General features: G+C 40.5%; 13 protein-coding genes and 1 non-coding gene across 23 annotated transcripts; 10 read left to right on the top strand and 4 right to left on the bottom strand.

Moving 5' to 3' along the window:
* Positions 1-7,542: 7,542 nt before the first annotated feature.
* nek3 (NIMA related kinase 3) lies at positions 7,543-16,000 on the top strand. Of its 5 annotated transcripts, none has more exons than XM_056375197.1 (14): positions 7,543-7,637; positions 9,580-9,703; positions 10,183-10,276; positions 10,393-10,490; positions 10,584-10,667; positions 12,006-12,073; positions 12,184-12,270; positions 12,841-12,895; positions 13,166-13,366; positions 13,612-13,726; positions 13,860-14,012; positions 14,134-14,262; positions 14,449-14,566; positions 14,893-16,000. In XM_056375197.1, exons 2-14 carry the CDS (start codon positions 9,587-9,589, stop codon positions 14,957-14,959), a joined length of 1,386 nt encoding a protein of 461 aa, XP_056231172.1. In that variant the 5' UTR covers positions 7,543-7,637; positions 9,580-9,586; the 3' UTR covers positions 14,960-16,000. The 5 variants fall into 5 exon arrangements, with proteins under 5 accessions (XP_056231172.1, XP_056231173.1, XP_056231175.1 ...); XM_056375198.1 differs by having other exon boundaries at positions 7,565-7,627; XM_056375200.1 differs by having other exon boundaries at positions 7,567-7,589.
* On the bottom strand, positions 8,555-8,627 carry trnak-uuu (transfer RNA lysine (anticodon UUU)). The gene has a single exon. It is a non-coding gene; the product is annotated as a tRNA-Lys (tRNA).
* Positions 16,001-26,296: 10,296 nt separating the features above from the next.
* On the bottom strand, positions 26,297-30,847 carry lpar6a (lysophosphatidic acid receptor 6a). Its single transcript, XM_056374829.1, has one exon. The coding sequence runs from the start codon at positions 28,034-28,036 to the stop codon at positions 26,930-26,932; it is 1,107 nt and encodes a 368-aa protein (XP_056230804.1). The 5' UTR covers positions 28,037-30,847; the 3' UTR covers positions 26,297-26,929.
* A 3,541-nt stretch (positions 30,848-34,388) lies between these two features.
* rcbtb2 (regulator of chromosome condensation (RCC1) and BTB (POZ) domain containing protein 2) lies at positions 34,389-45,816 on the bottom strand. The gene is made up of 12 exons (XM_056374747.1): positions 45,605-45,816; positions 44,112-44,246; positions 43,121-43,271; positions 40,931-41,097; positions 40,679-40,837; positions 40,150-40,257; positions 39,899-40,041; positions 39,542-39,732; positions 38,661-38,787; positions 36,643-36,782; positions 36,253-36,383; positions 34,389-36,126 (listed from the first exon to the last, which is right to left on the bottom strand). Exons 5-12 carry the CDS (start codon positions 40,700-40,702, stop codon positions 35,986-35,988), a joined length of 1,005 nt encoding a protein of 334 aa, XP_056230722.1. The 5' UTR covers positions 40,703-40,837; positions 40,931-41,097; positions 43,121-43,271; positions 44,112-44,246; positions 45,605-45,816; the 3' UTR covers positions 34,389-35,985.
* Positions 45,817-47,470: 1,654 nt separating this feature from the next.
* On the top strand, positions 47,471-94,523 carry fndc3a (fibronectin type III domain containing 3A). 5 transcript variants are annotated; one of them, XM_056373923.1, is made up of 26 exons: positions 47,471-47,918; positions 50,773-50,916; positions 62,533-62,608; positions 73,862-73,938; positions 74,039-74,285; positions 74,539-74,838; positions 76,171-76,229; positions 77,509-77,675; positions 77,790-77,849; positions 77,946-78,084; positions 78,698-78,751; positions 78,869-78,993; positions 79,198-79,372; positions 79,902-79,988; positions 82,640-82,778; positions 83,413-83,481; positions 83,575-83,693; positions 84,767-84,872; positions 85,076-85,251; positions 85,441-85,554; positions 85,714-85,863; positions 87,588-87,934; positions 88,731-88,943; positions 89,238-89,404; positions 90,606-90,730; positions 91,917-94,523. In XM_056373923.1, exons 2-26 carry the CDS (start codon positions 50,806-50,808, stop codon positions 92,238-92,240), a joined length of 3,726 nt encoding a protein of 1,241 aa, XP_056229898.1. In that variant the 5' UTR covers positions 47,471-47,918; positions 50,773-50,805; the 3' UTR covers positions 92,241-94,523. The 5 variants fall into 5 exon arrangements, with proteins under 5 accessions (XP_056229898.1, XP_056229900.1, XP_056229897.1 ...); XM_056373925.1 differs by lacking the exons at positions 47,471-47,918; positions 50,773-50,916 and adding an exon at positions 59,164-59,963; XM_056373922.1 differs by lacking the exons at positions 47,471-47,918; positions 50,773-50,916 and adding an exon at positions 60,294-60,503.
* A 3,723-nt stretch (positions 94,524-98,246) lies between these two features.
* Positions 98,247-102,108, top strand: mlnr (motilin receptor). Its single transcript, XM_056374606.1, has 2 exons — positions 98,247-99,078; positions 101,156-102,108. The coding sequence occupies exons 1-2, from the start codon at positions 98,295-98,297 to the stop codon at positions 101,461-101,463; spliced, it is 1,092 nt and encodes a 363-aa protein (XP_056230581.1). The 5' UTR covers positions 98,247-98,294; the 3' UTR covers positions 101,464-102,108.
* Positions 102,109-107,303: 5,195 nt separating this feature from the next.
* zgc:153184 (uncharacterized protein LOC751652 homolog) lies at positions 107,304-123,613 on the top strand. 2 transcript variants are annotated; one of them, XM_056374732.1, is made up of 6 exons: positions 107,304-107,534; positions 120,162-120,245; positions 120,360-120,431; positions 120,528-120,596; positions 121,593-121,805; positions 122,504-123,613. In XM_056374732.1, exons 1-6 carry the CDS (start codon positions 107,529-107,531, stop codon positions 122,945-122,947), a joined length of 888 nt encoding a protein of 295 aa, XP_056230707.1. In that variant the 5' UTR covers positions 107,304-107,528; the 3' UTR covers positions 122,948-123,613. The 2 variants fall into 2 exon arrangements, with proteins under 2 accessions (XP_056230707.1, XP_056230706.1); XM_056374731.1 differs by having other exon boundaries at positions 107,306-107,534; positions 120,159-120,245.
* A 115-nt stretch (positions 123,614-123,728) lies between these two features.
* On the top strand, positions 123,729-130,458 carry LOC130168136 (TPA-induced transmembrane protein homolog). Its single transcript, XM_056374734.1, has 7 exons — positions 123,729-125,309; positions 125,578-125,655; positions 125,920-126,006; positions 127,254-127,386; positions 127,688-127,845; positions 128,748-128,818; positions 128,951-130,458. The coding sequence occupies exons 1-7, from the start codon at positions 125,241-125,243 to the stop codon at positions 129,135-129,137; spliced, it is 783 nt and encodes a 260-aa protein (XP_056230709.1). The 5' UTR covers positions 123,729-125,240; the 3' UTR covers positions 129,138-130,458.
* A 2,556-nt stretch (positions 130,459-133,014) lies between these two features.
* guca1c (guanylate cyclase activator 1C) lies at positions 133,015-137,015 on the top strand. Its single transcript, XM_056374546.1, has 4 exons — positions 133,015-134,400; positions 134,964-135,113; positions 135,623-135,710; positions 136,004-137,015. The coding sequence occupies exons 1-4, from the start codon at positions 134,083-134,085 to the stop codon at positions 136,138-136,140; spliced, it is 693 nt and encodes a 230-aa protein (XP_056230521.1). The 5' UTR covers positions 133,015-134,082; the 3' UTR covers positions 136,141-137,015.
* A 2,534-nt stretch (positions 137,016-139,549) lies between these two features.
* On the top strand, positions 139,550-140,219 carry thrsp (thyroid hormone responsive). The gene has a single exon (XM_056373210.1). The coding sequence runs from the start codon at positions 139,633-139,635 to the stop codon at positions 140,050-140,052; it is 420 nt and encodes a 139-aa protein (XP_056229185.1). The 5' UTR covers positions 139,550-139,632; the 3' UTR covers positions 140,053-140,219.
* A 187-nt stretch (positions 140,220-140,406) lies between these two features.
* ndufc2 (NADH:ubiquinone oxidoreductase subunit C2) lies at positions 140,407-142,257 on the bottom strand. Its single transcript, XM_056373211.1, is given in 4 exon segments — positions 140,407-140,605; positions 141,284-141,427; positions 142,105-142,200; positions 142,203-142,257. Coding segments are annotated over 4 exon segments (330 nt in total). The 5' UTR covers positions 142,243-142,257; the 3' UTR covers positions 140,407-140,555.
* Positions 142,258-143,073: 816 nt separating this feature from the next.
* On the top strand, positions 143,074-147,090 carry rab30 (RAB30, member RAS oncogene family). Its single transcript, XM_056375038.1, has 5 exons — positions 143,074-143,227; positions 144,401-144,499; positions 144,604-144,687; positions 144,772-144,955; positions 145,351-147,090. The coding sequence occupies exons 2-5, from the start codon at positions 144,407-144,409 to the stop codon at positions 145,599-145,601; spliced, it is 612 nt and encodes a 203-aa protein (XP_056231013.1). The 5' UTR covers positions 143,074-143,227; positions 144,401-144,406; the 3' UTR covers positions 145,602-147,090.
* Positions 147,091-150,446: 3,356 nt separating this feature from the next.
* On the top strand, positions 150,447-164,443 carry prcp (prolylcarboxypeptidase (angiotensinase C)). The gene is made up of 9 exons (XM_056374943.1): positions 150,447-151,283; positions 155,859-155,999; positions 156,083-156,184; positions 156,531-156,712; positions 157,173-157,330; positions 159,071-159,243; positions 162,451-162,618; positions 162,738-162,925; positions 163,374-164,443. The coding sequence occupies exons 1-9, from the start codon at positions 151,104-151,106 to the stop codon at positions 163,594-163,596; spliced, it is 1,515 nt and encodes a 504-aa protein (XP_056230918.1). The 5' UTR covers positions 150,447-151,103; the 3' UTR covers positions 163,597-164,443.
* A 3,421-nt stretch (positions 164,444-167,864) lies between these two features.
* LOC130167841 (protein FAM181B) lies at positions 167,865-169,940 on the top strand. The gene is given in 3 exon segments (XM_056374342.1): positions 167,865-167,896; positions 167,898-167,968; positions 167,971-169,940. Coding segments are annotated over 3 exon segments (1,230 nt in total). The 3' UTR covers positions 169,098-169,940.
* The last annotated feature ends 80,422 nt before the right edge of the window (positions 169,941-250,362 follow it).

Here is a 250,362-nt window from a genome sequence, read left to right on the forward strand (position 1 = left end):
CAAAATTGGGCGGAGTATCACTTTAATGGCAACAACTGCTAATTAGCCAAAACTTATCTAGTCAAAGTAACAAAATATATAGCCTATATATTTGAAAATGGCAAGGATTGCCCTTTCTTTTTCATTTATGACCATAATGTTTAAGTTTTGGGAAGATCAGCAGGTCTCAGATTTTCAGAGATGTATAATTTGATCTTGGAAGTTCAGCTAAAGTTAGGCCAACACACATCTTCACAAGAGTGCTTGGGCTGAATCCAAAGAGTGGTAGCCTATACCAAATAAATATTTTCTCTTTTTTTCCTCGTTAATTGTCTTCAACCTTGAAGGAAAAAGCCACGAGAGGAAGAAAACATGAGGGGAAAATCAACAAAAGACAATAAAACCATGAGTGGTGAATGCTGCTGAAGTTAAAGTATGGCAGCAGTTGAAAAAACACAAATTGTGCACTGAATTTTTAGATATAGTTAGAGCTGGGATTATCTAAGGGAGAAAGAACCGAATCACCTTTGGAAAGTTCAGCCTTGGCAGCCAGTTAGAGACTTCTACATCAATTAATTCTTTCTAATTAATCCCCCCCCAACCCCCAAAACACTACCCCAGCAAGATAATTACTGCCCTTAAGAGCAACTCTGCTTAAAAAGGGTTTTGTGCTACTATAACACCAATCTCCATAAAGATATTGCATAATTGATATTGCTGCAGGATAGCATTATAGGGAGTCATATCGAACCTGTTGAGCAAAATAAGAGTTTGTCACCCTGGTAACCCAAAGAAATCATCAGTAGCGGTTATTTTGCTGTGTAATTGCCTATATGTGAAAGTGCTGGCAGTGGATTAGATAATACTAGTATGAAGAAAAAAACTTCAAAGTACTGAAGTATCCGCAGCACAATAACTAAGACACAAGCATTTCACATTAACTAAAGTACAAACAGTGTGTCCTCAATGATTTAGAATAAAATCCCACCCACATATTTTGCTCTTTGTTTCCCGCTGTGTTTAAAGGAACTGCTAATTAGCCATATACGCCTCCTTTAAGAGATCTGACCGTTGCTAGGTTTATACGGACAGGGAAATAAAGGGAATGCATGATAACAAACACCAGACAATCTGCATCAGCAGAGAGGATCAGAGACTGTTACTGAAAGCTCACACACAGGAATAGACAGATTACAGCTGGAGGTTCAGTGGTTCACCTGCAGGGATACAGAGAGGCTGTGCAGGCTTTTTGAAGTTAGCAGTTTGTTTGAACTCAGAAAACGTAATCCCCATACTGGGAGGGCATATTTGCTTAAGAGAAAATGTCATAATCTTCTCAGTATTAATAGTGTCACTGTTTACCGTTTGAAGTCCATGCACACCAACACAGATGTTTCCAGGCCTGGCTGAACACACCTCTGTTCAGGTGGAGAGTGGGTGGAGCTATCTTAGGAATTACACCTGATTGCAGAACAGGAGCTTTTTCACAGAAGGAAAAGCACAGGCGATGCCAACAACATTCAAGTGTCCCAGTAAGACATGACGGTTTGTGGGCCAGAATGCACAATACCAAAACCCTGAAACCAAATGGAATTCAGCCATCGTTTATTTTATCATTTACACCTCCGCTTTTCCTGCTGTCAAAATGTCTTCTGTGAAAAAATGGCCTATGATAAAGGTGTAATTTATCCTGTCCAACATGGGCAACAAAGCTAATAATAGAATCTGAGAGGTGTCGATCAAGCATTATCTGCACATGCTCACACAGTCCTAATCAGCCCAAATCATTCAGAATAACCTCTGTGGGTTTAACATGGCTGTGCAGAAATGTGATCCTCAAACATCAGACAAACATGGAAAAACTGGAGGGTGTAGCCCAAGCTTATAATTCATCTGCATGCAATAAACCTGTGGGCTACTGTAAATGTCTGGACCACTGCATTAATAACAGATGTCAGTTTTTCAGGCTAGAGAATTCATAAACATTAAAATCCCAAATGGCCTCCTCTTTCCCTCACTCCTCCTCCTTACCACTTCATTCGATCATCTCCTTCAGGTTATTTCCTACTCAGATAAGAGCAGCACTGACAGGAAAGGAGCAGAAGTAAAAAAAATAAAAAATAAAAAAAAGCTTTGGTTTCCGCTCACAGATGTCTTCCTTGTGTGTAGTTAGCATCAATGAAAGCCTGTAGGATGTAGGCCTTTCAAGCTACTCAGGCAGCAGGATTATTTCCAAGCCTGGGTGAGACCTGGCTACAGCAACTTCATAGTTTCTAAAGACCAAAAGTACTGCCTCACAAATTTCTAGAGAACTGAAATCATACCTCTGGGCACAGTCTCAAAGAAAAAAAAAAAAGCATTGTGAGCTTCTCAAAGGTTGTGCAGATGGCACAGTTTCAATTCAATGCTGAGTGGAGTTCTTGAATGGAGTTCTGCTGCACTATTTTCAGTAAAGTAAGGAAAATTCAAACTTCACAGCCCTCTCTTTACTGGGGGAACATAAACCCCTATAGAGACTGAGCATACCAGACACCCAACAGAGTGCAAATATTTGAGGACCCCATGGAAGACCAAGTGCAATGAGAGATATATGCAGAGAAGATGCAAGAGCAGCTTCTATCCAAAAACTGTCAAAACACTGAGGTACTGTTCAGTTTAATAAACTCTGCAATCAACCCTCTGCACTACAGAAACCTCCCAGGAGAAACATACTCATTCTTTTATCCTTCACCAAAAGCTTGAGAAAACTCCCAGTCTGCTGCTGTTTTAAAGCTGTTTCACCCATTTTTCTATCATGTTTTTTTTTTTTTTTTTTTAATATTTAAGTCTTACGAAGTGCATCACCTGTCCACAAAACGTTGTCTCAGCTGAGCTCCTCTGGGAGCTCTTTGATAAAGTTAATCCCAACATCTTATCAGCCATAAACAGCTCTCTGGCCACTGGTATTTACCAAGTTTCAAGCAAACAGTAGCTCAGCTCCTACTTAAGAATCCAGCATCGATTCCTTAATCCTCAAACTTAACTGTAGGTTTAACTTTAAACCTCCGCTTCTGTTCAGTTAGTCAACTGATACTGATAATGAGAAATTCCTTATTTGAGAGACCTTGGAAACTAAGACAGCTCATCACAAAGTAAGTCACAGTGTCTGATGAACTGCAGATGAAGATCTCTTCACAACCTTTTGTCAAGAATTATGCAATATGTTTCATAACAAGATTGAATCAAATGTGCAATGTTAAAAAGGTCACAGTGATGCACTCTCTGATAAGTATCACTGACTCTAATAAACCTACTGAACGCTAAACTGCAGTCTGGTCAGTGAAAATCACTTAAACAGCTAAAGAGATAGATATTTTTCTCAAGAGTAAGCAGAGAGTCCAAAACACCCTTGCAAAAGTTCCTCATGGTAAAAAACCATCTGCTCTGTGGTCCTGCTACCTCAGGTTTTTGAGATAACTTCCTCTGGCACATTTTGTGTTCCTGTGGCATTTTCCCTCTGGTATGTCTGAGGTACTCAAGAGATTTGTGTGGTATTCTGGGATGTCTACCGCAGGATTGTACCACAGGTTCTGCTGTAATTTACCACATGTTTACACAAGTCTCTGAGTAGTGGAATAGTAGCCTACCCCTGGAAACATGAACGCAGAATGTAGATATGAATTATGGTACATAGGGTTAAATCCATACGATATTTTACCATAGGGATTTTTTTTTTTTCTAAGAGAAGAGCTACAAGAATTTTGTGTGGCCAGAAATGTGCTACAGTGGGATAATGCATATATTACAATTTTATGAAGGGATGTCAAGGCTGTGTGTCTGTCTGCTTGTTTTTGTACTCTTCTGCCTTCTAGTGGCCAAATCTGATGAATGCAGCTTTAAGGTAGGTCCCACTTGAAATTCATGAAACGCATCAACCTGTCTCTTTCAGCTAACCCAGAAAGTCATTCATTATTTCACATCATCTTGTTAACTGTTGTCACCCTCTTTACACGCTTTCACAAACTGATGTCCAGGCTTTCCTTTATGAAGAGCAGTCCAGTATCCGGCCACACGCGAGTCCAGACTTTGATGCATTCCAGGAAGGATTGAAGCTGTTGGACTGGAGCATTATTAGGTAACTGATAATCACTCTGAGGTCTTTCCCCACTTTCTGTAGGTCTGTTACTTGCTCTTAAGGTTTCTAAAACTGCTATAGAAACTCTCACTCGCTAACGTCCATGTCACCGTTGTCTCTGAATAAAAGGAGAAAAGCCAGGCTGATCCACACACAAAGCCCTATGAAGGATAAACCGATAAACAGTGCTGAAGACAATGAACCGAAAAATAGAGGCAAGGTGACAGTATCCAAGATAATTATCCAGGGATCAACATATGCGCTGATGATAAAGCTTTTATTTATGATGCTCCAAGGGAACCTTTAAGTTCAGATAAACTTTTGGATCGCCCCACAGAGTGACCTTCACTGTCCACAAAGCAGCTTCACTGGCACAACACAACAGATTGATTGTTGCTTTGATGTCCATCTTTAACAGCCTGATAATCAGGCTTCCGTTTCAGTTCATTCGTTCGTTGTATTTGAATCGTTGAACAATTTAGAGACGTGGGCAATGATTCAGAAGTTTGGAAGTAGGCTACAACTCTAATGTTTCCTCTAACAGCTTGTTTATTATATCAGTGGCATAACTCTGAACACAAACTCTTGCTCTTCACAGTTTTCTGTTTTCATCATCTCATTTCTCACAGGGTATACATTTGAAGATTTAACACTGAAATCCTAATTACACAAAAAGTGTGTCACCTGGATAATTAGACGTTATATTATAGCAGTATCCCATTTTTTTTTATCACATTAACCACTAAATATCATATCTACCTAAGTATTCATCCTCTCAGACTGTCCCCATGGAGGACCATTTGTTTTGCTCAATTTTAAATGATGTGTGGAAGATGTATCGCACTGACAACATCGAACATAAAAATTTAAGTAAAGCTTTAAAGTGACAGTTTTACGACGTGGGGAACTTTCTCTGAAAACATTTAGACATCACAGCAGGTCACTCGTGCTGGGTTTTCTCTGCCTTTTTGTGGGCACTTGACCCAGTTTTCTGGTCCAAAACTTCTCATTTGAGAGTTAGCAAGCTGCCATGTGAATAAGGCATAGACCTACTTTTGTATTCTCTTTCAAGAGCATGACTGAACTTCAGATTGTATTATATAGAATCGGTGATATCATTAAAACAGGCGTAAATTCAAACAGATATCAATAAATGAGTCTTTTTTTCTAATTTCCCGTGATGCAATCTGTATGTGTCAGCCAGATCCACATATGAGCCTGACTCCATGCAGGACTGAGAAACCTCTACACTAGAGGCTCTTGTTGTCATTCAATTTGAATTTTTATTGCCCCCCAGCTGCTTCATGTCGGTCATGTGTCATTTTTAAAGCAGCACAAATGAGAAAAGATGCATCACGGCATGTAACTGATACCACATGTTATGATTCTGCATCTAAATGCTCCCTCAGCAGCACAATCACCATCTCCGCTCTCATATAAACACAATCTTCTTCTATCACCTATTACTTTACAAATGAAGTATTTTATATTTTTGGTCAAAGCTCTCTCTCTCTCTCTCTCTTTCTCTCTCTCTCACACACACACTTGCACAGCTCGGTCCTTTGGTGTCCATATTTAATAACCAGTGATTAATGATTAGCTGGTTGGCCATGTGAAAATTCCTCCCTTATCAACTGAGCAGAGCAGTCCAGAACTAACAGCCCGACACTGTTGTACTGTAGCCATAAACTCTGTCTTTTTCAGATTCACAAGCAGGTTGAGCTGATAGGATGAAAGGCACAGAACATGTTTTCGCCCTCAGTTTACTGATCCTTAAATAGTGGAACAGGTAACATCAAGCGGTATGCAGCTTGCCAGTACAATTATTTGTCTTTGTGCAAATTTTACCTCATGAAAATCACCAGCTGCAGGTTGTAGTTGTCCCACTTTCTGATTTATCTTTAAATTAGTATTTATCCACAAGACAGGAAGAGATCCTTCCTGCCTTGTCTCATGGAATAGTTCACCAGGACTGTATGAAAACACAGTCGACATCCATTTGTCATTAGAAGCTCAGCTAAGGTTTGTACGGGGGCCCCTTCTCAAACTAAATTAACCGAGACATCCTTTTACAGCTCCAAGAAAAGGAAAAAATGTCCATCATATTTTCCCCAAACAGCTTGTGTAGCATAATGCACAAGCTGTGTACAAACTGTTGCACCATGCTCAATATTTACCTCATTATTGCCTTTATTTTCCTCCTGTGGAACTACTACTTTCTGATAGGTGCAACCAGAATGCTGCTGGGAAGCAAAAAACAGGAGGTAATGAGGCAAATATTAGACATGTGGACCCACTACACAGTCATTTGGCTATGAAGCACTTGGTTTATGCTGCACAAGATGTTTGGGGAATTCTGCTGGAAATTAAAGGAGCATACCAGTGTGTTTTCAAGTTTCAGCTTTTTCACTACAGATCACATTCACTTTACATTTATGCTGACCTGACAGATGCATTTTTTGGTTGTATTTTTCCTGCTGTTCCAGTCAGCCAGTGGTCTCTGTTCAGTGCTTTGTGGAATGACAATGTATACGCAGAGTATGGAAACATTTATCTATCCTTCGTAACTGTAATTGTAAATATTACAATATATAATGCCTGGAAGAATTTTGTAATACCATTTCAGACAGCCCTAAAGTGGACCATACCATTTCTTAAGCTTGACCTTAGCTGAATGTCTGGTCTGCTTGCCTCTACTCCAGTGTTTCTCAAACCTTTCTCAAACCATGGGCCACTTAACTAAAATAAAGTTCACAAACCACCTAACTCCTCGAACGTCCCAAAAGCCAATAGGGCCTACTACTTTAATTGTATTGTGGTGAGCTTGTGCAGTAGAATGTCACCTGGGACAGATTTTTTTTTTTACCTGTTTTCAAGAATATTGATGCCTTTATTTGTTGGGACAGTAAAGAGAGACAACGAGTGTGGGGATTGGAGATAGGAGAGTAGCATGCTGCAGTCATACAATAGTCACATAAGAATAGGCGGGAACACTGACTGGATGTCACTAAAAGCGGGAAGTCTCAGTCCTGGTGACTCCATTACTATTAAACACTTGTGTCAGAGGTTTCATTTGATTGGCTGAGTCCATGATCTTGTCCATTGTCATTGTTTGATACTTAAAGTCTGCTATTAACTGGTAACATTTACCTGAGGCAGGCTGACCATAAGCTTCATCCACATTTGCTCTCAAATGTCATGCTAATCATTTTTGAAATAAATCATAGAACATAAAACTTTAACTTTAAACTGACTAGCCACATGAGTAGACATAATAATGTTTTAAATTACACAAGAATTTATTTGATATTGGAAACAACACATATACACTACTTGCTTGTACGTTTTGAGGTCACTGGCAGACAGTTTGAGAAACACTAAATTTAAAACACAACCTAACAAATTTACTTGTGGAGTACCAAGGTACGACTGGTGGCCCGCGGACCAGTCTTTGAGAGTGGGTGCTCTCCTCCCATTTGTGGCTCACGTCCTCAGGGTATGTTCCTACACCTCACGCAAGCTAATTGAGACCCTGTAGGTGAACGTAAGTAGCGGTAACTAATTATCTGTTTAATGCACTTTACTTTCTTATTTTCAGAGTTTCGGAATCATTATTGTGCTTGCGGATGAAAGCTAACGTTAGCTCGTTTCTAACTTTAGCCTTAAGTTACAGTTTAGCTAACCAATGTTAGCTAGCTAGCCTTTCATGTTCAGTGTTGGCTTGTCATTTCATTGCCCATATAAAAGACATATATTATCTAATTATAGCAAAAACTGGTGTTCGGTTATGAGCAGTGAGACAAAGGAGAATTGATAGTTGGTAGATACATTTTGACATCGATAGAGAATTTATCGTTTCATGTTAATAGTCTTTTGTGTGGCTGTGGTGGTTTAGTTCGTGTTTTACCTGTTTTGATATTAACTTTTTAACAGGCACCCCCGTTTTCACTCAGGCAGGCATTCATTCTTTCAATAATTAAAATAACATAAGTCAATTTGATTGAGAATTTCTCCACCAGAATTGTGTTATGATTAATTATATTAGGGTAAAAATAAATGAACACATGAGTAAAACCTTCTGTAGAGGTGAATTGGGACTCAGCTCACTTTTTTTGTCCTGGCTACAGCCTTGCACTCATACATTATCATCTCTTATACAACAATATGGTTTGCAAAGAGTTTAGCTGTGATGTACAAATACACCAAATTTGTAGTAAACTGACTAAAACTTGCACTAATAACTGCCTACGAGTTTAATGTATTTGAGATTCACATGCTCTACCCACCCTGTCTGATCGGTATCCGGTTTTTGTGTCAGCGCCACCTACAGAAGGTCCTCGGTTAATGAGGTTGTCTTGTACCATAGTGTTAGGTTGGGTCAGAGAATTTACCAGTATAAAAATAAAACTAAATGGTATACTATGAGAAGAAGCATCGGTTAATTTTGTTCAAAAATTCGTTCGCCCGAACAGGGACTTGAACCCTGGACCCTCAGATTAAAAGTCTGATGCTCTACCGACTGAGCTATCCGGGCTCTGGCAGTTCTCAGTAGTGGGTGCTGTACACTAAAATATCATGTAGCGCTCTGGTCCCACAGAAGTATGAAAGGAAACATTTCATCTGTGTCAGGCTGCTCGATTTCTTTTCCATCATGGTTAACATTTTACCTCTGCCGCCACCATATAGCGACCCGGCAGGCAGACACACATTTTCCCCACTTCAGCTTGTTGTATGTGATTTGTAGCTCTGTCAGAAAAAGGCATCTCAACGCGCATCGAGGTCGGCACCCTTCCGGATCACCAACACTGACCCGGACCACTGTAGGTCAGGTTTTCAATTTCCCTGGCAGCAGATTAGGTCAGCACGCGGGGGAGAGACCCGGTGCTGGCCTGTACAGCCCGGGTCCTGTTCAGTCTACTGAGTTAACATTAAGTGGAGTTTGGGCTGTCCAAACTCAGAAGATTATTATTTAATCTTTTGAGCAGATTAGTCGAAGAGGAAGATCAGGAGGAAAAAGCAGCAACATAATGAGTAGAGCCTGCAATACATAGTAGATATAATAACATTACATAATGAATAGAAAACACATGCATCAAATAAAAGAGGAAACAGTGAAACTTATTATACAAGCACTTAAACAACGGAATAGTCCGATATGAAACCATTTGAATAACCCGGCAAATTATTATATCATTATTATGTTAGGAAAACTTGTGTCTCTCTCGCCAGGATTTAGAGATTATAATCTCCTGCCATCTAGCTGTGACACTGCGCAGTACAGGTCTGCTTTATTTTACGTCATGCAATAATAAGGAAGTAGCGGCCAAAAAAGGTAGGTATATTATTTTAGCGTTGAGTTAGTCTGTTTTTCTACACGTGCTAAATGTCTCATTGAAGACTAACATAAGAAAGTCCTCATGTTAAGTGGCGCCTCCACCGGCTCTGATGTTTTTATCATCTGTGGTGCCTCTTTGTGTTTTGTAAAGGTGCTCCATGGAGACATACTCACTCCTGAGAGTCATCGGTGAAGGATCTTTCGGCCGGGCTTTGTTAGTGCAGTGTAAAAGCAGTCAGGAGAAGTATGTGGTCAAGGAAATCCAGCTGCCAAAGGTTTGTGTAAACACAGCTGTTGATGTGATGTAAATACTGTAGTTTTATTCTCACCCTTTCATCGATATTTCTCTTCGATAAATTCTATTGTTTTTCTTTTCTCAGGCTTTTATTGTGAAGCACTAAGTAACTTTTGTTTTGAAAAAAGCTATACAAATATATCTGTATTTACCTGTGTGGTGGAACAGGCCTTGAACTGGGTCACGGCAATCCATCAAGTCTTTCTGAGCAAATAATAATCATCATAATAATAAGGTATTAAAATGCTAGATTTCCATGACTACATATATGGAGAAACCAACCAACACACTACAGAATAGATTTGAATCCAGACTTTTATGTTATTGTCTGGAGTCAGATGTGGAAATGTTATTTGCACTGTGCAGATAACATACCAGATTGCAGCCTGCACAGAAACATGGAGGATGTTTACTTGCATAATAAGAAATACATTCATGCTTGTATTTGCATTTTTATAGAATCGGTCCAAACTGGAGAATTCAAGGAGAGAAGCCATCCTGCTGTCAAGAATGAAACATCCTAATATCGTGGCCTTCAGAGAGGCGTTCGAAGGTATTCACAGAAGTGACCCTCCCTTCAAAACTTATTACAAGACATTTTTGGCCCTTGTGACATACAATTATTATGATTTGGATTGCAGAATAGGCAATGTGATTGTGTTTGTTCAGCTGATGACCTCCTGTATATTGTTATGGAGTACTGCAATGGAGGAGACCTGCTCCAGCGGATCCGCCAACAGAAAACTACGCAGTTCTGTGTGGATGATGTAGGCCTTGGCTACCTGCCATTATTGTCACATTTTTATGTTACTGTTTTTTTCCGCCCCCCTAAATATAGCTTAACTGATTTTTTTCCCCAGATCTTGAGGTGGTTTGCTCAAATGTGTGCAGGTGCAAAGCATATCCACGATAAACGGGTTTTGCACAGAGATCTGAAGTCCAAGGTACAGTTGCTTCAAGACTTTATAGTTCTTAATTACTATATACAGTACTGTGCAAAAGCTTTAGGCAGGTGTGGAAAAAATGCTGTAAACTACGAATACTTTCAAAAATATAAATAATAATTGTTAATTTTTATCAATTTACAAAATGCAAAGTGAGCGAACAAAAGAAAAATCTATATCAAATCAGTATTTGGTGTTACTACCCTTTGCCAAAACCAGCATCAATTCTTATAGATACACTTGCACAAAGTCAGGGATGTTGTAGGATTATAGTCAGGTGTATGATCAACCAATTATACCAAACAGGTGCTAATGATCATCAGTTTCACATGTAGGTTGAAACACAGTCATTAACTGAAACAGAAACAGCTGTGTAGGAGGCTTAAAACTGGGTGAGGAACAGCCAAACTCTGCTACCAAGGTGAGGTTGTGGAAGACAGTTTCATGTCACACAGGTCATACACCATGGCAAGACTGAGCACAGCAACAAGACACAAGGTGGTTATACTGCATCAGCAAGGTCTCTCACAGACAAAGATTTAAAAGCAGACTGGGATTTCATGATGTGCTGTTCAAGCTCTTTTGAAGAAGCACAAAGAAACGGGCAATGTTGAGGATCGTAGATGCAGTGGTCGGCCAAGAAAACAGTCCTGGAAGTGATGGTATGGCCCCCCCCGAGCCCTGATCTCAACATCATGGAGTCTGTCTGGGATTACATGAAGAGACAGAAGGATTTGAGGAAGCCTACATCCACAGAAGATCTGTGGTTAGTTCTCCAAGATGTTTAGAACAACCTACCAGCCCAGTTCCTTCAAAAACTGTTCAAGTGTACCTTAAGAATTGATGCTGTTTTGAAGGCAAAGGGTGGTCACACCAAATATTGATTTGATTTAAATTTCTCTTCTGTTCATTCACTGCATTTTGTTAATTGATGAAAATAAACTATTACCACTTCCATTTTTGAAAGCATTCTTAGTTTTTTCACACCTGCCTAAAACTTTTGCACAGTACTGTTATATGTTAGTAGGTTTTACTAAATGTATAAAACATTTGTTGTCATACATACACTCATGAGGAAGATCAGATTTTTTTTTTATGTTTGCTGTTTGACTCAGAAGAAGTCAATAATCTTGTTTTCAGGTTTGTTGGTTGCGTGTTGATAGAATCTCATCAGTGTGAGCGCTGTCGAGCGAAATGAACAATGATGAAATTGCTGATCGAGATATGATCACAACATTATCTCCCACTTAATGCATAATGTCATCATTTTACCGTGCTTGGCTGCTCTTATTCTGGCTTCACGTTAAATCATCACTTGTCTGTCATTTCCGTACCCAGAACATTTTCCTGACTGATAATGGGACAATCAAGCTCGGGGACTTTGGCTCAGCGTGTATTCTGAACAGGTAGAGGAAGAGAGTGGCAGCAGTTTATAGTTTTCACATTTTATTTTTTTATTTTTTTATTTGATTTGCTGCTGTTGCATTTTAACTTCCACTCTTTTATTGTGTTGCAGCTCAAAAGCTTACGCTCATACATATGTTGGGACACCATATTACGTGGCTCCAGAAATCTGGGACAACAAGCCCTACAACAATAAGAGGTATGTTATGTCTGTGAAGTGGAGCCTTGTTTAGACATGGCACAGGATAAAATGAAAACGAATGAAACCTTAATAACTACGGATCAGTGTCCATGTTGGGAAATTGGGTCTTTGCAACAGGAAGTGTTAAATGGATAAAGCAAAGAATATATTACACCCTCCCTGTGAATAGGAACAACGTATGGGAGCATGCAAACACACTATATATATATATATATATATATATATATTTATTTTAAGATGTTAATATGTACTTTACAGATGTCTATAAGATATCTACAGAATGTGCAAATAAGGATATGGACAAAATCCTGATTGCCTACAGTTTCCCTTCAGGCCTGATTTTCTGTCACCATAGTAGGTGAACTCAGTTTTTTGATTAGGATGTTAGGAGTGTCAATCAATTCACCAACAATGAGGAATTTTCAAAACAGCGTGTTTTCTCAGCTCAGCAGTGATTATGTAACCCGTGCGTGGGTTAACCAGTCTTGTGTGTCTTTGACCCTGCCAGTACATGACGAATGTCTGGTGTGAATGAATAACAGTCTCTTATGTTTCTGTGTTCTGCAGTGATGTGTGGTCTTTGGGATGCGTCCTCTATGAGCTCTGCACCCTGCGACACCCGGTACTCCCCCCCCTCCCTCTCTCTCTCTCTTTCTGTGTACCACGGGTTTGATTGTTGGCCTCTCCTCAGATACGGCCAGTGAGTCATTGTATGAAACACTTCTGCTCTGATCTTACATCACAGCGAGGTGCTGCAAAGCATTGTTGTGGATTGATGGAGGCCGAGTATCTTCAGCTGAGCTAGATTATCTTGTGTGTATTTTTTTGTGGCTCAGATATTGCGGTGCGGTTTGTTGTCCCAGAGATGCTCATGCCTCAACCTTGTGTCCAGTTCCAGGCATCCAGCTGGAAAAGCCTGATTCTTAAGGTGTGTCGGGGCGCATACCCGCCCCTCCCCAAACACCTGCCCTATGAGCTGCAGTATCTGGTCAAGCAGATGTTTAAGACAAACCCCAAAGACAGGCCGTCCCTGCAAACCATCCTGACCTCTCACCGGGTTTCCAAACTCCTGCGTTCACATTTTCCCTCTCAGGTAAAAAACACTTGAGCTTCCTGTGTGGTGACAGTCACTGAAGTGTTTTTATAGCTGCCCCATCCATCAGAATGACATACTGTCAGGACATGGTGTCAGAGTGAGAATTTAAACTCTTACACAACTTCCCCAGCTGTGGTGACCCCTATGTGGAATCTGACCTTTGACAAGCTGCTGTTAGTTCAGATGGCTGCGGAGCTCGTGTTATGTGTTTGATTTACAGCGCTGCTTTGGATCTTTTACAGGTGATGGAGATGGAGGAGCAGGGGAGGCGTACGGGTCGATGGAACAGAGGAGAGGGGAAGAAGGTGGTTGATCTTCTGGGAGAGAAGACTTTAATAAAAACGTCAACATTTGAAGGTAGAGTTCACATCAAAGTTAACATCATGAAATGAAGGATAGACTGCGTGGTTGTCAGTGAGAAAATAAGCACAGTTTTCAATGTTTTGACCATTTTCAAACAGAAAATGATCTAAATAACCGTTCACCCCAGGCACAGAGTTAACAGAGGGTCACTGTGAAAACAGAGAGCCCGGCCATCGAAAGCAGTGGGCCGCTGCGCCTTCAGACACTGTGCTGCAGGCGTTGGCCAATGCCAGCATCATCTCATCTGACAGCATGGCATCCACCAGCCAGGCCCTCACAGGTTCCACTCATGGATATATGATATGCAGTTTAAACATTTTTCATTTCCTGAAATGTATTAAAAAAAAAAGTTATTTAAAGAGGTTAGTTGAAGAAAGAAATGCAGAGTCCTGTTTTTTCAGGTGTGTCAGAGGAGCCAGAGGACAGCAGGCGGAGGAGACAATGGGAGAAAGATCCTCCCGAGAGGCTGCTGAGTCTGCTGGAGAAGGCCCAGCTAAGCAGAGCCTTCAGCACCTTCGTAATAAACAGAGGTCTGTTGAAATAATGAATCCATCTTTTTGTTATTTAAACACAAGAGCCTTTGCTGTAGAGGACAACAAATAAACTGAAATTACAGGATGTTTTTGTTTTGTTATTACCTCATTTAAGTAGTAGCAGTAAGCAGTAGGCGATATACAGTAAATAGCTTTTTGTGGTGCCTTGTTTTCCGTTTACAGGTGACGACCTGCTGATGGGACCCCTCTCCCAGGGGCAGGGTGACGACACTGACGGTCCTGAGCCAGAGGTGGTTGTAGACGAGGACCGGCTAGAGCCGCGCTCTGATGATGAGGACACGTAAGTGACCCTGACTTCTTGCTGTGTTGCCTCATATTACCATAATTTTCTGGTTTTATTTGAATGATTTGTAGTCAATCCAAATGTAGTTTTAAAGGCCAACAGCTCTGGTTTTGCATTGGTTTATCCTCTGATGTAAAAAGCAAAGGGCTGATGTGTTGGTTTAAAGTTTTTACAAAGTGTGTAGCGGTTTGGAATGAAACAAATAAAAAATAAAATACAAATAAAATACTTTGTATGTCCTAAGTGTGTGTGTGTGTGTCATCTCTTGTATGAAAACAAAGCTAAAATCTATTGTGCTGTATGTCCTCTCTCTCTCTTCACAGAGACTTTGAAGAAGAGTCTCCATGTGACTGGATAGAAGAAGCTGAAAAAATGTTTTCAGAACACTAAAGCCTCATCCTCCTCAACCTACACAATCATGAGGCTGCCATTGTTAATGTATACTGTACATTTGTTTAAAACACTAACAGTTTACATGTGCCAAAATCATTTCACTTGAACAATGTCTTATTAATGAGGACCTTTTTTTTTATATAACAGGTAATATCAAAGATGACAAACATCAGGTTAAGCTCACATAGTAACAGTTAGACACTCAGTCTTTTTTATCTTATATCATTTTATATTCTTTCAAGCTCTGGTCTGATTTTTGTGAATTTGATCACTGTTGCAAGAAAACACTAAAATTTGAATTGAATATTGTCCAACTTGCTATTGTTGCTACTTTTTTTTTTTTTTTTTTTTTTTTTTTTTTTTTATACATAAAGATGCTGAGCTGTGACTGTGATGAATCTGCCGGGAACTGTTCAGGTTAACAGTGATAATATTCCCAGTGGCTCGAGGCCGTCTGGAAGCTCCTGTTTGGCTGGTCGGGGGAGGCAGGAAATATTATAGACTCAAAGCAGCTGGGTCTTCATGGGGTCAACCCCCCCCCCCCAACCTTTTGATGTCTATTTCCTGTGCAATATCAAAAGTAGACTAAACATGTTCAGTCGTTGGTATTCTTTGTGTTTTATTCTTTTGGTGAGACACTAACAAACTATACATCTGGCCCACTTCAGCTTCTGTGTTGTTTTTAATTTGCTGTGACCACAACGGTGCAGACACACAGAGATGAGGGTGATGGTTGTTCCTACAGTGAATGCTGATTGTAAACCACTAGGTGGAGTTGAAAACACTGATGTGAACCTTGCAGAGTGGGGAGGAGTGTGAAAAGCTCCACTCTGGTTTAGATACAATTAAACCTGAACCAGAATATCTTTTTGATATTAAATGTCAGATGCAATCAGATGAGTCTGTGACTGCCTGCCCTGCTTATGTGAATTTGAGAGACCATGTTGTGGGCATCATAAAGACCTTTAGTATGAGGGACCAAGTAGAGCCTGCTATGCTCTTTGTTTTGCCAAATTAAAATCTCGATATGAAATAAGAGCAGAAAAGCACTTTAACCCCGTTTGACAACAGAGAGACCAAAACCACACCTCACCCATGGCAGTTTGGGCTCAGCAGGATACAGATACTACAAACCCTTGAGTTAACAAAACCATAATGGTGCTGATTCACCAACAGTCACACCAGGGATGGATTATCCTGCTGCCAACGTTCCTTCAGGGTAAGAAGCCTCTCATTGGCTGACAGGAGGACTCTCCACTACACGAGAGTCTTTTGTGAGATATCTGCCCATGATGTGTTTTATTGAGGAAGCTCGGGGCTGCAGCTCGCCCCTTATCTTGAAGCCACACTGAATCCCCCTCCAGGGCTCATACTCCAGCCTCCTGCCTTTTTTAAAAAAAATATTACTATATTTCCCCTTGTACCTCCATGTTCAGGAAAGATACAGATAAAGTTGTGTAGCATAGCGGAGCCACAATGATAGGATGGGAGGGTCTCCCATCAGTGTCTATGATGGACTACACAGTGTCTTAATAGTTCAGTCATTGGGATTTTGTTATTTGGGGCTGTAAATAAATGTGTGAACCAACCATCAATGTATACAGGCTTAAACATCAAGAAGTGTTACGTATTATAAGTTGGAAGTTTGTTTACATACTCTCTGATCAGATATTTCCCAATTTAAATTAAAACAATTTTTACTTTAGGTAGATTTATTTGAAACGTGTGTTGAGCAATTTTACATATTTCAGTCAATTTGAAAAAAGGGGTTGAGACATGTTCATAACCCAGCCCTAATTCCAGGTGTGGGCGGCTGGTTATTAACGACAGTTTACAGTGAGTCTGGTCTAAATGTAATGTTGACTTAAAACCTTTTGTCCGAGGATGAATAACCCCGAGCAGGGAGGCAACAGCCAACATGCACAGCTGTTGCCAGCTGACATTATAGTAATTACAGCTTTTTTCCCTCCATCTTTCTGGCTTCCACTAATAACTTGTTAATTCTTAGTGGCACTAATAAAGCATATCAGGAGATGGAGTCACCTTATGACATCTCTTATTTTATTTTACTTATTTAGCATCTGCTTGTTCAAGCGTTCTGGTCACAAACTTTATTTATGAACTGATTTTCATAAACTGCAGTTAAATGTTCATTTATATGTTTTGTCATTACAGAACAGAATCATTTTAATACAAGATTTGTCCCCCAGAAAGAGCACCTTTCTCAGAAATAACACCATAAATTAAAGCTCCAGAAATGACAATGGGGCTTTTCTGACACGGTCTTACCAATATAAATTGGAAAATCTAAACATCAGAAGGATAGGATTCATTCCAGGGTTGCTGGTTTGGATTAAATTGCACAGCTGTTCCTGTAACTGGTGGGTCAAGGGTGCAAGACCTGACTCGAAAAAAAAAAAAAAAATCCTGACTGAACAGTTTTATTCAGTTGTACTTCAGAAAATATAGAGGCAAACACGGAGATGAACATGGGCTTCCTCTTGCAGGAAGGATGTGAAGTCGTGTCTGTTGTATCTCAATGGCTATAAATGGGTCAAGAAAGAAGTTTCTCTTTGAATGAATGACTCGCTCTCTCACATTGTGTTTTAACGGCAGGTTTGCGAGGTGAAAGTGGAGAATGTAAACTTTTGAAACATTTTGAATGATCCGACTCATTGCTCTGATTAGAACATGAAGAGCAAAGCGAGAAGTGAAATGTGCAGCTTGTCACTCTCAGAAGTGTTAATTCCTCTGTGACCTCACTGCGAAAGTTATTTGTACAAGTACGAACAAAACCACAACGCCTAGGTGCTCCTGTACCCCCGCTGTGCGAGGAACAGCTCATACTAGAAAGAATCTGTGAAGCTGAGACACATCAATGCAGCATTTCCTCTCTGCTTCATTGTTCCTCTTACTTCACCCCCCTTTGGTTTTTAAAACATCCTGTATTTCAGCACACACTCAGAGTCACAGTGAGGTTGCCTCTTTAGCCTCCTGCTTGGACATCTAATCTAGAGTGCTTCATTGATTTTCTTCCTGCTCATCCTGGTGACCTGATAGCAAACAATCAAGTGACTTCCCCTCTTATCAAATGATGCACAAAAGGCCTTTCATTTTGTCTTTTTTTTTGGGGGGGGGGGGGTTGTTCGCACACCTAAAACCTCAGCTTCTGTCATCACCCTTGATGAAGTATTGACGCTTGTTAATCTCATGTTCCCCCTTTCGTGTGTGTGTGTGTCCCAGTGCCTGTTTTTGTGGCCTGCTTTCTGAGCAGCCCCCGGCTTCACTCAGGAAGAGCTCTGCAGATGCAAGATGACCCAGTGATCTCTGTCTGGCTACTGATGGTGATACTGATCTTTCACTTTTCTTATTCGGGAAAAACGGAGGGGGCTTTCTCAGCTCTATTGTGTGTGTGTGTTCGGTTACGGTCAGCTACACTAGTTTATGTGCTATATTTGAGTTTTTAGAGGACATTTATAGCCTCAGTGGTTTCTACCGCACAGTGAAGAAAACAATGAAACCTGTTACCACAACTCACCCGCTAAAGAGAAGTGTTTCACAGGGAGCAGCTCTTCCTGTTAATAACAAAGCACTTAGGCGCTGCAGTTGAGAGTCTCTTTGCAACTATAAATATGGGAGCTGTCATTGTTATGATTATTTCAAGCCCTCTGCAGTGACCCTCCATTGTCTGCTGCCAGTGTTTTGTTGCTCTGTATTAGACAATAGAGGTTGGTGTGGCCAAGCAGGGTTTGTCATGGAACAGCACAATTCATCAGCTGCTCAAAGTATAAAAAAAAAAAAGAAAAAAGAAGGAGGTCAGGAACAGTTAAATTTGGATCCTGGGTCATGTGGTACTGTGCGAGCCTTGCGCATGTTGCCGGGCTGTTTGCACTTTTAAACGCTGCCATTGTTTGTGGCTCACATGTCTGTTTACTCCTGATGGGCCGGTCCATCTTTAGGCAGGGTCCCGGGCTCTCTCTGGTGGACTGACCCCTCGCTATCCTTCCTTTAGCCAGTAATACATCAACAGGAGACCAGAGGTTCAAGGTTTTCTCTTGACACACACACACACACACACACACACACACACACACACACACACACACACACACACACACACACACACACACACACACACACACACACACACACACACACACACACACACACACACACACACACACACACACACACGATGTAGGCTTCCTCAAATCCTTCTGTCTCTTCATGTAATCCCAGACAGACTCCATGATGTTGAGATCAGGGCTCTGTGGGGGCCATACCATCACTTCCAGGACTTCTTGTTCTTCTTTATGCTGAAGATAGTTCTTAATGACATTGGCTGTATGTTTGGGGTCGTCCTGCTGCAAAATAAATTTGGGGCCAATCATATGCCTCCCTGATGGTATTGCATGATTGCATATCTGCCTGTATTTCTCAGCATTGAGGACACCATTAATCCTGACCAAATCTCCAACTCCATTTGCAGAAATGCAGCCCCAAACTTGCAAGGAACCTCCTCCTAATTTTTGCATGCATAGTTGAGTCGCTTGGCCTTGTTTCCATTTCAGAGGTATGGCTTTTTGGCTGCAACTCTTCCATGACGACCACTTCTGGCCAGACTTGGCGTACCTGGGTCCCACTGGTTTCTGCCAGTTCTGAGCTGATGGCACTGCTGGACACCTTCCGATTTCAAAGGGAAATAAGCTTGATGTGTTTTTCCATCTGCTGCGCTAAGTTTCCTTGGCCGACCACTGCGTCTACGATCCTCAACGTTGCCCGTTTCTTTGTGCTTCTTTAAAAGATCTTGAAAAGCACATCTTGAAACCCCAGTCTGCTTTGAAATCTTTGTCTGTGAGAGACCTTGCTGATGCAGTATAACCACCTTGTGTCTTGTTGCTGTGCTCAGTCTTGCCATGGTGTATGACCTGTGTGACATGAAACTGTCTTCCACAACCTCACCTTGGTAGCAGAGTTTGGCTGTTCCTCAACCAGTTTTAAGCCTCCTACACAGCTGTTTCTGTTTCAGTTAATGACTGTGTTTCAACCTACATGTGAAACTGATGATCATTAGCACCTGTTTGGTATAATTGGTTGATCATACACCTGACTATAATCCTACAACATCCCTGACTTTGTGCAAGTGTATCTATAAGAATTGATGCTGGGTTGAAGGCAAAGGGTAGTAACACCAAATATTGATTTGATATAGATTTTTCTTTTGTTCGCTCACTTTGCATTTTGTAAATTGATAACAATGAACAATTATTATTTATATGACTTATATAAGTATTCGTAGTTTACAACATTTTTTCACACCTGCCTAAAACTTTTGCACAGTACTGTATATACATGCGCTGATATAAGACAGGATCTAACACCTCATCCTGTCATATCATCACTCTTTAGATTAACAAAAAGTAACAATTCGAGTTGTGGTTTTGAAATGAGTGTGATTTGCAGCACACAGTGCACACACTTGGTGCAGAGAGAAACTCCAAAAATGGACACACGCACAACAAAGAGAGCAACAAAGAGAGCTGCTCTTTAGTTAGAAAAATCTACTGATGAAGCATTCAGTTTTATTTTTCATTAAAAAGCTGGTGTATCCTCAAAACTGAATGGTGTTTTAACTTAAGGCAACATTTTCCATTTGCCTTTAAATCAGAATCTGCGGTCGAGTTTTATATGAAAGGTTTAATTGGCTGAGAGGAAAATTAAAGCTTCATTAATTCACACAATGAGATTGACACCGGTTCATTCAAGCTCGACAAAGACACTATGATAGTCTAATCTCCAGCATGAATTAAATCATTCAGTCTTGTGATTCTGCGCAGTCTCACAGTTAGAGTTTATATCTCATTGATCTAAAACAGCACTTCCTTGCTGCACAAGGTCAAACGAGGAGAAAAAATCAATGACAAGTTAATGGTTAATGGATTTATCAGTAATGCCACTTGGACTCTCCGAGCACACACATGAGGTTCTGTGTTAGTATGACGTGTTGGAAAAAAAAAAAGGGTGTTTGAGATGCTAATGATGTTTCATGTTTTGGCCCATTTACTAAAGCAGACATATTTTGTATTATTATTGCCAGCAATTTCGCAAACAGTGCCCCCTGCTCAGCACCTCTGATGGAAGAGGAACTATCTTGGTCTTATCTGCCTGCTACATGGGGCTAATTGTGTGGTTTGTTTTAGGACGATGCAGATAACCTCGGGGGTATCAATGAGCCGTGTCCTTCCCACCCCGAAGCGACGGTTGCAATAAATGAGGGGTCTCTCCAAGACCCTGATCCAAAAGGATGTGGAGGTCACATTTTTAAGTGTGCACTCTTTTAAGCTTGAATTGCAACTTGTAATGTTCTTTCACGGGAGATAAATCACTCTTTACACACAGGAACTTCGAGAGTAAACAACAAATACAATTCAATTTTACTAAGAGCTGTGGTTTTGGGACAAGGGTTTGGGTTGAGTAGATGTTGACGTCACTGCTCTCTAAACAGAGATCTTCTGTGGTTAACGGAGACCAAATTGTGCTGAGGAGGAGAAACAGAGGAAGAGGAGAAGTATTGTGTGGTCTGTGGAAATTCTTCATGGGGAACATGCTGACCTGAAGGCTGACCTGTAAGCGTCAGCTTTTATGTGTGGTTGTGCTGTGGAGTGTGCTATGGGCATTTGTTTATGAGTCTTTGCTGTAGCATTAGTGGGGCCCCGGGTATCACTAATCCTGCCATGTGCTCCGTTGGGCTGCTGTTTAAAACTTGTGAATTTCAGGTTTCAGTGTGCCTTTTCCTGATCAGCTCTGCAGTTACTGTAGAGTTCAGTTTCAATTTCAGGTAATCATCTTACATGTCACAACAGCTGCATGCAGTGAACACGCAGAGAGTTGAGGTAAGAGATAGCTGATATGATAAGGTATTTCCTTTTAGGTAAACTTATTAATGCAATAAACTCAACTAAATGACAACATTAACTGGATAATTATTTCTACAAAAGCAGTTTTAATAATGCATTTATTTGTATACTGACTAATAAAGTAGTTACTCAACGTATGAGAAACTTGTACACCATCAGTTGCATGTACTCTCTTGAACAGATTTAAGTATCTTCACATCAATAATGAAGCTAAAAGCATTTTAGTAATGTGATGTTATACACTGCATACAAATTACATTGTTAAACGGTTTATATCATATTATCATTTGCTGCAGGGATGCTGCGACAGGACATGCTGGACATGTGGCTGCTCTGGGGTTTGACCCAGTGACCCCTCCTTTCTTTCATGAGACTGTCAGTCGCACCAGTGGGCTGTCCTCTCCGGTTAGAAGCTGTAGCTACAACAGAGGATTAATGTGTTCACATTGGCTGCTCGGACATTGTTTAAACCCCCCCCCAGGAGTCTCCAAAGGGAGAACTCCCAGCTAAGGAAATCTCAACGGGTCCCATCAAGCAGAACGCACCTAATCATAATGTTTTTTTTCTCCAACAGACTGTAACACTATGTCCAGCCAGGCCGAAACACTCAGACTGAAGCAGAAGCCAGAAGAGTGGATTGCACTGGTATAGCTCACGTGTATGTACATCGTATGAACTGGATGTAGAGACAGGGGTGTGTCCAACAAATAAATCTCAGCCCCCAAAAACATGAGGTCAACAGAGTGTGTGGATGTGTGTAAACATGTGAGTGTTTACGGGAATTCCCAGTGAGATTTGTAGAATAGATTTACCCTGAACAACTACCCCCTCTTCCCACAAACCCCATCTCTTGCTGGGACTTGCGGCTTCTCAACGTGAACACTTCCCAGGTATTTCAACATTTTCAGTAGTGTCTTCATACCCTCACACTCTCACACTCCCACACACACAAAAACAAAGTGAAAGAAGTTCATCACTCGATTTTTCCAATTCTTTAGTGATTATAATCAGAGAAAACCACACTTTTCTCAGTTTGAGCCACAATCTTTCTGCATGAATCATCTTCTGTCAGAACTGTCTAATTATTCACTGGAAGATCTTAACTGGTAAATAAAGGGCACACATGCTCCAACCAACCAATCCACCATTTTAAGGCACATACAGGCCCTGAATTCTTCCCTTGAGGTCAAGACTCATCCTGGCTGATGATGAGAGGAACAATGATGGGCACTGTTCACACACTCTATGTGGTTGAAAATGTCCCAATTTCCTTTCAAGGCTGCATTGTTGAAACATATATGAAAGCAGCATGACCTTTGCCCTTCTTGTAACAGGCTGGATACTTTCTGTTTGCATGTTTTTTGTAGATGTTTCCATACCCCAATAAAGAGAGTATTTTATCAACATGCTGTTTATGCTTTCTGTTTCATTCTGCAGATGTTATGCAACCGAGAGCTAATCTGGTCAAACACCCCCTCCAGGACTTGATAAGGCCTGTTTATAGTTTGAGGCGACAGAGAGTTAAGGAGGATTACATGTGACTGTTGGTGCAGTTATTTAGTTTACCTCCCTCCTTGCAGACACTGAGCTCATTCCACCGCTGGTTATTAGCTCAGTGCTGCCTCTGATTTTAGAATGAGTGGGGCTGTTGTGCTAGCACAGGCAAGATGTCTCTTTTTTTGTCACACCACTTCCTGACAAATGATTACTTAATGCAATGTTCTGTCTCCTGCATTGTATGCTTTTTTTTCCTTTTTTTTTTTTGTTGTCTTCTCCTTCCCTAGTCACGAAAGTTGTGTTGCAAGCGAGTGCTCTTTTGACGCTGGAGAGTGGCAAAACATTTTATAGAACAATAATAATACCTGTTGACCCATAAAACCAAGGTGGGACTGTAAATACTAGAGAAGTGGAATGCGATTCTGGTGTTACTGTGGGAAAGTGGTGCAGATATCTAAATGGGCACCGGTCACATTAGTGTAATAACAGCTATTTCGTCTTGAATTTATCCTGCGAGCCATGCAGGGAAAATGGTTGATTAGCCTTCACTGAGACCCCCCACTCCACCCCACCCCCACCCTGGGCTAGATCCATTTAGTAGGATAGGCGCTTCCCTTGTCATGTGATCTAGAACTGTGGAGTGAGTCTGAGGACGAGGACCTCAACCCCCCTCCCCACCTCGCCCAAACCAGCTCCTCTTCCCTTAAAGTTCACACATACTGCGGTCCCTGTCAATGCCCCAGCAGAAATTAATCCTGACACGAGTTCTCAACACACCAGAGGGTCTCCGTTCATTTGGGACTGACAGGACTTCAAAGCAGCCATTAAGAGGTTGAATGGAGAAAGCATGCTGTATTTAACACAGGGGAACAGGATGGTAATGCTAGAAGTTAAAGGCTACATCCTTGCTTGTTACTGTCTCCACTAACACTTGGAGGATGGTACTGACTGTGACGACCCTGGTGAAGGCAAGCCTCTCAGCCAAAACACTGGTGTTGTGTTGTGTGACCATGGAGGACTCCAGCAGTCACTTTAAATGACTTGTATATCATGTATTACTAAAGGCTGATTTGTGGAAATGAAGTAGATAAAACTACTGGGGGGGAAACAAAACAAAACTATCGTTAAACCATCTTAGAAGTATAGAAAAGTTTATTTGTGTGAAATCGTTCTATTTTCTTCGTATCACTTGCACAATGAAAACGTCACAGATCCTCGGCCCATCTCACACTGTACAAGAATGCTTTGATGCATCTGAGATTACCGGAGCGATGCAGAACAGAATGTATGCGATGACAACCAGTGCAGCATCTGTGTTTTCTCACCCTGCAGTCTGCTGGGAAGGAGAGGTCAGGCTGATTAGATAACTGTTGTGTATGCAGAGGAGCCTGCTGGGTTCACGTGAGGGGTCTGATCCCTGATACATGTGTGCTTATACAACCATAAGACATCAGTGGTGTGTACACAGCTTCAGGTTCTTGACATTCGGCACCATTTTCATTGAAAGATGGGAACAATTGAGAAACTACCAGAAGTTACATCAGTGCACTTGTAAAGACGGAAGGTGGTGGTTTATTTTCTAAAGAGATGTGGAACTCAGTTGGAACTGTATTTACTGACCTAAGTCATTTTCTCTTGGTTCATAATTTCGGTTAATAAGTAAGTGAAGAAAATCTGCATATTCTTTCTTAACTCTGATTGAAATGTTAAAGTAAACTGTGACTTCCTGTTTTGCTCTGCCTGACCTTTGGCCCAGATGACAGCAGTCATGAATACCTGGTGATCAGATAAAGGCTGTGCTGAACACACAGCCTGAATATTGACTGACTCATTGACTCAGTTGTGCATAACGATCAGTGAAGTGTGGTTATCTTCTTGAAATGACTTGTTAGGACCAGTCCTGAACAGGTTCTAGTTCACGGTGCTTAGTAAGCCTGTGGTCATGTTGCAGTTGCTCAGATGATGAAGGCGCTGCTGCAAGATGAGGTGAACTCCCTCAGTGTCAAATTGTACTTGTTTGTTTTCACAACAGCCCAAGTCTTTAACCCTGTCCTTTGCTCGCTCACATGGCCTCGGAGCCTCTGCGTTCTAGGTGGGGCATGAATAAAGCGCCGCTGACTGACTTTCAGGTTATGTCAATAAAGTTAGAGCGCCATGTGCTTTCTGTTATTCATTCTCACGCTGTGATGACTCCTCGCTGATGCCATATCACTTGAAAATTTGTCCACAGCAGGAAGAATATTTCACACATCTGTTTTTCCAGTAAACTGCAAACAGGACTTTTTTTTTTTTTTTAGATTTAATTTAAATTTTACTTTGATGTTGTTTCTTATTTTTTTATACACATATGAGTGTGAGCAATTAAAAATAATGCTGCGTGACTGTTAGAAAGCATCCTGATTTATTGTGTGGCTGTACTGACTGTTCTGTTCTGGTGCAGAGGACCGGCCTTGTCGGTTGCCATATCGATAAAAACACCATGTCCTTTGTGGGGGAGGAAAACAACATTTAACAGGATGATAAAATGGAATTCCTATCCAGGTCAAGTTAAACATAAAAGACACTTCACTGTTTCAGCTCCCGTCTGGTGCCAACTGATCCACACACTGTGCTTCAGTAAATCACCGTGACATACAGTAAGTGGTTCTTACACCACATTTACACACAAACGCATTTACTGTCTGCCTGAAAATGTTTTTTGGTCAGTTACATAAATAAAGACTTCCTCTTCTCCATCACTGGTTGCTACACAGGAAGCTGGTACGACCCAGCCTGGTTGGAGTCATAGAGACCAGACGCTCTACTTCCACTTCTTTACCTCCTCATTTGGATGTAGGACACACATTAGTTCAGCATTTGAAGCTGTTTAACCTCATTAATAAAAAAAGATAGCCCTAAATGAATGACACTCCACTCAGGGTTTCGCTTGTTTTAGACAGTACATGACTTTTATTCATCACTGTGGCATGAGTGCAGTATCTGGAATTCCATGTCAGTGCATTTAATGGCAATTAACACTATTTAATACAGTCTACAATGAAATGCCGCCAGAACAAAAAAAAAAAAAGGCACTTCTGTGACCTATTTGTAATTCACCATAAAAAACAAAAAAAAAACAAAGCCCTGTACAATTTATAGCTTGATATAACTTTATGTTAATTTAATAGATACTATTCTAAAGTTAGCACCACAACTTACCACAGAAATGTTCAGATACAGCGGCACATTTGGCATTCAATATCATAACTGTCCTGCTGTTCAGTGATCACATTCCCTTCCAGGTCACTGGCAGAGTAATTGTGCTTAACACAATTTCCACAGGAGAGGGAAATGAATAAGTAGTAATAAATAAAGTAATAAATCCACACATGCGAATGCGAGGTCATGTAGCAGTAATACTGCAGAGCAGAGGTCCAAACATTTGCCCTGAGATAAAGACTAAGATTAGATAATATTTCTTTGGCAGGTGCCTCACAAAGCACTCCAAAATAAAATCCATTCCTGTGATCTCATGGAGGTTTGTCTGACTATGGAATTTAATACAACCCCACTGTCACACTGAAGACTCATTTTGGAAGACTTTAGCTTTCAGGTTCTTCAGGCTGCACTGCAGGTTGGAGCTGGTTTCTGACTGCAGGGCCTCGGAGAACTTGACATCGTACGCGCGGCCCGCAGCCGACTTCCTCTTCATAGAGTTCTGGATGGTCTCTGAGGTGAAATAGTAAACAATGGGATCAAAGCAGCAGTTGGATACAGCGATGCAGAGGGCTACTGGGTAGATGGTTCGGACCACAGACTCCACATAGCAGCCTTTTAGAGTTTTGGTGCGGACCAGAGCATAGAACACCAAGTTTACATTGTAGGGGATGAAGCAGAAACAAAAAATAAGGAGATGTACAATTATCATGCGCAGGATCTTTGTTTTGTTCAGCTTCCCCCCACGGCTGATAGTCTGGGGGCGACGCAGCGTCTGCAACACCATTATGGAGCAACATACGTTCAGTAGCAGCGGGATGAGGAAGCCCACCGTTTCTATGAAGATCACCACCTTGGACAGGTGAGCCTTCCACTGCTTGGAGGAGAAGTTCTCGAAGCAGAAGGTAGCGTTCGTCTTGTTGTTGTCTTGTGAGGTGGTCTCCAACATGAACCCCGTGGGGAGGCTCCCTGACAGAACCAGCACCCACACAGCGGTGCACACTATCCTAGCATTGCGTTTAGTCCTGAGCGTCCTCGAGCGAAAAGGGTGCACGATGGCCAGGAAGCGGTCCACGCTGATGCAGGTGAGGAAGAGCATGCTGCCGTACATGTTGGTGTAGAACAAGGAGACGGAGACCTTGCACAGCGTGCTGCCAAAGGGCCAGCTCTGGTTGATGAAGTAGAAGACCCTCAGAGGCAGCGTGAAGACAAACAGCAGGTCAGACAACACCAGGTTCATCATGTAGGTCGTGGTCTCGTTCCTCAGCTTCAGAGTGCAGGCGAAGATGTAAATGGCCACGACGTTGGTGATCAGCCCCACCACAAACACAATGCTGAAGACGGTGCTGTACAAAGGGTACTTGAACCCATCGTTCTTGCTGCAGTTGGCAGCAGAGCTGTTGGCTGAGTTATTGTCCACCCATGTTGCGGTTAAACTGTAAGTCGAGGGGGTGTTGTTGTACATTCTGAGAGACAAAGAGTGGAGGGATGAGGGGTGTGTGTTATGTAATAGCTATATAATGAAAGGGCTTCCCCGCACAACAAATCCACCATGAATGGATAGAAAGGCAGAGAACAGGATGCTCTGAAAGACACTCAGGCCATCAGCGCAAAGATTTCTTCCCCAACACCACTGCCCAGGTTAGAGAGGGCCACTGCACATGGTCAACATGATTCCCTCCTGTGTATTGATGTTAGTTATTTTGGGGGTTACCTCATGTTGAAAAGAGTCCCTCACAGAGGACAGAGATTCAGGCTGGAGCGTCCTCCCCTCCCCCTGCCCTATCTCTCCACCAGGCTGCACCCCCACGAGTTGCAGACTGAGCTTTACTTACTCAGATAAATCAGTCACACAAGATGTGTCCACCTTTTCACTCAGGAAGTCCCCAAACACTGCGAGCTGCTGGCTACGCAAATGGGAATGATGGTATATCCACATCCAGGTCTGTTAGAAATTGTCCTCATGGCATAATCCCTCCACTTTAACAAAATTCAGTCCGGTTGTTTTTGTCCTTTTCAGCTCCACAGCAGCAAAGTTGTCCTCAGCTTTCCACTTCTCACAAGGTCCTGACCACAAACCACAAGGCTTCTCCACACGACCAGAACTGAAGCTGGTAGTTCAGCGCCTTCTCTCCATGCGTGTGTTTGTGTATGTGTGTGCGTGTGAGTGTGACTGCTTCTACTCAGGGTCTGTTTCCTGTCCCCCCTCTTTCTTTCTCTTTCGAACCAGCTGAGTCACTCAGTATCTACTTCTCTCTCTCTCCCTCTGCTTGTCTCTCTTGCTGACAGCTTCAGGGATTTTGCCCGGCACACACCATCCTCAGAGTTCCTACTTCTCCTTTGTGCTTGTATGGCAGACAGTTTTTGTACTTTGAGTGGAGAGCAGCTGAAGTAACTCCTCCCACTGCCTCCAGCCCAGCTCCTCCCACTCCTTTGTCTGCTCTTACAGTTAAAGAATCAGCCAGATCAACACTGGTTTGTGAGGGAATTCATCAAGACTTTATTATGTGCTCAACGGATCTTGATGAATGGATACACGCTTAAAATAAATGTTCTGAGATATTCTGTGAGCAAGAGTTAAAAATGTAATATTATAACTAAATAATCTTAAAGCCATTTCCCAAATCAACTTCGAAAATTTGCAAATAAAGAAAAGAAAGTTATCAGTTGCATTATGAGTTAAGACTTTTTTTTTTTTTTTTTTTTTGCCACACTGTGATGTGATGAATAAAGATCCCAGGCCTCGAAATGTATTTTCGTGAATTCTCAAACCCCGTACAACCGCTCACAGCATCAGTGGTGGAATATAACTACACACATTTACTCAGCAACTGCTCTTTTATTTTTAAATTAAAGAAATATTTTAATTCACTATATTTATATAGTCACAAGTTACTTTGCAGATCAAGCTACAAACCCTATGATGATCTAACTAATAATAGTACGATGATGTGATACTTGGTAATATTATAAAACTGAAGCGATTTATTTAAGTACATTTTAGTGCTAATGCTTGTGTGCTTTCACCCCTGTAACATTTTAAATGCGGGACTTGTAAAGCTAGAGTTGTATTGCTACTTATAAATGAATAATCAGTATATTTACAGAGATGGAAAAATCCTTTAAAATCTAAATCTGGTTGGTGTTTGATTTGTTTTTTCTTCATCAGTCGAGCTGTTACTTGAGGACACGGGGTCAAAAGTGCCTGTGAGCAGGTCAGTAAACTTCTGCATTAGCCCGGGGTGATTGCCTCCACAGGTCTGATGGGAGGTTACAAGAAAACTGAACTGTCTCCTTGTTGTTTTTGTGAGCCTGCGTGGGCAGCACAGCTCAAGAAGAACAGCGTTTTATTCTGAGAGGGACAGTGGAACAGAGAGCTTTCTCTATGCCGTGGTTTTTTCAGCTGCCCTTGTCAGTCAGTGCCCACATCTTTCTGTTCTCAGGGCCCTCTGTGAAACTATAGTATTCGAGCTCTCTCCTTTATCAGAAGCTCTCAACTTGCCAGCCGGTATAAACACTGGGGCTTTTGTAGCTCAGCAGGGAGGAATCTGAGGTTTATAAATAATCAGTCTCGGACAACTTGAAAGTGCTCTCAGCTACTTGATCGGCAGCGATGGTGAGTGAATACTGTAAATTGTTTGAGCGTATTTGGGTTGGATGACCGATGCTCTTTCAAAAAGGAAGTACACTACCTGGTTGAGTTTCCCTTCAGTAAATGAACGCTGGTGTGGCACTTTTTTTTTTTTTTTCCCCTGCTCTTTACTCTTACACTTGCAAAGAAAAGATAACTTTTTCAGCTGCTTTTTATTACTTACAATAATATTTCCCCATGTGGAACTGACTCTAGTGATACAAACATGTCTAGTTTGGTAACATGACACTAATCCAGAGACGGTTCATTTCGACTTCACAGAGCCACCAACAATAGTCAAACAAATGAAGGAAAAAATCTTGCAGAGAATCAAAGCGACAGAGGGTGTTTTATGGCCAGTGTGACTCTCTTTGTCAGCCCGCCACAAAATAAACACCATCAAGGCCTGAGTGAAATGTTCAAGAAAATAGAAAAACCTGTACTATTGTCTTCGACTCGCAAAATAGTTCCATCCAGCGCATAAAAACAAGCTCTTCACATGCAAGTATGTGGTTGCTAAACAAAAACATGTGCCTGAAACCCCTGGACTGTTAAATTTCTCACAATGCCAGGAAATAGTCTGGCAACCCCCAAGGCCAAGACTGGAATGCCTTCAAATATACGAGAAAAATGCCTGAGAAAGATAGTAGGTGACATAATGTTGTTGTGCAAAGACCATCAGCGTGTGGTGTCCACATCTGACGACAATCTCCAACTTTATAAATCATGAATTCAACGTTGGGTGACTCAACATAGATTTGAATTTACGTCATGTTTCTTTTGAATTGATGCACTTGTGAAACCTAAAGTAGAAGAGCTTGGTATGGTGTAAGACAGAGAGAGAGAGAGAGAGAGAGAGAGAGAGAGAGCACGTAGACTACACTTACCCTAGTGACACATTCAACCAGCCTGGGGCACATTTTGGTCATGAGACCAATACGGCTAATTAAATGCGACTTAATTACTTGATCCTTCAGCGTCAAACCTATTTGTGTTTTATTAGTGCAACATGAAAAACAAGCAGCTCGGATGAAAGCGGCTCAAGAAATGTCCGACTTGGCCAAAAAAAAAAAAAAAAAAAGGACGTTCTGGATTCACCGGGACTCAAAGGGCCTTGGGGCAATTCTCTCACATTCACCTTGGAAACGGAGCCCGCACCGAGGTTGTGTTGGCATCTACAGACAAACAAACAAGTCAAACCAGCACAACCCAACAGAAGTGCAGTCCATTCACAACACAATCTCCCCTGAGGCCAGGGAAGTGTTCCAGGACTGCCACAGCAACAAGAACTCTTCTGTGAGTGTAAACCAGAGGCCTGACACGAATCACACACACACACACACACACACACACACACACACACACACACACACACACACACACACACACACACACACACACACACACACACACACACACACACACACACACAACACACACACACACACACACACACACACACACAAACAGTAAGAAAATAGCTGTTAAGAGTGAAAACAAAAAATGTCACCAAAGGGAAAAGATGGTTCCATCGTTCAACATTTCTTTCACAGTGAGGAAAAGCTTGTATGAGAATAAAAACCTCTTCTGGAAAAGTTAAGTTGCACCTACGGTTTAACTGATGTCAAAATTACAACTAAAATAGAATCTTGACGTTTGGGAAAAAAAAAAAAAGAAAGAAAAAGGAGTCTGCTGTGGGTCTTTGAAGGGCAGAGTGCTCCCCCACAAGCCTTATCAACTGGAGGCTTTGTAAAGCAAACACTCCCCACCCACAAACACTTCACCCTCCCCACCCACCCACAAACACTTCACACTCCCACTGGAACAGAGTGTACCTTAATTTAAGAAAGCCCTTTTACTGCATGTCTTATCAATAGAGTGTCAGCTTCACAACTTCTTTTCTTTTTTATGAGTCTCTGTAGAGCCAACAGTGTGTGATTTCCCCACTTCACCATTCATTTACATGTTTCACACAGCAGCAAGCACTATAATCCTTAGTGACCTGATTGCTAGACCACGGGTCTAATTCTGCCTTGAGGGTATAAAGAAAGGCTGCATGCTTGAATAACTGAAGCTGGTAGTTCAGCTCCTTCTCTCCATGGTACAGATACTGAAGTTATTTATGATGCAAAGACGAGTCAGCAGGTGTTTGTCGGTTTCAGACATACAGGAAACTCATAAAAAATTGAACTAACATATTCGTGAAGCCTGAAAGGAGTGTGCCTGAAGTAGCGTGCCTGAACCGATCTAAGAGCAGTGAGTAGTGGAGCCAACCACACGGTGCCACAAGCCGATACAGCCGTACCAACCTGTCAAAGCACACTGTGGCCTTGGTCAGACCTGGTATTTACCATCCGTCTCGGGTGATTTGATCACAAGTGATCAGCTCTAAGTGCAAGACCATCATTAAGACCATCACTTAAGCCCTTGATGGGTTTCTTAACTGACTTGCATATTCTCTTCTTAAAAAAAAAAAAAAGATATACAATGTATTTGTAATGTTTGATATATAATAAATCAAAATCAATGGGGCCACGTCGCCACATTCCTTCTGCAGTTTGATTGCAAATGTGTCCTGCCCGCCTACTCTACTGGCATCCTCTACCACAGTCTAATTAGTCCTGCCACAGCTTCATAACGAAACCCTCATGAAGTACATGAAGTGCAGCTCTCTTCAACAACTCCCTGCCTGCTAAAGTAGCAACACTATTTTTAGCCCAAAAAGATGATTACTTATCTCAACTTACAGACAATAAAGATGGTGGAAGGTATAATAAGTGTGTTTAGTCATGATTTACAATGGCTTTTAGATGTTTGCATTGCAGATTTTACTTATATATAATTAACTGTATGTACCCTCCCCCTCCGACCAGCTCATTTAAATATTTCTTACACATTGATGCATGTTACTGTGAACACTTCTCAACTGTTACTCAAGCTACATTTTGAATGCAGAACTTGTAATCAAGTATCTTTTCATTATCACACGGCTGTTCTTAACTAAGAAAATGATCAGAATATTTCTTCACATCTTTTTTTTTTTTTTTATAAAGGAAAGTCATTGTGACTAAATGAATGCTTTAGTTCATGTGTGTGTTCCAATGTGGTGAGGTTCGTATAATGTGGCACAGCGCCATTTACCGTTGCAGCTGTCTGCAGTTCCTCATTTCCATGCAAGTTGTGTGTCAACAATGTTGAGCAATCTCGTGCCATTATGTACACACGTTAAGTTTGAGGCCTTCTCCAAATAACATATTACCATAACTCAATGCCTAATTATGCATACTATAGTATTAAAAGACCTTATGCTCAAAGCCATATGCACATAAAAATGTAACATCATTTGTTTTGGGAGTGGCCGTTAACTGGAACCAAGTAACTGAATTATTGTCTGTGAGCTGCTGATCTGGCTATCATCACAATATGCCCAAACACACTTTCTGCGTGGGCTCGGCATACTGAGAAGCTCATGGTGTTTTAGTTTAAGTTGAGACTGTATCAGAAATAGATTCAGCACTCTTTGACAGCACGCTTATCTTGAAAGGTGTTCCAGTTACTCTGACCACATCCTTTGACTTTCTGGCAAGACAGAAATTGAACTGAGTGATGTGATATTGTAAGGTTGCACATGAGGGAAAAAAACAGGCATACACGAAGAACATAAGGAAGATTCTTAAACTGTGTCTGTTACAACTCAGTTCAACATGAGTCAGATTATCTGTACACGAGTTCAAATCATCTCCATTTCCTGTTTAAACGACACAAGCAGTAATCATAGGTTCTATAATAAGTAGGTATCTTAAAACATGAAATTTCATTTGGTCTTGTTTCAGTTAGTAGCACATGAATCAACAGTTCAAGTGATTGTTGCCAAGTGTTTTTACAAAAAGATCAACTGAGGGACGCAGGTGTAAAAACCACAGTGTGAACTCGGGATACTCCGCAGCCGTTCAGCACGGAAATGAAAAGATATACAAGTACCACACACTTTTCTTTGATGGCTTAGATCTGCAACTGGTTAAAACAGAGTTCAGTTTCGCGCAGTTTGTGTGTTTTGGAACTTGTAGCAAACTGGTCATTTGCACAAACTTGGTACTGTGTGAGCTGGATATTTTCCTCACTATTTCCTTATACATGTATGTGAAGGCTGTTAATTATTCCATAGCAGACAGCAATAACACATCTATCAAGCTGGCCAGTTATTGATTTTAATACATTTTAGATTGTCAAATGTTACCTTAAGTGCCACTGTCAGCAGTGTGCAGCATTTTCCATACAAAATGAGAACACACAGGCATTTTTTTTTGTGATTATCAAAATCAAAAAAACAAAACAAAACAAAACAATAATTGGCTTGTTAAAGTAAAAGCATTTTGTTACATTCTATCGAGACGGATGTTAAAGAGCGTGTGGTCCTATACTGTATGAGACTTGGGCTATATTCAACACAGTCACAGTTGGCATTGACACTAAGCTAGCCCTATTTAATTACAATGGGGTGCTACCCAGGGAGAGAGTGAAAGAAACACTTGTAAAAAGAAGCAGAAGTTTGCTGCCCCGCATATAATTAAAAAAAAAACAAAAAAAAAAACACAATGAACCAAACTTTTGTAAACATACCAAATTGCAATGAAACACAACTGGAAAAAAAACAAAACAAACTCAGCTGCATCTACAGTGTAACATCGTCGACAGGAACCAGTATGCTTGTGTAAGTCAGACACTGTTTTCAGCTGCACAGAGAGGGTTAATCTGAACACAAGTAAACATGCAGTGGGATGATCGCTCAGAAAGTGTAACTGCACCTTTTTTTCTTACCATCGGTCTGTTGACGGTGGCCCGAGCAACTGTCTACAGTAAAACAGTGCAAATGTTAAGTCATATACAAACATCAAACAGCAACCATAACTTTGGATGGCAACGGTGAACAACTGCAATATAAAAAACACAAAAGTGGCAAAAATGTAACAATGACTTACACAAGAGAACAGATTATCATCAGATCAGATATAAACTAGATTTGATCAGAACAAAAACAAACGAAAAGAACTTAAGTTGCAGTTTTGTAAAAAACAGAAGAACAGCTTGTGTGGTTTTCCTCATTAAATACTACTTCTCAATCCACACAGTTTTGAGAATCAAGGCTTCGGAGAAAAGCAGCACAATGTGAAAGGACAATGCATGTATGACTTATTTGTGTCTGATCACTCCCTGTCACTACTGATCAGACATAATGTACTACAGTGTGAGATACACATTTATCATTTGTTTAACTAAGGGCAGTGTTCTTAAAAAAAACAACAAAAAAACAAAAAAAACACATTTACTGCAGTGTTTCGCTTTATGTTTAGCGTGCAGGACTGAGGAAAGCCACTGCACCACATCTGTCTGGTGACACACTTCACAAAGCACACAGCGAATCAGCCAAGCACAAAGTCAACAACACAGAGACCACAATTGTGGCGCATCTTTCTGTTCAGCTTCTGCACTGTCTGCTTGTGACTGGACTAGTGGTCTAACTGTGTATTTACCCCCTACCCCACTTCAAGCAATCAGTGTGTTTGGGCAAGGCTTAGGCGGGGGGGGGGGGCGCAGCAGCACAGAGGCATCAGCTAGAGGGTGAAACCTTAAACTATGCGCCTCTTCCAGTGTTTACATCCCCGGTGACAAGTCTTTGAAGTGCTGATCAGCCTCGTGTTTACTTTGGTCTAGGGTCGACTCTCAGCACCTCAGTGAGGTTAAACCTCATCGTGTTGGATCCGTCACTACTGGGGGCGCTCTAGTCAGTTTTTGAAGGCCCCGTAGCGGCTGGCTTTGCTAATGAAGTTCTTGAGCAGGTCGTGGTCCATGTCTGCAAAGGCCTGGGTCTGCGTGACAGCCGTTAGGTGGTTGACGCAAAACTTGAAGCAGAACTCCTCCAGGTCCTAAAAATGAAGAGGGCTGTCTGGTCAGTGCTGAGGAGTATAACTGACTAGCTACTGTGAAGGCACCCACCACCACCACTACCACCACCATGGTGACTGACTGTGTGTCAGGGGCTATGAGCTTACCCGCGCCTCATACTTGACAGCGGCTGAGAGTAGAGTGATGGCGTTCTCCTCAGAGATGCCTCTCTTAATCGTTTCCTGGCACAGTCTCTTCAGCCTCGTCTCTCGGTAGAAAGTGGCCAAATCTAGCAAACCTATACACGCGCGCGCACGCACGCACACACACGCGCACACACACACGCGCACGCACGCACGCACGCGCGCACGCGCGCACGCACACGCACACACACACACACACACACACACACACACACACACACACACACACACACACACACACACACACACACACACACACACACACAGGTCAGTACGTGTGCTTCAGACTTAAGCACTGACTCCATTCATAGTGCTCTAAGTGTATTAAGGACTGTGGCTCATCTCTGGGCTTACCAATAGCATCCTCTGGTGGCAGGTTGATAGTGTCTGTGTAGAGGTACTCCAGAAAGGCTCTGTACACCAGGTATGAGAACTGGTGGATTTCTATGGCGTCCTCATCCGTTTCGTTCAGTAGCGCCCGGAAATGCTCACACCTAGAAAGGGAAGAAAAGGAGCCGACGTTTTCCGTGATGTGCTAAAAAGGATGCCGCTTCCTGTTGTTGCCAACTTTTTTACTAATGACGCCCGCCCATTCCACACCAGTGCTATTTTGCTCATCGTGCTGTAGTGATCACAAAACAATGTGCCACTTTCCAGGAACTGAAACCAAGGTTTTGAAGTAATCGACATTATCATTGTGAGGCAAAGCAGAGCAGTCTGCAAACCGCATTACCACCCAATGAATGGTTTCAGGACCCTGCTAATTAATTTTCATACTGTGTGGAAATCAGTGCCGATGAAGAGGGAAAAATATCTGCAATAATAACATAATTTTAAAAACATTCAGTGGTGAAAAATTGGCCATCTAAAGTATTTCTTCATTTCTATCAATTTGTTACATACAGTATGTATGTTTGGTTGTTGTAGCTCACAGTGTTAAATATCATTAGTTTTCACTGTTCGATTGATTTTGATCTAAATCGTGTTTTCTTTCCCATGTGTGATTTATATGAATCCCATCGGACCACAATTCATTAATAACCCTTAACAAGTATCACATGAACCGCTAGAGTCTTTTTAATAACCTATGATTGTTATTGTTACAGTGCATCAAACTGAAAAAACACATTTTACAAATTCATGCACTTTTAAATCAAGATTCAATCTTCAGGCCATTATACACTTCCTGAGGGAAAGTGGAGGCAGTCTGCCAACAACTATAAACCACAGGGTTTTTCCATATTTGTTCCTTATAGTTTTCTGCATTATAAATACTGATTTCCCCTCACTGCTAATGTCTACTGGCTCTAAACATCACAACATCATCACAACATCTGATATACGTATCATTTGTTTTCAGGTCCTGGCTGAAAAAAACAACAACTGTGTGTCTCATCCTTTAAGTGCATCCCAAACGTATTATTTGCATGTGACCTTGCCAAAGCCGGCATTAGTTGCTGCAGCGTATTCGTGTGAACATGTGCACTAAAGGTTGATGTTGCAGACAGTCTGGCTCCTTCCTACTGACAGTGCAAAAGAGCAAGGGACCGGAACATAGTTACTTTGTGTCCAAGTGTGGTTATAAAAAGAAAAACGGGAAACAATAGGTCTGTCTTTGCTTCAACATGACATTAACAGGAAAGACGAGGAGACACTGTATAACAGATGGCGTTTAAATATAGGACACAGCACAGTAGGTATATAATGTATATACATGTTAAATTCATTATCGAAGGAAGACGGCTCAGTGCAATCATGTGGGCAGCGCAACTAACATAATTATTTGTCTTGACTTCCTGTTTCTATATCTACCAATCACACAAGTCTGCAACATCAAAGTGTGTTTCTGTTCCCCTGAAAATCCCAACACCTTCATCACTCATGACCAGGCGCAACCTCTGGATGAGAAAAATACGCTCATGTGACCAAAATGAAAGTCAAAGATGGAGAAGCAGCTCTGGTGAGGAAGAAAGGAAAAAAAACAAAAAAAAAAAACAAAAAAAAACATGGTGAAGCAAAGATGAAAAGAGAAAGTCCAACATTAGAGAGGAAAACCTGGAGACAAGGTTTTTCATTCCTAAATAAGGATCATCATGTGCACCCAAAGGTAATTCTTCATTTAGTTACTGTAAGGAAGAACCACAAGGCAAGTACAGCTCAAAGTGTGTTCACCTGACCCGACACACACCAGCTAATGAGTGGCTAGTGTCATGTGACTGGATGGGAAATATATTAAATAGTAAATAATAAAGCAAAAAACTAAAGGTTGAGAAAATAAACATACAAATTTGCCTATTTGCAAAATAATCATAACCAAGCAGCACCGGCTCACATTTTTACTTTGGGCGTGATGAGGTGTTTGTTTTCTGTACCTGATTTTCAGCAGCGCTTTATGAACATGGATACACTTCCCATCAACCAAGAACTTCAGGTCTGAAATCTCTGCGCTGTCAAACTCCTTCTTCAAAGACTGGGCCACGGTTAAGTAGTCGTCGCCATCTGATGAAAATACAGAACATACGTTTTTTTTTTTTAAAGAAGGAATAAATACCAAAATGTTTTCTGTTAAATGAGGCCTGTCTTCGAAACACGACAAGTGCTACATCGTGTGTTATGTCTATTTTACAGCCCTGTAACTTGTATATTTCACTGTAAAGATACAGCCGCTATGTACAGGGTACGCAATACATTCATTTATTGAAATCCTAGAAACGACAATGTAAAACGATGCCTTTAGACCCTCCAGATATGACTCTCAGTGGTCGACATTACAAACAGGGAATCACAGATCTAATTGGAATCACTACTTGTTCCTCAGGCATGACAGTTGAACAGGTAACAACAGAAAATGATTGCACTTATGAGAGTGCTGATGAGTTCAGTGGCTTGTTTGTTAAGAGAAGGATGTCATTAACTTTACAAAATGAAGAATAAACAATAAGACAAGATCTCAAGGTGAAATGTTTATGAGCTTGAGCTGAGCTCAAATAAGATCAATCAGCAGATGGATGATTGTTGGAAATAAACAGGAAAGAGAATTTCCTGTTTATTTCTTAGACCACTTCCAGGAATTTGTGCCTGACACACAGATATGTGCCCACAGCATTGTATGATTACCACTGACCAGTCACAGGATCAAAGGGTCAATGTGTCAAATGGTTAGCAAAAGAATAATCCTTGATTATTGGGGATGTCTGAGTTCTGGGGCTCTCCTTCAGTTTTAGAAATCTTTATATTCTTTCACCATGCTTACCTACTGAGAGGAGGTGCCATGTGACTGCAGGTGTGGCGAAGCACGCAAACACATCGTCTGTGCTGCTGAAATGGGTGAGGTGGGGGCTGGCCACAGCTTGACCTCGACACTGACCCCACATCAGAACCTGCCCACTCTGGGTCTTGGCAGCAGACGTGTGGCTGGTGTGACATGCAGCCACCTCCACCATCCTAGTGACAGAAACACATGATGTTTCTACATGATGTTTTACCATGTATGCCTTTGAGGCATTTAGCGACTAAAGAATGCATCTCACAGGATGTTGTCATGTGACCTGTTGAGATGGCAGAGAGATATCGCTGCCGATTTAGGCCGGGGTGTAAACAAAATACTAACCTCTCCTTGTCTGTGTTTATTTGAGTGGGGAGGGCTTGGTTACTCTTATTGCCTGTTCCCAACTGCCCATATGAGTTGGCTCCCCAGGCGTAAACAAAGCCCTCATCTGTAAGCGCCAATGTATGTGCATATCCACAGGCAACCTGCATAAAGAGGAAAGAGTGTGATTAAGCTGAATGTTGACTGAAATACATAATTTAAAAACAGAGCCTCATAAGAATTCTCTCTCTCTCTCTCTCTCTCTCTCTCACCTGGATGATGTTGACACCTTGGAGAGCAGCGATCCTGCACGGTGTCTGCTGATTTCCATTGTTGCCCAGACCTAGCTGTCCATTGCAGTTGTAGCCCCAACCATAGATCTATAAGACAATGCACACACTGTATCAAGGTATTGACTCACTTTCTTTTAGTACACTGAGATATCTGCATTGCATTTACCGCAAACTGTGATGACTACTGTCTTCTTGGTGGAGAAAACACAGCAACTTTACCATTATATTTTATATTATTATCGTATATTACATATATTTGCAATATGTCATGAATTATATTAGAAATTAGATATACCCCTAAAAAAAAAAAAAAAAGAAAGAGTGATGCATCTAATGTACAAACTGCTTAATTCATGAATATCTCAGATGTGACACTTTTTTTTTTTTTTTTTTTTTTAAAACCAGACTTCCCCTTAGTTCTGGGCTGCTGACTGCCAAAAAGTTAACTGACTGAGAGCACTGATTCACTTATTCATGTTCACATCTGCAGATTGATGTGACCCATTACCTCTCCATTGTCGAGAACAGCCATAGAGCAGAGCTGACCGCAGGCAATGTTAACCACCACTTTGTTCTGCAGGCAGCTGCTGACCCGACGTGGTGTTGGCTGGTTGGCAGTGGACCCTGAACCGACTTGGCCTGAGTTGTTGTAACCCCATGCATACACCTGAACACGGAGATAAGATTATCACTGTCCAAAGAAACATACAGAATAAGCAGAAAGAAAACTTCAGTAAGAACACAGCCGAGGATAAATCACCTATCCGTCAGTTGTGAGGGCGATGGTGTGGTGAGAGCCACAGGCCACCTCTGTCACTCTCTTGCTAAGGAGGTTGGTGGACACCAGGGCAGGGGTCAGTCCGTGGTTGGTGGTCCCATTGCCGAGTTGGCTGTAGCCATTGTGGCCCCAAGCAAATACCTCTCCATCTGCACAGCAGCAGGCAAACTTTTATTCATGTTGTCACAGTGGTTAATGTTTTATGAAGAGAAAAAGAAACAGCCACATAATCTACAGCACAGACTCAGCACTACTCTCATTAGCAATGACAAGGGAAGTCAACATTGTGTTTAACTGGCATTTTATGAAAATGATGACTTTAATGTATTTGCAGAATAAGCACCAGAAATACAGCAGACAAAGAGGTAGCATGCTAGCACACATCACACCAGTAAGGCAGCAACTAGCATTTATTTTGTATTATCAATTACTGTAATCTTTTTGTTATATGACATATGTCATTTTTAATTATATTATGTCAAATATGATGTTACAGAAAATGGTAGCAAAGAATGAATGACTTGTCTTTTTGATGTCAAAACTGATCATGATGGTTAAGGACTGCCCATTTCACAACCCAGTGGCAGTACCTGGAATAATGGAGTCATAACGGGTTGCATCGCCCCCATCCTTTTTAATCATGGGAATGAATCTGCTCATAACAGGCCCAGGGAAGGCAAAGACAATGGAGACCACTACCCTCCAACCTCCAATGAGACGCTTTATGGACGACCTAACCCCAACAACTTCATCCCATGTACAAGCATGATGGATCCTGAAGGCACTTGGTGACCTGGCAACATGAGCAAGAGTTAAATTCAAGAAAAGGAAGTCAAGAAGCACGGTGACCAGAAATGGGAAATTGGCCAGTAAGTTCCAGCTCCAGTTCCAGGTGATGGTTGTTGAAGCGATGGGGGAAAGCAGGCCCAAGGCAGATGAGAGACATGATCCAAGCAGAGGTCTTTCACCTGGAGGAAGAAGGGCAAAGATCAAGGGCAGCGGAACTTCACAGGTGGGGATGAGGGAGGACCCACTGTGCATATTATGCAGAGAGAGAGAGGCACACTGGTGCACAAACTGGTGGCCTGCAAGGATGTACTTAGCCAGGAGCTATACAGATGGCGTCATGACAAGGTGCTCAGAGCACTGGCTGACATCTTGGAGCATGAGAGACAGAAATTACACACATAAGACCAGCCCCATCAATCCAGTTCATCTGGGAGGGGGAGAAGCCACCCTCCTGCAAAAGGACAGAGAAGAGCCTCCTGCAGCTGCCACAGTCTTGGGAGATGAGGTGAACCTGGGAAGAAAAGTACACTTTCCCCAGGTCGTCCAGACATCCTTGAGGCCCAACGTAGTCATATGGTCTGAGGAGGCATCACGATTGAACTGACAGTCCCGTGGGAAGATGGATGCGAAGACACCTCAGAGAGGAAGGCCACCAAGTACCAGAACCTGGTCCAACACTGCAGGGACAAAGGCCAGACTATTTCCAGTTGAGGTTGGTTGCAGGACTTTTTCCAGTGCAGTCTGTGTGGAAGACGCTCACAACTCTGGGAATAGCAGGAAAGATTTGAAAAAGGCACACACCTGCCTATATATAAGGTCTCACAGCTGACAATGCACAGAGGAAAAACCAAGCCATGAAGTGGAAGGAGCTGCCTGCAGAGCTCAGAGACAGGACTGTGTCGAGGCACAGCTCTGGGGAAGGCTACAAAAACATTTCTGCTGCATCGAAGGTTCCCAAGAGTGCGTTACAACCAGGACTCTTCCTAGAGCTGGCTGCCAGGCCGAACTGAGCACTGATTGGGCCTGTAAGGTTTTCATTAAATACATTCTGTCAACTTTTTGAGGCAAACTAGTTTCCCATCAAATTAAACTGCATTACACTGAACTGTTAAATGCTAGCGTACAAGCCAAATACTTGTAATTTCTTAATAAAAACTGAGAGTAACATGCTCTAATAAATATTTTGACTTTTTTAAGTATTATGTATTAATATAGGGGATTTATTTTTTTATACAATATTTGAGCGAACAGCACAGTATCATCATAAAACCAGACTTGAGACATCTGCATCTGTCATCTTGTTTGTCTGTGATGTCATTCTTCTGCCTCCTGAGGAAATTTTGCCCTTGGGCGACAAATAAAAAGTTTTCTGAACTGGATTACCTGCAGTGGCGATAACCACATGGGGTCCTGTTCCATAGCTTAGGGACACAATCTTCTTTCCACACAAGACATCAATCCTGCGCGGCTCAATAGTGCTTTGAAGGTCTCCGAGCCCTAAACAGCCGCTGCAGTTTGTGCCCAGAGCAAAGACCTGCAAATACCAAACATCACCACTGAAATGCTCCTGATATTAATAAATGATTCATAAACGCAACAGTCTGGTGTTTACTGATATATGGTAAATACCTGGTGAGCTTACATGCTGAGAGCAGACTAAATAGCAACACTCACTGGTAGGATTATAATATAGTTTTAAAGTAATGGAAAAGCTCATTCAGTCTTCAAAAATATTTTCAGTAGCAATTCATTTGTCTGTTACTGTTTTCATTAACTGTCTGTAAAATGTAAAAAATAGAGAAAAATAACTAACTTCCCAGTGCAGAGATTTTGACGATTAATTTTGTGTCGAGTGATTAACTGATTAATGGACTAATCATTCCAGCACTATTCACAACCAAATTAAACTACATCTGCAGCCAAAGTGTAATCTTTTATGAGATCCTGTTATCAAAAGCATTTAGTAGCATCTGAAGTGAAATCCACCAAAATGCTTCTTTTTTTTTTTTTACACCACAATCCTCTGCACTGAAACATAAACTGTTTGGACTACAGGGACAAACAAATGAGCAAGGGTTGAAAAGATGAGGCACGCTCTCCACCTTTCCACGGGATAAAAATGGAGCTTGCTTGGGTATTAGGGCAGTATGGCTAAAGATAGCCTCATTCTATCTGCTTATCCCAGTGTCTGGAACTGCACCTTGTATCAACCAGAGAGTGAGAGGCCTGAAGCATTTTTCTAACCACTTCTAAAAAGAAAAAAATATCAAACCAGTATTATTAAAAAAAAGGAATTGAAATCTATTGAGTGTTGCAACAGGTCTTAATGTAAACAAAAGGATTAAAGCGCCATTGCTTAAAGCCCAAGTGTTACCTCATCATTAACTGTGACATAGAGGGCTTCGTTTGCAGCGCTGCCAAAGACACAAGCCTGCCGGATAAGCCGTAGTTCCTCAGGAGGAAGGAGTGCAAACACTGGCCACTTCCCCACGTCCAGCATAATACTGAGCTATGAAATGAAGAGAAAACACAGTTAAAACAAATGTGAATATGAGACATTTAGACATTTTCATTTTTTAAATATAATGCACAAAAGCTGGAATTGTGAGAAAAGGTATTAGTGGAAAAGTTTGAATCAAAAATCTGCAAGAGCTGTTATATTGTGTGTTTTCTGCATTTATTCTTTTAACATGTGCATGTTTCCTAAGTGTTGTACTTTGGGTTTTCTATGAAAGAATGAACTGATTCATACGGAAAAGTAAAATGCTGAGTCACAGTCACGCACGAATATGCTGAAGCCGTCATATTCAAGCCATTCCTGCTCCAGTCAATAAATCCTTGACTGCATGCAAATCACTCTGGTTTTATATAATAGTTATTAAAAAACGTCTGGCAAAATCAGACCAAGAGAAGGTCACAGTAGAAACGCAACGTCCGTAGCAACAAATGCATGAACTAAAAACTGAGTGGATAAATTATCCACTAGCTTTTCAATATCTCATAAGTGCCCAGGGACACAGACAGCTACTGGGCACTGAGCCCAGTTTGGTAGACAGATTAAAACATGTATGTGTATTGACAGGGGTAAACCCATTAACTTGCGTTTACTGACACAATGAGTGAAGTCCAGGTTATGTTGCCTCTACTTTTTTCTTTCCTCTGCCATATGTAAAGCCTAACACAATATTTCCAGAACAAAGGCTGAACCATGTGTCAAGATTGCACTCTTATTTTTAGATCATGATGTTCTCAGGGTGGTAAAACCAGACCACACAAATGGATCTTTAATAGATTAGTTTAGCTCAGTTTTTTCCAAGATCAATAGATGCTCATAAAACCTACTTATGTCTATGTGTAGAGCTGCCTCCCTCCAAACTCATGTTACAATATTTAACAGGCATACTGCCTGTTAAATATGACTAACAAACACACACCGGGTGCGTCTTTTTGTCATAACTAACCAATCCCAAGTTTCAAATATGACCTGCTTTATCCTAAGTCACATTATATCTGACAAAACCACAATCATTGTACCTCAATGAGCAATAACATGAAGTTGCACTTAGCAAGAACCCACGCCTCATGGACGCCTCCCCTCCCCAACCACACAGCTTATTTGAGCTGTTCAACACCTCAGATCGACAAATGCTAAAGAGGAACGAACAAACAAACAAACAACGCAAAAAAAAAGCTAGGCATGTTGCAGCCCGGGTTTACAAGCTAACAACATAAAGGTTAAAGTCGTATAGCCATTAGCTGTAACTGTCACTTAGCAAAGTGCTGTCCAGCAAAAATACTGTCGAGCTAATTAGCCTAAGAGTGTTGTTGCTGCTGGGAGCCGCCGATGGCTCAAACTGTTGACATTACCTTGCTGTTGTTCTAGCTAGTGTTTCGTCCGCGATGTCGTTTTCTAATAAACAGTGACACTGAAAAATTGTCAGCCAACATATTTGGCGAATCAAATTGATGATGAAATCATCCCAACAGTCTCATATGCTAAAACTTCACATCAGTTGCTCTAGTTGCACCTTGTTGTAGTTAGCTTTAATCGCTACACCACCGACTGAAAAACACCACCTCCTTACTTCCTGTAGTTCGATGGTGCGTTCACTGATAATCGGAGCGTGCAACTTCTATTGTTTACCATTTGTTATTTATTTAATTCCTATTTATTACTTATTTATATGCATCTATAGACTCTTCTCATTGGAAGCCGCAGAGAAAACAACAAAAACAAATGCTAAGAGGGGAAAAAAATGACACATGCAGAAAACAGCTGTTGTCAGACCGTCTAAAGGGCTCATCAGAAATGTTGTTTTATTTTCAATCGTTCTGTGGAAGGGAACTCCTTTTCACTTTGAATTTCACTAACTACAGTGGCAGGAGACGCGTGGTACTCCTCTATAATGTCCAGCAGGTGGAGCAGTGGAGAGGCCTAGTCTTAGTGCATGTCAGTGTCAACACGCACTTGTTTGTCCCAAGCTTTAAAGACACTGATGGGACATGCTCTTATTTCAAAATAAAATCGTATGTATTTGGTAAGTATCATTTGTGTCTTTGGAAATAAACCACGAGGACATATTCAAATACATTTCTATTTTCATGTGCACCTTTTGACGAATAAATAGTAGCTCAATATACATCACCCCCAGCCTGTTGTTTTGAGTGTTTTTCGTGTCCACATAATTGTGTATGGATTAATTCTTTTGACTTAAGGTTGTGCTTTAACAATTGTACTGCTAAACTGTCTGTAAGTCTAAGCCAGAGTCTGACAATGCAACAAATCATGAAAGGTAAAGGGAGATTTAGATTTCCTTTAATGGTCATTTCTATGCATTAAGATAGATACAAAAGAAATTACGTTTCCCTTTAAAACACCAGACAAGCAAAAACTAAGTGCAATAGTCAATAAATATAATGTATATTAATTGCAATAAATATGGTTGGTAAAAAGGTAATGCACAATAAAATATGTGTAGACCGAAAATGTAATTCACATAAAAACAATGAATTTGCTTGAAATTGAGTACTGCAGTTCTGGATTGTGACTGGTGCATTTTTTGTGATGTTCCCTGTCAAACCACACTGTCAACTTCCTGAGACTTTGTAATAATTACAAGGTAGAGCCAAAGAAATTAACGAGCATTTGTGTAATAAGGCTTTCTACCTTCGACTTTACACCTGTCAGATATGAAATACATTACAATTCCATATGAGATAGATAAAAAAAGATTATTTAATTAAAAATGCAATGTTAAAGAAAATGACAGTTTACATATTTGTACTTATAGTAATTCTACTACCCTACAGGAAACACAGTAAAAATGAATGAACAGTAATAGTTAAAGCAATATGATGCTATTAAGGTGGACCAGTAATTTCCAATTAGAAGCTGGCTACTGTTCAGCATTGTTTCCGTACATTTGTGACTCAATAGTGCAAGACTGAGTCTGACAAGATCGCACTGAGGTGAATCAAAAATGATTTTATCGCTTCGCCACCATAGTACACGTTTCTCTGAGACTGACTTGCTGGACGAACCGATCACAGACACGTCAACCTTAAGGGTTTCCTTTAAGTCATGAAAATGTACGAAGCCATATGAAGTTCATTATCAGTGTGCAGGATATCGACTACGTCACGGTACCAACCAAATTAGACAAATGTGTCAAGATTAGAAATGTTTCTCCTCTCTATCTTGGAATTTGGGATTCGTCATGATTTGCTGTAATACGCATGCGCAAAGAGCCCTGTAAGCGATGGCGAAATTCCTGCCTTTTATGCAAGGAGCAGGGTTGGATGGAAAGTTATTTCGATAAAATTGGCAATTCCGCTGACGTTATCGACACTTAGCATCGTCACTGTCGCTCGCTAGTTACTTCTATTTGTTTTAGGTGTAGTTAATACAAGCGATCGTCGTTCATACTAGGAGAAAAGCACATCTTCATCTTGCTAACTATTAGCTGGCCAGCATTAGGTAGCTAACGCTAGCATGTCACATTTTGCCTTGCCCTGTGTTTATCTGGGTAGCTAGCTAGTTATCCGTCTCAGGTGTTGCAGAAAGTAGCTGGTCATCGGAGCTCGCTGACGTTCAACATTTGGGGAAAGAGCTGCTGAGGAATCATCATCACTGTGCATCGGCGTGTCAGTCAAGACTGCTGCTGCTGTGCCGACTGACTGAGTGAGTAACGTTAGCTGCGCTATTGGTAATAACTCATCTTGTGGTGCTGACAGTCTGTCTCCTAAGGGAACTCGAAATAAACATTAAGGTTACCGTTTGTGAATGAGCTGACTGCAGTGTTATACTGCAGTTAGATAAGGGACAGCCATGACTTAACGCTAAGTATACACACCTGTAGCTAGAGTAAACAGTTGTCTTGGCTGCAAGGTAGCTAACCTAGTTAACTTAGCTATGGCAAATAAGGAACATTACCTTTGAACATTGACTTTAGTGTTAATAGTGCGTCATGTTAAACATAATTGACATACCTGATAACAATGATATTAAGAAACTAAGTTAAGCTAAGTCACCTACATGCACTAAATGGATAGCCAGCTGTTGCACAGTGTGAAGGTGACTGGCATAAGAAAACGTTTCTCCAGGTGTTCCTGCTAAATCTCCACTCCATTAATGTGTTGGTTGAAAACAGGATGTTTTGTAGTTGTTATTACAAACTGGCAACCAAAATTTCCAACTCATTGTACACTTGAGGCTTTTATCCCTCATCATTATCATATATTTTATGTTTGCTTTTGTCTGATTCTTAACATGAGGAGTAAGCAGAAGTGTTGTCTAGACAGAATAGTCTATTATTCTAACCATTCAGGGTGTTTCCCCCCTGTTTCACTAAAACTGTAACTGAGAAACAGCTGTTGTCCTTTTCAAATGCTTTCTTGGCCACAGTCAAATATGATGTAAAATCAGGGCAACAACAGATGTTAGCACAATTTCGATATAGAGGTAATGTTTATTTTACTGGAACCACAGCTGGTGTTTTTCACTGGTTTTTAATAGGAGGCTGTGGTGATTTCTGATTATTTATCAACAGCTTTTATAGCCACATATTTACCTAGAGAAGGCAAAGGAATAAAGAGGGGAAAGTACCAACACTGTGAAATAGTAACATGGTGGTTAGAGCATTCAAAACAACTTAAAATCACCCATTCACCCTCTTAAAATGACATCATATTTGGAAAAAGTCGTGTGTGAAAATCTTAATTTCCTGTGTGAGAAACGAATTCCACTTTACCAAAGTGTGTGAAAGGTGGGTAGTCAGTGCCTGTGATCAGGGATGCCCCCCTGCTTGTGCTTCCTCTCCTTTAACTGACCCCCACGTAGCTGCTGTGAGTGTATTCTTAGCAAACAATTAAAAAAATTGAACATGAGTTTGCTTGAAATTGGCTTAGAGTAATATACCAAGTGATTGGAGTGACTGACTCGGAGGCCTAATGACTACAGAAGGAGGCTGCCGTCATCTAAAGCCTGCAAGTAATACTGGGCTAATCTCATGTCAGTCCTCTACTGCAGCAATAGTTCCCTCAAATCCAGTTCATTGACCATCACACTGTAAACTGACTTTGTTGTTTAAGCTTAAGGAGGGGAGGGGCTAAAGCTAACAGATAAGCCAGATCACTGTCAGGTATAGGGGCGCATGCGCTAGATTGTAATTAGGTTCAAGGACACGTTACATTTCTCTCATGGTGTTCTGTTGGGTTTTTTTTTTTTCTTTTTTTGGCAGTATTTTTGTTAACCATGTCATCCTGTTGCAACTGTTTTCACTAGCAGTTAGTCTTGAATGTGGCCCTTTGCCTTCTTAGTCTTATTTCATTGCAGTGTCTGAAAAGAAACTCTATCTTTTCTGGATACTCTCATAGTTTTTGATTTGACATGAGCCTATGTACAGTATATTTCTCTTGGTTGCTCTGCACTTGTTGATTGCTTGAATTTAGTAGACATAATACAGCACCATGGTGAGCTTTTGGTTATTGTCTTGTGTGAGGAAGTTTCTTTTAGGTTGCATCACCACTCAGAGGACACATTGTAGGCTGCTTCAAACAAGCTTCTTCTTGAATATATCGTGGCTCATGACTTGCCATTTGATTTTATGATCTCATATGGACTATACAAGTACCATGTAAATGGAGCATGCAGTGTAGACAAGTACCAAACAGGAGTAATCCACAACAAACACTCCCACGACGGCACAAATGGGAGTTTCCAATGACTTTTGCCCACATGGCATGTTTTCCATCCAATAAAAGAAAATGTATCAACCCTCTCTTTGGGCTGTGATCAGGCTTGTTTAGTTTGGATGGAACAGCTGGTCTGACCTGGCTGCTCACTGATGCCATCAGAAAATGTCTTTCGGAGTAAGCAAGTGGGCTGCTGTGCCACAAAATGTGCCAGTGCATGACTGGGTGTGGAAAACAATGAATGGGTTTGGAAATGAATTATGATGTGCGTCAAATTCCCACTCAGTGAGATTCAGCTTGTCACTAAGTCCTCACTGGAAACAATAGTGCATTTAAAGGTTATTTGCCTCATGCCTGATGTCTTTTATGCTAGTGGAGAAAGAATTTTAAATCACTAAATGGACCTTAATATCATAAAATAAAAATGAAAATTCCACTGGTAATGGAGGATAGCAGATGTGTGTGTGCCCTGTCGCCCAAGCCTCATATTCTAAAAATATTATAATGTTTTTGTCTTCAGTATTTGTCACTCTGTAATAATGGTTTTTATATAAACGCAATTCGTTTGCAACATACTTAGAAAACAACAGATGATCCTATCAATTTATAATAATCAGTACAAATATCCACATACGTCCATCCCTTCATCTAGCCATTATTTCAGCCATCCAGCCTTCATTTTCATTACGAGAGAGGAGAGAGAGAAACCCAGAAAAGCCCCATCCTGTGGACATTCTGAGTAAATGTAGCACTCAGCACAGGTCTGATGACAAGACAATGATGCCACAAACCTTTGCGGTTTACTTTGTACATCTCCATTGATCGCTTTGTCTTTGTTGCAGGAGTACCTCTTCAGTGGTGTGAATGAGGGAGACATGGCAGACCACACCCCACCTCTGGAGTCCGGCCAGCTTCTCAGCCCTGAACTCCCAATCCTGGCTTCACCACCACCCCCAGCCATGGTCAACGGGGATGGCCCCCAGCAGGTACACTCAGACCCCTCTGGCCTCAGTATCTCTTTGGCTATTGATCACACTTGCTGCATCAAGTTATGCCCAAATGGACTTTTAGCAATGTGTCTCATAGTTACATTTGATTTGTTAGAAATGGTGCCTCTGGCTTATTTAGTCTATTGTTGGCCTTTATTGTGCAGTTGTTGAAGTGTTGTGCTTGAAATGGAGCGTGTGTTGGCTTTCTTGTGCAGAAAATGTCATAAATATTTGTACTGTTGTATGCATAACACCGGACTGCTTTGCAAAGCCAGGAATTTTGATCGCTGAAAATGCTACTACATTCAAGGATGTAATCTGTGCAATTTGAGAAATTTTAGCGGGTGCATTTAAAACATTTCAGCACTTACTCAACAAGTAACAGTAACACTAGAGGTAATGACATGGTATATGGTTTGACCAGCACCAGTAGGGAACCACTAATGTGCTGTTCAGCCTGATATGTAGTCCAGCAGAGGCTGGAGCCAGGGCTGTGTGCGTCAGGCAATAATAAATCCAAAAGACGTCTGAAACCCTGCACTTAGAGTTGTGTGACTTAATATTTACTACTACTACAGTAGTAGGATAATAAAGATTCTAGTGTCTCAAACTCAGCTGTATTTTGAGGAAAAAAATTCTTTCAGTCTATTGTGTTGCTGTAAATTCAATCTAACTTGGTCTCAAAATTGCAAAACTTTTTCCTGATACATTTACATTGACAACAACATACTATAGTATCCACGCCTTGTGAAACCTAAAGCATTTGCTGGCTTGTTTCAGATGCTAATGAAAATATGCAGATATGGGTTTTACTCAGATAAGTATTGAAACAACCCAATCTGCTGTCCTCACTGCAGTTGTTCATGGAACGAGTTTCATGGGCAACAGGTGCTTGTTAGTTATGAGCCACATTATCTCTCAGTTTTCATAGCAGTCTTTGCAGAATGGGTAGAGGATATGGGGTGATACCCCGCCCTCCACACCCCCACCCCCCCACCCCCACCACCACCACCACCACCACCCCAATCATTTCTTGTCAGTATCAGAGTGAGGTTGAGTGGCCCTGACAAGCCTGGGTGATTTCCCTGTCATTTTGATGGTCATCAGTTCGATTTGCTTAGGTTTCTGTGACTTCCTGGGGGACTGCATGGAACCCACAGTGATATCTTTCCTGTCATTTCCTCAGTCTTATGCAGTTTGCCCAGATAAGAGTTGCTAATATTAGCACTGCCCTATAACATGCCTTTTCCACCCGTCTTGTCATTTTCCACTGTGGAAAAACCCACACCTGAATCAGGCTTTGTTCACGTAGAGATCAAATTTTGCTGTTTGTATTGGGCTGTGAGGTTGTTGTTCTCATGGAATTCAGTTACCTTACCACCTCCCACAAAGGTTACCTGATTACCTGAACATGTCCCATGTCAGTGTTTACAATGTTTTATGAGAGCTAGTGGAATAAAAATGTGGATGTTCCTTCCTGGCTTACATCATTACCACCCCGCTGCTCAGACCAGTTTGAGACGCTGCATGTTCATGATCACTGAAATGTACTGAAATGTGTTCCTGTGAGGAAGAATAACAAGTATCAGATAACACAGCAGTGTCTGTGTTTTCGAACCACAGCATGACGACTTTGTTTTTGCACTAGGTGTGTTTGTGTATTCCTCTCATACATATCAATACCCACGCACATGATCTACAGTAAGGTAATGGTCTGCTATTGAGCTAATATTTGATATGATTCATTTTACATTAAATGGAATGTCTGAAGTTTGAATGGCAATAGCTACAAACCAAGATTATCAATGGCAAAACAGCAACAATTTGTAAAGAAAATTTAATTTGAAAAAAAAATTATGTCTATTGCCACATCAATAGAAAACCTTTTTTTTTTTTCTTCTTCTTCAGTGAAATGCTGCCTGAACTGGATGTTTTGCATGGCAGTTTCAGGGTCATTATCGTCCATCTGTAACCATCATTTTCAGCAATGCTATATGGATGTATGCCTTTGCAAAAAAAAAAAACATGGTTTATTATTTCTGTTATTGCCTTTGACCATGTTGAGAGTGAGTGTGCAGTTGCTAATGCTGAGATGGTTAACTTCCCTCAGTCTTGATTTGTGATTTGTCCTAACTGGGTTTTTGACATCTTTATTGATTGATCTTTGGTTCTGAATGGAAGGAGCCATATCTTTTGACTCTTAAATTTTCTCATACGTATCGTAGGGGTGAGCGATCTGATGATCTTATACTGTGGACGATCTTACATTGGCATACAATCTGCTTTTCAGATGTCATTAAAAGGTGCTATATTTGATTTGAAAAGTTCAATCACAGCTAACCAGCCTGTTGTTAACTGTTAGCTTGCGACTTGTTCCGCACTGCAGGCTCGGTGAGCTCGGTGTAGCGGCACATGTACCAGTTCTCCAGCTTAGCAGAACAACAACTAGCGTCACCAGCTGTTGTCCAGTGTGACTGCACTTTCTAATTAAAATGCGTACATGTAGCACGTCTTAAATAAAGAATAGTGCTGTCCAAACATATACTCCATATGAACTAAGCAAAAAGTGTGATTGGTTGTGACACACTTCGTAAACGGAACACAGTGTTGTGGGTGAAGAATAGCGGCGAGCAGAAGACATATGAAAGAAAAACGTCAAAGCGGCAGAAAGGTGCAACTTCCGTTCATGACCTTCACAATAAAATCAGAGTGGAAACAGGATGCAGGTTGTGGATTGCGATTCTACCCAAAAAGACTGTCGTATGATCGGCCAGATCGGCCTGATTGGCCTGATCGCCCACCCCCAAATATTGGTTCCTCTTTGTACCCCCCTCCTTCACAGTGTCTGTGATTTTGATTGTATTAACCTTTTTGTTGTATTAACCTTTACGCTGGGTTAGTCTGCTCATTGGAAACTGGTGCTACATCCGGCACTTTATGCTATTACAGAAGTTTTTAATACCTTGTAGGAAGCACAGGGAATTTAATGTGATTGATTTAATGTTGTCAGAGTCTCACTCCTGATCACCTGTGATACAAAAAAAACCCTCCCATTTTGCATTATTGGCTGCAGAGCTTTTCAGGGATTGTTGTTTGAGCGTTGCTGTGACTAAGATGCAGCTCATGTGTGTTTCGTGTCTGAGGAGGTGTGTAAATATCATGACAGCTGCAGAGTGAGGAGCAGGAACCACTGGAGGGGTCTGGGCCCTGACAGAGCGAGGCAGGACTGTGGTGACAGTGAAGAGTATTCACAGCGATGGCTGACCCCTCTGTTTCTGACCTTTAGTTGGAGAAGCTGCAAGGATACCTCATTCTTTGTTCTTGGTTTCTTTTATCCCAGTTTTGACTTGGTATTAACGCTCTGTTGGACCAATTATTCTGAGTCAGAGAGGAAGTTGTTGTCTTGGGGTCATTACCTGAGATGATTCCTTTTTCGAGACGACTTTGGGTACAGCATGATTCACTGCGTCCATCCATTTAAGCCCCTCTCCCCCCAAGTTTTTCCTGCTCCTGCCATTTGGTTTGTTGCTAAATTGGTAACAGATGAATCAGCCGGTTTCTGTCAATGTTTAAGCCTAGCTAATGGCTTATGTACTTAGCTGTTGTCTGTGCTGATGGTTATGTATATTTTGTTCATTACTCTTTTTCATTAGATCTGCCATTTAATGTTTTCATGCTCTTTGTGCTTGTGTCGTTACGTTCCAGTGCTTTGATGGTTTTTAGGTCTGTGTTTGTAACCTGACAGACTGTACGTGATGAAAACACTTTGAGAAAAAAAAAAAAAAGCTGTTAGTGGTTTTTCAGAAGGTGCTCACAGTATCAATCCTTGGTACAGACGTCATGCTGTGCAGTCTCTGTTAGAAACCCTTTCCTAGGAAACGTCCAACCTTTTGGGAAATATGTATAATTACAAGAGCTTTCAAGACAACGTAGCACTTTTTCTATTCTGACATGCTCTTATTTAAACATAATCATCCTCTCTGACATGAGCTGAGATTTAAAAACCTTAGAAACCTACTTTTTGCTCTGGTCGTGTGTAAGAACACTCCGCATTGAATAGTAACAACACTAATTGAACAGGGAGCACAGAGCCATGAGTGTCTGTGTGTGTGTGGTCTTGCTTGTGGCGACGTGCCATGCGTGGGCTAATGTTACCGTGGGATAGTGAGACCTCGCTCTCGACTCCGCCGTCTTTGGTGCCGGCCTTGTATGCTATAGCCAGACACAGGAGACAGGGCCCTGGACATGAGCCCCCTCACAAGTTGCCAGAGGGCCTGATATGTTGTGACAAAAATGCAACCCACTCTACTTGTCTCCTGGTCAGCCCCTGAACCATCTGTGAAAATGGAGGTGAGCCCACTATTTGTCAACTATTGTGAGGAGGTGGACAGTGCGTGACTCAGCACTGTTTAGGACACTTTCTTCTGAGCCAGCGAGACAAACCATACCATTATTACTGCACCAATTTACAGAACAGATACGAGTACTGAATATCTTATCCGGTGGATCGATCTGAGCCACACTCAATAGCCATTTATTTCTGACGTCTAGTATTGGCTTATTAAAGCAGTTACAGAAACGAGATTTACGCTAACTCTGGTACAATACATCAAATGTCAGTATTTTATTAGCTTAAAGGAGCTAAGTTTTGCTGTTGCTACATAGCCAACGTTAGCATTAACAGCTGTTTACGTACTAATGTAAAAGAAACGTTGTGAGTTCAGCATCAAACTTTATTCCAGCTGTCTCCAGAGGTGGAAAGCAACACCAATGTTAACTCTTCTCTCTATCACGTTTTTTCTTCTACTGCAGTTAGCACGCTAACAAGCTAGCCCCAGCCCGTCTTGTCACTTCCTGATAGCGACTCACTGTAGCCCCCAATCCGCCCTGAAGACGTAGCGCTGCTCAGAGAGCGTATTATAACCTCTTGTCTTGTAAACGCAACAATAGCTGAAGAACATGTCAAGCGGCAATCACCACCACCTTCTCCCAGCAAGAAACCACCAAAACTTACAAATAGCCACTTTAAAGTTCTACTTTATTGCATTTTTTGTAATAACAGTAGAAGTAATAACAGAGTGACCAAGCTAGAAGGACTTTGACCAGGAAGGTGAACTGGAGCCGAAGGACAACTCTCACAGAGGTACAAAGTGTCTTCACTGTGATGAGAAATCGCTCTGGAAGGACTACACTCAGTACAGCACTTCACAGGTCTGGGCTATGTGGGAGAGGAGACAGATGGAAGCTACTCTTGAGGAGAACAAAGGCACATGACAGCATGTCTGGAGTTTGCAGAAATTCATGTGAAATTTTCAAAGGGCATGAGCCAGAAGATGCTGTGGTCTGAATTAACGAAAAGGAATAGTCCAACTCTGTATCAAGATTACCACAGCCCATCACCTATCTAACACCAGCTCCTCTGTGAAGCATCAGACTGTAGGTTTTTTTTCTTTAATGTGAAATGTTAAAGTGAGCAAAGACCAGAGTCAAATCCAGGCAAAGCCTTGAGTAAAATCCATTTATTTGGGTGCTGATTTGACATTCAGCAGACAAAAATCCAAACCCTGACTTCAACTTTGTGCTTAGACAATATTTTATGGTTGCTCTGATAAGTACATATCCCAGATTTCCTCCTCTGTGAGTGAATATTGCTAAGAAGATAATTAATATTTACAAGGACGTGCTACAGAATGAACACCTTTTCAGAGAGTTTTTTTTTTTTTCCAGCCTGTTTCTGTCGTACTATCCCGTCATGCAACGTTTCCCAGGGAACCTGGAGGGTGGAGGATCATCAAATTGCCTTGAATTATCATTGCACACGTAAGCGTATGCCATCAGCTGCAGGGAGACTGTGTCACTGCCTGGCTAGTTCCGACACCAGCAGGATTTTCCTTGTGTCATTTGGCTCCTGTTTCCTGTCCACCCAGCTGCTATGTCACATCCATGCACAGTAAACAATTAAGAGGAACAAATAGTGAGAAACCTGAACTCTGAGTCACCCAACGGCAGAGAAACGTCAGAGCTAACAGCCATGAACGCACAGAGCGGGCCCATTCTCCTGGGTAATAAAACACAGTAGTGGCCACCTGTGTGACAGTGTGTGCTAATTGATCCTCAGTCTCTTTGCATAGGGCTCCTACGTAGACGTAAATCTTTACAACGCTGGGAACAAAATGTGTTGTTTAACTTTCAGACACACCGGTTCTATAAATCTGATTGTCGTTCTTCCTGTTCTCTGAATGCATGGTTTCTTCCATCAAGTGCGCTGTGAAAAAAATCATCCGTGTTGTGAATGTGACCAGGAAACCATAGCACATTTCAGTGCTTAGTCATCTGTGTGAAAAGTAACCTTTGCAGGATCCTAGCACTGTTTCAGACTCTATCCACTTCCAAATAAAGTCATCATACAGGCAGTCTGTGATGGCAGCTACACATTCTGTGTGCGTACGTGTGTGTTTGTGTGCGTGTTTGTGTGCGTGTGTGTGTTTTGGGGGTTTATCCAAAATGATGCTGCATTGTGCGGCTGAACCTTTTTCATCCTTTGCTGGGACGCTCAGCCGGAAAGGCACTGTGTTAGCCAATCTCATAGATGCAAGAGCTCATTCAAGCCCGTTCCTCCAACTGGACTTACTGGAATGTGTTTCACTGTCTCGTTGGTACACGCAACAACACACAACACAGCCCCACTGACGCAGGCCCTCTGTATTGTTTGAACATAAGGTAAATGTCTGTCTGAATGTGGCCTAAGGATAAATGTGACTGACAGTTGCCTCAGGCAGGTAGAGTTATCAGAGGAGGAAACTGATTAATCTAAAAATGTGTTATTTTTTTACTGTGTAATTTTTTTCCTCAGCAATATGTTTTTTTCTATCTTGCAAAAAGTTCTTGTTCTAAATATGTTGTAGACGATGCTACAGAAAAACAGAGAAACTGCCTCTGTTGAATGTCTGACATTGATGGAACATTATGAGGCAATTCTTTGAAAAACAAAGCAAAATAGGGAGGAGAATATTACTAGCATAAATAAATGAAAATGCCTAACGTTATCTTAGTAACCTGTCCATATTCTAAACCCAGAAACGCTAATCACATCACAATACAGCCGAATATTATGCAGCTGTAACTTTGAGAGGGGGAAAAAAATAAATCTAACAACATTTTGGCCAAGACCTGATTTCAGTTCCAGGCTGTTTATGCAAATTGTTGGAGGACATCTGCCTCCATTGTTGCAGGAAATGTGGGGAAAATGGCAGCAAGTAATTAAAAAAAAAAAAAGGTGCTTGCTCTTGCAAAAGCACTGCATCGGGTTGCTTGTCGTGGTGGAGCAGAGACAAAGGCATCAGTTTTATTTTATTTAGTTTATTTAGTTGCTGATTCTGCTGGATGCTACTTTAGCTGTCTACAGTTCAGTAAGTTGAAGCTCAGGTGTTTACTTTCCAATGCTTTGCTGTGGTTTTCAGTCACTATCCAATTAGATATCATTTCTTCATTGTTACATTGTGATTGGTTGGTTGCAAAATATATTTTAGGTGTACAGGAAAAAAAACTTGAACCAACCTGAAGGAGGCACTATCCAGATTTCACTTTGTGTTTTGCTCCATAACTCACAAATTAATTTAACTTTGTATTTCCCTAAAGTCATCTTACTTCATAAGCCTATTGTACTCATCCCCTGATCGCTTCTGCTAGCAGCTATATTTATCTAATTCCTTAAATCCAGCTTCTTTCATTCTATAGAGCCAAATGAAGCAGAGGATTTCATTACGTGGGGGGTTTTTGATGGGCCCCTCGTGCAGCGGTATCAGTGACGCAGAGTATCTGTTCACTTGGCACATGCTGATCAAGTGATCAGCACTGTCGCTTTAAGGAATGATCCGCTCAGAATGAATGAGGACAGATGTTACAGAAGCGGTGAATACTTGCGAGCCCTGTTTATTGTGTCGCTGCACAAATAGTGTCTCTGTTTTGACTGTCAGTGGGCTGCTTTGTGATCTTTGAAAACGAGAGAGAACTCGAGGCTGTAATTGTCGCCAGCGCTGGAGCTCTGCAATTGAACTCCCACAACCTCATCTCCTCTCACATCGATCCGAGTATTAAGAGAGGGTGTACGGCATGTCGCTCTGTGAATGGGAGAGCGAGCCAGGGAGAGTATGAGGGGGAGGGAGCGAAGGGAGGGAGGGAGAGGGACTGTAGCGTAGTCGTGTATGTCAGCCTCAGAAGCTGCGTGGGTCGCTCAGCTCCCTCACGCCATTGTTGTTGTTGTGAAAAAAGGCAGAACAAAGGACTCCCCACGCTATGGAACCCTTATACCCTTGCCGGCTCAGCTGTGCCATGATCACACCCTGATGGAATGCTATTGAAATTAACCATATTAAGGAGCACAGCAGGCATTAACTGAGCCGGCACACAGTCAGTGGCAGAGGCAAGGAGGAAACTGAATAGCAAACTGAGGCATCATCCAAAGTCCTTTTCTCATTTTTGGTCCTGTTTTCTTGGGTTCGCCCGCCTCCTTTTCCGGAGAGTGGCCACTGCTGATAAGGTTTCAGTCCCTTCTCTGAAGGTTTGGCGCGGACATCGCTGTGGCTTATTTGTTGAAGGGGTTGCTGTGGATACTGACGGTAGGGAGGCTGCACTGGAGCCAGAGGATAGAGTGAACGAGCCGCCTGCTGCAGAGAGTGCCGCTATGGAGCAGATGAGGCTGAACCAGGCGAAGCAAACATGAGATTCACGCCACACTTTCTGTGACGGCTACATTCAGCGCAAGAGACTCAGCCCCATCTGCTTGCATAGCTCCCGCTGCACTCCACGCCTCTTACCATTTTGCTCCTGGATTTTTTATTTTTTTTTTGTGCAGGAGTTTGATGGAAGTGGAGAAGGGTGTAAAGGATCAGATCAGCCAGATGTGTTAGTGTCGCAGGTCATGTGATTTCTCATGAGGGTTGGGTGAAGTGGTGGAGGGTCTGGTAGACCCTTGAGCATCTTTTCCTTTCTCTGTGACTGCGTGAATAGCGACGCCTGAATGAGAAAAAGCAATGCGGGCAACAGTAAGTAGCAGTCGGATTTTTTGCGAGCAAAATTTCCTTCCTATTTTTTGTTTTCATTAACATGCAGTGAATGTCACGGTGTAGATTTCAAATGTAGCTTCCAATGTAAAGATTGAATTAAAAAAGAGGTGGGCTGTTTTTCTTCACACAGAAGGGGGGTTGGACAACAAACGTATACACGCACCCGACTGTGAAGTGCCTAGACTTTGATTCAATCAGACCTCCCTTTGCCCCTGCACCCCCCTCCCCTCCCCTCCCCTCCCCTCCCCTCTCGAGTCTCCTACTCCCACCCACCCCTCACCACCACCACCACCGCCACCATCCACACTTGCTGCTGACGCTGCTCGTGTGGGTGTGTATGAACATATGAGCTTCTCTGTGTGGCAGTCAAAGGGCTCTTTCCTCTCCCTGCTGAGCACATGAATGGGAACAGTGTCAGAGATGGAGGTGCTGATGATTTCTGTGCTTGAAGAGAACCATAACCAAAGCCCTTTGCCAGGGGAGTGTAGATTCTATGACAGCGACTTCCACAAGAGTGAGGTAACTGGTGCCCACACACGGTGCCGGGCAACAAAACCTAGTTGTGTGTGTGTGTGTGTGTGTGTGTTTGTGTGTGTGTGTGTGTTGTTGTTGTTGTTGTTATTGTTGTTTCGCCGTTGATAAGGATAAGGTTAAGAGAATGATGAATTGGAGGGTGAAGTTACAGGCTGTCTTGATTTTTTTTTTATTAACATAATCAGACCTTTTAAGTGAATGGAAAAAGAAAATACGTCTTCAGTTCAGTTAATCATTATTTTTCATTTATTTATTAGTCATCAGACGACATTAAAATGGATTGAAAAGTTTGTTTCTTGGGCAAAAATGCACTTTTTTTTTTTTTCTTCTTGCGAGGCTTCTTCATCTACAATTCTGATGCTCACGTCTGTTTTAACGACAGAAGAAGAATGACTCAGTGCAGGGTAGCAGTGTGTACCTGATATTTCCATCAGTCATGGTGAAGTCTGTGAATGGTGCGAGACAAAAATAGTTTAGAATTGTTAAGTTAATGGTTAAAGCTTAAAACATTCATGTAAAGCCTGATAACTACAGAGGAGGACAGCTGTTTCTCCACATAATAACAGGAATGGGTTGAAATTCTTCAGCACATTTTAATTTGAAATACTAATGCAGTCAGTACTTTCAAACATAGATGCTAATTTTTATTTTTTATTTTTATATTTCACTCAAAGTAAGGTTTAGATAACAATCACATTCTTTGCTGCCTAGATTTTTACTTATTTCATCTGCAACATCTGTCGAACCTTCCTGAAATCTAAGGTTATTCTTGTTTTTGAAAATGACTTTTGTAAACTACAACTTTTAGGAAAAAAAAGGTAAATTTCCATTGCATGAACACAGACTTAAGAAGTTATCAAGCACACAAAAATTCCAACCATTTCATCAGAATAAATTGAAAATGTGCACCTGTTATGAATATATTGTCATGTATGACAACAAAACCATAATTTCATGGGTTTAAGTTTAAGAGTTTTTTTTTTTTGTTTTATTTTGTTAAATCCTTAACAATGATTAGCTGCAAGCAGGGGTTACATACCAAACTGATAGTTTTCTCGTTGTCATCTTGTTCCAGTTATTGGTGCATTTAAGTCATTCACAAACTCTGTAATAGGATTTGTACGACCATGAGGAACTGATAATACATATTTACTGAAAAAATGAAACTGTGTTTACTCTACTATACCTCTTCTTATCAATCAGTCTGAGATACTCGGGATTGTTTTGCTTGGAACTGGCAGTGAAAGTTGATAAGAGCTGGGGAGAATAAGAGCTTGTGTATTGATTGTGTGTGTTAGATTAAACACCCCCTCTCACACGTGTGTGTACTCCAATATCCATGGATTCAATTATCCAGGTATGGCAGCGGTTATTGGTCTTTACATTTTGCCTTCGATATGAAAAAATTAATCTGTTGAAAAATTTATTTTTTCTTTTGCAATTTAATACCTGTTTATCCCCCGGGCTAAACTGAAGACCACAGTCCACACTAGAGAAAGGCTTGCCACCACCTTCGCCCCCCTCCCAGTCTTTTGCTCTCAGTTAATTACCCTTGATGGATTTTTGTCCAGAAAACAATGGGTATGAAGTATGAAGTTAAAGGTGATCATTTCTTTTGTTTGCTGCATATATTGTAAGCAGGCAGGCACCTGCCTCTGCCAGTGTCACCTGTATTTCAGGCTTTGCTCTCAATGAGAGACAGGATTTAAATATTTCCTACTATGATTTTCATGGGACTGTATTGTCAGTGTTAACACCAAACTCCATCAGTGTAACACCAAACGCTGCTAGTGTTAAGACCATTGTGTCTTTCACAGGAATGTCACTGAATGAGCTGTGGAAGAAAATTTTATAGAAATCTTACAAGATCCTGAGTGTGTATATCACAGAGCGACTTGTACAAAAAGTTGTCCATGTACAAAAGGGGCTTCGGTTTTAATGAGCCAGTTGCTGTAGAGCAAATGTAAAATTTAACTGAGACCGTCAAATGAAATGTCCCTTTGTGTCCCCACAGGTAATCCTGGTGCAGGTAAACCCAGGTGAGGCCTTCACTATTCGACGAGAGGATGGTCAGTTTCAGTGTATCACAGGTGAGAGAGCTGCTCATGTGTAACTTTTCAGTGTGACTGTGGATTTGGGTGCATGTTGTCTAATAATCCTGTTGTAAAACAAAATCACAAAATATGAATTTTATAATGCATATAATGTATATAGATGTACTTGGACCTGTGTTCATTCATTAACCCATTCATGCAAGAAGAAAAGATTTTTAAAAGAAAAGATTTAAAATTTCTCCCTTGCGGCAATATAGTTTATATAATCACATTTATGAATCAATTTTTTAGAGTACACCCTTTCCACACATGTTTTACAAGGGAATTCAGTCAGTTATATACTACTAGCATATGTTTTTATACAGTTAAACCATATCCAAGCATATGGCTTCGATACGGACTAATTCCAAAAGCAACAAGATGAATGAAATGGTTTTATCTAGCTTCATTCAAGGGCATTTCCTAAAAGTGAAGACGGTGAAAATGAATAACAATATATTCAAAGTGGAGAGTGCCTGAGTGAGAGCAGATATGCACACATTCTCACTGTGCGAGTTTTAGGCCATTGTGATGGATAGACAAATGGCTTCTTGGCTACACCGCTGCCGAAAAAGCCCCAGTAATGTATGGCTCATTTCAAATGCTTAATCTTCTACTTGTACCCTGACATCGATGGAAAGCTATGAGACTTGTCTAAATTAATTTATACAGCAAATGGGTAATGCAGTTTAAAGGAGTGTCACAATATGAATAACATTTTCCTAATACTGATGTATATCACAATGATATGCAAATAAGGAAAAATGCAAAATCACATAAAGATATTATCAAACTGATTTTCAGTGTAATAAATTGTTGTACTGTTATGCAAAACATCAGGCAGCTCTTCACACATGTAAAAGAAAAACTGAAATAACAGTTGTTAACTATAATCCTGCTGGGAGTCATTGGTTTGGACAGATAATTTGGTCGTCTGTAAGAGCATCTGTAAGAATACAAAGAGATTGTATGTAAAGAAACATTTCCATAAACTTCAAAAGCACAAACCATAGCTGGAGAAGAGATTTTTAATAGACATTTCTGGTTTGTGTCATTTTTTTTTTCTCCCTCTAAAATTGACTTGCCTGTAAAAGACAACAAAATTCAAATGAGAGCTTAGACTGTCTGTGCCTGTATAAGCAATTATGATGAATCCGGAAGCTGTTTTAAGTTCAAGTTATTCACAGCCTCTCAAAGATTGTCATCTAACCACGAGTCTGGTAAAGGTTCTCGCAGCTGACGGGAAATTTAATGTAAATACGTCTGATCATGGTAGCAAGTGTAAGATTATAACAGGTCTAAGCAGAATGTGATGAGCAGAGCTAGATTTTTGTTTAGCCCCTTTTATTTCATTCACCCAAATTCATTCAGCTTTTTTCAGTGTGTGCAGTGAGAAAGGAGAGGGGGGTTGGCCAGGATGTACTCTGACGTGTTTTTACAGAAATGACTACAGGATGGTCTCATAGCTTCCTGGTTGTTCAATGACATAATTGCATTTTATGGTTCCAGCCCATAGAGAACAGGAAAGCTAGGGAGAATGTGTCACATGTATGCTTTAACAAAATTAGTTGTAGCTGATGCATTCAGGGGATAACAACGGACTAGAACAAGTTGACAAACCCCAGTAACAGTAACTGCGATGTTTATCAGTTTTTCTTACAACACTTCCACAAGAACAGAATGTGTCACTCTTTTCTGTACTGTCTTTCTAGTAATCAAAAAAACCCAGTCATTTTTGCCCTCCTCTGTCTTCCTGTTTAATCTGACAGCTGATAAAATGAACTACGCACCGACAGACTATCATAATGTAAAATAAACATATGGTATAATCGCAGTGTGTCGGTAGAGGAGCAAGGGCAGAACAGCAGTGTTGGAGTAGGATGTGTTACACATTCTTATTTGTCCTGATGGCTTGTCATTTCCTTTTCCTCAATTGTTTGCGATTGCGTTGGCTTTGTGACAGCAACAATGAAGTCTGGCTCCAACACGTCGCTGACATTGTGAACGGAAGACAGCTGGAGTAGTTGTAGGAGGCAGAGCTGTGGGCCCATAATTGTAAACGATTATGATAAAATGCAGTTGCCCGGGGGAAAACATTGATCTGAAAATGATTTGCTTTGTTTTGGCTTGCTCCACGGACACCCCTCCGTGTATTGACATTTCTGTGAGCTCACAGCCGCTCTTTCTCTTATTTATTTATTTATTTTTTCTCTTAAATTTTCTATTTAATTTGATAAAGAAAAATAAAAGATGTCAGCACGATAAAGCTTTGTGAGTGAATGTTTACTACCGGCCACAGCAGGCAGGCGCTCTACATCGTAGCATAAATCTAATGACCCATGTATAGACTAGTGCTCAATGTCTCACTGTTGAAAGACTCTGGTATTTTCTTGTCTGTTGCCTTTGACTACGACTCGTGACGTATATGAATAACAATGGGACAATGGGCCTGTGCAATAGGCCTCAGGCATCCAGGTTTAGATGACAAAGGAGAAAGTGTGTGTGAGAAAGCAGTGATATAAAGTGATGTTGCCCAGGCAGGATCATACAGTTTGCTCACGCAGAGACTCTTCTCCCCACTCCTGTCTGACTGAGCTCCCACACCGGCCCCCCATTATGAGCTGAGTAAACCTTCCTAATAGGGAGCGAGCATACATAGACTCTCCATCAGAGGAGAAACAAAGAGCTGAGAGGTGCCACATAGATCAGTGTGACTGCTACTAACTGGCCTGTCACAGGGTGCGCTCATCTCTCTGTGACGTGAATAGAGGGATGACTCACCGCTTGCGGTGCAAGGAGGGAGGAAGAAGTGTGTGTGTGTGTGTGTGTGTGTGTGTTTTTGCATGCGGGACTGCATGCATGTATGCGCATGCGGTTGGTTGGTTTTATTTGTTGTGTGCTCATAACAACAGACTATGCCTGTTCTCTTAAGTTTCTGTTGTGCATATTCCTGCTTTCAGCTCTAACCCCAGTACGTACTGACAGGGACAGCGTGACACTTCCAAAGCCAGGATGATCTGGTTTACATGTGTTTTTTCCATCCCACACCGATTTGTGTATTCAGTCATGTATTTTTAGCAGCTGGATGTGCGTAATCGCTACGTGTTAGCGCATGACAGTTTGTTTAATGCAAACAGACTTCTTAAAAAATGCAGTTTATAGAGGGCATTTGTCTTGGAGGAGGGGCTTTTAGAGAGGGCAGCTAATTAGAGTGGCCATTCAGCATCTTCCTGCTCACTATCCTCCTCACCATGAGGGCAGTTCCGTATGCGAGTGGACATGCCATCATAGCGACAACCAGGGCCCCCAGAGATCCCAGGGTCGGCCTTTCTCAGTGTCTGCCACTGCAGATTTGAAGGCTGTATCTCTGGCACCGAGCAATAGACCAGGTGACTGATGATGCAAGTCGGCATCAGGACCATTGGGTTGATTAGATCCACTTCTTTATCTGACTTAGTCTGTCGGTGATTCACATCACTTTGGATGATTCAGTCTGTGCTTGATGGCTGAAAGCACGGTCTAGTTCAGCTGGGCTTATTGAGCCTGATAGAGATGTGCCTGCTCCCACAAAAGCCAAGACAGCCATTCTGGCATCACAACAGGGTGCTAAAGAGAGGGTGAGTGAGTGTGTGTGTGTGTGTGTTTGCACGTCACTATGTGCCTGCATACACCTGGCTCAGTTTGTAACCATGTTGCCTTTGTCCTCTCCCTTTTCTCTCTATGAGACACTGGTTGGTCAGCCGGCCCATGTGTCTACTTGTCCCTTATCTCTGATGCCATAGCTGTGAAACACCTCGCGTCATTCCTGATGGTGCTGCAGATGTGTTCTCTGTGTTTTCTATCAGAGGGACTTGAGGCTGTCACATCCCCTGTGTCTGAAACTGAGCAGCCAGGATGTGCACTGTTGAGCATCTCATCTGACACTATGGTGAGGGAGTGTCCGTATTGTCAATACACTCGTATAATCTAAGAGAAATTCCCCTGGAATGTACTTTTAGGAAGCACTCACTGACAGAGTGAAAACAGTGCAAGTGGTGTCATCAAGTTGAACTGCTTAAGACTGTTGCTCAGAAAGAAGTAGATCATACTTTATTTTGTCCAGCTACACTGGAAGGCAATACTTGTATATACCTGATCTGTATGGCCATACTGGAAGGCAAGGTGAAATGCTAGCTCTCATAGAGAGGTGGGAGATGAATATTGTTTAAATATGGGAATAACACATCTTCAGACAGTCTCTCCAGGAAGGTGTTCATATCATTGCACTCACCACAAATGCTTGTTGTAATAAATTAAGAAAAGAGGTCTTTCTCAGCTCCAGTCTCTCCAGTGGCCAGTCTTGGTGTCATTGTCGGTTTTTGTTAAGTTCAACATGGTTGAACACATGCAGGCCCCAACCCAAGCAGTTTTACTTGACTGTTCTGCTGCCTTTAGAAGTAAGTCATCGGGACAGTGCCGTATCAGTACTGGAAATATCTACATCGCAACTCTCAATTGATGTAAATTTAAGATGCAAAATCACCCCTACCTGAAACCTTATGTACCAGAATTGTCTTTTGGATAAATTATATGATCTGTAAATGACTCATATCTGGTTCTGGTATCACTTACAGACAGTTTTCCTTTAAATTAAATCCTGTTTAGGAATATTTACTTTATTTCCTATTTATTTCTAGCTAAATGGTTGTTGGTAAAGTTAGTGAATATAAATAGAAAATATATCAGATCATCTCCCCAGAAACACATCCCTCCTTTACTCATCCTGTCACTCATGATTTTCTTTGATACCCCGTCCCTCCTCCTCCCTGTTCTCACTTCCCACCCCTCTGTTTATTTATTTTACACAATAGCTGGTGAGGGGGCAGCAAGGACTCGTAGCAATCATGGAAGAGTAGGCTTGCATTGGGGGACTAGTGGCACAGGCATTGTGATTCCAGTGGTCACTCCATTATTTTAGCTGGGAATAGAGCATATAAAATTGCATGGGCTCTTGTGATCGTATCCATTAGGATTAAAACCATGTGCACCGTAGTGGTATGGCTGCATGTTTCCTCACCCCTCAGCACCTTTTCCCAAACAAAGCCCATCACATATGGTTCGCATAATTGGGCTGCAAACATCAGACACATTAACCACATTAGCACGCTATTTTTATACTCGCAGCCCCTCCCCCACCCCACCCCTAACTCGCAGGACATGTACACAAACATGCGAGCATGGACGCACACACAGGCGCGGTTCATTCACAGCTTCTGCAGTGAGTAACTCTGAGAATGACTGAGCTTGTGACTCATTCTCCCATCGCTGCGTTGATACCAAGGGGAGAGGGAGAAAGGCTACAGAGGATGATAGAAGATGATGTGAGGGAGGGGTGTTCCAACAAACCTCTTGTTTCCTTTTCTTTTTCCAAGTTCAGTCAGGGGTGGGATGTTCAGGGAAGGGTGATTTCATGTCCACTCAGCTGTTTTTTTGTCTCTGTTGAATTATCAACATCACTGGGTTTGTGAGGTTAGCTTCTTGTAACAGGAGGAGACAGTGGTTTTAGAGTGGAATCATCATTTCCTGAACGGAGCCAAATAATTCATTATTGAAAAGGAAAAAAATCCGGCCTCTGTGGTCATGGCCCCTCTCTTGTTCTGGGTTTGTCTGGCTGAGAGCAGCAGCAGCAGCAGCAGCAGCAGCAGCAGCAGCGTGTGATGTTCTGTAATAAGCACAGCCATGAAGGTTACTGATTCCCTCCCCCCCTGTAAACATCACTCATGCCTGTGGGGTTGCGGATCCATGCGGATGCCTTGAAATATCAGGAATTCAGATAAAGTTTGCTAACGCCTAAAAAATTTTAAAAAAAGCTGTTCTAATTAAATCGTTGCATTGTTTACTGTACAGCTTCCTCCCTCTGGCTCTGGTTTGCGCGCCGATCAACAGAAACAGCCCTTTTCCCTCTTTTTTTCCCTCTTGCCTCCATTCCTCTATCTGCCTGGATGGGTGGTGTTTGGAAGCTAACAGGCATGTTTGTGGAGTGGCAGCCTGGCCCTGGTTCCGTAATCTACTAATTGCAAATCATTGCAAATTACTACCCTGTTAATTGATGGAAGATCTTTCCTGTGTGCTGGAAAATGTGCCATGCCATGCAGAAAAAACAAAAACATTTGCCACAGTGTCATCACTAAAAATCAAGGTTTAATTTTTTTTTCATTGACAGTTCAGTGTTTAGCCTCTTTCCCTTGCTTGGCTGTAATTATTAACTTATGTCAATGAATCTGCTTGCCTTCCCTTGCCCATCCTCTTTATTTGTGGAGAAAGACAATTTATTAACTGTGATTAATAATCAAGCCCGCTCCATCTTTATAGGCTCACAGTTAATCATGTTGCCATTGAGAGCTTATTGAGAGCTCCCATATGAAACCACACTGTCTCCTTCTACCTGTCTCGCTCTTGCCCTCTCTTTATTTTTTTAATTTTTTTTACACCCTTGCTTTAACCCAGCCAGCCTCTAGCTCGCTTGTATATCTCTGCTTTTTTTTTTATTCTCCGGATCTAATTGAGGGTTCATTTGTACATCCGATTAAACCTGACAGTTTGCTTGGATTGTTGCCGTTATTTCAGAGCCACGTCTGCCAAGTTTCCTCTGTTTGCGGTGAGCCTTAGAAGACCTGTGTGAAGTCCCACTTGAGTTTCTTTGTTATGATCTCCTATCCATTTTCAGAGGAAACAGGTTGGTGTTCAAAGTGGCCTTTACCACCCCTTGCGCATCTGTGAATGTACGTGTGTTGACATGCGCCTGGCCTTTGATAAGTCTCTCCCTCTGCTTTTTCACCCAACCTAAATAGTTACACCCCCCCCCCCGCCCTTGACTCAGAATGAGCTGCACCGGTTAAGATCCTGTCGGCCTGCCACAGGAAGCAGGGAGGTGAATACGGGTTATGTGATGTTGACAGGAGATGATGGTGCTCCCAAAGTGTTGCCTAGCCTCTGTTTACACAGCCAGAATGGGCGGCTTGTTTGTGGCTATTCTTGGCCCGGTGGCAGCCTGCCGTTTTGTGGAGGAGGACTGATGTTTTTCCCGTGGCTGCTTCCTCCTGAAGGCTGGCACTCCACAGCCACGTCAGCACAACCAATGCTCCAGTTGACTCAGGGGAGGGGAGGGGGATGTGGCCTTTTCTATCTGATCTCTGTCAGCACTCGTGCGTCAGTCTGATGTAAAAGAGTGGGTGTCCCCCCCTCTCCTCTCTCTCTTTCTCACTGCCTTAGATGTGTGTGGCTCCCTCATCCTACCTCCCTCACCCTGTTCTTTCTGCTGGTTCTCCTCTCCCGTACGCTCTCCCAAGTCGGTGCACACAAAGCCATTCACTCTAAATGGGCAAACAATGACATATAGACCGCTAATGTGATTCATTAGATCTCCTGTTAGTCAGCAGCAGCGGCACTAACTGGAGTTGCCTTCATCAGTCATCGCGCAGGTGCGCAGCAGCACCTGGCATAAAGCATGAAATAATTCATCAGTCTTAAAAGTGAGTGGAGTTAACACTGCACACTTTGAACTCCCACTCAAATGATATACTTATCTAAAATCAATGGGAGCTGAGCCAGGGTGGCTGCTTTCATTCACACTGAGCTTTCCCATGCTCCCTGGATTGAGATTTTTTTCCTCACATACACGATGCGTGAGGAACAAAAAGGTAGGGAAATTCACTGCCAGATCTGGAAATGACTCACTTCCTATCACTCCGCTGGCTCTTTGCCCTTTTGCTTTCAGTATATGAGGCCTACCTGCTATCTGTCTTGTCTAGTGAAGTTTATTAGCAGGTAGACTAAAGCAGTATGTTCCCAATGATTTTTTACACCAGTGGAAAGTAATACATTGTGGGACTGTCTGGCATTAGATTGGAACAATTAGTAAGTCTGAAGAAAAGTGCATCTTGTAGCCCACAGTAGACAGTAACTAGTGCTATGATGATGAAGTTTTGACAAATAACTGCTTGGCTAGTTTATTTTGAAATGTGCACGTTGTTTTGATCTGTTTGAAATGTAATCCAGTTTTAATATCTAATCCAAACCTCTCCCAACCTGATCCCTGTTAACATTTATGTTTCTGAGATGATTGATTTTATTATGTTGATGCTATTACAACTACATTACATTGTAATCACAGAACATCAGGTGAAACCATAATGGCATCAACAGTGTGGTTGGGACACCTACATGGAGCCATGAAATGAGCAGCAGCTTGAATAATAGCATTTGATGCCTACCTGGGAGACTAATACTACTGTGTTTCCCATAGCTCCTTCACAAGTCAATCCTTCCTGTAACTCCTTCACAATAAAATCTTCAATTAGGATTTTATTGTGAAGGAGTTACAGGAAGGATTGACTGGTGGAAATTTAAATATTAAACAGCAGACATAAACCTAACCAAATAAACCTGAAACCCTGTCAGTATAGAGAGCGAGAGTTTGCATTAGCACAACCACCAACACTGTGTCAGCCACTGCCAGCTGCGAGCTAACAAACAACATGAAAAATGCTAACCACGCTAACTGTTCTGATACATCTCCTAGTCTCCCGATTTTGGCCACAACAGACTTCTCATCTGAATCTGTGTCTGATGGTCAACCTAGCGCAGGCAGTGTTGGTGAGCGGGGCACAAGGTCTGATCGAGATTTCTCAATGGGGAAGTAATCGTGGATATACCTTCAGCTCCAGTTTTCCTTTTTTTTTTTTTTTTTTTTTTATGTTGGGAAAGCATGTTAAGCAAAATATTTATCATAGCAGAATATTTTCACATAGTTTAAAACATGGAGAGGAACTTTAACACAGTTGGTACAGCTTCAAAAGGATGTAGGCGAACAGATCAGAAAACAGTGTGGCGGCTGAAAGCAAGAACAGGAAAGCTGAGGAAATCTGCAAACCACAGATACTCTTAAATTACACAAGGTACAAAAATACTAAAAGCATAATGTGGCAAAACAAGATGACTTGGCTGAGAGTGGAAACTATCATCATTTAGCCCTACAGTATTGTCAGTCAAGATACTTATGCCCTGCTGTGAGGCCGCTATCGAACCACATGTTCATGGCATGGTTATAGCATGGTACATTGGGCCAGTGGGATAAGGCCATAACATAACATACAATATTTTCCGCAGCGCTTGATAACATTAAAGCATTTAAAGAATTTTTTCAGTGCAGTGCACCACGACTTTTAACTACATATCCACCTGTAGCTATATCGCCTTGTAAACATAGCTTGTCTCTGTTTTGAGCTGTTGTGTCTAGCAGTAAATTTTGGGTCCAGAGTCATTCTGTGTTGAAGTGTGCACTCAGTTGTTAGTTTATTCCACCGAGAGAAAACGAATGCAGTCTAATCCGCCAGCGCTTCAATAAATCCTCTCTTCATGAAGGTTATAAAGAAACTGTTTTAGGAGGGTGTTGATTCAACTATATGATCATTTTGAAGCTTGTAGTTTATGGCGCTGTGAATGGAACTATGTGACACTGAGAGGTGTTTCTAATATTTAGTCCACCTTCAATAAAAATGGGGTAGACAAAATATTAAATGAGGTTTTATATTTGGACACAATACAGTACAACAGTGCGACAAATATCAACCTCCAGAAAGATCATAAAGAAGGAATCAACACAAAAGTTTCAACAATAACTCACTTTTATAACCTTCAGCGGCGCCATTTAATGCAGGGCAATTGAGACTGCTTTAGTTTTAGCTCGGTGTACATAACAAACTGGCAGTTGTCCATATATCAATGCTCACTTGCTGTTTCTCTCCACTGAGAGGTGGAGCCTGGACTTCAGCACCTGAAGGGGTGGTGCTAGGGGCTAGAAGTGGGAGGGTTCAACGTATCATTACGCAGGCCAGCCTCTGTAGACGTGGGCCCATCATGGCTGGTCATTCAGATGTGCCTTCTCTCTGCTTCCGCCAGCCTTGACAAAATGAAGGAAAACTCTTCCTCGAGCAGGCTGCTGGGAGGTCAGTGTGTATGTGTTGTGGATCTCTTTCTTTTTTTTTTTTCTTTTTTTTTTTTGCTCTCCTGCATGACATCTGGCGTTGGGGCCCCAGTGTTTATGTCTTTGGTTTGTAAGAAGAGAAATGTGCGAATATGCAAACTTGGCACAGAGGTCCCTCTCTCTTTCTCTCTCCCAAGCTTTCTGCTGAGCTGTCACTTCTCAGAGCTGAGCTAAGCCGCTGCACTGGCCCCCACTACAGAGACACGCAGGAAACTTTGTTGTTTCTCAGCACTTTTGTAAAGTGGTCTTCTTGCATTTGCCAGTATTTTATAGGGAAAAAAATGCATTTCTCTGCCTTTTCTTACTCATAGATATTAAAAAGAAATTGAGTAGTCATTGAAAATGCAGCTAGTGTGGGGATTTTACCCCGCAGAGACAATATTTTACAGTGGCTTGAGTGAAAACCTGCCAAGGTTCATATGCCATAGGTGGCAAAATGGAAAGAGTTATTGCTGTTGTCTTGGGTTACAGAAGTAAAAGTCCATTTATGATAGGTTTGTGGTGACTGTCAGTCACTGTCAAGGCTTTGCATGGACAGTACAATGATACAGAAGATGAGCGGCTGCACTGAAATAAATCTCTTTGATTAAAAACTCAAAGGTCCTGATAGATGACTGTGTACATAAAAACATTGTGAGAAAAGTCAATGTTGATTTAAGTTAAAATTCTCTTGCACGTTTGGGATTCTGGGTCAATTTTGGTTCAATTTATGTTGGTTTTTAAAAAAGTTTTTTATACGGTCTCAATTTCTACAGTTCTGGTTTGTGCATCTGGCTGACATCTTCTCCATAGCAACAGCAGCTGAGACTCCTGGGTACTCTAGTGTTTAGAGTCAATTGCTGTACCAAGGAAAAGCTTTTTTCTCTGAAATATGTGTAACTGATGGTTTTAAAATAAAAACTTGTAACAGTTACTACAACTACTGCGAGTTGCATTGAGGATATCTTAAAAAAATTAAATAAAAATTTCAAATATTTAATATACTTTAAAAGTTGCTCAGTTTTATGTGTGTGTGTGTGTGTGTGTGTGTGTGTGTGTGTGTGTGCGAGAGAGATATTTGTTGATGTATGAAAACATTTGTCAGCTGCTGAGCTCAGGTTGGAGCTCGGATGAACGGGGTCGGAGTGGGGCTGAACTACTGTAACACTCTCGGTACATTCAGCACAGATGAAACAGCTGTGTGCCCCGTGGGAAAGTGTTTGATCCTGCTTCTTCTTCCCCCACAGGTCCTGCTCAGGTTCCCATGATGTCTCCAAATGGTTCAGTGCCTCCAATCTATGTGCCTCCTGGATACGTTTCACAGGTATTCATTCTGCACACTTTCCAGTCCACCGTCTCTGATTGGCATCTCGTTGAGCTCTTTGACAACTTTGCTCCCTGCGCTCTTGTTTGTTTCCCCGTAGATCATAGAGGAGAACGGAGTGCGGCGGGTTCTGGTTTTACCTCAGCAGCCAGAGTTCCACCCAGGGGGGCACTCCCCTCTCCACCACCCTCCACCTCCACCCCACGCCCACCTGCCTGCCTTCATCCCACACCCTGCCATGATGCCCCCACCACCACACCTGTACACGGGCATGCCGGGGGGCGTGGGCGACATGAGTTCTCAGTACATCTCCCAGTACCATCCAGCTCATATCTACTCAGAGCAGGGTGAGTTGGAGCTAGCCGTGTCTGGCCTGTGTTGTTATATTAAGATGTTATTTGTTGTTGTCAGCACTATATTTGCACAGTCTAGTTATACAGTCAAGGCCGGAGTTAAACTGTTGAGTCTCCGTCTCCCTACTGCCCTGTTTATTTGTATGTTCTTCTCGCAGTAACTTGCTTCTATGACTGTCTTTTTTTTTTTTTGTTCCCCTGTTTGTGTCAACATAAAATCACGAGTGTTGCCTTTTCGTTCCCTCAGTCTCTGCAGATTCTCACTCCCAACACGGACGCCCACCGTTTGTTCACCGAGACGACAGAACAAGCAAAACATACGAGCGTCTGCAGAAGAAACTGAAAGAGCGTCAGGGAGGCGGAGGAGGGGGGCAGGTGAAGGACAGCCCTCCCCTTTCGCCACAGAAGACTTGCAGTAGCCCCCCGACCGTGGACATTCACAATGGCGTCGGAGGGAAAGGGCTGGAGGCGGAGCAGGCGCAGCTCAGCCAAGCGGTGGCCGGCCCTGACAAGCAGGCAGGCAGGGGGAAGAATGGAGAGTCGGGAGGTAAGGAGGTTAAAGGGGGGCTCGGGGGGGGGGCAAATTTACAGTCAGGCTGACAGACAGTATTTTCCGGATGTGAGGAGAGCGCTGTGTTGTGTTTAGGTGCTGAGAATAGTGCCTCATTAGCTGCAGCAGCTGGTGGCAGTGAGGGATCAGCAACACGGCCAACATTACTCTTGATTACATGAACTCTGACTGCTCATTAATCATGGAGTTTAACACTGCTTCTTGGCGACACCAGTGCATAATTAAGGAATTATTGTCAATTTTGAAAGTGGAGGAAAAAATAATTTCACCTTATGACCTCATGAAGATCACAGAAATGTATGACCACTGAAATATGAGCAATCTACCATGAAAACATAATGGGCTGATTTAAAAAAAATAACACCATGAATTTTTTGTTGTTGCCTTTGATTATTCCTAAAGAAGGAGGATGAAGATGGTGTGTTCTATTAGAGGCGAGTATATAAAGGTACATAATTAGTAAACAAACTTTGAAAGGTCTATGACTGAGGCTGCACCGTCACAGTGCACTGTCACAGGTCTATTGAGGCTAATTTCTACCATCACTTTTTCCAAGATGGATCTGTAGCTGTGAATTTAGAAAGAAATTTCACATCTTTGAATCTGAACTGCTGCTACTCAAACATTAGATTATTTTATTTTGATGCTCTGGCCGGAGGCATTATGTTTTCAGTCTGTCTGTCCAATTTCTTCAGTTTGGACTCAAAGATGAACTGATCAGATTTTAGAAGTCAAAGGTCAAGGTTACTGTGACCTTACAAAACATGGTTTTGGCAGCAGCTCAAAAATTCATATGCTAATTATCACAAACTTTCACGCAAAAGTCTAAAAGGATATAGTGATGAATTGATGACGTTTTATAACTAAAAGCTCAAAGGTCAACTTCACTGTGACATCATAATGTTCTACAAAAACACTTTCCTGGCCAGTATTCAACATCATAACCATATGACCAAAAGACATTGTACTGTAGATGCACTGAAATTCTGTATTATATTAGTGTTGGTTCACCATGCAAAAGGTAGTTATACCACCAGCTAACACATCGGATAGATGGTGCAAAGTTACACTCATTACTTCACTGTCCAGGAAGGACACGGACATGATGTACAGAAATGTCACAGTAGCAAGTAGATAATGCAGTGCACACAAAACCCAGCAGAAACAATTGTTGGCAGAGAATAAGTCAGTTTTACCTACAACTGGCACATTATTTGTCACATGTCCTAATTATTTCCTCTCAATTTTTATCATCATTTCATGAAGACGGTGTTTTCTATCCATATTTACCTGCATTTTTCTCCTCAGAGCTGGACGAGGAAGCTCAGGCCCTGCAAGCGCTATTGAGTACCATCAGTAAACCAGTGGTTAGTATTCACTTCTGCCATGTTTTTCTTTTTTCCTTTATCTAATTAGTACATTTTGCATGATTTTTATGTGACTCTATTAGTGCTGTGTTCATGAAAATTTGTAATGATGCAAATGTGTTGCGTCATTAAACATTCTATTAACATCCATGATGAATTCTTGCTGACATCTCGCTAATGGAGGCAGACCTGCTGACTAGCATCCATGTGGGGATTTCTATTCCCAAACGTGCCACTAAACAACTCTGCCAGCAGTTACTGGAAGCTTTGAGCTTTGCTGTGAAAGAAGCACAGATTTTTAACTGAAGAGCTACTAATCTGTCACATCTTATATGTGTATTATATTATATGTAATATAATATATACAGAATGCAAGATAACATGGTCTCAGGCGTTTTTTCTTTGAAGTAACCCTGGTTTAATGGCACTAGGTTCACAGCAGCATTGTATATAAATGAAGAGCAGAGTTGCTGTTATACCAGCAGCTGGGTGGGAATCAGTAGAACTAGAAATAGAATTTCCTTGACCTCATATAAAATGGGATTTGTCACACACACTCTGTCGCTAAGGTCTGAACTCCTTGTAAAACTAGCAAAACAAGTCTATTGGAGACATGATGGAAACGGTGAAGCGAGGATGTCTGATACAGGAAAGGTTCAGCTTCAGTTAATAATAATAACAATAATAATAACTTGGATTGTTTTTTTTTAGCGCCTTTCAAGGTAGCCGAGGCGGCTTTACAGAGATAGAAGACAAGAAGTAAATAATTAAAACAAATAAATGAAAACAAGACAAGACAGAATAAGGTTGACAGTGGATTTTTTTTTTCTATCTTTGCTGCAACACTGCTTTGTTTAAGGACTGAGAATTGAACTGTGGGAAGTTAAGTAGTAAGGCCCGCCTTACGAGGGCAGCAGGTCCTCCTCTTTCACCAGGGCAGAAGAGAGGAGGTGCAGACTTGACCTGATTGAATTCTTCCACATATGTATCCCCCCTGCAGGGTAGCTCAGGCTATTTTTAAAGCTCCTCAAAACAGAGAGAAAAATCTGAGTGTTGCACAGCACATCCCTACCAAGTGCAGAAAAACCTTTTCTCAAAGTGGCATCAGGTTGAATGACCCTCTTTGGACTTGGGTTTAAGGTAGCGAGATTTGGAAAAAGGACTGTGTCATGAGATTTGGCAGCTCGGGTGGTTAGAGGAATGAAAGCTTTCTTTCCATGTCCTGGTTTGATTGTGTTATGTAGACTAGATATTAACCCATGAAACTTTCATGTGATAGGTGTCCGACATCCAGGCCAGAGGACTGGTAGTGAGCTGGAGTGCGCCCACCAGGCCAGAGAGTGACAGCAGCAGCGTGGAGGAGGAGTGCAGCCCCCCGGAGCCCCTCAGCTACGAGGTCTCCATCTCATTTAGCGGCAAAGATGGGAAATACAAGAGCATGTACTGGTGAGTACAAGCGGGAAGATGCCATGAGGCTCAACACCAACTGTTGTTAGAGATTTTTTACATAGACATCTATTTGAAACAACACTCAAGGATCTCCTTTTATCTTTGATGCAGCGGGGAAGAACTAAGTGCTACTTTAGAAGACCTTCGACCAGCAACGGACTATCACGTCAGGTCGGCAGAACCCTCCAACTGCTTTTGTTTTAACCACAGTTGTTAATGCACAAAGGAACGTTTTTTTATGTAACTACTTTGCTCTCCTTTCCTCAGGGTCCAGGCCATGTGTAACTGTTTACAGGGAAGCCCGTCAGAGGCTGTGAGCTTCACCACTTTAAGCTGTGAGCCGGATCCTCCCAATCCTCCCAGGAAGGCCAGCGGGACCAAGAACACACTCGTGCTCCAGTGGAAGGTAAAAAAAAATAAAAAAATTAGGATGATTGATGGAGTTATGGATTTAGGGCGGAGTTGACTGGAAAGCGGCAACAATATCTATTTGACAGAAAGCAACTTAAACCAACTGGGAGATGGAGAAAACACTGATTCAGAAACAGCCCCCCCCCCTTTCCTCAACTGCTGCTGAGATATCCTTCAGTGTGGAATTTCATCTCCAATGGTTTCATTAAAGTTGCTCAAAAAAGATAGTGGTTTCACAGATCACCTCCCAGGTGTGGGGGCATAAATGTGCAATACATGCTCAGCAAACACTGAATTACTGACACCTTTAAATGGTTTGCACATCTGGATGCGACTTATTTGTCATACGTGGTGCTAAAGATGGCTTCTTAGTCACAGTAACAGGAAGTGTTTAGTATGAGACTTGGAATAAAGGATGGCGGCGCTTGAGTCATTAAAGCACTACCTGCGCTTCTTTCACTATGTTCTGCCTCAGTTTAAATCCATTGTAAAAGTCAAAATAAATAAATAAATAACTGTGAATTGGTGCATATTTTAGTAATGTGTGCAGTTTATATATATTTATCTGATGAAATATAATAATCAAACAATGTGTGGTTTATGTGCAGGCTCCATGTGACAATGGTTCCAAAATCCAAAACTACATTCTGCAATGGGATGAGGTAATTTTTTTTTTTTTTTTTATTTATGATGAAAGGAATGTTGAACATTGCACCACACGCTCGTGTTTTATGTGCAGCTGAGATTTCTGGTGACTAAAATCCTTTTGTTCTCTGAAGGGGAAGGGCACAGGAGTTTATGAACAGTGCTACTATGGACCTCAGAAGCAGTACAGAGTGACCAAGCTTTCACCGGCTTCAAGATACTCCTTCCGCCTCTCAGCCAAAAACGACATGGGTGTAAGGTAGGCGCCTCAACATGCTCGACTTCCTGGAATGCCGCTCCTCCCTGTTGTCCATATTTATGTCACTGTTTCTTCCATTCACTGTCTCCCATCTGTGTGCACACATGTGTCTCTCACTCTGTCTCTCCTGTCTCTTTCTCCCATTCTCTCCCATCCTTCGTCTCTCTCTCTCTCTCTCTCTCTCTCTCTCTCTGTCCTCCCCAGCGAGTTCAGTGAAGTGGTGGACCTGTTCACCTCATGCAGTGTGCCATTGCCACCCTTCCCTCCAGAGCTGGAGATGGCGGGGGTGACCTGGCTGTGTCTGAAGTGGCAGAGACCCACTAGCTCTCCAAAGGAGGATGACATCTACTATATTTTGGAGATGGAAGAGGAAGGCTCAGTAGGTTTCTCTTTTTTTTTTTTTTTTTTAAGTAGAAAAGTCAACTGAGTGATACGCATGAATGACTCAGCAATATCTGCAACATATTATGCATATTGTTTCCCCTCTTCTTAGAAGCCAGTACTGCCAAGTGCATCTCTTTTTGAGATCCTCATTGAATATGTACATCATAAACAAAGCACACTTACAGTTTTCACAGTTATAATCAATGAATGATAGACATCCATTTTCCGGATTGATATGCGTCCTGGCATGGCTACTCAAAATCCGATTTTTTTCCCGATGCTTCAACAGTTTGCTCTAAAAGTTATGTGACATGTACAGCTGCTGTCACCTGGGCCTGCACCACCTCCAGCAGCTAGCTGCAGACATCGTGCCTGCCAGGAAAAACACAAAAAATTTCCTCTCTCCCCTTGTAGCTGTTTGTCTCCTGCAGACCGCTTTGTTTTCTGTGCTTCAATGGTTGTCTTGTAAGCCATTGCTCACCTGGTTGTTTTCTTTCTGCCTTTGTCATTTGTCTTTGTCCCAGGGATATGGCTTCCAGCCAAGCTACGACGGCGACGAGCTCTCCTGCACCGTCAGGAACCTCCACAGGAGTACCAAATACAAGTTTAGGGTAAGGAGAGTCTGTGTGATGTTCACAGTCGACGATGGTGATCCACAGGTTTAGGCAGGGAGGCTGCAGAGGCCCACAGTGGCCCTATGACTCATCTGTTTGCAGGATTCTGCCAGCAGGGCGGTGGGCAACTGACAGCATAAACAGGAGGGACTCCACAGCTCAACACATGTGGGGCTCCGGTGTGAAACTAGTCAGGCAAAACGTCTTTAAGCCACAGTGGCTGTTTTTTTTTTTTTTTTTGGCTGGCAGTAATGCGGCCGAGACAAGCGTCTTTCTCTTCATGTCATTATATTTCTGTCTTTGTCTCCCAGCCTCTCTCTCTCATTACCAGCCTCTTCTCTTCTAAGACCTGACTGTTGAATATTTACTAAATGACTCTGATGAACGACAGGTGATCTGTTACACACAGAGACCACTGCAAGAAAGACACGCGATGCTCCTGATAATAAGCAGATAATAAGCGGCGCTCCAGTGAGAAAAGTTGGCATAGATTAATGATAAATTAGCAACAGTAAGTTGAAAGTCTGCATTGCATTTGCATGTTATTTTTAAAGGCAGGGTCAGTGTAAAACACCTCCATTTTCACCTCTATTTCTTTTCTGACACCATCAGTTTTTTGTTTTTTTTCTCACTGCTTTCATTAGCAATGTTCAAACACACATCAGCTGGTTTTGACAGGTTTGCTTCTTAAACCAGTCGTGGGATGTGCTCCAGGCAGATCTATAAAGGTGTTGAAAGTAATAAATTTGGCTTTGTGAAGGCTGCACATAGCCCCCGCATTATGTGTCTGTTACGTGGTTTAGGATTTGACTTGTGAGAATTGGGGGGGGGTCAGTTAATGATATTAGAAGCTTGCAAATTTCAGAGCCTCTCTTAGAAATTCTGACACTGCTGGGGTTAGTGGTTCAGCTCCCACTAAGGCCTTTCATGCTAAATACATATGAAATCATAATACTTGAAGCCACTTACGATAAAAGTACCTTGAGGTTCTTTAACCTCTGCCTGCAGCTGGCTGAGTCTGAGCCAGCGTTTTCATACTAGAGCCTGTAATATCATTATTATGTATTACAATTGGAAAAAAAAAAACATGAAACATTATTGCCTTGTGGTAATATTTTGTATTTTTCTTATTGTCAGCAAATCCCATGGAAAGAGCAAAACAAACAATGAATTGATGTAATTAACAAGTATTGCCTGCGTGTAGCCTCTGTGCCAAACATCTCTGTTGTATTTAAAAAATTTCAACGAGCCACAGCGTTGCTCTGGGTGTTCCTTTGTTGTGATGAACTCCACCACTGGGTTTTTATATGATCTCACATCCACCCTTCCTACTTCTGTAAATACTCATTTGTGTGTATTAATGCGGGGAAAATAGTCCCCAAACAAATGCAGTGTTTACTCCTGAGCAGCAGTAGGAAATAGAGTGGCCAGCTGTTTTATGACATTTTTGTAGCCCCTTTAAAAATGAAATCCTATATTTGTAATCCTTTTTTAAAGATGAAACGTCTCCAGCAGGAACCAGCGATCTGAGAACAAGGTTTTGGTCTTTTTAAGGGACATTTTGATAATAATAAAGATGTAGAATAACATAAGGCACAGATGGCACGACTCGCAGCAAGTAGGTTCTGGGTTCGAAATTGTGTGGAGTGTGCGTGTTCTCCCCGTGCCTTCATGGGTTTCCTCCGGGTACTCCATGCCCACCCCCCACCCCTCTAAAGGGACGAGTGGTATAGCTAGTGAATAGTAACACCGGTGTCCTTCAAATTTAGAGCACAGCTGTTTTAATTTACTGCCCAAGTGATCTGTAGCTGTTGTATTTCACAACGTGGTCGCCGTCAGTTTGGCTAAACAGCTGTTATGCTCTGAAATGAAACTGTTTTTAGTTGAAGCTGAGAGCTGCTTCACTGCCATTCAAAGTGGCTCTCTCCTTAATACTTGTTATTTGTGTGCAGCAACAAGTGCTCCGTCCGGCACTTCACAACATGAAATCATACAGAAATGCACAGACTGCTGATAGAGAGGTAGTAAGCTTCACTCACACAGACAGAATCTTAAACACGCAGCACACCACAGCATTCTTAAACATGATGCTGACAGAAAGGTGTTGTGTTACTCAAACAAACCACCATATGCCCAAATGAAATGTTCATTAGTTACTCGCAACACTCCCCTTCCTCCCCTCCCCTCCCCTCCCCTCCCCTCATTTCCAATTATCCAGCTGCGCAGTGTGAGGGGAGGCTGGCTGCTGTGCAGGTTTGTCTTGGTACAGTATGTGGATGAGCTGTACTTAGCAGGCAGCAGCAGCAGCACGGAGATTGTCATATAACTGCAGATGTGCCGCACTGAAATGCAAATGCCACTAAATCTTATTGCCTCATTTTTGTTGATTGCAGTGCCCGTGGTGTCTAAACAGTTTTGTAGAAATGCATCTGCAGCTTTAAGGAGCTGAATCTTTTTGATAATGTGGTATTTGTCTTGAGGCCATTTTGGTCGTTACGCTCACTGTCTCTCTCAGATCCCTTCATTACCCTTCTGAGTCTAGTCAGTGCTTGTTATCAGGAAACATAATGACCTTTATACACTTGGCCTTACTGACTGACAAGGAAAAATATGACTTCTCATCGTTTGCTTTCATGCGCTTTGTCCAGGTGGCGGCATACAACTCGGAGGGGAAGAGCAACCCCAGCCAGGTGGTCGAGTTCATCACGAACCCGGACAGACCCAGCAGCCCGTGCAGGCCTGTCATCAGAGGAAGAGTCCTGCCCAACAGCTTCAAGATGGCCTGGGGTGAGCGTTTCCTACCTGTCGCCCCTTTCCCTTATTAAAAAAAACCCTCAAGTCTTTTATATGTAGTTGACACCCTGGCAAAGCAAGTTTACAATGTCACATTTTTCATCGAGCTCTGCCTGAGAGCAGCAGATGCATCAGCTGGAGACGGATGACGTTCTGAGTAGTCTGTACAATACATGACTGACAGTTCTCTCCTTCATTCAGACATCAGCATGAGTCCTTCCCACACCTCACCGGACAAACACATCACTCACTGCTGTGCTTGGTCTCTGCTTCCAGTTTTTTCAGAATGGTGGAAAAATAAGAAGATATGTCTGTAGAGCTGAAGACACTGTCAAACCTCGACTTGTTTCCGCTAAAAATGAGCCTACATCATCAGCAAATCACGCTTCATCTACATTTATATATTTCCCTACTAACTGTATGATATTAAAGAGTTTTCGGAATTAACCGAGTCATGAAATCACTCCCCGTATTTGATAGTTAGCTGATTTGCTTCAGTGCACATTTGGATTTCCAGTCATAAAGCAGTGAAAACTGAGCTTACTGGCGCTAGCAGGCTACTGAGGCGAAGAGCCCGGTTAGTGCAGTTTTACAATGATTTTCTTTTTTTCTTTGTTTTGAAATTCAGAGCCCCCAAAAGAAAACGGTGGAGCAGAAGTCACCAAGTATGTTGTGGAGCTGTCTGAGGGCTTAAGCGGTAAGTGATTGGTTATTTAAGTTCAAGTGAAAACGATGTTTTTGGAGTTTATTGAAATAATGGAAAATGTATTTGAAATGTGTTTGTACTCAGGCTTGTCATGGGAGCTGGTGTACTCGGGGCCAGCCATGGAGCATGTGTGTGAGGGCTTGAAGCCCGGCTGCTCCTACCAGACGCGAGTTTACTGCATGAGCGAGGGGGGGCAGAGCCCGGTGAGTCATTCAGCATCAGCACACGTGCACACACAGTCGCGCACATGGCCTTGTGTTTCGCCACAGGAATTTTGACAGTTTGCTCATCAGTTACGATTTTATTTAGTTAGAAAGGCATCACAAAATATATATTTTTAATGAATACACATACACAAGTGCCAAGATTACTACACTTCTTTTATCTAACTTAAAAGGGACTTCTACCTGCAAAGCTGAATCACCCCAGACATCCAGGATGTAAACAGACTCTCTCCATATTGTCTCCTCCAGTCCACTCAACAATGCAGCTATATAAATCTGATCATCATGTGCTGTTTTTCCTATTATTGATGCATTTCTCGGCTCTTACATACACAGTCATTGTTAAGCCAGGCAGCCATGAATCTCACCACATCCCGTGGTTGATCTGATAAATTTTACATGACTAATTCTAGATATGCGCTCTATTTATGGTGAGTTTTAATAGGAAATTGTCATTCACCCAGCCTCCTATGTTAGGAGATTAGACTAGGCTTCCTGGTGTGCAAGTACAAGGCAAAGCCTGCTAATCGATTAACCCTCCCCCCATGTGTCAGAGGATGTTTTTCTTAATTAGTTCAGTTCACAGACGTTCTTCATTAATTTCTTCATCAGCTGTTAGTGCATGCATTTATTCATGATGGGGCTTGTAAAGAAACATGACTCATGGTGGTGAGCCCTTGTATTTCTGTGCAGCACAATGTGACATAACACTCACATGTTTGCCTTTTGTCACAGAAGCTGAGTTTGAGAAAGACCTATTTTTCACTCGCCAGACTATCTGTCTAACTTTATCCACGGCTTTGAAAGGAACACAAAATCTTTCTCTGCTCTACGCCGGTGGAGCTTGTGAACGATGCATTCACATTTGTCCCCTCTCTGCTCTGTTGTAGCCTGAATCAGTCTGATAAGCTGGCGAAAGTGACAATCTGCATCCAGTGTGTTTGTGTCGTGTGAGAGAGAGAGAGAGAGAGAGAGAAAGAGAGGCAGGGTGTGAGATTGTCAATTTGATATTTTCTCCGGGGCTTAATTGGTGCGTTGTTTTCCCTTGCAAGCTGTCGGAGACCCTGCAGGTCCAGACTCCCGCGGTGCCCCCAGGGCCCTGCCAGCCCCCTCGGCTGGTGGGCAAGCCCAAAGCCAGGGAGGTGCAACTGCGCTGGGGTGAGTCATTCTTCTCCAACTCAAGTGTGTGGGATGTATTCAAGCTTCTGTTGATACGTTTATTTGTCTCGCAAAGTACCTCAAAGCAGTGAGCTTTGATTATGCAGTCTGCATTGTTTGTACATACACGCTGTTACTTTCTCTTGGAGAAACCTTTTTGAATTATATTGATTTTATAAACACTGGTTGTACAAATGTCCCAGGTCCCCCTCAGGTAGACGGAGGCAGCCCGGTGTCCTGCTACAGTGTCGAAGTGAGTGGGCCACAGTCTGAGGAGAGCAGGGAGGTTTACCAGGGCCCAGAGCTGGACTGCTCTGTGGGAGGCTTAATGCCTGGCAAAACCTACAGCTTCCGGCTCAAGGCAGCGAACAAGGCTGGGGTGAGAACGACTGTTTAAAGTGATGCACCAATAACAGGAGAAGGCATTGTTGTTTTGTTTTTTGTTTTTTTCAGATGCAAGCTTTCAACCCTCTCCTACTAAATTTGATTTGAGAAGTCTAGCGTTAGATTTTTTGGTAGTATTTAATTTTTTTTGGGGGGGGGGGGGTGTTTTCTGTTGTGCGGATAGTTTGGGCCTCTATCGGAGCGCTGTGACGTTACGACCGGCCCCGGGGCCCCTGAGCAGTGCAAGGCTCCTTCCACCACATGCAAATCCCCCAGCTGTGTGGTTGTGACCTGGGAGGTAAGACTGACTACACTTCCGTTCCTCCACTGATGTTATACAATACCACATGCATCCGTTTTGAGAATATGTCAAATAATTTACATACAGCGCATTATTATTAAAGACAATCACACAGTCACTTCCTGATGGCCGTTGTTGCTGGCGTTTGCCTTCTAGGCTCCTCCTTGCAATGGAGCTGCTGTGACAGAGTTTCGTCTGGAGTGGGGGGCTGCTGAGGGCAGCATGCAGGTGTGTTACAGCGGACCGGGACTCAGCCATGAAATGAAGGGGCTGCTGCCTGCAACCAGCTACTTCTGCCGGTTACAGGTGAGCATTAACAAACACTTTATTTAGTGAAGCTGAAGCTAATTTCCCTCTGTTAAAAACACAAGCTGGAAATAGAATCATATCTCACTGTACAAATCCTGCGTGAGTAACTTCTGTATTATTATTTTTATTATAGACCTGTGAAGAATCCATGGGGTGTCCCAATAAAAGGAAGAATAGTTGAATTTCACAATAAGATCATGGAAATAACCCAAATTTTCCTGTGCGGGTCTGTGGAAATTAATCTGATGAAATGAGTGGGTTCGTTGCCCTTAAAAGCTTGAGGTGAATTTTAACGGCAACGTCATATGGAAATTCCACCCTCCTTTTTCTCACTTCTTTTTAATGGAGAAAATCTTATTCAATATATTTTTTACTTCAGTTCCTTAAACGTGTCATCACTGATGCTGCCGGTTTTGTTTTAGATCAGCAATGTTGATGCAAAAGTCCACTTTTTAATCAGTCATGGGATCTTCCCATGTGTGAGAGCAAAGGGGGGAAAAGCACAACACACTTCCACGATGCATCAGAAAATAACTTTAGACCCAACTATAAAAAAACATCATTTCTCTCTCTCTCTTTGTCTGTGCCATTGTGGCTCAACGGATGACGTATGGTAACTAAGTAACTAACACTGTTGGGGTTAACTTAGGCGGGGACTGTTGGGTCTGTTGTTGAACCAGTTTAAGATTCTTTCATCCTGAGTAAGAAATACATATTCATAAATCCATATTCCACACCTCAGTCCTCGTAGTTGTGATCACAAGTGTCCAAAAACATTGCAGCTAAGGTAAATTACAGCTGTGTTTTTTGGATGATGATTAACATGAATATAAAAAATTAACTACAATAGGTAAGAGACAAGTTTTAAGTCTACAGGTCGTGAGGTTTCAGAGATCCCTTCTTTATAGTTTCAGCTGGTTGGCAGCGATTTGGAGAACAATTGTGAACTGTGAATTGATTTTTGACACGATGATGTTCTTCTCACATCAGCGCAAAGTGGTGACTCACTTTTAATTTGTCAGAGTAAAAGCTGGTTTGATTGTGCGCCTGCCTGTTTTTAATGGCTATCTAAAGCGCTACGTGAGCACTGTTTATATCTGAAATACAGTTGGTTCACTAGTTACTTCATCGTGATGAATAGACTGATACAGCAGCATGTCTCTATTGTGCTGTTGCACTGAATGCACATTTCGAGACTGTCGCCAATGAAGCCGGCGTTTGTCTAATAGGAGAGAGAGAGAGTCTGGCATTAAAACATTGGCTTTGTCCTTTGGATCTGGTTCAGGCTGAAATTTCAGGCTGTGCTGTACTCTGTACTCTTGCAGCCTCTTTTGTGGTCCAGCAGGGGAGGAAGGGAGGAACACTGGCTGCTTATGGGTCCACACACACGAACAGGCAGTTCTTGTCTGGTGCAAGTGCTCAGACCATCCCTAAATGTTACACTCTGGTTAGGCTATAAAACCGGATTCCTATTATAATAGTTGATTAAAACCAAACCCACATTGTCCTAGTTTTTTAAATATGTGATTTTATTTATTTTTTCCAGTCCATGGGACTTGGCTTGAAAATAAAACCACATCCTTATTAGAACATGTTGAAACCCTGTGTTTACATTGGGACTCCACCTTGTGGTCAAACTTGGATGTTACACACGTGTCCGTTCACATCCCAGGTGAGAGTTGACCTTGATCAGCTGACTCTTGTGTCTTGCTGTTGTGCAGGCCGTGAACGTGGCTGGCGTGGGGCCCTTCAGCGAGGCTGTCCTGTGTCAGACGCCCTGCTCCGTGCCCGCAGCCGTCAGCAACATCTACACACTGAAGGAGTCCGAGCTGCAAAGGTACGAGGCGCCAGTGGATGCAGATGAAGATGAGGAAGAGGAGGACAGCAGTTCCCGGCCGCCACCGCTCTACTCTCCGTCCACCTGTCTGGGTATTTGCTGGGACCCCCCGTGTGATCACGGCTCCGAGATCACTTCCTACCTGATTGACCTTGGAGAGCGCCAGCCCATCGCCATTGGTCCCGTCACCAAACACATCATCCAGCATCTGCAGCCTGACACCAGCTACAGGTGGGCGCATGCATTATGCATGTACTACACAACACGGCAATGAGAGCCAACATTTTTAAACTGTTGGCTCTCACAAGTCATAGAGTGGGGCACAAATCAATTTCACACTCAACACACTTGTACATTAACTTGCTCTGTGATACTTTGTACCAAAGGATGTTAAAGGGGACATCTGAAACCAAATATGATTTGTCACGCTTGTAAATCCAGGTTTTTTCTGGACAGGGCCGGCAGCTGTTTAGTCCAGAACCTGACACCTTCATCTGTGGCCGGTCGCTTGTCTGTATTTCTTTTTGATTCAGGATCATAGAACAGGTGTATTTTCTACAGGAAACTTAGATTGTGCAGAGTTAAATAAAACAAAGTCTCTTTCATGGATCCATATTTTATGAAAGTTTTATTTATCTGATATGTCATCTGCACAGGATGTATTTTACACTGGTTTATTTACCTGCTGTTTATTTTAAGCCCACGCAGAACTGTGCCAGTTATATAGTGCAGTCTGGAAGCTGTATGCCAATGACATATTTTTCATTGTTTTGGCTCTACACAGTGGACTTGTAATGAAACAAAGACCGAAGTTGAGCTAAAGTGCAGGCTAACAGAGCCAAAACATCATAAAATGTGTCACTGCCAGACTACGTACAGACTGTACATTAACAGAGGCCGAACATAAACATCTGTCAATGAGATAGAATACTGTTAATGCCACTTTGAAACCCGCTGCAGGCTTTCTGCTGGGGTCAGCTCAGTCCCCGCGGCTCTCTGATGTCGACATCTTTTACGTTTTCCTCAGGATCCGAATCCAAGCCCTGAACAGCCTGGGGGCCGGCCCCTTTAGTCACACCTTTAAGCTGAAGACGAAGCCCCTGCCCCCGCAGCCGCCCCGCCTGGAGTGCACTGCCTTCAGCCACCAGACCCTCAGGCTCAAGTGGGGCGACGGCCCAGCAAAGGCAGCCACCTCAGACGCCCTCCAGTATCAGCTGCAGATGGGGGACAAGAGCGGCAGGTCAGTGGCCCATTAAGTCAGGCGAGGGGGGAAGCGACTTGACGAGAGATAAACCGATAGGAGAGGAGAAGCTTCATAGAACTGTATCAAGGAGGGGTGGGGTAGGTGGGAAGTGATGCACCAGAGAGACTGCCATATAAGGGGACAGGAAGTGATGATATGCTTTATGACACTGTGTATTTCCTGACAGAGGAGTCACTCGTCCTGTTCGCTTTTTGACATCTTTATCCTTTTGCTCATTATATCCTCTCTCCATCTCTCTCTCTCTCTCTTTTCTTGTTCCTGTCATTGCAGATTTATATCCTTGTATAAAGGACCATGCCACACACACAAAGTCCAGAGGCTTAATGAGTCTACCTCTTATATGTTCCGCATCCAGGCCTTTAATGAGGCGGGCGAAGGGCCCTTCTCCAATGTTTACACATTCACCACCCCACGCTCCCCTCCAGCCCCTGTGAAAGGTACAGACGCAGCTCTTTCTTTCTTTCTTTCTCTCTCTCTCTCTCTCTCTCTCTCTCTCTCTCTCTCTCTCTCTCTCTCTCTCTCTCTCTCTCTCTCTCATTTACTTTCACTTTACCCAATATGGATCAGCTCTGATTATCTTTACAAACACTCTGCTGACATACAGACAGCCAATGTGCTAAGCTTTTAACCTCAGTTGACCCAGGCTCGACTTGCATTTGATTAAGACCCGGCAGGCAGAGATTCACTTGTCGGCTGTCATCATGAGTCGGGTTGCTCAGCGCTGTGGTGTGGTCTCAACCAGCCTCTGCAAAACCTCTTTTGATCCCACGTGTTGAAGTCAGTAATGAGGACGTGGGTTTTATTCTCAGTGTGGCACCTCTTTTGAAGCGGGCCGTCATGTGCCAGTTTGTCAGTGTTACTCAACACTGTTTGTCTCCCCACACGGTGAAGTGGACTCTCGACTATAAACTGTTTGAATTCAGACTTACCGTTTCAACATGAAGTCTAAAGCCTAATATCATAATGCCACAAAGGATTAAAACCCTCCCTGCTCTTGTGGTAAATTTTTTTTTTTTTTTCATATGGTACAACCACGGATTGTTTTTGCTTAAAATTCCACCTACCTGAAGAAGAAGAGCATGACTCATACATATGGCACTCTGCTGATGGGGAAAAGTCGCATGTAGTTGTCTAGAATTCATTTTGATTCTGCTGAGTCACTGTACACTGCTTCTTCTTTTTTTTTTTTTCTTTTGGAAGTTTGATATGAATTCTTTAATATCAAAAATGAAAAAAATACACATGTGGTTATTTTAAATTCTATCCCTGAGGTTTTGTAGGTTACATTGTATACTGGACTGGGTGTTTCACACATCTCAGCAACAGTAATGTGCTCCTGCCCTTCAGAGAGAAGCTTCAGTAAATAGGAGTTCCGTCTTCCTTTGTTTAAGATTATACGTTAATCTAAGAAGGCCCAGAGGTCAGTGAGTCAGTGCAGCATGTATGTACCAGTCTTATCAGAGAGTGTTGGCAGAGCTGTTTCAACATGTTAATATTTACACATGAAGTAAATCTACACTTACTCATTAGGAATTTCCCCTTTCTTGATCTGACTGTTTGATCTCTTGTTTTAAATGTGATGTGCAGCTTCACATTTTCTCTCTCTTGCTCTCGATTCACGCCGCCTTCACCCTCCAGCCCCTAAAGTGGAGCGTCTAGATGACAACTCCTGCGAAGTTACATGGGAGGCCCTACCGCCCATGAAGGGGGACCCGATCACCTACACCTTGCAGTGCATGATGGGCAACTCTGAGTTTAAACAGGTACTGACGTTGCCGCGTGGAGGTTTGTGCGCTCGCTCTGCGTGTTTCGTGTCCTTGGCTTTGTTACCTGCGGGTGACCTGCCATTCATCACAATGGCCTTTTGATGCAGATCAGGATGCAGATGGATCCGGGGGCCTTTATGTTTTCAGCGTGGTGTCTCAGCGTTCTGTATTAGTCACCGCTGGCTTTAAATTGCCCATTATGCAAAGGTCATTGATCCATGAGGTATCCCAGGCGTCTGGCCCCTGCCAGGACATTCATCCCTCTTAGTGGCCTCCAGCCACGTTAACGTGGAATAATGGCCATGGCAGGGTTATGCTAATCTCACCACATCATACATGGCAATCGAATCAGTGACGGGAAATATACGACTGCCACCATGCATGAGTTTCCATCTTTACTGTCAGTTCCAGTGGCCTAGACCCGACGTTTTAAGAAAAGGGAATTATTCTTTTTTGAATCTTGGCACCAGCCCTTTGTTGATTGGTCAGTGTGTAACGGACAATGTGATAATTTTATAGTTATGCTAATTTCACACCCAATATGAAGTAAAAACATCTAGTAACGCCCCCCCCCCCACATAGTTTTTTTTTTTACCTCTACTTTTATGATTTAAATGCAAAGTTAGATCACTCAGTGAAGAGAGAAGTGTCACTCTAGCAACCGAACAGATCAGGTTCACAAGGCCCCCCTAAAAACTCGTGGGTGTGGCAGCTGAGTAAACGGCAAAGGCAGATGGCTTCCCGCTTCATCCAAGGCGACAAACAGCAACAACTCTAACAAATAAATCAGAAAATAGTCTGTAAATTGAAAAAATAGTCAGAGCTCAAAGAGGAATCCTCAACTGTTTTTCCGTGATGCCTGACACAGAGCTGAAAGGTGACTTCATCCAGTTTGTCAGAAACAGTATTTCTGTCAGCTTTACAGTCCAGTACAAGTTCAATACAAACAAATCTAATTTCAGCAGTGTTCAGTATATCAAGAAGATTAATTTAAGCTGCTGAATTATAGATGTATTACCACAGACGTGATGATGAAAAAGAAGGAAAGATGAAAAAGACGCAAATAATTCATTTGTGTTAAGAACTATCTCACATAACAAAACAACCAGTTTTCACACTCTTCTTCCTCGTCTTATTTTCAGTTTTTAATCGCACTTCTTCTCCTCCTCCATTCTGTCCGCAGGCCTACAAAGGCTCTGCCACATCCTTCCATGTGCAGAACCTGCAGCCCAACAGCGACTACCGTTTCCGGGTGTGTGCTATCAGGCAGTGCCAGGACGCCCCGGAGCTGAGCGGTCCCTACAGCCCCACAGTGACCCTCTCCCCTCAGCGGAATGACGTGGCGGTGGGCAGCGGCGCGGCAGGCTCCGGGTCCAGGGCCAGCACGGAGTCCAACCGAGCCAGACGGAGCCTGACGGACGAGCAGTGCGCTTTCCTCCTCCTCATGGTTTTCGCCGTCATCGCCATCCTCATCGCTTTTGTTATCCAGTACTTTGTCATTAAATGAGCAGTTTGCGCCACCCAGCTGCAGGGTTATAGCTTTATTCTTTCCCCCTCCCTCTGTGGTTTTTGTATTCTTCATTTTATACTTATTGTTTTCCGTCGTCAGCTGAGTAATTGCATTACTCGCGTTGAAGTGTAAGGGGAGGACGGGCTGGTGAGCTAGAGTTATAAATTGAGGATGTAACATCTTATTTGGCACCTGTGATACCTTCCTGACTCTCATGCCTTTGTCACCCCGCCCCAACTCTGTGGTATCTGTTCAGATTTCTGTTCCATTATGATCAGCTTCCTGCGCATAAGGAACTCAGAAAGAGCAGGGATATGGTTTATTCTGGGGAGAGGGTGGGGGGAGAAAGATGCGCTTCTACTCATGTACTTGTTGATTTCAGTATTTAAATATATATATATACATATATATATGTATGTGTATGTATGTGTATATATATATATATATATATATATATACATAATATGTGTGTATAGAAATAGTCATTATTTATATTTCCATTGATGTGTCCAGTATGAAACTGTTTTTGATAGGTGTGTTCCAAAAATAGTATGTAGGTGTTTCATTAGCCTATGTGCTATTTGATCCTGGGACCTGGTGGGCCAGTGTTTGCACAGTGAGGTGTGTGTGTCCAGATGTGTATATTGTACGTAGTTTGTGCCACCGAGGTACGCGGCTGGGAGGGCTTCAGGGCCACATGAAGGGACTTTAGCCCCTGCTGGAGTTTAAGGGGTGTAGCGAGAGAAGAGGAAACGGAAATGAAAAATCTTGCTCACATTATAGAACGTTCATTTAGCACTTTCCAACCTTTTTGATGTTCAGAATGTTTAAGGATGCAAAAATGACTGGAGAAATGTTAGTATATTTTTGTACAGTGAAGACACAAGGACCTGTAAGTTTGAGAAAAAAAATGCTCAGTATAAAGTTAGAAAACAAACAAAAACCAAACTAACAGTGAATTCTAATTATTTTTACTATCATATAGTTATACTGTAGCTTGTTTTTACAATCATGCAGCTGCTTTACTCCGAAATATTGTTGTTCAGCACAAAAAATGTATGCTTAACTGTATGTTTTTGTTTTATTTTTGGTTTCCCCCCCCCAGTAATTGATTTTGCACCTTAGTGAAAGAAAACCTTGACTGATTGCGTCTTGGTCTTGTGATGCATTTTATAGAACACACTTTGAGATTGTGCAAGCCCTACTTGTGTTTTGGGTGTTTTAAAAGTTGTAGTACCACATAACGTGTCACTGAAACAGCTGATCTATCTCAGCAAAAACAAAAGAAAAAAATAATTAAAAAAAAAAATAAATAAAAAACACTGAAAAAAGTACGTACCAGTTGTTTCAGAGGCCTTAATTGGAGAGGAAAAAATCTCGGGAGAATTTTCTTAATTTCTCTTAAGTTTTGATGTTTTTCTTTTAGTGTTAGAAAACACTAAAATGTGTTTTATTTCCTTTTATTTTTGCAACATTTATTTGATGTTAGTAAACATATGTAATCGTGAGAGAAATGAAAAGTAGTTCTATGTATTACTTATGATTTATTTTGATTTTTGTTTTTGTCAGGTTATACATGTGTGAAGTATATTTTTTTATAATATTGAAGTAATATAAGTTAATACTCTCCAGAGAAAATAATAAATCCTGAGTACTCATGAATCATGGAACGCAAATGGCAGATACAAAATATCATGTACTTCCTGTGAATCTAAATTTGCCTTTACTCTGTGTGTTAAGTATTCGTAACAGATTGCTAATGCTGAGTTTTCACTGGTAATCTGGCTGTAGGGTCTAGTGTTGTTTGGTTTTGGGCAGAAAACAGCTGTTGCAACCGTAAAAATGAAATACAGGTACCTTGCAAAACGTCTTGGATAATTACATGATTTGGTCTTTGGGACATTCTGCAAATGTCTTCTCTTTGTCATTTAAAGAATTCAAATTCCTATTTTTGATAGCAATTGCAACGTGTGCCATTTTAACACCTCTTCACCCGGGGCTTACTACCTTTGGCTGGGGAGATTAACAAAATGCTACAAAAATGAGTAAAATATGCACAAAAATAGAGACCATTTTTATGTAATTTTAATGTTTGCAGTTACCTCATACACCGTACATTCCAAAATGAAAATTTGTTATATTATACATACTACCAGACATATCACTTTAAAATGTTCGTTATGGGAAAAATGTATAATCATAGGTATGTATCTAAAGTGTATCTGTATAGCCATGATATCTACAAAGGATCCATGCACAATAAAAGATTTATAATTCTTACTCGTGTGTGAAGTTTGGGTGTATGTTTGTCTTTGACAACTCATCAGTTATAACACACAGCTCTGATGACACGGTTGAGTCAAACAGTTCACCTGGTTGACATCAGTGTGTGAGGCCTATTAACCTGCAGATATCTACGGCAGTACTCGCCTCGGCTGCTGAGACTTTCTTTAGCCAATGGAACTGACCGTAAATAAAACCTAAAAGGGAAACACATGAGGCTAGAACAGTGACATTCAATTTTGGCATTGAAAACAAAACCTGAACTAAAAAAGGGGACATTGGCATTGAAAAACTTGTATTGGAAAAAGTATTGGCACTGAAAAGGGTTCGACTGAAAAATAAAATGCTGGCATTCAAACAACACAAACTTACAATATTATCATCTTATTTAAGGTTGATATTTTTCAAACTGTCACTGAAAAAAGATGGACATTGAAAAACACATGATAGAAAAGATATCAATAATTAGATAACAAGATTGTGTTTTCTTAATTTTATCTTTCAGTGGAACCTTTTTCAGTGACGATATTAATTTCAGTGCCGATTCAACTTCTTCCAATAGAAGTTTTTCAATGTCGTGTCCTTTTTCAGTTCAGTTCAATGCCACATTTGTTTTTCAATGTCAAAGTTTTCCTGTCACTGTTCTCGCCCCATAAAACCAGCCATAGTATAAGCACCCTACACTCAGAAGACTGAGAGTGGTGAAAGAGAAAACATTTATTTTTATCTTCCACCACATTATCGTCACTATCAATTACAGTATATAATATTTGACAGCATGTGCTGTACTCATTCACTTCACTGCATACACGACAGAAAAGCCTGGAAATTTTATATTTATTATTTATATTTTATTTTATATTACTTCTTTTTTCTAATCCTTATTTTTCACATTCCTCTTTAAGCCACACGCCACTGGGTTTCACCACATTATTTTTGTGTGAAATAAATAAAGATTTTACTTGATCATTTCCAAGTTCATTATCTAAAAAGGTTCAGGAGAAATTGTATTTCAGTCTTGATGCGTGTACTGTTAATAATGCTAACACAAAAAAAATTACCATTACATTTCATGTCCTGTTGTTATGTTTCATGGTGTGAAGCAGACAAAGTTGACATGTAATTAATGTCTGTACATCCAACAAAGACACAGAGCTGTGAGCAAAGATATATAATCGGACTGTATTTATTTATGATATTTTTAAAACAAAGGAACAGTCAAACACTTTTACCGACATGAATCAGATGAGCTGCACTGTGACAGACAAGTGGCCAAAATCCAAATGGCGCTTCTGTTCTTTTCTTTCCTTGGCTCCTTCCTCATTTCCTTTTTCACTCTGTGTCTCAAGACAAGAAAAACTGTGTCCAAGCCTTAAGTAGAAATATGGTCAGCTCCCAATAATAACTATTCAATCTTATCTTCATGATAGGGATACTTCTTCTGCCTGATCTTTATTTTTTGAGACTTCAGCACTGCTGGAGTATTGTGTGTGAGGATTTGTGTGTGTGTGAGGATTTGTGTGTGTGTGTGTGTGTGTGTGAGAGAGAGAGAGAGAGAGAGAGAGAGAGAGAGAGAGAGAGACACTGCTGAATGAAAGCTGTAGGAGTTGCACAAGGACACCTAAGTGTTTGGTGTAAGCAAGAGAGCCATGATTAATGAGGGTGAAAGTGGGCTTGCTTGTCTCAGTCACCAGTCTGCTGTGTGCAACATTGGGTCTTGCTGAGAGACAGACTAGAAACCGTTTAAAACACACACACACACACACACACACACACACACAAAAAAGAAAAAAAAATGGGCAAACAAGCTCTCCTGGTCCTGTTGCTTTGACAGGAGTAAACAGTGACAGAGGAGGGACGTTCCTGCTGCCCCCTCTCAGGTCCGAGTGGCGCATCCGGCCGTGGGTCAGCTCAGTGTAAACACACAAATACACCCCTGATGTCAGTGTGACTCTTGTTACAAAGGTTCATTGAGATCTAATGGATGCGGTGGCTCTGAACCAACAGAGCACACTGTGGTCATCCAGCAGGTCAACCAGGCTTTGGCACAATATAGGAAAAACCTGCAGATCAGGAAGTGAAAATACACCTCTGTGCATGTTCTTTCACTTGCAAGGCACTAGTTGGGGAATGCCATCTTTCAAAAAAATAAAAAATAAAAATAGGGACAGTCCAATTTACACACAGAGGCAACAATTTCCCACTTTTCATTTTGATCTGCAGAGCCTGCCAGACTCTTTCCCTCACTCCAAACCGTTAAATCAGACTGCAAAGCTCTGAATTTGTGGATTATTGGGATGTGAAGTCAAGATCATTGCGCGCTGACTTGTTGCAGGTCACACTAGATTAAAGCTGGTATTCTAATATTGAAAACCAGAATCTAAACCTGAACCGGGCACAAGAATTCACACTAAAATCAACTAATCCCCTTTAAACCATAGTCTGTGGATCACTGCCTGATTTTTACACTGGAGATGTCTGTTCGGTCTTTTGACCTCTTTAGACCAAACTTCGTGGCATTCCTCTCTGACCAGCATCGCTGAGGTTAAGTTTGTTGTAACAAGCGTGACAGGTAACTCTGGGGTGAGGAGGAAGGGATGAGCTGGCGGTGGAGTGTGGAATGATGACGCTGAGCGCAGAGACAGATGGGGCTGGTGGACAATTAAGCAAACACCAGAACCAGTTTTTCGGTGACTGCTTCCAGAGGGCTTGGCAGACACGCTGAGACTTCAGTGATTGACGCAGTCATTGATAAAGTTATAGCCCTCTTTATGTGTATATTTCTTATGTATTTGTGCTCTGTCAAGATTAGTATGATCCTCAATCTGCAGCATTCGTTCTCCCAGAGGAGCAGCAGTGAGGGTGGGGGAGGTGGTAGTTGTGGTGGTGGGGTTCCCTCAAATCTTATTCCTTCCATCATATGCCTTTTTCGGTCATCCATCCCGTCATCATTTGATTACGCAGATTACTTTGACAAACACACACACACACACACACACACACACACACACACACACACACACACACACACGCACACACAGAGCAGACTGCCCCTCTGTTGCTCCCCGACTCCTTAGGGTGCTGTGGAGGAGGTGGTCCTTTCTTCGTCTCTCTCCAGAGCTCGACTGGCTGTTCAGCATCAGGGACCTGCTCTGCCACTTTGTGTGTGTGCCACTTCTCCTGCTGCTGCTGCTGCTGCTGCTGCTGCTGCTGCTCTCCATCGACACAGTAACACAACAGAGACCCAGCAAAAGTTTAAGAGGGTGAAAGATCCAGCTCAATTTTAAAGGTAATATCACCAGCAAAGATTTTTTTTCCTTTGACACCAGGATGTTATTTTTGACAGTGAGTTTGCATGTTTTTAGCCCTTTTACTACAATCTGCTTTTACTTTATATCACAGCTAAAAATCATGTTGGTGTGTTTCACAGTTGTGAATATATTTTGTATTTCTGTACCGTATAAAAATAACTTGGTGGACACTTGAGCACAAAGTGCATAAAGTGCACTTTGTCTGAGTTTACATTATTGCTACAGGGAAATGCAGTGCAATAATTTAAAACAAGCAATGGCTGTGTGAAATTGGAAAAACAGAAGAATAGAAAAATAAAATCTCCAGTAAAGTCTGCATAATTTGTATTTTAGGAGATAAATACTTGCAAAAAATGAAACTCCAGCTTGGTCCTTTAACATCTCATCTTTCTCCCCTCAGCTGCCTGTTGAGTCTTGATTTCACTCTTTACTGCACCAGCACTTAGTGGAAGCTGGCATGCCCTGGACCAGACCACAGGTGGACCTTCATGCCGGGGGAGCAGAGGCCATGGACCACTACAGCGCAGACGACCACCACTACGAGGGCTCCCTGTTCCCCACCTCCACCCTCATCCCCGTCACCGTCATCTGCATCCTCATCTTCATCGTCGGGGTGACGGGTAACACCATGACCATCCTCATCATCCAGCACTTCAAGGACATGAAGACCACCACCAACCTCTACCTGTCCAGCATGGCAGTGTCCGACCTCATCATCTTCCTCTGCCTGCCCTTTGACCTCTATCGCCTGTGGAAGTATGTGCCCTGGCTGTTTGGGGAGGCCGTGTGCCGCTTTTACCACTACATCTTCGAGGGCTGCACCTCAGCCACCATCCTCCACATCACGGCCCTGAGCATAGAGCGCTACCTGGCCATCAGCTTCCCCCTCAGGAGCAAGGTGGTGGTGACCAGACGAAGGGTGCAGTACATCATTCTCGCCCTGTGGGGTTTCGCCCTGGTTTCTGCAGCTCCCACGCTCTTCCTGGTCGGGGTGGAGTATGACAATGATACACACCCGGACTACAACACGGGGCAGTGCAAGCACACCAGCTACGCCATCAGCTCCGGACAGCTGCACATCATGCTCTGGGTGTCCACCACCTACTTCTTCTGCCCGATGCTCTGCCTCATCTTCCTCTACGGCTCCATCGGGTGCAAGTTGTGGAAAAGCAAAAATGACCTGCAAGGCCCCTGCGCTCTGGCCCGGGAGAGGTCCCACAGGCAAACAGTCAAGATACTGGGTGAGTAGGTTGTTTCTTCTCAGCAGACAGATGCATGTTTGTTTCACACTGACATTGAGCAGCAATCATGATGGTCAAAAACACACCTGAACCGCTACAATTGAGTTTCATAATGTTTTTCTGTATATCACCATGACACCAAAGTTTCACATTTGTAATTTGCAACTAATATTATTTGATATGATCCAGAATTACTCCATCTGATGCTCGCTTTCTGAAACGCTTCATAAAGAAGCAGACAATTCTAATTCAGGAAGGACAGCATGTGAAACTTTGTTGGTAAAAATTCAGTGTTTGTTTTACACTGTCAGCCTGACTTTTACTGTTGCTGGAGCAAAATAATAAGGTTTTAAGTTTTTGGGGTTAGGGTTCTGAGTCAGTCGAGTGTGTTTGTTGTAGCAAATTGAACTTTTGCTCTCACATATATTTAAAGAATAGATTTGTACTCCATTTCAAACCCAAAGTAGTTTCACCTTGTTTGGCATAAAAAAAAATCCAGCTCTCTGTATGTGGTTCATTGTGGTTCTTTTATCCTGCAGGTTCCTTGAAGAAAAAAAAAGCTGGTGCCATGTTTGCTGCTGTTGATGTCAGCGGTTAATTATTCTGTTTTGTCTGAGGCTAATCATGTCCTGCCACTGCACTTACTGATTGGCTTAATTTGCAGATCTGGCACTCTGTGCAGGAAACCTTGTTTTACAACGCAAGACCATGACCAGGCTGATCTGCATTGACCAAATATGAATCATGATGCATCCATTAGGATATTAATGCTGTTCATTAGCAGAGCACACACACTGCACAGAGCTCGTGTTGTCAGACTCGCTGCCGTTTGTATGCACATCTGTTGCATCCCAGAATGGATTGTCATCAGAGGCCTCCATATATCAACCTTAATGGTAAGGTACATGCTCCTGCAGTGCATGGCGCCTTTGTAATCTGCCGGTGTCACACGTCTCAGGAGTCACTCAGTGATCACCTTTCCTATTCGCCAAGACACGATCACTTCTGGATAAAACATCTGTTCTCTCTGTAAATCTACTCTGCAGTGTATAGATAACTCTTACTGTTCATTAACAAATAACTGGCTTCATGCAGGCCAGATATACCTCTCTTTTAATTATTAAACTGACATTTATAAGCCGTACTGAAATCACTGCCCCCATTAGACAAATTGGTGGTATTATTTCTGCAGGGGCTTCTTGATCAATACCAGTGACTCAGTGATTACCTCACCCAGCACTCAGATTTCTGCCTTTCAAAAGCTAAATAAAGCCATGTTGTTTTTATGATGTGCTTTCACCACGGTGGACATTTCTACATTTCTGCTGCACATATGCTCTAATTAGCTTGCTACATGCCTGTATTGTGAAAATGTGACTGCGTGGTTGGAGCCAATTACAGGCCACCATCACTTTAGGGGAACAAGAGAGGTTGTGCACAGAGCGCTTGTGTGTGTGTGTGTGTGTGTGTGTGTGCGTGGGCTTAAGGAGAAGTTCTTTTGATGTCGCTGTAATTGCTGTCGGTCATTAATAAATGTCAAGGGTGACCATTGACCATAGATCATAGGCTACTTAAAGATCCTGGAAACTGCTCCACTTAGCAAATGAGCCCAAAATGAACATAATATTATCTGTCTGAGAATAATAGTGTTTATTTCATATGTGAGGTTTCTACAATTGTGTGTATTGATACTCTCATTGGTTTACTGTTACTAGACAGATTCTGCTGTCAAATGAATCTGATCAAACTGTTCCCACGAAGCACTAATAAAGCAAAGCTCACTAATTGTGTCCCTTTTGTTTAATTGCTACTGAAAATGAAGCGTAAAATGTCAATATATGGTTTTATAGGGGTGTTAATTAGTGAATTTAAAAGTGCTGGTAAGCAGATTTTGTTCATAGGCTAGCTGTTTCCCCCTGTTTCCAGTCGTTATCTAGCAACTGGCTGTAGCCTTATATTTACTATATAGGAAGAGCAGTATCAGTTTTGTCATGCAACTCTTATACATATCTCTTATTTCCCAATTTGTGAACTTAAGTGACACTAGTTTCCTCCTCCAATTTCTCTTCACTTTCAGTGGTGGTGGTCCTGGCCTTCATCATCTGCTGGCTCCCATACCACATCGGCAGGAACCTGTTCGCCCAGGTGGACGACTACGAAACGGCCATGCTGAGCCAGAAGTTCAACATGGCCTCCATGGTGCTCTGCTACCTCAGCGCCTCCATCAACCCGGTCGTCTACAACCTCATGTCCCGGAAGTACAGGGCTGCAGCCAAGCGCCTCTTCCTGCTGCACCAGCGGCCCAGACAAGCCCACCGTGGCCAGAGACAGCTCTGTGTGACAGACCACATCTCCACCCTGAATGAGAGCCTGACCGGGGTCTGACGTGATTTACAGGATTGTTTGACTTCACCACTGAGGGAGAGTTTTGCAGGTTTCTTTACAGTTCAGGAACTGCAGCTGAAGAGGAAACTAGTTGAAGATGTGTAGAGGAGAAATGTTTGTTCTGGTTTATCTTTGAGGGGGAATTCAGGGATGAGAGCGTCGCACTTCACTGCAAAGTCAGTTTATTACAACTCAGTGGTATTTTTCTTCACAGGGACTGGGTGGAAGTTTCTAAGCCATCTCAAGAAAATATTCATTCCAAGCAAAAAAAAAGTTGTCATTTCGATTTTCCTGTCTCAGTGTTATGCAGAAGTATTTTCCTCCATGTTGTGTGTGTGCTGCTGCATGTTTCTGTTGCTTGGTGTCAGCACTTGTTGAACACACGCATTATTTCAGTTTATAATTACCATCAATCCGCAGCACAGATTAATAAGTGATCCCTCTTCGTTAATGACGGACGACATTTTGCCACATTTGACTGTTCATTTGTAATGTTTAATTGTAGTCTCCGCTACAGATTGGATTTGTTTAATGTATGGTGAACAGTTGTTATCATACTGCTCGTTGTTCTCATAAATCAAGAAAAACAAAAACAAGTAAACCTATTAGCTCTGGGCCATTAGTCGTGCTCATTTGAAATTGGGTATTCCGGTGTGTGTGTGTGTGTGTGTGTGTTGTGTGTGTGTGTGTGTGTGTGTGTGTGTATGTGTGTGTGTGTGCGCGTGCACTATCTCTCCAGTGAATAGATGGAACACAACTTGATGAAAGCAGATTAGTATGAAAATGGGGAAGTTGTTGTTGTGTGTGTGTGTGTGTGTGTGTGTGTGTGTGTGTGGGGCCACCTGAGCCCTGAGGTTTTTGGGGGCTGCATACGTGCCAGCCATCACATGTAATCTGATAGGGTTATTATATTACCTGGGCTCTGAGTTAGATTTACACTGGCAGACAACATCCCTGCATCTCCATATTCAATGTAATGGCCGCTCTAAGTGCATTTCAAAGATGAGAAAGATATTAGGTTGTCAGCTGCGGCACAGCTTATTGCTTTTATTGCCTCCACTTGCATAACCTTGACACCACTGTACAATCCTTCTTTGATGTTGCATTTTGAATTAGAAACTGTACAATTTTGTACCTTGTGCACTCTGGTAAGAACGGTAACATCAAAGTTATGTATTTTTAACCTGAACAATGTCAAATCCCAAAATAAACCCAGAGTTCTCCAGGTTCTGTCTGCCATACATCTTGTTCTTTAAAAGGAACTGTCATGATTTTGCCCATGAATCATCGGGGCCTTGGTTTGCACAAATACAAAGAGACAAAGTCGCTCTGGGCTGACTCATCCTCATGTCAGTTTTTTTTTTTTTTCACCGAGCCATTCATCTCTGCCAGAGGAGCTGCAGCAGTGGGTAAAAAGCTCATATCCCACAGACCATCCTGCCATCACCTGGGGAAAGATCAACAAGCAGCACGACTCCTCTGTTGGTTATTTTCTTTGCTGATAATGAAGAGAGTGTCTGAGCGGCGCGTCCACAGCTGTCAACACTTCCTTCACGCATTCAAGTCAGTCAGCGTCAGAAATTTTGTTTGTTTTGCCTCTGCTTTTCAGGCCATGACTTCTATTAAAGCAGGGAAGCTCTACCACACTGCTCAACTCTGTGAGCTCTGTAATATGAAGACAGTGACTTATCTGCATTATAAAAAGAATTCGGAATATAGATGAAATGTGGTGACGTATCACCTGAGAGATTTAGAGGTTCATGAGGACTAAAGGTCCTGAGCAACAATACTTTTATTTTAAAAGAAAAGTGATATTATACAGAGTATAAGAGAGTATCTAAACCCTTTGGAATCCCCTGGTTTTCTGCAGTAATTGGTCATAAACTGTGATCTAACCTTCATCTAAGGCAAACACAATGTGCCTATGTTAATAACACACAAACAATTGTAACCTTTCACGTCTCTGTAGTGAATACACCCTTTAAACATTCATGGTGTTGCTATTTATACTGTGTAATCAGTGTTTATCTTAAACTGTTAAGTTTATAGTTAATGCACAAAACATATTTAAACTGAAGAGCGTTGGGATGGCTGTGCCTTTACCCATGTGAAAATTTGATATATGTACATATATTGAATTTATGTATGCTTATATTATAGACATACAGTATGTTAACTATATATACATCCATCCCAAAGCCTGTCAATATATGTTGATATTACAGCCGATATAAGAAATAGACATAAATATTCAAAATGAATAAGACACTGATAAGAAAAACATAAAAACACTGAATTTTGACATATGTGTTGTTTTAATAAACTTGCACATATCTAAATTTATATAATTAACATTATACCACATAAAAAAAATCATATAGATATTTTTAATAAATGTACATATAGAACTTTTACTATGAGTATTTCATATATGTTATGTAACTTATATCTTCATATATCCAGAGGATGTGTATATGCGATAATATATCCCCTTACAGGTGTAATATATCTTAACATCACTATAAAGGCACATATATGTTATATATTAGATTTCTTTATGGGTATGATTGTTTGGTATTAATATAGAAATACGGCAGCCCTCATAAAGAGATAAAAGAACTTAATACTAAACCACAAACAAGACGGGGGCCAGTAGAATATCCTGAATTGGCAGAAACTGTATAGATTTACACATGTATTCCTTTCTTACTTTTCTGCTTTGCACTTTCTTTTCATTTGTATCCATCTCCTAATGACAATTTAAGTTGATCTCTTCTGGGAAATGACACAGCTGCACACACCAACATGATTTCGGTGTAATGGTCCTTTCCTCCAGAGGGGGGAGCCAAGGTACACTGCGATCAGGAGAGACGCACCGTGTATGTATGCATGTGTGCAGACGAATAACAGCAATATCAAACGTTTCCTGGGGTTAACATCGGTCAAATGTTGCTTTTAAATTACATAAACACCACTGTTGTAGAAGAATGCTTCATGTTTTCACTTCTCCCCTGTAAGAAACCTTTATCAGCTTCCCCATTTCAGCCCATTTTCACAAATTATCAGAAACACATATTTCCTTCCTGTTTGGTACCCTATGTCTGCCGGTCCATGCATGTGGCTACAGAGAGCTGGGCCACAATGGAAGTTATTTTAGGGGAGGGGTCTGCAGGACAAACGCTCTCCTCCAGAAAGTCTGCAGAGGTTCACTGTCTTATTGCTGTAGCCAACCCAAACTAACTGTGAAGCCAATCGTCCGTAACACTGCAAATGTTCGCCGTGAAAGCCGAGTTGATGGAGAGCCCAGGGAGTTTGATAACCACCTATTTAGAAGTATGAGGTGATTCATCTTGTGTAGTCTCACCCATCATGTCTCCCTGCCACATGTGCCACCTCACTTCTACTCTGCACTCGTCTTGTCACAGTTGGGTGACAGTGAGACAGAGAACACAAATGTGTTTCTGTCTTTTTACAAACCACTGGGTGCTCACACGGCACTTTCAAATGCCTCTAATGGCAGTAATAATGATAATAAGCTTCATTTATAAGGTGCTAATCACCTCGTCTTCTGCAGCTTTTAGTAAAGAGTTTCCATTGTTTAATGAACCGTGTTGCACAAAGAAGAGTCAATACCCTGATTCTTTCTCTAAATTAGTAAGAGTTTCCCTGCAATTTGGAGGCTAATTTATATCCACTTGTTATCTGTGAAGTGTTTGTTCATGAACAGTGTTTGACATTGGGTCAACTGAGGGACAAATGTCAACTCTCTAGACAAAAGAGCCTGTTTATGTGTCAATTTCAAACCTGTCAAACTGGATCACAACTGGCTTTTGTCTGTTTGACAAGTAAAGAAAAAGGCGTAAGTGGTGGAAAATACATTTTTTAGCCCCTGGTGATGATCAGAATATGTGAACTGATATGACAATATGGTTATTCTTGCTCTACCAGTACTGTGGCCTTAAGACAATGTAAGGAGCACTGCGTGGTCAGCATACCAGCAGGAGAAACAGCCACCTCTGCAGTTGTGTGGCGTGCTGTTGGCGAAGCGAGTCCATTAGACGTCTTCTCTATATTTCCACACCACAAACCACTTGAGTGACTGGCTCTCCTTCCTCCTGGCCCCAGACAGGACAGCAGAGTCCCTCCAAGATCTTTCATCCTTACATGAAAACTCAAGATGAGAGTACTTGACTGAAAAGCAGCTAATAGTAATATTTATGTGCTTGCCAGCTGTGAGTGTGTCCTGGTTCTTGGTTCACAGGAAAACCGGAGAGGGCACGCACAATGCAGCACATTCGGACAAGAACAAACCGCCTGGTGAAAGCAAACTCTTCCTGTGCTCCTGCACATGAAGTGGTTGCAGGAGGAGGTGAAGCTTTCACTGCAGGTATTTCAGACATGCACATTCAAACAAGAACTGATGAAAATCCAGCAGCCTGTGGTCCATGCATGAAACACAACTCATTACTCAGCCTATAGATAGTTCTTCTTTGAAAAAGGGAAAACAAAATCATCCTCAGCTGTTTTCCGTTTTTGCATTTGCATTTTTGTTACATTAAATTCGCATCTATCTATTGTCAAGTCTGAACGTCTGACCTTTGAACTGTGCTTGTAAATATCGGATATGTCGATGATGACTGTATGTTTTTTGAGTTTCTCCAGTCAACTTTTAGACAGTCTGCAGGAATTGTCGGAAGATTATACACAGTGGAAATAGAGTGCTATAAACCAAACCATTAGGTACCGCAGACAGGAGTGTCTAGGAGAATATTAAAGAGAGTTTTTGTTGGTGTGGACACACTTTGGATGGAGGACTCAACCCCCACCAATTTCTTATAGAGCAACAATTACACTCAGTGTTGTAGTTTGTGATGTCCACCTCACACAGCTGAGTCAAGACAGAGACAAATGTGGCAAAATACTGGGCTTCAAAATAAAGGTATACATATCTATAAACGCTGACTGAAAGTGAAATAGGCCTATGCATCATATATATACATCTTATGTATATACATCATATATAGCTAGATATATACTGTATGTACTTTCCAGGTGAACATACATTTAGGATTTTTAAAAAGGGTAAAAAGAGAAGTTTGGCCTGAAAACTACTGCTGGGCTTCATTCTAGACTGGATCTCTAAAAATGTTTTTCATCTGCCCACATTTCATTCACTGATGTCACAGCAGGTGTTTCCCATCAGTTTGCAAAGGCAAAGTACGTGGTGACATCACAGATTTGTTTGTGGCCAGGAGTAAAAACCTGCTTGAAGGTTTTGGCTCACAGAAAGCAGACCTGCAGCATTTCTGTGTCACTGTGTGGTCTGATCGGTAAATTGACTGGTGAGTTTTGTAAATGATTTGATTTGGGTAACAATGTGTTGTTGTTTTTTTCTCCTACTGACACCATCCTCAGTTTTGCATCTCTGCCCCACTATTGATAAGAAGTTATGTTTTCTAGCTGTTCACTGTACTGTTTCTGACGACTTTTTCAATGTATCTACTATCTCAATAAAACTCAAACCCTATAATAAAAAGAAGAAAAGATTATGTAGGCTACTAACACTGTCCATCTGATGGTAAAAGACAAACAACTGAACATTCACATTAGTTTGAGAGGCCCACCATACATCGCTTGGTTGGGTTGCAAATGAAGTCTAACTTTTAATTCCAGTTTGCATCTACCAAACATATCAAACAGCAGGGGAAAAAATGATTTAGTATATATCCCGAGAGGTTTGATGATTCAGTGTCAGTTTGTAGAAAAACCTCCCCCCCCAAAAAAAAAAAAACTCCAAAAATGTATTTTGAAAGTCTAGCAGAAGCTGTATTTTATTTTGTAACTTGACAGCGCTGAGGAAGCCCGAAGCGCGTTGGAAGTTGTCCCCTCCTCCTCCCCGTCCATGCGGCTGATTTGGCTCCAGATATAAACACAGAGCTGCTCTCTGTCCTCGCTGCGCTTCTCGGTCTCCTCACAACCAGCAGGCACTTTGCTCCAGGACCCGAAACACAGAAAACACTGAAGAAGAAAAACAGGAGGGGACCATCTCTGGCACTTTCCCCAGGATGGAGGTAACTACCATATGACTCTGAGCGGAGTTTTCTGTCGCAGCCTGCACTTTTTAAGCCACTTGAGCAAATGTTTTTAACATGTCATGTGGTTTTGTGCGGCCATTGTGAGGTTGAAATTAATATATTACATCATAGGAGCTGAGTGAGTGACTTTATAGTATTTTGAATGCTGTGTTATTACTGTGGCATTTCTGGAGGGACTGAGGTCTGTGCGTGCAGCAGTTTAACATGTGATATTGCTGATATAATGATACAGCTTTGATATGAGTAGCCCTATGGAACAGTATATACACGTGTGGTTGTATTGACTAGGATAAAAAAAGTTCTTTATGATCTTATTAGACACAATATATGTGACATATTATATGATAAGCTGCATGTGATAGTTGTATAGTGTCATTTTAAACTCTTTAAAAACTGTTAAAGGATGACTGTACATCTCTTTCCTGAGGGTGTGGTTGTTCTATTACACACACACACACACACACACACACACACACAGAGACACAGACGCCACACAGGTCTTTGGCTCACTGTGCTTGAGCTTTAGGCTGATATGGTTTCATGGTAGGTTTGTGGTAACGACTTCATAACAAGTAACCACTGTGAGAGAAAGAAAATGGAGCTGACAGAACATCTGTCGTGACCCAGTGTTGTGTTTGTGTAAATACCATTAGTTGATTTCTGTCTTCGATATAAATTGGTTGTAGCTTTTAAGTCTGAGTCTTTTGATTATCAGCAATTTCCCAGCCACCCACCCCTCAGCTGACACATTCTCCTTTCTCTTCTCAAAGAGAAGCCAAACAGTCCTTTACTGTTTACTTTTCTTTATAGCTATAAAAGAAAAGTGCTTCTTCATGGTACAGGAGGCCTGTCCTAGCCCTTCCACACATGTGTTTTTCCTGCAGGGTTTGCTCACAGGTTTGCGGCCTCCTCCCTGCAAAACAAGCTGAACCTCAGACTTTTAACATCATTCTGGAGTATTTAATGTCATGTGGCGAATAGGAAGAGAAACGCCCATTTTTTCCCCACAGCACGTGAGGGAGCACATTAGTAATCGACCACAGTACTACTCTCGCATACTTACACCATCCAACTTCAGGACTCAGACATGCTTTAGGCCAGGTCAGCTTATTCCCCCCCCCCCCCCCCCCCCCTAAATCTGTAAAACATGAAAGAATGTTAAAAAGAGAGAAGGGGGCTTTTTTCTTTCTTAGGTAAACGATACAGTCTTTGTTAGATAAAACTGTTTTGAGAGAAAACCATGGATCTGCACGCAGAGGCTGAACACTGAGAGGGTGAAAGCAGGTTCAACTATTATTGTTGAGTTCAGCTTTTTCTGGAAAGAACAAACCCCAACCTCAAATCTCACAAGCTCAGTTTTCATTACAAGCTGTTCGTCTATCTGGTGGTTTAGAGGTTGATGACACTGAGCAGCTGCTGCAATTAAAATTTAGACTAAATGCTTACTTACCACTTCTTAACTACCTGATCTGTCCTAATAAAGGTGCTGTTACAGATGTTGATGCACAGATGCATTGCTCAGTGATTTCACTTCTCACCTCTGTTTTTTCAGAAACATATTTCCGTTGACAGTTTAGGTAAAATGTGACACTTCAGTTGCAGCCATCACGACTTTCCGGTCTTCAAACTTGAAGTAAAACCTGTCAGCCCACTGATTGTTCCAGTCAACCAACCAACCAGTCACTACTTTCCTGTAAGGTCATTTTAGTTTGCGTCCATTGATGACACCCGAGCAGTGTTTGTTGAATCTTGCTACATCAACACAATTTGTCAGCTGGTTGTGCAAGTGTATGTTGCTGCTGCTGTTGTTGTTGAAATTAATTTGTGTAAAATAGATCAGTTTAGTCAGTTGTGTTTTTTGTCTGCTGCGGCCTCAGGTTGAGTTTTGTAGGATGGTATTTTTGCTGCATTTTGCCCAAAGCACCTGTAAAGAAGCGTTGAACCAGCCTGTAAAGTCAGTCTCTCGCTCTCGCCGTCATTTAAACGGCTTCGGCCTTTGCACTTTGATGACATCACGTGTTAGTGATGCTGTGTGTTTCTGGTTTTAGGAATGAAGTTGTTCATGCTCACAAACACTGATTTACGTCAGCTGCTTCGGGCAAAAACCTAAGATGAGCTGAACGCATTGGAAAGTCTTTTTCTAGAAATTTTGTGTTTCCTGTGTTGGAATGACAAGAAGACAAACTGGAACATTTTGTGTCTATGTGTGTGTGTGTCGGTGTGTGTGCATGCACCTGAGGACTGAGGACACTGTTCTGTGTGTGTTTGGTTGTGGGGGTGGGGGGGGGGGGGGGGGGGGGGGGGGGGGGGGGGGGGCGGAGGGTGGTGGTTTTCCTTTGATGGAAAAACAACACCACAGCGAGAGGAGTGAGTATTTGGGATTGGCTTGCCAACCATATGGTGAGCACATTTATTATGTAATCCATAGTAAAGTTAAGAGACCAGTCTGTACCAGACAGACATCTGCTAATGAGTGAGGTCCCCCCCCCCCTTTTGGCTTTACAACAGTATGTTATTTAAATTGTGTCATACTATTGTTATTGTTGTTATTATTATGATTTTTACTAACCAATATTTCTACCGCCACTACATAAAACTACTGCTCTGCTTGTACTACAGTCACTAACACTAGAACCAGTATAATAAGTATCGTAGCATCCTTTGAAACTTTCAGTGATCATGACACAGAGTAAAAGCATCCTCTGGTATTATGTCCAGAGCTTGTCGGAGCTGGACATTATCAGTGACAGATGCAGTCTGCGGTGTCTCCTGAGGCTGTATATTAAGCTCGGAGCTTTCACTCCACAGTGAATGGTTCACCCTGTGCTGAACATAAAACAGACACCGAACTGACCATGAAGCTCAGAGGAATGTAAAGCATCGGCATCAAGGAAACTTTAGTCCGTTCTTTAAGTCACAGCGTTTATTATGGTTGGATCTGTATGAAATGTATAAATGCGTCTTGATTTTACAGCTTATACAACTCTGTGGCTAAGGGGTTTCTGAGCCATGATATGAGCACACAGCGATGACAGCACAAACCAACCAGCGTTTCATGTGACTCTAAAAACTTCGATTCCACTTTACTTCCTGTTGTGGTTACATTTTTGTAACATCCTGCAAACCACACCAGCTTTCTCCTGATATTGTCTTGTAGCATGTTTTCTACCTCCTGTCCACACATGTTAAATCTTTTGAAACCAGCATGGTACCCTTCCAGAAATGGTGTAATTGCAAAATCATATAGAAAACAGAAGTAAACAACGGGAAGTGTGTCGTTGCTTTCTGCAGAATCTTCATATTTTCACTGTAGTCTCTGCATTTTGTCTTCACTGTTTCACATTTAGTTTCCCTAGTGACAACAGTAACAATATGAACTCACACTAACGTGAGTTAGGCTGCATTCATCGTAAAAGTGACTGAAACTCCTTGAGGAGTATTTATAAAAGCTTTGATGAGGACGCAAATGCTCTCTAAAGAGCAGTGAGCTGATATTTATTCTGCAGTCTTCCTCTGAAGAGGGAGTGAACACATATCAACCACTGGCAGCGATAATAAAATGTGCAATGCACTGATAAAAGATGAGGAGAAGATCTGCAGTCGATGTAAACAATGCAGGTTTCAAAACATTCAAAATAGGGATTTATGGATTTATAGATTTATAGAAAGCAGGAAATGGTTTCAGCATGTATATGTGAACGTAAAAAAAAAAATGTTTATAGGTCAGAATGAGAGCAGACTCATTTAATCTAGTTCATCTATATTAGCTTAAAAAAATAAGCAGCTCAGTGTCTTTGAAGACGGTAGCGTGCACAGACTTGCTGACTGAAGCATTTAAATTTTGTGCAGTGGATATGTGATTGCCTTAATCTCCACGCTGTCTTAAACTGCTTAAGGTAGTTTTGTGGGAGCTCGGGCTCGTTGGAGGATATTTGCACCTTTACGACCAATCAAATGGTTCGTAAAGCCTCACAATCCCTTTACTGCTTTAGCTGCTTTTTTATTGCAGAGTGGTGGTTGTTCTTTTCTTAAATGTTGTTATTATTGCTGCCATTACTGCTACACAAAGTGTTCATGTAGTGTCTGTGTTTTGTTTTTCTTTTCCTGCTATCAGAGATGAAGTTGTGTCAGACCCTGCCCCTCTGAGTTTCAGCCCAAAGCATTGTGTGGGGTAGACAGATAGCCAGGGCTGGAGCTGCAGAGGAGATAGCGAGGGGGACGCTGTGAGTGTGTGTGCAAAGAAAACACACATGCTGTTGGCTTTCAAGGAAGTTACATCATGGATGGATACATATAGACCAAGGGGAATTTCTTGGGATATGGAAGGCGATTTTTAACGATCCACACTACACATCCCAGCTTAACTTAGTCAAAATGGTCTTAAAGCGGCACATGTTATTGCCATCAAAGCTGGTTAAGGTTTGAGCAGGTCAGAGAGGCAGGCTGTGTCAGGCGCTAAGCTCTCTCAGACATCTGCAGATTGTCAAACACGTTGAGTTTTGTGAACATAAAGCGTACAAACGTGAGATACATGGAGATGAGGTTTGGGCCGGGCAGAGGAAGTGAAAAAAAAAAAAACAACAAAGCTATTTCTACATGACTTTATAACTTACTTCCAAATCTCTCTGCTGAACAGTTAACCCATACTGCCGTGTGCCTCCTCAACCATGCTCTTCTAAATTTGGCATCCAGCCACGCTCTTTATTTCCTTTTTTGGCAGAAAAGAGCGCAAACACAATAAGTGCTGCAAGCTGCTTGTACTTTGCAAGTGCCATTTTCTTTTTTTAAAGTCAGATTTGACATTTTTACTTTAGGCTGTGTGTCAGAATTTGTCACCACCTAATCTAAATTACAAATGTTTCTGATTTCCTCATCTAAGCTTCATCATTTGATGTGTGGAGTATTACACTGCTGATGCAAATAAAAACTGGGAGAGTTATTAAGAGCCTTAGAAAGCAGGTACTGCTGCAAGTTTGAGCATGTTATAAACCCATTAATCGTTTGGGCGTAGCAGATATATGATAGTTGAAAAAAATCTTATTAACATAGACTGCTGGCTGAAAGCAAAACATCTAAGAATTAGAATAGATACAATTCCACAATGCAAGTAGAGTGGCTTGGTAATTGGACTATAACCTGTGACATTTTCATTATAAGAATCTAACCAGTCTTTGAGAAGTAGTCAGATCCTTTACTTAAGTAAAAGCTGCAGCGCTGTGATGTAAACCCCAACTGCTCCTGTAGAGCAAAAAAAACCAAAAAATAACAGCAAAATATACAAAAGTATCAAAAGTAAAATAACTAATTTGGTCATATGGTCATTTTGTAGGCTGCAAATTGTGGTGCTGCTGAACAGTATTGTGTTATACTTACAGGTGTTTCTATTATTTTGTCCCCTCATTTTAATTCAACAGTGGCAGGCTGGATAGCAGACACCCCTCAACACCCCTCTGTATATTGCAGTAATTATTTTTGGCTGGAATGCAATAGCAGGGTCAGCCCTGTAATCATGAATGTCACTGACTGACTGAGTGATCATATTTCCACCATTGATCAGCCGAATGCCACGTGACTGGGTTAGAGTTTCCCCATTGACCATTGCTCCTTCAACAGGAACAAACAACAAATAGTTTCTATGGGGGGGGGCATTAACAACCTGAAGTGTTTGAAACGGTCTCAGTCTTATATTTTAGCCTTGCTGTAGACAGATCACACGCTACTGTACACGGACACTTGCTGCTCGTAACGATAGCAAGACTGGTGGACGAGGCGTAGATTGATCAAGATATAAGACGAACACATCAAACGGAAACTGTCTACTATGCACAGACACAATGTGTGACGTAAAGGTCTGAGAGCTCCAGAGGAACTATAGAGTGAACAGAAAGAGGACTGAGACCCATCAGAGCTGAAGAACTGATTCCTCTTTCAACTCAGCTCACAATGCAAACATGTAAAAAGAACTGAGTCTCTTTTCTGTCGGTCCACTTTAAAGAGGAGTTTGGTTCGTTTACAAAGGACTATATGTGAAAACACCCTAATACTCTGTCGCTTCTAAGTTTGTCTCTGAGTCATCATTTTACAAGGACATATAGCCAAAATCACAGCACAGTCTTTGGCAAAATCACCAAACACAAAAGTTAAAGACAGACAATGTCATGGTTATAAAATCAGGATTTCAGCAGCAACTTGGAAATGTCTTGGAAGTTAACACGGAGGGTTATTGGGCCACATTTCAGTCACAATGTCAAACTTTATCGTTGTCTGACAACAGAAACCGTGAATGAGATCAGCTTTATTAGAAATTCATCTGTATTAAAATACGTGTATATGTGAGCACAGAGAGTAGGGGAGAAGCAAACAGATAAAGGGCTGAGACCAGCTGATACTAGCAACCTATGACGCCATGTACTAGGTTCTGACCTGGTTTTGTTACTACATTTACTTAATTTATACCTTGTTTTTATAACTTCATCTCTTAATCTGCAAAGTAACTCCATTCCAATAATGCAGCAGAATATGAATACGATCCTAAAGTTTACAGTGTCCAGGTCTCTCATGGATGAATGGATGCCAAACCTTGTGGCTCTCAGTCTCAGCGGGAACTGCACAACATTGTAGTAGGGAAGGTGCAAGGCGTCACTGAATGATGTCACTCCATGTCTGTGCTGCTCAGCCCCTCACGTCAACCGTCTGATCCACTGTCCAGATGGTTTTTGTCTCTGTGATTTCTGGATCAGAGTGGATGAGAATACCAGAACACCATGTAGAATTCCCAACAGACGTTTGTACGAGAGCTTATAGGCTCAAACATTTGAAGGGAGTACTCTTTGCTCTTGGCTGTTTTTTAAGTTTTCTTTTTCGTCATTCCCTCTCCAACACCCCACCTTCTCATTGCACAACAGCTCAGATTATCTTAAACAGGCTGCTGTAAGTTATCACATTGAAATATCACAGTGCATTCCATGAACAGGCCTGGCTCTGTCATCTGTTCTCATATCTTCATAATTTGTCAGTCAAATTTTAGCTCAAATTGTATATTTCAAAAAGCTCTTGGGGTCTTAACTCGTTTGTTGTGTTTATCACATTTCATGAAAATACATTTTGGATTTTCAGACTTTATCAGCAGCTTTTCTGTTCTCAGGTCATCTGGATTTATTTTCCTTTTTTTTCTCTGGATGCTTATTTTATTTTATACTTGTTTCTCCACCCTGCAGTACTAGTACTTATGTCTGCAGCACCTCCCATTTCCCGTGAGGCAGCGGCAGCAGCGGCTCGAACTGTAGATGTGTGTGTCCATTTACCTCATCCCTCTGATTGAGGCCCTTTTCTAGTCCACTTCTGCACACACACAAAACACGGTGCCAGTGAGGGTAGTGGAAAAGTGAGATATTCGGATGAGGCCTGGTCCAAAAACACATCATGTTTTCCTGGAAAGGCAGTGAGCGAGAAGGTGCCTGTCTGCTCTTTTACCACTTAACAAGTGTAGGCAGAAGGGAGCCGCTCACTGTGGTGGTTTTCCCCCTGGCAGAACACGTTGACTTGTGAAAACAAAGTCTACAGACTCAAAACTGAAGCCATTACGCTTGGTGAGCTTATTGAACAAGATCTTGCCGAACAGCTGTGCTTTGGTGCGCGCTGTATTTATCTTCCCTTTCGCAGATTTCCACTGTGTGGGGCTCACCAGCAAGAGCTTATGAGGATTGAGAGTAAAGCAGAGAGTCATTCCCAGAGAAGGGTTAAAGATCCTGAGCCAGACATCATCTTTATCAGCTCCATGGTAGATTACATGGCCTGTTGCTCTCTGACCACCGATGTTATATCAAGCAGATATGTTAGGATTTACTGAGACTAATATCATGTGCTTCTTCTCCCCTGCCTCTGAAAATAGGAATCACAGGAACAGACAATAGCAGGCTTTGTGTGATCTGTTTGTCTCCGTGTTCTCTTTCCACATCTGCTGGTCATACAGTAAACCTCGTGTCTGCATCCACAGACTGGAAATTAAGATGTCGGGATTAACCTTTACTTACCTAAACGCAGCTCACTGAGGATGTGCGCACACTTTTTCCTTCAACACTCCACTTCGCATTCATTCTGACAAACACAGTCTTTTTATATAGAGTGTTTTCAGGTGTGGTCATGTACACTGTCACCTGTATTGAAGGTCACTGAAGTGGCTCAGAACAGCTGGACACTGTCAGACTGTCCATGGCACCTCCAGACGGCTCCATGAGTTTCTGGGGAGGAAAAACAACCTAAGAAAAGATTTGTGTACATAAGCGTCCACAGTTGTGCCAATGTGCTGAAAATGAGGTATTATCTGTATATTTAACGCCACCATATTTTCCCAAGTCAAGTCCATTTTTATTAACGTAACACCAGATTATAACAAAAGTCATCTCTTCCCAACTCCCCTGGAGATTCAAACCAAGCAGCATCATCCAGGGCTGAAAAATGAAGCCATGACATTAACGTCCAAAACTCTGTAGAGTCTCATGTTAAAATTCCCAACTTTACAGCAGAAATAAACCTGTTTACAGCCTGGAACAAAAAACAGTTTTGGTCTCTATAGTTAATTTCCTCCTTCATGGCAGCTGTACAGGGGGTGAGTTTTTATATAACTCACCTGCGTAAATTTTTATTAAGGCTTAAAGTTATGGAGAATTGTGAGTGTGCCACTTTGAGTGACAGGTGGGTGAGCGTATGTTTGCCACAAACCGGCATTCACCGAAGTCTCGGCTCCACACACGCTCCATCTCTTTGCCCATTTTTGAATTAGCCGGGAGCTTGGCGGAGTCAGGCTCCGCCAAGATGCTGAAGGCGGAGCAGCTCACTCTGAGCTTCAAAACCGCTCTCCAGAAACCTGTGGGTGATGTCATGGAGGCTACGTCCATCTTTATTTACAGTCTATGATTCAGACTAACAAACTGTTTTATGACACTATCCTTTAGGCCTCCACTATTCCATTGTATGTCTGTTTTGCTACTAGCATAAATTTACTTTTTTTTTTTTTCCATCATTTCAATCATGCTATTAAATAACACAAAATGTCCTTATTTGTCAAAGTAAAGTTTTTTTATAATAGTACATTACGTCTTTACTGTACGTGGAACTGTAGTAGGGAAGTCAGTTCTAAAATAGATTGTCGACCCAGGCCAACTTTTGGAAAACCTCCATCACATCGGTAAGGCTTTGTTTTTTTTCCATCGTGTCCTTGTTTAGACATGCTCAATAGCTCTGTATGTGACGAGATTACACTACGTTTCAGATGTGGTCTAGCATATCCAGGGACACTCTCTGAGGAGCTGAGGGGTTACAGAGCAGAGCTGTGATCCAGGCTGCCTACACAGCTCTGGGGCTTTTTCCCAGGCCTGGAGCCCCAGAAATAGAGTTTGCCCTGCTCTTTCCTGCAGTGAATCAACGTTTCCCACTCTTTCAGGGAGCTTGGGGTCCCAGCTGAGTTCAACATGTGTGTGTGTGTGTGTGTGTGTGTGTCCTGATAACCAACCTTTTATGGCTCCCTGAAATAATCTGCCTCTTTGGTCATTTTAGTGAAACATTTTAATTGACAGAAAATTATGTTTGCATTAACATTTTCAATTAAAAGACAAACAAACAATTAAATTAAAAGTTCAAGATTAGTAAATTAATATCTTGTATTTATAAAGCTGCTGACAATGGCTCTGTAAAATGTTCTTGTTTAACTCATTGCAGATAAAAAAAAAAAACTAAAAACAACACAATAAGTTCAGCTGCAGTTCTAAAGTATTAGTGGAAGTTTTTAACTATAAACAGGAATAAAACTGTATCTATTAGCTTATACGCTATATGCATGATCAGGGTATATTATAAGGAGGTATTTGCATGACCTTATTTTCTGCATGAAGCAGCTCATTGAAGATAAGAGCTTGCTGTGAGAAGACACACAGCTGGATATTAATGGATCTGAAATGACTTCTAAAACTAGAACATTGTTGAATAGTTAACACTGATGAGCCCTTTTTCAGTCACTTTTGCAAGTAACTGATAAATGATCAGAATATGGACAATATAATCTTTGCTGTACATGACCAAATTCCATTCCTAACATTTGCAGTAAAGTGCAGAGGTTGTCCTCAACATATATGTAGAAATGTGGGTTTTTTTTTAAAACCAGAAGTAACTGAAAGAACAAAGAAATGATTGATTGTGTGTTTGAGAGGTTGAGTAGTCATTCTGTCTGTGTGCTATTTAAATAAAGTTGGCAAACCTTGATTTTTTTTTTTCACCCAAAATATCTGAGCAAAACTGTAACCAAACAAAGCCCCACTTCCTTTGCCTTCACCGTTGTGACTTGAGTTTGTGCTCTTAAGGAGGCCTTTGTTTTTGAAGGACAGGAAAGAGTTAAACAATTAGAGGTTACAAAATAATGGCGCAGAGGGTGGGTGGTCCCTGGTGATTGCTGTTTATCACAGATGAGAAAAGAGAGCTCAGGAAAAGGGTTGGGATGTGGATTAGGACAAAGAGGCAGCGCAAAGAGGCATTAACAGAGGCACCGCAGGGCTAACTGATGCTGTAATAGTTTTGGGTGGAGGGTGCAAGGTGGTGAGGTCATGTTGAGAACAAGAGGGGAAAGAAAAAAAATAAAGTGTGTGATTAAAATGTGGAATGTGTGTATCTGAAGCTTGCAAGATCCATGTTTCCATGGGCTACAGCTCAAACCGCGCAGAGAGGGAGGGAGCTGAGAGTGCACACCCAGGAAATGTGACAGAGTTGGCAGCTGTGAGGAGAAGCATGAGCTTTTTAGTGGTCAATAAAAGCGGGATTGAAATGACATGTAGCATGAAAGTCAGAAAGAGAAAGGGAGGAGCACCACAAGCAGTGACTGTTCAATGCAAATCATTAAATTGTGACACGATGCATGAGATTCTGCACAGTTCTGGCCCAGCTCGGACCGTAAACAAACAGCTTGACCCATTCACAGTCCAAATACTTGGCACAAAAATGACCAGAACCCGGTAAACAGAGTAACGCTGGAGGGTTGTTTTCAAGGCTGATGGTGGTGCACATTCCTGCCTGCAGCCATTAGCCAACTAATCACTTAGACCACAGATATGTTGGAGTGAGTTAATGGTCATCAAAGGGCAGCGTGGAGGAGGCAAGTTTAGCAATCAGCTTGGGAATAGTGGGAGAGACAGAAAAAAAAATAAAGGAGCCAAGAAGTGATAACAGTGTGAGACTGCAAGGACAGGTCCCTCCTGTCACAGGCTGCGGCGTGATGTTGAACAGCTGTGGAGAGAGGGGGCTCACTTCCTGTGTCCAAACCCATAAAATACGCTTTGTAGCAGGAGATGAGATGAGTTCCTCCAAGGACAGCACTGAACACACTGGTCGACTCTTTGACTATTTCTCTTTTCTTTTTTGTATATTCCCCCCTCCCTGCTCTGTTTCTCAGCCCATGTGCATTTTACTGTTGAGAAGAAGGAAGTGAAACGTTCTTTATCTCAGATGATCTCCTTGTTCAGCTGCTGTGCGTACTCTCAATGCTTTATGTTTTTTTTAGCTGTCTTTATTACCTCCCCGAAGGACGTTATGTTTTCACCTGTGTCTGTTTGTTTGTTGGTTTGTTTGTTTGTTTGTTTGTCAGCAGGATTATGCAAAAAATGGTGCAGATCTGGTTAAAGAGGCAGATCTGTTGCTAGTTGGGGCATTTTTCCACACTTTCATTGGTTTCTCAAGAAATAATGTTTTGAATCTTTATCTTTATTTATGGTGTTGAGATATGTGACTTTGTACAATTTGGTGCAGGTCCAGTCAGATATGTATAGGACCGTTTGACCTTGGTGGATATATGTGCTCCACTGAGCAGAAAGCAACTCCCCTTTACAACGTCATTCAGCTTTTGTGCCTCATCTAACAGGGCAAAGGGTTGCCATGCCACATTTTCTGTTTCAAAGTTTCACACACTGAGAAGTAAAAACAAAGGAATTTCCAGATGGAACAAGGGAATCAAGTGATCAAAAACAAATTTACAAAAGAGGGATCAGTTATAATTTTAATTTGTTACATTTTCAAACTCTTACCTGCAAATTCATCTTGGTGGTTTTCTGAGAAAGCTGTTTTATATCTCTCACCATCTACACAAAGAGTTCATGGTGCTGATGTTAGAGTGGATGTTCAATGCGCGAGGATGAAAGCAAGGATCTCAAATACCATAATCATTTCTCATCTTACACTACATACTTCATGTTTTTATTTTGAAATGTTTGATTGTGATTATTGTTGATTGATCACTAATCTCTGACATCCATTTGAATGTGATCGAAATACTTCAGATAAAACCACTGGCCTCATGCAGTACATTAACATTTTCTAATGTTCTATATGTATATGAGTATTTCCCAAGAGTCTCACTGTGATGCACTTGGGCAGTTTGTATCATGAAAGTGAGAAAAACAATGCAAGGAATCCTTGCTCCGCTCCTATATTTCACATATTTACCAGTTATGTCCTCAGCTCATGAGAGGCATTATATTAATTTTAAAATGTGACACACAAGACTGATGTTAATATAAAGTATTCTTCAGGTCTACAAGAGTTGTTTTTTTTTTTTCCCAGAAGGAGTCTCCATCCAAGCCATCTGTGGCTGAACTGGCTGGAAGGTTCAAAGGTCATATTCTACCAATGCCCACCTCAAACGATGAGGTAATGCACTTTATTTACATCTTATATGCAACAGCATCCATACAAAAATGTACAAAACAAAAAAACTGCGTGTTTACAGATTTTATTTACTCTTCTTGTGCTTTTTCTCTGTAGTTGTCGTTTCGAAGAAGACCTCCATGTTCTCTGAAGCTGCAGCATCAAAAAGATGATAATGAAGAATCAGATGTGAGTAATTTTTTTCTTTTACTGAGTCGCGTGCTCCAGATCTGGTCTTGCTCTTGTCTTTTCATGAACCCTGGTCTGACCCGTGTTCTCCTGCAGAAAACCGTTGTCTCCTCAAATCCCTTTAAGATCAAGATGAAGAACTCCCCCATCATTGAGAAACTGCAGGTTGGTGCATGCATCTGGAAACATTTGAATAATTTGTGAGGGAAAGAGGAAACAAAACGACAGCTTGCATCACCAATGATGTGTTATTATAAGATGTAGCACGTAGTCAGGAATTTTCTCTTATCAGGGATATTTAAAGCTTTACTGCCACCCACTGTTCAGTTTACACTGGTGCGTGAGCTGCTCGCAAGCTGAAGAAAAAGAGGAAGGGCTTGTCCCTGACGCCACAATCAGCTCAGATTAATGAGCTAATGGGATCAGGGGCCACCCAGCCTCCAGTGAGGCTCCAACTCTCCACCATTACTCCTTTAGTTAAAAGTTCACACGGTGGGCAGCCATGGGACAAAAGGGCTGCCGCTTCTCCCTCTTCCTCTTTTCCCCAGTGCAGGTAGGATGCTCTCCTCTAAACTTGAACAGTGTTCGGGTGCTAACTCAGGATTTTATGTAGTCCACTTCTCACGCTGAAGACGACAGGTGTTGTTTACAATACTTAAGAGGGAATTTCAGGGCATACTCTTGGCAGTGAGTTTTCAAAGCAGAGAGGGGACAGGTACTAACAGAGCAGTGTCGTAAATGCAAACCTGAATAATATTTGTAATAAAATCCTTTTATACTTTTCAAGCAAAGCTATAATATTATATTTTAAAGAGGAATACTGCCAACTTGGTGACTAAAAATACTATCAATTGTAAACTGTTAAATTTTTACATTTTAAAGAAAATAATATACCTGTGTTTTAAAGAAATTACACTGTTTAATATTTCCTTCTCCTTAATGAACCTTCTCCTAATGATTTCCTATGTTGAAATGGTTTAATATTTAAGACAATCTTACTCTCATCCGAGGTTTGTTGCATGTTGGTTTTGATAAGTGCTGTTTAAATAAATATAGTAGCAGTAATTAAAGGTGTTGTCTTCTAATTAAGTTTTATTAGAACACAATGTACTAAAGAGATTATAGTGTCTGGGCCTCAGGATGTTCCCTTCCCCCCTGCAGGCCAACCTTGCTCTGTCTCCCACTGCTCTTCTGCCTTCGCCCAAGAGCCCAGAGGTGAAGCTGCAACCAGCACCGTTGTCCCCCACCACGCCCTGCAGCCCCCCGAGCCCCCTGAGCCCCACCCTGCGGACCTCACAGCTGTCCAGTGAGGAGGAGGATCCCGTCAGCTTTGACAGCCCACCTGAGGGCGCCCCACTGCCGAGCATCAACAAGGTAAATACATGGACTCATGCAAAGATGCACAGTAGCTTGACAATATGAAGGACAAATAGATCTGGGCTATTTGTTACAACATCTCAGTATAATGCAGTTGGACTGGTTTTACAGTATTACTGCATGTATCAGGCAGAAGGCCAAAATGTACCATTGACCATACTGATATATTTTCAATATTGCAGCTCATTTGTAAGTATTTTTGAATAGATTGGTACTCCTATGTATCTTATGTTTGTTTGGGTTTTTGCACAAGTTCTCAGTGTGACAGCCATGAGCTGCTGTCACACTGAGGCCCCTTAAGTGTTTCTCACGCTATTCACCGAGTGAGCTGTGACATCACAGCCGGCCACATGGTCCTTGTAGCTGTTGACGTGTTTCTCAGTGGGTGTTCTGCATCTCCTGTTTAAGCAGGCCTCAGATAAGCTGGAGCAAGATGCTACTATAGTGCATAAGTGCTGCTGCAAGGGGGATTGAAGATGTAATCCCCTTAGCCTAGTTAGAGTTTCTAGGTACCTTTTTGTGCACTACTCTCACGCATATGCTGATTACACATGGATAGCTGCCAGAAACATCTTAATCATACAAATTATTTGATATTAAATATAAAATGTTCCCTTTTTTAATACTAGACATTTGTATTTTTTTAAAACATGATCTAAATGACCTGCTGGCTGTTACTTGTTTTGTCCACACAGACTCGTGTGCGGCTATCATTCAAGAGGCGCCCGCCCACGAGACAGCACAGGAGGTCAGCTGGAGAGGAGGCGGGAGCCTTCGGAAGCGGTCTGTCTACATGTGAACTGGACAGCCCAAAAGAAAATGGGGACAAGGACCAGGTTTTTGACAGCGCAGCAGAGGAAGCTGAATGTGGGCAACTGGGCAGTCAGAAAGACATTAAAGACAAGGACATGGACTATGGAAAGACACAGGACAACGTGGCAAAGAGTGACCCAGACAATAAAGGAGATCCAGAGGAAGAGCTGGAAGCAGAAGAAGCCCAGTGCTCAGAGGGTTTGGAGGAGGAACAGCAACCTTCAGAGCCTTGCCCTGCTGATCAAATAGAGGGCAATATTAAGATGGAAGATGGGCAGGAACAGATGTCTCAGGAGGCACGCCAAGGAGGAAATGATGCGGTGTGAACTGTGAATGTTTACTTTAAGAAAAAAAAAGATATATATATATATATGTATAAGTTATTCTGTGCTTTGATTAAGAGAACTCTGAAAAATACTCCTCCTCAAAAAGAGTTCATCTGTTTTAAATTTAATGGTACCTGCTCTGTTTTAAATCCCTCTGTCGCCCTCTCCAGGCCGTATATAGAACAGGTCTATAAACACTGGAGAGTTCTGAGAAGCAGCTGTTTTCTTGCACATGGAAATGAACATCACTGTTGATACTGTATCCATGATGAGAGGAAATTTCATTCATGTTGTACCAAGTCTGCATGACCAGACAAGTCAAAGACATTGTTAACAGTGCACTTCCAAGTCTCTGTCACACACAGAGAGATTTGAAAATACTGAATGCTGGGTTGACAACAGGCAAAAATAATATTAGATTTCATATATATGTTAGCAGATACATAAACATCCTGGCATCATACTAAATCACTGTCACTTTAGGTTGAAATTATATACTTTGCTTTATTTTTTTTTTGATGTATGTTGGGCGACATCTCTGCTTGTCTTCTATTTTGTATACTACAAAATATCTAAATCACAGTGCTACTGTGGAGTGGCTCAGGTCCTCAGATTATGCATAGAAATATTAAGAAAATAAACAGCTTCCTTCTTACATAAAGAAAACTTTATGTTACATGTGTTTGGGTTTGTTGAGTCAGTATGGGTCATTATGTCATTTTGTGCATCAGCTTCAAATACAAATTGTTTGCTAAGGGCAATGCTTAATGTGCCAGAAGGTCTTCAGTCAGATGAGGCCAAAAAAGTTATATTGAAAGAATTTAGAGGTTGTATTATAGAGGTCAGAGGTTGTCAATGATGATAAAGGTTGGCTCTACCCAAACACAGATTTTTGCACACCTGAGGAACACCCACACAGGTGATTTCAGTTGTTTTCTGCACCTGTGTGTACAAACTGTGCTTGATTAACAGCTTTGTTGCAGCTGTTAGTGTAGCTGTTGCTGTTAATAGCTCTAATCAAAATAACTGAAAACAATACAGATGGTATTTTATTAAACATTAAGCATATTTTATCAATAAAATTTAAGCAGTTTTAATATGATATGTCACATGATATGATACAATGTGCCTGTTCCTGTGGGCATTATTAGCATGGTGTGAAAACCATTTAAAACACTTGTTAAGAAGTTAATTTGAACTTTGTCAGCCTCTACTGGTGAGCATGAAGAATTGCAACTGCAGAATTGCAATAATGGTGAAAAATATTGCTGTTCCCTGCAATTGCTACCTTAACCCTAGAATGCAACTTGACTTAAATGTTTATCTCATGTTTCAAAATGGCCGTTAATTGTTAAATTGACAAGCCTGCGTTTATATAGCCTTATTAACTGTTTTAATCAGAATAAGGATGGGTTTAGCAGCAGTGCAGCAAGTGCAGCAGCAGGTGACATCTACACTGTAAATGTGTTCTTACTGAAAAAAGTATACTTGATTCAAGGTTCCTGCTCAGTTCAGTTGACAATAATGGCTGATTTTCAATGTAAACAAAATAAATGAAAATCAGCGAGTCATTAAAGGTAATGACAGAAGAATTCCTGGAATTTTCTGCAGTAAATATATTTATTTTGGCAAATAAAAAGAAAACAGCCACCAACAGTCTTATGAAGCATCATACGTAATACCATTAGGTTAAGCACATATTTAACAATCATATAATCCTCAGGACATTTACCTGAGGGAGGGGAGAGGGGGGATCACGTGGACTGCATACTTCAAATACCTGAATGGTGCGACTTAGTCAGTTTTTCACGCGAATTTTCATAGCAATTTTATTTCATAACGCAAGGAAAAGAAAGGCAGATTCTGAATCGCAATACAGCCAGTAATACATCCAAAAAATACAGCGGTGTCATGTTCAGCCGTTGTGACATCTAACGTTTCCTCCCCCGGTTCCTTGACGACGCCTTCCGACGTCAGCGCCAGCGAAACTTGTAAGGAAACTCACCTGTCTGACTGGGAAGGACGAGCGGTGAAAGAAGAAAGTAATGACCTCGTCCTAAATAGCAGAGAGATAAACTTTTCCAACAGTTGTCAGGTCTGTAGATAACTGAGTGACCTGTGTTACTTTGAGAGGTTGTTGCCTTTTCGAACCGTGGGTGGGAAGTTTACGGTCGCGCGGGCAGTGTAGTTTCATTATTAAAACTTATAACTTTTAGTCACTTCCGCGTTGGGACTTCAGTCAGGATATTTATAACAACTCCCAATAACCACTGGGCGTTGAAGACAAATAAGCATGGACCCTGTGCTGCCGCTCTACACGATAAATGGGAACGACGGTGGGTCTTATTCAACTAATGAATGGGTGAGTTCATGAGATATATATATATATGAGAGTTTGTTTTTATTGGCCTGCCCAATAATAATAACGAAAATTTAAAAAGCAATCCTTGTGATGATTCTTAGAGGCCCACTGGAAACAATTGAGACAATAATCAAGAGATTAGTTGATAGTGAAAATAATCTCTAATCACTGCTCTGGATGTCATACATCATCATCATTTTGTATGAAAATTGCCATTGTGGTGTTAAGCATTTTACAGTAACATTCCCCAATATTTGACTCCTCCCAGGTGACAACAGGGAATGGAGATGGTGTGGCCTACAAGAACTCTGAGGAAACAGAAAGGGACAATTTGCTTACAGTACAGGTGAGCTTTCATCAAGGTTGTGCCGTGGCTTATACAGTATTTTGTTTTGTTAAGTTGTTAGCAGTCTGCTCAAGAGAAGGAGACTAGAGTAGGACATATAAAATTTCCTTTTCTGTGTAAAAGAGCTGCCCTCTCCATGACAACAACTTGTGCTATTCATGGATGAATCATTGGCTGAATCAAAACACTTTGCCCAGATGATAAATTCCGTTCTCAGAAAAAGGAGGAAAGTGGCATACTGTACGTGTCTTTTTGCTTTGTCAGGTTCCTGCTAGTAACGGGGAGATGACGCTCTCTGGCCACGAAGTAGAAGCTCAAAGGAATCCGGCGAATGCACACACTCCTCAAGAGGTAAAAAGACTAAAAAGACTGCAGTTTGTTGTTTCTTAAGCTTTGCCTCCTACACTGACAATAAAGGAAGTGTAACTTCTCAGTTACCCTGTGACAACCCTCCCCGTGAGTTATTTATACATCAATCCCCTGAACAGTGGAGAGGATTTAATTCAGTTCAATCCAGTTTTATTTATACAGCAATGATGATAACATATCATTACCTCAAGGGACTTTACAGAGTAAGGTCAAGACCTTACAATATTGTAGAAAAGAGAAACCCCAACAGTTCCAACAATGAGTAAGTGCTAGGCAACAGCGGAGAGGAAAAATCCCCTTGAACAGGAAGAAACCTCCAACACAAGCGGACACACGGTGGGCGGCTGTCTGCCTGGACCGGTGGGTGGGGAGGAGAGAAATGGGGAAGAAATAAATGAAAAGAGAAAGCAGAAATATCAGTGTATACTGTTGTATTCAAGCACTGTCAGTCTAGTTATTTTAATGATAATAATAGTGGTGATACTTACAGGTGTAATTGTGTTAATATCAGCAGCAATGATAGCAGCACCAAGTAATAATAATAACATTAAATAATAAGATTATCAGATTAAAAAAAGTGGATCACTGGTGGAGTTTTGTGCACCCCCTAGGGCCCAATTAAAGGTGGGGTGTAACAGTTTAGATGAAGAAACACCAGTTGTGGGAAGGGTGATGTGTTTTTTCTTTTTTTTTTTTCTGTAGTAGTTACAACTTTATTGGTAACGAATCTGATGAACTCATTGCTACTGGTTACAGTGCTGAAAAGAAACCTAAATAATAGGAAGTTCTGGCATTATGTAGGGCTTTTTAATATGTTGTCAGACGATCTTTCCAGGCTAGGTGCCTGGTCTACCTTTGCTTCCTAATTTCAGATTTCTACAGATGAGAGCCACACCATCCAAAGTTGGATAAGAGCCATCTCTCCCAATCAGACCAGGTCTTCCCCAGAAGGTTTTCCAATAATCTATGTAGCCCACATTGTTTGCTGCGACTGTACATGCTGTCACCGGTCAGATTTGGGAGAGGTCCAGAGAAAACTATATTGTTATAGCAGGACAGTGCAGCTATAAATAACCTCAATGGAAACCACAGTACATAGTGTTTTTCTACCTGTGTCTTGATGCTTTGTCATTCAATACAATACTGTTTGTAATTTTGTGTAGTGTATAAACTTGCACCCACGAAGATTGTAGCCACATCTTGACAAAGCATTTTCATTCTGCTTCCAGATTAGCTCCACATCCAGGGTAAAGAGAGAGCTGAGTGAGGTCGTCTTCTGGAGAGTCAGACTGTGGATGGTCATTATCTCCATTTTCGTCCTCATCGTTGTTGTGATAATTATTTCGCTGGTGGTGTGCTCAGGTAAACTTTTGTGATGAGTGGTTTCTATATTTAGGAGTGTTAGTTTATGCTACATTTATTAAAACATAAGTAAATGAACAGAGTAAGAAGTCAAGTAAAATAAGATGTGAAAGCACAAATGTAACAAGGCCATGGCCAACTAAAGGCCAAAGCTTATGCAAGAACACAACATCAACACTTTGTGCAAGTAGCTATAAACAATGTAAAGCTAATAATAACATCTTATGCTAAAATAATGCAATTTAAACACAACAGTTACGTTTTCAGTTTCGAAGCTTTGACCCATTTTCTCTCTGTGCAGCGATCCACGAGGATCCAGATGAGAAGTTTGACCCTTCGTTGTTCAAAGTTCCTCTTTTTTTCAATGGGAGCTTCCAATTGTCAAACAAGGCCTTTGAGGAGGAACATAGCACCTTAAATTACAGCAGTGATGCACTTACTGCTGACCTTCAAGAAAAGGTTTGACCAATTGTAACCTGCATTTCAAATAATGTACTTAATAGATTCATATTGTGTGTGTGTGTGTGTGTGTGTGTGTGTATATATGCATATATGTATGTATATATATATATATGTATGTATATGTATGTGTGTATATATATGTATATATATATGTGTATATATGTATATGTGTGTGTGTATATATATGTGTGTGTATATGTGTGTATGTATGTATATGTGTGTATGTGTATATATGTGTGTATGTATGTGTGTGTGTATATATATATTTATATATATATACACACACACATACAGACTGGAATATGCTGACAAACATAGGATTGGCTTTTATGTACAGAGTTTCTTCTTTTCTGTGACTATTGCATCAGTTGTAACATAGCAACAGCACCCATTAACATCATGAATAGAGAGTTTACTTGATGCATACAGTGAAATGGCTTAAGATATAACAACTGGGGGAGAGATGTATTATGTACAGTAAGACAATTACATAATACTAAGTAGAAGTGAATAGTTACGTTATTGAGGCAAGGCGGATTTGCTCTCATTTCCATTTTGCTAAAACCTCTACCTAGCCTTATTTGGTTTTGTTGAGTGAGAAAGCTGCAAAGCTGACAACTGCATATTATGTGGTTTTAAAAGCCACCATCTCCACGTAGAAAACACCTTTGAAACTGAGAGAGTAACGCCACAAGCTTTGTAAGATGAAACCTGTTAATTTCTGCTTTTGCCAGGAGCTGAAAACCTTCTGTAGCTGGTTTTTATCTCTGACAGAGAATTTAAATTGAAAGCATCTGCAGCAGAGCAGAGCTCGAGGTGAATTTGAAAGTAGGTTAGTGTCAGCCAAACTGTTTCATCTCATTGTTTGCCTCTGCATGCACCAACCTGCCACACCCCAGCTGGCTGATATCTACAGATCCTCCCCTGCTCTCGGACGATACTTCTCCAAAGCTGAAATACATGTTTTACGGTAAATGCACATCACCCCCTCTGCATGAAACAACTGGATTTAGTCTTCTGTCATTTGTGAATTTTAAATGGGGGAAAAAAAATATGCGTTGAACTTCAGGACTTCTGTTTTACTCTCTCCCCCCACCCCCAGGAACAGCTCAGTCATCGCTGACTACCATCTGACATTTCTCATGCCTGAAGAGCAGCAAGATCAGCTGACAAACTTTACCCTCAGCAGGGAGATGGTGTACAACGTGTTCAGACAGTTTCTATACGACCAGGAGCCAGACAGTTCTGAATTGCTGTACATTGATCCCCTTTCCCTAAACATGTCTTGAGGACTTGAAAACCGGAGTATCTTGCTTTCTTTGTCGCTCAATGGAGACGACTCTAACCAAACACTAAACATCCTATGTGTGATTTGAGAAGCCTGCAATGTTCCTATGAGGTTGAAACACATCATGCATTTTTACCACAGGAAGCTAGAAAGCCACAGTCACACGGACCCACTTTATTTGTGGGTTTGTACGTGCAGGTCATATGCAGTATCTCATGTGTGCTCTGTTTAATAGGCTTTGAAGACTGTCAAACGGAGTATTTTAACTCAAAGGAGAATACTAGCAAAAATCAGGGCTTTGCTTAGTATATGAAATAGTTTTTCCTAATGTATTTTAAATTTTATTGGGATTTACTGTGCCTTTTTTTTAACTGCAGCTGTATGAATTGTAAGAGTATTGGTATAAATGTCAGTGCTGTAAATATTCATTTTAATTCCCGGTCATCACTTTAACTTCATGCATGACCATTTGTACATAAGGAAAGCCTGAAGCCAGTTTAGTGTTTTTTAATGGAAATACAAGTGTTTGTATTTACATATCTGAGCCATTATTCTGTGTCACCAGAAAATGATTTGCAAACCAAAACTGTGGAACACTATAAAAACATTTGCCTAGAAAGTAACAAACACTGTAAGGAAATAAGCTGTAGAGCACTGTACAGGGAAATGATCCTGCTGGAGCCCTCATTCTGTAAGTGAAAGCTATACATGTACATTTAAAACTGTATATTTTACACAAAGAAATGATACTTTTTGGAGAATATTTTACCAAATGCATCTTGTTTTTTTTTTTTGTTTTATTTTACATGTCTCTGATGTTTTGTTTGACATATACAGTCAAGTGTTGTTCTCTGTGGTTGAACAGTAGAGGGAGTACATGTCCCATATTCAACAGTTACTATTTCCTTTGGTTTTCCTCACTTGCTTTTCTGGCTCTGTCTGCAGAGAACCATCAAGCATTTTACATTGTTATCTTCCTCCTGAGCTGAATAAGTAGTAGGTTGTTAAAGTTAACAGCACCAGTGATGATATATCACACATGTATCAACTAGTAATACTGTGTCAGCACGTCAAACGATCACGTCAAGATTACATGATAATACAGATTACAGCTGTGATTAATTCTCATGCCAAATTGTCTGGTACAAACCACAAGACTTCATGGAAAGATTTGAAGCTTGAGCCAACTAAGACACTAATAACCATGTAGAGGGTTTTTTTTAACAGTTAATTTTTATTGTAAAAACATGGTAATGGTTTGATTGAAATGATGTAAATGTGTAAAGGCTATAATTTTTCAAATAAATATTTTTTCAGGTACAGTATTTGTCACTGCTTAAGCTATGCAGTTAATGTGTAACTCAAATGTAACAGTTACAGTTATTCACTTGCATTATAATCTCAGAGTCAGTTAAATTTTTTGGTTTGCTTTTTGTATTACTGACTCAATAATCATAATACCATGATATGGTGTTAACAAGTTTGAGGTTGTAGCAGGGCAGGATAGTGAGTAGGAAGTGACATCACACACAAGAGGAGGGAGGAGAGGTTACAAATCAGAGACACCTGAGCTGGGAGAGGGGGGAAGTTCAAACAAAGGAGAACAAAGGAGGCTGAAGCAGAAACAGTGTGAGAAGTGAGACAAGGAAAGGAAGGAAAAGAAACCAGTACTGGGATCTAGAACTGAAAACTCTGAGTAAACTGGAGGTGGCAAAAGAAAAACAAAAGAAAGGATCAAAGGATCGGTTTAAGGAGAAGAGGATTGAGCTCCGGGGAACAGGCGACAGTCTCAGGCCGGTTTGGATCACAGCGAAACACCTCTCTCTGTCCAGGTCAAAGGCCACGCTCTTTCAGATAAGGCCCTTCACCCCTCATTCTCCAGGCCTCTCCAGCTGACTGTCCAACTCACCTGCCCCTCACATGCCCACACACACTTACACTCACCCTCAAACCCCCAACTGACTTCCATTGCATTCATTCATTCAATTGCCTTCATTCTTCCATACACCCTTTCACCCCATCCTCATACACCCACACCCCACAGAACTCCTATGAACTGAATTGAACTGAGTTGAACTGCTCGGTGTTCATTCATAAACCACACACCTGGCCACTCGCACTCATTCCCTTGCACACACACCCTCTAGCCTTTGACTATCATTATTATGAGCCTGATTACGGAGTGAATTTAATTTCTGTGAATTAACTATTTAATTTCTGTAAACTGATTTCTGAAAACCGGTATTGATGATTTACTTAAGATGATGATGATGAATTGTTTCAGTTGCTGACTGATTTCTGAAGACCGGTATTGATGATTAATTTCAAATGATGATGATGATAATTGTTTGTAGTTGCTGACCGATTTAATATAAGAACAATGAGACACCTTGGTTATGTTATTTTTTGTAGCACTGAAGTAAGCAAGCAGCTGGGTTTTTGTGCTCTCTCCAATGGAACTAATTTAAACATTTGATAGGTTTAAGGTAGATTAACTTTTGCCTGTCTGGCACCCAACCTTATTCTTTTTAGGAGAGGCAGCTTCTACGCTACAAGGTTGACAATGAAATTATGGTTGAATGTAATGTTTGGGGTTTTATATAGAAGTAAATAATAATTCTGATGACAGTGTGCATAGAAACACAGCGTGTCCAATCTCACTGATGTTAAAGACAGTTTAACCCCACGATATAAGCTATTCTGAAAAGTTATGATTAGAATCACTTGGGAAGGAAACTTTATTATGATGCAAGCTCTTAATAATACTGTGTATGGAATGAACTACTGAGTTTCTTTTCCCTCCTGGGCCACCTTTCCTCTTTTTTGTCTGGAGAGAAATATATTTTCACATGCAGTTCTCAGATGTCCGTGCTGCCTGACAGTCACATGCTGGTCAAAAGGTGAAGTTTAAACAGCACTGCATCAGTAGGATCCAAGAGGTTTCAACATTTTATTACTGTACATAAAACCACATCTCTCCACCTGGCAGCTATTTGAAATACTCAAACATTGCAAATGTTGAGAAAACAAGAATGAACCTGCATGTTTCTGTTTAAACTGAATTTATTGATTCTGACCAGACAACTTCAGCTGACATAAGCTGCTCTTTACTGTATTCAGGGTTCGAGAAGGTATTTTCTACAGGTGTCTATCTCTGTTCTGTTAAAGTAAACACTTTTCTTAATCTGTTGGCATTGGTGAGCGATCATGTGCCATGTTACAGGGCGGCAGCCTGGATCCTGGTTGTGTGTGCCTGATAGACTAGTGGATACTAGCTGCCCGTGCAGTGTGTAGTCACTGGTGGTCCATCTTCTCAATCCTATTTTGAGAATTGTTAATCGTCTAAAGCCAGATTTACTATAATAAGCACTCTGAGCTTTGATAGACTGGTGGGTTTTAACAGCAGTCACTACTCCCAAGGCTCTGTCATACCCATGATCCTCTCATACGGGTCATGCACAGCCATACTTAGGTCACCTATGGGTCAACAGTGCAGGTTAAACATGTATTTATTCACTGTGAGATTTAGTGCAAGATTTTTCCATAGACTCAAACTCTGCTGCAGTTCAAATCTACTCGCAAATGTGTGAATATAAAACTGATCTAAATCATAAGGCTTGAATATAGGTTAATGATTATATATGGTATTTTAAGAAACTCTGAAATATCCTTTATCCTCTTGCTAATTCAATGGCAACACCATTTTTGATTTCTTAGCATTAGAAGAAAAGTGGCAAAGAGAGCTTTTCAAGCGTAATATCTTCTTTGCTTGTCATTGAAAGAAAGAGCAAGTGTATGAACCCCCCCTCTCTCTCCTGCATGTTGATATCACACAGAAGAAGTTATTTTGACCTGGTGGTCAGGGGGGGTTAATTCTTTGTGAATGGTGAGCAAGGCAATGGAAAGCAAATGTATTTATACGGAACAATTCATAACAGGTAAGCTCAGTGTGCTTTACATTAAGGTGCATAGAAATTCAAATAAAGTAAATACAAGAACAGCCACACCGACAACCACCCATCCTCCAAAACGAACTGACAACCCTCCCACACACACGCACTCACCAGGATCTTAGATACAGTTGGAAAGGTATATTTTTCATTCCTCCATGCATGGATTCTTCTGTCACACAACCATACCAACAAAAGACCACAGAAATCACAAGCCTTAAATACCTCGCAACTTACAGCACAAAAATCTAAACATCAAAATTAGTAGCTTTTGAAAAAAAAAGTACATAAATACATGTGCATATTTATAATATGTTTGACTATATTCATCATACATGATAATAAACCTTTATGTAATATTTCATAAGAGGATTGATGTGTGCAATGTAACTCAGAAATATCCTTTAGTCTGTTCATGTTTGTAAAGAAGATAAGTCGGTTCCAAGAGGAACTCCCTCGGTTAATTCCAGAAGATTCCCAGAGGTGCGTGACAACCTTTGTGAGTGGGCACCCAGCTATGTGGGCAAACTTAGATGATTTACTTACATGCAGAAATGAATGCAAACATAGAGGTGGAAATATAAAATAAGTAGCAGTTATGGAAATGAAGGGTCATTGTTTAATAAGGTCAATATAAAAGATGTAAAAAAAAAAAAAAAAAAATAGAAAAGAAAAGAAAATGAAAAAAGCAAATGAATAGAAATAGAAATATGGAGTAAAAAATATGTATATAAATAAGAAGTTCAACTTTTTCGACCAGTTCCATAGTAGATGTGGACTATCAAGGCAAACACCATCAATTAAACTCTGTATCTCTCCAAGACGCAAGAGGTCAAACCTGAGGGAACTTCCTCTTGCATATTACAGTCCCAACCCCTCATCAGTCCCAGAGCATGCAATGTCCTGAGTTTCCTAGAAGACCTCTGCAGTTATCCCATTAAAGGGTTATGTCTCCTTTTGGCTGTCCCAAGACTTAAAGATTAAGGCAGTTATTGTATGAGGCTTCAGCCGGACCACAGTCACTCCCAGAGCTCTGCACGAACACTGTCCTCTCTCGCATCAGCCTCACCGCCAGCTCTCTGCAGGATTCTGGACAAGAATCAAACCTCTGGAGGAGTGATGGGTTCCCACAGCTCAAATTTGGATGATATACTGGAGGAAGACATGCACCACTGGTACACCAAATTCATGAAGGAGTCTCCCTCGGGGCTCATCACACTCTTTGAGCTCAAGACGATGCTTGAAATGAACGGTATGACAGAGGAGGCCAGCAGCTACGTGGACCAAGTCTTTTTCACCTTTGACATGGACGGGGTAAGAAAATACCTAAAACACATTTCTTCTTCTCTGCCCAGGAAAAAAAAAAGATTGTTTGATCCCGTCAAAAATGTTGACAATACCACCAATTTGTCAGACGACTGAATAGACAGTTGCTCAGTGAATTTCTGTTGCATGTACCTTGTTGAAGAAAACAGATCAATTTGACAGGTTTGCTACTTTATCTCAAATGGTTTTACGTGCAATATTTTAAAAGGAGTGATTAGAGATTACAGATATTTCTGACGTTTTAAGAAGGATAAACTGAGGTTAAACTCTATCCTGTGAGTCCTGGACTCCTTCACAAAGCTGAGGAAAAAAGGTCACACATGCACATGCACATTAAAGTTGGGCTACATGATTTACAATATAACTATCTGCAATAGTTTCCCCAGAATTACATTACCCCTATAGTGCTTGATAATATGCTAAATGATCAAATTCGGGATTTAAAAAGAATCCTCATTAGATAAAAAGTAACTTTTGATCTTGCACTATAAGCATGAGAATATAAAGTACAGTAATTTCCCTAACTGTATCTGTTCTGTGTTCTTTTGCAGGATGGCTACATAGACTTTGTCGAATATATTGCAGCAATAAGTTTATTACTGAAAGGGGAAATAAACCAGAAACTAAAGTGGTACTTCAAGCTTTTTGATCAAGATGGAAATGGGAAAATTGACAAGGAGGAACTGGAGACTATATTTAAGGTAGTGTATATTTTCTTTTTGAATGTTTCATAATTAGACCTTACAGTTCACAGTTCCTTGAATCGTAAAGCTTTGCTGCTCTACCGCTAAACAGTAGAAATTGGTTTAACTGGCCATGAACTAGACACGGCACGTAATCCAGGGGGCTTCTTATCTAACCCCATGTCTAAATATGGCCTTGTTTATAATCTAATTCACTGTCTAGAGAAGTCATAGAGTAATCACCCTGCAGATTGCATGACACCTTTTCACCTTGTCACAATTATATCAAGAACTTTTCACCACTCAAGTCAAATCATGACCCACCTACACGCTATGGTTTGAGTATCAGTAAGAGTTGCTGTAGTATCAGTAGGAGGTGTAGTTGGTAGTTGGTCCAGTATGACGTATTGTTAAGTCTCCTGGTTATTGAGCATCTGAATGGAAACAGGCATAGCATTATATTAAATTATTATGCCTTTGTATGAATCTGTGTAACTAACAACTAACTTTGTAAACTCTCCTATCAGGCAATTCAAGATATCACCAGGAGTTACGACATTCCCCCAGAGGAGATTGTGACTCTTATATATGAGAAAATTGATGTCAATGGAGAAGGTAACAAATATTGTATTTATCAGTCCATAATATAACAATTTATCAGCCCTCAACACGGAAACAGTTTATCACTAAAATCCCCAGAATGTGTTAGTGGTTGCATCCAAATTGACAACATAATGTCTAAGAGACTGGTTTTCAGAGTGAAATATTGCATAAATAGGAAATGGTGTTTAAATAGACTTTGTGATCATTGTGTAATTTTATAATATATAAGTTGTCCCTTGAATATTGTAAAGAAAATTTAATACTTAAGATGTTGTTCATCTTTTCTGCTGTAATTGTGTCTTCAGGGGAGCTGACTCTGGAGGAGTTCATCAGTGGAGCGAAGGAGCATCCTGACATCATGGATATGCTCACCAAGATGATGGATCTCACCAATGTCCTGGAAATCATTATCAGAGGTCAACAGAAGAACGCTGTGAACTGAATTGATAACCTACAAGCTGGACTGTGTGAGGAATCAAAATTGTTTTTTGGTGGATTTTCAGATGGCAGAAGTGTTGAGAAAAGAGTGTATGTGCTTGATGAAGAGCCAAGTCCCATCTCAGACTGCACAGAATGAAAATGAATGAACAGTACCACGCAGATATGATACTTCCGTAAGTTGCCCACGGGGTGAAGGAAAATTTGTCCCCTTCCTTCTGCTTGTGCTCTAAAAGTTCTCGTACGACGGCCCTTCAGTTTTGTGAAGGTTTAAAACACTGTAACCAATAACGTGTCCGGAGAGTCTCAGTGAAGACGGGCCCATCTGCTTTCAAGTTCTCATCATGCTCCAAGTAGATGGTGCAATGTAAGGTTGATAAATCACTTTGATTAATGTCATTAAGAGTTTACTGAGCTGGAAATGCTGTATGGCCTTCTTGGTTTGCAGAACTGTCAGGCACAAAGTGAAAAACTGAGTGGGTTGCTTCAGTCCAAAATGTCTTGGACGGCTTTGGAATTATGTTTTATTCAAATCTGGAAAAGATTTATAATTGAACATACTATTAATACTATTAATTAATAATTTAATTCTGATTCATCCTGTTGAAGACAAACTCAAGCTTCTTTTAGAAAGCACCGTGGTCACTTCCTATACCAATCATTCACATAATTACTGTATATGGGTGTTAAAATATTAATACAATGTCAATATTCAAAACACTCACTGAGATTGTTTGTGTTGTTTTGTGTTGTTGCTCTTGTAAGATCTGCATGAAACCTTCACTGCTGGATGTAGAAAGACTTGATGGTAACAGATTACTAATGACTGAATGTAAAAAGATCTGTCATTGTGTACATGATATGTAATGTTTCACAATATTTTTGCTGCAATTAAGGTTACATTGTTGCCTTAAAAAATCAATACAATGGTTTTGTTAAAAGAGTTGGCACAGATTCCTGTATGATTATTCAATATTCTGCCAGATAAAGATGCAGAAGTAGAAAGAATACCACAGGTTTTAGATGTGATGTATCTGCACTGCACAAACTGGACAATGTTTCCTTAAATGTATGGCTTAACTTTTTACATTGTTATGTATACATTTACATTTACTAATTTTATCCAAAGCGACTTACAAGTGAGGGACAACACTAAAGCTTCATTGCAGTAGGAAACGTTGGTGTAAGTACAAAGTACTACATCTTTTCAATAAGTGCAAGAACCACAAACGAGAACAGTCTGGACTGGGATTGCCTTGTGTGCAGGGATGGCAAAGCCAGATGATATTCCTTGGACGAATGTAGTGGCTAAGATGTAGCTTCTATGATTGAGTTCAAGTAGATGAGTAGGTGAAAACACAGAAGTCACTCTTAAGGCGGCATTAGTGACTTGAATTTGATTCGGGTGGCCCTGTGTAGCCACTGTAGGTCCATGAGATGTGGAGTGACCTTGTGTGCCCTTTTAGGCTGACTGAAGACAGGCTGTCATATTCTGGACCATTTGTAAGGATTTCAATGTGTGTGAAGGGAGGCCTGCCAAAAGGGCATTGCAGTCATTGAGGTGAGAGATGGCCTGGACCAGAGTTGGACCTGAGCATACCTGATGATTACTACAGTTCAGTCTTAGAGAGGTTCAGGTGAAGGTGGCATTCCTTCATCCATGTGGATATGTCAAACAGACAAGCTGAGATCCGCACAGAGACCATGGGATCGTCTGGCGGGAATGACAGGTATAGTTGGGTGTCATCTGCACTGCAGTATTATGAGAAGCTATGCAAGCAGATAAATGGACTTAAGGAGGTGGCATACAATATATTGCAAAGACAAGGTGTCAGTACAGATCCTTGGGGTACTGCAGTGGGGAGGGGATGGGATAAGGAGATTTGTCCTTGCCATGTCAGACTGAAGGAGCACCCAGTGAGATAGGATTCAAAGCGCTTTGCCTGTGATGTCCACGTCGGAGAGCACAGACAGCCGGATGCGGTGGTTCACTGTATCAAAGGCTGCTGATAGGTCCAGCAAGATAAGAACCGAGGACTGAGCAGCAGCTCTAGCTGCCCTTAGGGCTTCTAGAGAAGTGCAGAGGTCTGACTGTTAGGTAGTCTTTGGCACAATTTTGGGCGAGACGGAAGTGTATGTATGGTACAGTAGTAAACAATGGAGGCCATATTAAACAATTGGGAGTGGGAAAATGTTTCAATATATAAAGTATATAAAGCCATACTGTTACTTATGGCATGTAAAGGCAGTATTATTTACAGTCAGTCAGTAACGGATGAATGCACTGATTAGACAACGGACCACTCAAAGAGCTCATGGTCGCCATCTTGTGGGCACAGATGGAGGAAGTTCAACTCTCAGATTTCCAGGCCCTCCTTTATTGTAGCTTCTTTGTTCGGTTAATAAATTTCATTACATTATCAACTTATGGTGAAAAGAGCTGGACAGCATGTTTAAGTACAGTCTCTTCTGTTAAGTGGACCATTGTCAACAGGATACAGGGTTTGTAACTATTGGGGTTTAGAAAACCTGTAAAAATGCATCACTCATTCACTTTAGCAGCCAAATTCTATTCAGTATGACGGTTTCAAACTACAAACATACCTTACATCTCTGCATCAAAATATATTTTAAATCCTTTCTGATCCCAAAAGCAGCTATCATATTCTAAATGATAATCTTAACCTTCTTAGTGACACAGAGTGGTATTTTGTGTCCGGGGCTGTGCTTGGCTCCTCTTCTGAAGCTGTATGCCAAGGAACAGACCGCCTGCAGAGCTTTCTCTTCCATCTGAGCAAAAAATATCACACACATGAAGGAACCTTAGTGCCAGCCATCCTTTGGTTTGGAGAGGAATCAGGCCCAGAAACAAATGTTTGCACCCAGGCATATTTGGACCCATTTTATCTGATGTTTGCTTCCCACATTTTTTTTTATATCAGGATCATAATAAAACTTAATTTTCTTTTCAAGACTAAGTTCTCTTTGCCTTTGCAATAACGTTGCATGTGCAATCAGAGATCAGAAGAACCTGAAGTCCAAGCCTATAAAATAACCTGAAAATCTAAACACAGCTGACCTTGGCTTAACACCAAGGTTCTTTATCTTGGGTTGAAATTTGATATCCCTCAGCTCATCTTTTAAATCAATCAATATCAAACCATGCTCTATCACTTCATACTGAGGTCATTCAAACATAGTGGTCTGCATGGTTAATGATTTGACACTGGCTCATTTTGCACACTGGTCAGACATTATGAACTCAAAAGAAACTGAAGGTTGTGTAAATAAAACAGAGATAAGGGTTTGACTTCAAATAGCACTCTAAGTGTTCCTAAATGTATCGGATGATGCAATTGCGTAACTGCACCGATCAACCCACCTGTTCTCATCATATAAATTCACCACCATATGCACTCATGCCTTTGCACTGCACACTGCTTCCTACTGTACGCCACCACAGTACAGGAACAGCTGACCACATCCAACTGGAACCATGCAGTCTGCCGACGCCAAATTCAACAAAAAAAGCCTTCTCCTGGCTCTGAGGCGATACAGCTCAGCCATCAGTGACATGGAGCAGACCATTCTCCTGCCAAGCCTGCTGCGAGACGTGCCCTCTGATGAGGTGTGGGACAGTGAAGCAGCAGAGGAGTCATGTGAAGACTTGTATGGAAACTACCTGATGCTCAAAGCCATAAGAAACACAGTGGAGAGTGGCCTGATTCCCCTGGATGACCACAAGACAAAGAACACCACAGTGCTCAACAAGACCCTAGAGCCTCTTCTGAACACAGATCCTGAGGCCCTCTTCCGCTTCCACCTGAGAGGGCTGTTTTCTGTGATGAGCGAACTGACTGAGAAGACTCGGAGCCTTACTGATAAATATATGGACATCATCGGAGCAGCAAATTAGAAAACAGTGTTGACATATATGGACATCAAGCAAAACATCGGGTGTTCATAAAAGTGTGGTATATGTAGCAAAGTCACCTGAACGTCTCAAATGTCTGAAATGTTTACATTCAGTGACCCCATGTTTCTAACACTGCAAATATGGATTAAAGTGCACTACCAAAACTGGTCATTTCGGTCTCGATCTGTTCATTGTAATAATCCCTTGGAAACTATGGTTTGAAAATATGGCAAAAATATTGATTATAGTGAAGAAACAGATATGTTCTAGGCTTCATTTATGTTCAAACACACAGCCTTACAGGGAATTATGATTATTGTTTTGACTAATCAGGAAAATTTCAGGCAGAAAATGTTGAATTTGGGATCTCTTTTTTTATTTACATAGCTATATTTCACACAGTATATGACAGGAAGATTTCACAAAAAGACCACTGAAGACAGATGGTAGTCTGCAAGTGTTTTCTCTCGACATCCCTCTTCCATCTCACCAGGTGCTGACACTTAGCGCACAGGATGGAAAGGCTCCACAATCTCTGCAAAGGTCTTTTTTTCTGGTGACATAAAAGAAAACAAAAGAAACAATGTGATAACACACATATGTGGGCCACCATATTATTTAATTCTAGTTCCTCTGTGTAGACTTACAAATATCCTACTGCACTTCAAACACTACAGAAATTATGGCACAAACTGTGGCACAGAATGGAGTTTTATATCCTGATACTGACTATGTTTGAAGATACTGGCTGTGATCAGCATATGCCTGCAGTTATGGTGGAATGGTAAAATATGTGAACAACATGCCACAACTGATTCTGTGCAATACAGTAACAGCACATACAGAAACAAGAGTAAAAATATGCAGAGTGAGAAAATATATTTTAATGTGTTTGTACAGAGTAGTCAGAAACTAGTAAACTTGAATGGTTGTTTTTAATATACAGACAATAAAAAGAGCACTATCGTTGAACAGCCATTCCTGTGTATTGAATGAAAATCCACCTGACACTACGCTGACACTTAATTTTGCTTAACTGCACAGACAGATGCATGAAGTGGACCATCACTGACTGTATCAGACTTTAACTGTGGAGAACAATGGCAGTGTCCAAATATAAAGAAAGATATGAAAATGCTCAAAAGTACATCAAACATTATACATGAGGGCATTAGTATTGTTAGGTTCCTGTACCCTCTTGTGAGTGCAAAAAAACTGAAAGTTTACTTACCCTTTGCTGCAAACTCCTGTGGGTGGAGTCTTACATACTCGTTCATGTCTCGATCAAGTCTGGCGAAAGTGTAATTTTCATATTTCGAAATGTGGTAGCCGATGAACCAACCAATGGTTGCCAACAGGGCTTGTCGATGAACACCTGAAAAAGTAAAATAGGATAGATATGATTTTGGTTTAAGCATACAGCATGACATTACTATAATATGAATTTTGCATTCAAAGCACAAAGCTTTCATGGTGCTGTGCTTATGAGGAACCACATGCATGCACCTTATACTTTTCAAAATAAGCAGGAACAAGCTTCAGAAATTTAAGTTAAATATTTACTCACGTCTTTTTATTATTGCTACCTATTATATAATTAAGTCCAATTTAAAACTAGAATAATGACATAAACAAACATACAAAAGTACTCCATAATAGGCCAAGTATACACACACAAAAGCTCTCAAACTAAAGCACTATAAGACAGACCCTGGAAATGTAGTTGGGTAAGTTTATTGTCCAACTGTGTTTAGTAACACTGATAATATATACATATGAACATGATTACTTAGTCTGTTAATAGTTCATTTGTTATTTACATGAGACATTTTCTTAGATCAGGAGATACAAATGGATAACCACGCATTCAGCTATCATAACATGATAAGCTATCGTAACAGGTTACTGCTCTGCTGCGATGCAACATGGTGATTCTTTGTTAAATGCGACATTCCAGGCCTTTTTGTTTGTTTGTTTTTATGCTTTCTATAGTAAATGTTGTGTCTCCGTAGACAGCATAAAGTCCTAAAGCCAGCTAACAAACATGCTAACCTGATTTTAGCGGTGGCCTGTGGTTAATGGCATTTTGAAGCATCGCGGAGCACCAGCCTACACCCGCCAGCCACAACGAATTCCTGTTGACGAGTCCGGAGGAGGGAGAGACTTTGCCTCGTCTGGTATGAGACCCATGGCGATAATATGTCCCTTAAATTCAGATTATTTTTGTGACCTCCCAGCTGCCTGTTCCTACTACACAGCTTTCACCTCCGGTAGGAAGTCAAGGGCATGGTGTGCAACCGTGACGAGCCGTCCGGGTAAAACATTGAAAAATCTTCCGTTCCCGCTACTCTGTTTCCTAGCAACCGAGGGCAAAACTTTAAATTAAGCGATAAAGGTGATTTCTTTACATATATTATTACATTGATTTGAATTTGTTATAAAATAGCACACACAAAAAGCTCTCATCCACACGTGTTAAAGGGAATCTTTATATAAAACGAGAATCTCTGTAAGTGGCAATAGAAGGCTAGTAATTCCACCATATCAGTACTATTATCAGTAGTGGTGATTATAGTGTTATAGAATAGTATTAAGGTTAAGAGCTAAACTATGTATGTTCGGTCGCCTGTGTCCTTAATAATAACGTTACAAAGGCTGCATAAAAATGATCTGTCGCTTAACTTTGCTTTTTGTTTTTGCTTATTGTTCTATATTGCAAGTGGCCAATCTGATACATATTGAATTCTCTAACAAGTTAATAATGAGATTATTTGTCATCACCCTGCAAAGTTAGTCCTGGTCATACAGTCGACACATATATCTTGTAGTTATAGAATAAACATTTAAATAAAATAGAAATGATCACATTTAACAGAGTAGTAGTTTAACATTTAACTTAAGTTACAGGCTCTCAGAATTGCACTAATATGCATATACTCGAGTACATGTACTGAGTTACTTTGCATGTGAGCTGATGACATCATTGAGTGCAGTCCTCCACCTCCTCCTCTTCCTCCTCCTCCTCCTCCTCCTCCTGCTTCTCCTCAAACAGACAGGCTGCTGAGGATACACAGCCAGAGGAATTATGCCCTTCCCAGCAGAGGCTTTCCCCGTTTGATGAGGTGACCTATGCATACCAAGTAGTTAAAAGTCCGGGGACATCCCCGTGTTTTTGGTAAGTGCAAACTATTTCCAGGCTCGATACGCAGCGCTGACTTTGATTTTTTTCCCTCCTCATCTGGAGATAGTGCCAAAATGGCTAGAGTCACACGGTAGCCGCTAGTTGCTACTGTTGCTAGCTTCGCCCTAATGGCTATCAACTCAGAGGATCGTGAAGCATTATTAGGAAGAAATGTGATGTTAACTCAGATTAAGTGTGCGCAGAATGTCACGATGTTACATTTCATTAGAAAACAAGATAAAGGAGTGAGGAAAGAAATGCGACACAGGGAAAAATTTAATTTATATGCAAGCGATTCCAGCTGAATTAACCCCTAAATTATGCTTCATTGCATCAGGGTGGAAGATTCACATCATCTTGCAAGCAACAGTTTGATTTCTTATAAATGCTTTATTACAGTGATGTTCTTAGTTTTTACTCACGTATAGGCCCGATTCACAGAGCAGATGTAACGGTACTGTGGAGACTACTGGAAATGTATGTTACCATCCCTGTTTACATGCATGTAACATGCCGCTGTGTGGTGTGTGGACACTGAGCAATGAAACAGAGATACATCAGCTACATCTTTTTTTGCAGATTATTCATTCCAGCGAGGTTTCGAGTCGCACCCTCCAAAAGTGATGCACGGCCCCTTCAAACTGCAGCCAAGCAAAACATTAGGAATCTCAGTTTGTGCGCATATCATAGGAAGAGGGAGAAGTGAAATAAAAACATTTCCTCTGTGTAACTAGTGTTGTTCTCAAAGTTCAAACTGTGCTCATTGTTAATGATGTACAAAATACACTAAAGTAATGTACATTTGCATCATCAGTACCAGAGACAGGGAGGTGTTACAATATTAAATACCAATTATTAAACTGAGACTTGAGGAACAGAGACTTTTGCTTTTAGTCAGTAGTTTTTGTACAACATATTTAAGAGCTGAACCAGGACACGTTTCACTCACAATAACTGATTTGTATGATTTTTTAGGTCAAATGTCAGTTACAGTCACCCCTGATGATGTTGGCCCGTGCGCCAGTTTCACAACAGTTTGATAGTTTCACCACTGTCCTTAGCCTTCACATGCACTGGAGACAAATGTGATCAGTTTAGTCAAGTGCTGTGATTTGTTTTTAATGCATTTACTCATGTCCCTTTTTGTTTTTCCTTTACTTTTCACAGTTTAGCATGAGCATGGAAGATTATGACTACCTGTTCAAAATAGTTCTGATAGGAAATGCTGGAGTTGGGAAGACATGTCTCGTCCGGCGCTTTACTCAGGTTTGTATTTGTCCGTCCTAATGAGTTTGTAGTTATTACAGAATATAAAACTATATTCCAATGTAATATGATATAATATATGATATGATATATTCTAAATTTAGGGCCTTTTCCCACCTGGACAAGGGGCTACTATTGGAGTAGATTTCATGATTAAAACTGTGGAAATCAAAGGGGAGAAGGTCAAGGTAAACAAAGATTAAATTTTTTTCCTTTATGCTTTGTAATAGTTTAGATGGACAGTTGCTCACTTGAAATATCTGTTTTTTCAGCTGCAGATATGGGACACAGCTGGACAGGAGAGATTTCGCTCCATTACTCAGAGTTATTACCGTAGTGCCAATGCCCTCATTCTTACGTATGACATTACCTGTGAGGACTCCTTCAGGTGCCTTCCAGAGTGGCTGAGGGAGATTGAGCAGTATGCCAACAACCAAGTGGTGACTATATTAGTCGGTAAGAAACTTTCACTTCCTACTTTAATGACTGATGGACCTCTTGAATAAAACTGAATAATAGTGTGCACTATATTTGACTGGACCTGACCTGGTTTTCTGAGCCCACTTCAATGTGAGCATGAATTACTGAGCCGATATCAGCGTCAGTTTCCGAATGGATTTGCAAAAAGCCAGTTTTGTCTTTGTTAACGTACATTTTAGCATGTGATTTCTGCAAAATGTCTTGTCCCTTCTCAGGAAAGAAATCATCCCACACAAGTACACCCACTGCACTTCCATCTGCCTCATCTACACCTACCCAGCACTGTTCAAAAGACAATCTGCGTTGTGATTCAAGAAGCCACGTTCTTACTTGTTGCATGTGTTGACAGGACAAATGTGTGTGTCTTACAGGTAATAAAATTGATCTGGCAGAGAAGAGAGAGGTTCTCAGACAGAGGGCTGAAGACTTTGCTGAAGCCCAGAGCATGCTGTATCTGGAGACCTCGGCCAAAGAGTCTGACAACGTTGAGAAACTTTTCCTCGACCTGGCCTGCGAACTCATTCGAGAGGCCAAGCAGAACAAGCTGGATAACAATGACACTGCCCCAATGCCCGGCGAGGGTAAAACCATCAGTTACTTGAGCTGCTGCAGCCTCAATTAGAGAGAACTCGGCCTGCTGGCCACGGTAACTCAGTAGCCATTGACTGTAGAGGGCAGATGGCTGAGCCCCAATGCCTCCGTCCCTCTAAGATGGCATAAAGCCACTTAGGTCCGTCATTTGTAGTCCCATGCCTTTTTTAAGCTGTACAAGGGGGAGATAGTCAACTTTAGTTTGGCCTTCCAGGAACAAGCATTTTAAGATGCTGCCATTATGGAGAACATTATCCTCAGTGCAACAGGATGTGAAGTATGTCTGCCTGATGCATCCAGGAATTTTGAGTAGGGCTCCATTTCATCCTCTTCATAGTGAAATGGCAGAATTTTGCCTGTTTGGGTTGTAGGCTCCATTGTCATTAAAAACATCAGTGTTCACCAGCAGTGAGTGAAAAGCTCTACCAGGTATTTTGTTACAGATTCAACAAAGCTGACAAAAAGCTTCGTGATCATTGGAGGTTATCAGTTAATGGTAACAATATGTTTACACGCAGTACGTTTTTGAGATTACCAAGTCTGATCAAGTTGCAAAAAAATACAAAAAACTTTGCAAACTTTCCCTGAAATCGGTTGCACAATCATTTCCTCCCCACTACAGTTTCTTCTGCTCTGAGAATTGCATACAATATAATTAACTTTCATAATCTAATTTCTGAGTAGTTATTTGCACCTGTCATTACAAACTGTGAAATATTTGTTCCCAGTAGAAGATTTTTACTTGCTGCTAAAATATGTTTTTATGTCAGATAACATCAAATGAAACACGCGTATAAATACTACATTGAAACAGTATTCTGTGACACCGTTTTTTTCCGTACAGTGCTTGCGATTAGTCAGTTGATTTAGTATGAAGAAAGTGGAAAGGCCTCTTGTCAGTCATCAGTAGAAATTATGAACGGTTTAATCACTTGACATTTTTTTTTTTTGTGACTGTCAGTTGTTACTTTTACCCATCGACGTGAATATTTCTACCTTTGTTGGTGCTGTCTAGCCATGAAATTGTATGACTTCTTATTTGTTTGAAGCGGTTTGTTCATGTAGTTTCGTATATGACTTGTTGTATTTCATATGCTTTTATTGTGAAATTTGATTGTCCAGCATGTTTTGCCATAATTTGTAGTGTCTAATTTTATCTTTCATATATTTGCCATAACTGTAATGTACTGTATTGCACAATGCCATATACTGCACACTTATTTTTATTGTAACATTTTGTCTTTTGTTGTACAGACCTGTAGTACATCTTGGCACTTTGCTTTTATACTTTTCATTTTCAGTAATCAATCCCTTTGTACAACTGGCGAGCATTTTGTTTTGCCTTTTACCTTAGACTTAACAGCAGTAACTTACTGTTGATTCCTTGCATCTTCTTGTCAACACAATATGGGTAATACAAAGGAAAACACTATTGGGATGTTGTGCTTCTTTTCCTTTATGTGTACAAAATAAACCCCTGAAATTTACTCTGTACATTAACATTAAATAATTACACTAAATATCTTGTATTTGTTATATGTTATTCCTTGAACTGTAAATGGTGAAGTCAGGTAGTCAGTTATTCTCAGATACAGAGGTGTTTTTTCTTTCTTGTGGTTATTTTGAATAGATTCACTGGAAGCTTAAGGATGTTAAAGTCTGCTTTGACGCAGGTGGAGCTGATAATTATATGTGTTTCATCAAAACTTTATTTTGAATGTTTCAACAGAAATACTGCAAGGACATTTTTTGCATTTGTGCCAGTGGAATTGAGTCTCAACGGACCACTGGTGCCAACAAACACACTCTGAAGTTTACTCTCCACTAGTGTAATGTTAACTGATTCTGTAAGAAGGTAATCAGTGCCAATTATCTATTCATCCCCTTTATTCTACTTATGGTGTTAAAGCCATTCTGTCAAGCTTTATAATTTCCTATTTCAGTTATTTCAAAGTAAATAGTTTGGCAGCATCTATCGGTAGTTTTGGTGATAAACCAAGCACAGAGACCTAAATCTCAGGAACTGCTTAATTAAGGCATGTGCTTAATTAGCAACTGTGGAAGAAGCCACGGAGAAACAGTCTTCAGCTGCTGTGTGTTTTAGTTATTTTGTCTGGTTTAATCTTAGTTTTGTTTGGCAAATTCATTTATTCCCTACTGCTCTTTATATATTTAAAAGCCTTCTTTATTTTGGGGAACGTTTGTTTGGCTTTTCTACTTTGTTTATGACACAGTCAGCCAAAGCAGCTCAGACAAATACAACAACAGTCAGCACCCATGCAAACCCGTGCGTCACCCGGACCACCGTGACTCATCACACTGTGAGCAACGAAACAAACCACAGGGCGTTGATCATGTCATGGCATCTGTGGGCAGCTATTTCGAATAAGTTAATATCTAGCCAGAAGCCGCAATTAGTATCTATGTCTGTAGTATTCTTTCTTTACTTACAGTATTGTCATGTCATATTATGACTATAAACTGTCCTCCTGTGGTCACCTTGTATAACCACATATTTCAAAGTATTATTCTGAAATGACTTAGCAGAAGTTTTCATACACCATCGTGTCTGTGCCAGAGATGTTTGTCTGGTGTTACTTTGACCAATTCGATGCTGCAGTTACTCACTGTGACCCCTAGAGGCCAGTAAACACTGGTGATTTTAGAAGGTGCACGGGTCAGCATCTCACAGACTCCAGAGAGACTGCTACGACACTATTAAAGAAACAAACTTTTATTGAGAATAAGCAATTGATAATGACAACTGATTCCTTTACAAAATTACTCAGGTTAAACTGGTAAGTAAAAATGCCCTGTTGCTAAAGTTCCTGTGTATTTACTGCCCTCCAGTGGTCACAGGTAGCAACTTCACCATAACATTAGTCATACTTGCACCATTGCAGACATAAGTAGGAACAATACAGATATTAGTATTATTGCTATTTTACAGAGTGGTGTTGTCGTCTCTAATTGTAGCCACTAGAGAACAATTAAAATGAAGGTTGTCATCAGTGTAGGGAGACGGCTGTGACCACCAGAGGGCAGTGAACATCTGCCAAGGAGGTCATGTTTTCAGCTGATTCTGTTTATTTGTCCGCAGGGTTACTGAAAAAGTACTGAACCAACTATTGAAGTCAGATCTCAACACTATAAATATGTCTGATTTTTTCTATTTACATCAAGATCCTTGCATTATTTCCTGTGTGAGTTTTCTTTTTATGCCTCCACGCTGGCAACAGCGAGGGCTGGAGGCATTACCGTTTCGGGTCTGTCCCATTCTTGTGAATGTGATATCTCAGTAACGCCTTGAGGGAATTTCTTCAAATTTGGCACAAACCTTCATTTGGACTCAAGGACAAACTGATTGGATTTTGATGGTCAAAGGTCAAGGTCATGGTGACCTCACAAAACACAGTTTTGGCCTTGTGAACACAATATCTCGGGAACAGATGGAATCCCTTCACATTTGGAACAAATGTCCACTGGGACTGAAGATGAACTGATTAGACTGCAATAATCTCTGAGCATCTTAAATGCAAGGCACCCAGGGCGTATATGAGCAGTGCGCGAAACACTTACTCCCTACAGAAAACAACTGGAAAAAGACACCTCTCTGAAAAATGCATTTGGTCTGACTGACGCTTTAATTGACATGCACGATGTATGGTACATTTTTATCCAAACAACTTCATATCTATTATTCCCCATGTTATCTCGCCTAAAGGGAATGTAATTTATTTGATCTCCTCCCTCTGGCAGCTCAATTTTGTTTATATATATGGGCTGTTTATGTGTTTGTTTGTTTTCCTGTTTGGGCGGCGGACACATGCATAATACTCTTGTTTTTCTTCTGCCTCCCAATTCCAGTGAAATACTAACTCAGCAGCTTGCCATTTAATTGCTGATTACATTCAATGTGTTTATGTGCACTGAATATTTAACCATCCACAGAGGAGCAGCATGTCTGCTGCAGAAACAACCACTACTCGGCACAAAAACGGCAATATAGACCTACTGATCCTACCGGTCAAGGCAAAGTATAATATCCACAGTAACTGGCATGTGTCAACCAGGTCCATGAGACACACATCTCATGGCTCCCACACAACAGAATTAATTATTGCAATGACACAAATATGGGCTTATAGGTTGCCGGCCACCTGGAGGCTGGGGTGCAGCACCTTAAGGTGGGTGTTGCAGCACCCTTAGCCTAGGCTACTTCCAACGGCTGTGCCTACAAGAGCTGTAAACTTTATATTTCAATACATTGAATTCAGTCACTAAAACCCAGTAAGGTTAACATGAGCTAAGTCAAATGTAACAGGATAGACGTCAGCATCTAGCAGAGACTGGTCGGTCACCCACATGGTTAACATTATTTTACTACATATTGTCATAAGTAAACACATCTTCATGAAGCTCAAATTTAAGTTTAGCTTGGTGGCAAGAGCACATATCTACAAGTTTCTTGCTCTACATCAGTGCTCCACAACCATGCATAACTACTATTTGATACAAGTTCAATTTCATAGACATACAGCACTTATCCTGTATAGCTAGACATAGCGGCATAGATCACACAACCTAGTAACCATGACTAGTAACATTACAATATTGATGATGCATCATATAAATAAATAATCAAGTAACCAAAACACCCATATTTCAGTGCAACAAATATAGAAAATATTGATCATACATTAAAGTTTGACTAACATAACTACATAACATGCAGCTCTATAGGAAGTAATTTGAGATATTAAGTCATTATTTTGAGAAACTTTATTTCTATTTAGGGTTTGTTTTTCATCAGTGGCAGAAATGAGCTTCTATACATATGCTTGTGTGTGGCCTGCAAATGTTTTTAGAACAACACATTTTTGAGTGAGTAACACTGTGTAGCTTTAGTAAAACTGATAAGAGTCAGAGCAGCTGTGCACGCTGGGAGATCAGACAGTGCGGTGAGTTCACTGACGCTACGGGAGGTGGAGTGTGTGAGTGTGTCCGACTTGACGCCAGTGTTTTTTTATCGTCCAACCCTGCAGTCACCGGCTGTTCCCGTTAAAGCCGAAGTCGAAAACGAACGCAGGCTTATGTCTTCGCTCGTTAGTGATGGCCGCGTGACTTCGGAGCGTTTCTAGCATCAGCGTGCACACGTATAGAACTCCGTCTCCCAGCATCCCTTGCGAGCGTATTTATAGTAGGAACCGTCTGCTGTATCTGCTGACTGCTAGCCGGCTGCAGTTGAATTAAAGTTGTTCAAAATGTTGGGGAGACGTTGAACCCGATGTTTCCTGTCCAGCAGCTGGCTGCATCTGCTCTGCGGCTGAATGTAGGTCACATGCTGGCAAACAACACCTCTCTGGGTTTGCTGACAGGCGAGTCTCACTTCCTTTTTTTGACGGGACAGGTCTCCTCTTCCCAGCTCAAGCAAAGACAGAGAGAGAGAGAGAGAGAGGGAGAGAGATCATGCGATCTCATTATCATGTGCTGAAGATCACTTTGTTGTGAGCTGTGTTTGACAGAGGCAGCGATGAGGGCTGGAGGCAGGACGGGGGCTTTGGACAGGGCTGCAGCTGTCTGCATCCTAGCGTTGTGTTGTGGCTGTTTACACGTGATCGCCCTCAAATCACAACTTTTCACCAGGCTCGGTGGGTCATCTTACTCCACTGAGACTCCCATCAGCTATGAAACATTTTACTTTGACCAGCAGGTGAGTTTAAAAATTCTCAAATTTTTCACTCACAATTAAGCCTACTTGTAAAAAGTTAATATAATATGGGTACTTTTTCCCACTGGTTCCTTCCTCTTTTACTTCTTTCTCTTTCACTTCACTTTTTAATGTTTGACTTGCAAACTAAATAACTGCTGAGTTTATGGGTATGAATGAGTAAAAATCCAAATAAATAAAAGTGATCCTAATATTTGGCCTGAAACATCTTTTGATGTAAAATAATAAAACAACCGATAAAACTGGTGTCATAATGACAAAAGAATATTTAAAAGAAAACCATGAAGGAGTGTTATGTGAAAATAAGATTGATATTATATGATGAGTACTGGCTCATTTTAGTTTGCTCACATTATTATTTACCTCTATATTACCATTACCTGGCTTCATTGTTAGCCATTTACTTATATCTGCACCACTTGCTCTTTCTAATGTGTTCAATGTACTTAATGCCGTGGAAGTTGCTCATGTGTTGTGTCTACAGACAATAGGTGCTTCCCTCTGGCTTCCTGTAGTGAAGGGAAAACCATCACAATTGGCTCTGTTCTTGCCAGCAGAACTGTAACTATCCCTCCTGGCTCCGTGCCTAAAAAGGTCTCCAGGGCCCAGTGAATCTGAAAGACTTTGCCTCAGGGGGGGGTTTGAGAGGTCTTCTGTCAGCCTTTACATTTTCCATTTACTGTTACTTCATGGGGAATCAGATTGCATTGTGTGTGTTGTCGTATACAGCACAGCAATCACGTTTAGTGACTTGTGAACCTGACTCACACAATCACAAGGCCGTGCTTTTGTCTTAATGACTCTGCTCTTCCTGCAGTCAGGGATGTTGTGAAAGGTAAACGAACCAGCTTCCCCACATTTAAAGGACAGTATTCATCATTTTGGTGTAAATCTGAATAATTGTTATGATTAATCATTAAATAAACATTTTAGACAATGAGTGGAGGTCCCTCTTCACCCTCATCATGTACTGATTAATTAGCTGTATCACCTACCATGACAGTAAACTGTGTAAATTATAGAAACCTAGCACAGTAGTGCATTTAGGTGCTCCATAAACTGCTATATCTGTTCTCAAGATGATAATGCTAGAGTTTAAAATGTCAGGATCACTGAAAACTTAACTCTTGCTGATTTTTTTCTTTTATTGTTTTGTGGTTTTCCCTCAGATGTTCTTCACTGACTCTGATATAAGTCAGTGTCTTACAAGATTTTTAACAGAGACTGAACATAGTCACACCTCACAGTCTGTAAATCTGGGCATCAGGTATCTATCTGTCTGCATTTAGCCTTAAACTTTAAACTGTGTTGAACATCTGAGCCTGTTCCCCTGCCAATTTAGACATTGGACATTCTAAGATCCATGCTTGTAGCCGTCAGGAAAAGACAATCCAACACACAAGGAAGTGGATGGAAACAATCCCAGATTCTTTTGTATGAATTAGTGAGAGAATTAATGAGCTAAACATTTTAGAATAATGCACAGATTATTATTATTAAGTACATATTGGAAAAGTGCTGATTATTAACATTAGCATAGCAATATTTAGAGCTGTGATGATTTGTTGATTATTGCTTTGATAATAGATTCATCATTTAAGGCATTTTTCAAGTAAAAATGCCAAAGATTTGATGCTTCCAGATTCTCAAATGTGAGGATTTGCTTCTCCTCGTCTTACATTTTAGTAAATCTGGTGTCTTTGTTTTTGACTGTTGGCCAGACAAAACAAGGCGATTGTGTCACATGGAGCTCTAAGAAATTGTGAATTTTTTTTTTTTTTACCATTTTCTGATGTTTTATAGATCAGACATTTAATCGATTATTCAATAAAATAGTCATCAAATAAATCAACAAAGAAAATAACCATTAGTTGCAGCTCTAACTGTTATCTTTACATACTATTAATAGTGTTTGTGCACTAAACAGTGTTTGGATTTGGGGACAATGCTCCACACCTGGTCCAACCCACGGCATCCTGCCTAATCAGCCAAGCTGACAAGAAGATAAAGACCATTTCCTCCCTTCTGACGCCCATTGTCTTGTCTGATGTGCTTTTTTTCACCCAATCAACAAGAAACTGCTTCTTTTCCAAATGTGCAAAAAAAAAAAAAAAAAAAAAAAATCAAGAAAAAAGAATAAATCCCTGTAATTCACTTTTCAGTACCGGTAGCAAGTCTGCTGTTGTCATGAAATAATCATCAATCATGCAACTTTTTTCTCCACTCTGTGTGAGACGAGCTGCTGTGAAGAGAGCACCAAGTAATCCAGCAGTTGTCCAGAGGAAATCCTCTGGACTGCATTCTGCCTCCAGACAATGAATGGAAGTGTCCTCTCGCATCCTCTAAATTAACTGCTGTCGTTTACTGGAGCTTGTACTGCGTTTTTTTCCCCCGCATGTGTCCAATTTATGGACAACAGATGCAGCTCTCTCTCTCTCTTGTGGAATAGTTCACGTACTGGTCCAGTAGATGTACAGTATGTGCAGTGAATTTTAATTGGAACAAACAGTGCTCCAAGTTGTGCAAGCACTAACCACATGGGGGCACTGTTTTATCAGGGTGTGGATCTGTTACAAAACCGCTCTCGTGGGTTTTGTGATGTGCATACTGAGTGGGTGCAAGTGATAGAGTACTCACCAGGGGTCCTTTTGCTGAAGCACTTGATACATTCAACCACTTTAGTTTTGGCATATATATCACAGTTGTTTATTAGAATATTTTTCTTTTCATTTTAACAGAGCTTGGATTTCAGTTACTGAAGAGCTTCATTCCCGCAATCAGGCATCTACCATTCAAAAACCTTGTTGTGAAATGAAAAATAACTAAACAAATTATGTCGCTTTTTAAACGATTCAAAGTAACTTAAATGGCTTGTTCACAAAATTCCCACTTTACACTTCAGCCGATATAACTGACACTTATTTTGCCGCTAAACTGCCGAACTTTTCCTTTAAACTGTCTCATGGTCCCCTCGCACTTAAAAGCGCTGCCAAGCGCTAAGGAGTCGAGGCTTGAATGAACACATTGAGGCCCCGGCATCTTTTTGCTGTCATTGGCTCATAAAATTGCTGCCTCCTTTGTATCCACTGAGGAGGGAAGAGAGCAAGGAGGGGGGGAAAAACAAAACAAAAACATTTTGTATTAAGTGCCGGGGCTGTTTCAGGGGTTGGACAACTCAGTCGCCTCATGGGGTTGTCTTCTCTGTGAAGTTGTTGGTTTCTTTCTGCCTTTGTTTAATAAAGAATACAGGAAATATAGTTGAAAGGGGAAGATACCCCAGAATCCCTGAGGTTTGATGAAAGGATATCTCAGAGCTCATCTAAAGTGGAACTAATGTGGCATCCCTTAAACTGGCTCCAACATGTTTTAATACAAATTGGGGCTAATTACCCCCGAATCCAACCTCGGGACTGTCATTTCAAAACGCCATAGTTGGCACAGGGCCAGGTATCCGCTGATCACACCCACCTCTCAGAGCAGTCTGTGTGGACTGGACTGCATCCTCTAAAATGCTCTGTTGATTTGAACATCAGTAAAAATGATTGCCGCAATAGCTTTTCTGTCAATTAAAGTGTGACCATTGCACAAGAGACGCCATCTTTTTGGATCAAATTTTACATTTTCTGCTTTATGTGGCAAAGGGAGATACATCCCTAATTTACACTTTGAAAGCTAGTCTCAGTAGGGAGGCTTGTTCTTCAGTATGACTGTATAATATACACTTAACTTCAGCCTCAAAAGGCTTTGAATCAACACCATCTCTGACAGACTCAACAGAAGCTGAATGTTAGAAACTCCACAAAGGAAGAGTGTATCACAACCTTCACATTACAGGTACCTCATGAACGGGTAAATCATTGTTTATGTCAGGCAGTAAAAGTCACATGCTGCAACATAATCATTAACACAGGAAGCAACTGAGTTTATGAAAACGCAGTCTTTATTTTGTGGAGTAACACTGACGTACTGAAAGTCAGGCATTATCCAAGTAAAGATTATTTTAGTAATTATTTGTTATGTCACAACACTTTGTCATACTTTTTTAAAATGTAGAAATTATTCCTGTCATTACAAGTCAGTACATACTCCTGCTCTCTCTATGAGACACAGGCTAACAATGATCTCAAGCGTGATCTCATTTGTTCAACTGCATCAAGGTTTTCATTAAAAATGTTTAACAATAACACATGGTGCCCTTTTAAGGAAGTTTCTTGGTTGCACATTTCTACAGAAAAGCAGTACATGCCATATATGTCCCTACATAAAGAGTGATGTCGCCATATATGTCACTTTAATATGCAAGTTTATTAAAACAACATGCATATGAAAAATTGTATATTTGTATATATGTTTTTCAAATTAATTTCTCATTCATTTTAAACATGTCTATCTTCGCATTTTGGGAAAGTGGTCTCAGACATATACTGACGGGCTATATTTATGTAATAGTTCTTATTCTGGATACGTTTCATTGATGTTTGTGATCAATTTGCGTACATGAACACATTTAAGATTATATAGTTAGTTTATTTAGTATTATATTTTTATTTGTTTCAGATTGATCATTTTGGATTCCTGGAGGAAGGCACCTTCAAGCAGAGATACCTTGTTGGTGACAAACTCTGGAAGCAGCCTGCAGGACCGATTTTGTTCTACACCGGCAATGAAGGCGACATCACCTGGTTCTGCAACAACACTGTAAATATCTCCTCTGTTCACTCGTGTTTACACTGCACACAGTCCTCAATATAATTGAACACCTACCTTTGTTTTTTCTTCAGGGCTTCATGTGGGAAATTGCGGAGGAGTTGGGCGCCATGCTGGTTTTTGCAGAGCATCGTTACTATGGAGAATCCCTGCCATTTGGACAAGACTCTTATAGTGTAAGTGAAGATGCAGTGTCACACAAGGAGATCACATCTAAGTCTAATTAAAATCTGATTAAGTATGTTTGATTATATGTTTTTTCTCTTATTTTGGTTTCAAGCCAGTAACTAACAAAAGCAAATCTTATACCTTAAGACTGTAATGGCATTTTACCTGAAAGCAAAAATGATTCAGCAGATGCAGACATTTCCAATTCTATTTGTAGCTAAAGGTGTTAAAATAATTACCCGCCAAAATAAATTTCACTTACAGGGCCAGAGAATAATTTTACATGCATGTGTATCAATCTTTTAGGTGATGGCCACCTAATTGTGGAACGATACTTGTCATGTGCTTTTGCAGGACAGCAAACACCTGAACTACCTGACCTCAGAGCAAGCCTTGGCAGATTTTGCAGTCCTGATTCAAAACCTGAAGAGCACTTTACCCGGAGCTCAGCACAGCCCTGTCATCGCTGTTGGAGGTTCCTATGGAGGGATGCTCTCTGCCTGGTTCAGGATGAAATACCCCAATATAGTTGTTGGGTAACGTATCAGTGTAGTTGTGAGGACCTGCAGGTTAAATTTACCCAAATGTGCACTAGTCATCTTTGTTTGTTTGCAGCTGTAATCAGTAGAAAAATGTAATAAAAAAAGAAAAACATCTTCCACACCAAGAAGTCACATAGTGGTGCATTCACACAGCAGCTTCATGTTTACCTAACTGGTCATTTCACACCAAAGGACTTAAGGGAGTCTGTAATAAATACCAGATGTTCATTTGAGCCGTCATGGTGAATCTGTGCAGTCTGTTTTACAAGAGGCACTGCAGTAGTATGAGACATTTGGTATCAGAGTTTGCATCTGCGTTCTATTGACTTTCTCACTGCCTTTGTAATCAGTACGCTCCTATTGCAAACACCTTACACAAATGTTATTCACAGATCGCCATGGATAAGGGATTGAGAGAAAATCTAAAATGGTTTTGCTTCTTCCTGTATTTCAGAGCTCTGGCGTCCTCCGCACCAATATGGCAGTTCCCTGGCATGGTGCCATGTGGAGACTTCTACAAAATAGTAACACAGGACTTTGCCGAAAGTGGCTATAACTGTGACGCAAACATTAGAAAATCGTGGAAGGCTATTAATAATGTCTCTTCCACTGGTAAGTCGAACACTCACAAGTTGATTTATGCGATCTGTCACATTATAGGAAGTAGGACTTATTTGAATTATTCAGAGTAATAAATCAATCATGTTAAATCTTATCTATGAGGAAGGCTCCTGGATTGTAAGAATTTCTTTCCATATGGTCCACATTTGTTAAGTGGTGCAGTCGTCTATTAAAGCCTGAAACCAGACAGCTGTTACTTAAACCTGTAGTGCCACTGGGTATAAACTCTAGAGTCTCTCCACAGAGGACAGATTGTGAGAGAGAATATGTGGATCCATTAAATTTATAACCTGCATAACTCAGACTGTCTGAGTTCTTCAGTCTTCCACTCAGATCTGAAAAAGAAAATGTGCCTTAATATGATCCCCTGGTACTTTTTCCATGATCACAATCCTAAACTATAGGAGTAAGCTTCATTGAATTGAGTAGCACTTTTTATTCTTGTCATGCCACTGGAAATAAATTTACACAATAAAAAAAAAAAAGTCGATACCACTTTCTAATAAGGCATTTACAAAGCGTTTATAAGGTGTAACTGATAGTTTGATTAACTGTGAATCAATCATTTACTAATGCTTGATGGGACAGATATAAGCTATTCATAAGAACAGTTTCAGGTTGCTAAGTGATAGGAAATCCTCCTCCAGCATTGGCATACATTATAAGTTAATGTATAAGGGGACTTTCTGATGAGTTTAATAGTAAAAAGACAGACACAGTGTCATGCTGGAGGATGATTGTCCCAACCTGGCAACCCAAAAGGTCTAATTAATGGCTTATAGCCGACAAAGCCATTAGGTACAGCTTATAAATCATTTTAAAGTGTCTTATTAGAAAGTGGTGCCAGTGGTGCAAATCTACCCACATCCAATATTTTCAAAATGCAGTTTGATAATATCCCGAACAGAACTGTCTAAAACCAAGAGAGGAAATACTCCTCATGCTGTAAGGTTCTGATTATTAGTGAAAAATGTTACTCCAGCCACAGACAAAGCATTTATAGGAGCGAGGGCACAAAGAAGCTACACTGAGAATTCCCAACAATATTGATCAATATCACATAGCAACTAAGCAAGCAGTGAGACAGCATGGTATTTGGCTAAACAGGGCAGACATGCTGATGTATCGTTTTTTCTATCACATTAACCCAGAAACCTCAAATAAATTGATGATGGTTGACACTTTGTGTCATTAAAGCATCTGTCCCAAAAAACTTGAGATTCTGGGAACTGGCATTAGAAAAAGATGTGCAAAGGAAGTGATAGTTGAAAAAGGAGGAACCAATCACTGACTTGGAATAAAAGAAGAAATGTGCTGTTTGATTCAAATTTGATGGTTAATATACAAAGTATTTCTTCATGTTCTTCATGTTTTTTGTCACCACTCTTTTCTGAAAAGTCGATACATGATACTGAGTTTTTCTGTGCATATTTTAAACTAAATGAGTATTTGCGTCTGTACTGGAAAATTACATTTCAGCACCCTGTCACTTTTTTATGTTTAACCAAGGTAAAATAGTGATCATTTTACTAGCATTTTGCAGCTAAAGCTCCCATGAAGCTTTATATGCTGTAGTCGTAGTACAACATTGTTTTATCTTTGTTTAAAATGACAATTTCACTGTAAAACTTGAGTAACCAGTAGTGTTGTAGATACAGTAGTGAACATACATGATAACATGGATAATGCAGCCTTCAAGGAATGACTAATTTTTTGTTCTCTTGTGACAAGCGGCTGGTCTTCAGTGGCTGTCAGAAGAATTCAGCTTATGCAAGCCTCTTAAAAACACGATTGATGTTATCGCCTTCAAGAACTGGCTTCAGGAGACTTGGGTGAATCTGGCTATGGTGGACTACCCCTACGAAGCTAACTTCCTCCAGCCCCTGCCTCGCTGGCCAATCCAGGTACAAACAGCCGCTAGTTCAGTTCTGTATCTTAAGAGTCAAACAGTATTTCTAAAATGAGTTGTGGCAGTCGGGCCAAAACAATTACTAAATAAAAGAATAAAAGTTTTTAGTTTAACTTCAAATTGATTTACTGTCTAAAGTTTTTACTTTATTGCAGCTTTGGATTTTGTTTGTCTTTGGTTAAGCACCTGATTTGGCCTGACAGCCTGTCCTTAATTGAAATGAATGCGTGTTTCAGCCGATTGTGTTACAAGTGTTTGTTGTGGTCTTCAAGCTTTTGTTTACAACAGCTGTCAATTAACTTCATTAATATTCATAAGGATCTAGTTTCTTTTGGATTTTAAGTATTCTTTAGATGAGCAGCTACAAGTAAGCCACCATTCTTTTCTTCTCCCGTACCAATAGTCTTTTCATTTGCACACTCCGTCAGATCTCTGAGGTGTTCCTCTTAGGACGCTCACACGGCACCACAGAAAGAGGACATTTGCCCAGTGCAGCTCATGAGGCCATTAAACAAAGGTTCACCACTCTCATTTGAATGGGACTGTAACAAATACTTCACTAGACACTTGATGTGAAAAAGTGACCACAAGTAACTTGCCAAAATAAAAATAAATAAATAAATGAATAAATAGATCCAGTCATGTAATGTGGCTAACGCAAAAAAAAAAAACAACAAAAAAAACAACAACTTTTAAACATATTTAAAAACTCTTTCCTGTTGTCAGCGTTACAAAATAGCCTCTGTTTTCATGTAAAACAGCTTGTGACAGTACAGCGGCTGTTTTCCGGAGGCTGATTGACTTGGGTGAAGTGTATTCTACCAGTCACCTTGGCATGTCACGTGCATAAACCAAGCTCTGCTATTGACCCCACGACTCTCTGTTTGGTGCTTCAACACCCCTCCGAGTGCCCCATACAGCACTCTCAAACCAAAACTTTTACTAGTCTGATACATTTTTTTGTTATTTGTTTATCATTTAGCCACTGAATAGATCCGAGAGCATCGCGTTAGATGAACAAACACTAAATGGTCATTTTGAGTTTTTTTGGCTCTTTGCCTTTAATGTATGCGACCCCTATGGGTGGTTTAAGCGGTTTAGGCAGTGGGTGCAAAGAGGAGCTTTTTTAATGACAAAGCTAATGTGATTATCTGAGTGAGTGTGAGAACGGGGTATTGAGGGCTTAGAGGAGGGAAATCTGTTGGCAGAGATGAATGTATAAGCCTAATCCTATCTGAAAAGTAAGGAGAAGATGCTTTGGAGCAATTGCAGTGTTTTTTTTTCACGGTATAAATCTTTGGTTGGACATGTCTGTGGCCCTCCTCATCCATCGACCACCAACTCCTCCCCAGCCCACAGACAAAAGCCTTAGTAACAGACTCCACACTAGTGCAGCTCCCCTCCAACGTCCAAACAAGAAAGCCCAGTTTCCATGCCCCACAAAGAGTGCAGAACAACAGCCACGGCCAACTCCGCTGCTGCAACCATAACAACACGCAGCGAAATCAAACAAAAGCTGAAACTCAAATATTTATCATCCATGCTATTAATTCTGAGAAATCAACCATGGTCAGACAAAACAGTAGTAATGAGAGCAAAACCTTTAAATTTTCACTCATTTAGATCATTGGCTTTAAGTAAATGGACGTTTGTTTTTTTTTTTTTCCTCTTGTGCCAAGATTAGAGCAATAAATTCAAGTTCATTCCAGGGAATTTCATATGCAAATCAGGCGCCACCACTTTTTATGTGGAAAAACACTTTATGGGCCACAAGAAAGCAATCTTCAGTCTTGTAAACAACTTGGATATACAGTGGCTTTAGAAAGTATTCAGACCCCTTCACTTTTTACGCACTTTATTGTGTTGTACATTTAATTTTAATGGATAGAAATGCTATTTCTGCCAATCTACACTCAATAACCCATTATTTAAAATGAAAATCAAATTTATTAAAAAATCTCTTATCTACAAAAGTATTCAGACCCTTTGCTGTGGATCCAAATTGTGCTCTGATGCATCCTCTTTGTTTGAATTCTCCTTGAAATGTGTCCAGAACTTGACTGGAGTCCACCTGTGGCAAAATGAATTGATGGGACGCAGTTAGTTAGAAAGACCGGCCAAACTGAGTAACCGGGCAAGGGAACTGACCAAGAACCACACAACAGTGACTTACTAACAGAACTTCAGAGGTCTTCTGCAGAGATGGAGAACCTGCTGGAAGTACAACCATCTCAGCAGCACTTTATCACCCTCACAGCAGCCTTCATGGTACCTTGGAGTTTAGCAAACAGCGTTTAAATTAGAGAGCATGAGGAAAAAGATTCTCTGGTCTGATGAGAAAAAACTGAACCATTTGGACAGAACTCCAAACACTATGTCTGGCGAATACCAGGCACCACTCATCACTAATACTAATACTCATACCATCGATATGATGCAGCATGTTGGTGGCGGCATCGTGCTATGGGGTGGAGCTTGTCAGCGACGAGGACAGGGAGACCGGTCAGAATCAAGGGAAGGATGAATGACGTCAAATACAGTTAGGCCCTTGAAGAAAACCTGCTCCAGAGTGCACGCGACCCGAGACTCGGGGCAACGGTTCAGCTTTCAGCACGACAAAGACCCGAAGCATACAGCCAAGAAAGTGCTGGAATGGCTTCGGGACAAGTCTGAGACTGTCCTTGAGTGGCCCAGCCAAAGCCCAGACTTAAACCCCATAGAACATCTGAGGAGGGACCTGAAGATGGCAGTTCACAGACACTTCCCATCCCATCTGATGAAGCTTGAGAGGATCTGGCAGGAATAATGAGATGAACTGCCCAAATCCAGGCATGCAAAGTTTTGAAGCAGTAATTGCTGCCAGAGGGGCTTCTACAAAGTACTGAATTAAATGAGATATTTCAGTTTTTGATTTTAAATACATTTGCAAAAATGTCTAAAAGCATTTTTTTTACTTTGATATTATGGGTTATTGAGTGTAAATTGATGTTGCAAAAACTGATGTGCAGTTTTATCCATTTACAACTGCAAAAAGTGAAGGGGTTTGAATCATTTCTGATGCTGTAACTAAATTACATATCTTCATTTTTTTTTTCTCTCTTTAATATGTGAAGCATTCTCACCTTGCCTAAACTGTCATGTAATCACAAACTTGTGATTAATTCTGCGGTGTTTTGTTTTGTTAATGTGCTGTGTTTTAAAGGTGGTGTGCAAGTATCTTGGATTCGATTCCGCTGTGTCTGACTACCAGCTACTGCACGGTGTCTCTCAAGCCGCAAAGGTCTACTACAACTACACCGGAGACTCCTCCTGTCTAAACACATCTCAGACAGCAACCGGCAGCCTCGGTTATCTCGGCTGGACTTACCAGGTGCGGTAGCACAGGGCGCAGTGATCAGTCATGTCACGCTGAATAAATTGGCGCACAGATGTGTCAGTGGGCAGCTTTTACCTGTATGAATGAATATGTGTTCAATCCCTCATCCCCAGGCCTGCACAGAGATGGTGATGCCCATGTGCACAGATGGCGTCCAGGACATGTTTGAACCAGGGGAGTGGAACTTCCAGGCCTTCTCCGATGAGTGTAATGCAATATTTGGTGTCCGGCCACGAGCCGACTGGGCAGGCATAGTCTACGGGGGGAAGGACATCGCCTCTCACAGCAACATCATCTTCAGGTAAACAGACCTCGGCAGAAGGTTCTCTGTGTTTTCTGGGTTTGTCTAGTGCAGCGAGCTCAATTAAAGTGCAGATTCCGGCTGGCTTTTATTTCAGGCAAATTAAGAGCAGCCATCTGTGTAGCCACAGGAGGTAGACAGACGTCTGTAAAATGTAAATGAAAAAGCTGACTGACTCTGGTGTAGCTTAATCACGAACACTAAGGTCGGTCATATGAGGGTAAATGCCAGTTAGCAGCTCTTGTCATGCGATAAAAAAAGTCTGGTAATAAGCAATTTGATGTGAGTTTTCAAAGCAACGTTTCATAATGCTTTGAAAACTCGAATAAAATGTTTCAAAAATCAAAACACGTGCTGTGAATACTGACATGTTGGCACTAGAGTGTACAAAAGACTATGCCTTAGCTAGTTCAAGTGTCTGAGTGAATATTCTGCCGTTGTGTCTCAGTAACGGAGGACTCGATCCGTGGTCGGCTGGCGGAGTGACTGGCAACATCACAAATTCTCTGGTTTCCATCATGATTCCTGACGGAGCCCATCACTTGGACCTGCGCTACAGCAACGACCACGACCCTCCCTCAGTCCGTGCAGCCCGAGCGTTAGAGGTGAAGTATTTTCAGGAGTGGATCAAACAAGCTAAAAAGGCCCCTCGGACTGCATCAACCCCTTAGTCTCTAGGAGCAGCAGAACGTTACCAGGCTAGGATATCCATGATATGTATGGTGTAGCTTTAATATGCATGACAGGGTGCTCTTTCCATCATTCCACCAAAGTTTGTCCTCTTTTAATCAGTGTTGGGGACATTTTTTTTAACATTAAATTAATAAATTTCTAACATTTTTTTTTTTTTTTTAACTTTAGCTTTAATTTTCAATATCACTCTTGATTTTAGTAAGTGTGTTTTTTTAATTTTTATTTTAATCACATATCTAATCTCAGTGCTGGAGTATCAAACTACAATTTTCACACTCCATTTCTTTATGCCAAACTACACATTTCCAAGGGCTGGGAGACAGAAAGGTACTGTGTCTGTTTGTGAAGTAAAAAAAAACAAAAACGATTGATCACAATGTAAGTCTGTAAATATCTTTGTTTATTCATATCATCACATTATCATCATCATCATCATCAAAAGACTCGGATCATCATCATTTTGTCTTTCCTCACATAGGAAGTTTTGCCAAAAACCCATTAAGGTCTCTCTGCCTCCAAGCTGGTGTTTTTCTTCCTTTCAGTCAGTGTTACAATGAGGGCTACACTACCTGTTATTCTCATCTCTGATGTTGTTTTTGTCATTTAATGTCATTGTTAGTGTTAAGTTCTGTTGTCACTCTGCTGAATAGCCATTGTTGTTATTCAGGTGTATTTGTTCTTTCAAAATACGTTTATATGGTAATATTCCTCTTAACACTTAAAGAAGTCTCAGGAGAAAAATTGGCACCAAATACTTTTTTTTTTTTTTTTTAAAGCTTTCCCCAGAGTGATATTAAACTTGATTTGTTGTTGTTCACAGAAGAACAGTGTCCTCCCTGCTTTTTAAGTTTTCTATTTGCATCTTATACTCAAATTATTTACAGGCTATCGTTCTCAGGAACACATCCACCACTGAAACTGAAAGCTACAGACAATATTGATATCCTTCAAACAGTCTTTTACTCATCTGTGGATGTAATGTTGTTCTGTCGAGCTGACTCTTCATCTTGTTTTAGGAACTCTGAGGCTTTTAAGTTGCCTCCACCTAGCAGGAACAATTGCGTGTGCTTGAGATTTAATAAAAACCCAATCGGAGGAGGCCAATAAAGTGAGTGGTGGGAGGTTATTGCAGCTACGCCTGCTGACCTCACCCCTGTGGACCAACCTGTGGGATTCCCCCCGGCACACATTCATTCACTGGCTGCCATTAAAGCTCTAAATTGCAGCACCAAGGCAGCCCATAGACCCTGGTTTGTTCCCCCCTGCTAGTAATATTATTAATACAACTCCTGGGGTGCCAGATAAGTTGAGAAGGGGTTGATGGAAGGTTAAGAGCAAAGCGGTGAGGGGATACGGGAATCGGCAGGGACCAAGAGGCCTTTTGTAGTTCACCATGAAGTCACAGTTTCTTTCTTTATCTTATTTCAAATGTCAACATAAAAGGCTCAAATGTCATGAAAATACTACGACTAAAACACTGTGACTGCAATGAAAATGCATCTTCTTTCTTTGTAATTTTCTTTTAACAGTTCCAGCCTATTCATCCCCCCCCCCCCCCCCCCCCCCCCCCCTCCTCTTTTAAAGCAAAAGTTCCTGACATGACATGACTTAGTGAAGCAGATGGGGAACATGTCCTGCACTGGTATGTGGTTTGATTTTCTACCAGGAGGCTCAAAGCCTGACTTCTCAACATTTTGTCACAGGCTTGACTGAATTTCAGAAACATTGCTAAACATGGGGGAGGATGGGGTCTCTGCCACTAAATGCCCTCCTTAAACTTTTCTCAGGAGTTTGAGAGGTCATTAATTTCGTCAGCCTTTTCTAAGTCTCTGACACTGGCCATCAATCAAAGGTATTATTAGTATTCGCTCGACCCCAAACTCTGCGTATGTCCCTGCTCAGACAGGGACCACACACTAGTAGGAAGAGATTAAGCCTGTGTGTGTCACATCACGTTGCACTGAGCGCCCTGCACCCTTGGGGTTGGGTGCTGCTGAATACGTAAATGCTCTGGGACAGAGGGCGTGGTGGTAATGTTTAACAATATCTCAACAATATGGATCTGTGTACTTAACAACTTGCTGGTTGTGGGAAAAGCCACAGCTCATTACAAATGATTTTCTCTTAATTAAACTTCCCCCAAGGTCTTAAATATAACGAGTTTTTAAAAAACAATCCATAGTTATAATAAACACTGGTCTATTATAGGAATTTAATAAATAACTTAACAATCAACACTTAAAGTCTTGAGAATAGAAACAAGTCAGAACCTCCTGGGTTGTGCTCTCAGTTTGTGTATTTTTTTTTCCGAGCTACTCCGCCGCAGCCCCTCCCCTCTCGCCTCCTCTCGCCTTCTCAGCCTTAATGCAACAATAGAAACTTGTTTCCGGGATCTGTGCGTCAGGCTCTGTGATGTGAATGACCCACCAGCACAAAAGCCAAAGCCCCTTGACTAGGAAAAAAAAAAAAGAAGGGGGGTGAGGGTGGTGGTGGGGGGTATGGCTGCCACGACTGTGATGATGTCACTTTGCCAAAATTGTGCCGCTTGCAAAGAGAAGGAGTCAGAATCAGTTTGGGCAGGCGTTAAAAACTCCTCCACTGAATCCACGGGATGTTGTGATATTGCTGCTGCTGACCTGCATTTCCCTCCACTTTACTGTAATTAACCAGAAGTTTGAACTGATAAAAAAAAAAAAACTGTGCCCGCTGAAATGAATACAAGTGAATCATGGATTCTTATTTTTTCATTGCCAGCTGTATAAATAACAAGATAATCTTTGTTTTGTAACCATCTGCTGCTTTTAGATTTGAGTATGGCTGGATTTCTTTTCAGTCATAGACTTGTATTGGGCCACAGATAATTAGATCAGTGCTATCAGTTTCACTGTCCCTTTTCTGCCCAGGGATTAACATAAGAAAGATTTTTTTTTTTTTTAATGGCCTCACTCCCTTGCTCCCTGTTTTTTTTTTTTTTTTTTTCGATTCCTCCAACTCTGAAATGAGTCACTGCCTCACCTCAACTTGCACTTTCATAAGAGGAGTGATCTCCTTTCAATTACTCCACTGCAGTATCTCTGAAAAAAAAAAACAAACATAAAACACGAATAATAAACTGAGGTTTAATGTGGGCAGAGGATGGGACAGATAGAAACTAGTGTAACAGTTGGTTACACATTCATGTTGTATAGTTAACCTGTGTCTAACAGCCCACTCGCTCAAAATTCACTTGAAACGCAATTGAAATTCCTCTTAAATTGGGATAAGTGTTGGCAACATAACAATCTGGCTCTTGTACACATCCCTTATTGTATTCAGTGCTGGCCAAGAAACTTCCTGTAAATACGTTATTGTTTACAACAGAAGTTTCATACCCAGGATTTCTTAAGGTCAACATTTCTTCTGGCACACTGAGCCTGAACTGCACTTTATTCCCCTTTAATTTAACAGCTCCGGCAGCTTTTCTAGTTAAATCGACTGTTCATTATTGAGACCCATTTTACGAAGGGGCTGTGAGGTGCAATTTAATGAATCTCTGGCACAAAGCTCCCTTTCACTGCCGGGCAAAGAATAGAGGCTATTTAGACCCTGTAGGGCTTTATGTCAAAGGCAGCCCATAATAGTTGTCAGGCCAGGGCAGAAATTCCCACTGGCCTGGGAATGCACTAGAAATCAACTTTTGCCATGAGCAGATTAAGACACAAGCAAGCAGTTGGGAAGATTCTCCCAGATAGTGGCATCTGTTTGGGCACAAAGATTTTCCCACAGAAAGGAAGCCGTTCTCCTCATTGTTTAGCCTTGTTTTTTTTTTTTTTATAGCTGGGTTTGTTTCAGTGTCTAATTGAACAATAATTACAACACAAGATAACTTCTGTTTGGTAATCCACACAAGAAACACATATGTAGACATGATGATTGAATAGTGGTTTAAATGGTTTTGAAAAGCAAGTAGGAATCCCACGGATAATAGAGATTTATGTTGGATACTTAACTCTGAAGTCTGCTGTATTTTTTATTGTTTAAATGTGTTTGTTTGTTTTTTTTTTAATATCATGCATTTGTATAACAGCAGAAATACTCTATCCAAGATTTTAACGGCATCTCTGCTCACCGTTACAGTAATATCCTCTGGTTTCATGAGAGCGTTCTTGGTTCAGAGCACACACAAACAGTTAAACTAGAGGGGGAGAGTTCTGACAGAAGTTATTGTCTTCAGCTCAGCAGGGAATTTCAGACAAATCCCTCTTAGATGCAGGTGGTCGGGCACAAGCAAAGAGTTAAGTCCTGCGGTCCCTTTGCCCCTCCTCTTTGATGTTCTGACATCATTAGTCCAGCCCCCTGTAAGATCTCCTTGCTCTCCTCAGAGCCCGTCACTTCTACTCTGGAATGTTTACAGGAACTTCATGAGCAGCATCAGGACCAAGCGTTTGTCAGAGGGAAAAAGACATGCTCTGAAGAAACTTTTGGTTCACGGATCACAGCAGATGCCACAGGTGTAGCCGCTGGGCTCAACAGAGTAATGGCTGTTCAGACTGCAATCATGAACCCTCAGTTCATGAATTTCTGCTTCCCTGGTTCTGTGATGGAGTATGATGTGGAGAAAAGTCTGGATGGCAGTCTCCTGGGTGAGGCAGAAAATGACGAGGACTACAAAGAGACCACTCGGGACTTGCTGAGCTTCATAGACTCGGCCTCAAGCAATATCAAGCTGGCTCTGGACAAGCCAGTGAAATCCAAGAGGAAAGTCAACCACCGGAAGTATCTACAGAAGCAGATCAAAAGGTGCACTGGCATTATAACACCAGGAAATGTAGCAGAGGCCCCAGTTAAAAGACAAGGGTCCCCCCTGGCTCAGCCCAGCCCTTTGCAGAGCAAAACTCTACCTAAGCGTGATGGGGTCCAGGCCAACTTACAGAGCAAGAGCTTGGCAGCCCTCTTCAGCCCTGTGAAGGATATAAGGGGTGAAAAAGCCAAGAAGCCACCCCTGAGGCATCGCAATTTGCCCCCCTCTTTCTTTACTGAGCCTGCCAACTGCTCCAAAGTCAGCTCCACATCTGGGATGACGCTGAAGGACTTGGAACGAGGAAATCCTGAAGCTGCAGAGTTCTTCGAGCTCTTGGGGCCTGATTACAGCAACATGGTCAGTGACCAGGACCTTTATCACAGCATGCCTCTCCGGGTGCAGCCAGAGATGGGGGGCCCAGATCCCGCTTCCTACGATGCTCACCATTTAGTTGGTGGTCTCCTCTACTCGGAGCCCTGGACTAGCTGCTCTGGACCCTCTAAGAAACAAGGGGAGAGCCTGCGAACGGGCCCGGCCCAGCCTCCTGTCTACTGTCACTCTGAGGCTGCTACTGGGCCCATAGAGGACAACGCACTGTGCACTTTGGCCTTCCCGAACTTCTTCACAGACTGCTCCATACCTCAGGTCACTTATGATTTAAGTGGTGGTTATAACAGAGCTAATTATTCATCTCTATGAGAGACTGACAATTCTTTCGTTAAGAAGTGTCAGTAAAAAGCAGATAAAACTGCAGTGACAAATTTAACAGTAGTACAAGAGAGATTGATATGACTGTATCTTATTTGTTTATCTGTTGTGGAAATGATATTGCAACATTTCTATCATCCTTGCTCAATAGAAATGTGTGTCATGGGGCTTTCCCCCCTCAAACAACAGTTTTTCTTTCATAAAAACATGTCAAAAGCTCTTTGAAATTACTTGATGCCATGTACATTTCCGATATGCCAGTTTCATTCTCTGCACAGTTCTGTTTAATGTTTCACAAGTTGATATGATTTTCTTTATCTCAGGCAATTTCAAATGGCATTCTGAACGAAAACACATCTGATGTTGGGTATTTTTCACCAGAGTACGTGACTCTGTTCATCAGAATGGAGCTTATTCATTTGGAAATTTAATGAGACATTTCATTACATTTTCATATCTTACAAAAAAAAGGAAACACACTAGCTACAGAGATAGTTGTTGGTTTAGTCCACTAAGCATCAGTTATTGCTCGGGAACGGTATTATAGAACTGTTTGTCACATTTGACAAAACATGCTGCAACAATATCTCAGTGAGGCACTTTCTTCAGTCCTATTAGTAATGATTCTGTGCAGAGACATAGAGGGGGAGACCCATTTTGCTGAAATGATGATTACAACAATGTGCGATGCCATATTTGTTTTACAGCATTTACAGCTCAGAAATGATTTTCAGTCGGCAGATTTTACCACTTGTATCCATTTTTCTGGGAAAAGCCTTTAATGTATCTAGCTATTGCGAGAAGACAAAATAAAGCTGGTCTTTATTACTGTGACCACAGAGTCTGTTTTTGTGTTCATCGTGGATGTTGAGGTGTGATGATCAGAATACAAACAGGTACATAGCAAAAGCACTGCATGTCATCACACAAGAATCTGGCAGGATGGGAATAAATAAAAATTGGGACTCCTGTATATTAGAACACAATCCAATGCAAGTGTCCTGCAATAAACTGTGACAGAGTCAGTACACAAACAATAAAATAGTGCTGTCAGCAAAAACACAACAGTTTCAGTAGTTTTACTGCAGGGCTGACATATTGCATTGCATCACATTACACAGGTGTTTTGTTCTAATCACAGACAGTATTTAAATGATGTAATATGTAAGATTCAAATGTTCTCACATAGGTTGGTAGAAAAGACTATATACTCTAAATATAATGCTGAAAAACTTGGATTTCCAGTCTCATTTGTTGAGAAAAAAAAAACCCTTAACGATATTGAAATAACTATTCATCACACAGGAAAAATGAAAACACCAGGAGGGAGACATTTTCTGAGCAAAAGAAAAAACCCTTTAAGCATGCTGAACAAAGATTTCAATGCTGCATGATTCATTTTGCATTTTTTCTGGGACCAACAGCAGATTGATACACTCAAAAGGTTTCAAAAAATGAAAAGTTCATGTAAATGTTAAACCTTTTAACATCATTTAACTTAATTGAGTTATTAAGTTTTCAATAAACTCCACTTTTTTTCCACTGAGGAGCAAAGATGGAGCAATTGGATGGATGGATCAATTTCAAATACTTTTACTACCACACCATTGCACTTGGCCATTTGGTGGCTAAATGTAAATGTATGGGCATCGTGCCAATTGTTGAGGATTAATTTACTTCCTGCAGTGTTTAAGTTAAGCTGATTGTGCATTTAAACTTGAAACCTCCCACATATAGGCCCAACCTTCTCACAGGAGATCACTCCCTGGAGACTTGGATTCATGGCCCTACTAACAGTATACATTATTATCTCCCTCTGCTGGTTGTGGGGTTCAAGAATTTACCTTCTAACATGGAGGCAAACCTCATCATCCTGGCTCAAGTATCGTTCTAAAGTCTGCATGGTGAGCTGATTGTACGAGACTGTTGCCTAAATGTTTGTGACGAGGGTCAGTCAAACTAAATCTGCATTTTAGGGCCTTCAAACCAGAGTACATTTTATGTAAAAGCACTGAGAACATACTGGATGTTTGCACGTAAGAGGTATTCTAACAAGAACATTATTTTCAGTGACACAATGTGAGGTTTTTCCTGTTTCAGTGTTGGATAGACACTCAGGAAGAGGAATTTCAAATCAAGAGAAGCCCTCAAACTGACTTCGCTATGTAAATTTTAAATTACGTATACTTTCGAAACGTTAAGAAATACGACTTTTTTAGACCTTTTAGTTGACTGATGCATGACTTGTCTCGGCACTGCACTGCGTCACATTAGAATAGTAAATGTGAACGCACTCACACTGAGCTCTGTCCAGCAGGATGCAGTTGTTGTATACACTTGTACTTGGCAGCTCAGATGCAGTTTACTGGGGGCGACGTGCCTTAGCTTGTTGTTGAAGACGACAGGAGCAGTTTTCATTTTGTTTGTGCAATTTATTGACCCAGAGCTTATACTCCTCACCCTTGGTTTTCAATCAAGAAAAAAATACAAAATGGCAGAGGATCACAAATGCAGTATGCCTGTCAGCGCAGTATCCGCAGGCCCACAAGCAGTCGCTTAACAAACACACTAGATGGCAGTAATGTTCCATTGAAAACCCAATGTCCACCACTCCCATCCAGACAGAAGGGCACTTGTATCTGATGTATGAGATTATGTGTGCAATTGTAGCCTTGTGTGGTAAGAACTGAGTGGCTCTTTAGTTTTCTGTTGGTAAAATGAATCGGACCTGAAGTAAGTAAGTTGGAAGGGATGAATGGTTGTAGACTATGATTTTCAATCCATCAGTCTTTGTCAGAATTGGTTTAAATGGATTCCTACTAACGACTGTTAGGATGCTTACTCCTGTAAGCGTATTACATGATGGTGTTTATATTCATTGTACTATGTGCTTATGTGCTCTACTTTGAAGCTAGTGTTGTCTGCCAGGATTTTTTTTCCCTCTCCTCCTACATGCTTGTCTTTGTTTGCAGGTTGGTCAACACTACCCTATGTCATTCGCAGGAGAAAACAATATCTGGCAACCTACAATACAGCAAACTACAGACACAGAGAGCATATGGATTTTCTGTCCCTGAGTTGACACCAGCTGATACATTCAGATTAGGCCCTACTGATGGAGCCACAACTGTATCCTGCTTTGATTTATGGCACAAGGGAGTTGCAATGTTTGTCAAAGCGATTAAAAAGATCTGTGTTGGCACAGACCGGAATAACAAGAGCCAGATATCCAGGTAAACTAGACATTCAGGGGTGTAGTGCTATTTGCACATAAGTGGGCCCACATAAAATTTATTGGAAAGATAACAAATACTGCAAACACCTGACCTATTTCAAATAGTAAAACACTGCCATACTCTAAAAAAAGTTTTCCCCTGTTCACAGGAAAATCATATTAAAATTACAAGAATAAACAGTTTATTCAAACGTGTCATGTGATTTAATGGTTTGGTAAATGAGATTTTAAACAGAAATATAGCAGCAAACAACTATTTTCTATGTAAAAGTACACAGTCAAAGTCATACCCCCTCTGTGTGTGATGTAATTTGAGTTCCTCTGTTCTTTGTTTTGGTAGCTGGTCTGGCAGCGTGTGCATGTTACTGCCTATGTTAGTGCATGTCAGTCCCTCCTGTTAAACCCTTGGCCCTCCCCATGTTGGCCCCTCCCCAGTGTATAAACACACAGGCACCACCCACAGGTGAGAGTGCAGTACACAGCATTCAGGTGAGTGCCACCCTCCAGAATTTCAGTCACTGAAGAAACCAGTTTTTCGGCTAAAAAGGTCTCAGTCAAAGAAAGAAAAGAGACCAGAGCACAGACCATGGGGACGACCAGCTCAAGTCCTTGTCAACCAGTGACCCATCAGAACCTCCATGATGTTTGTAAAGTCTTTCCTGATCCTATCGGTGTCGTTCGTGCGGTCATGGTCCCAGCATATAAGTCCAAGGCTGAATTTCTTTCCCAGTCTGACTTCGGAGCCAATACTGGTCAGGCTTTACCTAGATGGAGAGACCTACAAGCTGCTAAAGGGCTCCATCTTGACTTGACTTGGAACTGGCTTCTTTTCTTCCTAATGTAAGTAACTTAATGTTTCTTAAGTTACATGTCTGTTTTTTCTTTAGTGACCGGCTACAGTAGACATGATAATGTTAGTTTACTTGCTGTTACCAGCGTTATGAATGTGTTTGGCAAGTATTGCTATCACTAGCTGGAAGCATTTGTTTTGGTCTGAGATGCTGGTGGTCTGGTGCGATATCTAGCAGCAGTGATGATTGTTTGCAGAACCTTTAACAAAAAAATTCTGCATAAATGGAATATATCAAATATTTTTAATAATGTCTTTTACGCTATTGACAAAAGAAGCAGCAAATGCTTATAAATGCTTACATGAATGAAATGCTCACAAGAAATTTAACAAATTCAAATATGAACACAGGATGATTCAAAATAGTTAAATATTAGTGCTTATGAGTTATTTGAAATTAGAAAATTATTGAACACTTTGTAGGATTGAGTAAATAGTTCACAAATACTGACGTGGTGCCTCAGCTCAAAAGCTACCGGTAACTTAAGGTAGAATGTTTTCTTTCATGTTACTCAATGCATGAGTTGCTGTCAATATGACAATTTTGACCATTCTCTTGCATAAGTGATGATGATTTAGTGCCAACTGAAATTATTCTATTTCCTTGCAGCACTGTATGTATGGAGTCAATGTACAGCAGATTTTCTGTGATATTGTATGTGATGTCCTGTAATGCAAAGATGTGTATATGCAGATGATATAAGGTGTTCTATATGCACAAACCGAATGCAAACACAGGACCATGGTAAAAAAATACAACCAGTACTGAGATGAACTCCAGTAAAGTCATATATTGTACAGCTGTTTCCTTCATTGTGCTACGTTGGGAATTACTGGCCCTCTCCCTGACCTTTCACAGCTAGCCCTCATATCTTGTTAACACCATCGGGACGGAGGCACAGTGCCAGATGATATTCACAAACCTTTATAGCCTGACATGAATTCACTGACATGAAACTTTTGTCTCTGAGCTCAAGTCAAACAATAATTTTTACATGTTTGTTTTATGGAGGGCAAATATTGTGAAAGAAAGAATTCGCATATATTCTATTGAAGCATGACATTACCATTATCTAACTAATTACTTTGTAGGAAAAATTAAACAGACTCATGCTTGGTTTAATAAAATTAGCTGTGAATTGTTCGTAGTATCAGCTGATTAATGTTTATCTTCCTGTAAAGATTACATTAGTGTTTGAAAGTTGAATTTTATTTTTGCAAATTTGCCAACATACACTCTAAAACAACATATCTTTCAGGAGCCAGTATGTCCAAATAGTGTCCATCAGTTTATTTCTATGTCCTTCCTAAGATTTCATACACAAGTCAGACCTCAGATGGGTCTTTTGTCAACACCAAACTCTACTTTGAATCCTTGACTTCAGAAATGTTGTTTCATCATAAAAGGTGTTGTGCTTCCAACCTTCCAAGGACCACCTACTGCAAGTTCTTTAAGAACTGTAAACAAGGTCAGTGCAGAGAGACAAACTTAGAGAGTGTGACTTAGTGCACCCTGTACACACAAGGCCTCAACCAGTGAGAGCAGTTAGTATCAGTAAGCATTAGTTTTAAGTTAATAATGTATCCATGTCTGATCCTTTTCTTGTCTATGGAAGTTATATTACAAGAAAAAGGCAATTTGCTTACAGCACAGAATGTTTTTTTTCCATATGCATTTAATGTATCACCGCTTTCTATTCAAGTTTGCATTCATTTTCAGCAGCTATGATGCACCTCCTCGGGCTGTTGTGGGTATGCTTGCTTACATCTGTGTGCTTTTTGTCAGTGTGATAACAATTGCAAGCTGTGCAGCTGACAAAAGTCTTGGCTAGATTATAGACAATACTGCTTCATATTTTTCATCTCCAGCAGATGCTGTATTGATAGACACTACTCTCTCATGCAAATGACATTAATAAATAATACTCTAAAAGACATTCCTTTACTCAGATGACAGGTTTTAATAGATGCACTTGCTCCTGTTATGACCCAAAGAAAGACAACTTCTTTTACCTCAGCATGGTTGAATGGACAAACCTGAGCCACCAGAAGGGTGCAGGAAAGCCAAATGAAAATGTCACTATTGTAAATTTAATATGATATCTTAAATCTGTAGGATGGGCCTGATGACAGATTCCAATGTGGAGGAGGAGTTGGAGGAGTATTTTTCTCACCTTAGTACTTACACTAAACACAGACTACTGTACTATTAATTGAATTACAAGTGATTCATTAATATTATTTCTGACAGGTTTATGGAGGCTCGAGCGCTTCAGGGAAGTGAAAATTGAAAAAGAAAAATATTGTTTCCATCCATCTTTTGCTGCTTATCCAAGTCAGGGTCATGCTTGGGGGAGCTGAGTATCTGAGGCATGTTTTATCCAAGGAGCTTCCTCTCCTCATAGTTGGTCATGCTCCATCAGAGCCACAGCTAGAAATTTTGTGCCTCCTGACAACAGCTAAACAGAAGCTTTAACACACTGAATATCTATTAACCCTGAAATGTTCCAGGGACCCAGTCCAGCTCTGTGGCCCCTGAATGATTCAGGATTTCCCACAACAAATAGTGTTTCAATGCTCTGTAATTCTTCATTTAGCTATGTGCTCGCTCACCTGGATGGGCCACGCCTTTATCCGGGACAGAACCACTTTCTGTTGCAAAACCTTTCACAATAACAGCGATGGTTGACATTAGAAGTACAATAGCTAACACATGCTAACACATTCTACTGTGCATTGATTTTTTTAACTTTATTAATTTCCTGTCTTTGAATATTACAAAGAGGAGAGAATCCTGTTAGAAATTGGAACTATTTCATACATTGACATATACAGTGTATCTAGCCAATAAAATAGAATACATAAGAATATAGAATTTTTATTTGTGTTTTTTTTTTTTTAATAAGCATGGATGGAGCAAGGAGAATGTGAGCAAGCGTTCACGCTCACATTCACACCTATGGACAAAATAGAGTCGCATCGCAGAAATATGAAGTTTGATAACTGCTTTTTTCAGTGCAGCTTCTTATAAACTAAACAAGTCATATACTTTGTTGTCACAATCTGCCCCTCTTGGACTTTTTGTAGAGCTTACCATTTTATTTTGAAATCTCATACCTGTTGGGCTGTTTTGCTTCCTGCCCCTTTTCTGCCTTTGTGATTTTCTGCTCCGCCTTAATAAATTTCACCTGTGCCTCATGGTCTTCCCCTCACCAAAGTATTTAAAAAACCAAGAGCCTCCGCTGCACCACAATTGACACCCAGCCAAACCCTGAGTTGGCTGTTCCTGTTCCTGAGTCTGTTCTGAGTCCAGGGTCCTGGCCAGTGCTTCATCTGTTCCTGCCGACGTTCTGTCTGTTCCTGCATTTGGGGTCCTGGTCAACGTCTCACCTGTTCCTGAGTCTGTTCCCGAGTCGGGGTCTCAGCCAACATCTCATTAGCTCTCGAGGGTGTTCCTGACTTGGCAGACATCAAGTCGGCTCCTGATCCCCAGTTGGCGGTCCAGCCGATGCCAGCTCTAGATCTCCAGACTAGATCTCTAGGCTGCGGCCCAGCTGACACCAGCTCTAGATCTCAGGTCTGCAGGCCAGCAGACACCTGCTCCTGTTTACCAGTCTGCCATCCATGCCGATGCCCAGCCTGACCTGCAGCTGCCCACTTCCTGCTCTGTACTCCAGCGGCCTGCCTGTCCTGCGGTGTGCCCCGACATGCAGCTGAATCTTATCGAGCCAGCTGCCTCTCCTGACCTCCAGTCTCATCAGCCTCCTGCCTGAACTCCAGAGGGGATCCAGCCTCACTCCCTTGCCCGCACCCTCCTGCTCTGCCTTCTGAGGGAACCCGTCCTCGCTGTCGGCCTCCTGCTCGTCCCTTTGAGCAGCCCTGCCATTGCCAACACCCTCTGGAGGAGCTCATCTTGTCTGTCCACCCTCTGGGCCACCCCCCCCCCCCAAGCGACACCGCCAGTTTGTTTATTTCATTTAGTCTCTGTATTCTCCTCACTCCTTGTCAGTTTGTCTGTTTTCATTCCCAGTTGTGTTCCTTGAGTGAAGTATCCTGTTTATGTTCCTGTTCACGTTCCTGAATTTTTTTTCATGTGTTTTTGCTACCTGAGTTTGGATCACCTGAGTTTGGATTTCCTGAGTTTTGCTTTTTGTTTGCCTGCCTACTTGGACTTCAGTTTTTACGCTCCTTTGCCTGTAAACCAGCTTTTGTTCTTTACCTCACTACATCTGCCTTGTGTGTGTCTGCATTTGGGTCCATCCTGCCTGTACTCGTGTTGCTACCAGCAATTGTGACACTTTGTAATTTGATGCATGAGAAACGTTAATTTGTTTTCATCGTTACAATTCCTTAGAATTGCTTGACATGCAGGAAGCAGGACAGCAGGTATCGGCATAGAGCACAACAATGGTTTCAAACACATTAGCAATTAGCAATGTCTCTTTTAATATGATGCAGTCCAAAGCCACTGCACTGCCTGATGCCTCGCCCGACTGCTCCCAGATAAAACAAATCATGACTGGTTATTTATTTACTTGTCTGTTTAGTTTCTCTGCTGTACTCCAGCACTGTGTAGCAGTAGCTGGTGTTAACTGCATGAAAATGCGTTTGGTTTGCAGATGATGTCCAGTGGCTCAGTTCCCTGTAGATACGTCCAACAACAACATGAGTCGTGAAACGGACTACACTGACATTGTTTGTGTGACATCCTCTGCATGCCCTGTTACACACCTCATACCACCCAATAAAGGAAAAAAGAGAACAAACAGAAAGAAAGAAACACTTCCTTCTGGTGTTCTTATAGATATTGACAAAACAATGTGTACAGAGCAGGCAGGGTGATAAATATCTGATAATAAAATCATGATTACAACTTAATAATAGTTGGTAGTTGACATTGTACTCTTCCTCAGTACCCTTGTTATTAATCTTCTAAACCTCTGCACAATAAAAAGAAATTAACAAAACTGGCAGTGACACTTACTCAGCAAGCTCTGACACATTCCCTGGAGCCATTTTCAGTTTTCAGTCTGAAATGCAGTCCATTTATGGTTGTGTCCAATGCCTCCGAGCAAAGAACTACACAAAAAAAAGTGCATTTCATTTCCATTATTATCACTTACTGGCTTTAGGTTGCAACAGACTTGAGAAACAAGATTGCTGCATAACACCTCTGCCGAGGGCTGGATATGTATAGCCTGTCTGCGGTAATTTAATGCAGCCAAGTCTGCCACTGCGCACAGTATGATAACACTTCTTTTTGTGAATTCTGTCTTCATGCAAAGTGGGAACGCGAGTAACGTTCTCACCTCAAAATAGATGTTACTTTGTGAAAATCATCAAAATTGGCTGTCAACAAGGCCCACGGAGTTGCTCAGTTATGGAGTTTTAGTATGTCTTACTGGTTTGCTGCAATTATCTGTCTATTGAATGTCTTGACTTATGACTCATAGCATCATGTAAAAGAAATTATCTCTCTGGCTACGGTGGAGTGCAAATGTTCAAGGATGTTAGGAACATATATTGTATAATAATACAATAAGTATATTGTGAAGCCTCCCTTTCCTTTGTATCATACAGAGGGCAGGATCTGATATAAATGAGGTGCCTATCATCTGAAGGAGAGGAAGTTGTATAATACCACCTGCACATCCCTTGAGAAGCATAATAATCTGTAAAAGCAGAGAAAATCCCATTACCTGTCACAGATTTCTTCTCTCATAATTGCTGGAGCCTCCCCTTTGGGAGGGACGGGGAGGGTGAAGGACGCCAGACACGCTGATATCAGACTTATCTTCAGAAAGAATCTAGGGGACATCTATTTTCGTTTTGTCATTCCCATAGCAAGGTTTGGCCTTTCTCAATCCTTGAAAAGGGGTTTTGATAAAAAAAAACATCACTCCAATGACACCACTGCGGCAAAGATTTAAGGTTTAGAGTTTCTTTTTCAGGACCCACAAACCACAGCACAACAGGTAGAGTGAAAAAACAGTTCTTTATTGTTAACTAGTTGTTTGAGCTGAGTTATGAGGGGTAGGTTTGAAGATGTCAGAGGGGGGTGATGCAGACTGGCTGGCAGACAGACAGTGGCAGAGCAAACAGACAGGGATCCACAAATCCAGACAGGTTAACTGACAAGGCTGGGCTGAGCGTGACAGGCGGCAGGGTTGCAGAGGTTTGGACCTGAAGCACAGGAAAAAAACATAGGATTAGCAAGAAGTCCGAAAAAAAAACAACCCCAGAACAAACAAGGAACTAAAGCGGAGGTGTGACTGAACGATCTGGCAGAGACTGAGGAGATGAGCCCGGCTTAAATGCTGCTGGAGAGTGTGGAGTTGATTGGCAGATATAGAACAGGTGTGCATGGGAACTGGCAGGCGCTGGAACCAGGAGGCCACGCCCAGCTAGACAGACAAACACAGACAGACAGACAGACAGACAGACAGACAGACAGACAGACAGACAGACAGGCAGACACAGAGAGCACACTGGGGACAAACAAAACACATTAGGGAGGTGGGGAACAGCTGGGAAAACAACAGGAGAAAAGGGCAAGAGAGGCCCAATCATAACAATGCATCCAAACCTTGAGGCTGTGTACCTACTGTGTTGACAGATAAGTGTCGTTTGGAAGAAAGTGGGCCAATATTTTGGTTTTGTATTTGCCTATTTTTAAAAGGATTTCCTAATAACAAAAGACATGACAATCTCACCTGGTTAGAGACACAAAATGTTGCTTGCAAGCAATCCAATTATATCGATATAAATATACCTGTAATTTGTATGAGAGTTTCCTCAGTATGAGATTTTTTTTTTTTTAGGTTTGAGGAGCTTATTGTAAGTTTTGCTATTGCTACATAGCCAGCGTTAGCATCAACACCTCCCAGTGAGTTTAGCATCAAACTTCATTCCTTTACTCACCAAGAGCTGTCTCCAGTTGTGGAAAGCAACACCAATGTTAACTTAAGTCATTTTGGAGTCATAGTCATATTTAAGATGGAAATTTGTCATGGCTCAGAAAACACTGCTCAGAGACCCTGGATGGAAGTTTGAAAGGCTAACCTTTATTCAAAAGGCAAAGCAGGTAAGGGGGAATGGCCAGGGGCAAAGTCAGCAGGTAGACAGAGGGCGGCAGCAGGCAGGCAAAAATGCCAGGAGATCAATGCAAAAGGCAAAGTCCAAAAAAACGACAGACAAGGGAAAAACAGACAGGGTGCAACCCCGGAACAAAGGCTGGACAGCTACAGCTATTGGCATTGGTCCTCTATCCATCATCTATTGATCTATCCATTCATTGATTCATTCATCCATCTAGACATTCTTTCTCATCCGGGTCCAGGTCATGTTGGGAGCAAGCGTGGCAAATTAAACCTCTTCTGGAGGACTCGTGGCTGTTCCTAGGCCAGGTGGGAAGTTTGTGTCCTCACTGTAATTGCCCAAGGTGTTCCACATGTTGCCCAACATGCTGTATCTGAGTTACCACAGAAAGGCCTCAAGAAAAACCTGAACCCCCTCAACTGGCTCAGTTTGAAGTAGCAGGGCTTCGCCTCCTAGCTTCTTTACGGACGCCTAGAGAGATCCTAACCACGCTCATCTTCACCTACAGGTGGCCTTTTGGTGAGGGCTGGAGATTACAGCATCTTAACCCAATATTCCCGCAGCACCACAATGTAAGGCTTCTAAGAGGCACGGCCATGAGCCCCGCTACAAGTCCGCAAAGTAAATGCAGACCAGATGGGCAGACTCCCAGTGCTGGACCACACCTCACACCTACACACAGAATACATAAAGAGACGGAAAGAGCACATCACAGAATATAACATTAACCACACTAAGCTATAAAAGGTTGAAGTTAATGACCCTGGTTCACAAACAATCAAAACCCCCTCTGGAGCAGCACAAACTCGGAGCCTCTGTTAGCTGAGGGACTCTGAAAGCTAAGCTCACACGGTCCAGACAGTTGTTGGTTCTGCTCCCCATGCTCCATTTGTTCACCTTTACATCTAAGTCAACCCAGTTACAGAGTAGCAAAACATCTGGGGTCTTGTCCACTCAATCGCTCTGAGTTTTCCCTTTCTTCCCCTGACAAAACAATAAGCAAGGTCTGGTTGTAATTTAGCTGAAATAAAAGGAAATGGTAAGTCTGAAAACGTATGTAAGATTACAATATATCAAGCTTTTGTTTTTTCTAATTCAAAAATGTACAGATCTCTGTACACGTTAAAAAGAGGGAGAAAAGATAAAAGGAATGTCGAATAATTTATAGGCTTCTGACTAGTGAAGACTCTCAGGCGGAAAATCTAAACGTGGTTGTGGCATAAATCAATAAATCAGCAGCGTAAATCATATTTCTCAATCCTCCTGTCTGTTTAGATGATTTGACTAATGTCCAAGAAATTGTTTCGCCCAGGTGTATCCTTGGATGAGACTTGCAGGTTGAGTGGTGCGATTCCGCGAACGATGGCATACCTCCATTTTTAATGAGCTGTTTATCTTGTGCCTGGTTGCTGGAAACGTTTGATGTTTGCTGAAGGAAAAAACAGAGACAGCAAGACAGAGGAAGAGAGAGAGAGAGAGAGAGAGAGAGAGATCTCCTACTGGTGACATTTTGTTTTGTCTCATTGGAAACATACAGATTTCTGTACACTTAAAAAGACAGATAAAAGATAAAAGGACGGAATGATGTCAAATAATTTAAAGGATTCTGACGGCTGAAGACATCGACTCTCAGGGTATCAGATTCTGTTTTTGTTTCTTCTGTGATTTCACCTGTAAGTGCAGGTGATCTCTCAGTGTCGTGCTGTGCAGTTCCTTCAGGAGAAGATAATACAATGAAACAAAGGTCAATGCAGAAAATGTGGCAGTAGTGGCATATTTACAGTCCAGTGATGAAAGACATGATTTTTTACTGCTAAATACCTTTTGAAAATTCAGGAAATTTAGTCCAACAATTTAGAAAAAAACATAACAGACTCTGCTTTGAATAACGTGTGCACTCCTTGCACCTGTAGAAATGACTCCTTTAAGTTACTTGATTTGGGGAGATTTTTTTTTTCTTAAGTTATATTTTTCGGGCATTTTTGCCTTTATCTGGACAGTACAGTGAGAGATAGACGGGAAATTCAGGGGGAGAGAGAGAGAGAAGGGATGACATGCAGGAAAGGTCAGCAACTCAGACCCGAACCCTTGGCCGTTGCAGTTAGGACAAAGCCCACATGGCAACGCCGCGCTCAGCCAGGTCAGCCACCGAGGTGCCCCCAGATTTGGGGAGATATCTGAGGTACACAGGGAGCGTTGGTGATTTTCAGACCAATATCTACTGAAGATGTTTAGGTTAACACTGGGCTAAAAAGGATTTTTAGACATATACACTAGGTTACAAATAATTGTTATTTCAACAGTGACTGTTTGCCATCTGGTTTGGACCCCCTTTTCAAATAAGATGACACCACGATGGGGTCTAATCGCCACAGACTCTCACGTCTCTCTCTTCTCCTCTCTTGTTTTCTACACAGCAATAAAAGTTATTCGTTGACTCAGAATGAAGTCTCCCCTGCTGTTGAAACAGTGATGCTTAATGTCAGTAAAATGCAAGGACTCAATAACTATAATAATAGGCCTTTTTCCACATGCTTAACCAATATTAGACAATACAATTACATATTTTGTAATACGATTTTACTACAATAAGTGCCGTTTAAAGGGAACAATGTGTCCTCCATAGATGCCCAATCACATTTCCTCAATCACTTCTTCCAACCAGTCAGAGTTAAAGCAATGAAGTTATAAAGACATGGTGCCTCTTTATGTCCTTGTTCGTTTTTGCGATATGCTAATGTATGCAGATTAAGGATCCATTAGCATCTTTGTCCCAGGAGATGTGTCTGCAAGGACTGATTGTATTTCTGGGGCCAAAAAATTCATATAGACTCGCTAAGTTTTTCTTTTTTTTCTCCTTGTCTGGTAAATTGTTCCATTAGCCTTCCTCCGAAAAATAATTCTAAGCTTTCCAAATAACCAGACAGCCTATTCTCCAGCGATATCAATAATTATTACTAGTTTCCGACAACACAATTACATGTTGGAAAGATATGCTTCATAAGTGCTCAGTGCTGTGGATACAGTGTGCAAGAGAATTTATTTTCTGTGAGGTGTGTGTATAAAATGTAAAATGTGTTACGTTTCTCTTTCCAGCAGCCACTGAACAAGTAGAGTTTCCTAAAGTGGAAATCTGTGCACCGTGGCATCATCTCAAAAGTTTGCAGATATCAAACTTTGCCACAGAATTATGCTGGCTTACACAGTGCAAGAGCAACTCCAAAGCAGATGTGTGTAATAGGTGAAATCCTCTGAAGCAGCTGCATTCGATACTGGTTCATTGACCATACAAAGACAAATGACTAACAGCTGTGTTAGCAGCAGCCGTCACATTCTCACAAGGTGCATTTTCTTTTACTGTATCCATCCTGTGTGTCTATCTCACGCTCCCACAACCAGCTCACTCACAACACAACTGCACTGCACATCTTCTGACCAAATAATTGACTGAATAATTAATTGTCTGATTGCTAATATTAAGTGGAACAAACTCAAGAACAGGGCTCAGTTTAGCAGAGCAAAATGTAAATAGTTTAATATTTTGAGACCAAAAGATTCAGTCGCTGATTTATTTTCAGTGGTCTGGGAAAGTAACAAGGCATATAAAAAATGGTTTATCTGTCAGGGCAGTTTCCTGATACGGGGTGGTACCTAACACAATTTCATATTTCTGTCTGTCTGTGTTATTGATAGGGCGGTTTTGTGCTGAATCATCACGGTTATAGACTTCCAGTCAGAACTGGTGCTGGAAATCAACGTGGCAGAGACGCGAAGGCTTGATGTGTCTGACAGATGACTAATTTTATGAAACACACACAAGAAACACACACATACACACACACACACTTGAAGTGAAACTTTTTTTTTTTCCAATTATGAACCGTGTCCAAGGATTCACTGTACTCACCAGAAACAACAGGCTAACACAATTTTTCAAACAAATTATTTTAAAATTTTAATTTGTAAATATTTTCTCTTTTTTTTTTTTAATTATTTATTTATTTAGTATTTATAGTTACACCTGCAGGACTGACATCGATCAATCATCACAATGTATGGGGGCGTCTCGGTGGCTCACACAGCGGCCATGGGTTCGAATCCGACCTGTGGCCCTTTGCTGCACGTCATCCCCTCTCTATCGCTCTCCCTGACTTTCCTGTCTCTCTCTCACTTCACTATCTGAAAGAAAGGCAAAAATGCCCAGAAGTGTGCAAAGCCACTCTCAGTGTGAAAAGCTGTCTTCATCGCAACAAGACACCAGATGCCCAAACTGTTTTGGGGGGAAAACAAATGTAATGAGTTACAAGATTCTGCCTAGAACTCAGATGAATTAGTCAGATTCAATCCCACTTTATTGCCTTAAAAATTAAACGGCCAGGTGTGACATGTTTCAGGTCTTTTATTCCAGCTCCACCTAATATAGTAGATCTAGCAGCTGTTGCAGTAGTTAAACTGGAAATGAAACTAGTATCTCATCCCAAAGCCAGTGTTTTTACCTATTTCCTATAATCTCACTGTTATGATATAAACACATCTGACAACACTCTGGATGAAGAATGGAGTCGCATAAAAAGATGCGCTGTTCTGCAGCCCAGACAAACGCCTCGTACGCGCCTGTTCACAGGGTTCAAGCTGTGGTGAATATGAAAAAAATGAGCCACGAGGACTAAGAGCAGACATTTATTTACATGCACAGCAACAAGATTATTGACTCGTCAGTAAACCTTCATCCCAAACCAGTAAATCTGTCAAACGCTCAGTCAAACCAATAGCATCTGATCCTCAACATGAGGGCGCATTAATGTGTTCTATTGACATTAACACAGACATCTGCATACAAATGATGCCAAATTAAATCTGGTTGAGTCGAGGTCCTTCTTACAGGATTCAGGCGACATATTCACAGGCAAAGCACCACCATCCCAAACGAAGAAGGATTACTGCCGTAAAAGCTGACCTCATTATGGAGAACAGTTGAACTGACAGTCTACCTAAGATTTTCATGTCCTTAATAGTAGCCTCTTCTTTGTGGTAAAGATAATCTTTTCTCATTAAATATTCACTGGATAGCATTTTAGCTTCATGTGTAACTACAGGTCCGATCCTATCAATCAGGACAAATACCATTAGTATGAGTGTAGTCCTCTGTGACCTTTTCAGATTGCATTATGATAGTGAAAACAGTGAGAAGGTCAGTGAATGTCCTCTCTGTAGCAAGGAGGAGGCACGGCACAATGTGAGCTGCTCTGGTTTAGACATTACAGGAAAGACTGAGGAACATGCTGATGTGGAAATTCCCATAAACAAAGAACAGAAGTTTGTTATCTGAAACTGCACTTATGACCTATTAAATGCCAATCACATCTCAGGGCTACAAATAGGCATGATTTATTAATGTTGAGGCAGACTTTAGTGTTTGATCTTGTCTTGACAGATTAAAATAAAAAATAAAATAAAAAAAACATCTTGATAATCATTAGTCTTATATTCAGCTGTCATGAGTCCTTTTAATGACTATTTTGATGGCTTATAAAAAATCAAATAAAAAAAATGAAAATGTTTCATTGCTGTTAAAACCTGCATAATTATTCTTGCATATTGAAGTCTTACATTTTAATTCAACATTTCAGGAATTTTCCAGAACGCGAGTCTCAATATTTTGAAACTCTCTGTGACAGTTTGTTTTCCTGCTTGTTTTTTGAAAAGACTCATTAATAGACTTAAAATTTATCAAGATGGAGACTTTTGCTGTGACTCACCACCTAAGCTCCAGCGCTGCAGACTGTCAGCTTTTTATTTTTCTGCCCCACAAGTACCTTTATGTTTGCCTGCAGCATCTCCATCTATAGAACAGACTCAGAGCTCTGACTCACCTTAGCCACTTAATTCTGGTCAGGTAAGGCTGAACTCACAACAACCCCGGCTCTGACCTTATTAATTAATTTCTCTGGGACTTTCTATTGATTGTAAAAACAGTGGCTGAATAGGCTGCTGGTGCGTGTTTGTGCAAATATAATATAAAAGATGGAAAGAAGAGTCTTGGGCTGCTGAAACAAATTCAGTTTCCCTGTCTGTCAGCGATGGACTCAAATAGAAACAAACTGATGTTTTGATGAGTTTGGCGTTAAAATGATACACAGAGGTAAAGGAAGACTGTGCGAGGAGGCTTATTGTATATACATGTTTATTCATCTTACGATCTAGGAAGGCCAGAATCTATCCCAGTATGCACTGGGTGAAGGACAGGATATAGACAGTTTATGATGAAGCTATAGAGACAAACGCATCCACACGCTCACACTGCCTGTGGACCACTGAGTTTCCAGTTCAGCAGGGACCAGCATGACTGAAGAAAATCCAATCATACATGTGGAAAACATCCTGCCTCGAGGATGTTCGACCCAGGACCAGAATCCAAAATGTCAGCATATCTTTTCTTTTTCCTTTTCCTTTTTTTAAAGTTTCTGATGTGTTTGTTGTGCAGTAGCTAATTGATGTGAATATGTTGTCAGTTCAAGCTACATTTGGAAAAGATTCCATTCTTGTGTCTGTTACTGTTTCTATTAATAAAACCCTTGTTTCCTGTAAGAAAACAACTTGGTAGGATTACTAACATTGTTCATGAGTGTTCAAGTGATAAAACAGTTGAATAAAGTTTTAGTGTCAGTGTCTGATGTTTTGCAAAACACAAACTCTTGTTCTACTTTTTGCATCAACCATCTATGCGCACAAGTTCTTGGTCGACACTGACTATTTATCACGACACCTACATGAATCTGGGAAAAATAATGCGTACCATAATTGCAATTAAATTAAATCAAACATAAAAATTTCACACTACAGACATGGTGTGATATCACTACACGTGAAGCTTTGCTCGATGGAAACGTTTGCTCAGCCATGGAGAGAAACCACAGGGTTAACATTACTGTAAAGCGCAAGCGAACATCAGCACTATTATTATACCACAGCAAGTAGATAGTCAACACTTTCTGTGCCACCTGAGCTCAACTTTCACAACAGCATGAGTCACTTTTCATTTCACCGTTCACTGGATATACATATAAAACTCGCATAATTTAGAAATATTCAAACATAACACCGAGATGCAAAATGTAACTGTTATGTAGCAGTGACTTAGTGAACTTCCAAGGAAGCACACTAAGTAGCTGACATTCATAAAAAAAGATAAAGGATTAACTGCACTGTGATGGCTGCATCCTGACAGACACAGTCAAAGGTGCTGTGGAAGTATATTTTACTGCTGTTCATTTTAATTTTATTTTTACTTTTTACCTGAGCCTGACGTTGCTTTTTAAACTAAAGTGCAAAAGTGTACAGGATGGTTTGGAGAAAAATTATAATTATATTGGTGAAATGTCAGCCTCACAGAGATGATTTTTTCCTAATGACAAAAATTGAGGTATCATTTGCTGTGGCTTGTGCTGAGTTTAAAAATGTGATAATGTGATATTTGCACGTTGACTATTCTTGTATTGTGTAGGTTTTATCATAACATTTAATGGCGCCAGTAACAATCAAAGAACAGGTGGTGATAACAGAGTAGAACTTGAAGCTTTTTTTACCCTTTTTTTTTTTTTCGGCACGCCATGCTTACCTACCGTTTAATTTTGCAATTAACATACATGAATCTTAAGCTCATCTTAATTGAATTGCGTTGATTTTAATTAAGGGCTAGTTTAAAACTGTAATGGGACACGCCACCATCACTCGTTGTCCAATAAATGCAGGTGGCAGGGCAAATGAACACGCCTCTCCTCTAATGAAAATCAAAGGATTGTGCATCAATGTCTGAAGCAAACAAACAAAGACACTTCATCTCTGTAATGTATATCACTGCATGTGATGTTTGACACGTAATGAGTTAAAGAAATGAGATAAAATCCAATGCACATGACTTTGTCCTCCCAGGATTTTGCCTGATCCTTTTCTCTCATATCCTTTTGTTTCACTTGACGCTCCCTTTGTCATGATTGATAGAAATTATACACTTCCAGTCGATGGAGGACAATTCCACTGCATAATCCAAGAAAAGGTAATAACAGGAAAGGTGCTTTTGTCACACAGATTTAAATCAAAGTAACGGACCATTAGTGTTCTCTCACAAAACCTCTACTCCTGGAGGTGAAGACGTTATCAAAGGTGGACAGTTTCACCTCAAAGGATTCTCCAAATACATACGACATTACACGTTAATGAGCCACATGTCTCTGAGTGTAATCTCTCAGTGATATACCATGCTGAGCAGCCTATATTAGATGCACAGTAATGCATTGGTACTGCTTCGCCGTAGAGGCTTTGGCAGTGTGCAGGCGTGGAACACACTGTGTAATATCATCCCAGAGTGTCATCCCAGAGATTATCGTGAAATAGCTTTGGAGTTAGTGATCAAACTGAAAGCGTGAACTAATAATAGCATGAACAAATAATGCTTCATCAACTCGGAGGATGAAAAAGAATGATCAAGGGAGCTGGCTCTGAATGCTGGTTTAAGTGAGGGAGAAAAAAAATACACCCTCAGATCCTCTTACATTGTTAGATATCATCAGTTTGCGTTGTTTAGTTTATTATTTTGTGATGAGGTGTTGGAGTTTTGCAATTTTTTAATATTTTCACTAAAACCTCTTTCCCTCATCATGTCTCATCCACTACTGCATCAGCTTCATTACGGTTGATGTCTGCAGAACTTCACACGACCTCTGAACTGAACCTGTTACCTTCAATCAAAGGTGTTTGCATGAACTTAAAGTTTAAATGTCGTTAGCTGGCTCATGTAGGATTCCAGGCACACCCACACACAAAAAAAAACACGGGGTCTTGTGCATTCTGGTCTGCTGAAGCTAGTTCCAGTAGAAATATTTCTATCTCTGCTTCATCTTGGATGGATTTGTGCATCTTTGACTGCTTAGCATAACGTTTAGACAAAAGAAGAGTTTGCGTTCTTTCAGGCAGAGGCATCAAAGCCTGAACTGTGCACTCTTTCGTTATAAAATCAACCACAGTCAAATATCTCCATGTAACATGCACCAGACGATTGTTATGTATTTAACTGTGTTAAAGTATGCTCTGTTGGGCTTTTCCTTTCCACAGTCTGACTGTCCTCTGGTCAGAGGTGCCCTTGTATTCTGAGCAGCGGAGAGACAGTGGGAGGACTCATGGTCTGCTGGTCTTCCCATGCCCTGCTGCTTCCTGCTGCAGGGAATGAGACACGCTTTGGCATGATGATGATGATGTCTGCTTCACCATGGTTACCGTGCGTTTGGAAAACAAATCTGTTTATTCCCAGAAGACCAATAGTAAGCCATCCCTATACTTGCCAAGGAAAAAGTTGTTTTTTTTTGTGCGTGTGTGTGTGTGTGCATTAGCCTATAGGCAAAAAAAAGCTAATTATGCATTTCATGAGGCTGGCATGCCTTTTGTGCCATACGTCTTTATTTTATCTGCCTAATTTTATCGCAGTTAATTAACCCAGGGGTATGCGCTAAACAAAGTCTAATAATGTTCATAAAAGCTGTTGAAAGACTATTGAATATTGCACGCTGGGCAAATGCTGGTGTACAGTACGTCGACTCTGACTTGAACATCTTGAGGAGCAGTGCATGGATTTACACTTTGCAGATAACTTAATGAAGCAAGATGTGACCCTCAAAGCTTCCAAAAAGAGAGTAAACTGCAACATGAACCCTTCAAAAGCAGCCAATGACATGATTGATCACTTGTGGATGTGAGTGTATTGCATTTCATTACATTACATCATATAGGTGTTTTTACATTTCTGGTGCATGTGACCAACAGACTAGATTTGTTCCAAGCTGTTAGTGAACAGGCCTTTGGGCATATCAGCAGTTTTTTTTTTTTTTTTAACATTGTGAACTGATTTTCTTAGATGACACACACTTTGCACATATTTTTACTTCAGCTACGAAGTTAGCATTTTTAAACTATCATTCAGCTTGTTTTTTTACTCTAATCCCACATAAATCACGCTGTGTGTTCCCAGTTAGCAAAACTGGGAGCACACACCCTGGTATGACATAACATCACCAAGTTTATTTGTAGGCTAAGAAATTTAAGTTAATGATTTATCTCTTCTTTGCAAAAACAAAACTCGTAATCTAATTCAACACATTGTACTCATATGCTTGTGATTTCTAAAAAGATAACAGCAAACAGAACTTGGCTCAACAACACAACAGTGACAACAATGTTTGCACAGTCTGGGTGAGAGAGTGTGCGTGTGCGTGTCCATCTGTCATAACCTGTTCACAGCAGTTCTTTTGCTTATTGATTTTCCCAATATATCTCGTCAGTTTCATGTTCGCTCTCTTTTCTGTTCCCTCGCCACTGATCGAGCTGATGTCCCTCCTGACTTCTCCCCAGCTGCTCTTTTTAGACCTCGGCGGGCAGCTGGTCCTCTGTTGGTTTTGTAGTGGTCTAATGATCTCAGGTTTGTAATATCAGAAAATGCCACTTGTCCATATTCAAGTGTTTGCTGTAAACCAACTGCATTTTTTGCATTGAAGCATCCACTACAGCTTTATCAGTTCAGGGGAAATCGTCTGTGATCAATTGATTAATTACGTGTTTGACTCAACTTGCTTTAGTAAACATATCTAAATCTGGAGCAGACATTTGCTTACATAACTGATTTATGGCCTTGCTCTTAGATCTCCCTCTCTAAGTAAATGATTCACTCGCGCATTGTCTCGATGCTCCTTAAACAATGTGATGTGTCTAATTACAACCCAATTATCTGAATTATCAATGTAGAAAATATGACAATCTTATGTGAGTTTTAAACACCCCTCTCGGAGCTTGGCATTTCTGTCACGATCACAGGCTTTGTAATTAAAAGTGGGTTTGTCTGCACATGGATCATTGCTCTCAGCTGATTAAGGAGTGATAAGGAAAAAAACCATATAAATCAAAGACAACCAACCCAACTAATTAGCTGTCCTAACCATTACATCCACTAACAACCGCTGGAGGTGGTTTCTCTTACATAATCAACTTCATTATTAGATTATGCCACTGCAGCTTGTAATGGATCACATCTGATATTAAGGCAGCTAAGCACAGTGGAGGGGGAAAACAGGCATATTGTATCGTTAAATTCATTGTAATGTCAAATCTGTGTGGGATACAGACACAGGAAGCCTTTCAGCGCCGTCGTACGTGAAAACAAACACACAGCTATGTTTTTTTAAGGCAATTGTTCCCAAGGGCAACTGGGAGACTGGGTCGTTTCAATCACTGAGTCTGGTGAAACACTTTGGCTCGATTCTAATATGTCTTTATATCAATTAATAAACCTTGACAGCAACATTACATGAAGGTACAAACTACGAGTATGAAGGACATGCCGTTACTTAATCATTTAAATACAGAATTGCACCATGATGTCATGTGAATGCAAAAACAACTTCATCCCCCTTGTGGGAGCAGCATAAAGCTGCACAGATAATTCTCTAACTGCAAAAAAAAAATCTGTGGCAATTGTCTGTGTTGAGTAAAGATTGTGCCTTAAAAAGGTTCACCTTCAGAGTGGGGCTATTATGTTTCTCCTGATATGGGGCTGATGCTAATCAGTATGGATTGTATTTTATGCCTTAAGGCAGGAAAATGTGCTGATGAGAGCCCCCACAATAAATGAACCTTATCACCTAATGGCATCTCGGTCCACCCTGTGACTTAGTGAAAAAGCCCTTGCTAAATGTCACGGGCAGGCAGAATGCACATGTGAGATAATTACAGAGAAACGAATGATCCACAGATGGAGTGGTCAGTCATCAAATGTAATGATTGAAAAATGATTGAAAAAAAAAAAGAGGAAAAGCATTGGCACTGACCTCAGCAGAGGGTAATCTTGACCAGAGTAACGTTGTTAACATTAATTTATCCTGTATAAGTTGCAAAGTACATCACAACAGAGCTCTGAACACATTTTAACACATAGCTCTGGTGCACCGCTTGTATGAGGAAATTGTAGTAAAAATACAACTTCTCTATCGTTTGATCTGAACAATGAAATGTTGCTGTAAAGGTTTTTGCATGTTGTTGTTTACATGGAAGTCATGTGGCACACTGAGGAGCTGGGTGCAACACCTCCGAGAGTAATGGCTCCAAACTAACGGTTACCCATTGTCGACATTATGCTTTTTATTTTATTATGTCTGATTTAATATAAACATATTTATATCTATGAGGAGATAATCCAAAATGTATCATTGAAATCAAACAACAGTAAGTGAGGTCATTACAACAGGGCGCTACATCCATCCAAAGAAAGATGTGATCTCAGGCTGATGGCATGTATTTTAGGTGCTTGTATTTGAATTTTAAGTTTATAGTGAGACATTAAATTATTATTCCCCTGCCCCGCAGCGCTTCAGCCACTCCTGGCTTTAATACACTTTATGGTGTGTCAAAAGTTTCTATTCAGAATCACAGATTATGAAGGTGATAAGTGGGTAATTGTCAGTACACTGCAAAGAGGTTTTAACAGTAATTGCCCACTAATTAACCCTCCAAGGTGAACACAAATCTTCGCATGAAAATAAAGTCGTTTTTGGCCTTATATGCAGGCTTTAATAGAGTTCATCTCTGCCTTGTGATATTGAAATTATCACTCCAATCAAATACTTCACTGTGTGTGTGTGTGTGGGCGTGTGTGTGTGTCTTTAGGATGGAAACGCCCCGTAGAGCAGGGCTAAGTAGGCAATCACTCATTCTGAGTAACAGCAGAGGTGAAATGTAAGTAAACTCTGTGAATGTGCATGACCACCCAAGTGCCAGATGCTGGGAGCTGGTGCCAGCTTGGCATGTGAGTGACTCATTAAATCAGAAGAGTGGCATCCATTGGCCTTTCTCTGACGGCTCTGTCGCTCATTCAAACCAGCAGCAATCCTGCACGAGACTTTCTTCGATCAGGGAAAGCAGCCAGCTGGGACAGTTCCCGATTCATTATTGGCATGGCGAAATAAATAAATAAATAATGGATTTAAAAAAATAGCGTTGGAAATAGGACCGTGGGGAGGTAGCTATGGTATTAGAGAAAGGAAAACAGTTTCCTGTAAGCAGCAGATTATGAAAACATTAAGCAACAATTACCGTAATGAGAGTTATTGAAGCGGCAAGGTAGCAGACAAGCTGTGTGCATCTGGTTGCTGCATCTGGCTGCAGTGGCAGAGCATCCAAAGGGGCAGGCGGGAAGGCATTCATTTGTTATAGCCATTCCTTCCCTGTGGATGGAGAAATGACATGTCAGTAATTCCTAAGCATTGAAAATGATCTCACAGGCTGCATGTTGATGCTGGCAGTGCTACGGATACTAAGTGCACTGTCAGAAATTTTGAAGATGTCATTTAGGGTAAATTGAGGGAGAGGCTTTCAGTGGGCAATTTATATCCCTCCCTCTGCGTTAAAAGATGAGCACAAGATAGATATTATCAATTGCTGTTAGGACTCAAATCCTCATCTTTTATTTTGGCAAAAACAGCAACAGAGAGGAGCCAAACCTGGCCCTGCATTAAACCAATGCAGAAATAATTTTATTTAAACTAATGCAGCAATCTAACTTTATGTGGAGCATAATGTCTGCCGCCTCAAAACCACTTCGATTGGGATTATGTTATCTAATACAGAACAAAGTGGATTTTGTAGAGCTTATGCTTAACACCATAACCCTTGATTTGATACAGTAAACTGGCTTATCATTGCTGCTGTCATTAGCATCTCAGTGTCTTCCATACATTCAAACGCAGATGTAGTGCATGCTGCTTATACACAAAACAAATAATGTAATGGTCTTACATTTATAGGCTACAGGGCCTAAACAGACCAGCCCATTTTGCCTCAACATCTGCAGGAGAAAACAATATGACAACTCATCAAAATTACCTTTTCACCTAATTAAGATAATATCAAGCAATTTAAAGTGACAAAAAAAGTATTTGTGGTTTGAGGTAGTTTTTTTTTTTTTTTTTTTACAACCCCCTTCTATAGCTCATATTGAAAATATATTTTTCTCTCTCCGACAACATCATCATCTTAACCACCATTCCCAATAAACAAATAGACACCATCATCTTTAATTAAGTGCATGGTGCACATTATGGTGGCAATAAACTGACATTTTGTGTGTGTTTTTCTCATGTTGTGCTGAAGTCATTCCCACTTCCTGGTTTTCTCACCGGCAATTTAGCATACAATATTGAATCTTGCCCTTTCTGCACACAGCGGCCCATTTAATCAAGGAGTGGGATTAAGGCTGAGCAGCTCAGCCCCATACGAGACGTACAGTAACGTGACTCTCTACTAGGGACTCAAGATGGATGGGCTGGGCTATAGTCTGGATGGAACGCCTCCATTGGGCCGTTTGGCCTGGTGGAGCCCATCAATCAGGGTAGCACCAGAGGTCTAGGCTGAGGCTGTGTAATGATGCGAACAGCATGTGGCCAAGCCATCCCTGGCTGCTCAGGTGTAAGGGTCTGCCCTGTCCACCAGTCCTCTCAACTCCTTCACCGCTATCATCCATCAAGTGCCGGCCACATTCACGGCACACAACAGATTTCACTAGGTTTGATGTGATGACTTCGTATCAAACTCAATACAAACTGTAAATGGAGTTTAAAATTAAATATGTTTTTTTTTTTTTTTTTTAGAACAATTGTGCTCATCTACTTAGACTTATTAGGTATTACATTATCTCAGTTTTTAAAGCCTTGAGTGTAGACCTGTGAAGTCAAAAGCTCCAGCAATAATCCCCGGGTACCTTTAATAGTAGCTTGTTCTGGGAAAATAATTAATGGAGCTTGGGTCCTTGACAAGCATTGTGTTTAGATTTAAAATCTTTCTAATGGAAAACCTCACAGAGGTGAAGACCAGACAGAATACTTTCCCTATTAGCAGTTGTACAGGAAGTTGCCATTAGCCACTTTTTATGTGCCCCATACTCACGGCTGTGTGGACGCTTCATTCTTTCTATAAAGTTCATTAAAGGACATATTTTACTGCACATTATGTGCTTTATACCCCTCACACAAACATATTATGCTCCTGGATGAAGGTGGCCTTATGAGTCCCATAAAGCAGGCCTCATGAATATGATTGTAAAAGCTGCTGCTCAGTATGGACTCAGTGTGAGAGCAAGGTCATTTGGTAGAAAGCATGCACTGCAAAAACGCATGCTTATAAAGATGTCTTTGGTGGAGTTTCCAAGCTACTGAAATACATCTGCTGCAGCCTAATGGACTTCTCTCCCTCACTGGCAGCGATGCCGGCGTTGGATTTCAGTTATGGGACTGAATTAAAGCAATCCCTTTTCCTTGGTCAAGGATTTGTTTTATGCTGTCATGAGGTGGGAAACACTAAAATTCCATTATAAGCGAAATACTCCAATTATTTTTTGGTTTCATTGCCATCATAAATTGAGTGTACATGTGGGGTCAGCGAGGTAAATGAGCACTGACAAGTGGCATATGAATCTTGCTCTTGTCTCCTGCTTGTTCATTTTGACTGCCTGTAAGACCTTTTGGTATTTGTGTTTCCACGAATGTGATAATGAAGGATGTTGAATCAACTAAGCATTTTCCATTGTTCTTATGTAATCAATGTCGAATGATTTTTAAAAAGGCAGCGTGTATGAATGGCTGATAATTGCTTTTTGTTCTTCACTGATGATTACTTGGTTACGGAGGCATAGCAATTTCTGATTAAAACCTCAAATTGGATTTTAAAACTGGGATTTGAGGTGTGAGGAGGGGCTTTATACAATGCATTTAATATGGATTTCAAATTCTGTTCTTCCCCCTGAATTTCAGGGAATCATTAAGAAGTATGCTTTTAAAAGGTTTATTAATTTGGTATTGATTGTTTCATTTACATGAAGAGGGATTTCACACGCTTCTAGAATTGAATGCCTAATATCCTCTCAAATCCTTGTAAGCTTATAAACCCCACAGAAAGAATATTTCCTGATAAAGTTGCAGCACCTCTAGTGCCAATTTTTTTTGTCACATCTTGTTAATCTCATCCATATTTGGGCATCTAATCAGTGAGACCTTACTGATTGAACTTCATAATTAAAGAATGTATTATTATTCTGACTTTAATTACATGACTTTATTTTAATTAAAAATTACCTTGCCCCATTGGGAGCGTAGTTTGACTGCCTTTTGTATGCAAGGGTGTGCAATTTCTTACCCTTCTTATTCGAAAGTTCACTAACCCAGATTTCCGGACGTACGCTGTGACCTTGAAAATAAGTGAATGACTATGATGGTTTTGTCTCACTACCTATCACAGCATGCAAATTGCAAAATTGTATGCTCCATTACTACTTGTAGTTGCCACCAATCTCCTCGGAGCATTTCACATTTCCTATACTATGTCCAGGTATGAAAAGAGCTCCTGGCCACTGTAATGTGGGGGTTAATAGCAGCCTTTTATAAAGGGTGGTGAGGGTGAACGTCCTTTTTGCAAAGAGAGGGGCAACGTCCACGGATTATTAAGATGTGTTGCCAAGACATAATGGGGTTCCAGCACATTACATACACCTCTCTATGTCATTAGGTTTTGTCAGGCATAAAAACACTCATTTTACTAATATGGACAAACCATTCTTCATTGGCATGGTAATGATTGGGGAACTGAGTGCAGTCCAATCAAGTCATCACTCTGTCATGGATGACCAGGCTTATTTGCTGCACCACCACAGATGGCACTGTTGCACTGCTGACAAGCTGACTGACAGCATGGTGATGTGCCAGTCATAGAGCACAGATTGTGGTGTCACTCCAAATCTGTGCATTTGCTGAAAAGCTGTGGTGCCAGATTAGCAGTTAAATAACCAATATTGAAAAACTAAAAAAAAAAACAAAAAAGAAATTAAACTTCCTGCTCATTTAGCTGTTCACTTTGATTTTTGTGTAAGGGATGAAAATCATCTAACTTTGTTGCAGTATCATGTTGCCAAAGAATATGTGAAAAAAAAAAAGTAATTATAAGGCACATGTGGATTTTCATTTTGTGATATGTTTGTCCACTTTGAAAGAAGACAAAAAATGTAAATTTAAAATGAGAGGGAGTGAGGCACTCTATCTTCATTTCCAATAAAAGCTTCAGGTGCTTGTTTGCCGTGACTTATACATAGAAATATAAGGTGTCATTTAGCTTGACAAGTCTATTTTCTGCCCTGTCATTCCATCTGTGCAAGTAGTTATATGCATGCCTTTATTACAGTATGCAGCCATGTGTTGGTCTTCTATTCAGACCTTTTTTGTGAGATTGAAACTGTCACATGTACAAATTATTGCATGGTTTTGAACAAAAAAAAAGTTAAATCAAGAAATGTAACAAAAGCATTAGCCTGTTATCTTATTGCAGTTTATATTATATAAAGCATATCAATAATTCGTTATATCGATATCCACATTTTTCCATGGTGATCTGTAAAACCTGATAAATCAAAGGTTGCTTGTACTTAGAGACAGTTACTTCTTGTATGAAAACCACCAGTTAAAACCTGATTTTTGCAATAACACATTCATCCAAAATGGGTTTTTGAGCCTTTATAGGTAAATACTCAGTGTCCTTCTGTGGGCGTTAGGCTGCATCACTGTGCTATGGAGATGAGAATTAGAGCTGTATTTCAAAAGGATATAAGGTACTTCAATAAGCTCTTTATTGAGGCGAACAGCCTACTCATGGCAGGCCATACAGGCCTTCACCAGGGTTGGCTGTCTGGTGGCTCTCCAATTTAACAAAGTGATATTTTAATGAGCCTGGATCCAAGGGACAGAAAAGCTATTCTCATTTGAGTTCCTTGCTGGAAAGAAAAAAAAAATCCAGAACACCTGGTACTGAATAAATGCATGGTACTGGCATAACAACATACCATAGCCTGCTGACAGAGAGAATCATCTTGTTAGCCCCATCAGTTTGTCACGACTAAGTCAAGCATTAAATACAATATTGAACCTGCCCATTACATGCACTGAAGGTAACACTGGTATTTCAGTTTGGAAACAAAATAAGAATTGTAAATTGAATATTGATGAAATAGCATTCTGAATTATGCAATGAAAACATTGACCACCGTCTCTCGCGGTCTGGGTGATAAGGATTACCTCTTCACCCCAGCCATAACAAGCATATCAAGCAGGAGACTTGGCTCCAGTGCCCGGACTCCTTTTAGAGTATCTCTCCACTCTGATGTGCACGATCACAGAAGTGTGATGTGTTCTGAGATCAAGGACGCTCATGCTCATACAGTGTGAGACTGGCCTCATTAGGGCAAGAAAGTTCTAGTTTGGAGACTTTCCATCCATTCCACAAAGGGTCCATGAATCATTCTCTGAATCACGTTTGCTGGGGCAAATCACCACACTGTAAACATCAAAGGTACTTTGGAGGGATGTTCTCTGCTATGATTAAGAATCTGACCCAAGATACCATCATATGGTTCAGGATCAAATCATTTACTGTGAAAAAGACAAGACAAGGCTAAATTGTTTAGGTCAAAAGTATTCATTTTCAAATTTTGGTTTATCCTTGATATCTTCTGGTTTACTGAAGGACTGCTTATCACATGTCTTAAATGTAGAATAGAAATGGAGAATAATTTATTATGCAATGCAAATCGAAATATGGGGCTCCCATATTTTTACCGGTCCATATAGCCTAGTTAATAAAATTGAAATTCATCAGTGCACTGCTGCACACTGTCATGTAGAAAACATTAAAAAGTGCTGCCTTGATAGCCTATTCCTGAATTATCATTAAAAACACATCACTGAACTGAATTGCCCCCGAGAGCCAGATAACTGAGTCCTTTCAGCCAGACTACACATTGTTTATATTGTCTAAATGCTTTGCAGCTAAACCTTAAATATTCTATATATTTAAACATTAATCTCCTTGACAAAGATACGATTTTTGTACAGACTCAAGGTCTTTCTACAAATTAATTTTTTCCTTTTTTTGTATAACAATGTCATTATGTTCCATAATAACATTAGAGATTAGTATAAATAAATGGACATGATTACTAAAGTTTTTAAATTTCACCGGGGAGTCACACAAGTCTATGTCACTTCCGGCTGCCATCTTCGTTTTTTAATTCAAGAGTCACGGTCTGGGAAAGACGTTCAAAAATCTTTTTCGTGTTTTTGAGTGGACGGAGTATTTTGTGATTCACATGGTTGGACGAGTCTTTAAGGATTGTGGGAATACTTTCAAAGCAGCAGGAAGTGTTGTAAAACAACCTCCTGGGGTGTCGAAAGACCGCGAGGAGTCATGAGGGAAACAGGTGCGTGGAACTAAATTGACTATTTTGTAAATGCGACATAAACAGTCGCTTGTTGTTGTTCTGCTTGTTAATGACACAGTATTTATTTATTTTTTTCGTAATGTATGTGTTTTCTGTTACTGGCATTGAAATGAGTAACAAAAATGCTAAACTATAATAGTAATTGTGGCAGTGACTAGTTTAACTTGCTTTCACCCTGAAAGAACCCAGTAATTTATTTTTGATTCTGTCACATTTGAAAAAATGTGTCACGTACACAGCAGTTCAACTCTCATTTTCAACTGTTGCTTTACTTGTGAGTTTCTGGTATGCCAATGCGTTAACAAGTGTCCTATCCAATTCATTTCCCAAACATCTTGTGCTCATCTCGTACTTTTCTGCTACATGATGCTGTTACAGAACTCTCTAAATGAGCTGTGCATCAAAGCTGTGCAACAGAGCAATCAATGTCTGATCTTTTGTTAAATTGTATTAATTTTGTTTATCTGACTCTATAATTGTCTTAGGTGGAATTTAATTGACATATTTGAAATGCAATATCAGATTTGGAATAGATTTTGCTCAGTTGTGTTCATCCTCTTAATCACGTTGCTTAATCGTTTTTATCTGAGTCTGTTCACAACTGTCAATCTTCTTCACAAAAATATTGTACTTTAATTATTAACCATACTAAACTACAATTCATGAAGCAGTAAGGGATCAAATCCAGATATTAATTCAAAGAGTGTCTTGTGATATTGCTTTTGATCCTCGTGAAGCTGTGACAAAGAGAGGATGACTGACCACTGGTGTGGTATGAATGCATCACTCCTTCCTTCATGTGCTGGAACAAAATGTTTGTGGTGTTTAGATTCCTAAAATCCAACCCACAGGTCCACATTTATTAATAATAAGATAGCCTTGACTTTAGTCTTTATGTCAAAGTCTGCAAAACATGGTTGATGGAAGCAGGGTATAAATAATATGAATTTGTCTGTTAATACCCAATGTTGAGATGAAAAATTAAGTACACTTGTGGTATCATACAGCTTCTTTATGATTAAGAAATGGGGAAAAAATAAAAGAGAGAAATTCTTTGGATTATATAATGCATTATGAAATAGCAAAGGCTGGCATGGTCAGGCATTTCCAAGTACTTTTTTAAAGCAAATATTGTTATGAAATTCTCATTCCCTCAGTGTGCTGTAGATCCATTAATTCAAAACTCATTAAGAAAGAGACTCATTTCTAAATCCCTAAATGTAACAGGCTGATGAAATGGAGTGATCTTGACGTCTTGTCTTCCAGTTTGATTTTGTATGCTCTGCAAAGGTCTTACCTTATCACATTAATGTCAAACAATGGATTATCCAACTGTCCGCGGTCATTTCAATGCATCACACAATTAATCAAATGTTTTCCTTTTCCTAACTTTAGGGGAATCTCAAATGTCTCTCTCTAAACAAGGAACACAAGTTAATCAAATAAAGTGGAATTGAGCATATCAATCATCTGCTCTCTTCAAGGGTCCATGTTGACTGCCAGAGCACATGTCATCATTCATTTTCAGCCAATCCACTTGATAAATAATCAGCCGAGCAGAGTGTTTGGCACCTATTTCACATTTACATAAATCTAATTTCAGGTGAAATATTCAAAGCTCACCTTTACCCCAAGACAGCTTTCAGTCCTTATGTTGTGAGTGGAACAACCATCTCCACTTGTGCTTGGCAGAAGGGACTGAAGGGGGTTTGCAGGCCTCGTTTGACTGCTCCCATACATGTTTACAGTGTAAAGTTAATTGCTTATCACCAAGAAATGTAAGAAACTAAAATTAATATGAAGTGAATGTGTGATTTCCTGAGATGACAGGATCTGACACACGGTTCTGATCGTACTCACAGTGACTTGCACAATCTCGTGAGACAAGCACTAATTTCCTTGTCATTTTTGTAAAATTGTTTCAACACAGTCATTCAACACATTATAACCTTCATGAAGATGGGATTTGTTGCAAGACTGGTTTATCAGACTGCATTGGTTCTTGCTATGTGTACCTAATAAACTGGCAACTGAGTGTATTTTGTTTTTGAGATTAAGGTTTGTTAAGATAATTTCAGTTAAATTTGGATTAAAATATTATTTATTTGGTTTGAAAAACTGAGCAGGCTGCCATTTTTCTCCATACACGTGAACTATTACTCCAAATAACTGCAAATGTCTGGTAGGTAGAGGTTTGATTGACACTTAATATACTTTATGGATATTGTAAGATTATTTTCTCTGTACTATATTACCGTACTATGTGTGGTTGTTGTGATTTTCCTGTGGTTAAACCTCTGACATTGATATTGATAGACTTCAGTAATGATTTGTAAAGGCCTGTAAACTGTGAGTAACTTGTTTGTAACTTTCGGTGAAGAGCAGAAAATGTAAAGCAATAGAAAGCGGTCAAGAGAGAGTCAGACCTGATGTAGAGTGGGAGCTAAAGTGAGTTCTGTTAACAAAAATGAGACCACTCATGAAAGCAAGCGCAGGGCTGTAGTAGGTGGTAAAAATGACACCCACTGTGTTTTCACTGTGTGCAATATGGACATTAGCTGCCTCAGAAATATTATGCAAAGCCAGGTGGGGGGGGTGGGTTGGAGAGGGTGGGGCGGGGGTAAAGCTGTAGATCAGGATTTCAGACTACTAGGGCAATCAAAGGAAGACTGCAGAAGAGCCTGCAATCAGATAGATCCTCTAATACATTGCTGACAAAGAAAAAAAAGACAGTGGGCTTAGCAGTTTGTTTTCAAATGGTTTTCGCAACAGTGGCTCATTATTAACTCCTACTTGACATAAAAGAAGCACTGAAACGCTTCTGTGCAACAAGCAATACATCCAAAAGGGTTTTTAATGAGTTTGCTGTCAACCAATCAAAAGCTGTGCCACCATGTGCACATGCAGTCTTCAAGATAACAAATTTTAGCATCCATGTTTGACTCTGTCCTTTTCTCTGAGGAACTGTCCCTTAATTCGGACTTACCTGAACGTGCTTACATCAGTGTGCAGAATATTTACAGGTCATGATAAGAGTAACAGGGCATAGTAAACTTTAAGTGACAATGATTTTCTGGGATGACTGATACGGTAATCACAGGATTCTTTCACCTTTTACTTGACACAATGAGATCTGCTTTGCATCAGGGTCTGCATCATAGTGTTTGTCCTCAATTTGTGCTTTAACACTACTGGGGCTCTGTATTCATCATAAATTGCTCATATTACATGGCTGATTGACCATGACACATCCTCTAGTTTTTAGATTATTTTGCCATGAAATGAGACTGACATTTTGTCATGCTGTCCAATAAGCTTCTATGGAGGTTGTCAGTCCTCTGATTTGACTTTGCATTAATGCTTCTGATAAAAGAAAAGTCCTTAATTTCAAAGTCACCTCAGAGCTCTAATATGGTCAGTTTTGTAGATTGCAAGCAAGCGTGTGTTTTCAGATTGGCTGGCTTTATTTTTAGTGCTTGTTTTGAGGTAGTGAGTGGCTGTAAGGCACAAACTGGTTGCAGACTTGACTGAGACTCAGATTGTCATTTCGAAAGTGACAAGGTGCTGATTTGCCCGCCTGGCACTGAGCGATTGGACATCACTGTTGACAAATGGGCAGTGGAACAAAACTGGCAGGATGCTAGGGAAGACAAAATGCCTTCAGCCAGATTTTCTTTTTTTTTTTATCTGTTATCACAGCTGGACAACAGCTAGTTAAAATTCCTGAATTTACTGATAGTATAATCGTTTTGCTGGCAGCTGTGTCTGTGTCAAGCACACCTCTAGCAAATATTTATCTACTGTACTATTGTTGGATTTTCAGCATATATTCATCATAAGTTGTTTGTGTGATGTGTATAGAGAATGTGGACCGCCTGGATTAAAAAAAAAAAAAAAAAAAAAATCAGATTCAACAGGCTCCACTAATAAGTTTGTCTTACAACCTACATTCATTTTATATTATTTTATTTTGACAGATGTATGTTGTAAGTTTTCTCTTCTCTTAAGGGTAATGTCAGGGTTAAAAATGTTTTAAACTTTACCCGAAACATGACTGAAATAACCCACATCAAATAAACCCTGCAGTTACCAGCAAAAACCCATATAGGTGTAATGGTAAACTTGTATTGTTTTATATCGATATTACAAGTTGCACTATACAAAACTGATGTGGTGATTTTTGAGTATAGGACTATAGTACCTTCAGTAATCCAACCAAACAAGCTGAAATGCTGGCTGTGTGTGTGTTTGTGCAGTGTGTGCATACAAAAAGGAAAAACATAAGGATGCAGTGTGGTGGGTAGCGAAGCTCTGTGTCTGACTGTATGAGGAAAGGATGCCTGAGCGGGTCAGTGGATGTCATTACAAAACAGCAGCTGTAAAGGGATCAGAGAGACACAGATTGCTGTTGTTTCTGCATTAGTCTCACATAGCCAAACCTATCTCCACAAAACTGGACAATGGAATGGCTGCGCCCATTATCATTCTGCTATAGGAGAAAATACAATCTGGCTTGTCTGCATTTCTTTAAAACAATCACTCAGGATGCAGCGATGGTGCCCCGGCAAATTGTGATGAGGATGGTGGTGGGGCAGTTGTTTTGGTCGAACATTTGCACCATGGGAGGCGAGTACTTTCATTAAAATGGCAATTCCCTGCAAAAAATATGCCATAAAAATCAGCAAAGATGTATGTCGACAGTGTGATTGCATTAACCAAATCTTTGTCAAAACTTGCCATTTTCAGCGTGTAGGTTGCTCGCTCTGAGGTTGTCGTTGTTGTTGTTTCCCGTAGAGAAGGAGATTTTGAAAACAGTAACAGGCAGGCGAAGTGGATAGGGAGGAGAATGCCGCCTGAAATACTGTAGGCGCCCAATGTCGGGCTTATACCCACACTCTACATCCGGTGAGCCAGACTATTTCTGCAGCATTTCTCCAAAGCTAAAACTGCCAAAACGCTTTTTCAGTTGATATGATGAACTAGTTAGTAAAACAATTGCTTATTTACATACCCAGCAAATACAGAGCTGTAATAAGTATTGGTGTGGAACATTTCCTGCCACCTGGTGAATACAAGTCCAATATTACTTCTCCTTTTAGCTCCACTAACTCATGGGAGAGTTATCTGCCTCTTAGCTGCTAAATACCCCATTATGTTCCTCAGCCAGTTGCCAGCTTTGTCTGTTTGCCGTTTGGTCCTTCATATACCGGATCATATCACGGACAAGCAGACTTAAGAACTGCTTCTACCACAGAGCCGTAAGAGAACTGAACTCTACCAGACATGGACGTGTTGTGACTATCTGTGCTTACATTATATGTATGATATGTATGTTGGGGTCGAATGATATACTCTTTTATATAAGGCTGATTCTGATTATTAGTAATCAAGGAGATCGATAACCAATATTTGAAATCGATAGACCTGCACAAAACTACTGCTACATGAAGTCAGGGGTTTCAGTTATTTCATCCACACATGACTGGGGAGTATAGAACATTCACACCCACTGTATGGACATGTACATGTTATGTAACTCGGCAGAAATTGTGGAAATGCTAATTCTGAAACTACAACAATCCTAATCTGCACCTCCCTGTGTGTAGAAGGTAATGCATTTAAAAAAAAAGGCATGTCTCACTTGTTTGCAACAAGTGACATTCAGTAAGGTTGAATCAGGCTGGTAACCTACCAGACACGACTTTGGCTGACTGTGGTTTCTATCGCATCATCCTGTTGACAGCTAATGCATTATTCAATCCAAGCATTGCTCGAGTTCCAGAATAAGAGTAGAACACCATTCACACCTATTTGCCAAAGGTCTGATCAGATCCTGCTTCCTGCCCTGAATTTTCAAAACAAATTCTGGAGTCAGAATATGACTAAGTCTTCCTCTCAGGAAACTCTCACTGGATAGATTTTTGAAGACTCCCCTTGCAGTGGTAATGTCTCAGTGCCTGTCTCTGCTCTTGCAAAAAAGCAATCTAATGAAAAAGGAAAGTGGAAAACACGGTGAATTCGCAGCTACGTCTGAGTCAAAACCAATCCCAGCTATTGCTACAAATAAGATTGCACTTATAATTGAATTAAGATTTAAACTACAGTTTGAACATGTGTTAATTATAAACAGCAGACAGTGTGTGCTTTTGGTTAAAGGCTATCAATTAATGTAAGTTTTAGATTATCACCTGAATAGGCATTGAAATTCTATTTTTCTTTTCTTTATATTCAGAATTGTTATTGTTTTTTTTCTTTTTAATTGATTAATCAAATAATTTCATAATGAAACGAATTACAGATTTCACTTCTATTTTCCAGTGAAAAATAGAATTGATGATACTAATGCTCACCCATTTAAGGATGAGCATTAGTTATCAACATTAATATTGGTATGAAACTGAAACAAACACAGTCAGGACAAGATCATTTTATATGAAATAAATTTCAGTCCCATTACTGGCTGTCACTCCCATTGTTGTCTTGCGGACAGACAATAAGCAGCTGGACTCCCTCTGCTTTAAATCTGAGGACATTAGGTGCTCCTGACCTTAAACTTGTGAGCATGCAGTGGCAGGACAGCTCACACCTCCCATTAGGTGAGAGGTGAGGAACCAATTACCTGGAGATATGTCTCAGGGCCAAAAATATTATTGTCAAGTTGTCACAATGTGACAAATGGTGAGGAAAAAGAGAATGGTGACAAATCGCAAGGTAACATGTCAGATTGTGTTATCTTTTAATTTCCTCCCCAGATCTGATAGAACTGACAGTAGGATCCATAAGGACAGTGTATGGGCTACTATACTGCAACATCAACTTAATGGTACGCACCTACTGATCAGTGATTGTTTGTCATTTCCTGTTCAGGACAGTCACTTCTCTGGAAAGTAAGAGATGGGATGCAGATTCTTGATCAGGAGGACTACAGCGTGGGGAATGCTTTGCAGCAATGTGGAAATGAAGCAAGGTATTTCACTCTCTTTACACCATATTATCATAGTTCTTCACAGCACATAATGGTAACTACAGAAATTCACATTTCTATTTTTTTATTTCATTTTTTGGCTACCTGGAGACAACCGAAACAAGCTGTAAACAAAACACTAGTGTATTATCACCTTTTCAGTTGGTATGATGAACTAGTCAGTAAAACATTTGCTTATTTAAACACCCAGCAAATACAGAGCTATAATTAGTATTGTTGTGGAATATTTCCTGCCACCTGGTGAATGCAAGTCCAATATTACTTCTCCTTTTAGCTCCACTAACTCATGGGAGAGTTATCTGCCTCTTAGCTGCTAAATACCCCATTATGTTCCTCAGCCAGTTGCCAGCTTTGTCTGTTTGCCGTTTGGTCCTTCATATACCGGATCATATCACGGACAAGCAGACTTAAGAACTGCTTCTACCACAGAGCCGTAAGAGAACTGAACTCTACCAGACATGGACGTGTTGTGACTATCTGTGCTTACATTATATGTATGTTATGTATGTTGGGGTCGAATGATATACTCTTTTATATAAGGCTGATTCTGATTATTAGTAATCAAGGAGATCGATAACCAATATTTGAAATCGATAGACCTGCACAAAACTACTGCTACATGAAGTCAGGGGTTTCAATTATCTCTCTCTATCTATCTATCTATATATATATATATATATATATACCTCCCCAGTTCCCCCTTTTAAAAATGTAATGTTTACTCGGAGTAGATTTTAACTGACTGACTTTGTACTTTTATCTAAGTACATTTTTACAAATGATTTTAGTTCAACTTGAGTAAAATGTCTTTTAAGTGACAGTAGTGAGTGGCTCTTTCCGTGTTGACATGCTGCAGTAAGTGTTGTGTCTCATTTCTGTTTGCTGGAGTTTCTGTTGCTGGTAGCCTTTATTGCTGCACTATCTCAGCCCAGTTATTTCTGCTGTTTTCTTCATCACAGCATGTCAGCTCTCTCCTTCTTTTAGCGACTTGCTTGCAATTTCCACAGTTGTTTATACTCTATTCAGATCTGCTAATTACTTTAGTTTAGCAGATAGCAATTCTCTCTCTCCATCTCACTGCCCTGCTTTCTGTTGCTCGATGTGTCTTGGATCAACAAATTAACTTGTTCATAAGATTGTGGTGCTTTTGCAACTTCAGTAATCTCTACTGATGTACGATCGACACACGGCCCCAGTCAGTGTGCACAGTACTCTTCAGTGTTGATAGGCTGTTACTCGTCACATGTAACCAATAGGATGCTGCTGTGGGTGGGACATGGCATAAGACCACAGAGTGGTGAGTACAGACAGGGGCAAGCAGCTGCATCAGAGCCATTTCCCAGATCCCATTTCTAAATTAATTAATTTTATCGTCAGTCTGTTAAAAACGAAAACAACGATTCTGATAATTGTAATAATGCTGAATATTGGATCTGATAATTGACCAGGCAGATAATCAGTTGACATCATAGTATATACTCCTAACTGTACTACTTGTACATAGGACCTCTGTAACTAGGCAAATAGGCAATATCCTCAAGTGCAATAACCCCAAGTGCAATATCTCAGCTGCTTTTTTACAGCATCATATTGTTTTTATATCTTATTGTTTTATAGGCCACAGCAAATGGAATCATTTTATATTTATGTATATATAGTTTGCACTCTGAATTAGTTAAGTTTGAACCTTTTTTACTCTTAATTGCTGTTTATGAGCGAGTGCACCATCTGGATTGCTACTCCATGTTGTTGCCTTCTGTGCAATGACAGTAAAATAATCTTCAATCAGTTTTTGCTGAAAACATCTGCATGCTGAAAAGACGCTATGAGAGCAGTGAGACTGGACCAAAACAGTAAAGTGGACAAGGAGAAAAAGAGATTAATGTTGCTTAAACAGTCTTTAGGTCTGACGGGGACTGCAGACTCGGTTGATAATTATCTGTGGGTTCATCTCTGTGAGGGATGCCTTTTACATACAAACAGTCATATGATCAATTCTTAATAAAGAAATATGAATAACTGACCAAACATTAACACTGTGAAATCACACCGAAGCATTTCCATACAAGTCACAGTTTGATAGCAGAAAATGTATAAGATTATTAAAAAGTCCAATAATAAATTTCAGGTTGAATCAAATAACGAGGGGTTCTATCATGCAGGAAGGAAATCCATGGCAGGGGAAGCTGAGACACCACTTTCTCTGCTGACAGTGGCCTCAATAGACCATATTGCAGTAGAGACACAAGACTTGATACAGTTTGAGTACGGGATATGAAAAATTTGATCTCTTGCTCTCACAATCACTGTCACTGTCGCTATCACTATCCCTCTTGCCACCTACGTACAACACCCACAGCTAAAAGCAACAAGTTCATGGAAGGTCTTCAATAGACAGGGAAATGTAAAAAATCACTAACTGAAGTAGATAAGACGGGCAGAGGAAAAGTGTCAAAACAAGAAGAAAGTAAATTACAACAGGTCATCATAAAATCAATCCTGAACATCACAGATTGGTCAGATAGAAAAGTGTCAGAGTATCTGAACATGGAATTCTCTTTATATAGGGACAGCAAAGTAAAACAGGTCAGCGAGACATGGTTGTCCTTTTGATAAATCAGTTGCTGTGGAGTCAGTGTCTGACTTGCATCCAGTTATTTATTTTGTTCTAGTTTATAAAATAGTCTTAAATATCTGCAAAAATGTGATTACAACAGCCGTGGCTACTGAAAACCAGAAAGCATCGGATTCAGTAACAGGCTTATGCTGTGCAGCAAGTAAAAGCATAAAGTCAAGAGTCTGTGGCCCTGGTAAATACCAAAAATGCTTGCCACTGCAGCAGTCCGCCTTTTATTACTGTCAGTGTATTTAAAATGTGCCCTGCTGTATGGGAAAGAAATGACTTCACAGCTGTGTAACAGTGTGTACAATCAGTGTAAGTAGTGATGATCTGCTCAGGTAACCATTTCATTTTCACAGGACATAAACTGATAGCAACAGCTGAGACTGACAACAGGATTTATATCCTGACACTGATATGTACATCATTCTGTATCAGCTTTCCTTGAAATGGAACAGACGGATATGTGTCTGCAGCTGTGTAGAAACCCACAGGAGGTACACTTGTGTTCCTGAAGAGAGGATAGTACTCCCTTTCAAAGGCGGTGTATTTTATAGTTCACATCTTTATGACACACGAGATGAAGCATTTGTCATTTCTACATTGAGATGTAGAAATGAAAATGCCGGGCCCATTTGTCATGTCACCAACGGACAGGACAGCCAATCAGTCAGTAATGACCCTCTCCCTTGTCTAAATAATTGTGTCATTACAATGACGAAACTAATGTAACGTCAGAAAGTATTTAGTCTCTTGTCTCGTATGGTTACTGTGGGTCTGTTAATAATAATGGACTGCGCCTGACTGTGCCGCGACAAGTTTCCTTGACGTGTTGGGTCAGATGTTGCAGCGAGTGGAGGATGGGTCTTTTGTGCCCGTTTTCATTCTTGTGCTTTTCGAGTAATGTCTTATTTCGGAGTTTGCTTTCTCCTTGTATTAAATGCTTGTGTTTCAAATGCAGTAAAAAGGATTTATCTTGCTGAAGGAAATGTATGCAGGTCATAAGTCTTTGTTTACTATACATCTTATTTGCTTTACCTTTTGAAAACCCAACCCTGTATTAGACTGCGCATAGAGCCAGCAACTAAAGATGCAGAGAAAATTCCACCAACAACATTTTATAATAAGCAGCAGCAGAGATTATGGGATATACTGTCTTAATTCTTAAAAACAACACTGATTAGTACTGGAATACGTCTGTCATGAGATAAGGATTATCAGTTGTTTTCCTCTTGCCAATGATACCAAGGTACCACAGTTAATTTCACAATAGTGTACATGTCTTGTTATACTTTTAGAGCACATCTGGGTCTCATATCTTTTCAGTCATATCAGCAATTATACAGCCAAGATATGTAACCAGTGTCACTTGGTTAATGCTAATGTATTAGTTTTTTTTTTTTTTACCTCTCTCTGATATCAGTGAAACATTATTCTTTCTAAAACCAATGTAAGAGCACAAAAAAAAAAGTAAGTGAAGGAATATGCAGAATTTTGAGTCGGAGGAACTAAGGCAATACGATTTTCCATCTTTTTTTTCTGTTTGCTTGTACCAAGCCACTCATCATGATTAATATTAACCATCGAGATGGAGAAATTGCACTTATTCAAGTAGTAATGCATTTGCTAAAAGTGCTGTACTGCATTAAGCAGGATCTCCTGCTTTTAAAACGGGTTCTTGTACAGGGGAGTGCACTTCTCTCTGCTGGTTGTATTAAACAAACAAGATATTTTTGGTGGTTATGCAAAATAATGAGTGCTCTGAGGCAGGTGTGCTTCATCACGCACTGGAAGACATCTAGATGTTAGAGAAGCTGTCTTTCAATCAGCAGCAGACGGGGTCCTGTCACAGCGAATTTTTTGTTTTACCAAACTGTCTGCTGGGGTTCGTCTGAGTGTGCTGACATGGTCTTTGTTCTGCGGACTGCTATATCAAAAAGAGCAGGGGGTAGAGTAATACAGCTCCCCGAGAGGTGAGCCTTTTAACCTCAACACAATAAAGTCAGGCATCACAATTCAAAGGGCCGCTCTACAGTCTGTACACAGTAATCTGTTCAGTCATGCGTCACTGTCACCCACATTCTCTGTGCCATCACATTTCTGTCTTGTCGTAAATACTTCAATCACAGCAGTCTCCCCTCGAGGAATAGCACTTTCTTGAACCAAAGTGGAGGCCAGGGCAGTTTCACATTCCAGCCAGCAGCTCATCCATCAGATTGAGCAATAATGGCACCTTCTGTGTCCTTATTAAGAACAGTTTTCATAAGACACAGAGGACTTGACTTTGTGAACAACAACAGTGTATCAAAAGACTGGGCGCAACATGACATGTTGAATGTGTGTTAGTAACATCTATATGTCGAAGAAATGGCAATTTGAAAAATGTGTTTTATGTGCACCTGCAACCAAAATCATCTACGTTGGGAACATTGCAGTAAGTAGGGACATAATTGAATACAAGCTGAATGTAACTAAAATAACTTGGGCCCTTGAATCATCACCACACTGTGGTTCAACTTTATTATAAACAGTTCTGCTCGACAGCATCATTATCATTCAGCTCTCGTGTCAGAGCAGTGCGCTACAGATGAATGGCTTTACATACGGCAAAAGGTCATCTCCTCTGAGAAAGAATAGGACGGCACAAGCCAAAACTGCACTTTCAAAAAGGGACAAATACAATTATTTGCATAGTCAACCTTAACAAATATAGGAAGACATCTTCGTCGACCCTAAGTTGTCAAGATGAGAAATGCATATAGTATTAATGGAGAGAAGAGTTCTTATTATATCAGCACAATCAGCTGTCCTGGCCTCATTATTTAGAGTGCAAATTAAGGATGTTTTTCCCACTTCACAGCTCAATTCATGGAACATAAAACTGAAATGCTGTGTTCAAAGAAGAGGAAGAGAGACTAACTACTGACAATGATTACTGTGTCAGTAGAAGGGGAGAAGCATTTATTTCTTAGTCACACCACACACACATTTTTTTTTCAGACTGCATCAGCAGGGTAACCTCCAAACAATAGAGAGCAATAAATCTCAGACTGAACATGTGTCTCATTGGCGCAGTGGCTCTGCCATTAGATTACAGCATGAGATATGTCTGTCCGTACTCTTAAATGAGTTCACCCAAAGGTGTTGCTGCCTTGCATTATGCTAAATAGTCACACCTGTCATTGCACCACGTTTATGGTCATTCCCGCTGTTGTCATGGAAGTCATTTCAGAGTGAATGGCATTGAAACCATTAATATATAGTCACACCCACTTAATTAACCTGCTGAACTGTTAAGATAATCAAAGTTCAATAGCTACTATAGCTTATTAAATGAGGATTCGTTCTGTCTTGATGCAGTTTTTTGAGCCTGTTTATATCCCTTTAGTCTTTCATTTGGAAAAGTGTTCAGATTAAAGGCTAGAGGTCACCTCCAGCAAGAGACTAATAGCAAATGGGCAAAATTTATTTACCTTAAATGACATTCTGATAAGATTTTGAGCTATGAAAGGCATTTTTGTTTGTGCTGTGACTATAACCTTATGTAAAGTCTACTATGTTCAGCAGCTCTGGTGTGAGGATGTTGTTGTCATCAGTTTATTTTGTCTACAAAGCCTCTCCTTTTAAGAACCACCGCATTCACGAACTTTGCCTTCACACCCTGATGAATTGGTACTTGTATAAAACAAACTCATGAGCTGAAAATTTAGGTGATTGTTTTCATTACAGACCTGATAATTAATCCACATAAATAATGGAGGCAATCCTCAGGACATTTCCTCATCCACACTTGATAATCATGCATGGTCACAACTTGAGGACCCATTTTCCCTCCCCTACAGCAGTTAAATCACTTTTCATTTTCCTCTGGGATTAAATGGTTGGCAGCTTTATTTACATTAAATATTCTGGACCACTGCACCACATCCCCCTGTAACACACGTTTTTCTTCTTTACATGCTTTTGGTCTTTGCTGGGTAAACAAAAAAGACTTTGACTTCCCTTATGGCCTTTATGAGCAGATGAAAAAAAAGAAGTTAATTAAAGTAAGTAATCAGTTCTTTCTGTTTAGAAAATGACTTATTGTTTGCTTGTTTACATGCTTCAGGGAGTCCTTTCTACAAAAGGATGGAGTCCTTTATCTACAGAGAAATCTGAGCTAAACAAGAAGGAGGGGGGTAAAGCTCTTGTATTTAATGCATGTGTTTTTCCTCATTATGTCAGTTAAACCAGAGTAATGCGATTTAACTTTGTGCAAAAAATATGCACCTTTCATCATATATTCCCTATTGTCTGTCAGTTTATTTAAATTGCCACTTAATTTACATTAACATATATTCTCACTTTAATGGTGAAGACCATCCATTAATTGTTTTATATGTGCAGTCGTCAGAGCCACATCCATAATACACAAAATCACTGTCTGGTTCAAGGATAGTGTGAAAGTTTGAAAGAATGACAGCAGATGATTGTAGTTGTTTCTTTGGACAAAATTTGATTAAAGAGGTTCCCTGTGCTCTGTTAATATCCTCTTTGACTGATAGCTTGCACAGCAGACAGCAGCTTAGTAAAGCAAAGCCTCTTATTTTCTTGTGAATTGCTTGCTCTAGAACTGATAACCTGCATTAAAATTCATTAGACTGCTAACAACGTGGAAATTTGCATAAATTAGTAGTTTTCTTTTCATTTATGTTTGACCAGCAATGCCTGTTGGAATGCAAAAGCAATTGCTGAAAACATTTGCATTTGCGTTTAAGGATGCATCACAGAAAGCATGTACCATAAGCTAACTGCTCTTACATATAGAGAAAGAAAAGCTCTACAAAAGAGCAGTTATATATGCAAGGCGTATTTCAGATACATTCAAGGTAATACAGTAGAAGGGTATGTGTGTACATTTGTGTGTTGGTCCGTGTGTTGATTGGTGGCGACTTGTCATTCTCAGTATTTGAAAATGTTAGTTTCCAGTCTATTGCAGGCTTGCTAATAGTCTTGTTAGTTTAACATTGAAGCAGACAAGCAGTTCAATGGAACTGAAAGCGGAAAAAATTCTTAATTCCAGTGAATCAACTCTAAAGTAAAGCTCTGCATACATTGTGAGTGTGGGTGTGGTGCTGATGGACAGTGTTGTGCCACAAGGCAAAGCACAACAGAAATGAAGGACGTGGCAAAAAAGTGGTTTGATGATGAGTTGTGCAGCAATTTGGAAAAACAATACACAACGTAATAACTCCTTGTAAAAACTGTTTTGCCATTTATGTTTTTTTTTTATTTTTTTTTTTAATCTGAAATTAGTAGCTGTGTTTAATGTAACAAATTGATAACACACGTCTTGCATCATTTCCTGTTAGTATAACACCATGACTTTTACCAGGGGAGCTTTCTGTTGACACAGCTGGTTAAAATTTCACACTGATCTTTGACTCAGCGATGCACCCTTGGATGCAAAAACTGGATATGCATGGATTCAGCTGAAAAGGTTGCTGTGACCTTGCCCGCCCTCAGCTCTGGTTCATCCTATTATTACTGATGTTCATATTAATCTTGTGCTGATATTGAGATTGGATAAGATAGTAATCCTTAAACAATTATAATTTATGCAAAGGAGTTGTTTAACTCTTGTTCTACTTATTGTAATATCCTAAGTGGTCAATCCGCCATTTAAAAAAAAAAAAAAAAAAAAAAAAAAATATTATCCCATGAACGGCCTGTTGTTGTCATGAAGTTGATTTTTATTTTCATCAGGTGTAAGTGAAGGGAAAGGGGAAAGACGCAGCACTGTCATGCTTTTATGGAATGACTAATCCTACACTTAATAATAGAGGAATCTGCTGCTCTGTACTTAATGTTCAGTTCTGCTCACCATGGGGGCCAATAATGATTCTTCCACTTTACAAAGTCCTCATTTGATGTTGCATTTTTCATCATTGCAGTGTGAAAAATGCTCCCTCTGACAAACAATTTCAAGACATTTGGTTTAATTTATTCACTTAAAGACCATAGCTAAAAAGAAATCCTATAAAGGCAACATTCTTCTAAACTGCTAGCGTTTCTAAGGCCAGTTTAGTGATCTGTGTCCAAATTAACATAATTATTATCTGTTATGGCTCCTCTTCCCTCGGAAATGTTGGTGATATAAACTATTTTGTGGAGATTTTTTTTTAATTGGAAAACAGGAAATATGTGTAGATATAAAAGTTCTATAAAGGTCCCTCGTTTATATGTGATGTTGTGTTACAGGACTTAACCGAATATTAGGAAGCATTGAAACGACGTCCTCTGCTTCACACCACAGTCAGAATACTGACACATACTGCAGTCCAGTGGACAGAAGCCAGTATAAAAATAGCTTGTGATACATGAGGTTCTGTGATGCTGAATCCCTTGTTTACTCCCCCGTTTAGTCATGTCTGTTACATCTATTAATGAAACACTAGTCATTTTATAGTCATTTCCTTAATTTTCACTTCTATTATATAGAATAACCTGCAGCATAGAGATAGCCTTACACAACACTGTTGTTATTATGGCGTCACAGCTTGTTTACTTAAACTGCATCATGTGATTGACATGGTTTAATCCATGCATGCTTAACCACCTCAAACACGCCCACTTCTGCTGGCAGGAGCTTCTAAGCGAAGCTTGAAAATGCATATGTAATAAAAATTGTTTTGGACATCATCATTTCTGTGAACAATGAGCGTGAACATCTTGTCTTCCTCTGTGCTCTTTGTTTATTTATCAATTCCCCCAGAGATAAACTCGTGGAATAAATTCATTTTCATTATCTTATTAATAAAGTAATGTTTTCATTCTTGCCCTACAGTACATGTGGACCACAATTGAAGAGAGTGCTTCTCATTACTTTTGTTAATGGCTCTGCAGCACTAATTGAAACAAGTAGAACTGCTGTTTACTTTGGGCAGGGCTGTTAATGTTATTTGAGGGGAGCAGAGTGAAGGACACACACAATCTTTGTGATTAGCTTTCATTATTCTAAAAGCTGAAGCGTTCCAACACTTACATAAATGCTGTTTTGAACTATACTCACTCAAAGTGATTTTTTTGGTATGTTGGCAAACAACTCTGTAAATTTGTATTCTGTTAATTTTTCATTCTTTATTTATGAAACACATTTGCATTTATCATTTACATTTTAGCGATTCGACTGATGGATTTTTCTTTTATTTTTTTGAGTTCATTACAGTCACAGCATGAAAGTTATGACAGATCGATTTTACTAACTGCTCTTCTTTACATGCTTACATATTTTAAAGCTAAATGTAACGGACGATATTCCTAGTTTAACATACAACCATAGTTCTGCACTATATAAGACTTTTTATTTGTTTCAATTGTTTGGCCACTTTTATTATTAAGTTTCATATATGTGCTGAAGCTTGCTTGGCGTGCTTGGATTGTCAAAAACAGTAAAATTTTACTTTTTAACTGTGTGTTTTTCACAAGCTGTATTAGTTCAGTTTGTAGTTGTAGCATTTTTCAACAAAGGCGCCCTGTCAGCCACTTCTTGCCAAATGTCACACAGTCAAGATTTCCTGTGAGCTTTCTCATTGGTTAGTGCTAGACGCAGTATGCAATGTAAATTCATCGCAACAACATCTTGAGGTCGTTTGAGCAGCTGCTTATTTAAAGTGCAGAGGACCTTGCTGATGCAATAAGTATTTACTGAAGCACAGAACCACTAACCAAATTTCCTCTCTGCTGGAAATGCAATATGTAACAGTTGTCATTTCCAATTACTCAGACTGAGTAGGTGGCAGGTGATTGACCCTGTAAACATGTTTTGAGCCTGAAGACGTGTGAAACCAGCCAAAAACAATGATAATGGACAGCCTGTAGTGGTCTCTCTCTGTCTCCGATGCTTTTGCTTCATCGTAATGATCTGTGCTTGTGTCACATAGTTGTTGCTTGCTCTCGACTGATCCCACTGGAATAGGAGAGATTTTCCTAAGACAATGTTATATGTGCGTCTGAGATACAGAGAATCCTTGTGAACCCACAGTAATTTGAGCACCAAGAGTAATAATATTAGTAAGTGTGAAAATGTTTGTGTAAGCAGACCTTATTAACATATGAGAAGGATGAGTCAGGGTACCAAAAACAGTTAATGTCTTTGGCAATGATAAACAGAGTACATCTGTTCTGGCAGTGAATCACTAGGTTTTGTTTTGATTTACAAATTAGGAAGGTTTGTTTTTGTCATTTTTCAACCTGAAGAGCACATTACTGCAGAATGAACCATCTAAAAAAGGCCTGCTTCAAGGAGTTAAATTGGATTCTAATAAAAAAAAAAAAAAGGTTGATTTGATATCAAATAATAGAGGCTTAATTGGATATATTTCAATAGTGCTGTACACAGAATTAAGCACCGCATACCAAAAAAAAACCCCCAAAAAACCAAACAAAACAAAAACCCTTTATTTATAAAGAGATGTAATTTATTGAAACAAATTGTTGTGTTTTTTTTTTCATTAAACTGGAAATGTCAGATGTCTGGTTGGTCAAATAGTGCAGCACACTTGTTTCTCAATCCAGCAGATAGAAGGGCCATTCATGTTATGTACAATTGCTCAGATTATATTTAGAACAATATTTAATGTACTGTATCTTTAAAGGCAACTTTACATCAATCACTGTCCAATTATATTTGTCTCTTTGGTTTATCCTCTTGTACTGTTAGACAAGTTTGTCTAGGCATATAGGCTACTATTTGTAGAAGACCATATTATTCAGTTTAATATATTTAATGATCTGTTTTTCTTCTTCCTGTATTCATGAAACACTACATTTAATATGAATCTCCCCCATCATGATGGTAAAATACATGTGCAGGTGCTGCTGTAAACTCTGATTTCCTGCATCAAATTTGATCCATATAGCCCTCCATATAGATAATTTATCAGTTCAAGTGCCCTGGCAGCAGCTAAGAGATGAGTCTGTGTGCACACAAGTAAACGAGTGCTTCTCAGATACTATTGGCTCTCACACTGTGAAGTTTCCTGATGGCTATCAGGAAACCTGGTGCCCTAATTGATTTGGATCAATGCAGCTGACTCCTGGTTGTCATCAAGACGAAAAGATCAATGTCCTAACTCATGCCAATAGAGGTTAACAGGCTGCAACTCAGGAAAAAAAAAAAAAAATTTTTTTTTAATTAACTTTTTCACATGAATTAGAATTTTTACCTCTGTGATGTTATATATATATATATATATATATATATATAAATAGCTAATTTGTTTCCATTTCTCTTGTTAAGTCACATATTCATATCAAGTTAAAAGGACCTAATGTTCCTCAGAAAGAAACAGCGCTGGCAGGTATTTGTAACTTAATTAGCAACGCTCGTTAGAGTGACAGCTTAAGACGTCACAAATCTCCCGAAATTACTTGAGCTCCAATAACAAATGGAAATCAGCAGTTGTCAAACTGGAACCTTGGAAGTTATGGCCTTAGGTTTAAACTAGATGAAGATAATGCAATACAAAACATCAAATAGCATCCATTATAGAGCATGCAGATGGCTATCAGAACAGTGAAGCCAAGCGTGCTGAAAACAACCTTGAATAGAGGATGCTGTAATGGATCACTCTCTGTATAAGCAGTCATCTGTGTTCTGTGGATGAACATTAAAAGGACAAAACTGTGCCATGCCAGAGATGACTAACTGACGACACATTACTGATCCTTACTGCTGGGATCATAGCAGAGACTGGGGTCAAATTGTTGGCATTTAATATTTTGCAACATGATACCATTTAGACAGGAACAAACCATCACATTAGCTCAAGCAGGGCACATAAGTCATATGTGCCATGTCAACCAGCCACCAGCAGATCAAAACACACGCTAATCACATTCAGCATTTCAAACAATGTGGCCCGTTTAATTGAAGCTGTGATCTCCCCATACACCTGTATGGTTCTGACCAGCCTCACACTGATGCTGCCTGGCCGTTCTCTGCTTCCCACAGCCACACTAATGTGTTTTTTCCTAAAATGACACCTTAGTCACGCATAATCCTTATAACTATGACACAGGGTCTGTACCAGCGTAGTTTACACCATTAGAGATCAAATATTGTTGTTAAACAAATGCTCCAACGCTTGGGAAATGCCTAGCCTAACTAGGGACTGGAAGCAAATGGTTCGTGTAGCTTCAAAACTCCTTATTCAATTTTTTCCATGTAGAAATGAAAGACGATACTGTGGATTTAAGAACAGTTATCTTATGAATTGAAAGATTTGAAACAGCTAAGTGACCGCATGCAGCATCTCATGTCCTCACAGCTTTTCACACAATTTCATCTCTGACCAAAATTTTATGAAGCTGTTAGTGGCCAGCTTTCTAGATAACAAGATACAACATACAAATAAGACATATTTTTCTCAAATTTGAGATAAGCTATACTTAGCTGATGTAAGCTTCGCTGCTTCGCTTACTTCCAGACTTTGTGCTCAGATAGGCCAAACACTCCCTGGGCCTATGTAAGATGTCAGATGAATAAATTTCACAAAGTGTTTGAGTGTTCTTTTAATAATGTAATTGAGCACTTGTCTTTAGACTGTCTAATTAGATACATAGATCTGAAGGCAATAAACAATAAGGATGAGTATCACAAGGGAAAGTAACCCGCAGTGAATTGTCAGCATGTGAGTGATAATTATTGTTGTAATGTTTCCCCATTGGACTCTTTACTGTGTGGCACAAGCAACAGATGGGAAAGATAATAGACAACAGGGGAGTAGTTAAACTTAATCATATATCATGTAATACACGCATAAGAATATAACATGCTATTTTCCTCATGACATTAGTATGCATATAGAATATATCATCTATACGAGGGAGAGAAGGAACCTGACAATAATAATAATTTACCAGTGATGTCCACCTGCATTCACAAAGTTGGTCTCCTGCAGATAAAGCGACGCGTCCTTGTGAACCTTCTGTTCTGCGTTAATAGAAGAGCACGTGCGTTATGTGCAAATTACATTTGAAAAAAGCAACTTCTCCACGAGAGGTTTTATGATTTACCATAGCATAAGTGAAAATTTTTCTGCCAAAAATGAAATTAAAACTTCAACCACCTGACTTGCTGCATTGCCTGTCAATAAATTTAGTCAGTATTCATGTGGTATAGGTCCTTTTAACATTTTGCGTTTGTATAATTTCCAGTTGACACTGATGCAACTACAATATAGTTGTGCCAGAATGAAAGTTTCAGTCATAAAATCATATCATAACAGCTAAATCATAGCCTGTCACACAGGCACCGGATGTTAGATTTGAAGTCAAGCAGTGAGGACCTCAACTTAAGAACACTCTCTCTCTCTCTCTCTCTCTCTCTCTCTCTCTCTCTCTCTCTCTCTCTCTCTCTCTCACTCTCACTCTCACTCTCTCTCTCTCACACACACACACACACACACACACACACACACACACACATACACACATGACCACCTACACAAAGGCATACACACTCACTCAAATACAAACCTCCCACTCTCCCACACAGACAAGCATGCAGTTTCACACAGAAAAACAGCTCCAACCTGGCTTCTATTAGAAATGCTGACATACTGTAATATACTTCATATGTCCGGCAAACAAAATGTTGCAAAGTGAAAGAGGGGGAAAATAGGTCATTGTACCTGAAAGAGGCATGAAATGAGACTGTAAATCTTCAGTTTGATACAGAACTTTTGGAGGATGAAGCAAGTGTCTGTCGGTGATTATGTACAAGTCAAGAGCAGAACTGATATGTTTCAGCCATTTCACATTTCCTTTTCTTTTTTTTCTACCTCTCACATTTATAGATTATTTGGCATAGAGAGCTAAAGTGTGGTCAGGAACTGCACCTGTCTGTGGATTTCCGTCTTTGTGCATAGGAATATTACTGTATTCAGAGTAAAATTGGGTTTCATTGTATACTGTCCTGAACCCCTGTTCAACTTTATGTGTCCATGTTCATGTAGTGGTTGGTTAGGCAAAGGGCATATTTTTAGGTTATGTCGTTGTTATGAGCTAACATTGCTAAGCCAGGAACCAGTTAGGTAACATTGAGTTCAGAAAATGAACATAGTTTCATTGGAAACTATGAACACTGTCCACAGCGAGGTATGTGGGTTACAGTGTGAAAAGACACATTACTATTATGTATTTTTCAGGTCCAATTTTTATGTCCTTCGTCAAATGTCAAAATTTTGAAATTGTACCTGTGTGTAGAGAGCAAACACATACTAGGTGCGTGCTTTCTGCTTTCTTTCTTTTCCCTTTTCAATGTGATGGTGTCAGTTTGCAAATTTGCACATTTATTGTGGTTAATATTCTGTTCAGAGTGGCTGTATAAAAATAAGAGGAGATTGGAAGAATTGATCAGCAATAACCTTTCAAATCAAATAGTAGAGCTTTGGATTGAGTGGCTATCAACTTGTCCTCTATTTTGTACATGCCTGTGAAGATTATTTTTCTAAAAAAAACAAAACAACAACCTATAACTCTAGCTGAATGGCTTTTTGACAGGAAAATGTTCAGCTGTGGCCAACTTCTTCAGAAATCTTGTTGATCAAGTTGTCAGAGTTCCAGTGCACTACTGTAGCGACTGTATGAATTGCAGGGTGCTTATTGATCATGTTGCTTGCAATGTGAATGCATTCTTAGATTATACTGACAGGGCAATCTTTTTTTTTTTTCTAAAAGTACAAATTTCCATCTTAATGAAAAATGCATGCGACTCAAGTTGAGGTCTACACAGACAAGTAGCCCCTTTATTACAAAATCCATATGCTAATTGTATGCCTCAGCTTTAAGACTCATCTATTCAAAAATGCCCTTTAAAACGTATGTATTCCCTGATCTGATGTAAGAATGAAAAGCTTTGCCGACATCATGTGTACAATCATATGTCAAAACTACACAACATATTTATGACACCTTTCAAAGTCTTAAATATGCCACAGTAATTTTGGAGAGGGAGTATTTGTTGATTCATATTTGCCAAAGTAATAAAAACTAGAGCCTGACCGATATTGGATTTTTGGGGCTGATACCGATATTAGGGAGTAAAAAAAAAAAAAATCAGATATCTATATATATATATTGTGTGTGTGTGTGTGTATATATATATATATATATATATATATATACACACAAACACTTGTGAAAAAGATATGTAATGAAAGCAGGATATTTTACAGTTTAGCAATAAACTTTATTGTCGAAATTACATCAGTCCACTGCAACAGTTAATTTCACTGGGAATTAAGTAAAATACTTATAAAAAATACATAACTATAAATAAAAAAACATAAGAATATATATATATATGTATATATATTGTAATATATTTATATATAGAGTATATATATTCAACTTGAATGAAAACAAAGGATCAAATATACATAAAATGTTGCCTATATAACTTGACTTGACCCAAGCATTTCCACTGCATTATTGCTACTTAATAAAAGTATTCATATCAGCACGTATCTTAGAACATGTGTGCCGATACCGATATATCTGTGATAAATCGGTCGGGCTCTAATAAAAACCAACTCTGAGGTAGTTCACATAATTCATATTTGAAGGTATGTCTTTATTTGAAGCCATCATCACCCCACCTTGTCAAAAACACTCTTTCTTCCCTGTACTGTTTGTTTGCTCTTACTAAAAATTAGTCATGTAAATGAATTATTAATATGCCAGTAGGTCAATAACACTGATTTAGATCCCCACTGTTATTACACATACATTTTGCAGTGTAACCTTGTATTAAATGACAAATTATGCATTAGTGTAAAGCCTTAGTTACACTTTGGCATGAGAATCCCCCCCCCCCCCCCCCATAATAACAATGCAGTTGAAGATACTTTATGACCTTCAGTGTCATAAAGTATGGAATTATTTACAATACAACATTGCGCTTGTTTGAAAGGCCAGACAATCCAGAACCACAGAGTGAAAAATGTGTACCATTTCTAACATAAATTCAGTAGCATACTTTAGGTTGGGTCTACCACAAGTAGAAAGTGAAATGCACCTATGGGCTTCACTGTGCGAGACAGTTTATTGAGCCAAAAACAGATATAAGTTTTTGTAGGCCAGGCCAAAATCTGGTAAGAGCACAAATTGTCCAACATGTAAATCTTAAACTGGCATGGACAGTGAAACGAGTTCTTCCCATAGTGGCCATATAATGACATTAAGTGTTGTTGAGCCCAGAGGAGCAAATTAGAGTTTCAGATTGACCTTTTCTGAAGATGGAACTCAACGGAGTAACTGGACTCAGCTGATTTTATTTACCCTGCTGTTCCTAATTCAGAGTAATTTGAGTGAGCTGACGAAACCACAACACCCGTAAAAATGTGATTGCATCTTCATCATGTCACAATTTAAGTAACTTTTGGGAAATGACCGCTGTAGTTCTTCAGCACTCAAAAAAAAGTCCAAATTCTAATGGCAGCTTACATTATGCGATTGAAACACATAGTAAGCCTCAAGTGAAAGTTAACTGTCTTCGAGGAGATAATAATAATCAAAAACCCATTTATGCAAGACTCAAAATAAAATAACTTGTTTCCTCTTCACACTGTTCAGAGATGGTCAAATTAGATCTCAGCACTCTTGGTTTCCTTAGACTTAACACTGCTTGACTCTGTATTTTTACTGTTTAAGTAAATGTATTATGAAAGGGGTCGTTTTAGTGACAAAACTACAGAAAATAATCACCTGATCTTGCTGCTTCCATAATTCGTATGGAGCTTTACAGCTTCCTTTTAGCTTCTTTTTTTTCGGCCTGCAACTTTACTTAAGTTTTGGTTCACTCTAACTTGTCTCAGTGTTGTTTATGGCTGCAGCAGGCAGCTGTTTTCATTGAGAAAAGCTCCAGTTATAAGTGCCCATCACCAGACAACAGTCAGACACAGTTGGTGACCAGCTTGTCGCCATAGTGGAGGATTTAGCTACTGAAGACTTCCCTGAAAAGAAAGGGAATATTGGTAGGGTTGGACGATATGCAAAAAAAATCATATTGCAATTGTTTTGGCAGATATTGCAATATGAGTCATTATTATTATGAGTCATATTTAAGTTGGAATGATAGTTTTTGCATTTCATTTTCACTGAATTTCTTTTTTTTTTTTTTTTTTAAATGATGATTTTGATTTTTGTTGGGGTCTGTATCAAACAAGCTTGTTCCATTACATCTAGAGAATCTGTTTTGTAAGCTGGCGCATCTCTGTAACACCACAACGCTTATAGTGCTAACAATGCACAACAATGTTGGGACACATTTTACCTTTATCAAAAAAAATTGCTGCTCCTGCAACTTTTTGCAGCTCCTCTGATTTGGATATTGCACCAGGCCATATTTTGAATTCAATTATTTTTCAATTAATTGTGCAGCCCTGAATATTAGACTTCATTTTCCAGCTAGACGGCGAAAAACATGCCTCCAAATGAATGTTAATGTTGCGCTGTATCTGTTGGATCTATAAACAGGAACTGCTGCATTTAGATAAAGCAGGCTTTGGTAAACCGAAATAAGGGGCTGAGGCCTTCCTTTGGGTGTGTTTTTTTTTTGACTAGAAATGGGCTTCAGCTGCAAGTATCTGCACATAAATTCACAGTCATCCATTGTGCACTTAGAATGTAAATTGCTGCTGAAGAAAGCCCTGCCTCAAACTCTTAATTAGTGTATGAATAGACGTGACAGGCTCCTTGAAGACTGGCATGCAAGTGGCAAATTGCACATGCAGGTGTAAGAACAGCACATTTCAAAGTTGCAATTAAAAGGCGTTGAAACGTTTCAGTCGCTTCACTTGACTCATGAGTGCAAAGGGCAATGATATAGTGCTTAACAGTATAACAACATTTATCAGCAAGTAAAACATGTTACATCAAGTATTTGCAGAATATAAGTACATCCACAGGAGATCAGCCATAAGATGCAATCAACATCATGAAAGTCAGATTTTGTTTTGCAATTAAAATGATTTGTGGTAAAAGTGATCATTTCAATGATGTTTAGTCAGTGACTGCACTCAGCTGAACTGGTCAAATCAAATGATTCTGCTGGCTAAATCTTCAGAACGGAGGGAATACTGGAAGTGAACTGGCCAAGTACACTTCTTATATAAAGGGCATACACTGCAGAGCACAGCCATTTCAGTTGTAGTATCACTTAAATCTTTAATGGAGAGGCTGATAAAATTGTTTATCCGTGCTAGAATAAAAAAAATATTGTTAAAAAAATGCATATTTCATAAAAATGCAGCTGTTTTAAAGTCCATCAAAATTTGTTTTAGTTGAAAGTATGTATGAGTATAGAAACATTTGAATGGTTTTAAAACAGTGAAGACATACCAGATGTTGGACAGTGTGTACTGGTGATAGAAAAGGTCTGAGAAGAGGAGACAGAGATGTTTTTAGTGTATCCTGAAAAATGAGCACTGCTGAAGATGAACACCCAGAAGATTGAAATGTCATAAGAGAACTGGGAGTTGTGAGGAGAGTCTTTGGCACATACAGTAATTACAGGTTACTGCACACAGAGACATGTCAAATGTTCGGTTGCCGTCAACTGCAAGTCACAATAGCAAACATATGTGTGGTTTAGAGTTTTAAGATTTCAGCTGGTTTATCCTGGTCTAGTGAAATTTGGAAACATTTGCATAGTAAAGCTTTGTTTGTTTTTGGCATATCCACAACTGATACTTTTGACAGTTTTCCAACACAAGAGAGGTGAATGGATTCATGTTTATATCTTGCTAGACGAGGAGTAAGTTGTCCTTATTTTTCACACATGGTCACTTACTCTTTAATTGTGCTATCAGTCAAATGATTGCAGGTTATTTGACTACCGATTACAAACAAACAGTTATCTATGTACCATTGACCTTAATGCTCAAGTTTGGATTTGTCTGCATCTTTTTTTGTTAGGAAGACATAAATCAATTCCAGTGTAAAGTGGCAGAAAAGTCACTTGCAGAATTACTGTGACAAAAAGCACATTTCCTTCAGGTGAGTTTTGAATGAATTTCAGTTTCTTTACGTTTGGTTGTGTTGTCTTCGGTGCTCCTGCTGGCTCAGCCGAGCTGCTTGCACACCAACTGCACTCTCGGGTTGTAAATGAGATTCGATTTTGGACAGTTTCCATTCCCAGCTCAAACACAAGTTGCATGCAGGTGCCCCTGATCTGATTTTGCACCTATCTATAATGAAGTTGAAAAAATATATATTAGTGTAGTTTTTTTGGTGTTCGCACTAATTATAAAGCACCAGAGCCTCTCATATGAGGGCAGTAAATTGTGGTCAGCACATTTGGTGTCTTTGTCATTTGACATAGAACAGCGGAATCCTGTACAGCTGGCTGTAACGGACAAAAAATGCTAGTCTAATTAAAAGTAATGAGGTTTGGCTGACTGGTAAATGGACAACCCACCAAATTGTAAGGTCAGACACTTACTAGATAATGGGGCAACCAATTTGGCTGCCACAGGCGGGTTTTGAGGACTGGCACATTGGCGGGGTCATTATGGAGCCTCGCTGCCCCCTACTGTAAGAGGGTTGGTGCACCCCTGTTTAACTGCAGTCCTGAGCCCCTGACCTTGTTACCAGCTGTGACAGCAGGGATAGTATTGTTTTCACCTTGTGAATCTGAGTGTTTGTCATCATGGCAAAATGTGGTTCTGGAGACACCTGCTGTAGCATGAACTGCCTTTGTCCCCACGATAGCATCACAACGGTGTTGTGTAAGATACAGTCACAAAACTGTACATCAAAATGAAGGCCGAGTTCGAAGATGGCTGCTCTCCCATCGGTCAAGAACATCGACATGTTGATGAGAGTTGTGGCTGGTGTGATCCCATCACAACATGGTCTGTAGTTTGGGAGATTGCGATTATTATCAGAGTTGTTCCTGGAGTATAGAATTTTTGCTGGCAGTTGTTGTGTGTGAAAAAAACAATTTGTCACTTTGGGCAAGTCAAGATGGAGATTAGGGTTGGGTAATACAAGCTGTCCCTGACAAATTCCTGTCAAGTATGTGTCTACCCTAAGCTGCAACTATTAGTTGTATGAGGAAACAGTAGAACGGCTTTACCTTTCAGCAAATTCCAGTTCCCACTTTGGTTTTAATGGTTTTCTTGCTTTTGAAAAACCCTTATTCTCTCTGTCCTGTCTCCTGTTTAATTAGGCTGATATATGAATGCCAAAACAATCTGCAATTTATTGTTTAATTCAAATTGGTTGCTCGTTTTGAGACAAATATTTAGTAAAACATTGTCACAGAAGTTCTTAGATACATTCACTTATTATTCCTTGTAGTACAGGTCATATTATAGGAGATCATTATTACTGTGTCAAAGGAAATTTGTCGTACAAGCTCCAGAGTTATAGGAAGAATCAAATGTGAAGTGGTTAACGTCATTGCTGTCTCCGACTTTGAAATCCACTTTTCACATCACTATTCACATCATTCAAGTCATCTGTAACCCTTGGTCCTCCCACACAATGCCACTTTTCAGCCTTAAGAATTACGCCCATGCTCCACAATACTCGCACTTTAATTAATGTGTCTCTTTCTATTTAGTATAACTACCGCATTATGCGCTAATACGGTGTACTGCTGGACAGTCGCTACGTCTCATCTACAGTTGCAGTCATGATGTCTGCCATGCTGCCTGAGTGCACTTGGTGATTGAGTGTTGAATGTATAATGGTAGAATTATCTCAGTGTATGTCTCCAGCATAAATCGTATAAGACAGTTGTGTGTTACAGTATATGAGAGGTCTCTCTGTTCTTGTACCATGGACTCTCTCAGTTGGATTCAGAAATGTACTATGAGTTATTTCTGTGCAGTGAGACACATTCTTGGACATGAACTATTTTCATCAGTGTTTCTTCAGTGTGAATCTGATCTGACCACACAGCATTGTTTCAGTTTTGCTAGTTTGTTTCACTCAGTTTAATTCTACCATTGTCATGTGTCAAGCCCATTGGATATTTTTATACTGTAAAAAATAATGTTTTACGGACTGCTATATCAGAGTGTATGTGAAAGTGCTGAACTTACATTTATGTAAACTCTTTTGAAAGTATTGACTACTTATAATTTTATCTGCAGTATTAAATTAAGTTATTTGAGTTATTCAGAAGAGCTTTGTAGGGCCTGCACACTGTGAAAGCAGCATATGCAGGTGGTCCACGCCATGAGATCTGCAGAAGAATAAATGATTGAATGTGTTAGTATTTGAGCATACAATATTTATTAATTTGGAAGTGGGATCGGTGTACTTCAGTGTTTCATACTGAATATTACCTTTGCATGGATCCAGCAGGTAAAAAGGTAAAAAGTTGCAGACCCCTTTTTTATTTAAAAAAAAAAAAAATCTTTTTTTGTATTACAACTTTTAGTAACACTATAAAGCCTATGACAGTCACCATAATGGTGCACATAATTGGAGTTATTACTCCGCTGACATTACAGGATATCAAAAAATGATTTTTTTTGTCAGGGTCACATGGCTACTCTCCCCTGACACCTGCATGGATAACCTTTGCATTTGGCAGCTCATGAATAAATATAAATTCAATTTAACAGTTCGGTGACCGTTTCAGGGAACTCTTGGATTAATGAAGTGAATGAAGCCACTGATTAACCAGATTGTCCAGTTGTGAAGTCATTATTCCATTATTGCAAACCTGAGTAAATGCAGACCTATCCCTGCACATGGAATATTGTGCTTGTGAATACACTGATACATTTTTGGACACACATACTTTTTTTTGTCGTTGGAGCCTTTAATGTCCTTCAACTGGCTGGGTCCTTTGCAGCTGCTGTTCTGGTGGACGAGGCTGACTGATGGGGGGGATATGTTGGAGAGATCGGCCTCTTTATCTGTAACGGGTCAGGATAAACCTATGTGTAACATTAGCACCAACAAGGTCATAGCCACAAGTATTGAGGGGAACTTTCTTGTCATCCATCATATGTACACACTAGTGCTGCTGAACCATTTCCTGCCATGCTGTCACACTCACTCCTAACAGCCGTTAGAGGGAGACGCAGCGAGAAGAGAAAACAAAGATCTTGCCCTTGTCTTTTTTTTATTATTATTATTTTTTTTTTTTAAACTCTTGAGTACTCATTCCTAGATATATATGTGTCTACTTCTTCTCCACCACAGACATGTTTTGATCTGGAATAATAACTGCAAGGATAAATGAATTGACTCTGCATCAAAATCAAATATGAACCTAAATTCAATAACTGCATTTGACTTATTCAGCTAAAATTATTATTTGTTCTTTGGTAGAGAGCCTGGCTTCACACTTCACATCCGTATTCGTTAGTAGAAAGTCACCTACTGCTCCCATGATCCTGCTCAACACCCACTGTTACAATTATTAGTGTCTTTGTTAGTTATTATAAATAATATAATATTATTATTATTAGTAGTAGTAGTAGTAATATTTCCTATCCCATCATCATCTTATCACAGTTATTCTTCTTCTTTTTCTACGTCTTTTTGTTGAATCTGCCTTATGCTATGTTCTCTTTCCTCCTGGTCTTTCTCTCTTTCTCTCCCCCTCCCTCTTCCCTCTTCCCCTCCCCATCTCTAACTCGTTTCCTCTCTCTCCCTCCCTCAACCCAACTGGTCGAGGCAGACAACTGACCACCACGAGCCGGGTTCTGTCCAAAGTTTCTGCCTGTTTAAAGGGAGTTTTTCCCTCTCCACTGTCGCCCAGTTCTTGCTCATGGGGGAATGTTGAGTCTCAGTAAATAATATAAGAGTACGGTGTAGACCTGCTCTGTATGAAAAGGGCCCCGAGATAACTTCTGTTAGGATTCAGTGCTATATAGATAAGATTGAATTGGAACGGCACGTACATTTAGCTGAACTGGTCAGTGGCAGTGTTATAGACAGTGTTATATGTCAATAGAAGAAGTCGCGAAAAGCTGATACCCGTTATCCAGGGAGGAAGGGATTACAGAGCACTAGGTTCAGGTTTGGTTGCTCATCATCATCATCTGTAGTGGACAGAATCATAATGACAAACAGAACACAAAATTATAAAAACAACAAAAAAATAATCACATCTCTGGAGGAGGAAATTAAGTTATAAGTGACTATTTTGTGTGTGTGTGTGTGTGTGTGTGTGTGTGTGTGTGTGTGTGTGTTGTGTGTGTGTGTGAGAGAGCAAAATAGGACACGCATAACATAAACGTTGTATTTCCCTGTGGTTGTCCGGTGGGGAAAACGGCATGCAGTTTATTTAGCTGGACACGGTAAAGCTCAGATATAGATCAGATTTGTTCTTTTTCATCTGGATTTGTGTTTGGATAACAAAAACTCTGCTGGCATATTCAACCCTAAACATGACATTATAGGCTGTGATCACATAGACATAGTTTTGCTAATCTGTAAACCTGTAAAATTAGATATTTTGCTTGTGGCAGATTCCAGCTCCTCAAACATGTCTGGTCTGATCGCACCAAGAGAGTGAAAACTGATCCTTTGTATTAAGTCATTGAAGCGAAACATCAGGCAGTCTGGTTCATCTAATGTTGTACAGTTGCATCTGCATATGAAGGTGCCAGAAACACGGTAACAGTAATTTTGAACAGACTTGCCATAGTCATAGCAAAAAGTTTACTTTAGTGTACCATTGTGAAATAATACACTGCACATGGTTTTCTGTTAGTGGATATGTTCATGGAAGTAATTACATGGGTAATCATCACTCACAGGCAGACCATAGGCAGAGACATGAAAACAATTCCTCTGGTTTTATGTTACACTCTGCCTGGTAAAACCCTCTTGGAGGTCATATGAATGGACTACTAATAGCCACATACGCTGTTGCAGAGTAATTCATCTTGAAGTTATCAGCGATCTGAGTTAGCTTGGAGAGGAATATGAGAATCTATGAATAAACATTTCCAGACATTCTCATTGGCTGGGAGAATTATGGATTAGTAGTTCAGAACAATATTCCCTGTTATGAAAGAGAGAATATTGTTATGTAGCTATTATAATCTTGCATGTTGTGGCTACATATAATGACTGAGACAGAATTTGCAGCAAATGTGAAGCTATAAAAGCAGATACCAGTCAGCTACAATAAAGTCCTCAATTGTTTTTTATTCTGTAGCACTGGGTAAGTGGCATCCAAATGCTAGAGCTCGTGCTGCTGAAAGCCACATTTCTATGGTGACACATCTACTGTGTGACACTTGCGTTGACAACATTTAATGCAGAGTCGTAGCTTCGGAGGGCCTTGTGATAGCAAGGGTAAACACTGTATTTTCTACATTAATAATTCATGAGCCTTACTGTAAACAAATTGCTCAAGGCAAAGTGGTGATGCAGGTATAAAATCCCACATGAAGCAAATATATATTTTTTTTCTTTTGCTTTGCATCGTACATGGATGAAAGAGAGAACCGCTAGCCAATACATGTTTTTTATTACTAGGGAGATGGAATATTTATTGACCCATCAGTGAATTCAATTGTCTTTTAGGTGAGATGTCGAAGAGATATTGTTTTGAATCTCCATTCCCTGTCTGACACTGCGTAAACAACAGAAGCGCTGCAAAATTAAATGCCTCACCAGCCAAGACCAACCAGGTCCATTCTCATCTTTGCCAAAAGAAACCAGCTCATAATGAGATTAGATATCTCGGCTTGGGAAGAAATCTTGAGTTTCATTTTTATTTATCAATCATGCATGAGGTCGCAGTGATAAGACCAAGGTCAGCAAGGCTCTCTGGCAGAGGGACTCCCATTAATACTACTACACTGATCTGTCTTTCACACTCATGCCAGCCGTGCACCATTTCATTGCAGTGGCTGCACAGTGTGAGGCTGATAGTGTCAACGTAGTAACCATGCTGTTACATATGTGCAGCAGGATCCATTAAAGACCCCCTCTGTTGAAAATCAAGTTTTTAACCTTGTTAACATGTCCATATGATGTTGTTCATATAATACAAGAGATATTGTGAATGAAATAAGTAGTGAACACCATGACTGAGTATTTCCAGCCTTGGAACTGCAGTGAACCAATGACAGTCACACAATAACATCTGAATCTTATCAATGTTTCTACCCATCTTGATACTCATATTTTTAATGTTTCAAAGAAAATGTAAATCTAGATGAGTGACATATATTTTTTTGTTTTTGGCTAAAATGAAAGAAAAAAACTCTTGTAGATTGAAATCTCAGTTTTTGTTATATTTAAGTTGTTAGTCAAAAAATGTATTGCTTACAATGTGGCCAAGCCATATGTGTTTCTAGTTCGTCAAACACTGTATAAACAAGCAATATCCAGATCATTACATTATGACCTCTGAGGTAGACCAACTGTGTTTACCATTGTCCTAATGTATGTGTGTGTGACAGGATTTTACTCCCCTAAAAGTTAATGTTAACAGCACAAACATAGCAAGGACAGCTTATTGGCCAGCTCAGTGTACAGAATGGGGGACAGTTGGCCTGGCCCAAATCTTGACAGGTTTTAACCTTCTAAACCCACTTTCCATGTGACAGACAGCCAGCCTGTCCGAACAGACGGTAATGTGTGCATGAATTTAAAATATGCAGTTACTTGCAGATTAATCTCACGAGAATGGCAGCAAAGATTGCAAATGTAAAATGAACTGTGATGATTTTCTCAGTGAATTTAGCCTCAGCACAATGCACTGAGATCACCTGTCTTGAAATATGCCACATGCACAGACACTAAATAACTATGACTATTCATGCAAAACAAGATATGCTCAAGGCAACGTTGTCTGAATTAAGAAGTAGGACAGGCTGTACTACATTATAGTTCAGCATATATGGCATTCCTTTGATTGAGCTGTTTATATAGTGGCTTTGAGCTTATTGTTTGCACAAACACTGAAAATGATCTGATAAATATCAACATCCTTTGCTTTGAATAAATGTAGTTACATAAAGAGCTGTCTGAAATAATTGGAGTACAGTGCTCACATCTCCATTCCAGTGACAAGGAAATAATTGCCACTGGAAACCAACAGTAAGGCTTATTTACACTGATGCCCATAGATACAGTAACTTTAAACTCCACCAAGTATAAGGAGAGAATTGTTGAGGTATTTCTGTTACAAATAATACTAAGCTTCTCCACTGGCCTTGAGTCTCACACAATGTCACTGACTCTATCAGAGTTGAATGAAGTTTCAGAGCTGAGGGGCCTCATTTGTGAACAAGGTCCGTCTTTACCTTTACACAAGCAATTTCACCAACCAACTGAAGATAGGTCTTCTGTTTTCCTGAAGGCTGGAAGGTTTTACCCGCCTTCTATTTCCAGGCCTCTGACACTGTCAGTATCTTTACAACTCCTCCTCCTCCCCTCCTCATGTTCTCTCTCTTTCTATTATATCAGCCTCTGCCTCCATATCTCGCCATCCCCCTTTCCTTCCCCTTGTATTTGTGCTCTGGAAATCACTGATGTGTCTACAGCCAAACAAAGAGTGCGGGTGATTATCCTAAACCACTGGAAGCAGAAGATGGATTTTTGTTTCACATAAGATTAAGCCACAGATGGGTCCAGGCCTAAGAAAATCTTACTCAGTTGCCAGTGGTGACGTCACAGCAAAATGTCCCTCAGATGCGTGCCATTATAAGTACATCATGATAATATGCAAATACCCGCTGTTGTGCTGTTGAAATGAAGACAGAGCAGACTGTGCAGGGAAACATGATGGTGTAGCAAGAGGGAAGTGTGCACACATCACAGTTTATAATGTCATTTTACTCAAGTAGTTAACTACAGATTTGACACATCCGAACCTGCAACAACCAATTTTCTCTTAACACCCTCTATCTTCCAGAATAGCCTTTCATGTGATAGCACCATTTCAAGGAAGCTCCCGTCTTACGACCATATTTGACAGAATGATCCTAATTTGATATTCGGTCACGTCTTTTCGTGGATGTTCCTTTTTCTCCTGGTCCTTTAACATGCTGTATAAATAGAAATCCTTAAATATGGGCAAACAGTAGATCATCAAGACAAAGGTTGAAAAATCCATTTTCTGTCCCTTAATTACATTTTGGCTCTGCTATATTTATTTCTTCTTCTTTGCTCTGTGCATGTCTGTTTGGTCAGTTTAATAAACCATGGACTCTGCATGACCTACAAGAAGATGAAGTGCTGAATATCATTCCAATGATCTATTTTGCATAAAAAATAATTAAAAACTACTGCTCTCTTTTTACACATTTAATTTACCTTTTAACTCTGTGAAGAGTTCTGTAATGCACTTAACCAAAACGAGCACTTAATTCCATGATTTTCATAGACAAGTACACACTGTAGTATTTTGTCAGCTCTGCTGATCAGAGGAGAGTTAAAAAGGTTTGTAGCACTGGCTGTGAACATCTTGATGAAGATGAACTCGATGTGTGAGTAATTTTCCGTATCAAGGGACCCAGTGACAGTTTTCCATTCAGTCTCCCTCTGGCCCGTCAGTCTGCTTTCCATGTCCATTTTCCAGTTGGCTAATGCAGTCTTTTAATTTGTGTATACAGAAATATTCCACTGACAGCAGATCAGATTGAAGTGCTTGGTCTGTTTAAAGAAATATAGCTGGTGGATCATATAGAAAAAGGCAAAAAGGCAATTGTGCGTGATGCCTCCCAGGAGAAAGCGAGTGAGTGTTATTTGGTTCCTTATCTTCAATGCCTCCCTCACAGTCTGCACAAACACGCACATTTAGATCTTTAGATCTCAATTAAAAATGAGAGCAACATGTTATAAATATAACAACATTTTATAAATAATACAGAACTTTGAACCTTGTGGTTATTTTGTCTATTAAATATTTCTGATGTGTACTTGATGAAACTTCAGTAATTTGACATTTTAATTTCACCAGCACTCAGAAACATTTTAGCCGCTGATCTGATGAGGTGGTGAATGTGGACTTTATTTCAATGTGTCGTGGGAGGGTGGAAAGACATTGATGATGGCCAACACGGTCTAAGACTAGACTATATTAAAATTATAAAAATGCAATGTAGTTTCAATAAAGCAGCAAAGCAAAAAGGATGCACACACACATTGGTACAGTTTGACAGCTTTACTTTAGTTTGCAAACATTGTTGAAAGTTTAAATAATACAACATTTAAGAAACAAAAAAATCCTCTAACACAGCAATGTGCTCGCTTTTTTCTGACAGCTGCTTGCTTTTCTTCTTCTGAATAAAAACGGGCATGAGTAAAGAACAGTGTAGTTAACATGAGATGTGATGGCAACCAGAAACAGCTCCGCCCTCAAAAGCTCAAATTTCAGAATAAAAGACAAGATGTCAACAGCAGTGACAATATATCTCCAAAAATGTAGCCAAATTACAAAAGCAGATTTTGACATATTTCCACTTTAGGTTATAGTGTTTTTTCTGTTTTTATATCTTACATAAAACTGCCTCTGATATTGCGTGATTTAAACAGCTAATACATAACACAGGCTTTACTCCACTGATACTTTCCACAAAGTCTCAGATTATTTGTGTTACACAGAGGTAGAGTTAAACCACCTTAAATCAGAACATTTATTATTCCAGCTGTTGGGAAAGGGCAGGTTGGGACTGTCTGTCTCCGCTGAAATGTTTTCTCAGCTGCTCTTTCTGCATTACACACGCCTCCCCAGGCAGTGGACAAGAAGCAGGACCTTCCCCCCTCTGTCAGGACGAGCCCCCAGCTTCCACCCGCGGGAACTACTCGGATTCAGGCGGCTTATTAAACTGGTTTAGAGGATCTTGTATTTTCTGTCTGAGTCTAAAATAGTCCTGCACTCTCCTTGTGAGTTTGCTAACCTCATGACTGACACAGTCTGTTGGGCAGAGCCACCCTCCTCATGAGTTTGACTTTATCTTGCCCTCTTTTCACCGTCTTCTGTCTAAGGGAGGACATTTATTTGTAACACTTAGAGAAGGGATAACTTCTCCAGTGAACGTGTTTGTGTATTGGATATAGTTATGTTTTCCTCCGTATGTGGTTCCTCCATATTCTGTAAGATGTAGGTTAAACGCACACCCTGTTATCAGTAGCAGTGCCCCACCTGTGTTCATATTGTCTTAGTGTCAGAATTACACTTCCTTTGGTTGTCCAGTGGACGCAGTATTTTGGATCACTGTCCAAGGAAATAACATCCATGAGTTGTAACATTCATGATTATAGAATATCTTTAGTCTTGCAGTCAGACGTCGTCACTCAACTTATCACCTTTTAAAAACAGCAGCAGCAGCTCTTATCATATGAAGACAATTTCAGCAGTCTAATTGGTTACTTGCTTGCACACAATTTTGAAAGTAATATTTGTAGCTGATTTTATGGTGGAGTAATTTACACCTTTTAAAAAAATCGGACCCTCTTTCCAAACAATGCTATAATGCTTTCAACAATATCACACAGCATGTATGTTTCCAGAAACCGACAGAAAAGGCTTGAAAACAATTTCCTGGAGACCAATGGATGCTGTTGACAACAGGACACCCTGGGAATGGCTGTAATCACTCCACAACACAGGGACAGACCCTGCTTGTAAGTAGGAGGCATGACCACCCCAAACCTTGTAGGCTGTTGTCAGAGGAGAAGGATCATATTGTTTAACCAAGGTCACACACCAGTGATGGCATAAAAATGATTCTATACATTCATTTTAAACATGTAGTGTAAAATATAGTATTTCTACACACAATATACATGTTGTAACTTTCCACTTGACACTTTATTATTATTATTATTATAGATACACATAGTGGTAATAACTGTTTTGATTTCAAGTAAGGGTCTAAATTTTCCTGCATGAATGGGAAAAAAAAATCAGCTAAGCTTTGTAAATTATTTCCAAGCACCTCTGACAGCTCAGAGGTAAAAGTTCTCACCTGATAACAGCGATATACAGTTGTAGTTTATTATAGTTTCACAGGCATACTGGTAGATCTACTGGTTTCCACACTCTGTCATCATCCAGCGAGCATACATTTGTCTAGATTTAGCAGTATACATGAGAGAATAATACACCTTTTAACTACAATTCAAAGTTCAGCAGTTCATGTTCCCTTTGTTTGTTAAGGGCTGTGAAAATACTTGAAAAAAATGCTTCTTCTGCCAAACTGCCTTGACTAAAGGTCGGTGCAATGGTACTGAAATTTATGATGCAAAGCAAGTGTTGTTAATGTTTAAGAATGCTATTCATGTGAGCCAAAATTTGCCTTGTGCAGTAAAAGAAAGATAAGTGATTATGCACAAAACAGCAGGAGTTGACACTTTATTGCCAAGCGAGATTAAGTACTGTAACCACAATTTTATATTTTCAGTGTCAAAGTAAAAGATTTTTGTTTGTTTAGATATTGATATATTTTTGTCCTTACTTCCATTTTAAATTAAAGAAATCAAAGTACACAGATTAGGAGAATCATTGCCCTATTTCATACTGGTAAGGTTGGTTGGGTGTGACGTGTGGGCACTGGCTTCAGAGTTTAAGCGACTTAGCTCTATTCATCTTCTGTCGTCAATCTTTGAACCTCTTAATTGGGTGTTGAAACAGGAGAAGTACAGTAGTTCAGTTGAGCCTTTGAAATCGAGTTTTGCTGCCATTAAGTGACAGAAGACTGTCTCCATTACACATACATACCATCACATCTATTTGTAAATCTGAATATTAATCATTTTACAGTGGCTGCTGAAGATTGAAGACATATGTTCCCTCTAACAAACCTCTTGGCTTGACAGCATTACCGTTGTTTTTCACCTTTCTCTGTCAGACTTTTATAGCAAGCCTCTTCAATAGAGGCAGCCTCATGTGGAGCTGTAAGATCAATTCAAACATACGAACATTGTGTGAACTAAGGAATAGAACAGAAAGCCTGACTATAGAAAAGGGAGGTTATTATCAGTCATTAACGTGGTTCAAGGTCAGTATATTTAAGCTGCCATGCAGATTACTGTTTTTTTTGTACTGCATTTACTGCATATTTTGAGCATTAATTTTACACTTAAATACAAATTTTAGTTCCTAGATCACCATCATTACAAGCAACGTGTCATAATGAGAGCAGAGGTCATAGACATTCTTTTTTTTTTTTTTTTTTCCTTTTTTATTATGGCAGCAGCTGGGGGAGGTATTGAAGAGGTGGAGAGAAGGATGTAATTTCAGTGCAGTTAAGAGAACAGCCTAACCTATAATCCAGTGCTTAAGTTTATTACTATGGTGGTCACAAGACCCTGTACTAAGAGATCATTATCCTGTGTTATTCTGGTAGCACTGAAAATTATTTTTGTTTCGTTATGGAAGTCTGAGTCACTAAAGATAGAGGAACTATTGGGAGGCACTTCATTATGCTATTAGTTGGCCTTTGCGTTCAAATTTCAACAGTCTAGACTGCGAACACAATGTAATCAGGTCTTTTTCCATGAGGTCCCAGTGGCTTTGGAACAGCCTGCTGGAGGAGATCTCACTGGGCAAATTAATATCTTTCTTAAAGTCATTTTTGTATATCTAGACTAATTTATTCTTCATAAGTTTGGAAAGCCTTGGTGGATCGGGCTTGCACTGAAATTGTATTCCAGTCTATTATTTTACTCATTATAATGCTATTTTATTTCACTCTGTTTGTTTAGTTTGACTACAGTATATTTTCTGCCATTATATTTTTTAAAATTCCAGTACTTGTTCTTTATTTTGTTGTGAGGGACAGAGAAACTTTTTTAAATATGCCAATGGAAGCTATATCAGCAGTATTAGAGATAGCAGTAGCTGCAGTAGTAGAAGTGATAGCAATAGTATTAGTAGCTATAGTATTAGTGTTAGGAGTATACATTGCAGAGGTAGTAAAAGCAGTAAACAGGAATTTGTATTCCTTTGGCAGATGCTTTTGTCCAAAGTGATGTAGAAATGAAATAAAATCAATGCAATGGCAGATCAAGTCTTTGAGTCAACATTCAGTTCCACGTTCAACTTGACCTCAGTGCCACAATCCTTGGAGCTGCATGAAGTAACATAGCAACAAACAAAATCACTCAGAACAACATCATCACTTTCAGTAGTATTCACAGTAGTAGGAACAAGTACAGCAGTGGCAACCGTTGCTGTAGAAGGAACTAGTAGTACTAATAGTAGTTCTGGATGTATTAGTGGTACCACTAGTGGTGACAGTCAATGGCAATAATGGCAACGGTAGTAATATGGTAGTAATATATATTGATTAAATCCTGTTGAAGGAGCCATTTGTAAGTTTTGCTATTAGTACATAGCCAGTGTTAACATTAACAGCTGTTTACTGTCTTGGCAAGAGCTTCAGCCAGTGTTGTGTTTACAAGACAAGAGGTTATAATACGCCCTCTTAGCAGAGCTACTTCTTCAGGGAAACTGGAGGCTACAGTGACTCTGTATCGGAGAAGAAAAGAAGCGATAGAAGCAAAACAAGACGGTTGCTTTGATCTGCTGGAGAATTTTCTTGCCGAAGTTTGATGCTGAACTTGCAGCGTGTCTTCTAGAAGGGTAAGTAAACAGCTGTTAATGCAAACTGTTGCTATGTAGCAATAGCAAAACTTACAAATAGCTCCTTTAAGGTAGGTCAGTACGGAATGCAGAGGAAGAGAGAATCTACATTCGTCTTGATCGTTATCAGTATGACTTGCATTCATTAGTTACAATAACAACATTGCTGTAATCAGATAGACTGAAGGACGTTGGTTTAATCTCACTGAAAGACTCTCAGTATATGAACAACACATTCCTTACATGCCATCTTCCAAGAGGTTTCTGTCAGGAACATTAATCGCATTCTGGTCCCTTGCAGATGGATACAGAGTTACTTGAGGCACTTTTGAAAGATTGTGCACCACACGTTACACATACAGTGGCCATGCTGTATTACCAGCTGTGACGACTCCTGGTGTGATTGATCAGATGTGCGGTTCCATTGCCGGGACAGCCTCTGTAACAAGGTGGTGTGCATGGTGTGTCATGTAAGCTCCCAGCCATTATCTCCCTGCCAGTACAGAGGACCTCGCTGTAACCCAAGTGGCTCTTTTGACCTGAGGCACTCAGCTTGCCAGTGCCCAGCTCCCTCTTGGAAATTAGTCACTGTCTGACAGGTGGGGATGGATGTCTGTGATCCTGGCCAGATTCATATGCTTTTTCACCCCCATCTATCATCACCCACGGCTCCTTTTGTCTCAGACTCCCTCTTGAACCATTCCATTTCTGTTATGGACTATTTACTCTCTGGACTTTTGATCACCACTGGGTTTGGCAGATAAGAATGTTCGTGTCTGTAGATACTGTCTGTCCTCATTATTTGTTGTGAATCGGCCCTGTTCGCTTATTTACCTGTGTACATCTGGCAACTTGTAATATTTGCAAGAGATTAAAGTATCTAACTTTGCCGCTTCCAAACTATTAAACTCTATTCACCCAGTGCCTTCACTCATTTCACTGTGAAGCTGTGTGGGAGATTCTGAGAGAACTGCCACAGTATGTAAGCCAAGTATGTTCTAAACACCCTAGCATGATGCAGACAGTCTGTTTTGCTTTGTGGTCATCACAGTAAACATACTTATGGGGTGGGTGTATGTGTTTGTGTGTGTGTGTGTGTGTGTAGGTGCAATTGTGTTCATGAAACTGTGAACGTGAGTGGGTGTGAAATGAATCAAGCGCAATGTGAGTAATCACTCATTTTTGCTTTTATTAATGAGATGTGTTTTTAAGTAGCTGAGATGGATCTGTCATTTTCTGGCTCAGCACTCTGCGCAGTGTTCAGGGTGCATTTTCACTCCCACCTATGGCAATATTGCTCTTTTGAGACTCGGTGTGTGTGGGCTGATTGTAAAGGATTGAGCGTTTCACACCATCTGAAAGGACTTTTTCCTCTTAACGTAGTTGTAATCAATCTGCATTAAGTAGTAATACACAATAATGCTAATAAGAGGAGGGAATATTAGAAGAACTAAGCCGTACAAATAAAACAAGTTCCTATCATGTCAACATATTTACATCACTTTATTCACTGGTGTATTCATTTTAGATTATTCGATTTAGGTTATATAAAGTTTTCCATACTGAATGAGCACAAACCAACATTAAAGTGATGTTCAAGCAAATATGTATCTAACACTGACTTTACAGATGATAAAGGCTGTGGTCACTTTGATTTCACAGCAGTTGCAATGGGTTCCAATAGTGATAAGTCCTCAAGCCAGAAAAAAATCAGACCACACCTTCAGAATAATCCATTTTATGATCAATATGTTCTAAACATATTTTTTCCAAACATGGCTGAACACACTGTTTCTCTCAGATGCAACCTTGTTATGCCTGTGAGCACGTGTTAATTGGATAGCAGTTGAGTTGGTGATTATTTCGTTCTCAAAAGATACATTTTGGGTGGAGTCTCCCTTTTAAAGCGTAAGTGATAAATATAAAACACATGAGGCAGTGAAGTAATGCATTGGGATAATGCTGCAAAAGCTCAGCTCAAAATCACATGCTAATGAACTGTGGCACCATTAAACATAGAACAGAGCACTTCTTTTTCACCGAAGGGCATATAGGAAAAGCACTTTTTGGTTAATTCACTTGCATGAGAAATTGCTCAAAATCTTCCTTTTGGAGCACAGAGGAAACCGCAGGAGATGTCTGGTTTTTAATCACCTGGTCTAGTTAGGCAGATGTGGCCAGAAGAGAGTGAAGGAACATAACCTTTTGACTTAAAGAAGCCACATATTCATGATCATCTCCTCCCCTCTGTCCTTTGGTGCTAGGTTCCCTACATCTTCGACCAATATTAACTTGATCAAAAGACAGTGGCTGGCCTCGGAGCAAACTAATATGCTCATTAACATTGACGAGGGTGCCTGGGAGCAGTTCATGTGCATTAATGAAGTAAAGAACTGAGCCAAACAATTGTACCCAGCTAGCTTTGGAATGCGCAGCCAGCCACACGCAGGGCTCCCTAATGACCTGAGGATCTGAACTTGGGCAGAATTCAATAGGCCATTGTAAAATGGCTTTGTTCAACAGCTCTGTACTGTTATCATGTATAGCTTATGGTGCTTTTGTAAATCCTGTGAATAATGTTCAACTGCCCCAAGTCGGATTTTATTTTTAAATGCAAACAAATGAAAATAGAACAGCCTCCCCTAACTACATGTTGTTCCACTTGCAACGCTAGAAAACACTGAAAGAAAAAGAAAAAACAATTTTCCCTGCATATTTAGATATGTTACCCCAGGGATATGTTTAATTTCCATGGATGAATTGCCCCTCACATTTTCCCTTCCTAAAACTGACTCACTGAAGCAAATGAGTTTTCACTCTTTTTCTTGGGGACAAGAGGTCATTTCATTACATTTTCTATCAACGCCATGGATATGCTGTGCTTTATATTCTGCAGCCAAGATTATTCGAATTGATTGACCACTGACATTTTGCAGTTGTTCTCTGTGATGCAAATTTTAACTGCAGGAGTTGGCAAAGGGCATTATTTTCAAAGTATTCACACCTGCCTCTTCCAATCTGGGGCGCAGACTTGCTATGGGGCTGAAGCTCGCCACATGACCATTTGAAAGATGACATTTTATCAAGACCATCTTCAGTTGTGAGTATGGGTGACTGCAGACAGCGTTCAGGTCAATTGTTCCCTGTGTCCATATGTGCTGGAAGGTGTCTGCACTGCCATACAAATTGCACTCTCCCTCTCCTTTTCACCCCATCACTTCCTGTATCTCTCTCTGTGTGGCGCTCTCATGCATACACATGCTCACACACTCTGTAAACACATAGCGAAAAATATAGAGTAAACAAGGAAGACTATTGCTAGGAAGAAATGTGCCGATTTCACCTCAGCAAAGGTGACAAAGCTGACAAAATATTTTTATGCAGTCTTTATTCTGTCCTGAGGAGCTATCTTCTCCAAAATTAGACTCTTCATGATACTGAAAGCAATCTTAAAGAATGCTGAATGCCTGTGGGTGAAGTGGTGATAAAACTCAATGGGAGCATGAAAGTGAAAAAAGTAATATACGTTGAGAAACAAAGAACACAAATACTCTGCATGCTTCCAGCATCTAACTACTAACCCCCCTGTGGGGCCTTGTTAGTCAGTAGCTACACCTAAGTGCAAGCAGCATGCAACCTAATTTGGAAGAGACAGTGCGCTAAATTAGATGCCTTCCCCTTTTTTTTTTTTCTTTAACCAATGTTGCTTCAACCAACAAGTTTCATTTGAACTCAGGCCAATAAAAAAGGTACAGTCTGAACCAAATGATGGATTTTGATTCCACCAGACTGACCTTTGGCCGAGGTTATCAAGCATTTGCAAAAGGCGGCGTTGATCCAAATTGAAATGAGAGAGCGGAGTGGAGCTTCCCCAAACCATCATGACCTTTGCTAGCCACTCCATCAGCTGCTCGTCACCACAGGCTCATTTATCAGCCACGGCCGTCTCTGAGGAAACTCACAGGTGCTGCCCTGAATGGGGGTCACATGACATGTCGGGTCATCTCACACAATCTTTGCTGGAGGCAGTAAGCAAGTGGGCGGAAACACAGTCTTCACCAGTCAATACTGAATAGAATAGAGCTCTTCTGCATCGGTGCTAATTTGGTACAGAAGTGATATGGTGGTAGATTCTGTTCTGTGTGGAGGAAAATAGTAGTCTCTGCCAATCTCTGCCGAGTTGTCAACAAGAGGACCGTTCAGTTGTTCAAGGATTTATACGTGATGCAGGGAAACTGATTGAAGAGGGAGAAGTCATACTGACAGTCTCCCGGCCTTTTTGGAAATACATATAAGGGCATTGTTTTTTCCAGGACTCTGTGCTTTGGAAGTCAAATGTAAAGATAAAACAAAACCACAGAGGAACATATTGTCAATACAAATTTGGTGAACTGCAAGCAAGCAGTTTGTCACAGAAAGGATTGAGTTTCAATTTCCATGTAATCTTATATAAAGATACTCTGCATAGTTACTCTATGCAGAGTATTTTTATCTAATCTTTTATCTATCTTAAACCCGCCTGCTGACCGAGCATTTTCTTTCATTCCACTGAATTTTAATACGGAATATTTATAAAGCTGGGTTGTAGTAATGAGAATGGCTGAGCGCTGGATATGTGTACATACTGTCCATAATATTGATCACATATTGTATCTGCCCAATGTATGCTGGAACAAGGGAAAGTCAACCTTCCCTGAACAATTAAAGGTTAAACCATAGTATTTATGGGGTTTTCTGTCAATAACATATTGATAATTTTTCTCAAGTTACAAATGTAATATTTAGTTTCACATTAATACACGAGTAAGGCTGAAAACCACTTTAGGGTTATTGAAATTAGTATCACAACTATACAAAAGATCCTTGAATCACTTCATAATAACCAATGGTTTAAAGCTATCTACTTTATGAATACTTTTAAATGGCCAATGCTAGTCATCCAGTTCTCTTTTACAGTGCCTTCTATGAGTGAAAATGTAATGAGATATTTAACATTAAACTCCAGATATGACCATAAGCCTAATTTTCTTCATTTCCAGTATTTCTTTTAAATTATTTGAAATGATACCATGCGAAATAGCTGGACACTTCTAAATGACCTGTCCTTCAGAACAGTTTCAACTTCTCAAAAATGTTTCAAACATTTCCCCTTCATTTTATCATCTTAAACTGAGACATCAATAGATTTCTTAGAATTCTTACATCATCTACTAATGTCAAATTCCATGTTAAACCTGTTAAGCTCCGACAATAATGAAACAGACAGAGCTCCTTAATGGGTATTTTTGGCTGTAATTTAAGAAATTACTGACAAGAATAACAATTAGTATTGACCCCTCACAGTTTGAAAATTGCAAGATGTAAAAAGTGAGAAGAGCTGTTAATCATACTCAGAAAATGATATTCAAATCCATTTATATCTGCTGGTGGCTGGTGTTCTAATTTTCAGAGTTTTCATACACACAGACTTGTGAGGTTCAGGTTTGTCTTGGTGACTCTGTATTAAATGGTTCACACACATGGAAAACCACTATCAAACACTTTGCAAGGCAATTTGTCTTGAGTGCAGCGAAGAGTCTCTTAGCCAAACCATTTATGAAATAGCCTAATTTCTCCACTGAATGCTAACAGTGAACATGATGAGGAAAGCTCGAATTCCACTAAACACCATCCCTCATGTTGCCTGCTGTGATATCAATATTGATGCTCAAACCTGGGTTAGTGCTAAATTAATGATACAAAATATGTAAAAGCTAGCTCATTAAAGTATGGCAAAGACAACAGACGGGCTTGGTTTGAGGGCTTCCTCAAAGGCTGTACATTAAAATTACTTTGCAGGTGACTGTTTCTAACCATCAAAGGATGATTTAGAAGTGCTCACCTTTGCCAAACATCAACATAAATGCTTCCAGCACCAGACCTGCACTTCACTGGGCTGAGTTTGGGTTATAATTCAGGGTTTTAAACTGGAAAATGTATGGTGGCTGCTATTGAAAAATGATGAAATATGAAGTAGGAATTGGCCTATGAAATCGTTTAAGGTGAGGAATGCCCATGGTAAATTTTGGATCCTCAGTGCCTACTGTATTTGAAATAGATGCTCATGTGTTTGGAGAGTTTGGAAATGAGGTGTTGTTCTTTACTTTTAATTCAAATGTAGTGTTAGTAATTGTTATCATGAAGCAACTAAACCCAAAGTTTGCTGATTGGACTGGGTTAAGCTGCCATGCTTATCTTATTCTCAGGTTGTTTTCGAGTCTAATACCTCATGAGAATAACTGAGCCTGCAAGATTTAGGTTGGCTCTGTCAGGCTATGTTCAAGCTTTATGCAAGAATTAAATGTAAACGTATCCTTGTCTTGCCTGCTTAAGCCAGCAAGGATTGCATTAGAGCTAAGCATCCCATCTCTACGTACTGAGACAGATCTAAGCTACTTTGGATGTAGTGCAAATAGGCCAGTTTGGTGAGTGTGTAATGTGAGGTTTACTGATAGTGTGTTAAATAACTTGTGGTTATTGAAATTCCTTTTTCCTGGTGTATGTCGCTTTTAGAGTTAAAGAAGAAAGAAAAGGTCAAAAAAATACATGGCTTAAAGGCCTTATAGGGCCTCAGTAAAGTTTGAAAGATGTGGCTGCATGGTTTTTATACTGACATTGTACAGTATCTTCAAGTGTGAGGGTCACCAACTGCAGTTTGCAATCTGCCTCTGTGGAGACTATAGTCTAGGTGATGAAGTCAAAAGTTGTATGAACTACTGCTCTATTTCTGTCACTTTAATGTGAGAAAACTGAAACATGAGAACAGAAGATTGTGATTCAACTATTAACAACAAAGTTAAATAATAGAAAATATAGAATTTCAAAATGGCAATTTGATTTTTACATCCAGGCATTTCCTGATTAATATGTAAATGTTAACTTACAGAAGGAAGATATAGTATTTTCTGTCCATTAAACGCCAAGTGCTGTTACGCATCCTGCATGGCTTCAAGGCATGAATCATGCAATCATTGTAATAAAAGCCCAAAGCAAAGAATCATGCAGTAAATTGCAGTATTGTAACTTGTGTCGAGGATGAATCAAAGTAGTACTGTTTCATTCCAGCCATTTAAACAATATTTTTATAAATAAAAAAAAATTTAAGAACTTTAATGTTTTATTGTGCTGCTGTTCTAGTATAAACTTTCCTAAAATGTAGTGTAAGTCAAGTCCTCTCTGTTTACATTACACACACACAGACAGTATTGTACTGTAGGAAAACATCTGTTCTTTAAATACATACCGTGTGCACTGTCCGAGGCATTGTCGCCCATATGTTAGACTGTGACTCAAATCAACCCCAGTAAAAGTAATGATGGGTGGTTCGTGACACGCATGAAGGCTGTTGCGCACCGCACTCATTTACAAGCAGGTAGCTCAGCTCCCCTTCTATGCCAGTTATAACTCAGCCATTTTGTGAGAGACGGTGCAGTGGATGAGGTCAGACCACAGATGCCGCTCACTGGCTGATAATAGCTGATGGCTTTGAGTGGTCTTCAGAGTAGGATCTAAGCAAAAAATCCTGATTACATTCATATTCAGACCATACGCCATGAACTGATCAAGGGCTTTTTCTCTACTTCTGAATGAGGCGGCACTCTGCTTTGGATATTGTCTCTTTCAGTTGTCTCAATCAATTGCAGATGACTCAACAAGGATCTAATCTTTCATCTACAATTGAAGGAAATTGGATAAAAAAAAAAAAAAAAAGTATTATTGTTGCAGTACTTACAGTTTATGATAACTTATGTGTGAGTGTCCACTATTCTGAGTGTTTTGTAATTTACTGCAAGCTAAGCCTACATTATAGTTCATTTCATCTGTATAGTATCCAATATATTTGCATGCATCAGTGCATAAGCTGCTATACTTCTCAAATAGCCTGCCTCTGAGGGTGTCTCTGGTGACATGTTACAGCTATTTTCTGCTTAGGGCCACATATTAATAAATGTCAGTAGTGTTGAGCTGGCTTAGGCACTGACTTAATGCACTGCTGAATCGGTGAATTGACCCCAGACCCTGACACCACACTTCAGCTCATATTAAGACAACACGGTCAGGGCGCGGAGCTGCAACTTGATTTTGATGGACATGCAGTCGTTATCTCTGTTGGTCGCCACTAATCATATGCCTCCACAGAGTAATGGCTCAGGTCAGGGAGATGACAGATTCTCAAGGGCAGAACTCGGCCAGCGTTTCTGTTTCAGACAAATAAGTAAGCTGGTGTGTTAGCCATTGTACAAAGCACACTGTGATCACAGTGGCACAACGTGTTATATACTGCAGCTTTATAAAGATAATAAAAGCATTAATATGGTGCTTTGATCAAATGAATCTGTCCAGCAGTAATGACTGGAAGACAAGGTGTCAAAGTTATGTTACGCCCCACATAATTGCATGACACAATTAAGACTATCCTACTCTACAAAAATAACTAGTTACCACCTCATTTCATTCAGCTGCCGATTCTTTATGTAGCAGTATGACCTCTAATTACAGGACACCTATACCTTCAACGTGGCGTGTACACCATGTGGGAGAAACGAACTGACACATGACAATATGTGTTTTGCATGTAAGAAAGAAAATGTCTGCTAAGTTTAATTTTTTTCCAGTGGCCAAATCTTAAAATATACATATATCTTAAGATTTTGATTAAAAGGCCACTTTCAGATTCTGTTGTTAACAATGTTGAAGTTAAAGAAAAACATGAGATCACCGTATGCTGCATGATGTAAATCAAACGTAATTGTGCTTATGCATGAAGGACAAAGCCAAGTTAACAAAGTTGATAATTGGATTTGTGTGAGGCCATTTGTCTTAAATCAAGAAACTGTCATCTGTTTCCAGTGCATGATCACTAACAGCAGAAATCAACACTATTATCACATGAATTCACACATGATTTCACAGCCATTTGAATGCAAGAGTCCCCCCCCCCCCTTCACATTTTTCTTTTCCCTTTCAAAGTCTTTTCCTTTTCTTTCACCTCCATGACCATTACTGACACTAGTTCTCCAGAGGAAAGAAAATAGTCCGATTAAAAATTGCTTGCTTGTCCCTGTTGCCATGTCTCCAAGACTCTCACAACCGTTTCACATTATCGGCATTCACTGCAGTGATCTTCGCATCTGCATGGTGGCAGCCCTACTGCCGGCACAAGGACAAGAAATTGGACCTCAGCAGGGAGCTAAATGTGCCTTCAGTCTCAACAATCCTTTTAATCTTTCATCAATCATGTGGAAGCAGCTCGTAGCCCTGATCCTATTACAGTTTGAGGGCAACAGCTTCAAATTGACAAGCATGAGAACTGCAGTGAAAGTTTGCTATGCAACAAAGTTGTGATGGAAGCGGGGTTTGACTTGGCAATTTGACGAGAAAATCCTCAAACTGGTTTGCTAAAATTGAAAGCAAACAAACAATTGGAAGTGGTATTTCACTTGCTGTCAGTACCATAATCTTGAGAGAACATCAAAAGACGGAGAAGGTTCTAAAAATAGTTTTCTTCAGCAGCACTGAAAGAGGCAATCACCAAGGCAGCAGGGCCAAATGAAATGCAAACGTAAACTGGGTCTAAATGTACAAAGTCTGTTCAGGCCCAGTTGCTATTAAGTGGGCAATTTAGAAATAAAGCCAAGGAATAATTGGTGGTTCATCACATCTGATAGTTTCTCTGATAGTAATTTACCAAACATTTTGTGTCCAAATGTGCACCCAAAATGAGACCAGTGAGCTGGAAAGGTGCTTTAGAGTAAATAAGGGTGTTCTTATCTCAGAGATGATGATGCTGCACTGCAATAAACACTCCATCACACACTTGTTGCCTCAGGTTTGTGTAGTACAATGTAATTGAAATAATGGTGGTTCTTAGAAATCTTTCAGTGTTTCCCATAGGAGTTCAGCAGCCGTGCTGTTGTGTGTGTCCGTGACTGCACGACACCAAACCTGCATTAACAGGCATCGATGGAGTAGCTTCAAATGAATTGTTGAATAGGGTTATTCATGTTCACCTTGTCGTGTGTGTTGATTTACCAGGAGCTTTTGACACATGAAGGGCTGTGGAGTAATAAATGCAGAAATTAGAGTGCCAAAATGCCTCAGCACAGAAAATTATTTGCACTGTATTTATTGAACATGAAAAGAAATAAGTAATATAAACCAAAGGAGCCAGTCTTTCAGACTCTGACATCTGAAAATGCAGATGTATTTTGAAAATTTTAACAAGACAAATTCACAGGACAAAGTTGCACTGATTTAGTTGGTACCTGTTGAATGATGCTCTCAATTATTGTTTTATTTAGGCATATTTAATTTGTCACATATTTCATTTGTGATGCACATGAGCTACCTGTAAAGTGGGCGTGGTTAATAAAAAGTCCTCCTGCACGCAGCTGAGGCTAGTTGTGAGTAGTGAGTGCTATGCCAAGTAGCAGAGCGTCTCTCGGTTTTCTTTTACGCTTTCTTTGCTCAATGTTCGGTTCTGTCGCGGTTCACAATGCGTAGGCGCTGT

Source organism: Seriola aureovittata, chromosome 4 (genome assembly GCF_021018895.1).
Source record: "Seriola aureovittata isolate HTS-2021-v1 ecotype China chromosome 4, ASM2101889v1, whole genome shotgun sequence".
NCBI classification, from domain to species: domain Eukaryota; kingdom Metazoa; phylum Chordata; class Actinopteri; order Carangiformes; family Carangidae; genus Seriola; species Seriola aureovittata.

Coding starts and splice junctions, on each gene's coding strand:
- nek3 (XM_056375197.1), top strand. CDS start 9,587: ATGGAGACATACTCACTCCTGAGAGTCATCGGTGAAGGATCTTTCGGC. Junction 10,668..12,005: donor ACAGAGATCTGAAGTCCAAG/GTACAGTTGCTT, acceptor TTCCGTACCCAG/AACATTTTCCTGACTGATAA. Junction 12,271..12,840: donor AAGCCCTACAACAATAAGAG/GTATGTTATGTC, acceptor TGTGTTCTGCAG/TGATGTGTGGTCTTTGGGAT.
- lpar6a (XM_056374829.1), bottom strand. CDS start 28,036: ATGTACAACAACACCCCCTCGACTTACAGTTTAACCGCAACATGGGTG.
- rcbtb2 (XM_056374747.1), bottom strand. CDS start 40,702: ATGGCTGTTCTCGACAATGGAGAG. Junction 40,258..40,678: donor CTGTTCTCGACAATGGAGAG/GTAATGGGTCAC, acceptor ATTGTCTTATAG/ATCTATGGTTGGGGCTACAA. Junction 36,127..36,252: donor CTGTCAAGTATGAGGCGCGG/GTAAGCTCATAG, acceptor CTTCATTTTTAG/GACCTGGAGGAGTTCTGCTT.
- fndc3a (XM_056373922.1), top strand. CDS start 60,387: ATGGGAACAGTGTCAGAGATGGAGGTGCTGATGATTTCTGTGCTTGAA. Junction 62,609..73,861: donor TCAGTTTCAGTGTATCACAG/GTGAGAGAGCTG, acceptor CTTCCCCCACAG/GTCCTGCTCAGGTTCCCATG. Junction 83,482..83,574: donor GCTGTCTGAGGGCTTAAGCG/GTAAGTGATTGG, acceptor GTTTGTACTCAG/GCTTGTCATGGGAGCTGGTG.
- mlnr (XM_056374606.1), top strand. CDS start 98,295: ATGCCCTGGACCAGACCACAGGTGGACCTTCATGCCGGGGGAGCAGAG. Junction 99,079..101,155: donor GCAAACAGTCAAGATACTGG/GTGAGTAGGTTG, acceptor CTTCACTTTCAG/TGGTGGTGGTCCTGGCCTTC.
- zgc:153184 (XM_056374731.1), top strand. Junction 120,597..121,592: donor CCATCATTGAGAAACTGCAG/GTTGGTGCATGC, acceptor TCCCCCCTGCAG/GCCAACCTTGCTCTGTCTCC. Junction 121,806..122,503: donor CACTGCCGAGCATCAACAAG/GTAAATACATGG, acceptor TTGTCCACACAG/ACTCGTGTGCGGCTATCATT.
- LOC130168136 (XM_056374734.1), top strand. CDS start 125,241: ATGGACCCTGTGCTGCCGCTCTACACGATAAATGGGAACGACGGTGGG. Junction 127,387..127,687: donor TTCGCTGGTGGTGTGCTCAG/GTAAACTTTTGT, acceptor CTCTCTGTGCAG/CGATCCACGAGGATCCAGAT. Junction 127,846..128,747: donor CTGCTGACCTTCAAGAAAAG/GTTTGACCAATT, acceptor GCCACACCCCAG/CTGGCTGATATCTACAGATC.
- guca1c (XM_056374546.1), top strand. CDS start 134,083: ATGAGGCTTCAGCCGGACCACAGTCACTCCCAGAGCTCTGCACGAACA. Junction 134,401..134,963: donor TCACCTTTGACATGGACGGG/GTAAGAAAATAC, acceptor GTTCTTTTGCAG/GATGGCTACATAGACTTTGT. Junction 135,711..136,003: donor AATTGATGTCAATGGAGAAG/GTAACAAATATT, acceptor TTGTGTCTTCAG/GGGAGCTGACTCTGGAGGAG.
- thrsp (XM_056373210.1), top strand. CDS start 139,633: ATGCAGTCTGCCGACGCCAAATTCAACAAAAAAAGCCTTCTCCTGGCT.
- rab30 (XM_056375038.1), top strand. CDS start 144,407: ATGAGCATGGAAGATTATGACTACCTGTTCAAAATAGTTCTGATAGGA. Junction 144,500..144,603: donor TCGTCCGGCGCTTTACTCAG/GTTTGTATTTGT, acceptor TTCTAAATTTAG/GGCCTTTTCCCACCTGGACA. Junction 144,956..145,350: donor AGTGGTGACTATATTAGTCG/GTAAGAAACTTT, acceptor TGTGTCTTACAG/GTAATAAAATTGATCTGGCA.
- prcp (XM_056374943.1), top strand. CDS start 151,104: ATGAGGGCTGGAGGCAGGACGGGGGCTTTGGACAGGGCTGCAGCTGTC. Junction 151,284..155,858: donor CATTTTACTTTGACCAGCAG/GTGAGTTTAAAA, acceptor TATTTGTTTCAG/ATTGATCATTTTGGATTCCT. Junction 156,000..156,082: donor CCTGGTTCTGCAACAACACT/GTAAATATCTCC, acceptor TTTTTTCTTCAG/GGCTTCATGTGGGAAATTGC.